Source organism: Perissodus microlepis, chromosome 13 (genome assembly GCF_051167445.1).
Source record: "Perissodus microlepis isolate ML-2025 ecotype Zambia chromosome 13, ASM5116744v1, whole genome shotgun sequence".
In the NCBI taxonomy this organism is placed as follows: domain Eukaryota; kingdom Metazoa; phylum Chordata; class Actinopteri; order Cichliformes; family Cichlidae; genus Perissodus; species Perissodus microlepis.
In genome coordinates, this window is record NC_140473.1 from 14,206,298 (window position 1) to 14,436,707 (window position 230,410).

Genomic DNA, 230,410 nt, shown 5'->3' on the forward strand with positions numbered 1-230,410 from the left:
GTGATTAAATCATTAATTAAAAATGTTTTCCCAGCTAAAGATCTAACATTTAATAAAGCCAACTTAAGTGTTTTAGAGGCATTACTTGTCCCCTCGTGTTTGGGAGCAGTCTGTGGCACACAAGGTATGTTTACTATATTTAAAGATCTTTTAGGGTGCTGCTCTCTGTGTTTTGACCAGGCCACATGTCTCCTTCTGTCACCTAAAAGTACAGAAATTTTAAAACCTTCTAGTAAACAGGGTCCCAGCTTCTCCTGGGAAAAGTCACCACTGCCATAATCCTCGCAGCCCGGACCCTCCACACATCACACATCAGACTGCGGAGACAGAGCGTGAAGGTGGTAAGGAGGAGCTAAGGGGGGCGAGGCTGGGCAATGTAACTTCGATTGCTCTGTTGAGGGCGGGGCTCGATGGCGAACCTTTGGCTGCTCTGGTGGGGGGGTTTATGGGGGACAAAAAGGGGATTGGGCCGGGGGGTAGATCTGAGCCCAGCATTGACCCGCTCCATCATCTCCTCAGTGAATTTCAGGTGTGGCGAGGAGGGAGAAAGGGAGGGGGAGGAGGGTGATGGCTTGTCAGGGGTTTGGGGGACTGGGGAAGGTCGTGGTCCCTGGTCCTGGTCGTTGGTGTTGTTGAGAGAGTTGGAGGCAAATAGGGACCCCTCTTCTTGCCTCTGATGTCTCTCCTTTCTGAAGCTCATCCCAGGTGGGGGCAGATGAGGCTCCTCCTCAAGGTTTCTGCTGGGCTTTGTCTGTTCTTGCAGTACTGTTTGTTCCTCTTTATGAGATAACTCCTCGTTTATCTCAGCCTTGGCACCAAGCACAGATGGATGACGTATGGAATAAATCAAGTTGGAGGTGAACAGTTTCACCCTTGACTTGTTAAAATTAAATCCATTTGCTTTAAACAGATGTCTGCGTTCCCAAGAAATATTAAAATTGTTGATAAAATGCACTGAGTGGTCAGTACATGCTGATTTATTCAGTGCAAACAACCTGCTGAATCTCTCGTCTCCTCCTCTGACGGGCGGTACAGGTCCACTGATGAATACAGCTGCATTCAGAGAGTTTACAGTATTTAATAATCCAGTAAAGTCCCGTTTCAGAACCTCCGACTGTTGTTTGGACACATCGTTTGACCCTGTATGCAGAACAATGTCACAGTTGGATATTCATCTGCAATTTGAAGAATTCTCTCCTTCAAGTTGTTGACCATATCCCTAGGAAAGCAGAGGACTTTAGTGTTCTTACCGCACATCCTTTGTACATCCTTTACGGCAGAGTCACCCACAATCAGAGTTTCAGGCCTAGCCTTTAGCTTTCCCTGTGGCCTTTTACTTTTCAACAGATTTTCAGACCTTACTTTGCTACTTTTAGATGGATGGTTGTCCGATATAGATCCAGGGTCCTTTGATAGTGGAGCAAATCTGTTCTGCAGTTTCACATTCAGTTGTGTTGGAGGTTTGTTGTTAACCTTCCTATTCACGGTTGTCCAGTCCTGTTTCCTCCCGTATACAGGGGCAGAAGAGCTTCTCTGTCTCGTAGGAAGTGAAGGCCAGTCGGTTTCAGAGATTTCAGCTCGCTGTGCCCTGCCTGTGATACGTCCTCCCTCTTCCAGGAGACATGATTTATGTCTTGGTTTTGCACCAAGACAGTCCAAGGGGGGATTATCGCTTGAGGATTTATTATAATGCACAGAGTCTACTTTCTTGGTCATGTTATCTGTGCTCCTTAGCCATCTCGCCGAGAAGCACAACCTGCACGGAAAGGACCTCAAAGATCGAGTTATGTATGCTCCACTTCAATAATCATGGAATAATAAAGAGGGAATTTCTGATACTATATTGTGGCTGTATTTAAATACATTATTAAGCTTTTCCTTAGGATCAACATGTACTCTGTCACTGCCGTTCTGTGCAGACCCCAAACCTAAACTGGAAAACATTCAAAGCAGAGCAAAGGAGCGCTACCTTCCTGTGCATGAAAAGGTAGAATAACTGACTCTTTTTGTTTAGAAAAACATGATTGTTGCCAAAATGGCCATTATGCATTTTTTTGGACAAATTTCTCAGGCTCTGATTGGACCGTTTACCTGGTGGGAGGTAAACTAAGCCTCGCAGATGCTGCTGGCTGAATGGACCCTGGAGCTGGAGGAGAGATTTCCAGGAATTTACAAAGACTTTCCCAACATTAAGGTAACAGTGACAGGGCTGGATATGATTCAACAAAACAACGAATCACCTGTCCTTGTGAAACTGAAGCACATACATTCGGCATTCCAAGAAAAATCAGTGCCTCCCACCCCGTCCTCTCAAAATCAACTTCTACAATAACTTTAGTATATTTAGAGACGTCATGAGAATTTGTATCTCTATTTTATGAATACTTAATAAGTTACAGACTGTTTAACTACACCGAGGTGGTTACCCTCTGCTATGTCAGAATATAAATTTCAAATTTTGCATATTTTCATTAAATAAACCAAAGTTACAATGAGAACCACTCCCAGAGCGCAAACCTCTGCGCAATACGACTCACCTTTTAAGTGAGTCGTATTGTATTTTGTATGCAATCATTTGGGTTTTTTTCTTTTAAAATGTACTTTTAAAAGAAAAAAATGTACAGCTCATTAAAGACATAATGCATTTGGTGAAATGTAAAAGTGAGATCAAAGGTCAGGTATTTGTTAAATGTTGCCAATACAAACAAAAGCAGCAGACTTTTAAGTGCCGTTTTGAAGATAAAAATTTGACCTTATTTGACCTTGAAATGGTCAGAAATCCAAAGTAATGTGATAGTTAAAATTCCCTTAAACTATTCTCTATATGCTGTCAATAAAAACAATGGAAGTAAGAAACATGTTTTAAATAGCTCTATATAGGATGACATGATATCTTAAATCTTTATGTGGTATTTTCTATATGTTGACAGTACATGCCACATTTGTAATATTTAATGTTTCTAGGTTATAGGGCTTTCCACTAATATATCATTAAGTACACTTTGAAGATCTTGGTGGATGTAACCCAAATTTTAATGGGTGGTTAACATGACAGAAGGACACAAACACAATTGCAGAGGTTAAAAAAATGTCAGCTGGTTCTCAGGGATTTAGGTGGAAGCTTTTTTTGAGATTTGATGAATTTCATATTGAATGACTCATATTATTATTGTTATTAAAACTCAGTACTGTGAAACGCTTAGTCAGTTCCCAGTGTTTCCTCCCAGTCTTTCCAGGGCAGGATGATCCAAATCCCTGCCATCAACAGGTTTCTGCAGCCAGGCAGTAAGAGGAAGCCACCGACGGATGAAAACTATGCAAAGGCTATCATGGAAGTCTCCCAGTCCAAATTACCATCTCAGTAAAATCTGTTCCTCATCATGCAGCATGTTTGTGATCATTTATATCTGCAGGCCTACGTGTCGATAAATGCTGCACTAACAGGATAGATGAGAACGGATGTGAGCTTTTCTAACAATGTGAACTAAATAAATGTTGATATTAAAACTCATTCAGATGCTTGGTGGATCAAACTCTAACAGTCCTTTTCTGTGTTTATAATTCCATCAGTTTTGACATCATCCCCAACGCCACTGTCTCAAATGCAGCCCCAAACTATGAGACCACCTTGTGTTACAGATGGTTCTAGACCAGGGGTGGGCAACTTCAGGCCTCGAGTGCCGGTGTCCTGCAGGTTTTAGATGTGTCCTTGATCCAACACAGCTGATTCAAATGGCTAAATGACCTCCCCAACATGTCTTGAAGTTCTCCAGAGGCCTGGTAATGAACTAATCATTCGATTCAGGTGTGTTGACACAGGGTGAGATCTAAAACCTGTTCCCTACCCCTGTTCTAGACACTCACTGTTGTACCTCTCCTGACTTCTTCTGTACTGCTCCACTGCAACCCCTACAGTCCTTCCCATGGCAATGCAACAGCCATCAAGTGTCACCTGGTTTCCAGTCTGTCTCAGGATCCAGTTTAAAATTTTATTACTTGTTTTTAAGAGCAACAGAGCTCCGCCCCCTCAGGCAACAAACTTAAATTTTATTTAGAATACTTTCCCCTAAAATGCTATTAATTAATTAATTAATTCATTACTTTTTATTTAACAACACAAGTGTCCTCACTTTTCAGTACAATAAAGACTAAAAGAGGGTTTGACCTTTGACCCTTGGGTGAAGCGATCCTTTCAGGGACCAAATCAGCACTAGATGCAGTGGCAGCTACTGCTAAGACTAATATTCTTTTTTTTATGCATGTTTAAATTGAAATAACTGTATCAAAAAATTATGTGCACTTATATGAACATCTGAAGAAGTGTCGTTGGTTGTTTAAAGACACATTTTGATTGAATTTTGTCTTCTAACACAACACTTTTTAGTTTGTTGCCTCAGAGCAATGTTATGCAGTTAGGCTGCCTTTCTTAGGGCCGCAACGCTAAAGCAGTGCTTCTGAACTCTGATCCTGGTGACTCTGTTTTAGGTTTGTTGAAAGGTTTTTATGGGGATAACTGCAGGGACTTGGGTCACAGGGAGAACCTCTGGGGAAATGATTTGAGAGCACTGAGTGATACATAAGCAGCCAAACCAACTGAACTTGTACCAAATTGCAGGAAATAGGCACAAGAACTTTTTATGGGAGGAAAAAATGTGATTGGACAGTTGGGGGGGTCATTCCCTCAGTGAGGAAAGTGAACTAGATGAGATTGAGAATTAGGTTTGAGGAACAGTTAGGAGGTCAAGGGTCAGTTAAAGGACACACATGTTCATGTACATGTGTGTGGGTAACCAATAGTGTGTGTGTATATGAATGATGATGTGTGCCTGTGTTGGGAGCTGGAAGGGGGCTTTATGAAGGGAGATGGAAGGTACAGGGATGGTAGTCCAAAAGGCAAATGACAGAAATGACACCCAGCTCTGTTTTATGAAGTTCCACACATTTAAATTCATTTGCAATAAAGAGTTATCTTATCTTAAACACACACAAACATGCAATATCACATAAAGACCAGCCCAAGCATGGATGAGTGCACACACAAATACACTCAGTTATTTGTTTGTTGGATTAAATGCTTTTATGAAAATTGAATAGATAGATAAAGTAAAAGTGCCACAGGTGCATAGTGAGGCCCTCATACTGTATATTTAACATATACAACAGTGATTAAAAAAACAATAACAAAACAAAGAAAATAACCTTTTAAATAAGTAGAAAATATATACAATTATTAAACTTGTACAAAAAAAGTTTATGTTTTTACAACAAAAACTAAAAAGGAAGGCAGACTGCCACGTGCAGCGCCGCATTTGGATGTGTCTGAAGCTTGGAGCTTGACTTCCCTACGTTTCTCCTACAAATGGGCCTTGAGCTTGTTTGGAGGTTCTAGCAGGGGAGCGCAGCTACTGGTATACCGATGGATGGTCGTCCGCCGGGGGGGGACATCGTCCGCTGCCACCGAGCGCTGGGCGTCGGGAGGGACACACATGGACCGGTGAGGGAGGAAGGGGACACCCGCCTAGCCAGCCAGATCAGCCGAATCAACCCTAGCGATCAATGGGGTGACAGATGTCGCAGCCAGATCGCCCTCACATCCAGAAACTCTCGGTCGCTTAGCATATTTTATAGCCCTCCAGAACAAACCTGTTCACAATGAGGGTTTAAAGACTCAAAGTCCTGGTCGGGATCCGTACAGTTTGTCTGGTTCATCTTATAAATAGAAGCTGCATCGGTAAAATTCTTTTAAACAGTAAAACAGAAAACTGTATCTGTTTTACCCATGATGGTTAGCGACAAAATGCAAATAAGCATGCTTGCGTTGGCTGAAGCTGCCCAATCAGCGCCTTCACGCGTTTTCCCCGCCTTCTCCACCCCTTCAACAACCCTGAGCGCTGTGAATGTTACGTAAGATTAACTTTTACTTCCACTTTTTTTTTGCATTGCTGCGTAGAAGTTGAGCGCGCACAGGTATGAAAACTGCGCACGCAGGGGAACAGCTTCCACATTTATGCAGCTGCTTGCGAATTTACTGTGATTTCACTTTGCTTCACAGATTTTAGGCCCTAAAAAACAAAAAGAAAACACAGACAACAGCCATGTCTGAAAAACCTGTGGTGTACTATTTTAATGGGAGAGGGAAGATGGAGTCAATCCGCTGGCTTTTAACTGTTGCAGAAGTCGAGGTAAGTGAAGGAGGTGTGAGTTTTTGAAGAACTGCAGGCTTTTGTGCAAATCTGATTTGAAATACTTTCTTTGCAGTTTGATGAAGTGCTTCTGACAACTCGGGAGCAGTATGAAAAACTCCTTGATGGTGAGATGGGTGCATGCAGGGGATGCAAGAGATAAGATTATTCTGGGTAAACATTAAACTAAAGGTTAAAACAAGGAAGGTTAAAAGTTTTGGGTTTTTTTTTTTAATCTGTTAAGTCGTTTAAAATCGAACTCATGACTGTGGGTGGAGCTTTTGTGGTTTGCCTCCAAGTCACGCTTTAACTCCCCCTCCCATCCACCCCGTGGTCTTAGAGCCACGTTATGTAATCTAGATTGAGACAGCAGCTTGTATGCAAACGTCTCTTAATATCTTCTCATCTACAGTCAAAGATGAACATTAAAACAAATTGTGTTGGTCTTTTCCACTGGGAGTGCAAACCTGCTTTACCTGCTGCTGTTGTGCTTGCTCCAAAGATGGGGCGCTCATGTTTCAACAGGTCCCTTTGGTGGAAATGGATGGCATGAAGCTCATTCAGACAAAAGCAATCCTGAATTACATCGCAGAGAAGTACAATCTGCATGCAAAGGATCCCAAAGAACGAGTCATGTATGGTCCTTAAAAAAAAAAGTGTAATAAAGTGTTTGTCTTACATCATAGCTGTATTTAAATAGGTTATTATGCTTTCCTTCAGGATCAACATGTATTCTGAGGGATTGACAGACCTCATGGAAATGATTATGATCCTTCCCTTCACCCCAGATCCCAAACCCAAATTGGACAACATTCAAAGCAAAGCAAAGGAGCGCTACCTTCCTGTGTATGAAAAGGTAAAATAACTGATTCTGTTTGGTTTAAAAACCTGAGTTTCTGCTGATCATTGCTAAAATAGGTGTCATAAAATAGGCTCTGACTGGACCCGTGTACCTGGTGGGAGGAAAACTAAGCCTTGCTGATGTGCTGCTTCTTGAATGCACCCTGATGCTGGAGGAGAAATTTCCAGACATTTTGAAAGACTTCCCCAATATCAAGGTAAACGTGTTTCAACAAAAAATAAATCAACAACAAGTTCAATGAGATAGCCAACGCCCAGTGCTGTGAAACGCTCATCTTTCTGTTATTCCTTCCAGTCCTTTCAGGGCAGGATGACACAAATCCCCGCCATCAGCAGGTTTCTGCAGCCGGGCAGCAAGAGGAAGCCGCCGCCAGATGAAAAATACTTGAAAAATGTTGTGGAAGTCTTAAACCTCAAGTTGCCACTTTAAGAAAAAACGCTACAAAAGATCTGTTACATTCCTCATTAGGCAGCGTGATTATGATCAGTTACATCTAAAATCAGTTACATCTAAAATCTTAATTAGTTTAAAGGACAAGCAACACAATAAGAGTTAAGAGGCAGATAATCATTTACCTGCCTCTTAACTCTTATTGTTAAGAGGCAGGTAAATACGTGAAGATAGACGAGGCACCAACACAACAACATGGAAAGAACTTCTGTAATCTTCTTTAGCAATAAATACATTTGACAAAAACACTCGAAGCTGCTGTTTTTTCTTCTGGATAAAACACAACAGTTTTTAATGAATTAAACTTGTTTTAATTTGCTGTTATTAGAAAAATCACAAAAACTCTTTCCCCATCATAGACGGACAAGAATACAAATGAAAATGCTTCAACTTGTTCTTTTTCTCAAGTTACAGAAATAAATCCGAGCCCTAACAGCACCCAGAGCTCACAGTCGTCTCCTGTAGTGTGGGTTAAGAAATCATGGAAGTTCCCATTCATACACTTGCTCATATGCATGTATTAAAAAAAAATACTGCAGTAAAATTTGATTTAGTCAGCTTAGTGGGAATGTTTCCTGTTTCCAGGGTAAAGGTTGATGTTCTCCCGGTCAGACGATCAGAAGTAAGAGGCGAAACACCATCAACAAGCTGTAAGACAAACAAAAGCAACTGCATCAGCAAGTTCAACAAATAAATGTCCCAATCCCTGATTTGCGCAACAATTCATACTGTCTGGTAGCACGTCTGACTCTGACCTTAGCCCTGTCATTATTCCAGCTGGCATTAATTTCCCAGAGTTCTTGTATCTCATTCCCATGATGACTGCGAGAACTCCCGAGGACACTGAAAGAAAGAAAACACCCTGTTATGACACTAGCTAGACACTGAACCTCTACACTCTTGATTGTAGCCGGGCTGCATATAGAGAGCCATACTCACACAGTGACACCTTGATGTCCTTTGGGTCACTCGTTATGTTGTAGGCACCGAAAGCGGATAATCCGCCAAAAACTAAACCAGCCATCAGGGACATCACGCTGCCTGCGGGGAAACGCAAAAATCAATCAGTGTTGATTTCATTTTCAACACTTTAATATTTAGTTGAGCTTTATGCACAGCTGTGGTCAGAATCTGAATCGGAAATACTTTATTAATCCCGAAGGAAATTATGCTCATCAACCTTTTCTCTTGTATCCCATAAATCCTCCAAAAGCAATGGCTGCAGCATAGCTGAAGCCAATCCAGTCCAACGCCATCGTAAAGCTGAAAACAAAAAAGCAGTGCAGGGTGTCAGGAGGTTAAAAGACACAACTCAGGACACTTATTCAGCTTTAATCTTTACCAAGCACGCGCTCCCCAAAAGAGGTGGGTGGATAAATTTAATTATCGACAGTATCGATATCGGCTCGATACTAACATGACAGGATCGATACTTTGTTTCTATCCTCTAAGTTCAGTGTATAGCCACTGATGTGTGTTATTATTTTTTGTTTTTTTGATTTGTAAATTGATGATGATTCACCTCATAAGTCATGACATAAGTTAAAAATATCGGTATTGCTATCTACTGCATCCACTTGGTTTTGGATAAATACGCAATTTTGCAGGCACAGCACTGCTCCCAAACTATTCTTCATAATTCTTGGGTTTCAACATATGTGTAATCTAATCATATCTACCCACAATGAGATCTCCGGATGTTGCTGTGAGCCTCTGGGATGATTCAACTACAGAAACAATCGCAGCACAAAGCTACAGACGTGCACATGAACGCCTATGCTGGCTACTTTCTTTAAACTGTTGTTAAAACGACTACGTATTGGTGAAGCTTACATAAATTGTTACTGTTGTATGAATCGTGTTGTTGCATATTGCATACCTGGAGTCCAGACAAGTGAGCAGCAGCAGCAGCAGCCACAACCTTTGGTCCGAAATTGCGCTTCCTCGTTGACTGGCCGTGGAGATACGTAGAAATGCGTAAATCCCGCGTCATCAGGGGTTGTGAAGCGCGTCTCTCCCGCCGCCATCTTTCTCAGGGGTTGTGGCCACAGTTATATATCGTATTTCTATGCACAGCTCCCGAATGTTATTGTGTTTATTTGTTTATTTATTTTAACGTTATTTATTAATAACGTTTCACACGTTACCCAAGCTGTTTTCTGTACCAATACGAAGCCAGATTCTAATTTCGGTTAATTTTTAGGTCCAGGTAATTTTTATTGGTGAAAGAGAAAAAATGATTTGTTAAAAATGTTGTTGCTCAGGTAGAAAACTCGTGGACGGAAAGTAGAAGCGGATGATCTCCCTCTAACCCTAGCATCCACCTCTGTCACACCAACCATCTTCCATCAACCCTCTCTGTGGTCCTCTTCTTTTCCCCCTGACTGGCCTGACTCCTGACTTCATCCTTCCACCATCCTTTCTCCGGTAAATCTACTATCCCTCCACTGCAAATCTAATCCTGCCCATTCTGGTCACTCCAGGATAATAATAATTAAAAAACGTCCCCCATCTCTTCCTGTCTGTTTGTTAATAAGAAGACTTTGAAAGTACAAAAACATGACTATAAATATGTTTGTCTGTTTTCCATTTTATTCATTTACTTATTTTTAGATTATTTGGTAAAGACTAATTTTAAGGGAGGAACGATCTTATCAGTATTTATCTTTCCTGTTCATCTTTGAAGACTTAGTGTCAAATTAAATTTTTACATAAACATTAACAATTTGATATATAAGCGCACTCAACCCTATCATTTAAAATAAATACCTTATTACCTTAATTATCCTGAACATCTCACTTATGTCCAGCTGTCCATACAGGTTCAACATACAGGCAGAGCAAATGAAACCGCTGGAAAGTTAAAAATCCTGACTTCAGGAGGTGCGGCTCTCCCGGACCAATATGGCTGCTGTCTTAAGTACTTCCAAACAAAAAACACAAGCGACCCCTAGCGGTAACCTCGAGCTAATATTTTGACAACTTTCCCTATCTCTGACCCATTTCTGAGTTTCTAGTGGCAAGTGACTTCTCTGAACTACTATGGCTTTTCACACTTCTAAAAGTAGCCCTTCAGGTCTCTATTTCTTAAAACTGGAGACACAAAGCATATTACAAATGGTAAGTGGACTGGTGCTTGTATAGTGCTTTTTTTTTTTTTTTTTTTTACTTTACTTGACCATTCAATGCGCTTTATACAACATGCCTCATTCACCCATTCACACTCATTCATACAAAAGATTTTTTTTCTACACCTCAGTCTTTTAATCTAACATTTAAGCACAAAAAAGAAACATAAAATGCAAGATCTGCAATATGATATAAAATATATCTCCCAAAGAAGAGCCCCACATGTGTCTCCTTCACTGCATTGAGCTACAGAGTCAGGTGTGCTTAATTTTAGGTCTTTCTGTAAATTATTCCATGCTGTTTTCCCCAGATCTGTCAGAACTCCATGCACATCAAAAAGCAAAAGATGGTCTCTCTCCGCTTTAGCCCAGAAGAAGCAGCGTTCATTTTCTCCAAAAATGGTTTCACATTTTGTTTCATCATATTTCCACTTTGAATGGGTTCATTTTGAATGAGCTTTGGCACAGAGTTGTGTTCATTGATAATGGTTTCTGACAGTGCTCTTGAGCCCATGCAGTGATTTCCACGACAGATTCGTTCTAGGTTTTTATACAGTGCCACCATTGGGCCTTGTACCTTGTCCCCTGTGCAGAGATTTCTCTAGATTCCCAGATATATGATATTATGTAATATAGATGATGAGATATTCGAACCAGGTCTTCCCAATTTATGTTAAAAAAATAGATATTCAAAGTTTTTCTTTGTTTTTCTTGCTGAATGGTGAAACTCTATAAGGGGCCCTTTTTATACTCTTCATGTTTATGATCTGTTGCCAATTAACATAATTGTTTCTTTGTAGTATCACTTTTCCAACTTTTTGTTCCCCCATGCAAAATTCTTTGAGACGTGTGGCTGACATCAAATCAAAAATGAACTTTTTGGAACTGGGGTTGTATTTATACTGATTTAATGTGAAATTTACTGAATGCAATGTCTCTAATAAAAACACAAAAACAGAAAATTCTAAAGTTTTTCTTTCAGTGCAAAATTAGATTAGATCTGCAGTGTATGTAAATATGTTGCAAGGGCAGGTAGGAAGGGCACAAGGTGAGCAAGGATACAGTCAAAGCTTTTACGGCATTTTAAAGTAAAATCAAACTTCTTCTTCTTGAGTACAAATCTTGATTATATTAATAAGCTTTATTTGTACACACAACATTTAAAAACAGACTTAACAAAGTACAAAAAGCAGACTTTTCAGAAAGTAAATTCAAACATCAGCCCAAAGAAAACAGATACAGTTAATGTGATGAAACAGAAATAAAGATTCAAGGTTATGACAAATAAACAACACCAATAAAATCACAAAAGCAAGAGAGCTGAAACAATAAACAGAACCAAAAAAGACCAAAAAAAGAGATGACATCACATACGACACCAATAAAATCTCCTCAGGTAGATCATTCTAGAGTCGAGGGGCTCTAATGACACAGTGATCACCTTTAGAGTGTGACTGTGAAACAGCTGGAAGGCCCCAGCTGAGTATCTAAATTTGCAAAATGGCCCACGAGGAGTCAACATGCTCTGACATGCAGCCAGACCCTGACACGCTCAGGAAGCATACAGGGAGCCAATAGCAAGAGCTGGATTCATGTCAGGCTATCTGCTAAAACTACTAAGAAGCAAGTGCTTAACCAAAACATGTCTTATTTCACACCACATTACAGCCTTCTTTTTGCAGTAACACCATAACACACATGAATAATGAGATCACAGAGGAGATAATATCTTATAAAAAACCAACAGATTGTTATCAGGTTTTAGCTGTGTGGAAAGGTTCGCTGGGTGTTGTAGTTTTTCAGGGTTTTATCAAAGATAATTGGTTACTCTGGTGTGTTGGGTGTTGTACACATAAAATAAAATCTACAGTAAACTGCACACTCCTACTGTAAAGCTTTACTTTACTTCTCTGTAGTATCATAGATTCCTAGCGCCGTGGCCCGAAGAACTTACCCACGTCACAGATGGTGATGTGAAGAGTCTGCTCTCTTGGATCTTCAGCAGCATGTCCCAGATGATGCATCAGAACCAAACAGGCACATCAGAAAACTTGTGACTGAAGGAGAGGACTTTGTCATGAAGAAGAACTAGAGGACTGGTGGAAAGAAACTTGGGGTGAAGCTAGACAAGAACAAAGAAATGAAAAAGGAGGACGAGAAGACAAAACTGAAGGGTGAGAAGAAATTAGAAAAGGTACTGGGGATTAAAGAAATGCAGGAGATGAAGTAAGAAATATAACAAAAAACTTGATGAAAGGATGAGAAAAGGTTGGATGATAAGAAGAATTAGCAGTATTAAAAGTAGCATCAAAAGAAAAAGGAGTGACTTGTGTTTTTTCAAGCACAGCAGGCAGAGCTGCAGAACAAAGAAAACAAAGTGCAAAGAAAGGGGGGAAAGGAAAGTCAAAGGGAGGGAACAGGCTGAGCAGACAGGAAAAAAAGTAAGAGAGTAAAAAAACAAAAAAGAAAGAGTTAAAATAAGAAAAGGTGACAAAAGAGAAAATAAGGACCAACACGAACAGAGAGGAAAAGGAGGAGAAAAGAGTTCAGAAGCCAGAGAAGAGGAGGAGGAGCTGGCTTCAGGAACTGGATCTGAAGCGTGACTGTGCCAAGTGATGGGGAAGGTAAAGACGTGCCTTTCTGCCTCCCCCTTCCCCTGATCCACCTCCCCCCTCTATAGGGGTGTTTGCAGGATTTAAATGGGGGAACAGAGGAGAGCCAATAACAAGGCTGAAGGAATCATGGGAAATCAGAATATTTCATGAGAAATAAAAAACAGAATTAAAAAAAAACTGGTGCAGAAAACTTAGGACATGTTTTCAGGCTCAGCGCAGCCCCTTAAAAGACACTATGTAAAACCAGGCATTGCCTTAGTTTATGTTGACCAACAGATTTGCAAAAAAAATTAGAGCCAGGGCCCCCTGCCCTCCCCTCCTCACTCATCATCGTCTCCATTGTTCCCTTTCTCTGCCCACCTCCTCCTTTATCTCAGCCCTCTGTTGACCATCCATCACCAATCATTAAAAACTAAACAAACATCATCAGGTCTGTTTCTGCATGATGTCATTACTCTGAATAAACACAACAGGTTAAACCACACAGCAGACCGACTGCATCTTATTGTTGAGCTGGTGCTTATCTCACCAATTTCAGAAATGCCTGCCGTTTGTGAGTGTTATTGATATTAATGCATTCCCAGGCTTTTAATCTCCAAGCTAAGTGCCAAACGTAACTTCAGTCACTCATGCAGTTGGGAAGAATCATTTGTATGGAGGGCTGTGAAAGGCCCTAAGACGGAGGAGGCTGTCTACAAAACTTTGAAAGGCAGTTTAAACACCACAGCCCACCTGAGTATTGTTCCTGACCATGAGAAGTAATAAAGCATAATGTATATACATAATACAGAGGCAGAACAGTATGCATCTTCTACGTATATCTGATATCAAACTTATAATCAAAGCAGTAAGAGCAACAGAGAAGAGACAACTTGCCCAGGAAAACCACTTTATTTCATTCTCACCCCCCAACTTCCATAACTTACACGCATTAAAGGTTTCACCATTTAATAATAGTCCTCAAGTGTAAATCAATGCATTCTTAGAGGAAAATAAGCCACTATGAACTGTAGACAGTGTTGCCGCATGCTGCAGTGAGCAGCAGCTCCAGCAGAGAGCGTCTGTGCAGTCACCTGGCGGAAAGAAAATAGAGCCACCGTGGCGCTCTGTGAGACGGCCGAGGACCGACTCCTCCAAAGAGAAGGCACGCATTTCCAAAAACAGTTGGCATTTAATACACTGTCTACACAGAGTTTCCTGATGAGTTACAGTCAGAGCTCGTCTGGATAAAAATGACTAGAAAATGGCTGACAAAGGTCATTTAAAAACAAGGAAGGATTATTCAAGTGAGGTATTAGAGCAAGATGTAAATTACTATACCATCCACACAAGGAAATAAAACACACATCAGGCTACAGGAGGTCGTAAATAGGTCGTAAGTGACGTGTGGAAAATGCAACGCTTTCATGGTAAACAACGACAACAGACACAGTGCATTTCACGATACAATGATGTTTAAAATACAAATGGCTTTGAGTGCACAGGAAACCTGCGATATACTGTTAACATGGCTTTGTCAGCTTTTTGTTAGGTAGACAGACGTGAACCTTAACACGGTCGTAACAAATGCATATAGAAAAGTTATGAATAATTATGAAAGACATCAAATCAGATTTTTTTTTTTAATAACTCAGAGGAACAAACACGTAAAGTCTCTTTGCCGTTGTCGACAACGTATTGCTCAACTTAAAACACGCAGAGACGCTCTCAGTGGGACGATGTGGAAAAACAAAACGCAACAGGTTTTGGCAATGACTGACGATTTTAAAGGTGGAAGTAATGATTTACATTAGTGGAACAAGTTCACTGACAGTCCTCCACTGCGAGCTCCAACAGTGTTTCTTGACAAAAAAGGCTGAGATGAAAAGAGAAAAGGGGGAGGGGCTAGTCTTTCACAGATGCACAAATATACTTGTTCTTACGGCTACATTCACAGTGAGGAAACAAAAGATGAATATTTAAAATAAACAATGTAGCTGGTGTCACCCGTATGGGCCCGTGTAGAGGACTGCATGTTGTTCGACCAATGTAAAAAAACAAAAACAAACATCACCTTACACGAGGGGGAAAAAAGTGCATTTCTTCCTGATATGAGACTTGGCATGAAACAAGACAAACATTACAACCAATACCAATAAATCAGTGCACTTAAATGATCAATCAGCAGCAGGCTGTGCTCTTTAGTACAGCAGCCGACCGTGATCGTTGCATGTGTTTTTAGAGTGCTTGGCACACTTTGCTCTCAGAAATAATTCGAACTCTAAACTGGCCAAAGACCAAAGAAGAAGAAAACAGCATGCAAGGATACCAATTTGGCTAAATCCAATGAAAGGAAGGAGGGGTTATTTTAATAGAGGTATGAAGCTATTTCAATAACTTTTGGGGAATATAATACTTTAATAAAGGTTTTGTCATTTCAGGTTGAGGAGGGAGCAAGTAGCACAAAAGGCTAACATTTCTCAGTGTCTCCGGTCAAACAGTCAAACAAAAATATCTCTGAGCCTTTTATCACATACTGCTCTGCATCTGGAGCATACATTGTGTCGCGATACAGGAAAATGGCACCGTCTCGAGTCTTTTGTGCGTCTCATCGTGGCAGACTGGCCTCGATTTGTTAGGGAAAAATGTTTACCCACAGCCAGCCCAGCAGCGTCCCACACACCCAGGTTCTCACGTACAGCTTCCTGCCCTTTTCTGTCAGCAGCATTGGCAGTGTCAGTCCCCCAAGGATGACCAAGGAGGGCAGGGTTTTCGAGAGATTCAGCGGAGAAGGTTTGCCCTCACCGGGGAACTTGCATAATTTGTCGGAATCCTGCGACTCGTAGAAATTGGTCAGCAGCCTTTGAAAAGAAAAAAGTCTCATGAAATCAGGATGAGGAGAGAAAAACATTTGAGACTATTTTTGTCACTTTCACATCTTTCTTACAGACTAAGAAATCACACATGGTCTGTTATACTACAACAAAGGAATACCAAAACAAATGTTTTCTTGTCATTAGTATAACAGTAAATAACATTAAAGTTTATTACAGTGGGTTCACAGAAAATAAAATATTTTCTGTGAATTTACAATACAGGTAATGAGCTACCAGTACTTTTATATGCAGTTTTACACCTTTGAATTCTTCATCATGTAGAAAACAAAGACTCTTTCTTAAAACACCTCATGGATTAAAATGCGTAGGTCAACTGTTTGTTTGAAGCAGAGAAAAAGTGGACATTTATTTCTTTTTTACAGGTTATGAAGCAACAAATGAGCTGATCTGGACCACTTAAACTTAAGAGTACTTGGACCATGACATAAATTGAATGTGACACCACTGATCTAGACCCTTCTCTGTCTGTGCCCACATGGAAATGTCACAAAACCATTATTCAAATTGTTTCTTCAGAGATAGTGTCACATAATCACACCAGAGAAGCCACAAAAGAAAACCTTACTTTTCTGTGTTTCTCACTAAAAACGAATAAGCTATCCGCGACGAGCTGTCAGTGTAAAGACAATTTAATTAACGAGCAAATCGGCGACCACATTTGACCCAATTGTACACGTGTGCCTGAAGCAGCCTTTTTTTTTTTACTTACTAAACTGTGTGCCAAGAAGCAACTGTTGTTCACATTAAGTGAAAAAAATTCTTATATACAGTTTGTTGTCCACAACTACATAAAGTCAAAACCACATTGTGTTCTTTCACCGTCACAACAACCCTTAGACACACTTTTCTCAGTTTGCCAACATGTGTAACTGTTTTTGTTACAGGTCGATTTGTCGTTTATGTCTTTTGTTCACAGGTCTTGATTAACAAACGATCTTGATCTAAATGAGAAAGCTTATTAAAATAAATGATTAATTATTAACTTCATAATGACTACCTGGTATTGTTTTATTAGTAATTAATTAGTTAGCATCGTATACAAAAAAAAAAAAAAAAAAAAGATATGTAGAGTAAATAATTATGTTTTCCGGCTGGAAACCTGTGAAACAAAACCCTTTGTTATATTTTACTGGTTGAATATTAAGTTGGTACTGTGTTAATTTATTCTAAATACAGAAACACAAAGTTAAGGTTTATCTCTCTGTAACAGAGCGGTGGCACACAAAAGAAGTCGTTTTGCAAAAACACCTCACAGCTCACATATTGACTAGATGACATGCAATTTCAACATGATTAATTACTCCACACACAAGTGCGTGTACATGCTCTCACACACAGGGACGCACACACTCACCGGTCCTTGATTTCGAAGCGATCGTGCAGCCATCTGCGGAAAAACGCCGGCTCCGAGGGAATTTCTTTTATGTCCACACGGTCGAAGTGTATGTGGATGCGGCGGCATTCTTTGCAGAGGAATTCTGTCAAAGAGAAAAAAATAAATCCATAAAAAGACCAATCAAAAACAGGAAAAGCCTGCCAGTGCAACGACACGTACAGTAAGCACTTAAAAACCAACACGAGGTGACAGTGATGGACTGGAGCTGCTGTGATGCAATTGCCCAGTAAAGACCAGTAAAGGAAGGAAATCACTTAAAGGCAATTCCAAAACAGTCACTGGTGTTACATCACATGACACAAAAGACAAAACATCTTTCCAAATATGATTTAATGTTTCAGTTTCAACTTTTCTTCATACAATATGTTAAAATTCAACTGTCAGTCTGCACTTAAGCAAAGAAACAGAAAGTCACATGTCTGAGGAGGTCATATATAAAAGCGTAACCAAGTGTGAACGCTCAAGGCTGCTCGTCTATCCCCAGAGACCTTCAAGTTCCTGTTTCCACAACATGCAATATCATCAGGAAATGTGGCACTGAGGCCAAAAGAGGAAACTTGATCGAAGTCGGCAGCGAAAGACTGCTGGAGAGAGCACCTCCATCAGCGGCTGCCCGGATTTAAATTGACCTTCGCACACAATGTGTGCCAGTTTAACGAGCGCCGACAACTCGTTGACGGCTGAAGGCACGAAAATATTTTTACTGTAACGCACAATAAAAACGCCGGAGTCATTCTTAAGGTGCAAAGCAGTGTGGTGCATTTCCTCCTCGTGCTTGCGGGGGGTTAAATCCTGTTTTTGGGTTTCTTGGCTGCAGACACTCGTGTTTGGCACCGAGAGGCTAAAAGACTCTTAAAGCGTTTCATAAATCAAAGCTCAATCTCAATGACTGCATGTCATGTGTGTTTGAGCAGAACAATGCTGCAAAACAACCTTTAAAAAACAACCACCTGGAAGGGAAAACAACTCTGCTGTGAAGTGACAAACAACTCGCTATGATCCAAATATCTTTAATAAAAACAGAGAGGGAATCTTTGATCTCGCGAGTTGAAAGAAACCGATTGCTACCATGAGCGGTGCAGTTACAAGTTGGACCATATTTTAAACAAGGATAGTCTTTACAATTTTACCTCCTTAACATGCATCTTTCAGCAGGAATTTGACGGCTTTAACAAATATTTCGCATGAGCCGACTGCACCACAGATTCCCATGTCACAACACTGCTGCCACCATGTTTGACAGGTGGTCTGAGCTGTACCTTTCCTTCTCCATACTTTTCTCATTGATACAAGTTCATGTTTATTTCTTTGGTCCAATATTATTGCAGAACAGTGCAGATGCTTTTAGAGGCTTTCTGGCAAAGTGTAATCTGTCCTTCTCATTCCTGAGTTCGCTCCGCCTCTGCACGTGCATTCAAGAAGGTGTTTGACAATCACACTCCTGCCTCCTTGAGAGAGTATACTTTGTGTGTGGTTAGGTGTTGTGAAGTTGTCTTTCTCAACGTCATTGTGCACTTTAGCTGTCTTCTGTGGTCTTTTAGGCCTTTTGATGTTGCTGAAATGTCCAGTCTTCTTTTTAGCAAAGGCAGCTGGCGGATTGTTGATTTGGACACTTAAAACTTCTCTCTGATAACCTGACAGCTTAACAACAGCCTCCCTCACATGCACCAATACATCTTTGGTCCCTTATTTACAATCACAATGAGAAGCTGTAAAATACTAAGTCAACATACCAACTGACCTTCAGATGTCACGTCTCCTTCATTTATCATAAAAAAGGGACGGGGCTTCATCTGGCCATGAAACTGCTTGTCAGTCAATTGTCAAACTAATTTTGACAATGAAAAATTGGGAACTTTGTATAAAAATGGCTACAATTCAGAAACACTTCATGGATTTTATTATTTTTCTCTCTTATTCTCTTTCATTTAAAGCTGAACATGTGCACTTCAATCACATCAACTGATTTAAAAGCTGCGGTGAAATACAAAAGCAAAATTGCAAATATGTGTAATCGTATGCAAGTAGTACTCCAGAAGATAAGAACGTAATTTGTAATCACTGGTAACAATCAAGCATTTGTTCTTAAGTTATAATTTAATCAGTTTAAAGATTTGTGTTGTTGTTTTTAATACACTCAGTAAAAAAGGGATATAAAACTTTATTTGCAATAGCATTACCCCCCCCCTCCCTCCTTCACAGTCAATGAACAAATCCAAGTAACCAATAAGTTAATAAAGTTATTCTTAAGTCAGGTACATTTTGGCTGCTACCATTTTTTTAAACCATGTTTTTGTGACTATGAAGGAAAAGTCCTGGACCACATGCTAATGTTGTTGTAGCGATGCAAAAACCACCCCTCATTTACAGCTATCAAAACAAGAGGCCTCCCACAGAGGCACTGAAATGACTGCAATCAAATCAACAAGCCATTCTGATTTGAAATGCATTACATTTAATATTAAGAATGTGTTTTTTGTTGTTTTTGTTAAGTAAAGCAGGAATTGGAGCAGCAAATATTATAATTTCTATTGTGCAGTAAATTACTAATTTATCCTCTCAATTTGCAGCTATTGAAGGACTACAGAAATATGCTGAATGCTAATTTAGTCACCCTGATAAGAAACATTTGCTTTGGCAGCCTCGAGTCACTTCCAGCTCCTTGTGAAATCACCAGCGTCACCTTCGCCACATGAGGCCAGGAAGTGCGTGAGGACAGGAATGCTTTTCTATTCTCTGTTCTGTTTTCTAGAAACACACAGATGTTTATTCCTGAAACGGGATGTTTTTTTAATTCATTCAAAGAGCGCTTGTTGAACAACTGGGAACACGGAATAATCAAAGGCTCCAAAACACCGAGTCATGTTGTTTACAGGAAGGTGTGACTGTTAATAGGTGATGTTTGCTGTGTGATTAATTACCGGTGGCGTCGTTTACAATGTTGAAGGACTAATAATACTACGTGTGTGTGTGTTTAAGGATGCACTGATTAAGAAGAAAGCAAACTGAGGTCGCTGTTACGGGCAAACCAAAGCATATCTCGTGCAACAACAACTGCCGTCTACAGAAATAAAAGTGCGCGTAATCAGCTGTAACACCAACAACATAACCCCCCCGACTCGTGTCTAAAACAACATGCCTGCATACCTGGCATCGCTGGTGCAGATCTCCTCTGCCCGGAGCTGTCCAGCGTTCCCTCGTAGGCCACAGTGACGTCATACACAGCATCCAGGTGGCCCTTCATAGTATCGATGGCTACGTGAGCTGCTTTCATTCTGGGTGTTAGAGTGTGCTTCAGGACAGTGAGCCCTGTGAAAAATATGTAAAAACCATCATAAATTTGTTTCTTATCAGCCCATGCAACCAGTGTTTTACATATTGCGTTGCGTGGCTCATAAATCGTCTTAGTGATTTATGAGCCACGCAGACGGCTCCTCATACACGAGTGTGCATGGGAACCTTTGTTGTGCGCCATCTCCCCATCTCTTCTCATTTCCTGCCAGCTCCACTGCTCTACTGTAAAACAGGTGACGGCTAGAATCCCCCACAAAATGAAGAAAAACAAATGTGAATGTGGCTGTTTGAGATATTCACAGCAAAGCTTGGTGGATCCTAGGTTGGTGTGCCACCGTCCTCTGCTCACTAATGCCACACTAATAACAGATAATGTCATGTGCACATGTCAGCTCTCCAGAGCGATTTATTTGGATTAATGGGGGAAGGTGATATTCAGTGCCGAGGCCCAGAGATAGTCCTAATCTCTGCAGAATCGAGGCTGTTTGTGAGCAGAAAGCAGCACAAGCCCCTGAACTGTTTCAGTTCATTGCACTTCATGGTGGTGCCAAAATAACAAAGCTGGTGGAACGTGGCTACTTGTCAGCACAGCACCAGTATTACAATATTTTTTATTTAGTGAGGTTTTTACCTGATATGTTTACTGTTCCATATAATCTTTTATATTCATGAGCATTTATATGGCTTTGAGTCCTTAATCCTACTGAATCCAGGTCTGCTTCTAGTTTTATACAGTTTTTCTCATTTGTTAACGTTCAAGAAAGTTTTATTTGCAGGTTATGTTTTAGTGGTCAAAGAAGGTCACAGAACTAAATTTAAGTCAGCTGTTTTACTGACTGAGTGGGCTGAACTGAATCAGTATGCACAAGTACAGCAGTGAGTGGCTGCTGTTATGACTCTACCTTCTTTCGCAGCAAAAGCCTGACTGTCAGCGATAACATTCTTGAGGTCTGGATTATACCGAGTTCCTTCAGGGAAGATGACGAGGTACATCTATGAGGAGAAAAAGCACATGAAATCAAAGGCCCCGGCTGTATCTGATTCATCTACTTTTGCCCAACCTGTGCCGATGCCTTTATGACAACATTTGCACCAAATGAAACTATGCAGCAGTTTGAACCAATGTAATTACTGGCATCCGCAGCCAAGTGGGATTTACTGATTCCAGCCAAACTGAACCATTTGTGAAAATTTGTGTCTTTATTAATATGATCGTAAGTTTCTTGTCTCAGTTTCCAATTTTTTGTTGCATTAACAACTGATTATATGAACAGCAACTATCAGCAGTGAACTGTGTTACACAGTTTTCACAGTGTGCCTTTTGGAAACCATGACGGCTTGTGCTACAACACACACACATACGCACAGGCAACACTAATCCCCCACAGTCAAATCCAAAAAAGCGATTAAAAGCAAGTCCTTGCACCGCAGCAAACACACAAAACAAATGAATCTCAACACATAAAAACATCCAGTTATCCATTTAGATGGAGTAAAAACTGCTGCCTGTTTCCCACGGCAGAAAATAAAACATTTTACTGACACAGAGAACAAAAAAAAACCCTGAAATATTTATAACTTTAATTTCAATTACTATCTTGTTTTTATAAATATTCCAGGAGGTAAAAAAAAATAAAATAAAAAAAAAGTGTTGAAATGGTAATAGCTTCAAATGACCTTTGAACAAAACACTTTGGATTTCCTGTTTTAAGAATATAATTACGTGCAATTTAAATCTTGAAGCCTCTTTTGTTTCAACTTAAGAGACAAAAAAGATTTACATTTAGGAAATATTTGAAGATGTGTAGTTACCGGTGCTCCACGCTGAGTCTGAGCAAGGAGCTTCTTCCTCATCGCCTTTTCATTGAACTTTGAGCTTCGTTTCACATAGATTCCCCCGTGCTAGGTAGAAGAAAAAATCCAAATGAGATTAATAGAGTAGTTAATTAATAGAGAAGCTGTGGTTCAGGTCTACTAATCAGAAGGTTGGTGGATCGATTCTCGGCTCTACTCAGTGTCAGAGTATCCTTGGGCAAGATGTTAACCCTGAGTTGTCCCTGATGCATACATCACAGTGTTGATGTATTACAAAACAAACAAACAAACAAAAAAAAAAAAAGCATTTGGTAAAAAGTGCGTGTATGAATAGAAGTGATTGGGTGAGTGAGACTTAAAGTGCTCTATTGAGTAGAAAAGCACTACATATGATTATAGCAGAGATTTTTTTTAATGCTATGGAACACAATTGTGCAAAATGAAGGCTGCGTTTAGAGATGGGTTTGTTTTATTATGTTTATTACAGATGGTGTGACCCCAATCCTAAGTGTGGTCTCTTGGCTTAGGTGTGCTTTCATCGACAACAAATAGACTATGTGCACATTAGCATATGCAACTTCCGGTGCGGAAACTCCTGTGGGGAGCTTTGTTTCCGGTGTCCTATTCGCGCCTTGTTTATGGTCCAAAACAAGTTGAATGAATGAATCAAGCGGCGATTTACATTTCTATAGATGTCTTGGGCATTTACCCAATATATCTGTAAATGCTGTTCATCGACTTGTCAATATTTTTTCCCCGCGCCTCAGGGCAAAAGAGAAAAGGGATTCAAATGTTATATTTCTCAGCTGTCCCTCGTTTATCGCGGGTGTTATGTTCTAAAAATAACCAGCGATAGGTGAAATCAAGTAGCAAATTTTATTTTTTGACGGTGCAAAATGTTTCGTCGACATCGTGGACATACAGTACTGCACTTCAGAGTCACACTGCTAGCGATCGATGCAGCGATTGTGTCTTCTGATTTTGTAATGCAGTTCTGCTTGTGTTGAGTGATGTAAACAACTGATCGATCTAAACTGTTTAAACGTCAAAATTGATCATTAGATTTTTTTATGACACAACAGTGGTGAGTGTTCCCACCTTCTGCTCTTTGTAACTTAACGCGATCTTTCCGTTTTCGAGTTTTGGAGTATATCGTCGCAGTAGCGATTGACCGCGAAGTAAAGCTACCGGAAATGTACAACCCCACATCCGGTCTCAAACCAGGAAGTTAGCATTTTCTCGTGCACAGGGTCTATTGAGACTTTAGAGATGAGACGAAAGCTTTGCTACAAACCAGTCACCATACACAAACAAAAACAAAAAATTCTTGTGTCAAAGACTCTTCCTCTTTTAGACAGCGTTCTCACATGTTAGAAGAGTGTTTGTGGTAATCACCTGGCCACACTGGGGTTAGCCTTTTTTATTCTGAGATCTGTAAATTCTAAGCTGAGGCTGCAAACAATGCAGCGCATTCAGAGACAACTCCCTTCCACTCTTACAGAGAAGAAACGCAACTTAAACATGTTGATACATACATACACCTGGCAGGCATGGTAGAATCGTTTTGTTTTTTTTCCTTCCCCCAAACCAGCCCTTATATCCATCTGTGTATGTGTTACTGTGGCAAAATATGTCAGGTTAACTACTTTAGCAGGAAGTAAGACAAAGGCACACACCATGACGCCTTAATGATCCAAGATGAAGTTACGAAACTTTACAGGTTAAGTTCAAATGGAATGCCAACGTTGCAGCACTGGTGTAACCCATGAGCACTCATGTTGTATAATAATGCAGTAAATATCAGTCACAGTGCCAAGCTGGTAAATGCTTTTATACTCTGAGCTCTCAAAACGCTGTACACACCTTGCCCCATTAATACAAGCACTTTTTTTCTACTCAAGTGCTTTTTATATAACATTCACACACATTCATACTCCAATGGATGCATCGGAGAGCAACTTGGGGTTAGCAGTATCTTGCCAGGGACTGGAACCACCAACCTTCCTGTCTACTTCCTGAACTACAGCCACCCCAGATTAAGCAGCTGGTCTCTTCTTAATCTTAAAAATGACCTCCTCATACTCACACAGATACATTACCTCAGAGAAATACCATCCATATAGCGGCAGCCACTTGAGTCCATCTTTAAGGACATATCTGACATGACCCAGAGCGCTCTGCCTGATGGCAAGCATGTCAGCAATGATCCAGTCAGCTACAACAAAAGAAAAGGTTAGATATTTGAATAGTGCTTTACATTGGACTACATTTTATAAAGCTTGATATTCAAATTAAGTACCTGTGCATTGATGATTTGACAGGTAAACCACATTCTCCTTGTTCTTTGGTATATCTCCATAAATAACAATCTACAGAAAAAGAAAAGAAAGCAGGTTGAAGGCAGTATACGTGTCAGCAAAAATTAATTACATCACTGTAAAATTAACATTTATATTGTCTCATTAAATGTTAAAACTTGAGTCTTTGCAATTAATCCTAAAGAATTTACTCAAACACTGCAGCACATTTAAGAAGCCTTCATTTGATGATACTGCAATGAATTTATGAGATTAATCATTTTCAAAGGCAAAGGTCAGCCAGCTACACCACTGTACGTGCCTTCAGTAAACACACCTTTACGTACGAAAACCACCTATTGTTCTAGGTGTGGCAACAGCAGTGCCAAAGAATGCAGACTTTCTTGCAATGTGTCTGGTCCATCTGGTTAACTGGGCCGAATGTGTACACACACTCTTACAATGTTATACATTTACCCCCAACGGTTTTAACAGATACAGAGACCTGAAAAAGTGCAATATTCTCCACAGACTTTAATCCGCTGTAAGTTGAAAACCTGCAGACATATGCACCCAGAGGCAGCTGTATCTTAAGACAGTCTGTTTTTCTATTCGTAGACTAGATATTAGTAGGTAAAATAACCCACACACAAAGTGGAGGATCACCCACCTCAACTCCTGTGTAGTTTTCAAAGAAGAATAGGACCATACTCTGGTAGACGCAGTACAACCGGTCGTCTATTTTGTGGTACAAACTCGATGGTAAGATAGTTGACAGCAAGCGCCAAGCCCCCCATGACAGCAGATAAGCCGGGGCTGTCCCCAGCATAATCGTAGCAGGAAACCAGTACCGCAGCGAGTATGTGTGCACAACCAAAGAGAGCAGCATGATTGCACCTCTGGCTCCACTGAAGTGACAGAAAATCCCTGAAGTGGACTGTCAGCGCACGCCGTGATTAAGTAGCAGTGCACCCTGGGTATCCCACAACACACCTGGCCCAATTTCAGCACACCTGTCCCGACTAGTCAGCGGAGGAAAAGTGAGAAAGCAGCAGCAAGAAGGGAATGAGGAGCTAGTTGGCTAAAGCTAATTTTAACCTTGTGTGCAAAAAAAACCGCAGTTTGTCAAGTCGGCTCAGGCGCTTAAAGCCATACAGCAATGCATAAACTTAAGCTGCAGTTATCAAATATTAGTACGGACATCTCAGGACAGCAAACCGGAACACGTCCTCAGCCTGAACTCTGCACGTTTACTACAAGTTCAGAAAAAAAGGCATTAGCTTAACTACTCAACGTGCTCGCCAACACAGGAAGTTTTATCAAACGCTACATTTGACATAAATATCTTCTCCAATCGGAGAACCATGACCAAGTCAAAGCCAAAACTCGACCCTGGTGCTAAACGGAAAAAATACTTCCTACTTTCTTCTCTAGGTCCTCATCTTTACCCGGTTAGCTGTTCTCAAACTAGCTTCTTGCACCGCAAATGTCACACACGCCTCCCTACGCAATGACGCCGGGTAAAACCGACTGGCCACGTGACGTAATAAGGGCCAGCCAATCAGCGACAGTGCACCACGAGAACCATATGTTGTAACGTTAAAGGCGTATGCCGCGTTTTTTGGTTTTCTTTCCAGCAAAACCCCTCATTTTCGTTTTCTTGTTTGAGAACATGTGGCGTCAAAAGTTATCTCAGGACACACGTGGAGATTGCTTAATATGATATGTGAATATATTAACGCCATTAGTACTTATTTTTAAAAGTAAAGATAGTAATAGTAATATTTATAGTTGGAAATATAACAGAGCTTTCTGTTTATTTTATTTTAAAGGGAAAATGCACGTTCATTAATAGGAACACTGAGGCGGATGATGTAAATATTGGCAGATTTATGCAGGGGATATCTCCAGTGCCTGGCATAGTGGGTTTCTCTTGCTATCTATGCACCAAAAATGCAAAAGCACTACACATTATTCTGCTGGAAGGAGCCATCAGAAGATGGGAACACTGTGGTCATAAAGAGATGGATTTAAATAATGCTCAATTGGTACCAAGGGACCCAGAGTTTTCCAAAAACATATCACTCACACCATTACACTCTGTACCCTGAACTGTTGATACATGGCAGGATGGATCCATGGTTTCATGTTGTTTACACCAAATTCTGATCCACCAGCTGAAATTGTGAGTCATCAGACCAGGCAAAGTTTTTCCAATCTTCCATTGTCCAATTTTGTAGAGCCCATGTGAATTGTAGCCTCAGTTTTCCATTCTTAGCTCAGAGGACTGGCACTGGATGCAGTCTTCTGCTGCTTCTACTTCAAGGTTCAATGTCTTGTGCTTTCAGAGATGCTTTTTTGCACACCTTGGCTGTAATGAGTGGCTGAGTTACTGTTGCCATCAGTTAGAAGCAGTCTTGCCATTTACTTGCCAACTCTGTTTTCAACAAGGTGTTTTAGCTAGGGAACTAAAGTGAATATTTTCTTTTTCAGACTAAGCTCTGTAAACCCCACAGAGGGTTGTGTGAGAAAATCCAGTAGAGAGGCAGTTTCAATTACTCAGATCAGCCCAGATCAAATCACATTTGCTCCCCATTCTGTTTGGTTTGAACAGCCACAGGTCATCTTGACCACATCTACACAACTAAACACACTGGGTTGCTGCTATGCGATTGGATGACCAGTTACATTTGTAATAACACGCGGCTGAACAGGCGTACCTAACAAAGCCAGTGAGTTATTCTAAAAACTCAGACACAGGAGGACATGAGGCCAATTACAAACACAGAAAATATGTTATTTAGGTAGGTGGGTATAGTATGCCAGGTATGTGGTGCTTACTAAGAATAGACTGAAAGCCCAGACCCATTTTCTGGGATTTGAAAAGTATTTACAATCCCTTCTAGAATATTCTGTTTTTTAAATCATCATCTGCAGATGATGATAAAATTTGCTAACCTAACATGTAAATGGAGTCAAAATTTATGATGCTGACTTTGGCGCTGCTCTTTAGTTTACTGAGCTTGGTACGAAGCTTCAAAAGTGATCAGTTAAAATGGCACACATCTTCCATGTATTACGTTTGTGTTTCTAAAAAATTGTGACAGTTGCATTTATCCATCTGTATTTATGTAAAAGTGTTTATTTCCCTGTCTGCTGTGGAAAGATGATAAGTGTCAGAGTCCAAGCTGTGAAACATCAGGCTTGTCATCTGTCATCCAGTGCCCCTGCTGAGTAAACTCCAATCACACTTCTTCAGTTCACTGCTGAGTTTTGACCAAGACCAAGCTGTTACACTCAAAGGAGTAATCATTTCATTACACTACAACAAATCAATAATACATAAGATGACAAACAAGCAAAGAAAAATAAGTTATTTTTATCGTACATTTTGATCCAGGAGTTCAGGAAACAAGGTCCAAAATCAATTTTTTGTAAATAAAGTATTTATTCAAAAGAGAGATTGCAAAAACATTTATAATCACACAAAATTTACTTTCTAATTACAATGTCAAACTGGCTCATTAAGGATTTTTAAACTCACATTGTCTTATTTTGTTCATTTTTACACAGTAGTGCTTGCTACTTTAACCCAGGACAGTAAATAAGTTAGGGTTTCACAGTAACTGAGATTATTTCTTATTCAACAGTCCCAAAGGGTTAACAAAAAATCTATGAACACAAAAAAAGATAAGAAATCTGACCAAGATGAATACTGCGTGGAAGAAATGAGGTAAACTATACAAGCGCACACCATCACACATTCAATTGTTAAAACTACACTTCATACTCCAAAAAACAGGAACAAGAGAGAAAATAAGAAAAGTCAGTGGTGGTCACTCCAGCTCATAGTTATCGTATGACAGCTGCTTCAGATGTGTGATACTGTCTGAAATAAAACCACACAAAACGAGACAAAGTTAATAGGGACATGCTATTATAGTGACATGATAAATCACAGAACTGAACAGAATATGTCTCACCCAACACCCACTGCTCAGACAGGATCCTGCTTCCCTCTGGCCTCCTGCCGCTGTATTTCCCTATGCAGATTCCCGCCTGCCGCACAGTTTTGCAGACTGTCCCTCCACAGAGCTCAATCAGCTCCACCAGGCTCTGCGTGGGCGGCTGCGAGTGCTGAGACACAAACATGGCAGGCTGACCTTGGAACAGGTCCTGCTGGTGCTCCCCAGCAGACAGGTGCCTCTGGAGACGACAGATCTGTGAAGAAAACTGACATTCAAACGCTGCACCGGTGCATTGTTTTTACTATGTTTTCCTGTTTCAGAAAATAAGCTGGGGACCTTTACACCAGCCACTTAGTTGTGTACACCTGAGCAGCTCTTCAAGATCAAGATAAAAAAAAATTACATCTCAGCATCACAAATAAGGAATAAAGGTGATTAAAGCAACTTTAAAGACAGCATGGTGAATTTTTTGCAGGCAACCAACTTTAGGCTTTATAGAAAAGGTTGTGAAAAAAAGAAAATATCCAGTGTGTTGCAGTTCTCTTTGTGAAAATACCTTGTTCACGCCAGAACAAATGGCAAGACTGCTTCACTTGGGCTTTAGCATAACTGAACGCAAAACATATCAGAACTTGAAGTAGATGAGCTACGGCAGCATTAGACCACACCAGGTGACACCTCTATCAGCTAAGAAGAAGAAACTGAGGCTACAATACACACAGGCTCACCTAAATTGGACAATAGATGAAAAAAACTTGCTTAATGAGTTTTGTATTTACTTGACTACATTCAGATGGTAGGGTCAGAATTCAGTATAAATATCATGAAAACACAGAATCTGCCTTGAATCAACAGTTCAGTCTGTTGCGATGTGCGGGGAATATTTTATGCTTGCGGCCATACCACCGTGAGCATGCCTAATCTCATCTGATCTGCAGGAGTTCTCTACTCACCTCTGTCCACTTCCCAGGTATTTATGTACTACTGCTGCATGTCATTAAATTTGTCTTCTCACTTCCATAATGCATGTTCTCCACCAAACAGTAGCAGTAGAGAGTTAATATGGACCAAAATCCCTGAGGAATGTTTCCAACACCTTGTTGAATTGGTGCCATGAAGTATTAACGCAATTCTGAAGGCAAAAGGTCTTCCAACTCATTAGTAGTAAGACGTAACCTATGACATGCCAGTGAGTATATGAAGTTAGTGCCAGCAGCTTATTGGCATACCTCAGCACAAAAGCTGGAAACAAGACTTAGAAGCTATTCTGGCTCTTTAACAGCAAATCCAGAGTTCATTAAAATGTTTTGCACAAAAACAGAAGTGTAAAAGTTACAGCTCTGCATGTGTGGCAGACTTTGTTGTCTGTTTCTTGATGCTGACTCAAATAAAGAGACTCCAGGAATTAATTAGCATAGTAATGACAGTTTTTTTGTAATCCAACTTCTGACAGAGCAAAGAGCATTACTCAAAATGTCTAAAAGCTAAATTAAAGGCACTGAACCTGCCACATCAAATGTTTTCCACTTTTAACATCTCATTCATCACAACTATACATAAAGACAGAGATGCCTTTGCAGAAAAACTCTTAACTTAAAAGATGTGTCATCGCTCTGTCTGTTAAATCTCTCTTACATGAAATAGTGGTTAACATCAGGTGCTACTAATTTGATTAATTGGGCTCAGTTCTAAATGAAAACAGGACTCTCATTAACGTCATTAGCAACACCCGTGTTTACCTATTGTTTCGGTGTGGATGAAGTCTATGAGCTCTAATGGGGATTATATGACTTTACCAAACTGGATTAATAAGCACAAGCACGTTCACATCATTTTGCCCTGTGATAGCAGTAAACATGCAGGTGCTACTAGCACCATTAACCATGGATTAATTATATTCCAGTCTCACAACAGTTAATGACAGATTAAGAATGAGCCATCACGCACAGTTTCAGGGCCCTGAGGAAGAAGCAATTTATTCTTAATTCTTTTCATTATTTAGTCCTGAGATTTATCGACTGTGACGCGTCAAAATGCCATCTGCGGGGGGAAAAAGGTCTGTGAGGAAGTGAGCTGTCGGTTTAGTACAGTATAAACTGTACATGCCCACACAGTCATGAAAAGGGGACACAAGCAAAAACACCACCACAATCGCTCCACGGTGGTCAAGCAGAGACAAACACAGAATAATCATGAACTCATATTGTGTGACTTTAGAAGGAATTATGAGTCAATTTAATCTCCCGATGACTGCTCACTAATCCATCAAACATTGTTAGGTTTTTTGGCACGCTTCCCAGAATTCATTGTGTGTTCGGATTTTCAGGAAACCTTTGTCCCTTGTAGTTCTACCAAGATTTCAAATGGAAACTTGATAAATATGAGTCACAGCTTTTCTTTCTCTGATAAACATGAAAAAAATTCTCTCCCTTTTAAAGATCAGTGCTGTCAACCTGCACGGCACTAAAAGAGGCAAATAGAGCACTCTTCCCTGAAACCGCTTTTACATGATACTGATGTGTGCTGCCGCCGATGAATAAATTCAAGTCAAATTCAAAAATGTTATTCATCTGTGGAGCAAATTAAAGTGTCCACTTTGACCCTCAAAAATCTAATTTGCATTCATCAGAATCACAAATCGGATTCCTTCAAGCCAGTTTCAGCACTGAAGTACTGAAAATAGCCTGAAGGTGGCTGCTGGAGATAAAGCAGCAGTTTGGCTGGGAGGCACACACCCTCACGGCCTAAACCAAAGCACAATCACTGCAGCATATGAGACCAATTTAGACAGCAACAGCTGTTGTTAGTATAAGCAGACATTTGCAACCCACAGCTGAATGCTAAACCTCACTCAAATACAGTTTATTGCAGTAGAAAATTGATAAATTCTGATCAAACTCTGATACTTCCAAGTAAAATAACTCTAATCTGATTAGAATCACATAAACTCAGGTAAGAACAAGTTGAACTACAATCCCAACCTCTGTGCCTTGTTTCATTTTTTTAAGCTCACCTTGTTCTCAGACTTATTTGAAGCTCTTTGCCTGACTGAAGCTGTGATTTTCTTGGAGGGTCTTTCTTTTCAAGTTTGGTAACTGATGCTCTAAATTCTCACGACAGTTCTGTACAGTATGCAGCAGGGTTCAGCTGATAAACTGAAGGGGCAAACGGCTCTATACCAAATCAAATACCTGCAAAAAACAGACTTCAAGGCTTTAAGTCTTTATTCACAAAATCAGACACTGTTGAGGAAAGAGTTCAGGAAATAGCATCACATTAAATTTAACCCTCATTAAAGATTAAAAGACTTTATCTGAGCTATAATATGGGAGGAAAAACAGAAGCACACATACAAGAAGAAGTTTGTCTATTAATTATTTTGCCTGCCATTTATGACGAATGACAATCACGGTGACAATGTAGGAGCAAATAAGCAAATAAGTCCCCAGTCACAGGCTTAGATTGGTCCATGATCATTGGTCATGAAGGAAAATGTGTATTCCCCATACTGTGGGCAAAAACATCCTTGTTATTGCTCTGGTCTCTAGAATATTGGTGATGTTGCGTGGAAGTGACAGACTTCTCTACAAACACTGTCCAGCTGTTGTCGGAGCTGTAGAGAAACAGTGAAAAGTGTGACACAAACGAGAAACAGACCATCTATCCTCAAAGTAGTTGCAGATAGATTTATCATAACTCACAATTCTGTTTGTATCTTATTAATGTCGAACATTAAAACCCTATTTTTAAGGGTAGAGACGAGCTAAAGCCCACTGCATCAGTATCAGCATATATGCTAAAACCTTTTTTTATTTTAACATAATGTGGAAAAAATGCTTGAGTTAACTTATAAACAGCGTAATCGCATATGAAATGTAATCAATAAACGTAACCCATGAAAGTCCAAAATCTTTGTTAAATTTAGCCAATCTCACTTTCTAGGTCTGGTTCTCCGACACGTCGAGATCCTCTATCGGTGTGGTTGTTGTTTTTATATTAATGCCTAGAACTTTTGTTCTGGCCCCCTGAATTTGTGCGTTTGTGATGCACGTTGGATCTGTTCCAGTGTTTTAAAAGATAATCCTTGACTTTCATTTTTGGGAAGTTGATAAAGTCCCGTGAATTGAGTCTGACATAAAGAGAAGCTGTGCTGTCTAGAGGTGCAGGAGGCAACCTTGAAGGGGAAATAAGGTCAAGTTAAATCAGGTAAGGTTTTTGATTTGTGCTTCTGACTCCAGTGAAACAAAGCAGACAATGATGAGGAGTTTCTACAGTAAGCTATGACTAACCAGATCCCCCCTTTTTCACATATATTCATACAGCACTTTATTCTATGGACTTGAATTGTTTTATATAGCTCACATTCAAACACGTTCAAACTAATAAGCATGCATTTGGGCTGTGGAAGCAAGAACCTTTTTCACCCCAACAAAATGGTACTGATGCCAAAAATGTACAAAATTGTAACACAATGGATGAGCTGCATTTCATTACCTTTTATTTATTCAAATTTTACTTTTTTTTTGTAAAGTGAGAATCCAGAGAGGGCAGTGGAGGCAAACAGACAGCATGAGCAGCGCTGTAACCAGGATGAATAAATTAGCATCCTTGTATAATCAAACACTTTGTGTTCTCGACAGTTCAGCAGACTTTACATATGTTAACAGCATAAGGAAGCTGTATAAATGGAGCAGTAATAAATTCAATTAACGAATGGTCCCTGGACTGGATGTATGTTTAACTGAATCACTGTTGATGTTCCTGCCCTTCCCTTAGTTTTCAATGACCGTAAAATAAACTGAAATACTGAAAGTGATGCAGATCAATCTACTGCGTGGGTGATTCAGCCTGAACACCTGAAAAAGTCAATATTTTTGCAATGACTGCATGTCCTTCCTCTTTGGTAATGTGCTTAAAATGTGTAACATTTCCTTTATACCATAACTATTACATCAGGCTACTTCCTACAATTCTGTTTTGGTATTTGTACTGTCCCAAGAAAAGGTTTGTGAACGTCGAGTGCTCATAAATGTGGTCTGAACGTCATCTAAACAAATCTAACTGGATCAAATAAATATTTAACAGCTGTACTATTCATGTAAATCTACAATTATCAATCTGCTCTTCTCAAGAAATATTGGTTGGTATGCACCATGCCTCAATTGCAACATCTTTGACAAAACCATATGAGAAGCATTACAGTGATGCTTAACGATGGCAAACATCTACAAAAGCATTTTGAAAGACCAATGTATTCATCGCTCCACAAGTTTTCACAAGAAATGGTAAGGGGAGAGCTACATGACCTGCTGCTTTGAAGAGGCTGGATGGTGCAATGAGAAAACGACCCAAAGGTTGAAAACAATGAGAAGCAGTGTTTAGGAAAACCCAACTGAGATGTTGTCGAATGAGCAACTCAGTGAAATTAAATGTTCAAGCAAATCATCCCAGAAATAATGATGACCTAAAACAGTCTTGTAGGAGTGATGGTTCAACATTCCTCCTACTTGTGGTGCAGGAAACATTTGATGGAGGCTGCTGCAGCTAAAGGAGGTTCTGAGTTACTGAACTAGTTTACCTTGTTTTTTCAGCCTGCACTTTGAGTCCAGTGTGTTATATAAAACATTAAAATTGTGCATGTTTGTGTGTTGTAAGTTTAGTCCGATTCAGTTTTTTGTCATTTTGACATCGAGAAGACCCCTCTAGGTGCCACTAAAATGTGATTAGACTACACATCACACATGTGGTTAGTTTTCTGATGTCACAGAGCCCTTCATTTTTTTTTACTGACTACAAGAACTTTGTCATGTCAAGATGTCAAGATGTCAAGGTGCTCCAATTGGACAAAAAGACCCCACAGTATGCACTCTGTTGCAGAATAGTTATTATAAAAATAAATGGATGCACGTGCTTGTATCATTACATGCTGCTGGAAGCCAGTTCCCTAATTTTCTATCAAACGTAACCATTAGTTTTCACAATAATGTTTTGCTCTCTGCTGCAAAACATTATTTAAGCCACAGAAAAACAAATCGCTAATGCATGCATTTTAGGCGCGTTGTTCACCACAGTTTCTGGAAATACTCCATTACTCCTAATTACTATCAGAACATCCTGGAAAATCACAACACCTTTTAGAAGGCTTCAAAAACATTCAGTCTGTAAAATAAATAAATGAGAATACATAAATAAATTTAAAAAATTGCACTTTCCTGTGTGTAAGAGTGTGGGACCATGTTTTGTTGGGCTATTTTGGGCTTGTGTAAACAAGAATGGGCTAGGCTACAGAAAACACCCACAACTTGCTGAGATTAAAACTCCCAACCTAACAGAAAAACCTGCTTTGTAAAAATGGATTCTTTTTTGTAAGAAGGAAAAAAGAAAGAGCTTTCCCATGACTTTTTTGGTCTTCAAGGGTAAAAGCACCTAATGCTTCATTATACTTGTGAATCATGGTTCTGCTAATGTCATTTAAACTCTGAAGTAGATGCAAATGAAAAAAAAACCCATCTTGTTTTTCTAATTGGAGGTCATAAAACGGCCACTCTGAACCACTGGGAAATAATAAATGACATGAAATGAAAATCTATTTAGAGTTTTAAGAAATTTTGAGCTTATCAAATAAACCAATTTTATTAAAAAAGAGGACAGTGTAGTTAATGTAGGTGCTGCTTATATGTACAAAACAGGAAATGGTTAATAATAAAGTTGAAATGGAGACTTCTTCCTTTGAATCTCCCATTCAGGGCGCTTGCTGTAAACCGGGAAACATTTTTCAATGAATGGGATGGACGCTGCTACTATCAAAGAGTGTGCTGAAGGTGGACAGCTGCATCCTGAGTAGTTGTTCAACTAAAGCAAAAAAAAACATGTGGGTATTGTGGAGGATATAGTAGAAGATGTGTAGTTTGTGCATCTGCTCCTGTGTGTTGCTCAGCGAGTGTGTACTGAAAGGAATCTCCACTTCAGTGCTCTTCACAGTGACTGGCCACAGGCAAGGGGGTGTGGTTTAAACTCACAGTTTGAAGCACTATAGCAAGTGGTCAGGGGTCTAATGAAAGGCGAGCACATGCAGTCTGGCACCATCAACCTTAGGACACACTACCTCTCATTCCTGATGGCTTTTTCTCCTCCTACCACTGAGAGGTAATAAAAGGAACCTGCAGAACCTCAAGAGAGCTGTTTACACTTGGATGCTGCTGGAAGAAGATATCTAATCAGATAGAGATAAGATTAAAGAAACCTTGAAAATCCAAGGGGGTTTATTTGTAAGTTTAACATAACTCGCTCTACAATGAAGATGCTGAATGTGGACCTACTAGTTTTAAGCTTGTGCCTTGGTCTGGGAACTGGATTCAGTGCTGCTGAGAAAACACAATATCAAATCCAAAATGGCCCTTGCAGCTATACGTTTCTGCTGCCTGAGCAGGATAACTGCCAAACTCAGTATAACAACTACAACTATCCTGTCCAGAAGGACGGACCTACGGACAACGAGTCAATTCAGAGGCTGGAACAACTGGAGATCAGCATGGAGAACAACACGCAGTGGCTGCTTAAGGTAAAGTTGTGTCACACCCTTGACATCAGTGAAAGAAATTTAAACGCAGTGGTTAAACTGTATCGCAGTAAGTTAAGAGTAATGACAGAAAGCCTCCGTAGGTACCAAAAACTGCAATGATGTGAAAGAGGACAAAATGTGGTGAAGAGCTGAAGGAGTCACCACAGGGGTGTCAAAGTGGAGATACTTTCATGCCGATCTTTTGTCCCAACATGGGCAAAGACTAGTAAATTATTCTCTCACTATATTGCCTCTACACTTACGTGCAAGTATCAAATATACTTTTATGGGTGGAACAGATGATTATGTGAAACTTGCACATTTCACGTGGTGAATGGCTCATTGTGTCGGACCACTAGCTCTCTGATATGAGAAAGTTTTGACCAAATTAAAACAAGAACAGTTTTTTCTCTCTCACTTACATAGAAGCAGTTAAAAGAAATCACAGCACCAACAACCACATATTCAACAAAAAAGAAAGAACAAAACAAAACTTGTTTTTGTAAGACTGAAAGACTCTTCTGAAAGCTCTCCCACGTCCTTAAGTTGGATAAGTGGTTGGGAAAATGGACGGATGAATGGATGAAAGGCTCTTTGAGAATCTATTTTGAGTTAATGACATTTGAAATTGACACAAAAAAATGTGCTCATTGTCTGTGAGACACCTTTATTCAACCCAGACTGACAAAGACTCAGTGCAGGTGTCCACACGAGGGGATGCACACTTTCCTTTCAGTTTACTGAGCCATTACATGTCCAAGCAAAAGAAGCGAGACGTTTCTTTTCCTGGGACTTTTCAGAGTGTGATTAATGATCAGAACGAAACAAGATGAGCCAGAAACACAAAAAGCATCTCACAGTTTGATGACACGATCCCCGTCTCGTAACATAAAACAAACCCTGATCCGTTACATGGCGCTATACTCACACAAAGACTCAAGCGCTGCCTCAGAAATCACAGCCTGTTCACAATACAAACAAACATTTATCCAAAGCCACGTCTAATATACTGATCGCCCAAACATTTCTTACAGACTAAAGAAGATTGCCAATTAAGCATGTGGCACTAAAAATGTGGTTTTACTTGGAGCAGCGCACTTCATCTGTTTCACATCAGTCTCTGCGCACAGAAGACGACTCCCTTATCTTTATCTGCTACATGTCTGCCTCAAATTAACACTTTAGGGAGAAGAACTCACAACTCAGGTGTGAAAAAGCTGCACTATGTCATATTAAGTATTAAGGCATATACTAATATACAAAACAAACCAATGTATTTCTTAATTCTGCCATAATGAATAACTGAAAACTCACAGCAGTTGATGACACTGAAGTGTCATTTGGAAACTGTGCTGACTGTGACAATGACTTTGCTACCCAATAGCTGTAGGGAGACTTTTTAGTAATTTTAAGCAGAAATTTGTTGTGTGTATTAAAAGTGAGGTGAACACTGTCATAGCAAATAAAGTAAGAGAGACATATTTGTTCAACATCAGAACAGCAAAAGATACTCAGGCTCATCTACTCCAGCAGGTGTAAGCGTGTTCAGGCACAGCTTTCTAGAGCGCTCAAACTCTATTTTAACTCTTCATTAAAAGCTCCACTGAGAAAAATGTATGTCATGTAACCCTAAAAAACAATAAGTAGCTAAGGTGAATTGAAATATTGCCTGCTTCATGTTGGAATGAATGCCTCACAGCCCTGCCTCACTGAGGTTATAAATCTCATCATCCATCCATCAATGGTTTGGTGGATGGATGGAAGAGATTAGACGAAAAGAAAATAATCTGAGAAAACAAGCAATTCCCATCTATGCAGAGGACTTCACAGCAGTCAAATAAGCATACTGGGGGTCTTTAAATAAAGTTGCACATTAGAAAAGAAAAAGTTGCAAATCAGTAGAGTGTACTCATTTCATTACTGAAAGTACTATTCATGCCGCACCAACTGATGACAGCTGGAGAAAAAATGTCTGTCACATGACTGAGGAACACAGTCATTCCCTCACTGACGCCTCTGAGGCACACAGAGTAAACAACTGATTAGATCATTGACTATCAATGGGACATCCTGCCAACAATTCAAATGACACCCTTCCACATATCTGCGTGAATCCGAGAACATAAACAAACTAGACAGCAAGAGAGGAAGACAAACAAAATCAGCACTAATTGCAGCCTTTGGTTGTTTTAGCATAAGTATTAGTAGTCAAATAAAATGTCTGCCGTTGCATTTCTGACTGATGAATAAATAACAACAGTGATTATGCAAACTAAGAGGAGATAACATCGATATTCAACTGACGCTGGTTTCCAGTTGCACACAAGTTGCACACTGTCATGAAGGATGTAACTTCTCACTCAGCACTTCCATCCTGTTTACGGTCGTGTGACCTGATTGCCACTCAGGAACACCATGCAGGAAATAACTTAATGATTAGTCTGGGTCTAAATCTGGCAATACAGTAAGGTAGACGAGAACAAATCCCTAAATTATTAAGAAGTTTGACACGGGCAAGGTTACGTAATGTTTGACACTGAAACAAGACAGGTTTTTAGTGAAAAGGCTTCATGATGGGCAACCTTTGTAAATTTCTATCCCCATGGTCCCATCTTAAAAATCAATCTTGGTGCATGTTTTCACTGTATTATCGTCCTATGTCCGACATTTACATTATCATCCACATTACTAATGAAATACACAAAGCACTTACATTTGTTAGGGTTACAGATTATAAAAACTATATATTATCAGAGTCCATACAGTTTTAGGGAGGCAGGTGTAATGGCTCACATATTCACAAAACAAGCGTCAGGTCTCCCGTTAAATCCCAGAAGGAGACACAAATCCCTTTGGGGGTTGCGTTAGGAAGGGAGCTGCCTGCTGTGGTGACCTCTTGTGAATAAGCGAGTACCTGAAAGTAGCTTTAGCTCATGAGAAACATTTTACTTAACTCCTGATTTCTTGCTTGTCCACAACCAATGAGAAACAGAATCTCTGTGTCCCATACTAATGTCAATATGTGGACCTCTGTATTACCCCTAAAACACAGGATCATATACAACAAAATGACCAGGTGATGAAGAGAATCGGTAGCTCACAAAAACTGTCTAAACCTACTTATCATCGTTCTCTTTTGCAGCTTGAGAGCTACATACAGGACAGCATGAAGCAGGACATGATCCAAATCCAACAGACTGCTGTACACAACCACACCGCTACAATGATTGAAATCGGGACAAACCTGTTAAGTCAAACTGCTGAGCAAACAAGGAAACTGACCAACGTGGAGGCACAGGTGAAACTGCACATTTTGTTTATTCCTCAAAAGCAGAAATAACAGCCTACTCGGTGACACGCTGCAATAAATATTATCGTTTGCAAGTGTTAAAAAAAATTAAGCAGAGAGAAAAACAGGCATGATGGCGTCAGTTTATTATTGTGGCTACACGTCAATGACCTTACGTGAGCCAACTGTACAGCATTTCCTGTTATTAGCACACTTGTATTCCCAGAGAAAGGGTCTATCAGTTTGTCACAATCAGACATCCGTCTGTTCAAAGACATCAACAGCTCCATTGGAGACACACAGCTAGGATCCATGTAAACAAGCTGCTTTTTGCTGAGTTCAGTTCCTCCGAACTGGGAAATTAGTGGCAAGGTCCCCAACCCCATGTGCAGTTCAATACGTAGGTTTGTGAAAATACGTAGATTCTCAGTTTCCCCTTGTTCAGGTATGTCTGCTGTATTGGAACTTGGCTGTTCTTTCCTGTCATGTTTTTTTCCATTTTAAAATGGTTATTTGTTCACTCTGCAGGCGCAAACCGAGTTTAACTTGATCAACGTGACGAAATACAAAGATTCATGTCCAGATTGGCTCTTGACTGATATCTCTCACTCTTATTAAATTTAGGACTTATTTACATGTTTAAAGGTTTTTTATTTCCAGGAAATTGGCTGTTGTATTAAACCTGAAAGCACAATAATATTTAATTTCATTATATCCAAAGTAAAAGAGTGTTTCATTTGGGTCCATCCAATTCTTAGGATATTGGCAACCAATTGACATAAAGACAGTACAAAACATTTACAGCACAATCTCAAGTCTCAAGTCTACAGAATCAATGGATGACCTATAATGAGATATGGCTAAGACACTGTGCTTCATTTCGTTCTTTTAATTTTAGGTTATTCATCATACAACTCGGATTGAGCGCCAGCTTCTTGAAAACTCTTTGTCAACCAACAAATTGGAAAAGCAACTAATTGTCCAAACAAACGAAATCAACAAACTGAATGACAAGAACAGGTGAGGAAAGCAAAGAAAATGGGAAAAATGTTAAATTTTCAAATTCACTAGCAGCAGCATTTAGGCAATGAAGAAGCTACCTGCTGAACCTGCATGCTTCTCCTCAGTTTTCTAGAGAAGAAAGTAAAAGAGATGGAGGAGCAGAGGCAGGTGGAGATGAAGACGCTTCAAGAAGAAAAGGAGCAGCTCCAGACTCTGATTCTGAAGCAGACGGCTATCATCGGCGAGCTGGAGCAGCAACTGCTCAAAGTCTCAACCAACAACACAGCCCTGCAGTATCAGCAGCAGGAGCTACTGGACACTGTGAACAACCTCATTTCTAACATTGCTTCTGGCACCGCTCAAGGTGAGGCAGCCCCTCATCAGGCCATTGTAACTTCTTTTAAAATGAAAGATCAAGTAGGGGGTCTTTTAAGTAGCATTTATGTCAGCCTACATTTGCTAAGGGGTCCGACCGTAGACCTTACATGTAGGCTGAGACAGCTTAACGTAAAATTAAAAGGCGAGGCCAATAGCATTATATCAGTTAAGATGAAGCTACAAGCTGTTGCTATTTCGTTTGATTTTATACTACCTAGGCTAGCTGTTTCCCATCAGCTTAAGTCTTTTAAACTTTAAGTTTTGAGACTAAAGAAACATGCAGAACTTTTATCATAATCCAAACATATTAGCTTAGCACAACCTGACAGCTAAATGCTATACAGCTGTGAGTTGTTTAAAATAAAAAAGTTAATTTCTTCTACAGGTCCCAAAACTGTCATGATGCGGGACACACCTACTACATTCACGGACTGTGCTGCCGTCTACAAATCAGGAAATACCAACAGTGGTGTCTACACGCTAACATTACCCAACAGTACAATGGAGGTTAAGGTAAAGTAGGCCTGACTGACTGTTTTCAACAGGTTTTATGCTACATTATCATGCTACAGTCATACTAGAGAAAACAGTGGTTGGTGGGTGTGGGACAAACAAAATGACTGCGACCATGCCCATTAAACTTGTTCCCTTTGAAACGGTTGCTTTGAAGATGAGGGCTAAATCTGCAAACACTCGCAATCAATGTGTCTTTAAAACAACTTTGAAGCCTCAAGATTGCGGTAAAACAGAAATAAAACAAAGACGGTCTGCTATTAGTTTGTGACTGAACAGCAAGTTGATGATTATATGCAATCTGTGACAATACGGCAGTTAACAGTGAAAAATCCACAAAACTCTTAAATTTGGTGCCATCTACGTACACATCAAAAGCATTAAAAAGCAATTCAAGTAGACTGGAAACAGAAATGAATTCTCAAATAGTGATGTAGTTGCTGTGAGTTAACTGCAAAATGATATAGGAGCTTGGCAACCTTGCTTTCATATATGGAATATAAAGCGAATGCAACCAGTTGAATCCCCTGTTGCAGATTAATTGTGCTCATTGATGCAGACTGATTGAAATATGTTGGCAATCCATACACATTTATAAATTAAGCAGCAATTATTTGCAAACCTTCGCTAATCTGTTGGAGAGTGGCACGGTCCCAATTGGACCATGACTGTTTGGACACAAGTTGCCTTACAAGGATGTTGCCATCCTATTTTTACTCTCATGTGACTGAGGCGTAAATGGGTAAGGCACACTTTTTTAGATCATTAAAAATCACTCACTCGTACGTCACACATGTATGAGTGCCAGCACATACTGAAAATCTGCATTCAAAATGTACATAAACATTCACACAGGCATGATCTGACCTATCAGTTAATAAAACAGAGCATGCTGCTTTAGGAGAAATTCAGTTTTGTCTTTTAAAAAGGGCAGCGAGGTTAGCTTAAAATGTTCATTGACTTTTATCAGCAATGCGCATGCTTGAGCTACAACTGTGATCTCCTTAGATACTTTTTAAAACTTCTGACTGCACTTTCGAAACCTAGAACACATTTATTTTATCTAGGTCAAAATATAAATAAGTATGCACTGTTTACAGAGGATTATATTTGAATAAATATTCACTCCTCTTTTTTTCATTGTGTCTGTAGGCTTTCTGTGACATGGAGACAGAAGGAGGTGGCTGGACTGTTATACAAAAACGCTTTGACGGCCATGTTGACTTTCACCGTACGTGGCAAGAGTACAAAAAGGTAAAAGCTTCGAGGAAGAAATTCTTCCCTTAAAAATAATATTACCCAGGTTACGGCCTCCATTCCAAATCAAACAGCCCAACAGTGGTCAGATTTGGTTTGGGCCATTGACTATTTTTTAAGGAGCTGGAGATTGTCTCCTCTGAGGTAATTCAAAGAAGGAACAAACCGTAACCACTAACACAGAGAAGCAATGCCCATCTTCTGTTCAGGAAAATAATAGTAGCATTTACCCCCTCACATTTTAGAAAGAGGCTGTACATATTTTTCGCTCTTTGTCATTAAGTATCATATTCAATTCCACTGTTATTACAGCCAATGCCCCTGAAATTGTACAATGACAAGTAGGATACAACTGGGCTGACACTATGAATGCAAGCGTAGTTAAAACTGACATGGCTTTTTCATTAACTTCTTATTGTAAAAGTGAATATTTGTGATTTTTTCTTAAATTGGATTTTGTAAACAGATTAAATATTTTATATTCAGAGGAAAAATAACTTTTAATGTTATAGTCAAAAATGTAGCACATTCTGATCTCCCATTGGTGTACTCCTTGTTAAACTGAAAAGCAATGACTGCAGGACTTTCACACAGTTTAATAACTTTTCTTTTGTGTACTTTCAGGGATTCGGAGAACCTTCTGGAGAATTCTGGTTAGGAAATGAATTTGTCTCCAGACTGTCAAATCAACAGTCCTACAAATTAAGGATCCAGCTGAGTGACTGGGAAGGAAACTCTGGATTCTCACAATACGACCAATTTTCTCTTGACAATGAAGCACAAAATTACAAGTATGTTGAAATAAATCTATCACGCCCCAAGTGGCAAGTAATTAATATTTTGTTCAATTTCATGCTCAAGTTATTAAGGACAAAAAAAGCCCATCAGCAATTTATACACTGTTACGAAAGCACTTTTGAAGACTGCTATCCTTAACACATACTAAAAACTGCTGCCAATTTTGAGCCAAGATAACATGACATAATTAAAGCACAGCCTGGAAACTCAATGAAATTAAATATGTAAATATAGAGAAGCTAGTAGCCTCAAAACAAGCTGTATTCTCAACATAATGCAGCAGAGTGCAATCTCCAACACGTGAACATCGAGTCGAATCTGCATTAGAAAAGTATGGGTGTAATATTTTAAAATGTTTTCAGCTACTCTGGATGCAAACTTTTAGATCATCACAAGTATGCGTCCTTTACCTTACTGACAAACACAAGACTATTGAGTTGATTGACCTCATCACTCATCACTATCATTTATACAATTTTAACTGCTGAACAACTACTACTATTTGGACCCACTCTAGAAATGTCCCTGGATAGTGTTTCATGCTGTATAACACTATATATTTCCTGATCCTGATGTACTGGCATCAGCCCAAAGAAAACGTACTAAAGCTCTTCAGTACATGAAAAATAGGAAATACATTAAAAGCCTCAGTTTTTCAGACATTCTTTCCCGACAATAAGACAACCTCCAAACATGTTTTTGCTTTCCAATCAAAGCTGACTTCTATACCTGAAGCTTAATTTGACAATCAGAGCTTGAAATGCCCCATTTCAACACAGCTTTATTGAGGTCTCCACTCTACTCTAATTTGGTGTTGAGATCTTTTTGCTCAGCGATGCCGGATAACTAAAAAGAAAACAGACAAATAGCATTACAAAAAAACTTCACTGTCATAAAATAAAAGTAGGGGTTTTTTTTATATTTGCTAGACACAAATATCAACTAAATTAAATAGCGCTGGCTTCTGTTCTTCTGCTGTTAGGCCGAAGAAGTACATAAGTGAGGTTGAGCAATGCCTTTTGAGGAACAGAAATTACAGACTTCCTCTTCTTCCTTCATTTTCCCTTTTCCATTTTACAGGATACACCTTAAAGGCTACAGCGGAACGGCAGGCAAAATAAGCAGCATTGGGCAGCCAGGAAGTGAATTCAGTACAAAGGATGCAGACCATGACAAATGTGTTTGCAAATGTTCACAACTGACAACAGGAGGTAGGAACACACTACTGTAAATATCATGCCTTAGCTTGGAAAATTAAAAATAAAAATGTGTCAATCAGTAATGGACATTTTCTGGAACAAATTCCCATCCATACAAAATCTTGGCACTTGCCCTAAAAATATTTAAGGCCAATTTAAGGGCAGCCATCCTTTTGTAGTCGTGTCAAAGAGCACAATTAGCTCAGACTTAATCACTGATCAACTCATTGGGGAATTCAGTCTCTACAATGGCTCACATTAATAGCCTGGGAACAGAGCTTTTCCCTCTCTCTACTGATGGCTTAAAGGTCCTCGTCCATTCCCTGTAAAGTAACTCAGCTGCCAGAAGTTTGCCTCCCTCAGTACTGGGGTTTGCCAAGTGAACATGAAAACACACAAACCCTTACCCTATCCTTTTTTTCCCATGAGGGGTCTCTCACAGGGGACTCCTTTGAGCACATTATACACAATTGTAACAGAGGGGCACTGGTCCAGCAAAAAGAGAAAAGTGGGATCTGTCATTACAAGCATGAAATTGAAATAAACAAAAATGCTAATGAATGCAATAAATCTGGATCTAAACGGGGCTAAATGCACTTCTCACTATAATTCCTTTCGAAACAACACACAAAAATAACAAGTTTTTTAACCCTTTATCAGCCAAGTATTCTACAGCCTGTCAGGTCTTATTTTGTAATTTTGGCTGTAAAATTACAAAATACTTCTTATCTTTCAGGAACCATCTAAATTTTCTCTCTAGTGCAGAAATGGTTGAGGAGTTTTGCTAATATGAAGCATGCATGGTAAAACCTAGGTGGAGCTTATTTTTCTGTCGGTGCTCAGACAGCAGTACCTTGTGAATGCTTTGTGCCACCTTGATACACCAAATATCCCAAAAGCACGTCTTCACTTCTTTCTGAAACCATTTGAATTTTGACTCTATCACAAATGGTAATGGACGTATGGTTACTTAAACAGCATAAAATGGATCGTCTGTCAGGCCGAGGGTTAAAACCCCCCATTAATAATCTGTCTGAAAGTTCTCCTGTATGTGTGCTGCTGAGTATGAGAGTAAGTGCTGTGTGTAGTTCAAGGATTTGCAGATGAGTGGGTGAGGAGCGCCATAAACACAAAAAACCTTAACTTTAAAAATTAGGCCCGGCCAAAATGTTCTAACTTCTACAAAAAGTAATCACTCTAAAAACCCAAAGTGGTTTCCATAAAGACATCGGGACCGCTTTCTTTACTTAATTCTGGGGTTTTTGTTTTGTTTTGTTTTTTGTTTCTCTCTGGTTTCCCAAATGGATGAGCAGTTCTTGAGAAACCTGGCATCTACCTTTTCCGGACAGTCACTTTTTAAACACGCACAGTCAGACACACATTTGATTTGACTGACCGTATCCTTATATAGCTGCCCTCTTCTTAAAACAGTAACTTTATGACTGCCTGCGTGCCACAGATTTAGAGGAAATCTATGAACTTTAGCTACAAAAATAACCTGCTTACACTTTCCCCAAATGGGCACTACGCTAGTTTCACAAGGCCATTTGCTCCTAAGGACTGGCTTCTGAGAAATCTGACAAATTTCCTCAAGCAATACTACTTTACAGGGTACATTAATGACCCCACACCCCCAATGTAGGCAGCTCGAGCCTACATTAGACATAACTGCCCTTACAATCTGTTGTTTTGTATAATGGATCTAAACAAGCAGATTAGTTGTAATGTGTCTAAACACAAACTTACCACCTCTATAAAAAGGACACAACAGTTAAATTAATAATGTTTTTCTATTGTAGGCTGGTGGTTTGATGCCTGTGGTCCGTCCAACTTGAATGGGATGTATTACCAAAAGGGCCAAAACGCCAATCGCTTCAATGGAATCAAATGGTACTACTGGAAAGGCTCAGGCTACTCACTGAAGACCACTACAATGATGATCCGGCCAGCAGACTTCTCGGGTTCCCTTTGAACAGTCAGATTAAAGAAAATGGGAACAACAAGACCAAAAATAAAAATTCTCAAGGGATCCAAAACACTTTGTGCGTATATTTTTATACACCTTTGTGCATCTTTATGTGGTAGATTTTAAAATATGGACAGTCACAGCAATACACATAGCTGTAGTATTTACAGTTATTTGAATAGTAATTAAAATTAGTTATATTAAAATATATTAAAATATCGGTCAGGCTCTATTCAGCTAGCTTATCAGATTCATTTAATTTCTTTGAATCACTTTAACAGTTGAACTATTTTTTAAAAACAGCTGCCAATGTCATTGTATAATAGAGACGATGGTACAAAATGCTGATAAACATCTGGTGAAAGTTATTTTTTTTGCATTGTCAACATTTTTCAAAATGTAAATGTTAATGTAAAAATACCACAAAATGTTTCTCTTATGATAACAATGTTTTGCTATAGAGATTATATGTACATTTGTTGTTTAATTTATAAGTAGATTTTAAGGTTGGTTTTAAACTTTATCATATAAGAAAGGAGATTTCTTATAGCTAGTTATTAATTTTATTGCACATGAAGGGAAATTAATTATTTTAATATAATTCTACAGTACTGGGAATGTTTTTTAATCTGCATTTTTTATGTAATGGTTCTTTTGAAGCTACAACAAACTACAACAAAGAACAATTGGACAAGTTCAGAAGTGTAACTTTTCACCAGTTAACACTGGCTTTAGGAGATTAGGACATGTAATGCTTGAGTAGCTGTTATAAACCTGATATTGAATGTTAAAAATCAACCACAAGGCAGAGAGGTTGATTCTGCATTGTAGTGGGTGACATAATAGTTAAGCATAAGTCATGTGACAAAGAATAAACAGCCTTGTGGATGCTGATCTGCCATACAGCTAAAGTGTTGTTTAAGATCTTTCAAATCATTCTGTCATTTTATCTTTTCCACAATACACAATAAATTCTACATGCTACAAACTTGTGATTTTATTGTTGCCATTAATAGATTCAGCTGCACATTTCAGATTTAAAGCCTCAAAGGACCAATGCATGTTTAGCTACTGATGGTAATCTAGAATGAGAAAAGCCATTGAAAGATGTAGAGCAACAAACTTGACTGCAAGACGACAGTTGAGTAATGTCTGTATAAAAACATCAGGGAAATGACGCAATCGAGAACAGAGTAGATTTTCCAGTGTTTGTCGTCGTAAAATTTCATACAAAAATAAACCAAAAAACTATTTAAATCCATTTTTGGATGTTTGTCTAGAATTTTTCAAACCGTAAGAAATATAAAAAGGGACTTAAGCCTGGTTTTCACGTGCTGCATTATATATAGATAAACTGACAGAATATGTATTCAGTTTGTAACGATATTTCAAGAGATATTAGACTGATGCAAACCTCCTCTTATTCTAGTAAAGAGTAGTCTTGATCATTTGATTTACACCACTTTATTGCTGGCCTAATGCAGAGACTGTAGAGGGATAGTTAAGAGTAGATCCATCACGGCTACAAAGATTTGAATTGGTATAAAAATGGCACCTGGCTACATGCTTTTGGAATAAAATAAATAAAAAATAACAAAAGAGAACCAAATTTTTATCACAAATTATCTGACAGAATAAAAAACCCCAAAAGACAATACTATTAAAATCTGTTTCTATGATTAACTGGCCACAGCTGAAGGAACACCACACCACACAATAGAGGCCACAAGAATTGAATGACAAAGGGAAGCATGTGGTGTGCCAAATGATAAAAGGCCATGGGGATATAAAATATTTGATCTGTCACAACAAAAGCCATCATGCAATTTTAAGAGGAAACATGCTGACATTTGTCTACATTAAGACCCCAAGTCTTTCCTTGCAGGGTAGGACAGGACAGTGACTCATGAATGACAAGTGCAGGAAGAGGCAACATCCACAATTCACACAGGATTAGGAAAAACAAGCCTACTGTAAATGGATGACTGGCAGTAATGAGACTTAAAGCATGAGTGGAATGCTTTCTAGATTAAGTTTAAGGTGCCACTAAAATCTCTAAAATATAAGTCCTGGAAAAATAGAAAATATCTTTTGTTGCATTTGGAGATTAATAAATTGGAGAAGAGATTATTTAATACTGTTGAGTCATATCTGAAAAAGGCTTTAATCTCAAGAGGATTTTGAACTAGTTAAACCAATAACGATGTGAAGATAAGACGATACGGCTTTTTTTACCCTACTGGAAAAAATAAAAAGCTTTCCTGTAAACTCAATGCTGGTAGTAAATCTGTCAAAGACCCTTTTACTAGTACTGTTTGAGTAGTTCTGAACTTACCTGTGCTGCAGGAAATTGATCTGAAAGTTCATACGGCTCCTCTGGAATCCACTGCCTTTGCTCCAAAGACCAGAGTATCTACTCAAAAGAAAACATTTCAATTAGAGATAAGACAGAATCACCCTGCATCTTAACTTTGAAATAATATCAAACGACATCTTTGAAACATTTATAGTCGACGTACCCATTCAAATGAGAGGATCCAGCAGCCACGAGCTATACCCAGCAAAATATTGAGAGTCCGCCTGTGTTCCCCAGACACCACATGAGTTGTGCTTTCACAAACACGGTCAACAATTAAAAAACCACCGAGTGCTTTCACCACTTGAACCACTGTGTTCTGCTTCCTACAAGAGACGAATAATAAGAATTAGATGCCTTCTTTTACCAACTTGTTAATTAACACAATAAAATTAAAGAATATGAAGCTGGTGGTATTCATAGAAGCACATGCCTACTTACTCAGTAGGCATGCTTGTCATGACGAGTGTTCTCAGTGCCTGAAAGAAACATGAACCCAGAAAGCTTACAAGAATGAACAAATCTGTGTTCACATAAATGACAACCACACACTGCCAGCAAATGTTTGAAATGTCTGTGTTCACTGGTTTCACACCTCTTGTATTTTTCTTGGCTACTTATAATCCTTACAGTGTTACAGGAACAGCCATCACATTTTTGGCAATCAAGCATAAGTGGAGTAGATACAGAGTTTTGATTAAAAATGAATATTTGGATTCATTTGGTTCTTGGCTTGTGTTTAATAGGAACACAAATCAGAGAGAAAGAGAGAAATCTGTGAACAACAATCTTCACTTTAAAATAGCCAAGCAGCAGCTACACAAAGAGACCAGGAAACTGAAACTGCGTATTATATCTCTTTTGTGTGTAAATATTGTAATTTGATTTTTGTTGAATGATGCAGCACTGAGTTTTTCTTTCAGTGGCAGTGCACTTTTTTTACAAGCCAGGTGAATGTTTTGTTGCATTGATGCAAAAACATCAAGGCCATGGAAAGATGAAAAACACTTTCAGAGACGCTGACTACTGTAACAACAGTAAATGTACAGCCTGGTGGATGTGGTCTATTTAACCACATGCCTGGCACTAATACAGAAAAATATCATCAGCACAAACACCTAACCACAAACAGGACCACCAGACCTTTCCTGCCACACACTGATGTCAGCCCCACCAAGCTGGAAGTCAGGGGTCTGCTGAGAACAGTAGAGCCAAAACCGTCCACAAGCTGACCCCATGCTGGTCAAAAAACACATTATCACCAAGAAAGCCCCTTGGGAAGGCAGTCAGTGGTTGTGTCACTATTTTGATATTGCAATTTATTTTATAGACATTGAATGACTGGGGAAAAAAAAGTTGATGAAACAAGCTCATTTTAAATTCTTTCAAGCCAAGTCAAACAACTGAAAGTATGTGCAGATACTCTGAAAGTACCCTTAAAGAAACTCTATCTTATGCAGTGGTCATGTTCTGGCACAAGAAAAGGGCAATGAGAATGAATTAGCCTCTGACAAAGAGCTGGTGTGAACCAGCAAAGCGGCAGAGCACAAACACTTGCAGCACAAATGAAGGAAATTCTTCTCAGTATGACTAGATCTCCTTGATGGCAACTATTCAGCACAAAGTTAAAATGAAGCAGTTCAGACAATCACGGAGAGATCAACTGGATCCACTGAGAGCCAACAACAATAAAACAGCCAGGTTATTACTTACTGCAACACAGAATAATTTACATGAACATTAGTGAGGTTTACATAATATTTCTTGAGCATGTTAGAGAGTTGTTTAACCTATAATAAACTAGGAAAACGATAGGGATGATATACCAGCAACTTTGATAGGTACATCTGTTTGAACTGAGCAACAGAGTGGGGAAGAAAAATGATGAAGTGGCACTATTGTTGGTGCCAGAAGAGGGTTTACAGAGAAGGGTCGCAGAACGTGGAAATTCTCTGAGTAGGGATGCGAATTGATAAGAAGTCAGTGATTCCGTGTAATGTGCCATGTTACAAAGCTAAAACTGGTTTCCTGAACAAAATGAGTTCACGGTGCTCAAATGACCAACACTTTCACCTGATCTCAACCCAATAGAGGACCTTTGGGATGTAGTGAAACGCAAGATTCACAACATGAATGTGCAGCTGATAAATGTGGTCAATTATGTGATGCTATCATGTCAACATGGACCAAAATCTCTGAGCAATGTTTCTAGCATCTTGCTGTTTTTCTGTGCAGTGAAGAAATAAAGCAAAAAACAAAAGCAGATCCAACCCAGTATTAGCAAGGTGTACCTAACAAAGAGACCAGTAAGTGTACATCCACAGCTTTAGTGCCTTAGACATAAAATCGCAAAGTAAACTGACAATGCCAAAATATGATCTTTTAAAGAACTGCATCTTTGTGAGATATCTGAGAACACGCAAAGGTAGGAAGTGTAAGACAAAAGAAGAGCAAAGGTCCCATTAACATCTGAGTTGTATTTAATAAGTATAAACTGATGACATGTCCAGAATTTTAAAATTATGTTACAAATTTGCAGTTTTAACCTAAAGCTGCGTAATATGAGTTTTAACTTTTATATAAGCACTTTTAAAGATAAGACAAGAAATTATCTCTGATGACTGTATTTCCCAGGACTATAGGGAGATTAATCCATCATCACAATCTTTACAAAACCAAAACAACAATTACAACCTCTTTGTAATCAAGCTATAATAAAGTTAACTAATAAAAGATCCTCCGGGGATATGACATCATCTTTGGTTTATTTCATCTACAGCTTGTTGAGGTTACGAGTGTAACGAAAACACAACCCAGGTGCATTTCACAAGCAAGGAAGTTGTATGGTACCATCACAGAGGCAAAACACAGGAAACCCTAAGGAGCAGACAGTACCGTCAGTAGCGTCAAACGCCTACAGCCATGGAAGTGTATGACCTTACGGAGGAAATACTTATTAGGAAGTTACACACACAAGTGATGTTTGGTTTACTTCCTAAACTTCCTATATTACAGACAAACATGGGGAAAATAATTTTTTTTGTTCTCTTACACCATGTTCCCTTTTATCTATCTATGTGACAAAGGAAGATAAACAATGGGCTGTACAAAGCCCACACTGGCTGTAAGCTGGAAGTAACCACAGCCACTAAACTAAAGAAAGAAAAGTAATATCAATGTGTGTCTGAAAGGGTTAATATAGGCAATTTAGCTGGCAACAAAGCACAACAAAGAAAGCGACTATATAAATAAGAAAATAAGAGATTTATAATTAAAACTGCAAACTCCCATACACGAGCAATATCTTTAATGACTCAGTAAACCTCCCACTGGTGGCATTATACTTGTAACATCCTGTTTTTTGCAATTGCTTTCCAATTTTCCCACAACACAGTAGGAAATGTACCGTAAACATGCATTGTTCAGTGCAAAAATAATGTCTTTCAATTAAGGCATGGAGACTAAGCTGTCAAACTGAAGAGTTGAATTCAATTAAACATTTAGAACCAGATGTGATGTCTTCTTACCTTTGTTTTGTTAACCATTTTCTGTAGAGTCAAGCTGACTTGCTTATTGTAATTTCCTTCAGCTTCAGTTAGGCTCTCTGCAAAACCAACTGCAACCGTACATTCATTTCCTCTACCTACATTGGAAAACAAGACAATTTAAAACTGTGTGTGTGTGGTGGTGGGGTGGTTTTACACGAGCTATCACACGGCAGGTGCTGTTTTGTATGCGTGTGCAATCATGTCTGCACATTTGTGCACAGAAACATTAAATGAAAGCTGCAACTTTACACTACTTACTACCATATGACACTGTGCATTTCGATTTCTCTATAATTTTAACTGATCAGGCTGCCCAGGATTACGACGTGCTTACTTCATTTAGTTGCTGGACAGTAAATAAAGCACTTAAATTTAAATGATCTGTTGATCCATACTTAGTTTCTCCAGGTTTATACTTATCCTGTTGAGGATCTTAGGAGTCAGACCTCAGCATTCATTGGGAAATATGGAAACAGAGCCAATAATCTAACTTGCAACTCGCAAAATGAAACCAGAGAAAACCCACAGTGACATAGGAAGATCACTTTTATGTGCAACTTAAATCTAATTTAACCATGTGCTATATATAAATAAGATATTAGGCCTTTAAAAGTTAAACACAACTACAGATTATTATGAGAGAGCTTTCATAAAGGCCTCATTTGTTTATTAATATTATCTTGTAAGAACCATGCATTACAAAAATGTTTAGACTGGCTGGAATAATTATACTGCAAGCCATGTGAAGCCACACACAAACCCAGGGATTACAGACAACAGTATAAAACTTCAACATCTGTGAAGATTCCCACCATGTTATCAATATGATTTGTTCAGTTCATAATGAAGTCATTAGAGCAGACCAGACCTTAGTCCTGGGTTCATTTTTAACCCAAACCCCCGAAAGAGACACTGTAAAATGTAAATAAAAACAATGTCATGATCTACAAGTCTCATAAACCCACATTTTATTCACAGTAGAACAGAGAAATCATCTCAAATCTTTAAATTGAGAAATTGTACCATTACATTTTTGTTTTTCTTTTAAAGTTCATTTTGAATTGTATACCAGCAACATGTCTCAAAAAAGCTAGGTCCATGTTTTCCACTGTGTAGCATCCTCTCTTGGTTTAATATGAGTCTATAAACATCTGGGAACTGAGGAGACCAGCTGCTGGACTTTTGAGAGATGAATGTTGTCCCATACTTGTCTGACATAGAATTCTAGCTCCTTAACAGTCCTTGATCTTCTTTCCAGATTTTGTATTTCACAAGTCAGTTCAGCACCCAGACTTTGTAAAGCCACTGTGTTGTAATAGATTGAGTATGCAGTTTGGCATCATCTTGCTGAAATATAAAAAGCTTTCCTTCACAAACATGTTTGTTGTGCGGGAACAGATTTTCCTCTGAAACTCTATATCCACACACCTTTCCAGCACTGATGGCACCTTTCCAGATGTGCAAACTGCCAATTCCATAAGCATCAATGCACCCTATCAGAGATGCAGTCTTTTAAAGTGAATGCTGACAAGCCAGATTGACCCGTTCCTCTTTAGGCCAGAGGATGTGACATCCATGTTTTCCAAAGAAATTTCAAATGTTTATTCATCAGACCACAGAATAATTTTCCACTATGAGTCCTGAATCATGTTCACATAAGACCTTTTTGCAGCACTGAGCTTTAATCTGCATTTGTGGATGGCATGGCAACCTGTGTTCAAAGACAATGATTTCTAGAAGTGTTCCTGAGCCCATGCAGTCATTTCCTTGTTAGAACCATGCCAGTTTTAATGCAGGGCTGCCTGAGGGCCTAAAAATCACAAGCATGCAGTATCGATTTTTAGCCCTAATTTGTCCAGTAACTGGAGAAAAAGATATTCATAGTATAGCATAGTCTCCAAAACTTCAATATTCTGAAATTGGTCCACAAGTTTTAGTTGGTTTTTTTTTATGCAGATTGGTGACTCTCTGCCTAAGATGTTTTGTATAAAAGTTACAGACTTGTTGCCAACAAACCTTATCAGTTTAGTAGTATTTCTCCAGCGGTTTCTTTTCAAACCTCTTGTCCATTCCATGCTATTTGAAACGTGCTGCTGCATTCAAAATCCAAATGAGCTCATATTTTTCATGAAATGCAAAATTTCTACGTTTATGTCTAAGATTATTTTATGAGACTGGCAAATCATTTTATTGTTTTTATTTAATTCTTACATAGCATCTGAACTTTTTTTTTTTTTTTTTTTTAAAAAGAACTGGGGTTGTATTATTACACTTTCTAAATTCTGGCAGCCATACTACTCACTTTCCACAATCTGAGAAGGAACATTGAAATCAGAGTTTTTCTGCAGCTCTGCCACAGCTTTAAACTCGGGCAACATCGTTTGTTGGCCTGAAGTCGATGCACTTCTTCTTTCTGTTGTTTCACTTGTAGCTTTATCGATGGTTGTAAATGTTGAGGTACTTTGTCTTCGCCTTTTCCCCATTGGCTTTTTATTAACGCTTGGACTACCCAACATAGGCAAAGATTCTTCCCCTTGATGAGTTTGGGTTTCAATGCTAGTTTCAGACTGCTGATCAAAATGTTTACCAGTGTCATTTTCTTCCAGTTTCCTCTTTTTTTGACCCTTTGGTCCAAAGATTTCACTTCTTTGTTTTCTATTCGTTGGGAGAGGATCCAAGTTAAAAGGCATTTTAATATCGCTTGCCACCGGTAGATTAAGCGGCCGAGGTCTTTGTTTTCTCTGGCTGTGTTTAGCTGAAGAGAAATAGTCCTCAAACATGTCATCACCTCTGTCAGCCGTACCGGGGGTGCCACATTTGTGTTCACTGGATGAAGTGAAAGATCGTACCAATGCTGAAAATGACTGTTGAGCCCGTTTGGGTTTTTTCTGTCCTGAAGCAGCACCACCTCGTACAGGTGATGAGAGGCAGCTAGAGGATTCCAGAGTGTCAGGAAAAATATGGGATTTGGTCTCTACTATAGATTTTACTTTTGTGTTTTTTTGTTTTCTTTTCTCAGATTTATTAGGTGTTAATTTAGGTGACTTTATCTGTGATTGGGTTCCTTCTTTCTGATCGTTCTTACTGTTGTCAGACTTCCTGTCCTGACAAGGACTTTGTAAAAAATCTATTGATTTGTCTTTATCCATTTCTTTTTTTCTAACCAAGGTCCTCCGTGACTTTTTTTGTTTATTTCCTTCTTCATGCTCAGGGTCAGGGCAGGCAGGCACACTTATGACCTGTTCAGCCACATGATGGCTGGGTGAGAGGCAGTCTTTCCTGTGGGACAGCTCAAGATGTTCATGGTCTCCGACATCTGTGTGTGTTCTCCCCTCTTCCTTATCAGGTGAGTAACCAAGTTCAGGAACAGAAGCACTGGAATCATCGTCTGACTGGTCATCTATGTAGGAGAAAGAATAACAGAACATTTTACACAGAAACAGAAATGTTAAGGTGTAATAGTAATAATAATAAATCAATTATTTCATACTTATTTTAACCACCTTCTGTCCATTGTTTTGCTCTGCAGTGTGGCTGATTACTAATAATTCTCACCCTTATACAAATATGTAAATACAAAATATACGGGCAGCTGTTTGCCTTTCACACATCCAGATTGAACACTACACCCCCACAGTAATTGCGCAAAGTGGTAAAACTAAATAACAGGTGGTGAAGAGAGCTGTATATATAACAAAATAAAAACACCAGGATATCTTCTTAGGAGAGGATACTACAAAGCAACACTGTACTGCAGTCACCATAAATCTATCCAAAGGCTCTTGATCACCCTCTTGATTACAGTGTCTTTTTCTTTGTGTGTGTTCTGTTCTTGGCAATCCAAGACAGTCAATAAAGATGTCCCTAAGGGAACACTGATATTTAATTCTATTCGGTGTACACAGAAACTCAACACTGTATTGGTCAATTTAATTTAAGATGTACCATTTTGTTTGCCAACTGCAGCACTATAAAACAGGTTCTCTCTTGCAGGTTGTTTCTGAAATCCCTTCAGACATTTCCTGTTTAATTTTAAATGAATACATTTCACTAGAACATGTACTATTGATGTTTCCAATCCTACTGATGCACTAAATGGGCATCTAATGGATACAGTCTGGCATTATAAATAGGAATCTGGCTTGAGAGCTTTTACTGTTACAAGGGATACAATGCTGGTCTTGTATTTGAGAAAACAAGAAGAAAAGCTGGTTGAAAAAGAAAAAAGAAAATAAACCATCCTGTCTAAATTCGATTACAGACCCCTTTCCTTTCTTAGCAATATACAAGCTTACTTTCTGTGTTAGGAAAGATAAATATCACACTACCATTGCCTGTAGATCGATATATCAATAACAGCACCCAGTTTTCTTACATGTTAATTTGAGGACACTCGGTGAGCTCCCAAGAGAAGGCTTCAATTTGGTGGGTGAGGGAGATTCAACCATTTGTGAAGCTGAAAGGCAGTGACATTTTCATGAGTTGGCTTCCTTTCAAAGATCCTGAAGTGTTTTAAGCCTGTCAGTCCATCAGGCTGTTCACCTGCTGCTGCACTTACCTGTAGGTGAAAGGTTTTCTCGTTTATCCTTCATGTCTTTCAAACGCTGAGCCATATATTCTGACCTTTTAAAAGCAGGGCTATAAACTATTCCATTCTCCTCGTCAATAATGATGGGTGACACGTCTGTAACTGTGAAGAAAAGAAAGTATGAAATGGCAGACAAAAAAAAAAAAAAAAAAAATCCACTGCTGTTATAACCTTTTACCTATCGGTTCTTTTGGAGCAAAGTCTTTCATCATCTTATCTAATTTCTTCCTCATGCGCCTGTCATTTTCAGGTGTCCTCTCTGGAGAATCTTTTGGCTGCATGCAACGATGCTACGTGAAGCAAACACAAACAGAATACATTTTTGAATAGTTTTAGATAAAAATCACTGATTTGACCACACAGATTACAGTAAACACACAGGTGAACGATCAACATAAACAGGACACACAGACAGGTGATAAATAATTAATTAATTTTTTTATTAATTTGCAGTGACTTCTTGCTCAAAGGGAATCAGCAAAATAGCACAAACAGCATAACCGAACCACTCCACTCCCTGACTGGCAGGTTTTTCTTGGCTCACAATTGTCTTTGGGGATTAAATGCATAATAACAGCTGGTACACATATTTAAGATAAAGAGTGTGTTACCTTGAAACAATCAGATTTAATTTAGTGACTTCTCTGTATTTATACATCAGGATAAATAGAAATGGGAATATTCACACTTATTTATTCATGCTAGTGATCCCAAATAAACACACTGCTTATTTACAGCTTACAATAAGATCAACACAATCATCGAGGTGCATCTCACTCACTTTCTTGTTCTTCAGCACAGGATTGCTTTCATCATTTAACGCTGGATATAACTTCTCATCCACACGGACGCCATCATCATAACATCTGAAGATCATTTCACAAAAAATTAGAAAAGGCACACAACACCTTAAAAAGGCTTCATGACAGCACAATAATAACAAAAAAACAAAACAAAACAAAACCAAAACAAACAAAAAACAAAAACATGATGGACCCTTAAATTCAAAACTACTAACCTCTTGAGTGTAATTCTTACCTTCCTATCCACAGAACAGAGACGAGATGCACATTACTTTTTTTGGCTTTTCTCCACGTTGCTGGATGACCATTTTTGAAGACTACATGTGTGACTTGCTTATTGAAGGTTTTTGATACCTGTAAAACAAGGGTAATCAGTTTGCATATATCTACAGCAAGCATATACATTAGGTCGCCAAGAATTTGGACAATGACAATGCATTTTTCATAGTTTTTGCTCTGTACATCTCCACAGTGGATTTTAACCTCGTAGGACCTGGCGTCCACATATGTGGGCATCACATTATGGGTTGTCTAGACCAAAAAACTACATTTTGCTCTACAAGGGCCTGATATCCACTTACGAGGACATTATACTGCCAATGTTCTATCGTCCTCATATGGATCTGATTTTTCTCAGAAACAAGAATCAGTTAAAAAATAAATAAATAAAAAAATTATATATTATATAATATATAAAATAAGCAGATAGAACACCTGGAGTTGATTCCAACTGTTGAATTAGCTGCTTACAGGAAATCTAAATATGAGGCCCAAACAGATGTTCATGCAAATAATGCAGGCAAAACAACCCCCCCCCCCCAAAAAAAAACAAACAAAAAAAAAAAAAACACACAAATGGAAAAATGAATATTCTGGTAAATCCTTAAAGGGAAGAAATGCACTGGCCAGCTCAGGAGCATTGAAAGGTCTGACCAGCCACAGAAAACAACTAATGTGGATCATGACAGAATTATTTTCATGGTTAAGAAATATCTTCTTTTTGATGTCTTTGATGGGGCGTGTATGGCTGCCAGTGGGTACCAAGTGGCTTACATCATCAGCAACCATTATCAGTGGTTACCGATTATGTGACTGCTGGTAGATGTAGTTGGATGAATTGTGTGTGAAATTAAAAGTGTACTTAGCTACAAACCTCTTGACTGAAAACTGAAAGTCTGCACATAAATCATATCTTGACAGTTTAATTTAAAATTAACTCTGATGGTGTAAAGAGGCAATACTACAAAAATTGCCTTGTTGTCTAAAAACGCATGGACCCAACTTTATTTAAACAGTCTGTAAACACAACAAACACAATAAAGTGAAAATAATGTCTCACCTGAGCTCCCATTTCCAGGAGCTGCTGAACAAATGGTTTTGAGTAGTTTCCTGTTTTGTCGGCTGACCACACATCAACATAGGCAACAACATCTGCAGATACATTGAACAGAGTTGCACACTTAAACCCAAAGTCATAAACCTGAGCCTGGATGTATTGCAATAACACCAAGATGTGCAATACCTTTAAGAACTGAAGAGTTGGTCGTTGTGGTCATTACTGGCCTCTTTACCTCCGAAACACAGATACTAGAAAATTTAAAAAAAAAAAAAAAAAAAAAAAAAAAAAAAGACATACTGTGAGCTTGTGACCTAGCAGACCGCATGAATTTTACTCTGTCACACTTTTATGAACAAGAAAACTGGCTGATTTATATTATTTACAATACAGAGTCACTTGACTAACTTATTGGACTCAAAAAAACCCAGACATTTTTTGAAATTAAAGTTTAGCTTCATCAGTCCAAAGGAATTCTTACTGTGACACAAGGAAACAAGGAAATTGTCCATCCTGGTCCATACTACATCAGAAATGTATCAATGACAGTCATCATTCAAGTGTGTCAAGTGTTGAAATCAAAGCCACAAATCAGGAATACGTTAATGTAACTGATTATTTAACTATACAAATAGCATCAACAGTACTGCGGCAGTCTGAGCAGCATAAGTAAGGGATGGTTCAGGGTTACCTGAACCAGTCATAGCTATAAGCTTAATTAAAAAGGATGTTTTTTAGCCCAACCTTAAAAGTGCAATGGTGTACTGCAACAGGATGTTTCTCATTTTAGAGACACTGCCCAGATAAAAGGAACCAGTCCAACACATTTGTTTTATGAGCACACCAAATCAAAAATGACTCCTAGGTTCCTCACAATGTCTCTGGAAGCCAACATATCTGGTTAGACACCATGTTTGTTATTTTTGACCGTAAAAATCTGATAATCTCAGTTTTGTCTGAAGTTAGGGTATCAGATCCTGACAACTTTGTTCTGAACTGAGAATAACAAGCGAGCTGCGTAGTAATGTTGTGTCAAATCAATTATTCAATTACCCCAAGCACTTCTTGATAAATTACTCAAGGCACAGACGCTTGCTGGGGGTACATGCTTAAACTTGTAACGAATACCACAGCACTGCAAATTATGAATATACTCTCTATGCGAGGTACATACAAAATATATGACGACTTCTAACCTTTGTACTAACTCGTACTTTAAATCAAATTATTAAAACGCTCAATTTTACTGTTAGCTAACTAAACCACCTATTAGTGAAATTGACTCAAGGCAGGTTATCAAACATATGGATATGACATTAGTTACTGTGTAACGTAAACTATATAGGGCAGAGTCGTTAAATTTAACACTTATCAAAGTGCATGAATGAATGCCAATGTTAACAAAACCGTTAGGCTGCATTTTGATGCTAAACTCGCGAAGCTAACCATGGTGGCCGTCTATGGTTCATACTTCCGCTGGCACATACATTTCACTTGTTGTGACTTTTAGGAGTCCGAAGACGTGAAAGAAGATATAAACACGCACTTTCAGAGGTTGCCGTTGACTTACTTTGTGTGGCAGTCACTTTTAAATCGCAGTTTCGACCAACAACTCACTCCTGCTTGTATTGTTCGCGCGTGCAGTTTGTGGAAATGATGTATTCTGGGACAAACAGCTATGATTGGTTAATGTGTGACATACGACACTTCCGGTCTAGAAAGGAATGTGGCAGGGCCCCTACAAAAGGTTTACTTAACCGCGTGTGTCCTTTAATCACAGTTTTTATTCGGTTAAGCTCTGCAAACGCTGAAAATATACTGCTAATCCAAAGAAGACGAGTGTTATGCGGTACCGTTAAGATACTAAGTATGAGTTTGTGCCACTTGCTGTTTTGCTCCATGAAGAAAACTCACGATTTAGGCTGCCTAATTAAAAAAAATCAATCAATTAATTCAATAATCAGTTAATTTTACTTGATATGCGCAAAGAAAAGGTAGCCATCAGATTTTGTAAGTTACTGCTTTTTTGTTTATTATGTTGGTTGTTTATGTACACTCATAAGTATAATGCCAAAATAAATAAGTTTGATGAAATAAAAGAAACAAATAAATATTTTTAACAATTAATCACAAAATTGAAAACTAACAAGGAAGATAAATAAAGATGATAAATAATAGAAAGATTGTTTTAAAAAGCAGCTTGCAGGTGAATTACATATAAATTCATGACACATGATCTACACTATGTTGGCTCATTTGCATTGACATGCTTATGAATTTTAGTGACATCCTCCTCTTAATCCAAAGGGTTTAATATGATTGCAGCTATAATACCGTCAACTCTTCTGGGAAGGCTTTCCCTAAGGTTTAGGAGTGTGTTTATTGGGATTTCTGAACATTCAGAAATCTGCAGACTCCAGAAGTGCATCTGTGAGGTCAGACAATGATGTTGGACAAGAAGTGCTGGTTTGCAGCCTCTGCACTAATTCATCTCAAATGTGCTTTGCTGGTTTGTGGTCAGGACAGGCCAGTCAAGTTCTTCCACACCAAACTCGCTAATCCTGCACTGGTGTGCAGCCAGGTTGAACCAATTTGTTCCCACAAAGATATGAGAATGAAATTGTCCAAAAAGTCTTGGTATGCTGAACCATTTAGAGTTTCTTTAACTAAGGGGCCGACCCCAACTCCCAAAAAACAACTTTACACCATATACCCCCCCTCAACCAGATTTTACACTCGACACAATGCAAACAAGTACTGTTCTCATGGCAACTGCCAAACCCAGACTCCACCATCCGATTGGCAGATGGAGAAGCGTGATTTGTCACTCCAGAGAACACATCTCCACTGCTCTAGAGTCCAGTGGCATGTTTTACACTGACACTTTGCATTGCACTTGGTTATGTAAGGCTTGGATGCAGCTGCTCAGCTATGAAAACCCATTCCATGAAGCCCTCTACACAATGTTTTTGAGCTCATCCTGAGGCCACAGGAAGTTTAGAGACCTGTAGGGACTGACTCTGCAGAAAGTTGGCGACGTTTGTGCACTATGTGCCTTAGTGTCCGTTGACCCAGCTCTGTGGCCTACCATTTTGAGTTGCTGTCATTCCCAATCCCTAACACTTTGTTATAATACCACTAACAGCTGACTGTGGAATATTTAGTAGCTGGACTTGCTGCACTGGTGGGATCCTATCACAGTACCATGCTGAGTTTCAGTGAGCTCTTGAGAGTGACCCATTCTTTCACAAATGTTTGTAGAAGCAGTCTGCATGCCAAGGTGCTTGAATTTATACACCTGTGGCCACGGAAGTGTTTGGATCACCTGAAGTCAATCATCATAAGGGGCGAGTTAATACTTTTGGCAATGTAGTCGAAGTTAAAACAGACATTTATTTGAGATATTAGTTGTGACGCTTTCAAGGAATATAAATTTATTAAATTCACACATAAGTAAGTCTCTAGATAAGACACGTTTAAGTAATCCACATGCAGGCAAAACTTGGCACTTACTGCAACAACATAAACATACTGCCTCAACGAAACAAGTTATTTAACACATTTTGATGTAGTTTAAATCATGCCCATGCACATTTGATGTCCAAGCATTTTAATATTTACTGAACCCATCTAAAATAAATTAAGGCCTGCAATTTAACAATGTATATAAGTTAGTAAGTTTCAGTTTTATTTGTCACTTCAATCACAGAACAAAACCCACCTTGTGTTTTCTTCACTATGAAAACTAAGACAGAAATTTCACAGGGTTGATACTATGAATATAAAAAACTGAATTGTACTGAAATACGTGAAATACAACGGCAGGGGGTCACTCATAAAACAGTTTGTAACATTAGCGTCTAATTTGTCTCAAAATGGCACACCGTGCAGTTCCACAATAAATGAAATGAACATTTATACTTAGGGCCTGTGCTACCACCACAACTGGTAGCACAGTCTCTGAAACAGTCTCTGTTACAAACAGTCTCTGAACAGTTCACAGTCTCTGAACGTGTATGGAAGGATGAATAGAATCCTTATGAGAGGCATTCCCTCCCACCGTGTAACACATCACTTCAAAGTTTACTTTAGGCATTTTGTTGGTTTGAGGTCCGGTGAGTCTGAAGGCCACAGTATGGTCACACATGTTTTATACTTAATAAACAACTAATATGATTCAGCAAAGGTTTTGACATGTCACAGAAAACAGGTGCAAAAAATAAAACGAATAATAACTATTCTTGGTGTCTGATGGCTCATTGAGACACCTGAACTGAACAACCCCAACCACACTGGTCCTAAAACATTGCGATACCTGTCAAATGACCACTCATGCCTTATAAATATATCAGCATTTACTATGGTCCTCCACTCTTTCATTCTGTTTTCCCTTTATCTCTGGTCACCACTGTAGGTGTTGATAATACTGCAATATGGATTTGTTCTATGATTCCAGCATAAATTTAAAGTGTTAAAATGTTTAACTGGCAGTAATTCTATAAGTCACAGTTAAGCTAACACCCGCTGGATTTATGTCATAATAACAGGATACAGTAAGATAGTATATGGCATGAAGCATGAAATTCTGAAAAAGCAACAGTTAAGATTAAATGCACGTCCTTTTTCAGTGTCTTTATAGTTGCAGTTTGCTCATAGTAAGACACCGTATGAAACACTTCACTTTAAACCACTGACAAAACATTGCACTTTAAAGGTATTTTTGTTATGCAAATGTTGACTACAATTTTCACCACTGCAGGCAGCATTTTACCAGTAGATGTGTTGAGATTTTTTCTTAGGTGTTGTGCATTTCTTTTGACTGGTGATATTTCTTTTAACCCTTACTTTAAATTCCTCAAAAAGTTTTGCTTTTTCTGCACCACCATTGTTTATAGCAGCGATTCCCAAAGTCAAGAGTGCTTCAGCCCAATTAAAAACCAGAAGATCCCATGGGGCACACCCATTTTAAATGTTCACTTCAATTAAAATACAATAAAAAGAGATGTATTTCCTTGAAAATGTTATTCAAAAAACATAAACAGGCTTTTGGCTAGAAATTGCTAAAGTTACCAAGTCATACGTAAAATACTATGGTCAATATGGGACCCACCTGCTACTGGGATATAAACTTCAATACAAGAGAAGCAAATTTAGGTTGGATTAATAAGTAATATAACAAACTAACCGCATCTTATCATTTTTATTCACTTTTTATATAAATAAATCCATTTAACGGAATTTCTGTACCTGCAGTACACTCGCAGCCTATTGTGGCTCCAGCCCACACTTTGGGAATCTGTTTCATAGTAATGCGTTAATGACTAATGCCTGTTTTCTACAAGTACCTATTTGACTGGACTTCACCTTGTTTTTAGGGTTTGTCATTAGGTGCAAATGGAAAGGTTAAACCCAGCAACAAAAACCAACACCGTGGTTTCCAAGTCTGAGAAAAACCCATAGACTTATAGACTTATACCACTCCCTCGATGTCCTCCATCGTTGTTGTCTTTGTCAGATAACAATGACGTTGTTATAACGACCCCATGCACATTGAGGTGGAAATGAGAAACTGAGTATAGCAAAGTTGAGTTGAGCCAAAGTTGTGGAAACAAGGCTTCAGTGACTTGCTGGGCTGACTGATTGCACCATGTTATGTTACATACTGGTATCATACAAAAGTACAGTTTCGTCCTAGTTTAAGTTCAGTTAATATTTATTTAACACAAAACATAGATTTTTTTTTTTTTTTTTTACATAAACTTGTGGTTAACTTTTTTAAACATATAAATTTACAATAAATAGCTTTAAGCTGCTTTTTAAATGGATCTATTGACATTAAAGTAAGAACAAACAGCAACAGTTTGTCTTACAACTGTACAGTTTATGTAAGAAGGATCCTTTAGGCTGAAGCATCAGTGTCACACAGAGTTGCTCCTGCAGGTTAGAGGCACAGAGGTATGGGACACTTCAATGTGCACAGTGGACATGGGATATTGCTCACACTCTTCCTCTAGTGGGAAACAGCGGCAGTGTAGGAGCACCTCGCTCACCTCTTGCCTAAAGTTGGAGTTGAGGAATCCGTAGATGACGGGGTTAATGCAGGTGGAGGACATGGCCAGCAGGTGGCAGAGGGAGAACAGCAGGTTGTGGTGACAGACAGGCAGAGCCTCCTGGTTCCAGTCTGACACCACGTTGAAGATGGTGAGCGGAAGCCAGCAAAGGGCAAAGACTGTTATGAGAGCAACCAGCATGATGTTGATCCGGCGGCTGTGGGTCATGCGCTGGCACTCCGGGGTCCGGGCGCGGTCCAACATTTCTTTGCGGTGACGGAGCCGCACAATAACTCTAACATAACAGAGCAGGACCAAAAACAGTGGCCCACAGTACTGGAACAGCAGAAGCCACGTGGTGTAAGCGACCCTGTGACCCTGGGATGGCCAGTGCTCCACACAGGCTTCCATATGTGAAGAGGTGGGGACGTAAGAAAAGAGGGAACGGTATGAATTTTGAAGCGCAGACAGGTTTTTGTATGTATGAGTAGGAGATGTGTTGAGATAAGCATGAGGAAAATCTTGGTCATGTACCGATGACACGGGCAGGATTACATTGGTATAGGGCTCATTTGTGAGCAGCTGAAAGGCCAAGAAAGGCAAAGATGTGAAGCAGGCCAGTATCCAAATGAGAACAATTGCCATATAGGCCTGAGGAACACTTGGTTTCCATCCAGAGGGGTTAATGATAAGCTGGTGCCTTTCTAAGGCGATAAATACTAGAGACAGCACTGACACACTCACAGAGACACACTGGATGAACGGCACCAGGCGACATAACAGCGAGCCAAACACCCAGTGGTCCATGATTGTGTATATGACAGTGAAGGGGAGGCAGAAGACACATACCAGAATGTCAGAAAATGACAGGTTGCAGATGAAAATGCTGGTGACATTGACCTTTTCTCTGCGGCGGGCAATGATGCAAATGAGGCCAATGTTGCCCACCAACCCTAGCACCATTGTAACACTGTACCAGGCTACAAGGCATGCTGTCAGGACAGGAGACATGTGGCACTGCTCATCATGCTCCAGGATGGCGAAGTCTGAGAGGAGCTGGGTCTCATTCCCTGGCCAGTCCTGTACAGACCCATGGCTGGCTCGCTCTTTCTCCCAAGCTGAGGATTGTGGAGGGGTGGAGCTGTTGAAGATCAAAGGAAAAGGTGACGCTGACAAAGAAGACTGGGTTGTGTTGCCACTCAAGGACATCTCACCAAGACTGAAGTGTCACCAGCACCATGGGTCAAACTGTCCATCCCAGCCCTCTGAAAACATCCATCTGAAACAAAGAGAGAAATCACAGATTCATGAAATGCATTTATTCTACTGCTCTTATACTATAGAAGTCAATTAATCTGTGTATGTAGGAGTAATACTGTTGCTATAAATGAAGGAAAAAATAGAAACTAGATGTGTGAGGAATTAGTGCGTGATAGAGTTGAAGGAAGTTAAATTATATGTACAATAAATGTTTGATGGGGTGGAACCATCAGCGTAGCTTTGTGCTGAACATTGGGGGGGGGGGAGGGGGGGGGGTGTCAAGATCTCTGTCTAAATAAATAAATAAATCTGGGTAAATTCCCAGATGATTAAATATGCTACTATATTGCTGGTAATACCTGTTATATTGGTTGCGTCTGATTATTGGGGGGGGGTCATAACCCCTCTAACCCCCCTGGAAATTACGCCCCTGGGTGGAACAGTGGTTAGCACTGTTGCTTCAAGGCAAGAAGGTTCCAGGTTCAGGCTGAGGCCTTTCTGTGTGGAGTTTTTTATGTTCTCCTGTGTCTGCACGGGTACTCCGGCTTCCTCCCACAGTCCAAAGACATGCAGTTAGTCAGTTTAGGTTAAATGGTGAATCTAAGTGATGAGAACATGTTTGTCTGTCTCTGTGTTAGCCCTGCGACAGACTGAGAACCTGTCCAGGGGTTGGTAAGCAAAAGAAAATGGATGAGTGGGTTACTATGAAATGTTTTACTAACATTCATGGGTCCCCAGAGCAGAAATCCTAAACACTATGATGACTCATTGGCTAGTTTGCTGACTTCAAATTCGCAGGGGCTCTTTGGTGTAGCAAGGATATCAGGACTGCGAGTAATGGATGGTCTGTGTGAGTCATTGCAGTTACTTTATGGTCAATCTGTCTCTACACAAGATTGCTTCTGGCCCACTACTGAGTCGTATATTACCTGACATTTTGGAAGTCCTCAGATCCCACTAAACAAGTAGTATTGCATTCACTGGCCCCATTTATTAGTTACGCTTTGCCAGTACAAGGTTGGTCCCCCGTTTGCCTTTGGAGTGCATTAATTCTTCATGGCAGAGATTCAACAAAGTGCTGGAAAAATTCCTCAGAGTTTTGGTCCAAATGAACATGATAGAGTCACACAGTTGGTGCAGATTTTTTGGCTGTGCGTTTATCTCCCATTCTACCACATCCCAAAGGTGCTCTATTTCTGAAATGATGCATATTTCTGCTGCAAGCAGCCATCTGAGTATAGATGCAATATGGTCATAAAAAACATGATCATCAACAATACTCGGGTAGGCTGTACTATTTAAATGATGTTCAGTTGGTATAAAGAGGCACAGAGTGTACAAAAAAAATATCCCCCAAGCCATTTCACCATTACTAGGCAGGATAGATCTTTATTGTGTTTATTTATGTTTATTATGCAAAATTCTGACCCATCAAATTTTTTTCATCAGACCAAGCAACATTTTTCCAGTCTTTTCCTGTCCACTTCTGGTTAGCTTGTGTGAAATGTCAGCTAAGAAGATTCTTTGCATTCCTCTTCTTAGCTGACAGGAGTGGCATCTAGCGTGGTCTTCTGCTACTGCCTATACCAGGGGTAGGGAACTCCAGGCCTCGAGAGCCGGTGTCCTGCAGGTTTTAGATCTCACCCTTGATCAACACGTCTGAATCAAATGATTAGTTCATCACCAGGCCTCTGGAGACTTCAAGACATGTTGAAGAGGTAATTTAGCCATTTAGATCAGCTGTGTTGGATTAAGGACACATCTAAAACCTGCAGGACACTGGCTCTCGGGTTCCCTACCCCTGGCCTATACGCTTCAAGGCTTGACAGGTAATGTGTTTAGAGATGCTCTTCTGCATAGCTCTGTCATAAAGAGCGGTTATTAGAGTTACTGTTGCCCTTCTATCTAGGCAATCTGGCCATACTCCTTTGACTTTTGGCATCAACTAGACATTTTAGCCCAGGCTTTTTTGGGCTGTTCTCTGAAAACTGTAGAGACAATGGTGTGGGATAATCCAAGTAGTTTCTGACACAATCAGACCAACCCTTATATCAGCAACAATCATGCGACATTCAAAGTACCTTAAATCATCCCATTCTAATGCTAAGTTTGAACTTCATATCTAAATTAACTAGCGTCCATGTGACAGCTGATTATATTTGTGTTAACAAGCAGTTGAACCACTGTACCTAACAAAGTGGCCAGTGAATGTTTGTACATTACAAAAGGCAAAATAGACTCGATAACTCAAATAAAACACAACAGAAGCTGTGCTTGTGTAGGTGAGTTGGTGAAGATAAGAGAGTATGTGTTCTGTCAGTCCTGTGAGACAGATGACTGAAAAACGTGCAGAAAAAATGCACGCGGTGGAGACAAACCGTCAGGACCAACAACTGCTTTTGCGATCCTCCACACTTTAAATCCAGATGTTGAACATTATAATTATTAAACATCTAGATTTATCTTTGTCTTAGATATCAGGTTGACTGCAGTCCTCATGTAAGAATGAAACCTATATAAAAAGGAAGAAAATATGAAGTGCTTTCACAGTTTAAATAACAAAAGACTTTGAATACAAGAAGCAAAAGGTGATAATTACATTCTTTTGTAAGCGACTTGGCCTCACACTAATCATTGCTGCAATTCCTTGTCCAAAAATCAACAGTCAGGTCTCAAGACTGAACATAAAAAGCTAATGATATCAAAATTATTATGAATACACGGACTTAGATTCATTTATTTTAATGAAAGGGTATGACATTGTCATGATCCTAAAAATGGACTGTAGCCATCTCCCCTGGAACCTCTGCTATGTGCCATGAAAACCACAAGAAAACGAGACTGTCACTTTCCATTAACAGCGCACACACTTTGCTATCAGTCACTTCACCCTGCATCATTACTAACCTACTCTGTCAGTGTGTTGAGTGAGCTGCAGGCAGGGTGGCACAGCATCGATCATCCTTTGTTCGGTGAGGAAAGGCAAGTGTAATGTTACTGGTAACTACATGCAACAAATAACTGCAACAGTGAGTAGAAACCATGTACAGCAGTAGTAAGAAAAGGAAATATTGAAAACCAACAGCCATTTTTAAACCGCTAATGCTGCAATTATGCGATGCTGTGGGGAACACATACATCAAGTAGTTGTGTTAGTGTGTTGGACACACTGCAGCGCTAAGTCTCTGCATGGTAAGGAACACTGTGACCTGTCTCCACTTGACCCGTCATATTATTCTTACCTTTGCCTCAAAAAGTGCCCTCCATCTCAGAGAAAATAGATGAAACAGAAATGAAGGCAAGGCTGTAATTTTCCTTGGAGAAGCTTCACCTTTTTATTTTTAAAAAGACATTGTACTGTGCAGTGAAAGGTGGATTCCACATATACCTTTTAAGCAGCAATCTTGCACTTAATCTACCTGCTAAAGTGTGCTGTGGGTAGTGTCATATAAAGGTAATATTTCTGAGAAATGAAAAATAGTTTATTATAGCTGAACACTGCACTTGATTATAAAGGTCTGACATGTGCTATTCCAAAGGGATGAACGATTTGGGTTTTTTTTTTTTGCGTGTAATGAATCTGTACTGCAGGTAAAATGCATTTGAAAATGAAAATAACAAAGATATATGCTTGACTGAAAAACAAAAAAAGCCCAGTCTTTCAATTACCCCTCTGCAATCACAGGTTGTGTTTCTGCTTCACTTCTTACCAGTACAGCCACTTACTAGATTCTAAAAATGTCCTAAATCCAAAAGAATAGTCCAATATGTGTGTGCAATCAATACAGCTGCTCAGGGACTATTTTCTTTCATATTGCCTTGTGCCGGTTATAATCAGGGTAACGGCAGCAGGCACTGTGCAGTGTGCTCAACCTGAGCTAAGCCTTGTTATCTGCTTGAGGTGTCAGGGATTGTGGGTGACACCTCTCAAATCTACTACAAATACTTTCACAATGTGGTTCTCTTTACATTTCAACATGAAATATGAATGCAATGTTGTTCCCCTGTTTGCGTTTTCTTTTGGATAAATACCACCAGAGATGCGTGCTGTCAGATGCTTTTGTTAGACTGTATAATTGAAAAGATATTTGTAGAAGGAGAGACCTACAATACACCTGCTTACAGTCTCTGGACACTGCAAGCTGACAGTCTAGAAACAATACAGCATTCATTTCATAGCTGATTGAATCCTAATCAATACTGATTTCCCTCGACAACGATGATGAATCCATTCAATACATCAATATTGCGTGTTTAAAAAAAAGAAAAGAAAAAGGACTCACGTGATGGATTTGCTGAAAAATGAGTTTCAGTGAAGCCAGGATGAGAGAAAATGATGCACTGAACAGGTGTGAATCCTCAGGGATTAGAGTTGGAGAAGAAGCTGTGCACAATAACAACCAAAGCGATTGTGTCAGAGGCAGCAGTGAGAGGAGCACAGCTATAATTGTGCTTAGAGCCCCTTCAGGTGCCAAAGACCCTCTGAGGACCGTGCTCTGCTGTCACACAGTGGTGAATTTATTCAATTGCATCCTGAAAATGAAACCAGCTGCAAGTGCTGACAAGAAGACACTGAAGACTCAGGAAGCAGAGTTGAACCGAATTTATTGATGAAGAGCAAGTTTGATAAAGTGGTAATCTTTGTTCATTGGTAATTTAATGTCATAATCTAGACCCAGTCTGGATTTTAGTCGCCTTTAGAGTGTATTCAGATAGGGCTGCACTCTTTTTCATTGTCAGACTTCATCACCACCTTAACAGAGCAGGCCTTCTCATTCACAACCAGCTCACACTCCTCAGGAACATCTACAGTGTTTGCATCGGGGATCCTATGATACAAAAAGAAAAAAAGAAACAATAATAATCAAAAACAATTTCAGGAGTTTTTGTTCATTTAGTAACTCTTAAATTGGAAGTTATCACTGTTAAAGCCTAAAAAGAGAACTTATCACAGTCCAGAGTAAGAAAGCTGAGAGAAAAGAGGTTTATTTGTTTAAAGAAAAAATGCCTTAATGATTAAAAAAAAAAACAATAATGTGGAAGTCTTACTTGCTACAGCAGCTCAAACCCTCGCTTGTACAAGAGCAGTCCATGCAGTCTCTCACCCATGCAGAGTCAAAATCATGCAGCTCTCCATCCTTATCCACACACCCTACATGTAAAGAAATGAAAACACAGCTCAACTCAAAGGAGTTGTTGACTTACTTACTCAGAGGCACTCCTTACTTGTGTTTAAGTATCTATCAGTGTATGCATAGGTGTGGTTAAGGGATTAGATGTGGAATAAATGTCTAATATCTGTAAATCATGACAGAGAAACCTTTCCACCACACCCAGTGTCCTGCTGCACTGCTGCAGTATTGTATCTGTACAAGAAAGGTCTCATGTGACTCACCTTTTGGAGGGTTATTTGGATCTTTGACCTCTAACTCCTCGAAGAAGCATTGAGAGTGACAGAGCACAACGAGCCCCAGCAGACAGACAAACACATGTAGAGAGGACTGAAAGAGAAACACATTTCATACTAAAGTAATTTCTATCCTTTTAAGACCTTTAACATGACAGGAAATGGCCAACTACTGCTTCGACTAACAACTATTCTGTTCAGTTGACACAGTGAATACACAGTTGTACCTTATATCTTACATAACCCGAGGCGTGTGTAAATATAAAATACAATTCTGAAAAGGCAAATTGATTCGCAGGTGTCATAAACTCAGTGTTTAAACTAAGATATTTTACTAATTCATGAAAATTATGAGCTTATTTTGAATCTGAATTGACAGTACCACATCTAAAAAAAAAAGTAGGTACAATTACTAAAAAGAAAGTCAAAGATTTGTAATTAGGTTCATTGGCAACAGGTTAGTAACAGGACTGAGCAGAGGTTTACCAATCTGCAAAAATCTGCCTCTACAAATTGTGGAAGAATTTCAGAATAATGTGACCCAACATAAACTGCAAAGACTTTGAATATTTCATCATCTACAGTACAAAACATCATCCAAAGATTCAGAGCATCTGCAGAAATCTCTGTGCGCAAGAGATACGGCTGAAAATGAATTCTGGACGTTTGATCTTTGGTCCATCAGGCAGGATGAGATTAAGAACAAGGATGAATCTGTCATGGAAATCCCTGCATGGGCTCAAAAAAACACTTCCAGAAATCACTGTACAAAGTTAACTGTGTCATCCACAAATGCCACTTAAAGCTCTATCATACAAAGAAGAAGCCATATATGAACATGATGATGAAAAGCCACCATCTTCTCTGAGCCAAAGCTCATTTAAAATGGACAAAGCGAACCAAACTTTTGGTCGATCAAGAAATATGCAATATGCAATACAATATGAGAAAGAAGACCCAGGACTGTTAAAGAGATGGAATCCTATATCAACGAAGAATGGGATAGCATTCCTCTAATAAAAGTTCATCAGCTGGTCTCATTTCCCAGATTTTTGTGGACTATTGTTAAAAAAAAGAGTGGATGCAACACAGTGATTTTTTTTTTAAATGTTAAATTTTCTCTTTTTAAACACTGGTATGATTTATATGTTCTATGGTGAATAAAACATGGGTTTATGAGATTTAAAAATCTGTTTTCTTTTACATTTTATAACATTTTTGGAACTGAGTTTGTAAAATATATACACTCTGACAACAATTACGTGATTGAAATCTCACATAACTATTCATATCTACATTTATACTGAAAGTTATTTTAAAAAATAGCTGTGATTAGAAAATATATAAAAGAAAGTGTAAAATACGTACCATCCTCAGTTATGATGTATCCCAGCCAACAGAAAAACTGTGTGTGATAATTCGGTAGTCACGGATTTTATTAAGGTGTGACTCCCATGTACATCATTATGATAATATTTAAACAGTGATGAACGTTTTTTTATCAAATATTTGTTTTAAGGTGGAGAAGACCAGCAGGTTATGTTGAAACTGCATATCAAAAACAACATTTTCACCAGCGATAGAAATGGTTTGTTTCTTCTCACGAATCAAACTCAAGCACAGTGAAAAAGCAGCTGTGAAATAATTAGTCAGAAAAACAAAAGTTATTTTCCTTGTCTAGCAACTTTTATTCCTGAGCCAAAAGGCAGAGATGGATTACTTGCATCGATAAACGATACGCGTTGTAAACAGTTAAAGAGATAAAGTTTGGATCAGACCTGCCAGAGTAAACACTGCACTTTTGAACCTTTGCTTAAAAAAAACAAACAAAAACAAACTGCTTTTAAAGCTTTATAGGCAACAGATGATATCTCCATGTTTCTACAGTCACCACTTAACAATCAGTAAAAAAAAATAAAATTAAAAAAAAATCGTAGAAAACCATGACAGAGTATCAAACTGGGATAAAGAAACAATTACACATATAAAGTTTAATGTGCAAAATATAAATTTTTTGCAATGAATATTCACATACTTTATTGAGTTTAACTCTGAATATAGGGAGCTCTATGTCAGTGGTGAGTTCATCTTAGTGCAAGTGAAATAAAAGACATTTTTTATGTTAGTGCAGAGGATTTTTTTTTTTTTTTTTTTTGCACATCTAAAGAAACGAGTGCTCCTTTGGTAGCAGCTATCCAACAGGTGTCAGATATGTTTGCAGCAAAGCCTGAGCTCTGAGGCATCACCACCTCAACTCCCGAAGAGGCACAACTACAGTATCAACCCACAGCTATCTCATTAGATTTCTGCTGTAATTATCAAGTACCACCAAAAACCCAAACCACCACCGAACAGTAAACAACCCCAAAGCAGAAGCTAAGAATGACAAAAGTGATCATTTCAAGGCAAATCTTCAAAGAAAATAAATGTACCTGCATCGCTTAGCCAACAAATAAATCTCCTTCTTTTCCTTTGGCAGTGTGCAATTACATTTAAAGGTACTGCTCAACATTTTGAGACAAACACTTATTTAGCGTCTGATATAATGTACATATGAAACTGACTTTTTGGAGTCATGTGACCGCTAACCACGTGATGTTAACGTTTACCATTTTGGACATGTGACAATATAGGCCAAGTAAATAAGGCCCCACTCTCACAGGTGTAGAGAACATTCAGTGACCCGACCCCCACTAGTTACTAGGGAAAAATGGGAAAAACATGCAGTCCCATACTTGGCGAAAACCTCTTTGAGATTATTTTTGTTTCTCCATAGTTTGCATGGAAGACAGCAACTCGTCTGCAATCACTCACCAACTGCTCTCCAAAAAGTAGTGAAACTGTGAGAAGTCCAACAAACAGAGACCATTTGACTTTAAAGCGGAAGCAGAAGTTGAGTTTTAAAAATAACATTGTAAACTGTGAGAAACAGCTTTTATTTTGGAGACAATCTCCATTTCTGGTTTGCGCTACACTTTTTCCAAGTTTCACTACCACTCAGTGGTTAGTAAGAGAGTATTTCCACTTAAGTTGGTATCTTCCATGCTAACTACAGACGTTTACAATGATCTTCTTGCAACCACGGCAATCACAAGGTGGTTTTCGGTGCAACACCCTCATTGTGACAAACTTCACCTAATGACACCCAGCAACCACTCACCAATCAGTTGGTGAATGTATTTTTTCTTAGCAACTGGTGGTTGTATCATGTCCAACATGGTGAGAAATCTGTTGTCCTGTGAGAAACCTCTATAGTTAGCAGCCAGACAGCATAGCTTAGCGTAGCGTGAAGACCAGAAACAACCAACGACGTTTATCCAAAGTATAAAAAATAAAAAAAATAAAATAAAAATCCAAACAACAAATATCAAAACATCAGTATTACTAAAACTTGATGTTTATAAAAGAGTTTATCATTTCAAATGTGCTGGTAGTGTACCTTTAAACAGACCCTGGTCAACTATACCCCGGTTTCCAGTCCATGTGCTAAGCTTAGCTAAATGTCAACATAGAAGTTAGCTAACTTCTATATTGACAGCTAATCTAAGATGTAAGAAAGTATCGTTCCACAACTGTCACTTTTATCAGAGAAATTAATCAAAGAGAACATGTTTTTAAGTTTTTTTATATAATAAATTATCAAGTTTTTTCACTAAGGCATTCACATTAGAGTCCCATGCATGTTGCCACTGCTGTAACTTCAACTTTATCCAATCAGAGTTTTCATGAAGGCCGGTTTACTGAAGGGCCAGTGATACTGGTTGGGGACGGGTCCATTCACGTTACACTCAAAAAAGGAGAACATGGGGAACCAAATGCGTGCCCTTCGGCTATGCTGGTAGGCACGAGTGTTAGCTAAGGTGTGATAGTAGAGGAAGAGGCGGGTGGTGATGTAGAAGGCGATGAACACGTCGATGGAGTAGTGCTCGTGAGCAGCCAGGATGAAGAAAATCCCAAACAGGTTTAACACCCAAGATATGGTGTGAATCAGATTCCATGTTCGTGGAGTATCTGCAATTAGGAAACATAATTATAAGACATGCTCAGTGTATTTTATGTATATCCAAAGCTTGCAGACATCATTGACACTAGTTTATTTTGAGCTGGACAGCTGGTATGAGATATTTGTGCTGATATACTGTGTTGTTGCCAAATGTGCCACTGTGTATTTTGTCCAGACATATCCACTTTGGTCTTCTCTATCCAAAGGACATTTTTCAGAGGTTTTGTGGTTTGTTCAAAGGAATTTTTCAAAGCTTAACATTAATGCCATGTTCTTTTTAGGGAGAAGAGTCTCCTGGCAACTCTTCCAAACAAGCCATACTTGTTCAGTCTTTTTCTGATTGATGGACTTCAAATAGTTTGGAAATGGACTTTAACTGCTCCCAGACTGATGGGCAGAAACAACTGTTTCTGATACATTTCATGTTTGGCATTGTGTTAACACTTGTCTAAATGCTCCAAATCAACAAACAGCCTCTGCAAACCTCTACTGTGATAGAGGTGCTCACACTTGCTGATGATCAGATACTACTTACACTTGTTTCTACTTGTGCTCTTGATTCCAGTAAGCCTGTGCTTAGTTTTTTTATGCATTACTTCTGCATTTTGGCTTATCTTTTGTTAAATAAATAATGACATGAGGTGTATTTAAGTGAATTTAAGACCTGCTGAGGAACAGGTGATTTATAAAAAAAAAAATTAAGTCCCAATACATAAAACCTTAGAGTTAAAAGAAGGTGTACTTTTCTTAATTATAATCACATCTTTTCTTTCCAACTAGTAAAAATACAAGACCTAACAAGAACGCACACTCTCACTAAACTCATTGAAAGCCGAACAAAAGAATTAATCCTCACATTCAGTCACAAAGAAGTTGAGCATCGTGATGACAACAGTGTGCCCACTGAACATGTAGTCTCCACAGGTTTGCACGCCTGTCAGAGTCATCCCAAATCCACTCCAGATTGTTAGAGCCCTCTGTATCTTTCCCCAGGTGTCACCATATGTCTGAGGGACAAAAAAAAACCCTCCAGTAATCAGTCATGCTGTGAATCACAGTGGCAGCTGTTTATTAGTTATCACCGCAGTACAGCTGAGTGATCAACTGAACTGTAACACTGCCAACAGCAATGAGAATAAAAATAAAAAAAACTCCAGGAGGAAAATGACAAACAGAATCTCATTTGCACTTCCCACCTTGCTGGCACACTTCAGGTGCTGCCCTGGCACAGAAAGCGAGGTGGCAAACATGGTGCAGCAACGAAGCAAAAACACCGTTCCCATTAAAGAACACAGCCGTCTGAAGAGGATGGACCTGAAACACAGACGCACACCCAACTCAGTGTAATGTGGCAGCAGCTAGGAATGTGCAAACTGCAGAAACGGGACCTATGGGCTACCTGTGTTTGTGAAGCAGCAGGATCAACAGAAACATGTAACATAAGATGAGACCACAAGCTTCAGCCATGGCAAAAGCCCAAGGAATTCTGGGTACGCTGTTAAGAGTACAAAAACATGCATATCAGAAAGCAGATAAGATATGAGTGCAGCTCAATGTGTACGTGAACTGTGGAGCTTATGTTGCTCAACAATCCCTGGAACCACCATATAGATACTTATCAGTGCAAAATATGCAAAACATAAAATATGCAAGCTTGTACCTGTCCAGGAATATATCAGGCAGCGGTGGGTATGTCCTCATGTCAGGGACGCGCTCATGTACGATGACCATGACAAAAGATGTGAATCCAAAAACAAGAAAAACATATATGGAACTGATGACTGTTTTCCAAACCTCTGGGTCCAATCTACCAGCTAAGTGCTGCCTACACCTCCCGTTGGTGTGTGTGTGACACAGCACCTCTCCTGAGCTGTATCCAGATCTATTGCTGTTCCTTGACCGCAGCTCAGTCCCATTACACAAGCGATCACCTCCATTACACCCGTCAGCTCCGTTGCAGCTCCACTTGACCCCAGCAGTGCCTGTGGAGAGTCCGGCGGGAAGACTGTCCGAAGGTGCGAGGCCCAGCTCCTCCAGCTGGGCCTGGTTTTTTCTCTGGAGCTGGCGGAGGGCTATGGTCAGCCTTTTGATGTCTCCCAGCACCGTGAGGCCCAGAGGAGGACCCCTCAGGTCGGCCTCAGTCAGAGCCAGCAGACTGAGGCCGTCCAGGCGGTGCTGCGTGCACAGTAGCTCCACGTACTGCCCAAAACCTTCTTCCTTCAGCCACTGGGCCACCTGCTTACAGCTCCAGGCACTCACATCATCTTCCGACAGTGCCATTCTGCTGCAGAAACAAACACTGTTACGTAACGTGGGGTATGACAGAGATAAAAACAACTGAAATTACAGCGGCAGAGAAAAGAAGTATGTACACACACACACACACACAGATGTTCTGACTGATCAAAGGCTGCTGTTAACAATTCTCTAAAGCTTGATAATTAAGTGCCACTTCCTTCTCTGCGTTTTGATCACTTAATTTCATAACTGTTCAGTGCCATTCTTTTAATGCAAAACTGCCTGAAGCTCACCCACTGACACTTCTACTCAATTTGCATGAAAATTAACACGAGCACTTTCCCCGCTGTTCATATCATACAGCGCTGCAGTTATATAAATTATTCATAAGTTTGCTGATTGTTCTCCACAGTGTAGTGGTTTACACATTCGAATAACAAGCGAGAGATCGCTGGTTTGATCCCAGGAAAGAGTCATAAATCTCATTTGGTTCATCCAGAAGATCATCTGGGGTGTAAATCTGCCAAATTAAATATGCGGAAAAGCCCACTGTGGTGACCCGTTATGAATCACAGAGCAGCTGAAAGTAGTTTCTTTATTCTCCAAACCATTCATGTTTTTTTTTTCTTTTTTGGCATGAAATTTGATTTAAAAAAAACAACAACAACAAAAAAAAACAGCATCGGGCACAGCAGCATCTCAAATGTCTTGTTTGGAACAAAACAACTAAATGAGAGCAAAGAAACAATAAATTGGTTGAAATTAAGTAAATATATGGGTTGGAGCTCTGTTATTTTTGTCACAGATAAACAGATCCATCATGACTTCTCCAAAACTGGGATTCGTAATCCAGCTGTCCCAGAACTGAAGCCACTTTGATAATTTAGAGATTGTTAGATGGACAAAATGAGTCCTTTCAAGGTCATGGCAAATTGTTATTGCCGTGTTTTACAGTTTTCACATTTTTGGTCACTTTAACAATTAAAAAGTCATCATTTTTAATCAGTATGCAGTAAGTGCAGGGTTGGCTGCCTGCTTGTGCTCTTATTTAGTGAAACCCTGCAGTGCACGCTGCAGCCTGCTTAGCTGGTTTTGCATCATCTGTGTTCAGGTCAGTGACTGTACGTTAGCACTTCGAGTGTCCCACCTAAAGCAGGAATTCAAAACCTCAAAACAGTGAGTCACTAAAAAAGAAAATACCATAAGCCACCACAGGAGACTACAATCAATCTTTGCTTTGCAGTTCGCTCATTTCTGCCCTTTGAACTTCTGACAAGCTCACCACTGTACAGCTCCACTCGTACTCCAAAGGTCTACAAGTTCAACCAACACGGCTGTAGTACTGTACTGATGGCCTGCCTGCTGAATCGACACTATATACAGCCTTGACATTTTTATTTTGTACTGAACCAAACCGAGAAAATCCAGGAATAATTCTTTTTTACCATGATGTTAAACAGGCTCATTATGGAGCTGACTGATTGAATGATTAGCTGATCAATCAGCAAAAAATTAACTGACAAAATTCATCAAACAATCCCTTTAAGAAGCAGAAAATCTGGTAGAGTTTCTGGAACGTGCTGTACATTTTTTTCGTAATATATTCTGACATTTTAACAGCTAAACATTTATGACAAGATTAATTGATTTAAAAATAAAACAGCCTAAATACTAGATTCTAGCCTCAAAGCTTTTGTTGGTGGTTTCTGAATTTCGCCTTCAGCCTGACAGCCACACCTAGTATGACATCACTCCTCTGACACTGGTTCAGTTTGGCACGGAAAGTCACCGCTGATGAAAATCCCTGAAACCTACAAGCAGCTCACTCACCGAGGCGTGTGCAGATCTGCTCCCTCAAAGAGAAATAAGTTATTTTTAACTAGCCTCGAGATTTTACTGGCAACATCCCGCAGCTACTTGGGATATAAAAGTGCCATGTCAGCTTGTTTGGCTGGCTTACAGTGAGTCACAGTCAGGCAGTAGGACACAGCTCAGTGTGTGTGTGTGTGTGTGTGTGTGTGTGTGTGTGTGTGTGTGTGTGTGTGTGTGTGTGTAAGAGAGAGCGAGAGAAAGCCCTTCAGTGTGTGTGAGAGAGACAGAGGCAGCTCGACAAAGAGCTCATAGTGTCTTTTCACCGCAGGGGCTACAATGTAACGTCAGATTGCAACATTTCACTACTAGCTCAGCAACTTTCTTCACATGAACAAAAAACTACATGTTCAACTTAGAGCAAACACGTCACAGGAAGTCCACTTTATTATCCAATGATCGTCTCACTTACCAAACATCCACTGTCACTGCGCTGCTACAAGGTGCGGATGAGCCGTCTGTTTACTCCACCGCTCATAGGAGTATTTCACAGCCAACATGCTTCGGACTACTAAGCAACAACAAACAGGAAGAGGCAACAGCAAACAAAAAGCAGCCAAGAGGAGCAGGATGCCTCCTGCGAGACTTCAGCTCAAAGGACACTGACATCTGCTGGTTACACTTGGAAAGCCTGGGATTTCTTTAATCCGTCAACTTTGACTGTTTTACTGTGGTTTTCGTTCTTAAAACAGTATTGTCATTCTTGCCTTGGCATTCATTTTCCCCCCTTACAACTTTTTTTAATATGAGGTTATGTTATACATCAATATCTCATGCATGAACTTAAGCAATGTATAAGTGAAGAGTGTGCTATCGTTTTAGCAACAAATCATAGATGAAATGAGCTGTTTTCATTGTCATTTTGGGGCATTGAATATTAGTGTCAAGCCGACTGCAGCAGTAAATCTTGTTACTCTTTTAGCCATGAAAGCATCATTATGTAGAGGAAAGTAGGAAGAAAAGTTAATACAAACTAAACCTATAATGTTAAAAACATGTGCAGTCATTCACTAAGCAAATGCTTATTAGAGATTACAATAAAACTGCATTTACGTATGCAGACATGGTACCTACTAAAGCATCAGAATGGGGAATAAGGGTGATTTAAAAGTCTCTAAATGTGGCATTGTTGCTGGTCTGGTCTGAGTATTTCAGAAATGGCTGACTTACTGGGATTTTCTTGCATAACTGTCTTTAAGGTTTACATAGAATGGCCCAAAAAACAGAAACTATTCAGTGAATGGCAGATCTGAGTGAAAATGCCTTGTTCATGCCAGAGGTCAAAGGAGAAAGGACTAACTGCTTTAAGCTGCTGGGAACTCTCATTATGACCAAGATATGCAGAAGAGCATGGATAACACACGATAACACACCTTTCTTGAACATAACAATGAGTTTATTGTACTCAAATGGTCTCCTCGGTCTCTCAACAGATAATTATATTCTCAACATAAATGTTTTTAAATAGTTTTTTCTATCACGTTTAAGTAGATCTCATGTCATATACCTTTCCTACAGATTGTACCGTTGTATTTGAGTCTGCCATAACTGGAAAGCAAGCTTGAGAGGTTGACTGAGAGCCAGTGCCAATGAGCCACCTGTTTTTGACAGTCAGAGGCTGAGTGAGGTGGAACTGCTGCTGAAAGAGAGTCAAGGCGAAGGCAGCAGAGTGCAGCTTGGTTTCATTTTGGTAAAGAACAAAGCAGACCGTCTGCCATTGTAAAAACTTTGCAATGACAGACAGAAAGTCCTCCTCAGGTGCTGCCACAGGGATGATATGTGATATACAAGATTTGGAGCCAAAACAGGAGAAGTGTGTGGCAGGGGGATCAGAGAGAAAGTGGGAGATCCCATCTCTCCAGGATCTGGAGGAGGTTTTACACTCAGCTCCACGCTCCTGTCGACATGGAGACGAGGTGTGGCCGAATCTGTTTCTGGGAGACATGTGAGTATCGTGAGCTGGATTTAAATTCACGTATGCACATCTGGATTGTATTCATGTGTTACATCTGCTGTTTGTGTCAGGTTTATGTCTCATGACAAGTTTGGGCTCTACCAGCTAGGGATCACTCATGTGCTGAATGCCTCACATGGTAAACTCTGCTGTAAAGGTAGTGATGATTTCTATGGCACCACAGTCAAATATTACGGAGTCCCTGCCAACGACCTCCCCACATTTGACCTCTCGCCATATTTCTACCCCGCAGCTGAGTTCATTCACGAGGCTTTGACATCAGGAGGTACTGCAAGCAGATTTTCAGAGAGGATGATACAAATCTGAGTTTTCACTATATTTGTTTCTGCCTTTTCTGACTTTCAGGGAAAGTGTTTGTGCACTGTGCTGTGGGTGTGAGTCGTTCAGCTGCATTGGTCCTAGCCTACCTGATGATTCATCATCACCTCAGTCTGTTGTCCTCTATACGTTGTGTGCAGCAGAAGCGCTGGATTTTTCCCAACAGAGGCTTCCTGCGACAACTCATAGGCCTGGACCAAAAACTGCAGGATGATGGTTTAAATGAGCCAGAGTAAGAAAGCCAGAAACAACCCTCTATTTCCTCCTCCATTTGCACCATTTATTGCATGTATAAACCAAAGTGTTCAGCTTCATTCACTCCCCTCCCCTGTCCTCTTCTAATGTGACATCAGTGGTATCAGAGCGAGCTCCTGAATTCTCCCCCTGGGGTTTTTTAGCATCAGTGAACAGACCAATCAATGCTACAGCGTTACAACATTAAATAACTACATCCAGACAGTCCGAGAGCACACTGAACACAGAGAGCTAATTTTGGAGCCAAGCAGCGTTCAAACAACCACCTGCTCATGCCTCTCACCGAGCTGTAGACTTCGGTGGGAAGGGGGACGGTGGGCACAGACAGCCTGAGCAGTGCGGGGGTGTGCTGAAGGAGCACTCTGCGTCCAGGGAGAATGTCAAGGAGCAAACAGCTACAGGACCTGCTACTCATTAAAGAACTGGAGGTCATCTTGGATTCCTGCCCTGTGGGGCTCACACCGGTGGATGAAGTCTGGCCCAACCTGTACATAGGAAATGTGTGAGTGTGCTTTTGTACAACATCTTTCTGAATTCTGTTGGAGAGAAATGCCTGCTAAAAAGGAGAACTTGTATTCCTTTTACATTTAAGTTATTTAGCATTTATAGACACTAGACATGGCTGTTCTATTCTTTAGTTTTACTCTTTTTTCCCCCCATCTTTTTCCATGTCTACAGGGCTGTAGCACAGAATAAAAAGACATTGCATAAGCTTAGCATCACTCATGTCCTGAACGCAGCGCACTCCAAGCAGGGCAGCATTGGTGACCAGAGTTTTTATGGGAACACCTGCGTTTACTTTGGCATCCCAGCGGAGGATTCAGAGGACTTTGACCTCAGTCAGTACTTCAAACCTGCAACTGACTTCATACACAAAGCCCTGATGAGCAAAGATGGTAAACTGAATGTGAATATTAGGCTGTTTTTTCTTTTCTTTTCAAAAGCTGGCCCTCATGATATTTTCCATCCTTCTCTACAGGAAAAGTGCTGGTGCACTGCATCATGGGCGTGAGTAGATCGGCCACTTTGGTCATAGCGTACTTGATGCTGTGGCAGCGTCTTACTCTGAGAGATGCTCTGAAGCATGTTGTCCAAAAACGAGCCATTTACCCCAACCGGAACTTCCTGTCCCTCCTACTCAAGCTGGATGAACAGCTGACACGAAAGAGGAGACTGTGTCCTATTCTCTGACAGCCTTTGTTCTCACTGCACCTTCATTTGATTAATCAACACCTCTCCATATGTAGAACTCCATTCTAATTGGCGATCAGTAGTTTGTAAATATGATGTGTAATTAGATTTTGTTTGATGTAGTTGCAGGTGTAAGTCTGGAGTGACCTTTATTTATTTTTATTTTCGAGGTTGTCTGCTGTCTTTCTACAGTCCAGCAGCAGCAGTGCTCACACTGAGCCTTTATGTCATGTTTCTCCTGGTTTGTTTTTCATATTTAAATCATATTCAAATGTTCTCTGTGAGTGTTAGGAGTCCTGCTCACATGCTTTGTACGGGCAGTTTTATGAAACCCATTAATGTTTTGTCAGATCTCACTTAAATTGTTTGGTCAGATGGACACAGCAATTTTAAACATGTTCAAAAATATGTATATCTGACTTCTAACAAGGTTTAACCTTGAACAGTTTTCCTGATAAGACACCTACTTTTTTAGTCAAGGATTCCTCAAATAAAATAATTGTTTGTTTCATTTTGCTTTTTTTTTTTAATTGCCAAGAGCTTACTTAATATTGCCTAATCAATCTGACAAAAACAGGTATGTTTAATTGCTGAGCTGTATATCTTAACAGTGCTCTGTTTGATTGAGATCTGGTGACTGTGGAGGCCATTTGAATTCAGTGAACTCATTTAAATGTTCAAGAAAGCAGTTTTTATTGATCTGAGCTTTGTGACACAGTCTTTCATCCTGCTGGAAGCAGCCATCTGAAGATGGTACAGTGTTGTCACAAAGGGATGGACATGGTCAGCAGCAATACTCAGGTCAACTGTGGTGTTTAAATGATGCTCAGCTGGTACTAAAGGGCCCAAAGTGTATCAACAAAATATCTCTACAATCATTCCACCACCATCTGTCACGGCGAGTGGGATGAGCCGTGTGGAGAAATAAAGGAGGATCCAAACGAAGGCACTTGTAAAAGGTGTGAGGGTGGTTTATTAAACAAAATGAAAATGGACAAATGGCAAACGGAGCAAGGACTAAACTATACTGGGAACAAACTGACTACTGAACACGAACCTGAACGAGAGCGAGCAGACGACGGATGACAGCAGGGAACACACACGCGTGAGACATAGGTGGATACACAGACGGATCAGCAACTACAATGACAGAAGACGCGACTTAAATACACACAGAGAAACACAGGGAGATTACGCACAGGTGGTGGACACAGCTGGGAGTAATTAACGAGACGAGGGTGGTAAAACTGAACACACTCACATGAGACGCAGACCTTCACAATAAAACAGGAAACAAGAAAACACTACACAAGGACGCAGACACGACACTGAGAGACAGACAGAAAATGACACATGGAACTAGAACTAAACCTGCAATAAACATGAGAACACAAAACCAACGAACTAATCCCTAAACAAGAAAAACTGAAACATAGATTCATAATCATCATCATCATAATAAGAAAAGAATCCAAAATGCAAAAACACACCAAAACATAACAACTCAAAAGACTGGGTCAAACTGACCCAGAACCGTGACACCATCAGCTTGAATGTCGCAGCAGAAATCGAGATTCATCAGAACAGCTGATGTTTTTCCAGTGTGCTGTTGCACAATTTTGGTGAGTCTGTGCAAACTGTTCTTTTCTGACAGGAGCCACACCCACTGTGGTCTTCTGCTGCGATGTGATATACGTTCGGAGGTCCTCTTCTGCATACATTTGTTGTAACAAGTTGACCTTGACAAGTGGTTACATGACTTTATACTGCCTTCGTACCAGCTTGAAGCAGTCTGGCTTCAAGATGACCTTTTTAGACAGAGTTGTGTGGGAAAATCACATTAGATAAATGGACTGGTTCATATATAGCGTTTTTCTACTTCACCTGAGCACAAAACTTCAAAAATTCAATAATGTGAAGTTATACAACTTTACACTCGTTCATACAAGCACTTTTCCCCCCAAGTAAGTGCTTTTTATCTAACATTCATGTACATTCATACTCTTTTGGATGCATCGCAGAGCAACTTGGATTAGTATCTTGCCCAAGGATATTTGACATAGGAGATCTAACCACTAACTTTCCATTTAGTAGATGACCTGCTCTACCTCCTGAGCTGCAGCCACTTGTAGATCAGCAGTTTCAGAAATATTTAAGGTTGTTGGTGCCTGTCTGCTGCCAACAACAATGCCACATTCAAAGTCACTTAAACCACCTTTCGTCCCCTATCCGGTGGTTAGCTTCAACTTCAGCAGGTCACCTTCACCATGTGTACATGCCTGAATGCAATGACTAGCTGCAATGTAAATGTAAGTCATTAGATATTTGCATTAACAAGCAATTAAACAGGTGTACTGAACAGACTGGCCTGTGAGTATGTATCGAAATGGAAGTAGCCATGGTGACATTACTCACTGGTTCCTGTTTTAAAACTTTGAGTCACGGTCACATTCTTGTACCTAATAAAGTGGCTGGTCTGTGTACATAAACAGTTTTAAAATTATGGCAAAGCAAAGGTTTATTTACTAAGTTTGGTCATTAGTTGAACTTAGACACATGAAAGGCAACTCTGAAGTGGCAGTTTGAAGGGTAATTGATTTGTCAGGGTGAGGTTGGTAGTGTCTGGACCAACTGGAGACCTATTACCACTGTGGGTTTTGTGTCCGCACGCAGAGGAAACCTTGAGCAACAGGAAAGAGTTCAAGCAGGAAATGGTTAAACAAACAAGAAATAAATTCAGCTTGAAAAAAGCAGATAAAAGCACTTCTGCTACCACGCAAGCTGACAGAACAAACTGGTGGAGACTGGTAGATATAGTGCTGGGCCTTGATTGGATGATGAAGTGTAGGTGTGCCATCAGGTGTTTGCTCAGGAGTAAGAAGAGACCCAAAAGATAAAAACATTATAATTCTGACAGGGACCAGAAAGAAAATATAGGATGAGAACTCCAAAATAAAAGTGAGGTTATGCCGACTGTTACTGTTGCACTATTGCATGCCTAAGGTCATGCAGTCTTCCTTTCTTTAATTGGTTATTTGATAGTAAACAGCCTAAATCAGTATGAGCAGATTAAAAGCAGATAAAGCTAATAAATCACTGGTGAATATCATCCACATCTCTTAAAGGGACAGAGCAGCAGGCTTTACTCTGCAGCAGGGTAGCAACACAGACACTCGCAGAGCAGCCACATGTTACATAACAGTCCACAGTCATCATGGAAACATGTGAGCTAATGTTAAAGTTCACAGGATAAGGCTCAGGGTTGCCCCATGAGAATGAAACATCAGGTCTGCATTCACCATGAATAAAATGGGTTTTGAGTGCCTGAACAGTGAACACAGTATGTTAGATAACTTTGTCACTTTTGAGTGTATGATTACAGAGTTATAAAAGGAAACAACCCCAGCTATGTGTGACTGTGATGAACAAATAAGAGCAGGCAGAGTAGGAGAGGAAACCGAAGCGCCCTGAAGTGAGGTAAGTTCATGAGATTGGGCTGGTTTGGGGGATCTTTCAGGTAAGAAACATTTAGAAAGAAAGCAGGTGTGGCATCTTGAGAAAATCCCACTCTCAGGTCTGTGTGTTGCTAACAGAAGCTGGGATGACTAATAAGTTTACATAACAAACATTAACATTTACAGAAGCTTTTCATAGTGAAGGGCTAATAAATGACATGTGTTTGTGCGATTTATGAGTGTCTGTGTGTTTGTACAGTATGTCTCTTAGGGATCCTCCGTATGAACCTCCCTCTGTCTCAGAGCTGCAGGAGTTTCTGCTTGCTGACAGACGACCGACTGGACATGTCAATCAAGTCTGGCCTAACCTTTACATAGGCAATGAGTATGCGTGCACATATTAACATGCACACACATCTATAAACATTCTGCACTCGTGCAGCACTGAGTACGCTATTGTGTTTCAGGGTAGCAGCTCGTGACAAGGGCACTCTTCACAGTCTGGGCATTACTCACATTGTAAATGCTGCTCATGGAACCCCCAACCCAGGCCATGGGCTCTATTTCTACGTCAACACTGGCCCGCGCTTCTACAGAGACATGGCAGTGGATTATTATGGTGTTGAAGCTGATGATGCAATGGACTTCATCCTCAGTCCATTCTTCTATCCAACAGCAAGATACATCAGAGCTGCACTAGCCATGGGAGGCAAGTGGGCAGGGTTACAGCATGTGGCTGGATTAGATCTCAGTGTCATACAGCCACACCATCTAATGAGATTAGATTTTATTCTTGACTAAAATAAGGAATCCTTATTTCATTTATTAAGCGGAACAAGCTCTTCAAGCCTACCTGGCCTTATGTGAAAAAGTGATTGCCCCCTGAACCTATTACAAAGCAGCCCCAGAACATCACACAACGACCACCACGTTTGACTGTTGGTATGACATTCTTATATGAAAAGCTGCGCTAGTTTTGCAGGAGATGTAACGGGTCTAAAACCTACCAAAAAAGTTCATCTTTTGTCTTGTCAGTCCACAGGCTGTTTTCCCCAAAGTCTTGGGGATCATTAAGATGTTTTTGGTGAATGTGAGACAAGCCTTTGTGTTTTTTTGGTCAGCAGTGGTTTTCTCCTTGGAACTCTCCCATGGATGTGATTTTTATCCAGTCTCTTTATTTTTATTGAATCATGAACCTTAACGAAGGCAAGGCAGGCCTGCGGTTATTTAGATGTTGTTCTGGGTTCTTTTGTAAACTCCCGAATGAATTGTTGATGGACGTTTGGAGTAATTTTGGCACGTTGCTCACTCCTGGGAAGGTTCAGACATATTCCAGTTTTCCTCCATTTGTGCATTTGCGCCCTCACTGTGATTTGCTGGAGTTTCAAAGGTTTGTAACACTTTTCAGACTTTGTTTCCCATCTGTTATTGAGTTTCTTTAGATTTTGGCATGATGTGTTGCTTTTTGAGGTCTTTTGGCCTACTTCACTTTGTCAGACAGGTTTTATTGAAATGATTTCTTGATTCATCAGGCCTGGCAGTAATCAGGCGAGTGAAACTGAACTCAGCTTTCCAAAAAATGTTGTTAATCATAGTTAATTCATGATTTAACAAGAGGGGACAATTACTTTTTCACACCAGGTAGTAATGAATGAAATCACAATTTAAAAACTGATGATGATTTGAAACATTTAAGTGTGACAAATGTGCAAAAAAAAAACCAGACCAGGAAGGGGGCAAATACTTTTTAACAGCATTATATATCTATAAATGGTATTGAGGGTAATGTTTATCATCTCAATCCCAGGACGGGTGTTTGTACACTGTTTGATGGGCGTGAGCCGATCTGCAACCTTGGTGCTGGCCTTTTTGATGATTGTTGAGGGCCTGAGGCTGCAGGAGGCAGTAGCCGCTGTCAGGCCGCATAGAGACATCTGCCCAAACCCAGGCTTCCTGCAGCAGCTCCGCAGCCTCGACATGAGCCTGGAGAGAGAGAGGAGGAGACGAAGACAGGCCCAAACACTGTAAAGATACAATCAGTCACACACAAACCCATAAGCATCAACATATGCAAACACATATGCACACACACACAACACACACACATCTTTATTGCTGCAGGAGTCACTTAGCCCGGCAGGAAGAAACGGCATCTCTGACAGAGCTGAGGAACATCCTTTGGATAAACAGGAAGCCGGTGGCACCCGTCAATCAAGTCTGGCCAAACCTCTACATTGGAGATGAGTGAGTGGAAAACTCTTTTTAGGCGCCATGAAATGTATCAAAAACGATATTCTAGTAAATCAGTCTGTATGACGCGTGTGTATGCAGGTCTGTGGCACGAGATAAAATCACACTTTCATCTCTGGGTATAACTCACATACTAAACGCTGCAGCAGGACGACACCGCATTAACACAGGCCTGCAGTTCTACAGAGACCTCAAAGTGGAATACCACGCTGTTGAAGCTGCAGACCACCCAGAGTTCAACCTCCAGCCTTTCTTCAGATCAGCCGCACAGTTCATTGACAGTGCGCTGAAGAAAAATGGTTAGAGGCTAAGCAAATAGACATGCATACATTAATGTTAAGCAATTTGTGAGTTACTTTCAGCTATTATAAAAAGGACTGATCAAAATGTCTTGCAGGGAAGGTGTTTGTTCACTGTGCCATGGGTGTCAGCCGCTCTGGAGCGCTGGTTTTGGCGTACCTGATGATTTGCCAGGGCCTGTTGTTAGTGGAGGCTATCACTGCTGTGCGTCTGAATCGAGACATTGGACCCAACTCTGGTTTTTTGGAGCAGCTGAGGCAGCTGGAACTGAGCCTCAATACACAGAGCAGACAGATCCCAGAGGAGGACTGTACCAACACATCCTGATAATGAACACACTCAGGAACGCTTCATTCCTCCCTTGATTGGCAACCTGTGTTATTTTAATCAGTTTCTATCAAAATAATTAAAACTTTAAAAAAGGTCTGCGTGTCACCTATTTTATTCTCTTGACTTTTTCAGGCCTCCAGAAATAACTTGGCACTGACGAATCGTGACTGATTCTTGCAGCTGTCCACACATTAGTGACATTCCTCTGATGATGCAAGATGCCACTCGTACTGAACAACTGAGTTTGTTTCTGTTTAAAACAGTGCATGAACACTGCGTGCTAAAGGAAAATAGGTGCTGTCATGTTTGGGGTCTCATATACAGGATTACATTATGAAAGCATGCCATGTGGAGAGATCAGGTGTTGTAGTCCAACTACCTAAAAATATCATGTTAAACACTGAGCCTGAGAGAGCAGTTACCATTCCAGGTCTGTATTTCAGTCTTCATTGCTTCCTCCTGAGGGAGGTTCCTGTGGGTACACACACGTACACCCACCGGACACAAACTCTCTCTCTCTCTCACACACACACACACACACACACACACACACACACACACACACTGACATCCACTGAGGAAAGTAGAGGTCTGCGATCCACATTTAACAGAGGTGAGTCGTTTCTTTATACTAAATTGCTCGTTTTTATTTAATATCTGTTTTTTCCCCCCCCCGACTTGATGTCACACACCTCGTGGATCATTGATGGCTTCAGTTCAGTGTGACTTCAGTGTGAACAGTGTTTCAAAGAATGTGCATGAAGGGCTTGGTATGAAGCGTGACTAGATGAAGAGCAAGGCTGCCAATGCAGGGGTCCTAAAAGCTTTGAAAAATTGGTATAATTAATGTGAATCTATTAGCGGAGAGCGAGATTAAAAAAAGTCATTTAAATTCCTATTTGGCTCCCGATATCTCGTGTACTATTCTGCTATTGTTCATTATTAATATTGCAAAATGTATGATCAGTTAAGCAGCACCAGCAGCAATGATGCAAACAGAAAATGTCACGTCTGTCGCTTGAATTTGTACGTGACATCCAAGAAACAGCATCAGTTGCGCCCACAATAATACACAACAATATTACACAGAATACTGAATGACAACATACGGTTTGTATGATCGTGGACAATCATAGTTAAACCCCTTTTCACGTTTCTTACTTAAATACATATATTTTTAATGTGTTTCCATAGTAACACTGATTTCAAAGTTGCATGCAGTATTTAATAATAATTTAATCTTAACTGGCATACATAAAGAAATCCCTAAATTAATAAAACCATTTAAATATTCTTTACAACATTATTTCTTCTAAAAGTCTGGTCTTCCTACATCCTCTATAGCCATTGTTTCTGTGTGTGATATACTAGGTTTACAGTTATTTTCACTATTGATCGTTCATTTTTTTGATTCATTGCTTTTTGTTTCAACAAAAATAAGAGAAAATAGAAAGGAAAAACTACAGCTTGGAAAAAGGTAAAACCAGATGTTTACATTGGAAAAGCTGGAGCCGGTTAATTTTTGGCATGTTGCTTATAAATGACTGATAAGTATTTAGGAAAAAATGCTCATGGACTCCATAAACATCCTTGGCACATAGGTGGTAATGTTAGATCCCTGTAGAGCTTTGGGACAGATGGCAGTGTGCAGGAGTTGATTAATTTCAGGCATATGCGTGTGTGTGTGTTTGTTGTGGACAGCACAGGAAAACAATGTCCTCTTGCATGGTGAAGTCCAGAAGTAGAAACCCATATGCAGCCGTTCAGGTGGACCCAGACAGCGCTTACATCACTCCAGGAACATTAGACCTGGAGCAGCTGTTCTGGACCGGCACCACAGCTCATTACACACACTTCAACGAGGTCTGGCCAGATGTCTACATCGGGGATGAGTGCGTAAATCTGCGTACTGCAGTGTCATTGTACTTATCAGCCCTTATACAACTATTCAGTCAATTGTGTCAAAAGTTCATTATGACAGCTTCATACTGAGTCTGTGTTTGCATAAACACAGGAAAACTGCTCTGGAGCGGCCTGGTCTGAAGGATCTGGGGATTACACATATCCTGAATGCAGCAGAGGGAAAGTGGAATAATGTGCTGACTGGTGCTCAGTACTACAGAGACATGGAAATCCAGTATTATGGTGTAGAGGCTGATGACAAACCCACTTTCAACATGTCCCAGTACTTCAGGCCTGCAGCAAATTTCATCCACGAGGCCCTCGCTCACCCACAGAGTGAGTCCTCCGGGACTCTGAGGAAACCTTTGAGTTCATTATCTGGAGGATAAGTTTGTTTGTTTCTAATAAATCCACATATCTTCATTTTTTCTAGACAAGGTCCTGGTGCACTGTGTGATGGGCCGGAGCAGGTCAGCAACACTGGTCCTGGCATTCCTGATGATGAAACACAATTTAACTGTAGTGGACGCAATTGAGCATGTGCGACAGCGCCGCTGTATCCTGCCCAATCACGGCTTCTTAAAACAGCTCAGAGCCCTGGACATTTCACTGCAGGAGGAAAGGCTGAGACAAAAGAAAGAAACACAGGACCAACAGTAAATACTAAGAAATGAACTTAAAAATGTATTTTAACTTAATGTCATGTTTTCAAGGATATTATTTTTTTTCTTTTAATATATAATTAAAGTCATGTTTTCAGTAACCGAGTATGAGTCTCATTAAGTTAGTCACTCTGATTCAGTCCATAACTCTGTTTTCATGTAGAAGTTTTCATTTTCGTAAGATTAAAGTGGTCTTAAAGAATAGTTCTCCAGGCTTCCTGAGGTTCTTTTAAAGTTTTTCTTTGGACATTTGTTGCTTTTTCACTTGTCCTGTCATTTTCAGCCTAGTCCTTGTAGCTGACCATCTAATGCTATGTTTCACATGATGAGCCAGTGTTGTGTGTATACAAAACAGGCAACATAGCAAAGAATCCATCTGAATTTGTCTTTAGGCACTTTGTTACTAGTGGTTTGTTACAAAAAGACACATTTTTTATTTGAATCTGCTGCAATCTTTAAAGAAATGAAGAAATTATGAACCAACTGCTTCATTTTTTAGTATATTGATGCCAAACACACTGCCAGAACCCTGCAGAACGATTCCTGCAGACCAACAGCAGAATTCTGTCGCCATCTGCAGAAAGTTAGTGAGTACTGCAAATGTATTACAAGATCTCAGGGAGTGGCTCAAAACCTTTTGACCACAAAAACAAAGTGTTAGTTACAGTAACTGAAGAGAAAAAACCTTTGTTTTAGGTATTATCCAAACTCTTCTACATAAAGAAAGGAGGCCATAACGAGCCATGAGAGAGAAACCTCTGAAATATGAGGTGGACTTCACATTATATAAAAAAAATATGAGACACAGAAAAACATCTATGATAAAATCTGTTTATTTTTTAATTTCAAAGTTTACCACAATGATGGGCAAACTGAGAATTGTTTACAGTAGGAACAAACGGGTTATAAGGCTTTTTTGGTGTATCTGAACATGTGAAGGAAGCCATGAAATTTAGGGACACTGACCAATGATTCAGTCCAACCAGATACAGATTTGACAACACCTCTTACAGTATTTAGTCCTACACATATTTCTTACCTTTTACATAAACTTTGAATAAAGTTATATTCAAGTATTCAGCGTTTATCTCACCAGTGCATGAATCACAGCACAGACATTAATACAGACGGTTTATAACACTTGGCCCCGTATACGATTTTCCTCCAATTTCTTATGAATCTTTATTTATTACTCAAGAAAACAGATTTGATAAAAATGGAAAAGAATAGTTATTTAAAAAAAATGATTTAACAGAATTGCCCCGAGGGTTTGCCATGATAATGCAGGAGAATGTTAATTCAATTGGAAAAAAAAAAAAAAAAAAAAAAAAAATCAACTGAGAGAAAAAGTCTGCTTTAATGCCCACTGTATTCCTCTGGCAGAGAACCCCCAAATATAATGATGGATTCCAAGCAATGCATTATATATAGAAGGGAGGTCATGGTAACATCAGTACTCTCACAAGCTTTCAAGTTTCCCTGCTCAGACAAATGCAGGCTCATATAACATCCCCAGGCCTCTGCCCATCAAGCCTGCAAACTGCTAGGGAGAAAGAAAGGCACTCATTATTTGATGCCGGTAACGTTTGAATAGCACTGACATAGTCAACATTTTGCAGCTTTCACACAACTTAATAGGCAGAGGCCTTGATACATTTAAAAAATGTACACTTAAAATGCCATTTGATTCACAACTGGCCAGCTAAATCATAACTAATCAAATAAATCACTGCAGCACATTTCTGAGCCGCATTCAAAACCTCATCAGGGTTTTATTATTTAGTCGTGTGTGTGTGTGTGTGTAAATGCATCCTCCTGTTGCTGTAGCCGTTTGTGCTTGGACTCTTGTCTCCAAGGGGACGAAATAACACACAAAAAACATAAAACAGACTCACACGATGTTGACATGGTTTTTCCACGAGTCTGATGGGTGTCAGTGCATCCACATGGAAGAAGTGTCAGAGCTGAAGTACAGTTCAAAACTGTAGAAAACAAATGTCCGTGAGAGCAGGATTTTATATTTAGAGCCCTTTTTGTAAAGGACAATTACCACATTTCCTGGTGTTACCATGATTCCTTTATGGTAATTTATTTAAACGCATTAAAACTTCCCTTGGTTCTTTGCAGGAAGATGGGCATATGAACTAAGAACTGATAAGAAATGATGTGTGGATAAATTAAAAGAAAAGAAAAAACTTGAAGTAAAACACAGTTGAGGATTGCACTTGTAGAAAATAGTGGAACTTATATGTTGGGGTTGTGGAGGCAGAGTGGGTATGAGGTTTCACGCTGAAGGAAAGGCTTTCCTGACCAATCCTCACTTGAAGTCGGGTTTTTCTGGGAAGCTGCAGCCTGCTCGCTGGATGATGACGTTGGCAGCGTAGTGTGCCGCCTTCACACACTGATCCAGAGGTTTCTCCTGGACAAGCTCAGACAGGAAACCTGTGTTGCAAAAAAGAGGCTTCCACAATAAAAATCAACAGAAGACCCAAGACTGAAGCAAATCGACTGAGGCACAAAAATAGCAACACCGGGGCCTCTTACCTCCTACGAAGGCATCGCCTGCACCGTTTGTGTCAACAATGCATTTGGGGTCAGTTTTCACTACAGGGAAAGTGTCAATCTTGTCACCTGGAAAGACGAGGAGAAAAACAGTTCACTTCCACACAAGGACAAGAGACAGAGTGAAACAGATGCCAGGAAATGGGGGAAAAAAAGAAGGAAATATTACTTTGAGCCATAACCGTTTCATCCTTCCCCTGAGTAATAACTACAACCCTCTGTCTCTTTTTGTTGTCTTTTGGTAGAGCCTGGGCTTTCCTGGCAATTTCCTTAATGTCCTTTGTCTGTAGACAAAATACACATCAACACACAAAGCAGATGATACACAAATACACAGAAAATCCAGCCTGTCTCTTGTGTAAATGATAAAGTCTAACAGTCTACTCACATCAAAGTCTTGCTCTTTAGCAAAAGCAGCTGCCTCCTGAGAAAACAACAACAAAAAAGATCACATTGAGTTAATCTGAAATATGTGCAAATCATTAACGTTAGTGTGGAGATTTCACTGTGAGAACTGTGGCTTACTGTCTCATTGCCAAACAGCACATCAACGTAGGGCATAATCTGCATGAGGTTATCCTTAAAGAACTGGCAGATGAAGGGCGCAGAGAGGTTCATGCAAAAGAGCTTGTTATTTTCGGAAGCATGCTTCGCTACTTTCAGGATGGACTCCAAGGAGACAGTCAGGAAGAAACCCTGGAAGGAAGGAACGACACTGGGTCAGGACTAATCTGCTTTTTATATCTGATGGGTCTAATGAGTCACATACACTAAAGTCTTCAACAAAACAAACCAAACAATGTCACAGGACAGTCAATGTCACAGTTAAACCACTGAGTTATCACAGACCAAGCATGTGTTTGTGGTGCTGCTTTTGTCTTGACTCACGCTGCCAAACAATCTGAGCACGCATGATATACCATCATCCACGCACAGCACGAGATTCACATAATGAATACCAACAACACAGGAAGATCCAAGAACCATAAAAAACAACACGGGTGAAGGCTGGATACTGAGAGAGATGCAGATCAGTACCAGGGTAAAACATAAGTGATTACACAAGAGCACAGAGCAGACCAAATAAGTGAACGCCGCCCTAAGTTATGCCAGACTCACACAGGCTTAGAGGCCGGTCAGTGACCTCCCCACCAACCAAAGGTCGCTAGGGGGAAAAAAAGCATTCCTGAGTGGTAGCCCAATGGTTGCTACAGGTTGATGGCAGTTGCATGATGAAATTGGTTGCAAGGAATTTATGCTGCTTCACTGAGATTGCTCTGGTCGCTTGCCTTGTCTTCAAATGCTCGCCGCGCTATAGTGAATCTGTGAAAATGCGACAGATCCGGAAATGGACACCGTTCGCCTTCAAAGTAAAAGCGCAACCTCAGCGCTGCAGCCAACACTTTCTAAAAGGAAGTTGGAAAGGGATGTTGGACTTTTTCTTTTTTTTTGGAGTTTTACTACAGCCCAGTGAGTAGTTAAGAGTTACAGACAACTTTACTCGAGGTTGCCAGGTGGTCACCAACCATCTCCAGGCCCATGTGACCACAACCTCAAAGTAATTGGGTGGAACAGTCTTAAATTACAAACCACTGGACAAAAAACAAAACAAAACAGAGGCTTGTGATGTGACTCCATGCCCACCTTAAAGCTTCATTAAAGCATACAGTGATGTAATACTTACAGCAATGTAGTAGACTTTAGCTTTTTCCACCAGCTTCCAGTTCTCCTCGAGGTCTAGATGTTTATCCTTCTTATAACAGTTAGCGGCAGCTAGGTTAGCCACCAAAGACCTGAGAGCAGAAAAGTAGTGAAACGCAGGTTTATAAACAGGTTAGATCACACTGAGTTTGCATGCTGTTAACATTCAATTACCCACCTGTTATCTCCGGTGATGCAAGCAGCACATGTCCCCGTGGGCTCCTCGTCCTGCTCGTAGTAGTGGGCGTCGACGTGCACCTCCTCAGCCTTCTGCTTCAGGATCTCTCCAAACTTGTCTTTGCCAATGCAGCCAAAGAACGTGCCCACCTTATGAGGTTCTTGGATCATCCACTGTAGACAGTGACAGAACCTCGCATCAATATCAGCCAGTCCATCCTGCGCACAGAGGGCAACATTTACACTTCAAATGAATCTCACCTGAGCGATCTTTATGGAGTTCTGTGTGGCTCCTCCAGCGTAGTATTCAACCTTGAACTTCTTCACCAGCTCCTCGAACCTACAGAAAGAAACAAAGGTGTGACTGACATTTCCAAAAGGAAAGTGTGTCAAACTAGATAGGGCCAATCACTAATCAGAAGTTTGAAACCTAGAGCAAAGGATTAATAACGATGACTGATCGAACTGTGGCTGTTTGGCACCAAAGGTTTACACCTTATCAAATATACTTTATATATTTATTTGCTGAAGAAAATAACATGAAATCTAATGGTAGTAAAGCTTAGTTCAGTATAAAGATTGGAAACAGCGTGCAAACTAATCCTGGTTTTTCAAATGACCCAAAGCACAATTAAATGAAGATATGTCTGATTTTTTTTAAAAGACTATCAGTTGAAACAGAGCTGCTTTTCCTTGTTTTGATTCCTCCCTGGGCCACCAGAAATCCACTTCCTATTGATCTAAGTGGTCTAACAGTGCACTGATAAGTGATATTTTTAAGGCAATCTCCATGTAGACTTCACTGCACAGAGCATTATTTGCAGTCTCTTCAAGAGTCCTGGAGACAAAAAAAACCCCAAAAGTTTGCAATTTTTCAAAAACGTTTTTTTAAGGAAAATGCATTTATGTGCCTCTTATTAGGGAATATCAAAAGTTTTCCGCAGGCAGTGATTACCATAGTGCTATTAAACTGGTTTGCATGACACTGCATAATTGCCTCTTTTATTGGGTTTCCCTCTATAGCGTGCTTGGTGATGGTTTAGTCAGTAAAATCCCTTTGTATCAGACTACACTCTGCAGATAGCAGCCTCATATTTTTTCCAGGTCAAGTATACAATACATGCATGACTGACCACTGATTATACCATCTGAACCATTTACCACTGTTATATAACACAGACACGCTTCAATGTTCTGTTTACAGCTAAACATAAATGTAGCTATGCAACGGGCCTACACACCATAATGTGTTTTTGTGGTTTATGTGAGTATCGGAGGCAGCATGTTCAAATACAGTACTGTGCAAAAGTCTTGAGCCACTTTGTTTCTTTCTAATTTTCTAGGAAAATGAGAAACAGGTGCCATGGATGACTAAATCATGTGCAAACATACATGGCAATACTGTAGATAAGGCAAAAATGGGGTCTGTGCATTTGTGCACTTCTAATCAGCTTGAAAGTCAGTACTTGACATGAATGCTTCTATTCTTCAACACAGCCTGAACTCTTAGGAAAGACTTCTTGTCATTTTCTTTAAATAGTCTTCAGGGATAGGTTGCCAGGCTTCTTGAAGGACATTCAAAGCTCTTCTTTGGGTGTTGCTCTGAGGAGGCCAATCCATGACTTGTAGTGCTTGGGAAGCTGTTACCAATCAGAAACTTTCCAGGTAACTCGAAAGTTGATGGTACTTTTCTGCATTTATGATTTCATCAATTTTGATAAAATCCCAATCTGCTGTACCTCTCTCCTGACCTTTTCTGTACATATTGATGACAATCTGAACACAAACTCTGGAAGTTTGATTCATCACTCCTTAAGACCTGTTGCCACTAATTTTTAGTCAACCTCTTGTGAAATCTGGCATTTCCCTTCCTTAAGAATGGCTTCTGGATAGCCACCCATCCACTAAGAGTATTTCTGATGAGGCCTCAGTGAACAGTAGATGGACTAACTGAATGGCCAGATGCATCTCTCAGGTGCTGATTTTAAAAAATATTTCTTAACAACATTAGTTTCAGATATTGGTCTAAGAACTCTGCTACTTCTTCTTTTGTCCAGTTTCCTCAAGGTCACACTATACAGCATGCTAACCTATGCCAGGTGTTTGGCTAATAACTCATCTTGTTGATGCAAAAATAAAATTTTATGTCTGGGAACAAATTATGTTTGTCTGCAGTAGCCTGCTGGTAACAAAGTACCCAAGGATATAATTTAAAAAAGGCTCTTTGCTAAGTTCTTTATTATGTATACGCACAATCCTTGGTTCTGATTCATTCCTTTAGTTAGGTGCCTTTTCTGTCCTTAAATAATTCATAGGTCAGTGTTAAGTGATTTAAACAACAACAACAAAAACAAACAAAGAAAAAAACCCACATTGGTTTAAAGATCGAGTACAAGGACTTAATTAAAAATCGGTGTAAGGACGGCCTTAACAGACCTTCAGAAAGCCTGAAGAATTATTGCTCAAGACCACTTTAAAACAATTACAAGAAAACGTGGCTCTTTGAAAGCAAAATAGAAAGAAATGAGGGGCAGCTCAAGACTTTTGGACATTATTGCTTCTCTTCAGAAACTACAACAGGCCCACTGTTGCTAAAGGTCCTGAGACTGAGCCAGAGGTTGGAGAAAGGGTGATGGGAAGAAAAATGGAGCAAGGGTGACTGTCCATTGTAGGAATTATCTCCCTCTAACAGTTCCCTGAGGCGTCTTCACCAGGGGGGGAATCCCCTGCATGTTACGCTTCTCTGAGGACTAAATCGAGCACTGCCTGAGAGGCTTAAGAAGAAGCAAGACTAGCAGATTAAACGTGTGGACTTGCACCTTCTTGTAAGTGATCAATGATTCCCCTAGTTCACATCACAGATCGATATCAATCACAAACTGATACAAAAAAGTGTCATTTAAATATGTGTTGATATTAAATAACATTCGTCCTCAAAAATGAGTTGTGCATGCAAGTGCCTGCCATTACTAAAGCACAACCTGTTGTCATATATAGACTGAACTGTGAAGAGTAGGAATACAACAGTATAATCACACAAGGCCACATATGACTTTCTTATCTCCTAATGTTAAATGTTTGCTTTCTGGCTCTTGTCTCAGAGGGACTGGGAGGAAAAGTGTGCCAGTCTGCTATTGGATGAGATGGTCTCACTGCGCTGAATCTGCTGCTCTACCACTGGCTGTGTGTGAAGGCACAGAGGTCAATCGTGGCACTTTCTAGTGTGCGCTTGTTTTGACTGGCCTGCTCCAGAGCAGAGGGGTGCAAACTCAGTATGAATTCAGAACACAAACCCTGTTTGAAGATTAGGTAAACCCACATGGGAAGAGCTCTACAAAAACCTACATAATCTACAGTGAATGTTGCAACAGAGGAGATACTAACAGTTCTTTGTGCTTGGCTTCAGCCAGGATCTGATCGTTGGGTTTCAGAGAGTACCTGCAAATAATCAGAGGAGAGAAAAAAAAAAAAAAAAAGAATTACTTTCAAATAAAAACAGAAATAACAAGCATGTGGACGCCATTTATGTGAGCCAGGATTGTAAGCGCAGTAGGAAAGCTTCCAAATGTGCTGTTCACACATTTTTCCTGTGAAAGTGTGATTTGTTTTCCTCTTACTCAAATAATCTCAGTCCAACTAAAAAAACCAAACAAATAAAACAAGCAATAAAGCTAAATAAGGTACGGTTTCCTTAACGGGAGATCACACAACGGTAGGCTGGGGATTAAAGTGTAGTTGTAGTTGTGCTTTTTTGTAAGTGGGACTGAATTAGAGCTACAGTCGGCTGGTTTAGCTCTAATCCAGGAGTTTATGCAAGGGGTTAATGAGTGGACGCTGAGCTGCCCTTTGTCCCGTCTGTCTTGGTCAACTCACAGAGAACATGGCTACTCTGAGCAGATTTCAGCTGATAGCTCCCACTACTACAGAGAATATTTAAAGGTGTCATGTCAATACAATGCCTGTATTTCTACATCATAGTTAATAATCACAACTTCTACAGGATCTTTGAACTCCTGAGTTTTTGGTGATGTAAATACACGTGATGATCAAACAGGGTGCAGTTTCTTTTCAGGATACATTAAAGCAATGCATCTGCTGAACGTACAGCTCTGCTGACACTGATTATTAGACAGCTCTGCCGCTTCCTGTGCTCTGCTTCCCTTTATCGTCCTCATCTTGCTCCTGATCAAATTACATCAGGGAATCTCTTTCTCCTCCAGCCTGTCACTGGTGTGACCTCGCTGATACCAAATTCAATTGATCTTATGTGACTTGCAAAAAATAAAAAATAAAATCACAGTTCGTTACTCTTTCTCCTTTATAACATCGGGGTTAAAATAAGCAGCAAAGCAGTATTATTTTGGAAGTAAACACCTCCTACTAAGTATGTGTTTACATATATATGCACTATTTTATTACCACTCATTACTGGACCAATCAAAGGGCAGGATTACAAGCACTCATGATTCTAATTCTCATACTTACTTGTCTAAGAAATCTTTGTCCACAACAGCACAAATGTCCAGCAAGGGGTTTCCCATCCCAAAGAGTGAATTAGTGCTGAAACATAAAGACAAACAGATTTGAGCTACATCTCTTAATTTTAATACGACAGCGTTCACGAGTCATCTGTACATTAAATCGTTTCAGTCTCGTCGATTTGTCTTCACTTTAATAAGCTGCTCTTAACATCGAGCTGGAGTGGAAATCCATTACTCCTTTGCTCTGGTTGAGCAATCTGTCAAATGCTCAGGCATTTCAGAAACATGCAGAAAGCCAAATTGCACTGACTTAAAAATTTATGATTGCTTACTCCAGTGAGCGTGCCATTTTATTTCTATTCAAAAAAAGATCTGTTTCCACCTGACTTTAATTATGTGACTTAAGGCACAGCACGAACCAAAGAGACATAAATAGGAAACATGCATGACTCATCAGAAGGCACTACAAAACCCAGTCAGTCATGCATGTAACTTTGTTATGGCGTCACAACGTGGCAACATCAGGACAGCAGTACACTCAGTGTGTGTGTGCTTCTCCTGCTTGTGTAGTCTGTTTTTTTTCTGGGTCAAGCAACCGAAAGTAGAGCTTGAATATCACAACTAAACAGTTTTATGCTGACAAAAAAACAAAACAAATAACAGAATTTCAGAGCACCACAGGGACCGCTACTCTGTGTCAACATGTTGGGCACATCGGTTGCCAAATCCAGCCAGCGAGTTAGTCCACGGTTGTTTCACCTGTAAGCAAAAACTGAACTGTGCGTGCATTATAATCCACATGCTGCCACCACGTGCCCTTAGATCTCAGTCTTGGTGTCATTTTCACAGGTGCCCTTCATATGAACAATTTTTTTCTTTGTCAATGCTTTTGGGAACTCCCCCCCCTCCCCCAGATGGAGCAAGTCTTTGAACACAGCTCTTGAGAGATGCCACCTCCACATGAACACGTGGAACCATACTTGCCCATAAAGGTTCTCTGTCTACTCTCGCCCAAGGCAAAGATTTACAGTTAATACGAAAGAACAGCTTTTTCAAAAAAGCAAAGAGCAGGGAGACGCCAAGACCTGACGGTGACTTACGCTACACAGATGGGTTTCTGTCTCGGAAAACCGTCCAGTCGATATCTGCTGCATCGTATCTACTGTCTCCTACAGCACATATATAATTTCCAATGTGTAGTCAGATGATTACTAGGCATGTGCAGACAATTATACTAAACCATGCCTGCCTTTAGATCAGCTCCCCTAACGTAAGCTTGCTCTTACCTTGCAGCAGACATATTGTTCCTCTTTGTGTGCACACGGATAAACCTGTTGGGCGACCTAAAACCGGTTGAAGAGGGAGCTAGAGCATTAAAAAACTTGACAATTTCACCTCAGTGTACAGGAAGATCGATTTACCCCTGCAAACACAGCTCCTCCTACTCGGAGCTGGCCGATTGGAGGCAAGGGCCACGGCTGTGTGTGTCTCTGTGGTGATTGGCTTGTCTTGCTGACTCTAGGCTCAGTTCACTCACTCATTTGAAGCCAAATTACACCGTGAGAAGCGTGCTGCTGATTGGGCTGCTGGAGTGCCGCAGATGAGGTGAATGTAGTAATCAGCAGCAGCCATCAGATTTCTTCAGAGGGGGTAGTGATGGTGGAAGCACTACAGCGTTGCAATGACCGCCACGTGACTTGTTTCGCAATTGAGTGTTTTGGGAGCTGGTACGGGATGGTTCTTGTAAGCTTTCTCTGCAGCTGTGCAGAGTCCCACACCAAGTCCCAACATTGCTTCCTGGTGGTGCTCATGCTCGACCACAACCTAAAACCTGCTACAGCTAGATGGGCTTGCTTCACCGCAGAGGTACCCAAACCCAGCAGGCTCTATGAGCCAACAGTTAGCTAAAGCCCTGCTTATCAAAAAGCAAAAATATCAAAGGACTTTGCACCCGCTGCTTTACGCTACGACCTCGCCCCCATTGAACTGCTTCAGAGGTCTCGAAAACATCCAAAATCAATGCCTAAACTCGCGATGTGTGTCTCTCTCACTCACTCACTCACTCACACACACACACACACACAGGCTAACAGTGTCAACCTTTTAAGGTTTGATAGCACATATATTAGCATTTAACTTGGAAGCGTGGGAGGAGGGTCGTGTCTCCTCGCTGTTATTAGGGATATTGTTTTAGTCTTCGGTCACCTTATTTTGACGGCATTCTCTTTGGGCGGAGGCTCGGGCTTCTCCTCCTCTGAGAGTTTGGGTTTCTTTGCTTTGGGTTCGTCTGAAGCCATGTTGACTGGGTAAAGCACGTTGCGATCACCTTAGCCGGCACGAAAAAGCGGTCATGCTATGAGCAATGAGCTGTCGTTGTTTCTCCGGGGAATGGCTCGCAGGCAATAGTTCCCTCCCGCCTTTGCAGAGCTAGACCAATCAGAAGCCTGAAATCTGACGCCATGCAAGGGCCGTGCAGGGTTAACGTGAAGCGATGGCAAGGTAAGGAGCAACTTTAGTCACCTCTCATTTCTTTATATTTTTTTTTAGGAAAATGGGAAATAAGTGCGGCAGCAGTTAGTAGTCTTAATGAATCATTCTCCAGGATTTTTGAAGGACATTCAAAAATCCTGGAAAAAACCAAACATTCTCGTTTGGTTTTTGGCTGGGTTTTGTCCCACACTGCTTCAATAATTTTGAGTTTCGCGGTCTGGGGAGGCCAATCCATGACTGACAGTGCTCCATCATGGTTTTTCTACTCAGGTATGTGTGTTTGGATCATTGCTAAAAACTGAAAATGCTTTCCAGGTGTTAATGCATGGTGGATCAAAACATGATGGTATTTTCTGCATTAATGATATCAATGATTTAACAAGCTCTCCAACAGTCTAAGGAGCTTGGAAAGAAAAGCATCTGGACTTCTTTAAGTTGCTTGAAGACGTTTCACCTCTCATCCGAGAAGCTTCTTCAGTTCTAAGGTCAAATGGCCGAGAATCCCAGATTTAAACCCAGTGGGAGTATCCCCCCAAAGAGGGACAAAAGGACCCCCTGATGATCCTCTACCTAATCACATGAGCCAATACTTCCACTGGGTTTAAATCTGGGACTCTCGGCCATTTGACCTTAGAACTGAAGAAGCTTCTCGGATGAGAGGTGAAACGTCTTCAAGAAACTTAAAGAAGTCCAGACGCTTTTCTTTCCAAGCTCCTTAGACTACGATGACCTGGATGACTGAGAACCTTCACAGACAAGCTCTCCAACACAAAACCATGATAGACCCTCCACCACAGGTGCACTGTTGTACTCTCTTGATTTCCTCTGTACATGCTGACAGTTCCTTAAATCAAAAACCAATCTTGAATTTATCACTTCATAAGACCAGTTGCCACTGATTTTCAGTCCACTTCTGGTGTAATTTGGCAAACCTCATTTCGCTCTACCACCTTTCCCATGAGAACATTTGTGATGAGCCTTTAGTGAAATATATTTGGAGATGGATTAACTTAAGTGTCAGGTTTTTGCTGCATTTTTTTTCTTTCAATTGCATTTTTTATAACTTCCAGATAATGTTCATCTGCTGTAGATAATTTCTTTTAGGCCTGGCACTTCTTTTTTTGCAGAGTTTCTTTAGATCTTTTAAAGACACATAGCACACAACGCAGTGACTCCCTGTAATGAAAAAGACGCAAAACATAACGAAACAAAAAAACTTTTTTTTTCCAGCACAAGATGTCTTATGAAACTTTTACCGCATCTATCTAGCCATCTGTCTATCTTAGGAGGAGTATCATACATGCTAAGAGAATACTGGGATACATTAAAAGCTAGTCTAAATAACTTTCTTTCAAAAGTTCTAATAGTGAATACAAATATAACATCTTAATTTTAGGTTATAGGGTATACTGTCTATCCTATGGAATCAGAACGATGCCACCTTGAAACGAAACCGAAAAAAATATTGAAACCGAAAAAAAATATTGTAACTGAAATAAATGTACTGAAAAATCTTGTATTGAAACCGAAAAAAAAATTGATAGTGAAAAACAATTAATTGAAACTGTAATTTTTTTGTTTTCGCTTACATTTTTTTTTTTTCCGGTTTCAATCCATTTTTTTTCGGTTTCAATCCATTTTTCGGTTTCAAACCATTTTTCGGTTTCAAACCATTTTTCAGTTTCAACCTGCTGGCACTGTTTTGGCGTCCGGGGGCGCGCTGGGGGGGGGGCGGGGTTTCCGGCCTGCATGTATTTGCATACATTATAGAGGCCACTAGTGCTGACCAAGCTGCCATCTTTCTCTCTTCCCGTCTTTCAATGGCTGCTTTAATTTCAGCTTGAACCTCCAAACCGCAAGTAAGTAATCATTTTTTGTCATCTTTCCTTGCTGTCCCACTGGGCTGGACATTAGTTTCGTTTTTTTAGCTACATCTGGTGAAGTTGTGGTAAAATGCTGGTATTAGCCTATTCGTCGTAGCAAGCTAGCCTGAAGCTAATATTTGCTAAATTTAGGGACACCCGTGTCTCTTCAGGAGTTGGAGGCCGGTGTTCTAGGAGCGGATCTCAGGATCTCAACAGGCAGTGTTGGGCAGTAACATAATACATGCACCGGCGTTACGTATTTAAAATACAAAATATGAGTAAATGTATCCGTTACAGTTACTGTTCAATAGGTGATATTGAGAATACAGTTAGTTTGTTGAAATAAATGGATTACATGGCGGTATTTTCCTGTTTCATATGTTAGGCTATGGTCTCTCTATTTTTGGTAATTGCACACCGGTGGAAACCCAAACAAAACATGCAATAAGAGCCTCTAAAAATTATTATACAAAAATTATTTAATATGAAGGCAATAGCAGAGTGTTACAGGCATCGCCCTAAACAATGTAGCCTCATGGGCAGTGTAGTCTGTGCTGCAGGGAGAATGGACTGCCATACCCGTTATGTGTCTGTGAGCGAGGGAGGGAGAAAAAGGAAAAGTACGAGCTGTCACGGGGCAGAAACGGGAGCTGGAAGCATGTAAATATAATAATAACCACTGCAGCCAAAAAGAGTGCCTGACGAGCCCAGCTGTAAGTAAGCTGTTAAGACTCGACTGTACACCGTGTTCGTGTTTTCCTCCGAAACAATAAGCAGCCTTTCAACGCCTCTCTCTGCCTCTCGCTAGCAAACTTGACCCAGACAACAAAGTAAAGCTAGTTTTCAGCTACGAACCCGACGTATTAGCCAGAGGTCCCTTTACTACGGTTCGGAGCCGTTGACCTGTTTTATATACGCGCGGAATAGTTTTCTACACGAGATCGCTGCAAAAAGTGCAGCCTTACCTAATGTCCACCTACTGTTACTCATTTATATTAAGATTTTAACATCTAGTTGGTATTGGTATGGCGAGTAGCCTTCAGTAATAGTAATAAATCACACAGCAATAGTACATTCATGTAGTTGTAAAGTATTCAGAATACATTACTTCTATAATCTTTGGTGGAATACATTTTAAAATTAACCTTCCCAACACTGTCAACAGGTTAGCACCTCATACCACAGTGCATCAAAGCAGTCTCATGAGCGCTGGGAAGGACAAGCCCAGAGCCCAAAACAGACAGTGCAGGAGATGACAAGGTTAGTAATTGTATGGTGAAAATTATACTTTATCTTGATTGGCAAAAGAAAAGTAAATACAAAATCTGCTTCTCACATTTAGGGCATTTCCAAGATTTTTTTTTTTTTTTCAAAACTTCTTCAATTTCTTTCATTACAGCTGTCCTGTGCCAGAAGTTCTGTTGACCCACAGTGAGAGGCATCATTTCAGAAACACCAGGAAGACTGAAACTCGTCGCCAGGATCAAGTAGGGCTCGTGATCTTCACCAGCAGCTCCCTCACAAGAAGGATAAACCCAGCATTTCATGAACACTGATGGAGACCTTTGCTTTGTGTAATGTTAGAAGTACTCAGATAATCCTCAGAGGGTCTGGACTTTTACATAATAGAATAGAATAGAATTCAACTTTGTTGTCATTGCACATGCACAGGTACAGGGCAATGAAATGCAGTTTGCATCCATCCAGAAGTGCTTTAGCCATGATATAGATATATTACAATATATATTAGCAATAATATAGATATGTAAGTATATTACAGAAATGGGTCTATTATGGTATGTTACAATGTACACGGTATGAAGTATGTTAGGACTATTCTATAACTATAAGTATGTACAGGCTGTAGTGAGTACAAACTATGTACAGGCTATGAACAGGATATAAATATGAAAAACTATACAGAAATCTGAGATATACAGTTATACAGAAATGTGAACTATGCAAGTTATAAACAGTTGTAGGATTAAAAATTATATGTACAGAATGATTATTTACACAGAACTATACAGTAGTGCAGTTAAGTAATAGCTATAAGCTATAGTAATAGCTTTAAGTCCTGTAGAAAGTTAAATATATGTTGTGCTCACTGGTTACTCTGGTATGAATGACTCTGAATTACTTTATGATAAATAACACATTATTGTCAAAAAACAGTGAAAGAATTCCAGATCGCAAGTTTTTAGTTCAAATACAAGTAACAACCTTTGACTTTAATCATCAGGTTTTATTTAATTGTGTCAGAGAAAACATGTGCTCTTCATGTAGCTGAGTACATTCAGTGTTTAAAACAGAAGTTGTGCAGGTCTGAGATCAGCAGTTTTCTGAAACACCAAACTGAGGTACTGTTAATGCTGATGTATAGTGACACAGTTACAGGGGTGATTAATCCTTTTGACTTTTTGTCTTTAAATTTATCAATAAAACAGCTGCAGCTTTCACTGACAGCACATGTGGTACTTTAACCTTTGTACTGTTTTCTTCAGTTAATTTTGGAGATACTACAAAGATTGAAGATATAGGATGATCTGTCTGCTGTCACTGGGTGGTGCTGAGGTCCGAATCTGAGGACAGCTCCTGTAATCACAAACAGAACAGAATCATCACAAACTGAAATATAAAGTTTATCTCTCAAATCTGAAATAGAGCTGATCCTTCTCCGTCCTCACACACTCAGGATCTGAAGTTGTTCAGTCTACAGTTCTGCCGACAGCTGTTTATTTTTTTTATTTGTTTTAAAGGCCTTACTAACACATTTTCTAATATGTTTACCTTTGAGTTGTTGATGCTTTATAAATGGACATCTGCAAAGATGAGATGATGGAGCAGGTTTCAGTCGAGGTTCAGTCTGCTGCTGCATCCTGGTCACAACATACAGAGGTGTTATCAGCTCAGTATTGAACAAGAAATATTAATGTTTCAAATTATTTGTCCTAAAGGATGCAAGCTGTACAGAGTACTGCACATGTGACTTTGTGAACATAATTCATTAAAAATAATTTGGACAGTTTTTTAACCTGAATATTTGTAACAAACTCAGTAAAAAAAAAAAAAAAAGCTAAAAAAAAAATCAGGGGAAAAATGTAACATTTTAACTTAAGCTGACAAGCGGAAGTAGTTGGTTTCAGTACATAAGTATCGGGCTTTGCTATTTAATCCATAGCTATTGACTAATGAGGGGAATTTAAAAGTTGGCGTTAATGTCCTTCCACATGTGGAAAGCGACAGAAAACATGCTGCTGTTTGCACATATTTAATAATCAGCTCTGCACAGGAGCAGAAGCAGAGTCCAGCCTGTTGCTCTTACAGTATAATACTCATAATAAAAGTACAGTAACCGTGGTTAGTCACTGAGCAGCCCGGTGCGTTTCTCTTGATTTCTTTAGTCAGGGTAAATACATTCACCTGCACGGGTTAGCTAAACGAACTTTACAAAACAAGTTTCCCCGACAGCCGAGTGCTCATTTTAGCTAGCTAGGTCCTTAGGTAGCTAGCTAAGGACCTAAATTACGGATTAGTTTACAAACACATTTAACTTACCAAAAATATTGCGGTGGGGCCTCAGGTCCTCCTGTCCGGTAGTCCAATTTACTGAAGAACACCTCAGGCTGTCACTTTGAAATAGTCGGTAATGTAAACGCTGGACCTCTCGGCATCAGCCATTCCCGAACAGACACGTGCGAGTTTGTCCGTGACCGCAGCCCGTCGTCAGTGTTTTCTCCAGTCATTGGTCAGCATTATAATATATGCAAATACATGCGGGTCGGAATCCCCGCCCCCCAGCGCGCCCCCGTACGCCAAAACAGTGCCAGCAGAGTGAAACTGAAAAATGGTTTGAAACCGAAAAGTGGATTGAAACCGAAAAAAAATGGATTGAAACCGAAAAAAAAAATTGTAAGCGAAAACCAAAAAATTACAGTTTCAATTAATTGTTTTTCACTATCAATTTTTTTTTTCGGTTTCAATACAAGATTTTTCAGTACATTTATTTCAGTTACAATATTTTTTTTCGGTTTCAATATTTTTTTCGGTTTCGTTTCAAGGTGGCATCATTCTGATTCCATACAATCTTTGCCGAAGAATGGTCGGAAAGCGTAAAGGAAGCGCTGAACGAAATCCTGCAAGACTCTACTGAGGGAAACAAAACTTCAGACCCACAACACGGCGCCGTGTTATAGCTGTCCGTAAATATAGCCTGATGAAAAAGCCGGAAACTTTGTTATCAAAGTGCGGCTCGAGTTAACGCCGAGGTTGCTTTGGTATTTTAACCACCCAGGATATTGTTTTTAATAATATGTAGGCATTGACTTTCTGATTTGTTTTCTTGTTGTACTGGCTTCGTTGCGTTTACGTGTTGGTAGATCTGCAGGCGTCTCCTCAGCTGCTCGGGGAGTTGTGCAGCAATTTTTGGCTCAAAAGTTGTGTTTTTTTCTTTTCTTTTTTTTTTTTTTAATTGAGCAATTGCAAAATACAAACTCGCAAAGAGGATAACACAGGTAATAATACAAATAAGAATTTGGAACAGTACAAGACATACAGCATTAGGGGAATATTAAAGAGAAACAATTTTTTTTTATGCCACACCAAAAACGTTGTGTGATAGGGCATAGAAAAAAAAAGATGTACTGGGTTTCATTTTCGTCAGTACAAACACTGATCCATCTCAAAGCCAAATCTCTTTTTTTAGAAATTCTGCCACAGGATAAACTGTATTTAAAGATTTTAAATAAAGAATTTGCGACAGACTGGCGACTGTCCAGGGTGTACCCCGCCTCTCGCCCTATGACAGCTGGGATAGGCTTCAGCACCCCCCGCGACCCTGAAAAGGGTAAGCGGAAGCGAATGGATGGATTTTAAAGCGTGTTTCTTTAACTTTAGGTAGAATAGGCCATTTCATACATTTCGAGTAAACTTTATCAAATTTATTTGAAGTAACTAAACTAGAACCATTCCAAGTAACCATTCTATCATAATTATGGAATATTTTGCCTTTGATGAAACAACTAATAAATTAGGGTGACCATATTTTGATTTCCAAAAAAGAGGACACTTGGCTCAGTCATGAAGAACTTGCTTAAAGAAACACATTTAAACGATGCCTTCTCCGTGGGGTTAATGAATTATGAAATAAAATATGTCATACATGCTTTTACAAGTCAACAAGTGCAAAAAATAACCTAAAATCCTCTGGAATTAAATAATGGTACAGAAATAATGCCTCATCTGCATAAGAAAAATTACCAGTTCGTCTGAAAAGATGGACTTGGGCTTTGGGATCTTTTAAACATCATTAGGTGCGTTGCTGCGCGCTGTCTGTCCCGTCTGTGAGCGCAGAACACCCTATTGTTCCATAAGGTTGAATTATGAGGCGAGAAGTTATAGGTAAATATCATTTTCCAGTAATGCAAAATCTGTTTGTGAAAGTTTGATAACTTGATTGGGATTTGTTTATTTTTTTTATTTTTTTACCTCAAAATCACAATTCAAAATAAAGTCTAAACCTCCTATTTTATTAAACAAGGATCTTGGTATGTGAAACCAAATGGAGTCAGGCTGTGACAGACAAGATTTTAACCATTTAATTCTAAGGGTGCCAACCATGGATTCAAATTCTGGGGCTTTGATACCAACTTTATTGTATTCCTTCACAAGCTGAGATCTTTTAATGTAGTGGGTTTTACTCTTCCACAAAAATTGGAAAATAACAGTGTTAGCATTATTAATGTTTTTAGAGGAGATATATAGAGAGTGACAAGGATGGATCAATTTGGAGATACCTTCAGCTTTGGATAGGATGTTTCTACCAAAAATAGTGAGGTCTCTGGTTAGCCAGTGCCTAAGTGATTTCTTCATATCCATGATATGGTTAGAACTATTAGTGTCTTCTCTTCTAATGAGGTATTTAGATATTGTCAGCCCTAAATATTTGACTTCAGATTCAACTCTAATTGAAGCAATCGAGGACTCCAACCTTGTATGAATCGAGAGTTCACAGTTTTTGATTTTAAGAGATAAACCAGAAGCTTTAGAGAAGATTGAGATAATACTTAAAGTTTTATCTACCATGAATTTATCTTTCAAAAAGGTAATGTATCATCTGCAAACTGACTTATTTTAAAATCTTTATTAAAAATTGATATTCCTTGTATGTTGTTAGAATTTTTGATTAATAGTGTTAACAGTTAAGTTGCCAATATAAAAAGCTTTGGGGAAATAGGGCATCCTTGTCGGATTCCTCGTTGCACTGAAGCGCCTAACAATTAATCTTGGTGTCTCCAGGAAAGCCAAATTTGCCAGGTTTTTTTCAGCAGTGCTAAAAGCTTAAAAGAAGCCGTTCAGCTGCTGCTTTAAATGCAGTAGTGATGACTAAATTGTCAGCTGGATTTTTTTTTTTTTCAAATCTTAAAGCAATCTAGTCGGGCCTCATAATTAACATCTGATGTATATTTTATTTAAAAACGATGTAATTAGAATTTAATTAGACTTATTCTTCATCTTGTCTCCTCATATTATCTTTACCATCACACCCCACCGGCCGCGGCAGATGGCCGTCCCTTCCTGAGCCTGGTTCTGATGGAGGTTTCTCCCTGTTAAAGGTAGTTTTTCCTCCCCACTGTCGCCTAGTGCTTGCTCATAAGGGATTATTAATTTATCAGGGTTTTCTTGCTGCTACTGTAGGATCTTTATCTTACAGTATAAAGCAACTTGAGGAGACGGTTTGATGCTATATTAAAAATCTTAAATTCAACTGAATCTTAAAAATGTAATATAGCATCACATCACCATAAAATCAACAGCTGAAAAATAAAACAAAATAAAAATAAAGACCTAAATTAAAAACAGTTTGTGATTTGTCTTGTGCTTTCAAAATATATTGTCAGATATGAAAAGTGCTGCATTTATATGCTCTGGTCATCAGTACTGGTATTTTAATGTATGCAAACACAGGGAACATACACTGATGGGTAAGTACAACAGATGAAATAATTAATGAAATAGTGAAGTTTATAAATAAAATAAACAACTATTTAATTAATTATTAATTTATTTCATAATGCAAACATGTAAAAAGCAGTTCTCTGTATTTTGTAGCTTTTTTGCTCATCATTTTCAGCATGGAGAGGTTGGAGGCTCTCCACCCTGATGAAGAAAAGTTTTTGATGGAAAAAAGCGTTTGGTTTTTCTCTTAACTTAGGTGGATTGGGGAGGAGCCCCAGCTCGGGGTTCGCACCATGACTCAGAGAGATTGTCATTTCACCCACACTGGCTGATGTGTTAAGACACACCTGACTGTATCAGAGATCCTCTCTCTGACAACATCATCTCGCTGAGGTGGAGCATCTAACTTTGATTCTGACTTTCCTTTTTTGGATAAAACGAACACAAATAAGACAAATTAAAGCCTTCCAGTGTGACAGCCTTCCAGTGGCAGCCTCCAACTACTCCCATACTCACTGCCCTGCATTGTTACAAAGGCACCAGTGTATTTAAGAATAACCTTTTTATTAAGCTTTAACACATTTTTACACACACACACACACACACACGGTCCCTTTCCAAAAGCAGGTCTAAGAGTTCGTTATTTTTCTTCAGCACTGCATTTTTCTCTGCTAGGGCCCTTTTCCGCTTAATCTTCCTTGGCTTATTTTTTCTATTTTTGAAGTACAACCTTAAATTTGCCTTTTCTTCTTAAACAACTTTAAGTTTTTTCTCGACAGTAAAGAAATGTGTCGGCCTCGACTACATATTCTGTTATTCTTTTTTCATAATTTATCCTCTATTCTCTTTCTTCACAAGTGTCAAACTCCAGGCCTCGAGGGATGGTGTCTCGCAGGTTTTAGATGTGTCCTTGATCCAACACAGCTTATTTAAATATCTAAATTACCTCCTCAACATTTCTTAAAGTTCTCCAGAGGCCTGTTAATAAACTAATCATTTGATTCGGTTTTATGTTGACCCAGGGTGATATCTAAAACCTGCAGGACACCGGCCCTCGAAGCCTGGAGTTCGACACCCCTGCCTTAGTTGCTCTTGGGCCATGAGTTCGTGCTTTATTCAATCATGTTTTTGCTTCAGTTCTATAAAGTTTTGTTTTTCATCTATTGCCTGGCTTAGTCTGTGCTCCAGGGCCTATTTCTCTTTTCAGTTACCTGTTTTCAACTTGAAGGGGAGTCAGGAGTTCCACATGTTTATTTTTCTGCTCCCGTATCATTCTATCAATCTCAAATTTGTTCTCAAGATCTTTGCATTTTTTTTCTAGAACCAGAATTTTAAAAAGTGATCATTATAGGGAAGAAATTCTCTTTTTCATCTGTTTAATCAAACCTTTTATGCCTCAGCTGTCTCAGTCCTATGGTGTTCTGCAACTATGACCAGTGTTGGGCAAGTTACTTTGAAAAAGTAATTAAAGTTACTAGTTACTTCTTCAAAAAAGTAACTGAGTTACAAAATTCTAAAAGTAATTAACTACTTGAAAAGTAACTATTGCGTTACTTTAAAAAAAATGTTTAACCCTCTGGGGTCCAGGGTATAATTGGCCATTTTTCACTACTTTTGATTTTCCCTCTACATTTCACCTTTAAAAACGATTTACTTTGCCTTGTTTGGTATCATTCTTTTAAGCACAACCTCACGTGTCTGAATTTACAGTTATGTTTTCATTTAGACATACTGTATTAACACCTTATAAGTGCGGCAGCAGTTTAATGAATCATTCTCCAGGATTTTTGAAGGACATTCAAATCTCTTGTTTGGTTGTTGGCTGGCTTTTGTCCCACACTGCTTCAATAATTTTGAGTTTCGGGGTCTGAGGAGGCCAATCCATGACTGACAGTGCTCCAAGGAGTCCAACAAATAAAAACATATGTTCAAGACTAGATTATTGGCTTGTCTCTCAAATAATAACAACTTATGTTACTAAATGTGAAACCCAATCAACCCCACTTACTGATCACTGTCTAATAAGTCTCTCGTTATCCTTATGTAGACAACAAAGGGCTGAAAACATATGGAAATTTAATAATAGTTTATTGCAGAACAAAGACTTCTGTACACAAGTTAAAAAAATAAAATTAGAAATTGATGACATGATGATGTCTAATGTTGGCAAATGGAAATGGTTCAAATACAGTGTTAAACAACTAGCTATAGAATCTGGAAAGAAAGTATCTGCTCGTCGCATACTTAAACAGAAAAATCAAATTGAACAAATACATTTGCAATGTGGTAAGCCTGATATAACTGCAGAAGAGTCAGAAAGCTTACAATCTTTACAAACACAACTAGACGATGTGTACCTGGGAAAAGCTAAGCGAGCATATGTGAGATCTAAAGCCAAGTGGATTGAACATGGGGGGAAAAAAATCATCTTAATTTTATAACCTAGAGAAACGTAGACAAACAAAGAAAAAAAAATAACTAAATCGAGTAAGGATGGCACTATGACAGAGGACCCAAACCAAATAAGTAAAGAAATGAACACATTTTATAATAATTTGTATAAGCAAAAAATTCAAAAAGAGAATGCAGACATCTTCTTTGATATGATCAAAAATCGGGTAAAAACAATTAAATGAGGAAGATAAATTATTGTTAGAAGAAGATTTGAACATAACTAAAAGAAATGGCCCTAAAACAACTGTGAACTTTTGCCACTTTTTGGAAAACAGCATGAGGATGATTCCTGTGAAAAAATGAAGTTAAATATTTTGGCATTTATTTAAATAAAGACATCAAAATTAGAGAGTCAAAAAACCTGAAAGACAAAATCGATGCTATGTCCAAAACACTAAATCATTGGTTAACGAGACACATTACAATTTTTGGACGCAATTTATTATCAGAATCAGAGGGTGTTTCAAAGATGGTTTACCCAGCTTATTCATTATACATTACCCCGCATAGTATTAAAAAGATTAACTCCGTAATCAATCAATTCATTCGGCGTTATAAAAAACATTACATTAAAAAATCACAACTGGTCAAAGAATACACCAAAGGAGGTATAAGGACCATTGATTTTCAATCAGTGGTTGGAGTATTTAAAATAAATTGGTTAAAAGTCTTTATATTAAAGCCTGACTCCATATGGTTTCATATCCCCAAAAATATTTTCAAAAAGGTGGGAGGGTTGGCTTTTCTCCTGAAATGTGATCTTGATAGAATACCATAAGCAGGTCTTTGGAAGATGGGTTTTGCCCATAACTTCACGCCCCATGGCTCCACCTTGTGGAATAACAGGACCATTACAATTAATAGTAAGTCATTATTCATTAAGGAGTGGTATGAAAAAAAGATAATTTTATAACAGATTTACTTGATGAGAAGGGGCATTTTCTCGAATTAGGTGTTTTTAAAGTCAAGTTTAACATTCAGTGTTCCCTTAGAGAATATGACAGAGTTTGCAATGCGAACCTTCTACCTGTGCTGAATTTGATGCAAAATCATTTCCATTACTCTAAAGGACAAATAAGTTTACCTTCTTTACAGTTAAATCAGATTCCTTTAATCAATAAAAAGTGTGGTAATAAAACCATAAATAAAATGTTTAAAAATATATTATTTCATGATTTTAACAAAAACACAAAATTAAAAGGGTGTAATTTCAAAATAACAAACAAATATACACATTTTTTTGAAATGGCCTACCCCACCCAAAGTTGAAGAAATGCAATTTAAAATAATTAATGGGTGTTACCCAGCAGCAGAAACGCTTAAAAAAGGTTTGGATTTGAGATGGAGCCATGTGGATTTTGTTTACAAAAAGAAGAAAGCATTGACCACTGTTTGTTTTGTTTTGTTTTGTTTTTTTGTTTTTTTTGTTTTTTCCCTGTTCGGTAACGACTAAATTTTGGCAGGATTTGGTAAACTGGATGAGTGACTCTAACATAGGTTTTATACAATAATGATAATGTGTCAAAGGAACTTGTCATGCTTTGTAACATTGTAATAATTATGGGCAAATACCATATCCATAAGTGTAAATGGCAAAACAAAAAACCTTCCCTAAATGGATTGAAGATTGAATTAAAGTCACTTTTAGAACTGTTGAACGACTCATGTGAAGATGCTGCTTTGATATGTGAAAATGTGACCCAGTTTCTCCTTTTAATGAATGTGCCCTATGTATGTACCAAGTAAGCCTCATGTATGGAAAAATGTTGTTAGAAAAAAAAAAAAGTAAAATGTCATAAGAATGGCCTTCACATATTTATATTGTAACTGTTCTTTTTTTGTGTTTTTCTATTTCCTTTTTTTGGGAGGCTTTTTTCGATGTTATTGCACCAATGTTATATCCCATTGAGAGTTTGTAAATTTGTGCTAAGTCTAAATTTAAAAAACAAACAAACAAAACTGAGGGAAACAAGCCCCCGGTCCCTCCACACGGCGCCGTGTTATAGCTGTCCGTAAATATAGCCTGATGAAAAAGCCCGAAACTTTGTTATCAAAGTGCGGCTCGAGTTAACGCCGAGGTTGCTTTGGTATTTAAACCACCCAGGATATTGTCTTTAATAATATGTAGGCTTTGACCTTCTGATTTGTTTTCTTTTTGTACCGGCTTTGTTGCGTTTACGTGTTGGTAGATCTGCAGGCGTCTCCTGAGCTGCTCGGGGAGTTGTGCAGCCATATTGGCTCAAAAGTAATAATCTTGGCACAGAGAAGTGGAGTCAGCAGGTAAAACTTTTTCTTTTTTTAAGATTTGTGATTGTTTTAAGGCTATCAAATATATTTAGAGCTGCCATGCGGCTGTTACGTCTCTCACTGTCAGGTGTATTGATCACATTTAAGGTTAATTGCAATGTGACTCTTATACCTGAGGGTAAAGTTAGTTTGAGAGGTTGACTGTAGGTAGGTAAATGTCAACAAGTGACATCGCTTTGTTTTGATTTGGGCAATGTCGGGTAACTGTCAGGATTTATTTATTTTAAAATCTGCTGATTTTATCCTTGCCTGTCACTCTTAGTTAATAACCGAGCACAACCAACAATAACAACAACAACAATCACTTCATTGTTGCAGCTGAGATGATCCACAGCCTGTTCGTCATTAATCACTTGGGAGACATCTTCCTGGAGAAACACTGGAAGAGTGTCATCAGCCGAAGTGTGTGCGATTACTTCTTCGAGGCAAGGGAGAAAGCAGTGGATCCAGAGAATGTGCCCCCTGTCCTCCAGACCCCACACCACTATCTCATCTCCATATACAGGGGAAAACTCTTCTTCCTCTCTGTCATCCAGACTGAGGTCCCCCCACTGTTTGTCATCGAGTTCCTGCACAGAGTGGCGGACACATTTCAGGTGTGATTTGAGCGCTGTGTTCTTCAAGTCTTTGATTGTGTCTAGAAGAAGTAAGACAGATTGTGGTTCACGTCAAGTGATCAGATTTCACTTCCCCGTAGCTGATGGTCTGGAAGAATGCAGTTAAGGAAACAAAAGAGATTGTACAGTTAAGGAGGAAGGTGTTATTTTTACTTTCCTGTGTGAGATTTTGGAAAATTGTTTAGAGTTGTTTTAACCAGCTATTAAAACGCATAAACAGTGTATCCTGTGCAAGTAAGAATGTCAGTGCCTGGGCCTACACAAATGCAAAACCTTAGATGATTCAAATGTGGTAGTTATTAACTGAGCACAACAAAAGAAGAAGTTTCTGCCTTCTCTCATACGCTCCTGAATGGAAGTCCCATTCTGTCTCCAGTTATAACCCAGAGACAAAATATTGGTCTTGTGGGGAAGTTGCCTACAAGAGTGACATTAGATGTTCCGTCAACATTTGATCTGAACCGTGTCACTTCCTACCGTTGACCTGCTGGAGTATCACCATTTCTGACACAGTGGAGGAAATCCACTGCGTTTCACCAGTGTGCATCGGAACAGGTGCACACAACAGCTATTTTAGGGGGATATCTGTGTGTGCAGGTGACTATTACTGTGCATAATTATTAGGCAACTTAACAAAAAACAAATATATACCCATTTCAATTATTTATTTTTACCAGTGAAACCAATATAACATCTCCACATTCACAAATATACATTTCTGACATTCAAAAACAAAACAAAAACAAATCAGCGACCAATATAGCCACCTTTCTTTGCAAGGACACTCAAAAGCCTGCCATCCATGGATTCTGTCAGTGTTTTGATCTGTTCACCATCAACATTGCGTGCAGCAGCAACCACAGCCTCCCAGACACTGTTCAGAGAGGTGTACTGTTTTCCCTCCTTGTAAATCTCACATTTGATGATGGACCACAGGTTCTCAATGGGGTTCAGATCAGGTGAACAAGGAGGCCATGTCATTAGTTTTTCTTCTTTTATACCCTTTCTTGCCAGCCACGCTGTGGAGTACTTGGACGCGTGTGATGGAGCATTGTCCTGCATGAAAATCATGTTTTTCTTGAAGGATGCAGACTTCTTCCTGTACCACTGCTTGAAGAAGGTGTCTTCCAGAAACTGGCAGTAGGACTGGGAGTTGAGCTTGACTCCATCCTCAACCCGAAAAGGCCCCACAAGCTCATCTTTGATGATACCAGCCCAAACCAGTACTCCACCTCCACCTTGCTGGCGTCTGAGTCGGACTGGAGCTCTCTGCCCTTTACCAATCCAGCCACGGGCCCATCCATCTGGCCCATCAAGACTCACTCTCATTTCATCAGTCCATAAAACCTTAGAAAAACCAGTCTTGAGATATTTCTTGGCCCAGTCTTGACGTTTCAGCTTGTGTGTCTTGTTCAGTGGTGGTCGTCTTTCAGCCTTTCTTACCTTGGCCATGTCTCTGAGTATTGCACACCTTGTGCTTTTGGGCACTCCAGTGATGTTGCAGCTCTGAAATATGGCCAAACTGGTGGCAAGTGGCATCTTGGCAGCTGCACGCTTGACTTTTCTCAGTTCATGGGCAGTTATTTTGCGCCTTGGTTTTTCCACACGCTTCTTGCGACCCTGTTGACTATTTTGAATGAAACGCTTGATTGTTCGATGATCACGCTTCAGAAGCTTTGCAATTTTGAGACTGCTGCATCCCTCTGCAAGATATCTCACTATTTTTGACTTTTCTGAGTCTGTCAAGTCCTTCTTTTGACCCATTTTGGCAAAGGAAAGGACGTTGCCTAATAATTATGCACACCTGATATAGGGTGTTGATGTCATTAGACCACACCCCTTCTCATTACAGAGATGCACATCACCTAATATGCTTAATTGGTAGTAGGCTTTCGAGCCTATACAGCTTGGAGTAAGACAACATGCATGAAGAGGATGATGTGGACAAAATACTCATTTGCCTAATAATTCTGCACTCCCTGTAATGTGTTAACTCTACACTATGAAGCCACGAGAAATGCATCAGAAAACAATCTTCCTAAAAATAAAAAAATATATAATGCACTTAATTAAAAAAACAAAACCATTGTATTTCTATTGCAATAAAGTAATGCACAGGAATGATCCATGGATGCAAGTATTGAGTAAGATAAAATGTACCTGCTCTAAAAATTAAAGGAGGTATATAAAAATATAATAATTACATTTTTAGCTCATCCAGCCTAAGGAGTCATGGGCTTGTACATTTGCCCCTCTGTCCACCAACCATAAGAATCGTTACTACTCCATCAGTATTGGTCAGATTTTAGTGAAGCTTGTACCGAGCGAGCACCTAATGGGACTTCATCCATCCTGTGTTAAAGATCGAGGTTGTTTGTTGATTTATCACCACATTTTCCAGATTTTCACACTATAACCTTCATGCACACTTAACAACTTATCAGTTTCACCAAATTCCTGCTCTTGAAGTGTTGAATCCAACCCATCTAGCAAAGTTGTTTACATAAGATTCTCAATGTTGATAGATTTTGCTTACACAAAACGATAAAGGACTTTGTGAAACAGCAAAAGTTGTGAAATATCGTGTTGTTACCACTTCTATCGTGCTGAAAGATGATCATGATCCTATTGGTCATGGAGAGAGTGGTCCGATTGGTTGACTTTTTATGGCCTTGGTCCTGGTCCTTGTGCTGTAGATGATGCAGAGAACAGTGGCATCATCTAATATGAACATCCATATGGATACATCTCTGATGGGCCCCAGATGGCTTGCTTGTGTATAAGTGCTTGAAAAACATCTACATAAACTTTTGGCTTTGGTGTAACGGGCAGCTTTGTTGACAGGACTACTTTGGAGAGTGCTCCGAAAGTGTGATCAGTGACAACGTGGTGATAGTTTATGAGCTGTTGGAGGAGATGCTGGACAATGGATTTCCACTAGCAACAGAGTCCAACGTCCTCAAGGAGATGATCAGGCCTCCCAACATCCTGCGATCAGTCGTCAACACGCTAACAGGTAACTGGAGGTCACCCTGACTTTGGAGTGTTTACCAACCTCTAAACTAAAGTACAAGTAAACTCTGCATTGTTAATGTGTACATTTGTGGCTTCACCTTGGTTTTGTTTCTTTTTCAGGAGGTAGTAATGTTGGAGAAACGTTGCCACAAGGTCAGCTGTCAAACATCCCATGGAGGCGGGCTGGTGTCAAATACACCAATAATGAGGCGTATTTTGATGTGACAGAAGAAATAGACGCCATTGTGGACAAATCCGGTACAAACTGACACTTATTTGATCAGCACATATTATATTGCTGGATATTTTGAAGTCACTTTTCTTCATGTAAGGTTTCATAGGTGAGATTTATCGCTCCTCCTTTTCCAGGTACGACAGTATCTGCAGAGATCCAGGGTGTAATTGAAGCCTGTGTGAAACTCAGTGGGATGCCTGACCTGACGATGTCCTTTATGGTGGGGTAACTTCCTCTCAGTCTTTTATGCCTAACCGTCAGTGCTTTGCTTTTTTAACACTTCTCGCTGTTGATGACAGAATCCTCGGCTTCTTGATGACGTGAGTTTCCACCCATGCGTGCGGTTCAGGCGCTGGGAGTCGGAGCGTGTCCTGTCGTTCATCCCACCGGATGGAAACTTCACGCTCATGACCTATCACATCAGCTCTCAAAAGTAAGCGCAGGCATCATTTTCTCACTTGGAGATGAAATAATTCAGATTTAATTGATTTAAATAACAACATTCACACCACCAATCATTCAGGTTTATTGTAGCCATTGTTTTTTTTATGTCCTTCCTCAGTCTTGTAGCCATTCCAGTGTATGTGAAGCAAAGCATCAGTTTCTTCGAGGCAGGATCTTGCGGTCGCCTCGACATCACCATTGGACCCAAGCAAACTATGGGGAAGACAGTGGAGGACCTGAAAGTCACTGTCCACATGCCTAAGGCTGTGCTTAATGCCAACCTCACAGCCTCACAGGGAAACTACACCTATGACTTCACTACAAAGGTAACAAGGCTGTCATAAGCAGTAACACAGCAGGAGTGAGCTAAGCGAGCAGTTAGGATGCCTTTTGCTTTACTACAAACCTGCACGCAGGTGTGCTGAATCTCAGTCACCAAAAGCCTGAGAAGGTCCTGTCCTGGTCCAGTTGTGGATGTTTTGGAGACACTAAAATTAATAAAAAGCATTTATTTTTCCTCTTTTGGTAGTTGTTGGTTTGGGACATTGGTAAGCTTAATCCCCAGAAGCTTCCCAACTTGCGAGGCAGTCTGAGTATGCAGACAGGAGTGCCTAACCCTGAAGAGAACCCCTCACTCAATATTGACCTAAAGATCCAGCAGCTGGCCATATCAGGTAATCTATCAAAGCGTGACTTCAGTCAAGTTTGAAATTTAAAACCGTCGATCCCTTCAGCCCTGTTATTTATCTTCCTTGATTTATATTACACTGCTCTCCTCCTCTGTGCAGGTCTTAAAGTGAGCCGTCTCGACATGTACGGAGAGACGTACAAGCCATTTAAAGGTGTCAAATATGTGACTAAAGCGGGCAAATTCCAAGTGAGGACCTGAGCAGTTACTGTCAGAGGTCAGCAATCCAACATGCCAAATAGAAGTTTGCCGCACCGCTGACTCACCTATCGAATAAATCTTACATATCCACCTGCTCATTGTAATTAATGAACAATTCTGCATTTTTTTTTAGGTTATTTATTTTGTTTAGCATCACATTTGTATGAACTGATGGTTTTTGCAGCTTGTAAAGGGAAGCCTTAATAATCAGCGTGACTTAATTGAAGTGCTATTAGTTTCTATCCAGTTTGAATGTGACTCATTCCTTTCTTTCTTTTAATTTTTTTAAATCCAACACATTTTGAGTGTTGCCTAAGGGGAATATTTTGGTTTGAAAAAGGAGATTTACAGCTCACTGCCACGCTCACCACTGAACCTCTGCACCTAAATTAAGTTGCCCGCATGTTGCCTGAGAATAAACCGACCTGCCTTTGAAAACTTTTTTTTTTTCGTTAGTCAGTTTTATAAAGATATTTTTATTTTTGAAAGATAAAAACTCTTTATCTACTTTCTGAGCAGCTGCAGTGTCTTCACGCCCTGCTGGTGTTTTGCACTCCCTCTCTTATGTGGCCTTTTTGGAGGAGCTTCTGATGCTTCTTATAGCACAAAACGTCATGTTTTGGATGCCAGAGGAAATTAAAACAAAAAAATGTATATCCTCCATTCAAGTGTGGTGAAGACTTGTGTGGTGGTCATCGTTTGATGATCAGTGACTCAGACGGGTTATCGGGAACACTTCTGTCTGAAGTCCACAAGATCCTCAAATAACCTCAATTGCAGCTTCTTTACTCAGCACAGCATTTGCACAATCAATTGTTTATGTGGGAAATACTACTTAAAGCTCTTGTATGAAGTTGAATCTCTATTTCAGTTTATAAGATGTCTTATAAAAACTCTAAAATGAAAGCTGAGTGGTTGGGTTTTTTTTCACCCTTTTTTCTGGTTTCAAAAATTGGATAGTAACGCAGATTTCATTAATTTTACTCCTCAGACCACCTCAGTGAGACAGTTAAAGAAGTTCAGAATTTAATAGGTTGAACATAAATGTAGGGATTTGTGTAGACCCAATTTTTAGGGGCACATATTTCAATAGACAAATTATTGCATGAATTTAATCAAACCTTTCAGGTCTTGAGGCTGATTAATGTTTTGTTTTTGTTTTTCCTCTTCAGTGGACCTCAGGACTTTCATTGTTGCTAACCTCACCAGTGTGTTCTGTCTTTTGGATGTAAATTCACTGGACATTATTAGGTACATCAGTCCAACTGCTTGTTAATGCACATATGAAATTAGCCAATCACACCAAAGCAACTCACTGCATTTAGGCATGTAGATGTGACTGAGATGACCTGCTGAAGTTCAAACTAAGCATCAGAAGAAAAGTGATTTAAGTGACTTTGAACGTGGCATAGATGCTGGTGTATGCAACTGAGGTTTACTGAGAATGGCCTGAAGGACAGAAAATATCCAGTGAGCGTCATTTCTCTGGTTGCAAATGCCTTATTGCTTTCAGAGGTCAGAGAATGGTTGGACTACTTCAACTTCACAGGAAGGCAACAGGAACTCAAACAACCTTTTGTTGCAACCAAGGTATGCAGACGAGCAAGTCTGAATACACAACATGCCAAACCTTGAAGCAGATTGACTACCACTGCAGAAAACCACACCAAGAGTCAATTCTGTCAGCCTAGAACAGGAAACAGAGGCTACAATTCACACATTCTCAGCCAAACTGGACAACAAGGGACCTGGTTTGATGAGCCTGACTCTTTCCTGGTATTTCTTTCAGACCATTCTCTGTAAACCCTAGACATTGTTATGTGTGGTCATGAGTTTTTCTAATACTTAGAACAGAGAACAAGAGGCCAAGTCCAGTCATCATTATAGTCTTTTATTCTTCTTCCAAGGCACAGCAGATGTGTTGGCAGGGCTAGAAGCTATCAGTGTACATTCGGGGTGTGAATGAACACATCAGGTGCACACGCAGATCTACATTGTGTCGCTCTCAGTGAATAGTCAGTGCTGCTACATGCTCAGTAGGCCCAAATAAAATTGAAAATGCAGTTAGCATTCTGTGCTGCAATCCAGAGCTTTGTCCATTAGTGTCATTTGGACTGCTCACTACTACTGCTTAAACGAAAAGACTTCACATACAGGTGCATACAAATTCTCCACTGTTAAATTAAAGGAAATAAAAATATGCATTTGCTGACTGACTGCATGTATTAATGTAAAAATATAATGTTTAATCCCAGATGACAACAAACTCATTTTAAATATATTTTAGTGTTAACCTAAAAATAAAATCTACGTTGCTATGCTGACAATATTGCCTGATAAAAAGAGTTGTCTTGTTTTCAAACCACCGGGGTCATCTAAAAAAGGAAACAAATGGATTTTTCAGATGATGCTTTAGAGCATTTAACGTGGGACTACTGAGCTCAAACAGAGGGATATCTGGATATCTAAAAAATAAACACCCAAACAATAAAAGGATGCTGCCTAAAATCATCAGCTTTGCTAAAATTTCCAAACAGTTCAACTGTTACAAAGAGTGCAGTACAGTGCAGCACTACAAATAGATTACAAAAAAAATGCAAAGCAGAGTAAAACATTCATATCTTTTGGCTAAAAATAAACAGACCTTAAAAAAAAAGCACTCCGGGTCCTCTACAGAGGACGGTACTGTCTGCAGTAACCTGGAGTTTGAGTGTTTAGAAGCTCACAGTAATGTAAAACAAATCCTTTGGCATTGATCACTGTGGAAGTTCAACTAAAATGAAAACACAGAACTGAAAACACACATTAAAAATATATCAGTTAAGCTTGACTTTGACTTCAATGTCACACATACTGCTGCTGTCAAGTGAAAACCTGTGAGCTGTAGTGTCAACCTCCCAAGAAACAACATAGTCACTAACAACCATATATTTTATTCTAATCATATAATTGCTTTAAAACTGTCTCATTTGTATTCATAACACCTTTAAGTTCTTCAAATATAAAATCATTGAAGTGATGATGCTAGAACTTCTGAATTTGTAGATCTTTAGTAAAGAACCTTTATTGTTAAAAAGTAAACAGGAAGGAAAGTGAGCTCCTCAGCTCGCTCCAATGCTCCCGACTTTAGAGTCAAACTGAGTGAATAAAGCTAAAAATCTTTCATAAAACAAACAATTATTGTATATACAATAGACAATAAGAAACTCACTGAAAAAAACTGAATGCAAAGTAAACGTCCTCTAGGAGCATTTTAGTGTCATAATTCGCCTTTAGAAAATAGAAAACATTTTCATGCAAAAAATATATACCTGAACTTTGGATAAAGTCTTGTAACACAACATACCAAAAATATACTTTAAAAAACTGTCTCCGATATACCTGTGCGATTCCGCTCACGCCATTAAAAGAAACCTGCATGGGACCAGATCTAATGCTTCCTGGTGCAAACACCCAAACTACAGTGGAGAATGGCTCAAAATCCTGCAGCTTCCTCTTGAAGTGCACATGCTTATGCTTAATGCATATGCACATTGCTACTTTACTCGAGGTTTGTGCTATTGAAGCAAAGTTTTAAAGAAAGAGCATCATCCATGTCAGCGACCAGGTATGATTATTGGTACCAGGGGGTCTTCCGCACCCATCGGAGGGTGAAGCCCGCATCGGTGCGGATCTTGATGGAGGCTGCTTCTGCTTCTCTGACCGTCTCCTTCACGGACTGCATCAGATTCTGGGCGTTATGGACCAACATCTCTGTGGCCTGGTGAGGCAAACAAAGCAGTAAAATAACAGCTTAAAGATCTGTCACAAATTTTGGCCATGACATGACTAATCCACCTTAAATGCAGAATTTCTTTTAAAAAATTAAGTGTCCAATCAGTTACATTTGTTCAGTAATGCCAAACTACCAACTCAGCTTTTAGTGTAATAACAGGGACTGCAGTGTGTAGTAGAGCTTTTCAAGTTTGAAAAGACAGCTACGGCATTGAAGTAGCACTTTGCTTTCTGCAGATGCTGAGTTTATGGATAATAATAGAAAAAAAGGTTGGATTGTGCATCACTGTGAGGTACAGTTGGGGTGAGAAGTTTAATTACAAATGTCATCTTGATTTTGAGCTTTTTAATTATTTCTTTGAACTGTTGCAGGGTGAAATGATTGTACAACATACATCTTTAAAAAACAAGACGTGACAAAGACACAAACACTGACACAAAAGAAAAGAAGATTGTTGATTTGTGTCTCTGTGCTTTTTAATATTTTTCTGTTCCAGGTGTTTTTTTTCTTACAGGTGCAACATTTGTGCTTTTCTATTTGTGCTCTATGCTTTTATTGTACTTTGTCCCATTTTTTCCACTGTTCCTTTTTCTTTCTTTCCTATTTTTTCTCTTGCCTGTCAGCTTAGAGATTGCCATATTATACATTTACTGTAATAACAGAAACAACCCAAACTGTCACCGTTCAGGAACAACCCAGGAACCTCCCAGGTTCAGGCCTGCCGTGAACTGGAAACTGCTGGAACACCAGTGTTACTGTGCACAGTGAAGCGAGGTGATTAAAGGTGTGATTGGAAAAACTGAAGGTGAGGCTTTCAAATCTAAGAACACTGTACCAACTGTCAAGCATCATGGTAGTTGTGGCATGTTCTTGGGCTTGTTTTACTACCAAATACAGTGGACAGTGGATGAAATAATGAAGAAGGAGGGCTACCCCTAAATTCTTCAGCTTCAGTTCAAACTAACATCTAGATGAAACTTGGACGCAGCTGGATGTTCCAACAGGACAATGATCCCAAAATCACATCAAAACTAGTTTAAAGTGAGTAAACATCAAGGCTAACATCAAGCCCTGACTGCAACCCTACTAAAAATTTGCGGATTACACTTAAAAGTCAGGTCCATGCCTGGAAACCAATCAATTTAAATGAACTTCACCAATTCTGCCAAGAAGAGAGCCAAAAATGATACCAGAAGTTTGATGATGATTACCAAATGCATTTGGTCAAGCTGCAACTTGCTAAGTGACATTAAACAAACATTAGTAGGTAGGGTATGTATATATTTGAGCCTGTATGTATACTTTTGACCTTATGTGGATGAGAGAAAATCCTTCATAAATTCAAACTTGTGCACAAGTTCTTGCTTATTAAAGTCATTAAATATGTATGCTGCACAATCACTCCACTCTGGGAAAAGAACAGCTCAAAGAAATCATTAAAATACCATGACATTCATGCCCATGACGGGTGAATTTAAATTTCTGACCACAACTGTATGTGCTTTGTTGTGCGTTTACCTGCTCTGACTCCTCTTCACTAATGTTTGTCCGTCCCAGCATAGTGGCTTTGACAGTAGAGAGGATCTTCAGCTGAGTACTGATGGTAGGGATTCGTTCACAGACCTTTGGCAGGAAGAACAGATGTTAGATGTTTCCCGTTGAAGACAGAGTGCGCTTGTGTCTATGCAAATCCTCACCTGCAGCAGGTTCGTTCTGATGCGTCTGTCAGTGCACTGTTTGGCCACTTCTTTTGCCAGTCTTGTCACCTCATCTGAGGCCTTGGCGATGTCCTTAGCGCACTGGATCAGTGCTCGTTTGTTCCCGCTTCCACCACGCACCAGCCGAGACATTTCTGCCATCAGCAGAGCCATCCGCTTGGCTGCGGCTATGATGTCATTACCCTGTTGAAGAATGGGGATGTAGAAAAGGAGGAAGCAGTTAAAGCTGTTAACAGAGAAACATGGTTTTGGGAAACCAGACATTAAAATTCTAGTGTTTTGTATTATTACATTTGAATTAAAATTAAATGCAAGCATGTTTAACAGGAGAATGCATGCAGAGTCAGTGCAAGTTTCCACATACTCTTCAATCCTCAGTGAAGAAGATATTGAACATTTTATTCGATTTTTAATTGAGATTTTCATTTTCTTTGTGACATTAGAGTCAACCTGAAGTTAGTACACATGAGGTGATGTTAAAGTGATTAGTAATAGAGGCTAAAAAGCAGAAGCAGGTGACCAGAGTGGGTAAGCAGGCAATCTAATGTCATATATAAATCACCCAGAAGTCTTTGGGAAACTGTCATCCTTGGCTTCACAGGTTGGCCAGACAATGAAAGTCTGACAACAGAGGTAACGACGAGACAGAGCGTCTGCCTCCTCCTTTGAATCGCTTTACCCAAACATGAGCTTAAGGGCTTGTGAAGCCAGTACCAGTTTATCCACGTGGTGCAGCAATCAAACCTGACATTCCCACAGTCCTCAACGTTTTGTGCAACCATTGCATGGCATCAGCATTACCATTTGTGTAACCAGGTCTGAAAATAATGCAATAAGAGTAAAACAGCAGCTGCAGCTGGTTGGAGTTTTCCATTGGTAGTGGCAGATGCAGAGCTCAGTGTTCAGACAGCCCCCGGTGGGTGTTTCTTGTCCTGCAGGGCTTTCCTTGTGTCGTGCATTTATCTTTTTGCATGCGTGGGTGTACGTGCACGTGTGCGTGCGTGGGTCAAACAGTACCCAAAACACTTAGAGCCTTTTACACATACTGTTTGATCCACACGTGGTTGTGTGTGCGCTCATGTGCATGTATGTGCGCAGACCTTGCTGGACCACTTGCGCGCCTCCTGGTGGAGAGACTGGGCAGCTGCCAGAATGGGTTGATTGACAGGCTGGTTGGATGGCATCAGCAGCAGCTCTGGCTCATAGTCATCCTCACCATCAGTAAACTCATCTTCATCATCTACCTCCCTCTCCTCTACTGCCTCCTCATCTTCAGGCTGGGCCAGGCAGTGGGGGGGGGTTTGTTGGTGGTGGTTGGAGGATTGATGGGGATGGGAAGGAAAGGGAGGGAGGCAAAAGGGGTGGGAGGAGGAGGAAAAAAGGAGGAATGTGGAGAAGAAGGGGGGAGTGGAAAGCCAGGGATAGCAGGAGGGAAGGAAGCATGGGAAAAGGAGGCATTTAGTATAGTATGAGAGGCACTGGGTGGAAGAATAAAGGACAGGAGATTTACAGGAGGAAGGAGGAGCGTATTCAAGCAAGGTGAAGGTGCAGGGACAGGGGAGGTGAAACTGCACACATAGGCACAGACGATTTAGATGGGGGGGAAATTAAAACGAAAGAGGAGCTGGTTTGGGAAGGCAGCGGGTGGATGATGTGCCTTACTCTGAGGCGGTGGCTGAGCTGAGAGTTTATAACCTATTTGCATAATCAAACAAGGTCTAGTGCTGAGTTGGCAAACTGAGCGTGACCCAACACCAGAGATGTCTGGATGTTTGTGGATAGTTTTTAAAAGACACACAAAACATCTGTGGAAAAACTGTTAGCGGCGCCATTAAGGGGAAAATGGTTATCAGCTCCACAAAGATAGCAAGAGGGCATTACTCCTAGTTATTTATACAGATTAGCTGTTCCTGTGTACAGTTCTTTTACACACACACACACACACACACACACACACACACACACACACACGGAACATTGACAGCCACAGAGATATGAGGAAAGACGAAGTAGATAACGTCTGCTGTAAGTGGAGTGTGCTTTTGTAATATAGATTTGAGGCTGGGATTTCTCACTGCAATATCTCATATTCACTTCGTGCATGTTGAGTGTGCACGTGTACACCGTGAACAAAGTCACATGCTGACACTTTAAACAGATGACAGTTTCCGGTTCCCCTCTGAAAATGGAATCAAGCAACTGATTTCCATATTTCAGGACCAACATAATTTCAAGAATTTCAGATATCCACAGATGGGACTTTTTTTTTAAGACAACTAGCCAGCAACTAACTAGAAATCATGACTTTAAAATTATACACAGATGTTTGGCTAAATATGCAAATATGCGTGTTTGTGTGAACTGACCTTGCTTGACCACTTGCGCGCCTCATCGTGCAGCTGCCTGGCTGCCACCATCATGGGCTCGCTGAGCACCTCTCCAGCTTTCTGCTCCGGGAACTCCTCGTCCTTTTCCTCTGGAGGAGGAGGCCGAGGCGGAGGCACTTCCCCCTCTGGTAATGGAGGTTTGGGTGGGGCCTGCTCATCACTAACCTGAAAACACACATACAGGTAGTTCATAATAATTCATAGACGTTATTCCATCATACTGCTGTTTGATCCTAAATTGCTTGGGTCTGACCACCATGCATAACAATATGTGATTCACAAGTATATTTAAATTCAGTTTTATTGATATAAAATTCATAAGAACAGTTTCCTCGAGGTGCTTTATATTGTAAGGTAAATCCCTACAGTAATACAAAGAAAACTCCAACAATCAGAGGACTCTATGAGCAAGCACTTGGCAACAGCCAGAAGGAAAAACTCATTTTTAACAGGAAGAAACCTCCGGCAGAACCAGAGTACGTATCAGAAATGAGTATTTTTATCAAGTCGGGACAAAAAATATTATATTTAGGTCTAAAATAAATGGAGACAATCAAATTTAAATCATAGAAAAAATATTCTTGGCTGTCGTAACCCACTCATGAGCAATGTGAAGACCCTATTTCAGAAAGTTTGTTAATCCCACATAAAGGAAGACTGATATATTTCCCTAAAACACTGGAATCCCAGTTTAATAGTTTAACTACTACTACTAAAGTCTACTGTGGGAATAAAGTGCGTTATGTGTGTTTGAATGTGCTTACATGGAGCTGATCCAAGTCAGGAGGTGGAGGAGGGAAGTCCGGCTCCTGAGGCTGAAAGGCTTCTCTAACTTTTCCGACTGCAGCCAGGATCCTCAGACACGAGTCTAAGTAGGCTTTCTGCAGAGCTTTGGAACAAACAGCGAAAACATGGTAAATAAACCTGAGTCATTCTTTATCACTCATTATATTAAACATGTTTTTCTCCTGTACCTTTATCTTGGATGTTCCCTGCCACCGCCTTGGCGTCCATCACCATAGGCGAGATGGTGTGCGAGAGGATGTCTGAAGCGTGTTTCACAGTGTCTCTGAATCGTGGGTCTTCAGAGTTCTCAACTTCCCTCTTAGCCACCAACAGGACCCGATTAGCTCTCCTTGCTATGCTTGTTGCCCCGGCAACAAGCATTTGGGGCTGAACATTTGCCATGGCAACTCTGCACTTGTCGATGTCTTTCTTTATCGCCTCCTCAGACGCATCTAGCAGAGATTTGGTGTCGATAGCTTCATCCACTAGACCTGGGAGAGAAAACACAGATAAGCACGCCTCTGTAAATCCTCTCTCATGTGCAGCAAGGTAATATTTTAAGCAGAAAATCCACACCGGTGAGTCTCTCCACATTGTCGATCCACTGGTTCTTCATGGTGTCAAAGTGTTCATACGCCGCTTTGTTCCCAGGGTTCTTCAACAAGATCCGAGCGGCAGACGTTACCTGGATGTGAAAACAAACAAAAAAGTAAACAAGTCACGCTCAGACTGTATATAACACCTACAGGTTTTATCTTGATACGTGATCATGCAAATCAGGGGCGGCCAAATCAAACAGAAGCACCTGTGGTGTGAGCTCCCTAGCATGTTTCACAGCAGCATGGATGCCTTCTACTGTAGTCTTATTGGCTGTTCCCACAGCAGCAGCCTTCTCTGCCGTTGCCCCCAGCCGACCCGCGTGGGTCTCAAAGTTCCCTGCGCGCTCTTCAAAAACCTTTCACAAACATTAGCAGCACTTCAGTCAAAGTGTAGACAGAATCAACCTCCTACGCCACACAGCTGAGCCATGGTGTCTATTAGTGGAAACAGGTGAATGGGACGTGTTATTGGTGCTGTGTTTTGTGCATTACTGACCTCTTCTCTGTTTGGTGCATCGGGAGGTGCAGTTGCAGCCACAGCCAGCAGTTTGATAGGTGTGGTGGTGTCACTGAAAACATCAGACACCTCCTGGGTCATCACCTCCTGCATGCGCTGCCTCAGGTCCTGGATGAAGCAGAGATTGTTGCATAAATCCACCAGGGGGAGCTCTGCACCAGCACTTTCAATGAAATCAACATTACTGAGTCTTACACTATGCATCCTCAGTCCCCATGCTTTTGTTATATTGGCTGCACCTTTGGATCAAACAGAAATATTCTAGCCATCGTGCATTTTCCCCTTTTCCACGATTTTTAGTCAGGTATATTTTGTGTATTTGGAAACTTGTTTACATATGATTACAGGGGAGGTTGTGTTTCTGCATTAATCTATTTATAGACTAAATGTGCATGCTTGTGAGATACCTTAAGGGTGTCCTGCAGCTGTGCAGCTGTAGCGCGTGCATGAGGAGCCTCAGCCTCTCCCCTGCCTGCCATGTCTGCCAAGGATGTCATCAGAGCCTCTGTTCGGTCACAGCGCCCAATCATATCCTGACGATACGGGCCTAACAGGCCTCCTGCCAGCCTCCTCCCTTCCCCAACCATTCCTCTGATTGCTGCCTGACCTAGAGAGTAACACAGGGTAGAAGTCATGCTCTAGATACCTCAATAACAACCCATATTTAGATATAGAAGTATCGCTTTTTCTTTTTTCTTTTTGTTGGTCACAGGGACTAAAAATACAAAGTGAGAAGTGATGTCATTTCTTGCAACATCAATAGTAGGATGCTATAGTTTGCAGTAAATGCTAACATTATATAGTTTCCAGGAAGTTAATAATGTTACTAATAATAACATGTTTGGTTATGTCTTCTAAGAAAGCTTCATAGAGAGATACCTGTGTTCCACTGTAGCATCTCACACTCTGCTCCCATACGGAAGCATGGTACGAAATAGGAAACAATCAAATGACAAAGCAGGAAGACTGCAATAACAAAGCATGAAAACAATACAAGAGTCCCTGAATGACTAAACTAGTCAAGTTAGTCAATCAGTGATGCACAAAATGCATCATTGTGGGCATTTAAGGAAACAGCACAGTCATTTCTGTGCCACGCAATCACATTTCCTGCCTGAGTAATTTTACAGTTACCTCACTGATCACAAATGGCTAACATCCCCAAAGAGCGATATTCACTTGGTGTCTGGTTTCTTTTACAATCTGTCCATCATCCACAGAGATGCACAAAATGCACTGGAAGGTCAGGGTGTTTATTTTTGAGACAAACTACTGCATCATCACTCCCTAGAGCAGTCATCCAGCACCACTTACCTACTCCTCTGTCGTCCACTCCAGGATTGTTCACCCAACGGAGGGCCTGCTCCATCTTGCCCTCCAAGGTTACTGCAGGCTTGGCTGGTCTCATGTTGGCTACGGCGCGGTTGGTTTTAGACTGCAGGGTCAGTAGCGCCGCCCCAATCTGCTTAGCGAGTGCACGGGCCTCAGGACTGTCACCTTTACCCCTGAGACAGTAACAAAGATAGACAACTTGAGAGAGAGACAAAAAAGCATAAAAGACTTAATATAGACTATAAAATAACACTACACCCCTGTTAGATACCACCAAAAAAGAGAAATACCACTTTTAAAGCCTAACATTGCTTTTTTGTGTAGTAGAAATAAAGACAAAACATTTCTATATGTGTATGTCCAGATTATTAGACATAAAACTACAAGTTCTGGTCAGGACAATAATTCAGGGCACAGTTTAAGAAATGCCTTTATCATTCTTCTAAGAAAAGAAGAACAAAGTCAGATTCATGTATCACAAAATCTCTTTTTATGACCTTGCACAGCCGTTTTGACAGGATACCATAATACAGTGATAATATCTCTACTAAATTACACATTGTAAAAGTACTATCTGTTCCAAATGCGGAAATCATAGCCACATTTTCTACATTTTTTACCTTCAAAGTGCAGATCAGTATTAATTAGAGCATATCTAGGTAATTTGTTCAGTGTTTGAAATTGAATTTGCTTTATGCTCAATAAATGCAGCTGAAGACCATTACAGTTATGTTCCTAAAAGCAACTAATCTTCATCATCACCTTCGCCATCATCCACTGAGCTACAGAAGCATTTGGATTAAATTCTGTTGTTTAGTTAAGTGATATTTCCCTTTAAATTCCCCTCCACAAAAACACCGTGACACCGTATTCAAACAGTTTAAAACCTTTTTGGAGGACTCATGCCCAAGGTTGACAGGCAACAACATACTTTCCAGGTGGGTAAAATATGCCACCTATTGGTGGCATGGGGTTGCAGTTTGAGCCTATGGAAAGAGTGTCTAAGTATTACGTATAGTTTTCACAATGCACGTGTCATCGAGCATGAGAAATGTGAGGTGAAACCGTACTGTCTGCGTAGCTCCATAAGCCTGGCGGTGAGTCCTGCGATCTCACTTATGGAACGCAGGATGTCGTCCCTCTCTTTGGGGTCTTCGCATAGATCGGCGATGCGTTTGGCTTCTGCAAGGAGCGCTCTGATGTTCTCCTCCCCCTCAGGACCGCCGTGAGGATCAGCCAGCCATGCCTAAATATGCACATGTGCAGTATGACATATGAAATAAGTACATCTTTTGACACATGTCTCACAGTAGAGCTTCTACCATGTGAAGGGGCTATTTACTAGTGAAGATTTTACCCAGTGGGGTCTCTCTTTTAAACAATAATAATTCTGAGAGAATTTGTAAAGTATTAACTGCAACACTTGCTTGGAAAAGGATTAGAGAAGTAGAGAGTCGGATTTGCTAGAATAAAGCAGTTCCCTGGTTAGCGTAGCTCATTCTGATATTATTGTTGTTCTATCTGACCTGTGCAGCGTCCAGCCTCCTGGCAATAGCCTGTTTGGCATTGATTAGAGCCTCCAGTCTGCGAGCAGCACTGTCCACTTTGCCAAATAACAAGTCTAAGCCCTGCGAGCACTGGCCGGCACGCTGCACACACCCCGGGGTCGGGCCTTGGCCTCTGTTAAGAACAACAAAGACACTCAGCCGAGGCTTGACAGCTGAATACACAATTCAAATGCGCACCTAATCGCACACCATGGACAGAGGATGGAAAACTGTTTAACTCACACGTTCTTGCAGAAAAACCCTACCTAGCTCGTAGATCTGTGACCTGGTCAGTCATTTGTCCCAGAGCCTTAGTGGTCGCCAGTATGTCTTTCCTCTCCTTCCCAGCACACAGCTCTCCCACCTTACCAGCTTCGTCCAGTATTACATGCAGGGCCACCTCACCGAGGTCTCCTGGAAACGACAGACCGCCATGGCATGACATTCATGTTTGACGATTAGGTGTTTTTAGCTGAAGCCACAATAGATAAGAAACAAACAGCCACCTGGCTGTCCGTGAGGGTCTTTGAGCCAGCTTTTAGCTTGTGCCATCTTTGACTCAATCAAAGCCAGAGATCTCTTCAGGGCCTCCATATCCTGAAGTAAAGAGAAGAGATGTGTTAAAGAAAAATATATTGCTTTCATTACAGAAAAAAGACACTTTTTATAAGTAGTTACAGTTTTACAGATTATTTGTTGTCATAGTTGCTATCTTTACGAAAACTCGGGCACATCTAAATCTGTTGTCAGTATTTATGGGTTGAGGATGGTGTACACAAGACTGATGAAGTGTATAGGACTAACAAAATAAACTTTAAATCCAATGTTCACTGTAATGGGGAACTGTATTACCAGCAGTGTAGCTTTCTGATTTTTGGAGGTTTTCTAACTGTGAGACTTTAATTTCCAGTGTAAAGCTGGACTTGGTTGCTTGGCTCACATTTGTAAAGGCTATTTTGTTGTGGGAAAGTTCAACACATAGATGTATACATTAAAACTGCCTCATATAAAACCTATATTTTGGTTTATCCACGATTAAATGGGTGGTGGCCTGCAAGCTATGAAGTCTTAAATGTGGGCACTAACAGCACAAAATTGGTTTTATTAATATTAGTCAATGAAGTCGTATTACATTATTAATTTCATGCTGTAAAATGGGTTCTATGTTTTACACAGAAATCACCACTTTTTACAATGTCTTGCTAAAAATAATTCCTTATTATAAAGGAGAAAATAAGACTAAGTGACTTAATCTAAAATGTCACAGACTCTTTCAGTGCTTCAACCAGGAAGGAGAAAAAAAATGTTTTTTCCAGTTCAGAGAAGAATGAACCTCTTAAGTGGAACTGTTCAATACAGCCCATCTATTATGGATGGATCTGGACACCAACCAGCTTATTTCTATAATTCATGACCCGAGAGGACGGCAGTCATCGTGTGCCAGCGGTTTCTCTCACAAACTGACTGTAAGTGCTTATCACAGCTCATACACAGCGGTACAGACACAAACAGACAGATCATTATCAAAGGAGGCTGTGTGCAGAGAGAAACATGCAGAGTTACAGGTTAGACGAGTGAAACAGTGCTTAACTTTGGCTTAAATTATCTCAATGCACAATCTCTAACTGATGCCCAAAAATTACTTTTTCCAAGCATGTATATGCAGCCAAAAACAGCGTCTTATTGTGCTACGATGGTCGATCTTTGACAGCTTAAACACGAGACAATACACGAGAAAAAATACCATGACTGAAGACAGGTGTTAAAATAAATAACCGAGCTGAGAAACTTCTGTTTCAGGCCATTTGACTCGAATGGACGTCTGGAGACAAACAGATATGCACATATGACAATAAAGTGATGAAGTATGTGTGCTGTACATCACACATCAGCCAACAGTCAGTGGACTGAAACACAAAACACTTACTGTCAAATACCAGCATGATAGATAATAATAATAATGTAAGCATGAGGACATATTGTGTCTCCTTATCTCTCACACACATACACGCTTGCATGCTGGAAACCGCTGATGGGGAGAGAAACAGGCTTACCTTCTACAGGGAGGAAAAGAATGGAGGAGGAAGGTACAGAAAGGAAAGGAAAAAAAAGGAAAAACCAGGAGTTATACTAGCGAGCAAAAAGAAAAAAGTGACAGAAAGTGAAGAGTGATTTTTTTTTTCAGAGATGCAGCTCAGTGAGGCTGTATGTATGCAAGCAGGCACGCCAGCGAAATCTGATTTAGGTATGTGGGGATTATTTTGTGGGGTTTTTTTTTAGGTTTGTGGGGTAAAATGAGAAAAATCATAGTCTTTAAATGCAGCACAGGTTGTACCTTATTGGCCCAGGCGTCTTCATCCCACGTGGTGAGCTGCAGGACTCTTATGATCTCATTAATTTCAGCGCTCATCTTTTCAAAAGTGAACCTTCGGTTTCTCTCTGCCTCCTCAACCCCGGCACCTCGACTACTCTTCGTTGCGACAAAAATCTTTATAGCTGAGGAAAGAAATAACAGTATTTATGTTTAAACTCAGGTAGGACGATATATTCAACTTAAGACGAAGTGCTCATTTAATCTAAGAATCTATTGTGGCAAATAGAAATGACCCACTTTAAAAAATTAAAGCTTTTAAAATGCTGATTTTAAATGACCTTTGTGGCAGCACTAACATGCTTGGACTGATGGTGATTAATGCAAGTTTAGTATTTTCTCTCTTTATAGGCATTATTTTTCATATCTATCAACTTTTAAAGGATGGGGATTAAAATCTTAAATAGTCTTCAGCATCTGTAATACTATTATAATTGTTATTTTATAATAATTATCTAATAATGCTACTGGCTCTAAAAGCAAGTGTAGACCCATAGACAAACATTTTTCATTTTCATCTTCTCAGGTATCTTATTTGATTTAATGTCGGGTTTTTTGGTTTGTTTTTTTACTATCCACTGTTTAAAATATCAATGTACCTGGCAAAGTTAAGTGATCAATCCCTAGTTTGACCCTCTTATCCAGTATGGTCATGAAGAAAAAAAAGGGGAAGAATGCAATGGATAAGTCTCAACACAGTGGTCCAAAACCAGTTAGTGATCTCCCAGTGGTTACATACATTTCAATATACACTACAGGACAAAAGTACCAGTATCGCCTTTGCGATAAACCTACAGGAGGAGCTTAGCCATAGAAACCCATGCCACGAAGCTCCTGGCGCACAGTTTTTGTGCTGATGTTAATGCGAGAGGAGGTTTGGAACTCTGCAGTTAATCAGTAAAGAGAGGATTGGCAGCTTTCACCCCGCACATGGTCTGAGTCTGTGTGGTTGAGTTTCTGTGGTTCTGTGGAATATCAAGTGAAGAATTTTCACAAACTGCCTTATTGCAAAGGTGGCATCTTATTACAATACCAAGCTTGAATTTAGTGAGCACTTTAAAACCATCCATGCTTTCACAAATGTTTGCAAAGTCAGAGTCCATAGCTTGGCATGTGATCTGATACACCCGTGGTAGTGGGACTGAAAACACCTGAATTCAATGAGACTGAACCAGTGCAGCAAATGGGGGGCAGTAAAACCAAATCAATAAGCTCAAATGTCCTGTATGCTAAAGAGCTTCAGAAATGCTTTTTAGGTGTGATAAAACAATAATGTAATTTAATCTATCTATCTATCTATAGAGAGAGAAAGAGATTATTTATTCTTTCTCTCTTTTAGTTGCCAAATAGTTCTGTAAAAAAAAAAAATGTTTATTCAGATTTTTATGACACTTGACCATGTAGTCTCAGTGCATTCAAGTAGTTGAAACAGTGCTCCTCTTCTCTGTTGGTTGGTGCAGAGTATAAGAGTAGCGCAGCAGAGATGTTTGTAGGCGACGTATGCGCGCAGTCACACTCACATCCCCATCCCCAGCATTTAATGACTGTAATTATCTGCGTTGCTATAACAACTCTTGGATGCTCAATGATCTGTGCTGTCGTTAGCCCACACATGCGCAGCCACGAACACGCACCTGAGATAAGAACGGGCAGCAGCTCTTTGACAGTGTTCATGGAGCTGACTAGCATCTGTCTGTGCTCTTGGTGTGTCAGCTCCTGCTGCCTCTCCTCTATCATCTTTGACATTTTGGTCATCCCTGAAAAAAAAGAAAAAAGAAAATGTTATTGACTTTGGTTTTGGCACTGCTTTAAGTATGCTTGAACAATCAAAGGCTAAAAGCTTCCCCCAGTGTATACGCTAACTGAGCAGTTCCAACACAAACATTGTAACTTCATGAACGATTGATCTCACACAATGAAGGCATCAGTCAAGTGGGAGAAAACGTTTGGCATCAAATTTCCTCCAGCTCATTATGCCACACTGCACTGACAACACAATTAACCTGTTGCCTCTGGTGATAAATAGCCTGTTTATGGTTCTCCTGTCAGTGAAAAGACTCTGATCCTTAATCAAAGCATTTTAGTGTCAGAAGAGCACTCAGCGGTTAATTTAGCTGGCAGATGGATCTTTAAACTAAAGAGTCGTGTAAAACAAAAGTTTGTTGTCCCGTTTTCTGCTTTATGAAGCAAACTAATCCGAAAAGCACAGTTTATAACAGCTCTGCACAAATTATTCAGCAAACATTCTTTATTACTATAACTTCTGTTTCATTATCAGTGAATCTGACGGTTATTGCCTCGATTAATTCCACCTTTAAATGACTTTTTGCATTTTCTAAGCCTCAATCTTTAAATATGATATTCTAAGTCTAGGCTTAGTCAAGGCTTTATTGGTGACAGTTCCTACCTCTTTCCAGTTCCATAACATTTATAATTTCTTTATTTAAAAAAAATTAAAATGAGTAAAAATGTACATGTTGCAGTAGATTTTGAATCAGGGCTCTTATTTTTAATTAACCTGTATGAATCTTTATTTTACTAAAGTGACGTTTTAAGAACCATACAAAGACTTTGTCACAGAGTAGTGGGGATAAAACTTCACCTGGTCCGAGGTTCTTGGTGTATGTGATGAGGTCTTCCATGGTCTCCACCACCTCAGCTACTGCCAGATACTCCAGGATACCTTTACACACTCGGATTATCTTACGTACCTACAACACAATGCAGACACAGTCTTAAGCAGATGCAGGCGTAAAACAAAAGCCACATTTTAATATGAGAACAAGGAAATTCCTTCTTTGCAGGAGCTTTTTTTAGCCTGAAGTTACTCAGTTTTTTGTGTGTCTGTGTGTGTGGGCTTGTGTGTGTCTGTGTGCGTGTACAGTCTTGTGATGTACGTCTTGTGACTGTGAGAAGCTGCTCTTTCAAAAATGAGGCTAGTGATGGTGCGCATAATCGCGTGCCCAATGTGATTCCACTTATTGAGATGCCATTGAACAATCGCACAAGAGTACACACAAACAAATCCACCAAACTCACACTTACACACACACACACACGCATACACGCCCTGAGTTATGACAGAGGGAAGTCATTTGATCTCAGTGATTAGATCTGGGTGCATCTGAGACTCCATTACTCCTTCTTCCTCTGTACGGCTATATAAAGCTTTACTTCCATGAAAGATGCCATACCTCTGAAGTAAGAGTGATTATGAGGACACACACTAATGTAAGGAGGCATGCACAAACAGACACACCTCTGCCTCGTCGAAGGTAAGGAGCAAGTCGGATGTTCCGGACAGAATCCCTCTGGATCCATCGATCAGGTAATCTCGTGCAGGAACAGAGTAGGGATCCGCTTTCAGCATCTGAGCAGCTTGGACGAGCTTAGAGCATGAATTCTCCACCCTGAAGACACACAGCAGACTTAGGACTCATACTGAACACACGCACACCTACCAGTCAGTCACACTGCATCAGACCCGAGAGACATCAAGGAAAACCAAACCAACACACAGGCGAGATGTGAGGCTGACAAGGTGTCAGGCTAAGCAGCCCACACAGTAGGCAGCATGTTGTGCACTTTGAGTTTTTCACTATTTATTTGGCACTCGAAGGATCAAAATTTGAGAAGGTCTTCTTATTAAAACCTGTGGACTTGAGACATGTTTAAATTGGCTCAAATGATGCAACCTTCAATTCAGAGTTTGCAATCTGCTTTTTAAATAAAAAAAGGCGGTTTCATTTGCAATCCTAAATTTCTACTTCAGAGATCAGTGATTACGATAGATTTTTAGGAGCATTCAAATAAAGCCCGGTCCCTTCTCTTTCTGACCCCCATTGGTTAGGGTATCAATGGCTGCTGGTTCATCTATATTTAGGTAGGTTCACATTCCCACATGCTCCCTCCTAAGCCCTGTGAGTGAGATTTATGGTTTAGTGTCCCATGTATGTGTGAGTGAGCTGTGAGTGGTATGTGAATCTGATTGAAGTCTGGACCTTTTTAACGTAGCTGAAAAACGATTAGAAAAAAAATACAAGCAAGAAATGAAAAAAAAAAAAAAAATGGCAGAGACAGACAGATGATATTACTGGAAATGTAGAATATGCGTGGACATAAATGCAACAAATACGGGTAAGCAAAACCAGCGAGGTCTGTGAGCCCCAGAATTGCTGAGTAGCTGCTTTCAGCCAGCACCCGGAGTTCATGTCAGCTCTTTGGATGCAAGCAGGAAAACAACAAACAGCTTCTCAGCAGTCTGGAAGCTGGAGCCGGACGGTCACTCGGATCCGGTCTCAGAAGTGGCTCTTTGTTGTAGCTGGGAACACAGCCACGTTTCCTAATGTTAAATGGGCTGAAATCTTTTTTTTTCTCTTTTTAACAAGTTCTCTGTCTGTTCGCTGAGATAAAGTGGATTTGTTGCTCATAATTTTCTCTCTGGATGTTTCTGTGAGTGAGAGAGAAACGCACACAGTGCTTCAGAGGCAGACTCACTTAATAAACGCAGGAGGCATGTCTCTCTTCATCACCTGGTCCTCGGTAGTTTGAACCGTTTCCTTTCCCACCTGCAGCACACACACAAAACCACAGACAAATTATCATTAGCTCTTGCAATACAGGAAGCAGTGTTCAAGTACTATTAATAGCATGACGAGTGAATGAGTATGTATCAATTCACACCTATTTCAGTCATGCATGCATGTCATATCTTTGCCTGAGGGGAAGCGGCTCAGGCTCGGGATGATTTTGTGGTCTGTTTTTATACATGGAGGCAGGAAAGACGTTTAATGTCGCACTTCAAAAGCTCTTTCAATCTTCAGATCATGGCTCCATGTTGGAGATCTGCAGTGCTGACTTTATCTATTCATTAGTATAACTCACTGGCTTTGCTTAAGCAATTTAAACATAAGCAAGTAATCATCCATCCATGCATCCATCCATCCTCTTCAGCTTATCCAGTTCAGAGACTTGGGGAGGCTGAGGCCTTTCCCAGCTATCAAAGTAGATCACAAGTCAAAAAAGAAATATGCAACTGACTTCAAATTTGTATTTTGTTTGACAGCTAAGATTTAAAAATGCACACCGTGATCTAGTTTGCATAATATTTTAAGTTGATGTGTCAGAACTGTCTGCTTTGACTTATTAAGCATTTTTTTCCTGTTGAGGTGGAATTATTTTAGAAAGCACTGGGATTTTATTACACATGTCTGGTATTAAAGTAGTACCAGTCAGGGCATTTAATCTACCCCTAGAAACTACATCAGTAACAGATATATAATGAAGAGCCTTGATGCACAAAATCACAGATACAATCATCAAAGATAAGGTGTGTACTAAAGTTCAGTATTCCTGCAGAGACTGTTGGTAAACTGCCGTGAAAAGCTGTGAAACGGAAAACTTGCTCTGACCCATATAAACAGACACACACTTGAGATGCAATTACAGTGAGATGATGACATCAGTCTCCCTGCTGCTGCATCACTGAAATTTGCTTAATAGAGTTTCTGGCTCCAGAGAATCAGGAAGCAGCCATCGCACACTCTGAGCCCCAACCCTCTTCCCTCTTCACATCTTATGATGGTGCTTTTATGACATTTATGGCTGCTGTAGGGATTTTAATATCTTTGCGATGCACTCCATTTTTGGTCAGTGCATAACGGTATCATCATCATTATTTGTTTTTTTTAAATGTGAAATGCTTAAACAATGAATCAGTTTCAAAGAAGTGACATGGAAGTACCTGCACCCCCAATAAAATGTACTTCATGACCAGTCTAACTGCTCAAAATGTTAAGTACAGCTGTCCTAAAAAGTATTCACACAAAACTTCTAAACTGTAATTAGATATTTTCTTTAGAAAAAAAAAAGATTTCATTTGAGAACATTTGGAAATCACCATGTAAATGCGAACAAGACATAGATGGATAAAATTAATGTTAAACTCCTTAAAACAATGAGCTATGCCTGTTGCACTGACTTTACAGATCTACTATAAATTACATGCTACATAATCAGTAAAATGGTGCCATCAAAATGATAGATATAAGTGATGTAAGCTCAAAACTCAGCAATCAAAGCTCAAGACTTTTCTAACAGCTTAACAGTTTCAACATAGGATTCAGGATCCTTAACAGTTTGATATGTGCTGAGACTGAGATACTTAAAAAGAAAAGCAGCTTTTTGCACCACATAATACTGATTAAAACAGAGAAAACTGAACGCTAGGTGCTATCAATTCACAGTTAATTTAATATAGGATCTACAAGTAAGCAAGAGTACACAGGTATTTCTTTAATGGAAGCTAAAACAATTATTTATGGGACAGAAGTGGATCTTTGAGCAGAATAAATATGAATATTTTCTCCAGAAGATAACAAAGGTGTTTCTTCTTCCAGAGATGCACAGAGCACACGTGGGGTAGAGAGGAGGGAAAAAACTTTAATGATTGTTTTCAGATGCATAGCAAGTATTTTACCATTTTAAAACCTAACTATATATGTTTTGTTTTTCTGGGTTTTTTCCTGTGAATGTGGTGCTTTGTTTACTCAAGTAGAAAAACACTATATAAGAACCAGTCCACTTTACTACCAACTTTGTTTGCTATATGGCAATAGATACAGTATGTCTAAATGTAATCTGAAAATGGACAGGAAGTCCTAGCTGAGTAGCTGAAGCCGTCAGTTTCCCTGTTTGGGAAAATGAAGATTTTGTTACACGAAAATGTGAGGAATGTAGCTCCCCAAGTAGAGCATGTCCTCCTGATTAAACCCTGCAAGCGAACTCAAAGAGTGCCATCAGGTGACTGATCAAAGCGCTGTGGAGAGCAGAAGAGCTTCCTATAAGCAGCAACACTTGGTATTGATTATTCAATACATTATTAATGCACAGTTAAGAGGTTTGCTGACAGTGTGATGTGTATGCATGTGTGTGGGTTGTTTTTTGTGTGTGCAGTTGTACATCCTGCAAGGTGGGACTACTTCGGCAGGAAATGCAGCTGTCAATCACAGCTGTCAGAGCGGGTGTATAGATCAGAGATATTACCTCTGATGAGCGTGCAGCTGACATTTCTGTCCAATCTGTGAATGATGGCTGATCTTTTCTCCCTGCCACTAATGACTAATAATTATTTTAGAGAACATCTTGGTGGCCTGGGGTTCACAGACTGTGGCCACATGATCCCATGCTGCTACATGCCATCTGTCAACCGCTCGTTTTAGCTCTGTTTTGGTCTCCACTGGGAAATATTTGATTCATTAGCTTCTACTGGTTTTCATGTGGTAACCAGACCTTTAATGACAGTGTGTGCAAGAACTTGTACTAAAGAATAAATAAATGAAAAAGAAGAATTTTTTTTTTCATGGAGTGAAAAAAAACATTGTTGTGTTATTGTGAGCAGAAAGATCCTTAAACCAAGCTGTGAAACATAATTTAATTGGCTAAAATACAAAATAAATACTATATTTTTAGCAAAGGTTCATACTGTATGTTAACTGGGACTAAGACTCAGACTGTGTGTCAGTTTTTTACATATTTTCCTTTGACAAATACCACTCACACCGAAATTATAAAAAAACAAAACAAGCAAACATGTTCAAAACTAAAAAATAAAAAAGGGGAAAAAATATCTTACAAATCTACAATAACTCTGGATGATTCATCACCCTGCCCCCGGTTCCTCTTGCCCATGAATTTCATTTGCTTTTATTAACATCAGTTTCAAATCTGTAAACTATTTATCAGCTGTAAGACTTTATGTCATAATACAGCTTTATCCATGAATAGATTTAAGGCACACTGGGAAGCAGAGAGCATGTGTGGACACATAGCCAGAAGACTTTTCCCGGGTCTGCCAAAGAACAAGGAGAGATGGCTCATATTTAGAGCTGGCTGAGAAGAGTGTGAGTGTGTGTGTGTGTGTGTGTGTGTGTGTGTGTGTGTGTGTGTGTGTGTGTGTGTGTGTGTGTGTGTGTGTAGGGGGCTGGAGATGGGAGGGCAGACCATGATGCTTGGCAGGGTCTGGTCTGAAAAAACCAGAAACACTTTCTCTCCCTCACAGCGTCCAAGCTAATGTGGATGTTTTCTCCATCCCTTACCAATCATGAAAAATTCTGCATCTTCCTGCAGCCTCCCTCCTCTCCCTCTCTGTCTTAGTCTGCTCACTTCCATCAGCGTGTGGTTACTTCACTCAACGGTAAATCTATTTATTCCTTCCTCCCCTTCCCACCCCACCCCACCCCCCCAAACATACTCAGGGTCTGTGCTGACTCCTTGAGGAGCAGACACCTTGCAAACTCCACCAAGCTCACACTTTTAGGCACATAAAAAACACCAACCGTATCTTTCACATCTTTTAGTCGGATCTGCATCAACCCACGCACAACTTCTGATGGATTGAGACAGACACTATCTTTGCAAGTGTGTGTGTGTGTGTGTGTGTGTGTGTGTGTGTGTGTGTGTGTGTGTGTGTGTGTCTCAGTGACCTAGATTTTAAGTACCCCCCTACAGCCATCCCACTGTGGACGGGGTTAACAGTGAAACTGTATCAGTGTGCAGTGGGACTCTGTGGTGGCATGTTGCTGTATACTGTGTTATATCTTAGTTCAAATTGCACGAGCGTAGAAGTGATTCACCTTTCTAAAATAAAGCATATGTGTGCGTGTCTCTTACATCCAATTAAGTGTATCTACCCAGCAACCAGCTACTGCTCGTTTTACAAGCTCAGTTCTCAAGCGCCCTTTGTGCTCGCTTTCAACACAATCTTGTCACCCACTTCATAGCTCTCGTTCCTCTGTCAGTGGAGCAATCGTCTTGTCTGAGAGTACAACAACTCTCAAAACGTACATCCCTATAAATATACCACTATAGAATGCGGAGTAGGGAAAGATGCAGGCTTTATTACTTTTAGTTAATCCCTTTTTTATGCTTCCATCCTACCTACCAACATTTCTTCTGTCTGACACCTTTTTTCCCCCCTCTGTGCTCAGCCCTGATATCTTCACACCTCGCAACTCCATCTGAGACCCATCAACAAGCCTGAGGCTGCTATTAGCCTCCTTCTGCTCGCTGTCTGTGTGGATCAACTGAATGGATCAACAAGGACAAGCAGAGACAGAGGAGCATGCCTGGTAGCAATGAGACATCAAGGACTTAATCCACTTGGAGGGTATTGGATAAAGGATGGGGTTTTCATTGTGGCATGGCGCAGTGTTCGAGTTCAAACTGAACAGCCTGGGTCATTATCAGTTAATGAGATATTTATCAAGATGATCTTGTGTGTCCTTGCACGGGAAAGAGTGGACTGCTATTCAAGAACCACAAAAGATGTCACTCGTAAGTTTTTTTCACAGGAACACTACACACGTTACTCATTGTGCAACCTATCCCACCATCGCATCCACCATTTGTCTCGAAAAATGTAGGCACTGTGCAGCAGATCATATTTTTAACATTTAAGGAGCAATGATTTCAATTTAGTGTGTCGTTTCTATTTAAAACATGACCAGAGAAGCGATTACTAATGAACGTGAAACCAGCTTCTTCTCTGTAAGAAGTCCTCCTGTCTGCTGCTATTTTCTCTTAAGTGAGTGAAGCCAGGTCACCCCAGCATCAATGCAAACGTCCAGGATCAGCATTAATGATGTGGCCTCTATTGATTTTCTCCCAGGCAGTGCGTACAGAGGGGACATCAGTGACTGACTAAAGCTTAGCTCTCTATAAAAATCGTCCAATTAGATTCCACAGGACAGAGAAGAAAGACAGCGATGGTGTAAGTGGAAAAGTGGAGGGTCAAAGAAGTTTGGAAAAGAATGAACAAAGAGATGAGCAAAGGAGTAAGAGATGAGGTGGGAGTCTGATAAATGACCAGAGTGTTTATATAGTCTCTGTGGAGTTTATTACTACGGATGGATGAGTTTCATAAACTGTAAAGTCTGCAATAATCTAACTTGGGCTGTTGAAGCTGAGAGCACAAAACCTACAGTACACAGGTCCACCTACAACACAGCAGGACACACACACACACACACACACACACACACAGGCATGCTTTTAATTTAATCACCACTCATTTCTTCCGCCCTACAAACTTCATTGACCTCAGCTGCCATCTGATTACAAATCTCAGCAAACTTTGCTATGTTGTGTTGCTTTGTTGTACTACTGTAGGAACTACTGTAGGACCCCGTTAAAACGTGCACGAGCGTTAGCTGGGTGTGTGACAGCTTTATGTAATTTTAATGGCAAATAAAGACCAAACAGGGATTTAACTCCGTGAACGCAGAAGCCCCACAGAAAATAAAATGAACCGATATTGGCATATGATAGGTGCAGGGCAGTCTGCTGACCTGCTATTCTAATGATTTATGACACATTAAACAGACGCTGTCACACCACTGCAACAGCCAGTCTCCAGGTTGAAAGTTTGAGTGGTAAATGTCACTTCATGCAGGCACTTTGCCATTGAGCTCATACTGAACTGACGCCCTGATTCAAACTCACCCGCACAAGGTTGCTGACAGCAGCCTGCACAGCGGCCACCGGCACCGTCAGATCCGGGATGGCTTTACCGTCTACCTCCCCTTCCTCGTGCATAATGACCAGGTGAGAGATCTGCTGGGCCACTGGCTCCAGGATACTCTCGATGGTTTTGGTGTGAAACACCGGCATCGTGAACGACTTTTTTACCGCAGCCCCGACAGAAGAAGAAGAAAGGCGGCTGGTCGCTCCAGCACTGATGGTCTCCCTTATCTCTGCTTCTTCCCTCTCCTCCTCACCGACAGGAGGACAAATACCGAGTTGTCAGCCCAGCCCCTGAGAGGAAACCCTCTCCTCCCGGTGTGCACCGTCTCCTCCGTAGAGCTCTTCGGTAAAGGCTGGACTCAGACGGTTGGTGTTCTCCGGTGGGAGCGACCCAAATCGTGACAGAAGGAATCACCGCCCTCTGTCCAATCACAGCGAAGGAATACAGCTGCCAAGCTGGTTGGTGTTGGTGCGCATTGACGCCTTCCCTGCACACACACACACACACACACACACACACACACACACACACACACACAAAGTGAGAGCTCTTCCCAAATGACGTCATGCATGCCAATAGCCCTCAAAAAGGGAAAGTGTTGGGGTAACTTAAGCTATTATGATTCAAGATAAGGGGTGGGGGCACGCAATATCAAGGAAAGAACAAGGGAAGGTTGTAAACATATTGAGCTGTGACTCCCTGCAGACTCATAAAGGTCAGCTTTACATCTGTGAGACTGTAAGGGATAGAAAAGGGAGCAGGTTCTGCACCACCTAGTAGGCTCTAGTGCAGAAAAAAAAATTGTTGGTGTGGTTTTATGAAGCTTCGAACCTACATCTGACATATGATCTCCGTCCATTAAAAGGTGGGTCAGGAGTTCATGTCTCTAGGCCTCAATGTGCAGGTCTAAATAAAGACCAAGGATTCAGCTTGCTGCAGTCTGGAGCTGAAAGGAGTCTCAAAGATTACAGCACAGCACCCACATGCTGTTTCTCTGCTTCTGGACTTTGGTGCTGAAGATAGGCTACTTAACAACCCAACTGACAATGCCCATGAATGTCATTTATACCTGCAGTTCTCGCTTGTGTGTGCATGCTTGCCGGCTTGTTTGCTGTCCCTGCACCTCATAATTGAATCTCTGTTAGGGAAAGTGGCGAACCCAGCAGCAAAAACTGCAGTATTTACAACCTCAAGACCCCAGATTAACCAAAGAGCCTGCAACCAAGTGTGGATGCATGTGGACAAAAGGTTAACCCCCCCAAATCAGACATAGTGGACTGGTTAGAAATGACCCCACAAATGTCCTCTCATCTCAGGAATTGTCCTTAAAGAGGAGTAAGAGTTGTACTCACTGCATCTCCAAACCATATATGGACTGAGGCAGAGTAGGAGATGCAATAAAGTAAACTGGTGTCTATGAGTAATTGAGGAGGGGTAGGACAGTCTCTGATTGGCTCCAGTAGCCCTGCTGTGAACTATCTGTATATGTGGACTTGTCCAAACAGACTTTGAAAGAAAACATTGCTGCAGGTTGTTAAGAGAGGCTTTAGAGTATGTGCTCAGAAATGACACAATGACCAACTGGATGTTGTGGTTGTTCACAGCAACACTGTGTATTCTGATGCTTTCATTGCACTTAATCTGCGTATCATGGCTGGAGCAGTGATGCTTAGTGCTCCCTTCAAATATTTCTTTTTGAGTGATTGTTGTTGTGGTATGTGGTCATATTGTGAGTCATGCTGTATGTCTGAGAAGATATGAGGTTTGGCCACTGTGCAGCAGAACCATGTTTAGTAGCACTGCCTTCACTTGCACATAAGCCACAGTTTCTTACTATACCACTACAACATGCAGTGCTGTGCAAATGTCTTTAGTCACCCTTGATCTAATCAGATGCTTTTCAGATAGTGTTACATGGTAATGCATGGTACTTTTCTATGTTCTGTATTCCATCACTTTTGAAAAGATTTCCAGTGAAAGATTTCCAAACCCTGATGTTTTCTCTGCTGTGGTTTACAGTAGACATGCACTGCTGTGCTTTCTCCTGACCTGCTCCATACATATTAACAACAATTTTAACCAAAAATGTAAAATTTGGATCCATCACACCTGTTTGAACTGCGTCTTGTGTAATTTGGCATACCTCAGCCTTTTCTCCCCCATTCCCTTCATTAAGAATGGCTTCTTGGCAGCCACCCCTCCACTGAGACCATTTCTGATAAGGCTTTAGTGAAAAGTAGATGGATCACCTGAAGGCCCAGTTGCATTTTTCACATCTGGTGTCAGGGATTTGCTGGATTCTTTGCTATTTCTTAAAGATGCAACTTTCAGATATTGTTCATTTGCTGTAGATGTTATTTTAGGCCTGCTACTTCTTCTTTTGTCTTCCACTTGACCAGTTTCCTCAATTATATTTAAGGACACAAATCACATTGTGCTGGTATATGACACGTTTTCAGCTAATAGCTCTCGGTGAATCACCGTGTTGGTGCAAAAAATATAATTTTATGCCTGTTATAATAAGAATAAATGGTTTGTTTTTGCAACAGGCTGATTGTAACAAAGTCACTAAAGATACAGTTTAAAATTTCTTTGCTAAACTGTTTGTTATGTGTAGGGAAAACACTGGTTAATCCTTTTAATTAGATGCTTTTTTTATACTTGAATGATTCATAGGTCAGTGTTAAGTGGCTTAATAAGCAAAGAAAAACATTCTTCTCTGAAAGTTGTCAGGTAGAAGAAGTCGGCTGAAAATAAATACAAAAGTCAGACAGTCAGAGAAAACCTTGGAAAGACTTTCAACTATTGCTCAAGACCACTTGGAAGCAATAAACAGTGGTGATGATTGCATGCAATAGTTCAGTATATATGTTTTCCTTTGCAACAAGATGAGTTGAGGATTTAACATAATGACTTTGAAGATCTCCTGAGTTCACTTTCACTGAGAACTGTCAACAGCTTGACATTTGTTGTTTTTATAGAAATGCTTCAATTAAAAATTGATTAGGTTCCTTGAATTTTATTTGCGGTCTACACATTCGTAAGGATGAATGTTCTTATTTGGTAATGTCCTGACATTCTATGCAGCACCATCACATGATGACATTTCCTGGTTTAAATGACCAAATGTCACATACTTAATTGTGTCCAAGTGTAAAAGATAAACATTGTTAATCTGTTGACGTGCGAATCAAGCTCAAGACTTTTGTTTCTTATTAACCATTCATGCATTATCTTTTTTAAAATTGTTTGTATTCAAATGCATTTTTAGCCTTTGCCTAAATAATAAATTGGGGCTAGAAACACAGATTCAAGTCCAGACAGTTCATCTGTGTTACAGGTACAGCAGGATAATGAGGTAAGGTAAGGAAGTTTTAGCAGATGCAGTCACAGAGTATGCCTCTGCAAGTGCCAGGTTTCTAAAAGTCTGGAAAACCACAGCCATGGAGGGTATGGGAAACAAGTGAGCAGGAAGAGCAGGAGTGGTTGAAGTTATAGTACAGGGCATGTGGGAGTGGCTGGATGTCAATCTACAGCAGACTGAAGATGGCAACAAAGAATGCTTTATCTGTGACAGAAGACAAATGCAAAGCAGTTTATCTAGTCTGGTGTCTTGTTTTGACCCCTGTTGTGTTTCTAGTCTGTTGAGTTCCGTCTCCAAACTGCTACACAGCACACAGATCAGATATGAAACAGATCAGATGTCACTATTGTTTGCTCTAAAATACTTTTGTGATCTTTATTTTGAGGCTAAAAAAAGAAAATTTCACACAACAGTGTCCTCTGGTGTTTGACTTTGGGACTCTTTAGCTTAGTCTGATTCAGCCACTGGGGTGGAATTCTTTATTTCTGTATAAAAGGAAAACAAGTGGCCTTGCCATTTGTTATACATGTAACCCAGGGATAAAAGAGACAGTAAAAATGAGTTGATAAATAAGCTTTTATTATATATTTTTTTTTTCATCAACAGCAGGACCAGCCTTTTATATGAAATTAAATTATTTGACATAAATATGTTTCCTAATTGCTTATTTTAAAAGTTAATAATAAATATGCAGAATACCTGAAAAATGCACAAGTAATAAAAATATATAATGCAACCAACAATTAAAGCAGTTTTTAAAATACTCTTTTTAAATATTTACATTAAATCGTTTCAGTGCAAAAACATGTTCACAGTAAGCGATGGTAGCTGCTCTCAGAACAAAACCTGCAACATCTGCACTTGCTTGCATGTGCAAAAAGCCTGCTGCCTTTAGGGAACACTTAATAAATAAATACGATTCTGGGACAGTTTCATTTCCGGGGATACATCAGTCCTTTTGCGTATTTGATGAGTCCTGTTTTTCCTGCGATCCATGTGTTGTAGTTGGTGACCTTTGTGTAGACACCTGGTTTATTTTTTAAGGCACAGCCCTCACCCCAGCTCACCACGCCGAACAGAAACATCCGACCTGATGCTCCACACACCAAAGGACCGCCAGAGTCTCCCTGCGGAAAAGGGCAAAACAGCCAGGTGTTAAATAAAATTTCCAGGTTTATCATTATTTTGTTTTCTGATTCACTTTTTCCCTGACAAACAAATATTTTCATGTGAAAACTGTGAAAATATACTCAGAAGGTAACCCTTGACTTGTCTTGAGGTTGACAACTAGCAACAAATTTCAACCTAAAGGTAACTCATCTGACATTATGCTATTCAGCACTTTTCAATGTTAGCAAGTTTCTTCAAGAAGAGGAAGAAATACTCTTCAGATCCGCTTTAAAGCTGTCAAAGGTTATGATGCATGCTGCAATTCAAGTTACCACTTCTTCTAACTCACTTCTCTTTTGATGTATATATTTAAAGCAAGCCCAAATGTCTTGTTTCCCACGGTATACCCTGCGCCCTGTCCTTACCTTGCAGGCATCAGTGCTCCAGTCGGGGCTCGCAGCACAGAACATGTTTTCAGTGATGAGTTTTCCGTAGTGCACATCTTTGCTACAGTCAGCGTTGGACATCAGTTTTACCTCAGCCTTTTTCAGATACTGTGAGAACTGGAATGAGCCTGCAACAAAGTGTCAAATGTGAGAAAAGGTTGAGAGAGCAGAGCTCAGTCTAAAGGATGGAGGTCCTGTACTACTAACCTGCGCTCTCCCTCCCAAATCCTGCGATGGTGCATGTAAATCCAGGAGGTAGCTCAGTGTGAAATGGAGGAAGGCAAGCTATGCGTACAGAAGCTGATTTAACTGCACGTCCTCCATCTCTGCTTTTGAGCTTAATCAGAGCTGAAATGTAAAAATAAAAACACCCGTAAGTTCTGTGCTCAGAGTAGTTCTTTATATGTGTATATGCACAGTTTAGTCACAACAGAGTTTGTGCTCACCTATGTCGTTATTATAGGTAATATCATTATATCCTTCATGCATGATGAGTCTTTCCACAGCAAACTTCTGCTCACTACTGGCATTCGTTTCATTAATGGCACTCTTTCCCAGGTATATGGACAGATGTGTGAGTCCGGTATTCTCACTGAACAAAAACCAAACACACAAATGTGTAAGCATGTCACACACCAACATGAATGATTTTAAAATTACAGTGCGATGACTTCATTGGAGGAAATAACACGGTGCTTTGTTTTCTCACCCATCAGAGAAGCAGTGAGCTGCAGTGACAATCCAGCTTGGTGAAATGAGAGCGCCACCACAGAGGAAGCCATAGCGCTTATGAAAAATGGCAGCAACCCATGGCTGCGACTCTATAGGTGTGAAAGAGCCTCCTACAATTTTATGAATCCTCCTCTCAGATGTCTCTCCACATGTTTTCTCTGGAAGGACACATGGGATAAGTCAGCGGGAGCTAATAAAGAGAATCATACCTTGTGATTTAGAAAAAAATGGATTTAAACAACAAAATTACCTGTATCTACAGGTAGTTGAGGAGGCGTCTGTAGTGATGTAAAACCTTCGTTGGAATAGAAAACAGAAAGCATTAGAAAAATTCAAACCAATCTTCAATAAAATATAGCAAATAGAAAAAGTAAATCACCAATATGAGACTTACATGTGGGAATATCACAGTATTCTCTCACAGTCCTTCTTTCTCTTGTGACATAGCACCATGGCATGTCAGAATTGTCAGGATTCCTAAAGTACAATTATATTAAACATGGGTTACCTGTTGTCAGACATACAGTATAAAAACATCACATTGGTAGCCCAAAGCATACCTGCAGTAACGATGTCTGCCAAGTCCATTTACATTTTTCCATTGAGGTTTAACCCTGTTCCAGTAGAGACACGCGCGACCGGTGGATGACTTGTCAATATTTCCTCTGTATTCACTCCCATCTCCAGACAGACACCGTTCTGCAGATCACAGCACAAAGAGGGGTGAGAACATTTAATGCATGCTGTCAAAGTATAAACCTTAAGAACTTTACCTAGACCCACTGAAATGACTTACGTCTTGCCTGTTTGGATGATCTTTGTGAAAAAGCCTGAAAGAAGCATAGAGAAACTTAGTCATACTGAAAAATTAAAAACCTTCTGACCTCCATCAGAATAGCTCTTAAACCACCTCTTACCACATCCACGCTGACCGCTGCAAGGATGGCAACGAGGACAAAAAGATTCATCTTCACTTCTTGTTTTGCTTCTGTTTTTGGGGGATATTTTTGTCTGTGAATTTACAGAAAAGGAACACAACAATCGTGGGTAAGTGGAAGGAAACTTGCTGTCCCCTTATATGGTGCTTATCGTTCAACACATGACGGAGATGTGTGACCGCTATGAAACCGTGTGCTTTCTTGCTCTGGTTTTTAAATGTGAAGAGTGACGAAATGTTTAATGTCATGCCAAACCAGTTCAATATTCAACATACAAACACAAGGAAAACACCTCATGTTCTTTCGCCATGCCACTGACATAGATATTTAGCTTCCTGACAAAACGCTGCATTCTTGAGGTTTTAATGTGAGAGCGACAGATAGAGGATGTCCATCGTGTGCAGACTTTAAACAATCTAGCACTACAAACAGCATAATATCTACGCTGATTAACAGTAAAGTCTGCACACAACCTTATATCACATTATTATTGCAATGTGTGCAGTTCAAACTATGAATTTCTAGATATTCTAAGAACACAATGTCAATTTGATAATGACATAAGAAAATAATTGTGTGGTTAACTTTCTGCGCTGTGTTTGACATCAAACAGCTTCATATCTAAGAAATCATGTTCATTCTTAAATATAACTAAAACAGCTGATTGTCTAAAAGTCTAAGACACTTTGCAAGAGAAGTGTTTACCTTTAATTCCAGACTTTCAGTGCCAATGAAGACTATTATTTCTTCCAGTTGACTCTCTTCTCTGTATCTTCTGATATGCACCTGCACTGTTTAAGTACTCAGGCTCACACTGATGGTTGTTCTGGTGTTTCTGCTGTGACTCTGCTTGTGTTTCCTCCCTTTTAAATTACCGTGACTGCAAGTGGGAGGGAATTTGTCATGTCCTGTGACACACATCCAGTGAACAGCCCCTTCCTCTTAAGAAAAAAAAAAAAAATCCAAAATTGGTCATGTGTACACTGAAAGCATGTGATTGAAGAATTGCCGTCCAGAATTTGTGGACAGAGTCGGTTACAAAAAACAAAACAACAACAAAAAAACGTAAAATAAGACCACAAAAAAGAAAAAATGTAATAATAAGTTTAAGAAATTGCAAAATGTAAGAATAAGTCTCTAATCTGTACAGCATTTTTCATAATCTTTTCGTGTACATGGAGCTTACATGAAAGTTCTGTGCTCAGAGATTAGTCTAAGGCTCTAAATCTATTATGTTAAGCTCTGATGGACTCTGTATGTTTGTCCTAGCTGTGTGTGTTATAGCAGAGCCTTATAGTCTATAGACTGTCAAAATAGCAAACAAAGATTTTTTTATTTATTTGGAAAAAGTGATTTCAAATGTATTAACCATTAAAAATGCAATGTCAAACTTCTACGTACAGTCAGTTTGGACATAGACAAAGTTTAATAATCTGCCTCTCTTTCTTGATGCATTTTTCTTCCAGCCACTCTGGGACAAGTTAAGTTTTGGTTTTATCTGTCCAAAGAAATGTTGTTGTTTTTTTTTAATCGTGCGGGCTCTTTTAGTTTAGTTGTTTTCTGGAACATGCAGATACTGACAGTTTTAAACCCTCAGTATTTGCATTCATGAAATCCTCTCTTGATTGTAGATCATGTTATTGACTTTATTGCATGTTATGAAACTGTTTTTTAATCATGGAAATAAATCTGCAATGATCACCGAAGCAGTCCTGTGGGTCAACAGATTGTTGACTTTGCCACTCTTAAAGTTTTTCTCTCCGTAATTGATTTGTTTTCATTTTTCAGCCTAATGATGGCCTCCTTCATGTGCACCAACAGCTCTTTGTACCTTGTATTGACAGTTCTAGTGAAAAGCTACCAAATGTGTGGGCTCAGCTGGCCGTGTAACTGTTTTCAAGTCAATCATCCAATTACTTTGAGCCTTACTACAAAAATTGCAATTTTTTTTTAATAAAAAACACCTCAAATTAAAGCTAAATTAAAGTTAATCTTATTTAAAATCAACCATGTAGGTGTACAGAGGCAAATTTGATAACAATGAAAAAATGACTGTAAAGCCTTTTATATTCTTTTTCCTTGCTGCATTAATTTATAATCTCTGCTGAAGAATGATAAATTTAAAAAAATATATTTTTTACCATTTTTTTTATAGACTTTTATATCTTTATTACCAAAAACAAAAAACCCAAACAACCTCCCACCCCTCACAAATTGCACCTATATTTGCTTGTAAAAAAAGAAAAGAAAAGCAGCAGTTGTTAAAGATCTCATTGTTTCTGCGCACTAACAGCCTCATACTATTTCCTGTACAACAATAGCCATTGTTATTAATTTTATTTGGAAATTTCTTGACTGAACAAATTACCTCATCGGCTTTGATGCTTGTGTTAGTCACGTTTCCTCTTTGATGATGATGATGATAGCCAAATTTTGCACTTTGTGCAAAATGTTTGGGACTCATGTCCAGCACAATGAAATGGTAAGCCAAGACATTACTGCCTCTGAAAGGAGATACGCAATAAAAGCCTAATTTAACTAACACGGCCAGGTGTTCAGCCAAAAGGGGAACTACATGTTAAAATTACCCAACCCTGGGAAACCCAGGATAGTTGTGGCTGGAGTCAGCTGCAACCCGAAGTGTTGATTTTGTCATTTTGACTCCAGGAGTTTCGTTTTTATGCCTTTGATTTACTCTTGCACAGTTCTTTTGGACTGTTAATCTTTTAATTATTACTATTGAGCTACAATGGTAAGTGGTAATGCTACTGCAAATAAAGGGTGGGTCTTCTTTTAGTACAAAATGCAGTATTAAATTGTTTTACTTAAATAAAATAACATTTCTTTGAATTTTCTTTCATTTCCAATTATTGAGTAGCTTAAAGTAAGTTTTTATCTATGCTTTTCCCACACATTAGTCTCTATATGACACACCAACATTACATATTCTTCTTTAGCTTTCATGTCATATCCTGTTGGTTTTCTAGCTTATACATTTTTAGACCAATGGGAACCATGATAAACATTCGTGTGAATAAAGTGGAAGAGGTGATAATGACACACGCCTTCACAGAACAAAAGTAGATTCATATTTTTTCATATTTTTTCCATCTTGTACCATATTTGAATAGAGTAACTTTTCAGAAATGCATGCACTTTTGACTGAATCATCTTTAAATAATCAGAATTCATATCTGAGTTTTGAACTTTTTAATTTTAGAAGTTAATTATTATTTTTATTTTTCTCTTTTTTTGCATTGCAATATAGATTCTTTTTAAGAGGAATAGCTTTATCACACCTCTTACACCATCCTTTAATTTATTGCAAGTCTAGGGCTTAGTTTAAAAAATCCCCTCTCGATCTCATTTCTTTGGGATGCAGATGACTCACAGATTTACCTGCTACTGAAGCATAATCCATGATTTCTTTGAAGGCCTTACAGGTCTGTCTGGAAGATAGTAAGTCATGGATTCCTTTAAATTTTTTCAACTGAGATTACCAAAACACAGAAGTAATTGCATTGGGTGGTCCTGACCTCAGTTCTTTTACAGTTTAGCACACTTTGAGCAAATTTAATCTAACGTTTAACACATTAACAGAGTAATGCTTCTTCCATCCCTAGCTACTTGCAGAAGTGAAGCCATTCCTCTGTTTCAGAGTCTTTGAGAGAGCTATCCATGCCTTCCTGTTATCCAAACTTGACTAATATAATAATTTTTATTTAGATGTCTTCTTTTTACTGAGGTACTTTCACTTTATGTTTCCTTCCTTAAATTCTGTCATTTTTTCCACATCATTTTAAGTTATTTGATTCATTTAGATGTGTAACACTTTGATCAACAGCTGTTCTCTTTCTCTCTTCTATATAAATATATTTGACTTGACTTAAAATAAAACATGAATAGTGGATTAATGAGAAATTTGTGTCACCTATGTTCTCAGGTTCTCTGTATTCAATCACGAATTACTCACTTCTGCTTTTCAGGGAAATTATTATGAGAAAGGTTTTGAGAATTGCAAAAGTAAGCAGTTTTGAAAAAGACCCACCTGCACGCAGTCACATACTTTGATTAATGAAATCTGTCTGGTTTTTAAAACCCGACAGCAAATGCAACAACAGAAAAGACAGCTGCAAGAAGGAATATCAACACTGCTTTGTCATTACGTCAGCTTGTAATCACACTTTAAATGGTGCAATCACATTGCCTCATTTATTTTACTTCTTCTTTGAGCTCATGTTACAAGAAATTATGAAATTGTAATTTATCCCAGACAATACAATCTCTATTTATTTATTTATTACATCATCTGCTCTAGGTATTTATGCTATTTCTTATTTTGTCCTCTTATCACCAATAGAGTTTTAGACTAATAACTCTTTGGGAATCCGTGATTTTATGCCCATCAAACTGGGTTATCTTTGGTATTTTTTGTATAATCACCTAATTAAATGGGAGCTAAATATGTGTTTATGTGACAGGCCGTTAGTAACAAAGAGCCCGAAGAGAGAATCTAAAATTGCTTGGTAGGTTGTGGTAAAGTTGCCTTTTACGTTTAGCCACAACACTGAATCATCACTTCAGTTAGTATTTTTATGCTTGAATGATTCATAAGTGTTAAGTGACCTGTAAAAGATTCCACTGAAAACGGTCAGGCACAGGAAGTAGACTGAAAATGAGTCAAAAGTAGTCAATCTCCAGATAAAAACTTTAAAAGACCCTCAAAAACTCTAAGAACTACTACTCATGATCACTTTTAAAATTAAAATAACCTCTGTCTCCTTGGAAGTAAAATATTAGGCAGTGAGGGGTGGCCGAGACTTCTGCACAGTGCTGTATATAAATTCCTATTGTCTTTCAGATTGTGCAGTGTACCGGTTGACTTTAGCTGTAGACATTGCACCACCTAGTGAGGAAATGAAGACATTACTATTTTTTAAAAGAAAAACATTTATTCTTGGTAAGAAATTGGTACAGCTTTTGTTGTGAAGCAAACAACCCAGATCATCATATATATATATATATGTATATTCATATATAATTTTGTGAAATTAAAAGACAAACGTGACCCATTATTCACTGAGTTGCTTGGAAATCCCCCATCAAGTGGACAGACCTAAACCCCCATGTGTTCTGGGCCTGCCTGCTACGCATGCGCAGAAACTACGCCTGCCTGTCAGAGAGAGTGTACTTTCACTTTACATCGAAGTCGAGCTGTTTTTCAGTCGTTGTTGCCTGCCGGCCAAAACTACAGAAAAAAACTACCACGCAAACTTCATCATTGAAGCCCTGTTTGATGGTCCAGTAGGGTAAAAGTGAATTTTCGCGGGCTGAGTCGGTGTATTTTAAACACTACATAGGAAAACGACCCGTAAACAACACTTAAAGCTAACTGAAGCAACAATGCTCTGACACACACAAAGTAAGCTAACTCTCCTCTGCCGACTCTGAGCTTCTGCACAGGTAAGTTGATTACATTTGTGAAGCAGGTTATGCTTTTAATTTAAAAGAATGTACAACTAGTCAAGTTATCTCTGAGTTATCAGACTGGCACTAAATCGTTATAACCGTCCCACAACAACAAATGACCAAAACAGATAGTTAAACCAACAACTACATAAGAAGCGATTAGCTTCAATTGTAGAAGATTATATAAATTGGTATATGATAACCATGTTAAATGGATTTACTCACCTCTGTTATTCACATAAGAATGAATAGAATAAGAATGCACTATTGCATAAACGCATACTGTACAGAGCACCATACTGCTAACATTACCTGTCATGGTTAACAGATAAGATGTAAATAATAACCTAAAAACTTTTTTTTTCTGATAGCTGAAGGCCCTTACAAACTACCTCTGGTGCCTGGTGATTGCAGCAGATCTGACAGTATGGAGCGGGCTGCACTCAAACAGAGCCAGCCTTGTGGCTCTTGGGAGATGAAGGAAAGACTTGGGACAGGAGGCTTTGGGCACGTCTACCTATACCAGCATCTTGTAAGTTCTGTCATCCATCTGTACATCTCTGAAAACATGAACCGGGTGTGCCTTTGATTTGTTTTTACTCCCTGTCTGTGTTCGCAACAGGAGTCAGGAGAGAAGATTGCTGTGAAACTTTGCAGACTGGAGCTGAACTCTAAGAACAAAGACCGCTGGACGAGAGAGATTCAGATCATGAAGAAGTGAGCAGTAATTGTCTGTTTGAACAGACAGGGTGTTATTTGAACCTATTTCACTGTACATTGTGTTGTTTTCTACTGTGACAGCAAGTTTGGTGCTCTTTTTGTGCAGGCTGAATCATGTGAACGTTGTTCAGGCCAGAGATGTTCCAGCAGAGTTGAGCTCCATTGCGATAAATGATCTACCACTGCTAGCCATGGAGTATTGCTCAAAAGGAGACTTACGCAAGGTAGCACATGGATATTTAATAAAAACCCTAAACACTTTTTTATCTTTTAAAGTATCCAAGTAACCAATATAATTCTTTATTCAGGTGCTGAATAAACCAGAAAATTGTTGTGGCCTAAAGGAGAGTGAAGTCCTTGCACTGCTCAGTGACATTGGTAATATTTTTAATCAGTTTTACATTATTTAAAAAAGTCATACATATTGATGCATAATCTGTACAATTTTACAGGTTCTGGTATTCAATATCTCCATGAAAATAAGGTCATTCACAGAGACCTAAAGCCAGAGAACATAGTTTTGCAAGAGATTGATGGGAAGGTAAACTAGCTTTTCTTTTGTACATGCACGCACAAGTTTTGAATACACATAATATGACTTTCTATTCCTTGCTTTCATTATGGAAATATGTTTCCTCCAGCACGTGCATAAAATCATTGATCTTGGTTATGCAAAAGACTTAGATCAGGGCAGTCTCTGTACATCCTTTGTTGGAACTCTCCAATATCTGGTAAGTGTTGTTTCACAAATATATTCCTTTGCTGTCAATGTGTTTTTAATATATGTTAAACATCAGACCCTGTTATTATTAACTTGTCTGTCTGTATGCCAGGCCCCAGAGCTGTTTGAGAACAAGCCTTACACTGTAACGGTGGACTACTGGAGCTTTGGAACAGTAATCTTTGAATGCACTTGTGGCTTTCGCCCCTTTCTTCACCACATGCAGCCTGTACAATGGTGAGTCAACATAGCAACGATGCATGAATACTCGGGAATCTGGGCGTTAGTGAACTTCCAAATTAGTAAGGCCATTAAAGCCTCTATAATGTGAGAGTTTATTATTCCTCTCCTTATTTTTGTCATATAAATACTGTTACAATGGTAGATTTTCAGAGTGAACATGGTCAACATTTCAAATAAAGAGACCAAATGACGTATAAGGTAACATCTGAGTCAAATCCTCAAGGTACTCTTGCCTCTGTATGATGTCAGAAAGAGGGAATATCCATAATATGTTCATCCTGTGAACACTGAATTCCCACCCACCCAATGTTCACATATTTTTTTTTGCAATCAGAAGAAAATTGGCCTAAAGGGAGATAAGTTAAAACAATTTGTTTTGGATAGCGGATGAACTGAAGGGCTGCACCAGTGTAAGAAATACGCTATATGGACGTATATATATATATGGACCGGGCCACCTACTCCTAAAACCTACAGGAGCTGCTCCACCATAGAAACCTGTGCCATGAAGCTCCTGGGGCACAGTTTTTGTGTTGATTGTATCATTAACTGCAGGTTTACAACTCTGCAGTTAATGATTCAGCAGAGTGCAATTATCCGCCCCAGCACTTGGTGACCACTCTATAACTTTACATGGTTTGCCACTTTGTGGCTGAGTTGGTGCTGTTCCCAAACACTTCCGCTTTACAGTAATTCCACTTATAGTTGATCATGGAAAATCTTGAAAGAAATTTCACAAACTCACTTGTTGTAATGGTGGATGACAACAGCTATAACAGAGCCACACTCAAAATTCAGCAAGCTAATTAGAGAAATCCAGTCTTTCACAAATGTTCGTAAAGGCAGATTGCAAGGCTAGATACTTGATTTTCTTTACACCGATGGCAATGAGACTGAAAGAATCTGAATTCAAAGATGAAGAGATGTGACCCAATACGATATAATGAAAATTTTGAACTGAATCATGCAAAACTACCCCAGTAGAATCTAGGAATAAAAATATGGGGCTAGAAATCGAAACATCACTGGTAAACGTTCTGATTTTGACACCTCTACGCAGCTGATGTGTGCTACGTAAATACAAATAAAGCTTCTTAGTAAGGTGTTGTGCCATCACTTGCTGACACAGCAGCTAAAATGTGCAATGTTTACTCAAGTCTCTGTGACTCCACTGGAGGAGTGGTGCACCATTCATTCAGAAGATATTCACTCATTTTGTGTTTTAGTTATGGTGGTGTATAGTGCTGTCTACCACGTATCACTAAAATGTCCCTTAAAATTGGGTCAAAAATGCCAGAACATATGATTCATATCATTTGTATCATCCTCATGGATGAATTATCTGCCTTTATTGTGTTTCTACTGGGGCTTTATGACAAATTTAGTGTTCCCTATCTGGATTTTTGCATTAATTACTGTTATTTATCCTCTTCATAGATACATATAACACCTGTGTAATGTGAAGACCTGTTAGTAGAAGTAATGTAAAGAGAGAGCATGGGCTTTGTTTTTAACGTGTTTTCCTGCTTTGGTAGGACAAGCAAAGTCAAGAACAAAGGTCCCAAAGACATCATGGCAGTAGAAGACATGAATGGAGAAGTCAGATTTTCTACACATCTTCCATATCCCAACAATCTCAGCAGGTAGACTTAAAAAGACACTTTTTGTACCCAACAGTTGAGCTTCTTTCATTATAAGTATCATCTGACTTCTCTGAGTTTGTTTCAAGGCCGCTGCTGGAACCAGTCGAGTCTCTTCTCCAAATGTTGTTATTGTGGGACCCTGCGATGCGTGGTGGCGGCCTGGATCCTGGCGCAAACAAGCCGTACTTCTACACAGCTCTGCAGAATATTCTCAACATGAAGGTTAATATTTCGAACCTTGCTAGACTCACTTAAACCAGGTTATATGGAATGCTTTTGTGGTTTTATACATGTGACCGGACTGAGAAAGGATAGCAAGAAAAAGAAGCCTGTCATTCTGCATATTTATTTCTTCAGATCATTCATGTGTTGGATATGACCTCAGCCCAGCTGCATTCAGTGGTTTTGGGTGCTGAGGATAGTTTACACTCCCTGCAGCTTAGCCTGCAGACGCAGACTCAGAGTCACATCCCCCCGCTGAGTCAGGAGCTGCTGTTGGAGACGGGAATCTCCCTTGACCCTCGAAGACCGCTCGCGCACTGTCTGCCAGATGGACTGGTATGTGACACATAAAAACAAATATGAAATGTGAAACAGGTGCAGACCTGTGACCTACTTCTTTTTCATCTTAAACATTTTGGTTGTTTTGAAATATTGGGGTTTTTCCAGAGTTAAACTGCTTTGTTGTTGTCATGTTTTAACAGTGTGATAAATTTAACTGGAATCAACTGTTTCCAGCTGAATCCAGCAAAGGGCGAAGTAAAAATTAAGCAAGTCAGATTAGTCAGTTATTACTGACAATGCTGAATGTATAGGAATGACTTGTTTCCAGTCTCTGGATACAATAGAATAATCCAGCAGGAGAGTGTTTGTTATTACCGATGATTATTAGTTAAACATTAAACATTGCTTAAACACATGATTATACCCAGAACAATATTCATTCTCTGCTTTCAGCGTGGCTGGGACACCTTTATAGTCTACCTGTTTGATAAGAGCCTAACCAAGTACTCTGGACCGCTGACTGCCAGACCTTTGCCAGACAGTGTCAACTTTATTGGTGAGCTATAAAACTGTATATTGAGCTCGTAAACATTACTCAGCAGATCTTTGGAGATTGTCCTTTAGCCTTGGAAGATAGTGACTAAGAAAATTGTGAATGGTTACATGAAGCCATTTATTTAACTTTTAAAAGTCTCAGATCCATGAATATCCCTGAGCTGTCTTAAACATCTAGTTAAATTAGTATATCTTTATGAGGTTCTTAACTGATGGAGATCTTACATAACGTTTACATAAAAGTTAATTACAGGAAGTGAACAAACCTAGGTGGCAGTGTGCATAATTATAATGAGATTTGGGTCTTTGTGAATGCTTTTTAGAAGCATGAAGCAAAATTGTTTCAATGTGGTGTCTAAATCAATGTGGTATTAACTAACTTTGTGTTCTCTCTATGGTCTCAGTGAGGGAGACTAAGACACAGCTGCCACTGTCTGCTCTTAGAAAGGTGTGGGGTGAAGCGGTCAGCTACATCTGTGGACTGAAAGAGGATTACAATCGCCTATACCAAGGGCAGAGGGCTGCTATGTGAGTGCATAAAACACCACACATAAAAATGCACTACTTCAAGAAATTACCTGAACATTTGATAATCAGTAAATAAGTCAAATCAGTAAAACACAAAGTGGGTTGCATCAGTTTGTCCAGTTGGGAAGCACACTGGACAATCTGTGAATCTGTTTCACCTGCTTTGGTGCAAATAAAAGTGACAACAGAAGCACTAAAAAGACAGAAAAAGATAATCCCAAAAAGTTTAGCAGGTGGTGGCCAAAGACCATTGCTTTCTCCTTATCCCTCCCTCCTGAGTTTTCTCTAGCTTTGCAATTTGCAAGTGTACTTGTCATTGATGTTAGCGTCAGCAAACCAAGAGATACCACGAGATATTGAGAACAATGAGCGCTGGAGAGGGCCTTAGAATAACCTGATCTCATCTCAAGAGAACATGGCACCACTTTTATTTGCACCAAAGCAGGTGAAATGGATTTACAATGCTTTATGTTTTATTCCTGAAGTTTAACTGATTTTGTGTAATACTGTGATGAAGGAGTGATCCCTTAATTGTCTTTTGGAGCAGTGTGCATTCAGGTACTCAAACATTTTAACATGTATGTGTTTACGTAGGCTGAGTTTGCTACGCTTCAACACCAACTTAACGCGCTACAAGAACATGCTGTTCTCCCAGTCGCAGCAGCTCCAAGCCAAACTGTCTTTCTTTAAGACGAGCATCCAGCATGACCTTGAGCAGTACACCAAGCAGAGCAAGGCTGGGATCTGTGAGTGGATGCTACTGTCCTGTTACAACACTGTCAACTCATTACTGAAGTCTTAACTTGACTATATCTTATTGTTGTGCTGTTGTTGTTATCTGAAGCTTCGGAAAAAATGCTGAAGAAATGGCATGAAAATGAAGAGAAAGCTGATGAATTTACAAAGGTGAGGAGGTTTTAAATTCAGTAATTCTTCACAAACTTTCTTTAAAGTTTAAAGACAGCTAAGAGTGTTTTGGTTTGGTTTTTTTTCTGTAGGTTGCAGATGTGGGGTATCTGGATGAAGAGATAGTGGCTCTACATTCGGAGATTGTGGAGCTCCAAAGGAGTCCTTTTGCTAGGAGACAAGGGGATGTGATGGAGCAGCTGTGAGTATTTTTGTGATACAAACTTATACTATAGCCCTCTCTTGTAACACCATAGTAAAAGTCCAGTGTAAGAACTGGATTATATTTTAAGGGAGGCTTATGTACTGTATATTTACTTTATTGCTTATACACACACAGCACAGCAAGAAGGTCCTGAGTTCAATTCCACCATCAGGCTGGGATCTTTCTGTGTGGAGTTTGCATGTTCTCCCCGTGTATGCGTGGGTTCCCTCCGGGTACTCCGGCTTCCTCCCACTGTCCAAAGACATGCAGTTTGTAGCTTGTGGGGATAGGTTAATTGGATAATCCAAATTGCCACTAGGAATGTGCGAGTGAATGTGAGTGTGAATGGTTGTCTGTCCTTGCGACCTGTCAGGGTGTACCCCGCCTCTTGCCCTATGACAGCTGGGATTGGCTCCAGCACCCCCCGCGACCCTGAAAAGGATAAGCGGAAGCAGATGGATGGATGATTATTTGGAGAGAAATGTTAGCATATCCTTTAAAAATAACTGCCGTATGCATGTGTTTATTCTGTCTACTTGTTTAGTGAGCAAAAGGCTATTGAACTCTACAAGCAACTTAAGGCTAAATGCAAAAGTAAGTACAAGTCATTCCAAAAATAAAATAGCAGAAATGCTTTTTGCTTAGAGTGCAGGTAATTCTGATAAAGCTTCTAATAAAAAAGTTACAAAATGTGCAAAAGGTCTTGTTGATCAAATGTATCATTTTGGTCCCAAAAGATTTTTCAAATTTTTTTTAGATTAAAAAACAGAAGGTATGGTAGTTGTGTAGTATATCCAAATATTTTATGTACATGATTGTGTAAGTTTGTCTTCTGCAGCCTCTGACCCTCCACATGGCTACAGTGACAGTTCAGACATGGTAAAGACCATTCTTCAGACAGTTCAGAACCAGGACAGAGTGCTGAAAGACATGTACACCCACCTGAGGCAAGTTTAAATTTAACAGACACACACAAACATGTCTAGTTCAGCCCACCTAAGGCATAATTTTACAGTTCCCTGTGGGCCATGTGTGATTTTTTTTTCCCATCTTTCTCTTTCTCTGTAGCACAATTCTGGTGTGTAAGCAGCGCATCATGGATTTGTTCCCTAAACTGGAGAAGGCGTTAAAAAACATAACAACTGCAGAAACAGTAGTGATGCAGATGCAAGTGTCGAGACAGAGAGAGTTCTGGTACCTTCTCAAGATTGCCTGTGTAAGCATTTAATAGTTGGCACAGCAGAAAATATTCTTGGGGATGAGCAGTGTTTAGGGAACATAAAGGTTTGAATATAGTCAAATGAGACTGTAGCTAATACAGGGTGTGATTGTGTTTTCAGGCCCAGAGCAGTTCTCCATCTCCGTCACTTACACAGCCTTCCACTGACAGGTGAGATCAGTTTAATATCTGAAAAATACTACTGAAGTTAACAGCTACAATAATCTGTCACACTGTTTTGAGATTATCTCCCAAATGTAAGGATTTTATCTGTAGTTTAGAAGATGAATTTTTGCACAAAACCGCCACTAGAGGTCACTCTTTGGTCTTTAAAATCTCAGTTTGTAGGGGGAAAAAAAGACTCCCAACCCTCCTTATAGTCTGTTTTTTCTTTCAGTGAAACAGTTCATCATTTACTTGATGAAAATCAACGTTATCTGAGTCAGCTAACGTCTTTGCTGCAAGACGCCACCCAAGAGATGGAGCACAGTATTATGGTATGGCAGAGATGTGTTTTTATGTTCTGCTCATGTATATCAGCAAATTACCAAGTTGTTTTTTATTAGAGCACTAATTAACAGCTAAATATTGGAGACTGGCACAAAAGTACTGAGCGAATATGTTGCTTCTCTCTGCAGGATCAGGATTGGAGCTGGACTCAGTATGGAGCAATGAAAGTGAAGCCTCAGACGCTCTAGAAACTCACCAGATATCACACACTTTAAAAAGTGCTCTATCAGAGTCACACTATGTGAAAGCTTTGTTATTCCGCACAGTGTCCTTTACATTTATGTAATGCTGTTGACTAGAATGTATGAAACAGCACGATGTGGTAAGCTACAGACATTTTAATTTGAAGTATATTTTTGAATGTTAAAAAATATTTCCAGCTGTAGATACAAGATATTTATTTTACTGGCAATACTGACTAAAGGTAAAAACTGCTGCTGTGCATGATTGAATGTGAATAAATTTCTAGAAACGTATAGTACATGTACAAGGTTTTGAATTTGTTCAAACAGTTTCTTTCTTACTTACAGTATGTTTAGTTTCTGTCTGCACGGGTGAAACTTTTTTACATTCACGCAGTGGAGCACACACAAAATGCAGGTTTAAAATTCTCCTGGGATTTGCTGAAATCCAAACTGCAAGAATGCAGAACACTCTAATGTAAAATATGATGCAAAACCAGACAATAGTCTATGATACTGTATTTGTACTGACAGTAAACGGAAATAGGAACAAAACCTGTGATATGCCAAATTACACAATAATTGGGCCTTGCAATAATTTGAAGGAAACTAACTATCAGATGATCGCCTGTGAGTTAGCGCTTTGGCAATAGTGGGAAGGAAAAACTCCCTTTTAACATGAAAAAGCTTGGCTGTGTGTCGCAACCAGTTTGGGGTGAGGGGACAAACGTAGGATAAAGGCATGCAGTGGAAGAGAGACAGAGATGAATTATAACTAATACTCAAAAGGAAAGTGGCGTATAAACACGCAGGAAGAGAAAAGGCGTGTGTGAAGAAGAAACACTGTGCATCATGAGAGTCCCTAGCAGCCTAGGTCTATTGCAGTGTAACTAAGGGAGGATTCACCTGATCCAGACCTAACTATATGCTTTATCAAAAAGGCAAGTTTTAAGCCTAAGTGTAAAAGTAGAGAGGGTATCTGTCTCCTGAATCCAAACTATGGATGTGGTGGTTCCACAGAAGAAGGGCCTGAAAGCTGAAGACTCTGTCACCAATTCTACTTTTAAAGACTCTGGTAACCACAAGCAAGCCCGCAGTCTAAGCACAAATAACTCTAATGGGGTGATAGAGTACTATAAGGCCATTAAGATAAGATAGGGACTGATTATTCAAGACCTTGGTGAGAAAGAAGTTTATCCTGCTTTTAACAGTGAGCCATTGAAAATAAGCCAATATAGAATAAAAATGCTCTCTCTAGTCCTTGATCATCTGAAGGCTTTTCAGTGAATTTTTCACACATCCTGATAATAACGAACTACATTAGTACAATGTACCTTAGTGTACGAAGAGGACTCTCCATGTACATGAACAAACTGGGTTCTATTACACAACTGCAGCGCAGTACCTTTAATACCCACGGGGTGCGCTAAAGGTTTTATGGAGTGATAAATGGAAATTTCAAATTTTTGGTTAAAATTGTTGTCAATATATAGAGAGAGGCACAACAGTGAGTGCTCACAGCCATCTGTAAAAGACCACAAAGGATATATCATGGATTAGGGGACAACCCCACAACCTTTAACATTATGGAAGCAGTGTGGGATTATCTTGACAGAGAGCAAATGCAAAACAAAAGCCAGCCAGTATCAAAAGAAGATATTTGAATATGTTTTTATAGTATTCATACAAAAAAAATGAAGTGAAAAGAACTTCCTTAGTCCACTGGTTTTTCTGGACATCTGTCAAAGACTGGCGATTGTTTTATAATATTGGTTTTGTAAAACATTGATATCCATACTGATATCTTCTTGCGAAGCCATTTGGGTCTTATATATCTGTATAAATAAAAAGGTTTTATCAAGATTTTAAATAAAATAAATCGTTTGACAAATTCCACCCATTTACAATGTCACTTCTTTTATTTCCAACTGTCCTGAAGGCAGCATAATGCAGCGAGTCAAAGCAAGATTGAAACCTGTGGGAGGCGGGGAAATGGGGGTGGGACGTTGAATGCTAAGATCAGAAGGGGACACGGTTTGCTACAGCGGTAATTTTACATATTATAAGCCTGTGGTTTACAGTACCTACTGAAACATTATTTGGTCGTAGTGCAAGACGATTTAAAAGCTTTGCTTCACGCTAGTAGCCTAGCAAGCTTACATTAGCATTAAGCTACACTGAAACAGTGCTTCACTTCCGATCCCACCCAGTGAGAGCTAGGCAGCCAGCCAGCTAGCTAGCTAGCTAACCCAACCCAGCCAGCTAGGGTAAACGTTACCAACCGAGTGGTGGGTAAGCCTGTGTTTTCTTTTTCAGAATGTATTTGTTTTAATGTTATAGCTACATCAAAGGACCTGTAGCTTTGAAGCACATATGTTGCTTCATAAGTTGGATGAGGAGTCACTTGCTTGTTACCCTTCTCAAGTCTTTCTGTCAGCTAATCGTGCCTGTCACCGTTAGATGTTTAAACTAAATACACGTGAAGTGTACTTTAACTAAGCGAAGTCGTTAATTGTCACTAATAGTGTTGCTATATGATATGCATCGACTGCTGTTAAGGCAGCTATCATAGGCATAAAGGTTTCCATGTTTGACCTGGGTGCACCTGCGTTAATAGCTGACCGTCTCACTGGTGAATATAAAAGGCGTATTTATGAGAGTGTGTGTAACGAATGTGTAATGATTTACTTAAACTCTTACTTTCATTACAATGGGGTGAAAAACGGGGTGCACGGAGCAGAAAAGCTAAGCCATATAGTGTGTTGACCATAAACTTACTGGATGTAAAGAGGCAGGTTTTATGGCACAGCTCATGCATTACTGATGGTTCACCTAAGAGTCTTGACTGCATGTATTGCTGTTTATAGTTACAGTTTCCATCTGATCACAGACGTGACAGTGCCCTGAGGGCTTAGTGTTGTATAAATATTTCAGTATTTTCCTTTTCTGTCTGCAGGTGAGTGCTAGCAAGGATGACGATGCCGCATGTAGGGGCAGTATTTGCAGCAATAACAGGAGTGATGGCCATCATGTTGCACTCCTCTATTCACAAGATAGAAGAAGGACACCTCGCTGTGTACTACAGGTACATCAGGCCTGACTCATCACACCTGTTTCTAATGAAAATGACACCTGTACTAAAAATGTGGGAGTGCTATTTGTAAGCACCCTGTTTCAAATGATGGTTATAAAGTTATATGTCCTCTTCTTTTTTCCACCCTCATTAAATATAATCAAAAGAAAATCAAATGTTGTGAACTCTGGCCAAATAATTTGTATTTGTTTCAGAGGTGGGGCATTGCTGACTACTCCCAATGGTCCTGGATATCACATTATGCTGCCTTTCATTACCACCTACAGAGCAGTGCAGGTAAGCCTCTCTTTCCAGGCTTGAAACATGGCCTTTGAGCAAAGGCATGTGTAATGTAAGATTCAAACAGGAGGTGCCTGCGCTTTAAAACTAGAGTGGGATCTTCTATAAATAAGTCAGCTACAGCATGCAAACAGTTGTTATTCAACCGTGGCTGCAGGGGCTCTGTTTTACACCAAGTAAATGGAGCATTTACATGCCAATACATATACAGTTGTGGGCAGAAGTTTGCATACGCTTATCATTGGCATGAAAGTCATGGCAATTTTAGGTTTTTCATTGATTTCTTTGAGGTGTTATTTTTCCGGGGTAGAATGATTGTGCAGCCTACATCTTTAATGCCTTTAAGAAACAAGAATTGGTTGCACAGGTTTGAATTTATTTAGGATTTTCTCAAATCCACACTGTGTCAGAATTAAACATAGACGTGGAAATATATACATACAAACCCTCTAATACTTATTTAAATGTCTCTTTACAAGTTCAGGCACAATTCTGTCTGGGTATTTGGCCACCGTTAATGGCAGAATTGGTAGAGTTCATTTAAATTGGTTGTTTTCTTGGTACAGACCAGGCTTTTAAGCATCATAATTCATAAATTTTCATTTGTGCTTTGGGAGGGCAATTCCAGAAACTTGATGTTAGCCTGGTTTATCCATTCGAAAATCAGTTTTGATATATTTTTGGGATCATTGTCCTGCTGGTACACCCAACTGTGTCCATGTTTTAACTGTCTAGCTGTTAATTTTAAGTGAAGTTGAAGATTTTGGAAATGGTCCTCATGCGCTGTTATTTCATCCACTTTGTGCAATGTACCAGTACCTCTGGCAGCAAAACAGCCTCAGACCATGCTACAGCCAACACCATGCTTAACAGCTGTTATAGTGTTCTTAGGTTTGAAAGCCTTACCCCTCCAAGCATAAGTCTTGTCATTGTGGAAAAATAGCTCAATCTTTCTGTCATCTGACATAAAACCTTTCTCCAGAAGGCATTTGGCTCGTCATTGTTGGCAGCTGCAAAGTTAAGCTGGTTGGTTGGTTTTGAAACACAGGTTTCTTTCTTGGTTGCATGTTCTTAGTCTAGGGTGATATAAAACTCCCTTTACTGTGGACAGAGATGCTGATGTTCCAATAGATCATGGCAGGCTTGAGCTTTAGTGGTTCCTGGCTTGTTCCTGAACATTCTAACAAATATCCTCTCATTTGAGGGTGGTAGTTTGGGTCTTGTTCCAGACCTTGGCAACATATCCAGGTAACTTGAAGAATTATGGCTGTTTTGGAAAACTACTGTTCCAGTTTACGAACGTTTACAATCAGAATTGTAAAAGAGTATCATAGTAATATAGTAGAATATGCTTTACACATTGTATGCATTCAGCTTGTATTAACTTGAAACAAGCATGCACTTCTTTATGTAATCTTGTATAGCTCCTAAATTATATAATGTCGTATAAAGTAGCATTGCACTCAATTTCAAATCTTAATAATACACTCACAGGCCACTTTAATAGGTACCTTGCTAGTACCAGATTGGACCCAATTTTGCCTTCAGATCTGCTTCTCTGAAGCAAGTGCTGGAAACATTCCTCAGAGCTTTTGTTTCATGATGGCATCAGACATTTGCTGCACATTTGTTGGCTACGCATCAATTATATAAATCTCTCACTCAACCACATTCCAAATGTGCTCCTTTGGACTGATATCTGGTGTCTGTGGAGGCGACTTGAGTACAGCGAACTGATTGTTATGTTTAAGAAACCAGTTTGAGATGATTTGACCTTTATGACATGTTGTGTTATTCTGCTGTAAGCAGCCATCAAAAGATCATACAGAGATTACATTTAAGGCTGTGGCATTTGAATGATGAAGAACTCCTGCAAATCAGAAAAGATAGGGGGTGCTTGGAGTCGTATGGCCATAAGCATGAATTAGGCAAGATGGATCCATGATTTCAATTTTTGTGATCCTGTGCAAATTGTAGTCCTTTATTCCCAATTTTGATGCTCAGTTTGAACTTCAGCTATGTTTAATAGCAGTTGAACCTGTTGTACCCTGGATTTTATATGCTCAGTTTTAACAAAAAGGAAAACACACAGATCACTTATACTGATAACTATGTCACAATATTTTCAATGTTTTTTTTCAGACTACACTCCAAACAGATGAGATCAAGAATGTGCCTTGTGGAACAAGGTGTGACTGAACTTCCTTATTCAGCTGTTAATAAATTCATTCCCACATTAATATATATTTACCTGAAATTTTTTTTTTCTTCACAGTGGAGGTGTGATGATCTATTTTGACAGGATAGAAGTTGTGAACATGCTCGTCCCCTCAGCAGGTGCAGCTTGTTTTTGTGAATTTCTTTCACTGCAAAACTTCCTTGTTTTGTTGACTTATTAACCCTGTTGGCATCAAAGTAATTGTTGCTTTTGTTCTGCTATATTCAGTGGTGGACATTGTGAGGAACTACACCGCTGATTACGACAAAACTCTAATTTTCAACAAAATTCACCACGAACTCAACCAGTTCTGCAGCGTGCACACGCTACAGGAGGTTTACATTGAGTTGTTTGGTTAGTACCTTTTGGTTGCATTTTACTACAATCCTGAAATTCCTGAAATTAGATCATACATTAGAACTTTTTCTTTTTTTTGTTTGCAGACATCATAGATGAGAATCTGAAGACGGCATTACAGAAAGATCTGAATGTTATGGCACCTGGACTTACAATACAGGTACCTAAATACACACATAACCTGCACGTTTTCAGTGACATTTTAGGGATGATAAAATCAGCTAGTTGGTTTTGTGCTGTGACACATCCAGAACTGAGATTCCACCTTCCCTCATTCCCTCGCTCTGTCCCTTTTACAAAGACTTTAAGGTAACACTCAGTACTTAGAAGTGTATATTATACATAGTTTAACATTTCCAGCTGAAATAGAGAATGTTTATTGGGAAAAAGGTGAGATCGCACATGGATCATGGAGCTGGTAAATAACACACAGTTTCATACCAGCTAGATTTAGGCACTAGCAGCAAATGTACAGAGAGTAGAGATTAACAATCAGTCATTTGTACTGCCTACTAGTACACTAATAGTTTTGTTTTTATTTGTTTTTTCCTCTTCCTTGTTGGCAGTTGATCACCAAATAGCCCAAACGTATCGCACGTTTTCTTCCTCACTAACCTGTGTTAACCTCTAGACAACACAGGTTGTCTAGACCAAAATACTTAATTTTTCTCTACAAGGGCCTGATATCCACTTACAAGGACGTTATACTGCCACTGTTCTATCAAAATTTAAAACGAATGTCCTCATATGTGGATCTCATTTTTCTCAGAAACAAAAATTAGGTGAAAAAAAAAATCTGGTAATTCTTTGGGACCAGATGAATGTAAAAACAATCAACCCAAATAGCAAAGAAAAATTAAAAATGCATGCCATGAAAGAGTTCGGGTCTTAGGAGGTTAATACAGTTAAAAATACTTCCTTTGAGGTGACGTAAAACAGAAGTCAGATTAAACTGTTGTTTACTGCATTACCTATTAGCTTCTTGCAGGAACTATAAATTCATTTTAAGCCGCGGGGTAAACCCGGTTACTGTCTGTTAGTGTTTGTTTAATGACCCCTGCTCATGGGCCAGGACCATTAGTGCACAGCTAGGAAGAAACGGATGTTAGTGTGTCACCCAAACAAACAACCCCCTCCCCCCAAACCCACACACACAATAAATTAAAAAAAAAAAAAAAATATATATATATATATATAAAAAAATAAATGACATTTGCTCACCAGTTTGAGGGGAGGAGTCAAAGTCTGAATAGATACTAGTAGGCCAATCTATCTGTTTCATGTGTCTTTTTATTTGTGTGAGCAATTTTCCCTCACTGTTTCCCTCTTTTTTTACTGTTTCCGATAAAGGCAGTTCGTGTTACCAAACCAAAGATCCCTGAGTCTATCAGGAGGAACTTTGAACTTATGTGAGTTTGTACAGTTGAAGTTACCAGCATAGACTTTGTATGTGGTTTAGTTTCTGTGATTTCCTCACTCAATTCATGCAAGACCACATGGCAAGCAAAATATTTGCAAGAACCTCATTTGTGTCTATCCTTGTGTGTCTGTGTCTGTCTGTGTGTGTTTGTGTATGTGCAGGGAAGCAGAAAAGACTCGTTTGCTAATAACAGCTCAGACTCAGAAGGTGGTGGAAAAGGAAGCTGAGACTGAAAGGAAGAAAGCCATTATTGGTAAATGCACTGTTTTACTGTAAAGCAGGCAGTTAGTTTTTATTTGCATGACCATCGGTGCAATTTTAGCAGTTTGCCTCTCAAAGTTATTCATGCGTAACCCCACTGCCAACCTCAGCCTTCTCTTTTCTGTCACACAGAGGCTCAGAAAGTGGCTCAGGTGGCAGAGATCCAGTTCCAGCAGAAGGTGATGGAGAAGGAGACAGAGAAGAAGATCTCTGAAATAGAGGGTCTGCCTAAAATCCTTTGGTTCCTTTCTGTGTCATGAATCTGTGTGTTCCTGAGTTGTGGTGTGCTGGTTTATTTGTCTCATTCAACAGTGTTTCTTTGTTTCAGATGCTGCCTTCCTGGCCAGAGAGAAAGCTAAGGCTGATGCAGAATTTTACACTGCTGCCAAGTTTGCTGAAGCAAACAGGGTAAAAAGACCCAAACAGTTTAAACACTTTGTTGTTAACATCAAATGCAGTCATCACAGATCGTATAGTTTTAAAACAGTAACACTCTGCTGAGAGGTGTTTTTGCAGTGGCTATAGTAATACAAATGTAATAAAATGTAAAAGAGAATAAGGCTTGATTTAGACTTCTTTGTAGAGCCCATGATGTAACCTATGCAGGTGGCTGACGTTGTTGACGCATTTATGCTTGTGCTGGTCCAATATGTGTTAATTACCTTGTGGTTGTGTCCTGATGCGGTGTCAGCTGATAGAAACAGTTGAAATGTTGGGGCTTTTTCCCTCCCTGGTCCCTGCTCTTTGTAATTGTTTGTTTGTTTGTTTTTTAGCGGCAAACATATTTGTCCCTGACGTTTTCCTACTTCTCTGTGCATACATTCACGTCAGTTCTGATCATTACAACAGTCTGCATCCAGAAATTTGTTGACATTTGTGAGTTCTTATATTGATGCTATGATTATCATTCCTTATTTTGAGATGATGATCCATATTTTCTCAATGATAAATTTAAAAACTGTGGTGGAAAAAGTAGCCAGAAATTCACAGGAGGACTCTATTGTACTGAACAGACCATTTACAATAGTTGCGGGCTGCGTCGACTGAGTGTGTAGCTAAACTCCCAGGGAAGTGCACGTTAGATTACGGCATAGGTTATGGCGTCGATTTCCAGCAGTTGTAGTAACATAGTTTTAGTTTGTTTATTTGTAGATTTATACGGCAAACGCATGGATCCACACAAACCTGCTGTAATGATATTAATAACCTCACTTCACCTGACCTAAACAGAATCAACTTTAAATAGATGCAGACTTTCGACAAACTCTACCAAACTGGGTAATTGCAGAAAGATGTCACAAACCATTAATTACCGTCCTCCTGACAAGAGTCAGGTCTTGAAGCAGCTCCACTTGATCAGAGTTAATTTAATTGCTCATCACTGAAGTTGGTCCAGCTGCAATGTTGCATTTATTTTTAGCCATGTAGCTGTATATAGTCACATTAAGATAAAGTGTTATCATAAACAGCAATGTGATCCAGCACTAATTGAATCCTCACACTCTGCTGTCTCTCTTCTAAATCCTTACAGCTGAAGTTGACACCTGAATACCTGGAGCTGATGAAGTACCAGGCCATAGCAGCTAACAGTAAGATCTACTTTGGCCAGGACATCCCGAACATGTTTGTAGAGGGGGGCAACGGTCCACCTAAGTCTCCGCGCTCCCCTTCATTACCGAATGCTGAATCAGACTTCTTTAAAGTGAAGCCTGATGGGCAGTGAGTCCACAGCTCTGCCTCTGCACAGGACAGGAGAGCTTGATGAGGAATTGTCTTGTCCTGTGCAGAGGCAGAGCAGTGAGTCCACAGCTCTGCCTCTGCACAGGACAGGAGAGCTTGATGAGGAATTGTCTTGTCACTGGGGCGTAGAGCGCTGAACTGAAGATGATGATGATGGGTGGGGTAGCTTTTCAGCTAGTTTGGTGAACCGCACGCTTCAGTCTTAAATCTAAATGGCAAAAAAAGAGTGGGAGAGGGTTTAAGGTGGAAGAAAAGTGAAAGTGAGATGGGAGAATGTGACAGATGAAAAGGATTTTTTTTGTTTGTTTTGGGGGGTTTTCAGCCTTAAAAAGACGAGCTTTAGAAATGAGATTGATGCCATAGTTAAAATCAAGCATAAACATGCTAATGCCTGAGAAGGTGACGGCAACTAGTCGCCCTAATTTACATGTGCTTGCAATCAGTGCGGTGTTTAACTTTTGCTTTTGGGGCTGCATTCATTTTTCTTTTTTCTGTTGTTATCTTTTTTTGTTATTGTTTTTTTGGATGCAAGGTCAATGATTTGTGATGAGCTAATGATTTTTGAGAATTATGTGGCTTGGCTGCACTGGAATCTGACAGGTGACACTAATTAAAAGCTGGGTGGACAATGTATGTGCGTGTGATGGGGGTCAAGTCATCTCTGTGCCAACCTCACTTGCACTGACTTACTAAGGTGGCTGTTCTTTTAAGAGTATAAGGGCCCGTTTAAGCTGCTGGTGGATGGACTTGAACACTTGATGGGTTATATACAGAAGTGAGTGTGTTATAAATGTCCAGTTGAGTGAAATTATACAGATATTAGCTGTGGAGGGGTATCAGATTGGTAATGTAGTTTATTATTTAGTGTAGTATTCTATTATTAGTTGTTTTTTGGACCTCCTGTGACACAGACTCTGAAGCAAATGTGAGGGGAAAAAAATGGAAGAAAGATCTGGCGCTGCTTAAAGATTTAGTCTAATACAAATTGAGGATGATTAACAGCTGATTGTTGTAACAGCGAGCACTGCAGGAAGTAGAGATTATCATTAAAGAAGTCAGTGCATGTTTCTTTCTTCCGATTGGTTTCCAGAGCCGTGCATGTTGAAATTTTGAGTTTGGGATGGTTCAGATAGAGCCTGCAACCAACTCTGTTGTTATGCAGCGTATTCATAAGTAGTTAAATGTAAACTCTCAGGACATGTATTAAATATTAATAAGACAGCTGTTTAATGTTCACTCTCCAAACAACAAATAATTCAGATTTTCACCAAGAAGAAAGCTGCGGTTTGAGAGGAAAATGGAAAAGCACCACCTTTTCAGCTAGGTGTCTGTCTGGAACAATGCCAATTTAAGAGCATGCAGGGCGACTGAAATAGAAATAATATTTAAAACGAAATCGACATTTCATTGTCAATGTTTACATTTTTTATGGTGATTCATTACTAAGCGGACTACAGGATCTTCTGTCATTTCTCACCGAGATAATTGAAGTACCACAGAGCTTCCTATGACGACAGAAACTCGGAGAGGATTCACGTAACCTCCAATCGGTTTTTGACAGCACGAGTTCTACTCAAAAACAAGTTGGTCTGTTTAGAGATGAATATCGATGTTGCTTTGGCTTAAGAAAAGATACGGGTTGGTGCTAGTTTTAATGTGTGTGTACATTTTGATTCTGTTCTGCTTTGCGTTTTAGAAACATGGAAATACAATTGAGATAACGAGCCTTAAATAATATAATTGTTTACCCCAGACTTAAAGGGTCAGTGATTCTTACAGGCTAAAAGGCTCCTCATAGACTTTGAAGATGTGCCGTCCTGTACGGCATCGTCGTTCTCGCTTTGAAAGACTCAACAGGCAGTGAACACTACGAGTGTTTTGAAGACGCCACGCTGTTTCTGTGACCTCCATTTGGCAGTTTAACGCTGCACCTCGTAATTGCTTTGGTGGTGGGTTCAAATAAAAGATGCAAAAGAGGGGGATGAATCACTCACAAAAATAATTTTTGTCTATTTTTTTTTTTTTTGTACAATCTGTGAAATTTAAACATTGTTTCCTTGTTTTAAAAGGTTTATATGCAAAAATGTTTTCAAGTTTTGACAATGTTCTTATGTAAAAAAAATAAAACCTATTTTGATACCTCTCTTCTCTTTGCATTGATGTGTGGGCATTGTTGTGCATTCGAATGCCACAAGGAGGAGAACTTGTGCCATGGTAGATGAGTCACTTGGTTTGAATACTAGCAGTGGCAGACTTGATCAAAAGAAAGAAGGAAGAATATTTTTATGAATAAATGGATGGATAAAGACCCCAGTGACCCATTGAATATGTGTCAGTTTGTATATTTCCAAAAGTTATGTATGTATAGAAGTAAAATCAATCATGAGCTTGTACAAAGTTTAGAAACACCTTTATTTTATGTGCTAAGTTATAGAGGGAAACTCAAATTTCCCATACTATTTTGTGACACAGAATTACACATGCACACTAAAAAATATATTTGCATCTTAACTGCAGCACAAGTGCCTCAAATCTCACTGTTGTTGTATCTATGTCCTTCTTTTTCCAATGTTTTCAACAAGTGACATTATACATTATATCTACAGGTTTTCTATAGGTTTACAAATTGATAGATATACCAACCCACATTTGAGCCTGTGCATAATTGGCATGGTTTATATCCCACCACATATTCTAATAAAAGGAATTTATATGATGTGCGAGTGTATCTTAGCTTTTTATTTTATTCCAAAGGCTGGGTAGTTGTGGAAAAATGAGCACGACTCAGTGAACACACTGAATATATAAACACGATCCATCACACAGTCCTTGTTGTTCTAACCCACATAATGTGTTGTAAACACTCCAAAAACAGATCTGTGTGAGTGTGTGTCTGTTGAGTTTGTAAAGTGGTCATCTGAAGAAAATAAAACCCGCTCTTCCCTCAGCACAGCCAGTCAGCTGTTCACAAATGCTTTCCAGGAAGCATTCAAAGTGTGTGTCAGTCCATGTGACCAGTGCCTGAGTGACCAGATGAAGGATGGTTTCCTCTTGTGACCTCTCAGCCCTCATGGACCCTGGTATCCTCTCACAGCCAAACCTGTCATGGTCGGACGGTCCTTCCCGGGGCGACCTGCCTGTGTGTATATGTGTGTGCTTCTCTCTCTCTCCTCCTCCACCCAGTGGCTGACACACCTGCACCTAATTTGCCACCCAGCTGTCACTGATCATCCTTCGTTGTGGGCTGAGGTATTTAGCTGTGTGTCCAGATGGCAGTCGACGCTGGATTGTACTTGAAGCTCGGTAGTAAAGAGTGTTTTGTGACTTGCAGCTTAGCTTTAGCCGGCTAGCTTCCTCACCTGTGGTTTTTGCTCGTTTATAGGAGGAAGAGATACAGAGCTGGAGGTTGGAGAGAAGGAGCCCGTGGATTAAGCTATTGGAGGAGAACACACACTCTGAGAATCACTTTGGAAACTCACCTGCGCACCACTGGGAGTTTGGAGAAGATCACTGTTGGACTTTGCACTTCACTTTATGTTTTGAAACTGTTTTTGGGCACTGTAAATAAACGCACTGTGTACTTTGCAAACTGAGCTCCGCGACTGAGTCCGTACTTTCCCATTACCCATGACAAAACCAGTGGTTTCTGGGGGAGGGGTTTAGCTTTTGTTTGACCCAGATAAACCTTTTCCCCACTTTTGATAAGATTTTAAAGATATATGATCATATTGAGTGTTTTCGGGTTTAAATAAACTTCACTCCTCATTGATTACAAAGGAAATTTGTTTTTTTTTTGTTTTTTTTGTGTTTTGGCCTGTGCTTAGTGTATTGGGTGGTCTTATTACTTCTTGCCATTTGCGCAATTCCAGCCAGTTTGAAGTCCTCTCTCTTAGGAAGTGAGGTTATGGTCAGGTTTTTTCCCTTTCCTGGCTGAACCAGCGCTTTTCCTTTTGTTGCTTTTCATCAGATCCTGGATGATCCATCTTGCCTTGACATCATCCTGGATGTGTCCCCAGATACAGAAAGGTGTGGTCCCTCATCTCTGAGTAAATCTAGTTCCCAAACAGCAGGGTGATACTCAGTGTGATTCATCAGCGGCAGGCAGCTCCTTTATCAAAAGCAGCTCTGTTCTTCAGTTTTCCCTCACATTCTTATCCACTGTCTGTATTAAAAGGAGTATTAACTTTGCTATTTCCTACCACTTATCACTGTCTGAGTTTCTATGGAGACCCTGGTAATTTCTAAAGTCTGCTATACAATTAGGGCTCTTCTGTGGCTATGAATAGAGCTCTGTTTTGGGAAAATAACCCAAGAGATCATCAGGATTACTGTGTTTAAGACGCCAACATTGCTTGGTAAAACAGGTCTGCTTAATTTGTTTGCTTTTAAATTGTTCAAATAGTTGATTTTTGAGGGAAAAGGAAGGGAGAAATGGAAACTAAGTTCTTTAACTCAGCAAACACTGTTTTTAATGTTTGCTGCTGCAGCCATCTTAACTCTTACAATCTTCAGTTTTTCAATCTGCTGTCAGGAGTGCCTGATAGCAGGTAGTAAGTACGGGGTACAAAGATGTGAACTTACATCACATCAATTTTCACCAAAACTCTTCTTTGAATGAAATTGTGTGAAATGCTAAAAACAGGGAATTATCAAGCAAAGCTGAGTTGATATGTCAAGTTATTATCTCAAATTTCAAGTTACTTCTGAGTAAGTTGAAATTTCAAGATGCTAACCCAAAAGTCTGACATGCTTAAAAAAATAAATAAAAATGAATCAGTGGCAGAAAGAAACCTCCACAGGGAGTAAATGTACAAGTACCAGCAAAATAGGAAAACTCAACAAGGAGTTAACGACCAGCCATAAAAAGTGCAAGCACAAGATTTCATGTAAAAAGGAATAAAGGCTTTAGCTCTCAAATATTTGACATATTGGAGCCTCTGTAAGTTCGGTTGATTTGATTATTTATATACATTTTATATATATTGTTATATCTATTTTGAAATCTTAGCACGAACCTTAAATAAAATTGATTGTTGGTATCTTTTTAGAACTCTTCATGGCATAGAGTCAGAGGATTTGGAAACACGCCTCGGAGCTTTTGGTCCGTACTGACATGATAGCATCACACAGTTTTGTCTGCTGCACGTCCATGATGAAAATAACATGTGTTGCACAGCATCACAAAGGTACAAATGTACATGTCAGATATTTTTTTTAGATATTTTAAGTATTGTGATTGAAAGAAATGTATTACAGTAAAAGAAATCTAAATTTTGAATGATATTTTTTTAACATCTGTCCTTTGTATTGGACTTTGGGTCTTGCTTAACCACAGTGATGTAATGATGCTGTTTTCATCTTCCTGTGGATTTCTGGTAAAAATTTCTTTTTGTCTCATGAACATGAAATAGATGAGGGAAGCACATTTGAACACTAAAAACATTGTTTTAAGAAATAACTTCCCACAGTCAAGCTTTTGATTAGCTGTGCTGTAAATGTAGATCACCTCAGCCACTGCTCTTACAGTGATCGGGCATGTTATGAGATCAGGAAAGGTTTTTACTTAGAACTGTGGAAAGGGGGAAATCATCTGCTCATCTATGTTTAAGAGAGGTCCTTATTAAAGACACCTGGTATGGTCTTCTGCTGTAGCCCATCTGCTTCAAGATTAGACTTGATGTGCATTCAGACATGCTCTTCAACATACCTTGGTTGTAACGAGTGATTATTTGGGTTGCTGTTGCCTTCTTATCAGCTCAAAGAAGTCTGGCCATTCTCCTCTGACCTCTGGGATAAACAAGGCATTTTTGCCCAGAGAACTGCTGCTCACAAAATGTTTTCTCTTTTTCAGACCATTCTCTGTAAACCCTAGAGATGGTTGTTTGGGAAAATCCCAGTACATCAGCAGTTTCTGAAATCCTCAGATCAGCCCATCTGGCACCAGCAACAATGTTACATTCAGATTCTCTTAAATCACCTTTCTTCACCATTCTGATGCACAGTTTGAACTTCGGCTTGAGTTCCAGTCATGTGATTGGCTGATTAGACATTTATTTAACCAGCAGTTGAACAGAAGTACCTAATGAAGTGAGTATATGTATTGGTTGTCAGGTAAACAGGGACATTTTCATATAGTGTGGTCCGGCAGCAGAACCACTTTAACTGAGTGTGATTGTGACTCATCACATATATTGTGTCACACTGAGTCAGATGTTTTCCATTGTTAGGCGTAATTTACCAAAAATAAATCAATAATTCATTAATTTAAATACATGCATTTGTTAAGTGGCTCCAAAGTGTAGTGGTTTATAAGCTAATGGATCCCAGGAGGAGAAACGTATTCCTTTAAGGTTGCATCAAGAAGTATCCAGTGTAAAAGTCTGTCAGTTCAAACATGCAGAGCTACCTGCTGTGGCGACCCCTTGTGAAAAAAGGAGTAACTAAAATCTAAATCTAAAATAAGTGTAACTGTAAACTCATTAGGTGTTTGTTTTTCTCAGTCATTAATTAAGTGATAATGATGATTAATGAGGTGGCATGATTGTAAGCACGACAGTCACATTAGCAGGCAGCTGGAGATGATCAGCTGCTCCTGGTACAGCTCACCGGGTCACATGCCTCTCACGCCAACAAAGCCCACATAAAGTAAAACAATGAGGGACATCTCTCTCTTATTTGGCACTACAGAAAAACCTCGAGAAAATGAAATGAACTTTATATCTGAAAAGCAGATGTTGGGCTGTGGTCTGCTGCTGCTTTGTCACGACTTCGTCAATGCTCCTGACTTTGATGTCGCAGTAATTCTAAAAAAAAAAAAAATGCTCGATAAAGTGGAAGTGAAGTTATTAACTAAGTTCTGGTTAACTAAGGTCTGGTTTTCACACTTACACCAAAGCAGGAAACTTACCGAAAATGAGTGAAGGCAGGAAGTGGCTGCCACCAAATGCAACACCATATATAGTTTTGTTTTGTTGGCTTTAACCCACGACTTGGCTTATTTCATACACTGCCCTCTTATTTAGTTAGACAATTGTGAATGGGGATTTGTGGCTTTATTTAGAAGCTGACAGTCAGAAATTATGGGCTGTTAAAAGAAGCCCAGAGATACCTTTCACAAAGAAGCAACTATTTACATTCAACAAGTCATGATTTCATATAAAAGGGTCATGAAGCATAAACACAGAAGGTTCTAGATATAAGGCAGTGGATCATGTTATTAAAGAAAGAAAAAGAGACATTTCTGCATCTTGAAGTGTGTACATTTTATGTTCTGGGATAAAATCCCATTTTTTCTTTTTCAAAACAAGGATTTAAAAAGTTCACATCTGGAATCTCCCGTGTGCATTTCAACAGATGTGACAGTTTTAGCTGGTGGGATTAGATAAGATGATCATTTGCCTTAACTAATATTTCTTTTTTACAAAATACAGGTTTACATATCAGAACTGCTATAGACATTTCTCTGTCTGTATAGTTTCACAGCTGCTTCAGTGTGTGTTGCCTCTTGCTTTGTACGTCTCCAGATGCTGTGTCAGATCTTGAATACGGACATCCTTCAAGTGAACCAGATGTTCCAGCTTGTTCACTTTCATCTGGAGGATCTGCAAACATACACGACCAAGAAAACCAAGAAAAGAAAAAGAAAAGAGGGATGAGGCTAAAGGGAGGATATTTCTTTGAAGGCTTCTGAAAACTTCATAGTGCGGTGAAAGGAGAAGTTGCACGTTTGTGTCATCCTTCTGCTTCTCTCTAAACATGCAGATGTGACCACAGATGGAAAAGAAAAATAAGGGTTATATCCGCTGAGCAGATACTGACTCACTCGCCACTGCTGACACAGGATATTACACATGCCTAACACACACTCCTAAATATTTTTCTCCATCACACACACACACACACACACACACACACACACACACACACACACACACACACACACACACACACACACACACACACACACACACTTTAGCAGAGTGTTCCTGCATTCATGCATGTCCGCATGCAGACTTTACCTCCACAGTCTCCATCAAAGACATAATTGCTTTTTCTTTTTCCTTCAGCATTTGTTGGAAAGCAGGATCCATGTCTGAGTAAAACTTTACTGCACGCTCCACTTTACTGTACCATAAAAAAAGAATGCACAGGCTATTGTTTTTGTTTTAAATGTTCTTGCGATTCATTGCATTATAATTAAAAGCAGTGTTTTGGTCATACCTGTTTTTCTGCCTGTTCTTTTCATCTTTTTTCAATTCCTCCAGCTGAGTTAGAAGTCTTATCTCAGTCTGTTGAATTTCTGAAGAAAAAAAGTGTCTTGTTTTACAAACTATGATGTGAACAAAACACAATGACTAAAAGAATCTATACAGCTGAGTAAAAGAGATAAAGCTTGGTGGCAGAAAGGGTGACGACCAATAGCAGAAAGAGGGTGAAACACTGAAGTAAGATTAGTAGATAAAGGAAAAAAATATCAGGCTTTAAGTCAACGGTGCTGAGCTCAGGCCAGCGATAAGAGCCATGTGGAAACTGATACGAGAACCTGAGTCGTGTCTGATAGCGGGAGCGAGTGTAGACGGAAGAGGAAAGAGCAGAGGGTGGAGGCACTGGCCAGCTTTGATAGGGACGGATGAGGTGTGGGAAACAAGTTCAATCCTTTAGGGTGGTGGAATTTTCTTGTAATCAGTTCTCCCCGATTCCTTCAAATGGACGTTTCTTTGTGTTTCTGATTGGTCACTGCTATCTCTGGGATAGATTACACTTAATTTGTGCCTGAGAAGATCTTGGAGACGCTTCATTTCAGTGACAAAAACAGCGATGAACAGTCACTAAACTGCTCCCTTAAACAAAAACCAAATAAAGAGGGGGAAAAAAACACCTTGCTGAATGCTGAATATGCTGACTTGGTGTTTGGGAGTTGACCAGCAGATATAGCTGCATTAACAAAAAAAAGTCTAAAATAACACCAAACTCACTTCCTGTGCTAAATAAAGCACATCTTAGCTTCAGTTTTGTTTGGCTTCAGTTAAATAAAAAACAACTGTTTCAGCTGATATTCTGCACAAACTACACTATCATTATGACACATGCTGCAACATGCATAAGGCCAATATAAAGTCATTGGATTTATCCTAATTCAGCTGTTTTATTTCCATAATCTACTTAATGTTACTGACTTCATCACAGTTTGTAACTTCCAGCAACGCCTACATCACTATCGTGTGATGTGATGCAAAGCCAAATATGGCATCAAATGCAGAAGACTGTACCTTCATGAGGTTTCTCCTGGTTCCTGGTGTCATAATACTCCATATCCTAAATTTATAAAACAAAATATATATCCACTGTAGTTAGATTAACATGGACAAGCATGCAGTAATTCATATTTTGCATTCAAATAGACAAAAAAATGACCTATACCGTGTGTGTCACTACACACCAGTATGTTGTTGGTGGTGTACTCCAGTTTCTTGTCTATCTTCTCCCTGAGGGTGCTCAGGACAGGCACTATTGCTCCTGTGGTGCTCTGTGCAATTTTCTTCAGTGTCTCCTCAGGCACATGGAAGTCCAGCTTGGAAATTACCTTCCTATCCTCATATAAATAAAAACACATGTTTCTAATACCTAGAACTATGCACAGTAGTATCAGCAGACTCAGTGTGATTTAACTGATGAGACACAACATAGGAGCCAAAATGTTTTCAGCAAATTCCCATAAATCTGAAGCTGGCTTTGTGCCATATCAGTGGTGAGGGATGGAGTGAGTGGGTGTAAGTGGGATTTGTCCGCAGGACCAGATGTGGAGGCCCAGGAAAAATCTTATTTGGATGGGAAAAACATTAGGCAATGTCTGTCATTCCTATTAAGAGATATTAATTAGCCATCTAGCTCTTTAACTTTTTTGTAGCTTGTGTACAAGTTTTTGTGGCAGGTTGTTAAAATGTGATGTTTTTCAGCTGTGGAGAGTGTTTTTCTCTGGCTGGGCTGTAGTCATTCAGTCCACCAGATTCAGAAGAATCACACACACACACACACACATAAAACAGTGATGTCTTGCCTGTTGAGCAGGTTCCAGTTGCTGAGCTTCTGCTGTGTGGAGTTTGCAGAAACATAGTTGTGCAGATCAACAAGCTTGGGGAAGAAATGTTTTACCACTTCAGCAGCCATCACTAAGGTTCAAAGAGAAACTTAGTCAGTTCACAAATAAATAAAATTACCGTAGCTGGAGACATGGAGCTATGCAGATCATATTACTCCTGCTGTTACTGCTTGATTGTTTGGTTAGCACCTCCCTGAGGACTGCTAGGCTAACTTTACTACCTGCGTCGCTGAAGTCTCTTGTGATGTGTCTTTTGGGCCGGGACAGCGGTATCTTATCTATCCACGCAAACAGGTCCTGTAGTTCCTCTTCGTTCAGTTCTCGTTCCATTATTTATAAAATTACAGTCGTTTCTGAACGATTAAAACAGTCTTGATGAGCTAGCCTATAGCTTCAGCCCACCTCAGGTTGTTTGAAGCGTTGCTAGGCGATCAGCTGTTAAAGGGCCAGTTCAACCCCAAATCAAAAATATAGATTTGTTTCTCTTTTGGCCCATCTTTGAGGGATTTGGGGTTTTAGGGAGTTGCAAAGTCTTTCAGTTCTAATGTTGTGTTGTTATCGGCCTTCTCTTGAATACATGCAGTCAACTTGTGTTGATCTGGTGCTCAAAGCATCTAAAATTAAGCATGACATCTTGCAGACATGACCCCCAAATCTACCCTTGAGGAGAGGCTCCTGGTAGTAATGGTAACCCCTTCATCTGGAGCAAACTCACCCTGTATGCTTTAGCAGTTTCTCTCCTTTTCCATATCCATACTTCTCTCTCTCATCATTCTGGAACAAGTTCGTCTTGGTTTTGTGTTTCCATTGTTTTCTGTGACACTTTTAGTTGGTTTGTGGGAAACTCTAATCTGGCCTTTATATTCTTGAGTGTAACCAGTGGTTTGCACCTCGTTGTAAACTCTCTGTATTTCAATCGAAGAAGGCATCTCTTTATTGCAGACCTTGACAATGATACACCTCCTCAAGAGTGTTTGCCATCTTTTGAAGTCAAGTTCTTGGAGGTTTTCTTTTCATGACCATGGAATAATTATGTCATCATGCACCTTAATTCTCTTCTGTGGTATTTCAGCCCTGTTGGCGTGGCTGAGTTGATGAGTGCATTCACGCTTTTCATGTATCAAATTTGACTTTTTTCATTTTTTTTTAATCTCCCTGATAGGTTTGTTTTGGCTTTTAAGCTGAAGGTATTCAATGTCTCTTTAGACTCTGAAAATGGGGAACTGTATAAAAATTACTATAACTGAAAGAGTTAATGCAATGATTTCTTAAAAATCCCTTTGAATTAAAGCTGAAAGTCTGGACTCCATTCACATGTTGAATCAGGTTTTGCAGGGAAAAACTACAAAATCAATCTTTTTTTTTTCCAACCAATTATAGACCTAATTGAGTTTTGTTCTAACATTACGCTGCTGATAGGACAGAGCAAAAAATCAACAGAGAGTCACAGATGTTAATGTGAATACCTTCTGGATCATCTGGATATAAAGACAGAGAAAGTGACAGAAACACTGAGTGTGATGGATCACGTTTATTGCAAGCCAATAAATTAGAACATTCAGAACTGAAAGATTTAAAGACAAATCGAGGGTGAATCCTCATCATTGGTATTATGAGTGAAAGGACTTTGTGATCTTGTCTGCTGCATAGAATAATCAATATCCTTTGACATTTATCAGGTCAGCACGCAAAATAAAACAGATATATGTACTGGTTCAGTCGCACAGTCAAGCATAGACAGGTCAGTACAAAGAGTTTTTAAAAAATTACAAGAAAAGACCTTCTTCAATTAAAAAAATCTACCTGTAAAGTGCTCATGCCACATTTTAAAATCCCTTAACAACCATATTTCACAGAAATGCAGTACCAAAAAAAATGTGAGGGAAAAGGAACAGTTACAGCATTGATAGTGCAGTTACCTTATAAAATCTTCACATATCCCAGGATTTAGGCAAAAAACAAACAAACCCAAAAACCAAATGTTTCCCTTTAAAAAGACTAAAGTAAACTAAACAATCGTCATGGCAGCAGTGCCATTTGTCATTCATAAAGCACAGAATATGAGTCTGCTGATCATTACTTCAGGTTTTCATTAACATACTGAAGGTGTACATAAGCAGTGGTAATCCTCAAGGAGACCACAAAAGCTGTGTCGCTTAACAGTGCCGATTCTTCAGCGGATCCTGTTCCTACTTTAAAACAGACGAGCGTCTCCAGACAGGATCTTCTTGGTCCTTATAGGTGAGACAAAAACAATGTCCTCTGTCAGAGGATTTCAGTGTTTACACCTCGATGAATTAGTCCCACTGTCATCTGGGCCTGCTGGGAGGCATCAGGGCAGCCCTCCCGCCGAGCTAGGGGAGCAGATAAATAGTATTAGCACACATACTTGGGATGAGACATTTTCATTCTCCAAACTTGGTCTTGGTGTGTTTATTTCCCCATGTTAGTGCCTCACCAACTCAGTGGTGGTCAGGAAAAGTTTATATGCTTACTGATTCACTGACTGCTTGTTCATTACACTGCTATGCTAGGACAGAGCCAAAAACCACAGACATCTTCATAAACGTGATAGCCTCTGAGAATGTCTGAGTCTGAATACATACCAGCTGAGTGTGAGGCAATGAAGACAGGATTGCGGAGGGCTTTGGCTTCGCTGGAAGCATTGGGGGCTTTGGTTTCATGATCTGAGAGACAAAACAGTTCATGTTTCAAAGAAGCAGCAAACGCAAGCACTGTTAAATGTGTATACGCAAATAATGAGTTCAGTTAAGCGGCTTTGAACGTTATTTACCGGCTTTGTTGTGAGTGGTGGCAGAGGTCTCGATGGAGGCAGTGGCTTACTCTGAAAAAAAGAGAAAAAAAAGTATATATAGGACCAGAATAATGATACTAAAATAACAATTTTTAAAAATAATTACTGCCCCAAAAGACAATGAAGACATGCAGTTTTACCTCAGTAAAGATTGGCTTTCTTGAAACAGCTGGAGCCTGCGTGAATGGCTTTATAGCCTAAATAAAAACATTTATTTACTAGTTGAAACATATAAATAACATTTAAATGAAGCTGGAACCGGAGGTCAGATTACCTGCTGAAAGACTGATGGCTGGGGTACGGCTGCTGCTTTCTTGGGCGGCTGTAAAGGGAGAAAATAGAAATAAGTAGAGTCTAAAATGTTATTTTTTAAGCCTTATTCCTCACTGTGTTTTGCAGTTTGACTAAAATATAAGTCTGCTTATGATTTGAATTTGGTCCAATAACACAGGCCAAAATTTACTGCCTCAGCACATTACGGCACTCTGGTGGCAAATCTGCTACATCACAGAGGGTGCTCACCTCTGGAGCTGCTCGGCTGGGCTTTAGTGCTCCAGTCTGTGGTCTGGTAGGAGCAGAGAAGAGCGGTTTACATGCTTGAGTGGCCGACGACTCCAAAAATTTAGGCTGGCTGATTTGTGCTGATCCAAGAGGAGGCCTGCGTCGTTCGCTGCTCGACCGAAACAACGGGTTGAACTGTCCCGCGGAAGATGGGAGGTATCTGCAAGGAAATATGCACAATTGCTTAAAAGAAACTCTGACAAGCTTATAAAGTTTTATTTACTTATTGTGGTGATCCAAAAGCTAAAAGAGAGGAGGAGCTCCTTTCTGTACCTCTTCGCAGGCTGTCTCTTTCTGACATACCACATCAAACTCCCGATAACCACGAGCAAAAGAAGAAGTAAGCCAGCCACCAGTGACACTATGAACTTAACCAGGCCTGACTCTGTACACACACACACAATAACACAACAGATTAGGCCAATGAGATTTTTTTGCCCAAGGATGAGCAAATAACAACGTACGTCACCCCCCTCAGGAAGCAAAATCCTCTGTAACATAATTAGGGCGTATGTACACACTAATAAGGAAATGCCACTGCATCAGTGTCTGCTTGTATTCATCAGAACAGAGCATGATTGTTTTAAGGCCCATGAGAAATTCAATCAAGTATTGCAGCTCAGTGGAAAACAGAGCATAAGGGTCATGTGTAAATCATGGTTATTAAAAGGTCAGGGAGAAGCGGGCTATCAGTGGGTGTATGTCAGGATAGTAGAGTACCTTGAGGCAGCTCGGACTGCTGCACATCACAGAAAGGTGGAGCCCAGCCAGGATCGCAGTGACACTTGCTCTCATGATTGCAGACCTGTAAGAGATCCCACTCATAGTACGCATGTTGTGTTGCCATAAATCCACAGTGCTTTAGAGTGCCGAGGATCTAAAGTTCTCACCCCATGGTTGTTGCATTTGGCAGAGCAGTCGTTTCTTCCATACATTTTTATGTTTTTTATCTCTTGACACTGTTGATTGTAGCATACCTAAAGGACACACAAAGACTTTGCAGGAATCTGCAGCGCATGGATGTTTTCTTCATGTTAGCTACAAAGAGCAGCTTTCTCACCATGTTTTTGCCGCACTTAGTGCCAGTAGGTACCATGCCCAAATCTTCGGGGTAGTTATCTTCAGGGTTCATAGTTGCCACATTGCACATGTCTCCATTTCCTACTTTGTAAAGGGACTTCCTGGATGTCACAGGGAACTCCCATCCACCGGAACAAAAAAGTTGACCACAGGACTGATCTCTGTAACCGAAAACCACAAGGGATGGTTTCAAGAACAAACAGTACCACGCAGTGAATATGTGCCATTGTAGAGCTTTGGATTGCATACCGGCCTGGGCATCTCTGGTTAAAGTGTGTCTTTCTGCAGTTTCCATGCAGATAGAAACAAGCGTCTGAAGCGACTTCAGCATCTGAAAACAATTACAGCAAAAAATACAGCTTGATGAGTCTTGATTATTAAGAATAAAGCACATCTGAAGCAAACCGTGATTCACTATTCTCTTAACCTGGTCCCCAAAGCCTCTTGCAGTGATCCCGGCGTGAAGGACACTGTCCATTGTAGCAGTACCCTGTTCCATGGTTACACAGCAGGCCATTCTGGGTGTAGGCGTCAGTCGGACAGACAGCAGAGAAGCCGGTGCAATATTCTGCCAGGTCGCAGTCTCCTGCTTTCGGTCGGCAGACGCTGCCTGTCGGTTTCAGCTACGGAGCGGAGAGGAACACAGATGGTGATGTACCGACTACTAAAATACACGCACTCACACATAACCAGCCAGACGGCACAGTCAGACTGTGTCTTGTTATATAGTAACATAATTAGTATCAGTGTGACTTCACACAGTGAGTAGTACTTACTTGGCAGTTGTGGCAGCACTCTCCCTCTCCACACTGGGCTCCTGCATTCAGTTTGCAGGTGGTGGCATTGCAGCAGGGATTCTTGCATTCCTGGCAGGCATACAGAGGCATGCACATCTCAGTCATCATTGTGTGTTTCAGTAATGGGAGTTTGGCTATACAAAATGAACGTGATATGCACAAACCTCCACCGTGCCGCAGTCGCACTCCTCTCCAGGCTCTAAGAAGGCATTTCCACACATGGGGCCCCCATAAACTCGATCGGTGGAAGGAGTATCGAGCAGACATGCCGGGTTGATCTCCTCCAAGAACTTGCTGAGCTGCTGCCGACTGCAGCTGCTGAACAGCTCCGGATACTTTAAGCTAGAGGAGGTGGACGAAAATAAGACCATATCAGATGTTTTTCCTTCGAAGGTCTGCACATAGGAGGGTGTTCATTTGCACAGGTGCAAAGCTGAGCTTACCCAACGCTCTCTGACATGATGCAGCCTTTTTTTGACACAGAAGTGCCACAGACACAGTCTTCAGTGTCGTGGGACAAGCCCAGGTTGTGACCCATCTCATGCGCAATGGTGGAAGCCACTCCAATTGCATTAGTGTTATGGTCCTGTGCGACATTTAATTCACAAACATTTAATTTCCACATCTTTCCACTTTTAATTAAAGAAATCCACATTGAAACATGACTACCTCATTGACAGCTCCAGAGTTAGAGGTGCACATAGCATTGGTGTTTGCTAAGCCTACAGTGGAGCCATCAAAATTCACAGCTCTGAAAGGTGATGAGGCAAAATGTTTACAAATTATCTCATCATTTTTTAGATAGGTTTAGTAAGCAGTAGAAAGACGAACATCTTACGTTATGAACTGCGCATTGTCATGTTTGGTCCTCGGCAGAAGGTGCTGCTGACGCCACTCAAGGAAACGACGGAGGGTGACCTCGGGGTCAGTGCTGACATGTATTTGATCTCTGTATGACCAGATATCCAGGCCGACGAGCATCACACGAACGCCCACAGGGCGATAGAGCTGAAACAGAGCAGCGCGGTGAGCAAAATCAGTTAAAATCATCATTTGCAAAACCACAAAATGCTTCAAGCAGCAGATTTTATAATTGAGCAACAGGAAACCAATGTTGGGTCTAGTGCTGCAAGATGATGCATACACACTGGGAGTATGCAAAGAGAATTGTGGGATATGTGTGAAAATTTTCAGTTAAGGTGTGAAGATTCACAGTTAAAGTTAGATTTTTCACAGTGAGAAAAAAAAACTTCTCCTTCCTTTTACTGGTCAGATTCCAGTCAGTAAAGAACAAAGTATCAGGACACATTTCTTGCGTGAAATCCAAAGTGAAAGTAAAGCTTGAAGACGTGTGGGACACGAAAACACAGAAACAGTGCAGAGACACAAACGTACTTTGTCCACGTGGTTTGCTATTTCAAGCGCTCTGGCCTCTATTGTCTTCTTACTGCCAAACTTCTTATACTGAAAGAAACCATTATTTCACTTAGTATCACATTTAACAACATGTCACGAACAAAAGAAGATCTTACACCTCAAAAAGTGTCTTACTCGTGACTAGGCAAAAGAAAAAGTGAGCTCAAACCTCTCTATGGTCAACCACAACAACCAGCTCCACCGTCCTGGGTCTCTTCGTTCGCTCTGCTTTCTGAGCTCTGCTTTTCTGAGAAACACAAAAGAGACATGATATTAACAATGTTGAGCATTTGTGTATGTGTACCTGTTTGGTTAGGATTATGTGGTTAAAGGGTGGTTAATGAAAAAAAAAAGTTTCAGTGTTTGGGGTGACTGTGGTTCAGGTGGTAGAGTGGGTTGTCTACCAATCAGAAGCTCCTCCGGTCTGTGTGTCACAGTGTCCTTTGGAGAAACACTGAACCCTAAGTTACCCCAGATGTGAGTGTGAATGAAGTGCGTGTGATTGGGTGAATAGGAATTCTAGTATAAAGCGCTTTGAGTTTTTAAAGTTGAATAGAAAGGCCCTATGTAAGTCCATTTGAGGATTTAAATGCTTTTAGAGTAGTGTAACAGTGACTTTGTGCTAAATATTCACACACTCAGTCACAGGTAATGACCCAAACGTATTGAAAAGCAATCTATAACTTCTCTCTGTGGGAAATGTGGTTATTTCACTGTAACTTCACTTCTAATTGTCGACCAAAAGAAATCTACTTTCATACATCTTCATAAATGTCATGACGATAGAGAATTACTTATATTTTTGTATCACAATGCAAAGTCCTGTTTTTTTGTTTTTTGCATAAATCTATGAAATGTGAGACAGCACCATAAATCTGGATGTGTCCATCTTGTGTGTCTTTACCAGACTGGCGAGCCGGAACAGTCCAGACGGACGAGCTACATGATCATAGAAAGTGGTCGTGTTTCCATGGGAACAGAGGCTCCTCTTCCTCCTCAGGTGTTTGTAGTTGTAAACAGCATGAAGACCCTCATCGCTGTGAGTGTCGGCACTCTGGCCGTCATCCTGCTGTCCTGCCTCGGTACCGAGAGGCTCAATGAGGTACGTCTGGTCCCGGAGGCGCACAAACCCCCTACAGAGGGGACAAAGGCAAACTTTTCAGCATGTCTGGTTCTCAAATGTCAACTTTCCCCTTTCATGACGGCAACAGAAGGGTTAATGAGAGAAGTCTGCATGCAAGGAGCACAAGTTACTGTGCATGCAGTCTTGATGATCTTTGGGAGGGATGCTGATCGTCCCTTTAGTTTGGGTGTGCTGGCCATGAGTCACAGACGAAGTCTTACCGTAACATAGCATCATGGTTTTTATGAAATTTGGGCACCCCTTCAGGGAAAGAAACCTTTTTGTAATTAGAGGTAAAAGATAAAAGAAAAAAAATTATAGCCTGCATTACTCACTTTATTCCTGAGCAGAGTCCAATGCTGGCAGAGGAGTCCTCCACTCCCACGATGTGTCCGTGGTAGTAGCAGTGAACCTGAACAGACAGCCATGATTTGTACCAGAATTAATAATGACATTTGGGATTTTTTAATCTCCCAGATATCTCAGTGTGGTCTGGATGCTAATCTTAACCTTATATGTCATTCCCACTTCCTCCTGTTTCTTCCTGCTGCGTGTGTGTCTGTGGTCATAATCGGGAAACTGAGAAACTTTTTTTTTTATGCAATTTGATATTTTGTAACGTGCAAGAAATAATTACACGTACTGCACAAAATGCCCCTGATCTGATATTTGTAGCAGATAATTACAATTTACTGCAAAGTGTCTACTTTAGAAATACGTTAACAGTAAGCGTGGATACAAATAAGTGAGCACAAAAGACCTGTTGTCTTTCTTCAGGTCAGAGCTATGATTTTAATATAGTCAAAAGATTTATATTGGCATTTCGCAAAAGGAAGAAAAAAATATCCGGTAATGGATGATAAATGTACAAACACCTCTGAAAGCAGTTGGATATCAGGATATCCTGCTTTCATGTGATTCAAGCCTGTGCAGTCAAATACTTATATGGTAATCTATACCAGTAAAAAGGATCTGAGAGATTGATTATGGAGTATCATGCTAAGCATCTTGTGCACTTTCACAAAAACAAAATAGACACATTTTCCCGATGGTGTAGACAAATAAAATAATGTAAAGATACATACACTTAGATCTGGAGTGGTTGAGATTTGGTCTCCTTGATCAGAGTAATATGTCACAGAGAAGGTTTTACCCACTAGATTCCTGAAAAAAGAAAGTGCACAAATTGAGGAACCTCAAAGGTTTAAAAAAGCCTTAGAAAGTAGCTCAAAATCAAACAAGTCATTTAAAGTTTTCTCACTTGTTCTTTTCCAAATGCAGAGTGTGGTTTTGCCCTGCGATCCATATAGAGTACTGCAGTGCATCAGGGTATTTCTGCTCACACACACACAAGAAGCAGAAGGGATTTAAATTCATTCTTCAGATCACTTTTTTCTTAATGAACTGCTTCAACAGCACAGTAGAGTGAGTGTTACCTTGTGTGTAGCAGCAGCATCATCATCATTAAAAACAGATGAGTCCTTCAGCCTCTGAGGTATCACTGTTTGGTACTTTATGACATGAGGTAGAGTCTCTACACTGGCTGTAATTATCCCTGCAAGTGTTAAATGATTTATTAGATAAATCGAAAGAAAGAAAGAAAGAAAGAAAGAAAGAAAGAAAGAAAGAAAGAAAGAAAGAAAGAAAGAAAGAAAGAAAGAAAGAAAGAAAGAAAGAACTCTTTACATACCCCACGAGGAGAAGAAAATCCATATAAAACATCCAGAACTTGACATGTTGCTCTATCAGACACACTCTGTCATTGTGTGGTTGGCTCTCTGAGGGAAATACAGAGGATCCTCAGCTCTCCGCCTCTCTCTCTCTCTTTCTCTCTCTCTCTTCCTCTCTGCCTCGTAATATCCTGTAGCATCTAAATCAGAGCAACCACGAGTCACCACAAGAGACTGTCAAAAAAGAAAAAAAGAAATTGTTAAGAAAAACTGTCTCCAAATATGTTTTTGAACTCTGTAGTCTGTGATTTATATGAGGGGCTGAACGAGCAGAGTGAAGAAACAGACACAAATAACAGAGGCACTTTAAAAAACCACGCCTGGAAAGTCTGTGAAAGTTATTTCTGCAGTTAACTGAAAAATAAAACGCTTTGTCACCAAAGTTTCACCCATCCTAACCACTCTCACAAACTGTTGAGTATCAAAGCTTACTGCTACAGACCGGTAAGAGTTATCTGTCTTTAGCCGTCAGGGCACGTTGTTGTATTTGCAGCCATCTAGTGGTAATGTGCTTGAAGCATAGGCTTGAAGTTTAGGGATGTTGATTGGTGACCTGTGTTTTAATGTTTTTAGGTCACAACAAAACATATTTAGCGAGCAATTTTCAAGAACAATGAGCTGGCAACTGACTGGATGCCTTGTGAAGGGAAAACTATGTAGGTCCCACTACTGAAGAGAGACTGCCCTACAATCCAGTGCCCACTGGTATCAGACCAGGGCCCGCACTGTATGCAGTTCTCTGCATTAGCAGCCTGAGACCTGCCTTTGACTTTTTTATAAGAAAGAAGCTCTTTTAGCTGCTGTGCACCTATAGAAATCTGCATGGGAGGAGAATTGGAGGGATATACATGAAGTGTAGATGAGAGCCTACCCCAGAACAAAGCTACATGCGGCATGTGGGATGACAAGACTCCAAGTTCCAAGGAGTTAAAAAGAAAAAGGGGTTCACACTCCAACCAACAGAGGAGCTCCGCTGACAACATCTTTACTTCGTTCACCTGTAACATGGTGGAGTAATGTTGCTTGTATTAATTCATCTCCTTGTTTGTTGTGGGAAGTTGGCACTGGTTTGGGAGTGGTTTTGCGTGCCACATTTACTGTGAGCCAATGGCTGTGATGGGGTTGGATTAATTGAAGGCAGGTGTATTTGATTGCACTGATATTCTAGTCTACTTATAGCCCACACTACAAACACCGCTATGATGTTTTGTCTCTCTGTGCAGGTATGTCATATGATCAGATCTAAGATGACTTGATTCAAATATGTTTAGGATAGATAGTTTGCTGCTCTGTGAATTGTATATTGAAGATGTAGTTATATTGTGTCTCTCTGTGCAGACCAGGGCGTACTATATGCCGCAGCCTAAAGGCAGAATTGGGTTGCTGAGGCTGGAGTGATTACTGGCCATCTACTTTCAGGGTGGTGGGTCTTGGGGGACAGCTGCTGGTTGATATCTGAAGTGCAACTGAACTGAGGCATCGCTGGCTCTGGCCTTGGACTGTGGGTTTTATCCCTTTTCCAAGTGGGACACTGGACTGTTTTATCCCTTCATTTTTTTTGATCATTGTACTAATAAATTATCTTTTTGAATTTTATTGGTTGTTGTCTTTTGCCCATGGCTGAGACAACTGGTCAGACCTAGAATCTGTGTGTGTGTTACACACCTTGGCAGAGAAACTCCTCAGATGAAATCTGGTTCTGGTTGGCACATTTAGGGGAAACAACCCAGACCTACCTCACCCAGCTCCTCCAGTTGCAACAGAGGAAGATTTTGTTGTCTGTCTTTGCCATGGTAGTTTTGGTGAAGGCAGTATCCTACATGCCCCACAGTCAGTAATGGGGAGAAGAGGAAGCCTGGACTACAAGAAGCACAAATACGGTGCGGATAACCTAGTCAGGATGTTGGCACCTCGAGTTGTTGAAGGAAAACTAGCAGATAGCTGTTGGGTCTTTTCTACGATCTCCTGGATGTTGTGGAATACAATGCCTTTGTTCGGTGGAAACCACTTCACAGGAGTGGGAGTCCTCTAACACCTACAAATGAAGAGTGATCCTGGAAGAGCTGGGGCACATGCTGGTGACCTCAACAATTGCAAGACAGCCTTGTCCTCAGTACTCGATAGCTGCCATTCATCCCAAGATACAGTAGTCTGAACCAGAGTGTGACCCATACCCCCCAACAAAATGAGAAGACTGAGCAAGAAGTGCACCTGCAGGATTAGAACATCCACTTGCTCCACCTATGGAAAGTGTGCCTACAAAGACCACTCCCCGTGGTTAGCACATCCTAATGAGGATGCACACAAACTCAAATACGAATTTTTGTCATTTTAGTGGTCATTTGGTCATTAAATGGCCATTTCTGGCCCCTAAGACGCCAGGTGGTTGTTTATTTTTGGTCATTCATCACAAGAACTGATCATGCAAAATTAAATAAATCATTGTTACTGTTACTTTTACTGGCCTGTAATGATGATTGAAAAAAAATATTAGGTTTCATGCATTATATGGTTAAAAAATTCAGAACTTTATTTCCTTTTTCTCTGAAAAGTTACTGGGAAAATATAACCAAACTAGGATTTAAAGGGTAAAAAAAAAATCTGAATTTGAATAAAATGTTGGTTTTCATGACAAGGACTGATACCAGTTTGAAAAATCAAGTGGAAATTGTTTTAATATATATTCATTTTATGGCATTTTGTGAAGGTAAACAGAAGGTGGCCACTTTTGTCCACGAATGTGCTGTTGGGGGTTTTCTGTCACTGCACAAAAAAGTTATGACGCATATGTAATCATTGATACTATTAATTATTGAAATACATTTAACTGCAATCATGGTTAGGAAATGCTTTTATGCTTTTGTCTTTGTAAATCATTAGAATTATGTGAATTAAATGGTATTAAAAAGGGTTAAAATTCTGAATTTGAGTGAAATTTGGGGTTTTATGATTAGGGCTGATGCTAATTTAAAATCAAATACAATAATTTCTGATGTTTTCTGATATTTATTGAACTACACCAAAAACGTAATGTTCTATAAGATGAGAGCGGTAGGGTTTGAAATAACCTTCCTTTGGAATAAAGCATTGATATTTATTATTATTATTATTATTATTCATTTATTTTTTAATTATTAAGTTTGAGGGAAGAAAGTGTTTCCCACAGCTGTATTAGGTCAAAGCAGGGCGACTAGTGTTCAGTGATGACTATCAGGTGACGTCATAACCCCGCGCCAAAATACAACCGAAAAAGTAACATCGTAGCGACCATTGGACTTGATAACGTTATAATAGTCAACGAGTGTTTCTGTGCCCGGCCAATGAAAACGTGTACAAGCGATGCTGCAGCCAGAAGCGCTCCAGCTTCAGACGGAGGGACGCGATGAGCAGCAGGAGCGGAGGCTCAGTGAGTCCGAGGAAGGAAACAACCCGTTCAGCTTCACGCCGCAGATCATCCGCCTGCACAAGGACCACGAGCTGTTTGAGGTAACCAAGCAACAAGAAACCGAGCAGAAAAGCAGGCAGTTGCTCGTTCTGCTAAGGGCTGTAACGTGCAGATGAATGCTGTTTGCAGGACGGGGACATTCACAGACACATGTACCTGCAGGACCTCTACATCTCGGAGGCAGAAGACAAGCCAGCACTCAGGTGAGGGAGGCAGGAGATTTAAGATCTGTCTGTCTGTCTGTCTGTCTGTCTGTAAGCATGGGTCACTTTTAAACAGCTCATAATTTACATTTGCCAATGCATGGGTTAACACAATCATCCTTTAAAATATCTCCTGAAACTTTCAAATTACATTTTCATGTTGTTGTTAGGGTGAGCAGGTGTCACGCTTTATGTGTGACTGCACAGACTTTGACACCTGGCCCTCCTCCCCCATGCTTTTGATTGGATCTTCTAAAGGCTGGCTTTTATTCAATGGTTGTGAAGAAATCAGTAAAGGGTGTCATCATGGCTCTCCTGCAGGTGAACATGCTAGGATCTCATCCTGGATCTCTCTCTCATCCCCTAAGCTTGCACCACAAAGTCAGATTTGAAATGGGATATGATGAGAAGTACAAGTAAAAACAAATGCAACTACAATCAAGGCTAGGAAGGTTTTTGCCCGTTATTTGCGAGTCTCTGTAAAAATCTGTTGCTCAGAGAGAAATCTGCCATAGATTGACGAAACACTAAGTGAAATAAGAGATAAAGGTTAATGAAACAAAAAGGAAAATACAAGAGCCAGAAGACTTGCATAACCGACTTTCAACATCCTTTTACATATTTATTTCATCCTAAATTCCTGTGAGCATGACTTATCTATGGAAAGTCCTTTCTAGTGCTGAAAAAAACCTACCTGTAAATAAAGATTTGGGGTTATTATCTCACAATTTTGAGTCACCAACTCCAAAGTCTGAGAAAAGAATTCAAAATTTGACTTCACAATTTGAAATTTTGAGACAATAACCTGAAATTTGGACTTATGGATCACCAAAAATGTTTGTTTTTTTTCAGTGGCAGAAACAGGCTTCCATATTAACCTGCCCCACATACTATGTGTCCTTTGGTGTCTTAATGTCCATCCAGGTAAGGAAATCCCATGAAGTTGATTCCGTTCATGTGGATGTCATAATCACTATATTTGCCATATTATTATTATATATGACAAAAAAAATAACACATTAATCCCACATTTCATTTTTGGGATCTTGTCACCTTAGTTGTTCCTGTGGAGGCAGTTATAATATTTAATGTCAATCATTCCCAAATCATTTTAGATATAATGTAGACTAAGCTTCTAAATAAAATAAGTGATCATATTTAGAAATAAAACGAGTCAAATAAGATGATTGCAACAGTAGTAGATTATGCACTTGGACATATTTAATTGAGAAATGCTAGAATGCAGAAGGGATCATTATTTAGCAACAGTGTTGGATTTTTCTACTTGACTGATGACTTGTAATCTCAGTGTTGGTCAGACTGTTGATAACCTTCCTCCTCCTCCTCCTCTTGTCTTGTGTCAGCGTGTCCGAGTTTGCCTGTCACATCTCAGGCTGCAGTGCGGTCTTCAGTGCGCTGGAGGAGTACGAGCACCACTACAACGCCCTGCACAGGCACGTGTGCTGCTCATGCCGCCGCTCCCTGCCGAGCGCCCGGCTCTTGGACATTCACATTCAGGAGTGGCATGACTCTCTCTTTACTATCCTTGCCCAGAAACAGGACATGGTAAGTCGGTGTCAAATAGAGCTCTGCTGTTAGGAGATTTTTTTTTTTTTTTTTTTTGAAGCACAATGACATTTTCTTCACATTTTTCAGTACCAGTGTTTGGTGGAAGGCTGTGGACAGAAGTTCAGGACTACTAAACACAGGAAGGACCATTTAATAAGAATTCACAAGTATCCTCCAGACTTCAGATTCGATAAAACCAAAAAGGAACGAGTGTAAGGCTGTGTTTTGTCCACTAGATGGTAGCAAAATGTCAAATTATGACTTTTAGTCAATCTCCTTATTGCCTTATCTACTCTTTATATTCTTACATTACACTCTACATTATTGTCTCTTTTATTATTTATTTAGTGACATGATAAGATCAGACACATTATAGCATAAGATTATTTTTGCTTCTTTATTGATGCTGATGTGTAAAATTTGTATTTTTGTAGTATTTTTCTGACTCTGTGAAAGACGCAGTTTAAAATAGCATCACTTTAATATGTTTGCCGTAAATAGCCTTATGTGTATTTTAAATATTGTATCTTTGTTAATAGAAGACGAGAGACAAAAAGAAAGGAGCAGAAAGACGCAGCCATGGAGGTGGTGGATGATGTGTGTGAGTCTGAGGGTGTCTGTGAGGTTATGTGTAACTCTCCGTCCGACGAACCCGAGGGAGGGGAATCCATGGAGATACACGAGTGTGAGGAAAAAGCCTCTACCGAGGACGTTCTTGCTGCAGCCCAGGACACTGAGAGCACAAGCACAGCGCCACGAAAGCCTCAGTATTCCTACAGGTTAGCCTTCAAATCTGTATGTGTTAAAAATAAATCAGCCATTTTTAAGAAGTTTGCAATTAAAAAAAATCCAGAATATTATATAAGTTAAATATGTGTAAAGTACTGATTACAGCACATGTGTACTACAGTTTTTTAGCATTTAAAACTAAGCAATCTGAGGCCCAGATTTGAGCAGCTGTGCTCTTTTCTCTCAGGATCCCCAACACCGTGTGTTTTGGTCACGGTTCTGTCCGAGGCTTTGGAGGACGGCGAGGAAGGAGGAAGTGAAGCATCAAAGTCAAGGCTGCTATTTTCTGGCTTTTCAGATTTACAGCTTTATAACCTTTGTACAGAATACCTTCACAGTCATAGATGTTTTTAACCTGAAATAAAAAACAGTTTTATTTTGCAAAAATTGCAAGTTTCCTTTTTTTATTGTTGTGTTTTTTTTTGTTTGTGGTAAATGAACTGCATTCATGTGGTGCTGTTCTGGTGTTGCTGATCCCTCAGAGCAGTGTTGCATTTACACAAGAAGCAGCACTTACCCATTCACAATTTGACTGGAAAAACTGAAAAGGCATTTATTAGAGTTTTATATATATAATAAAAGGATGCAGTAATACTTAACTGCTGTGTTTTCAATATAAAAAAGCAGGTTTTTGGAGCCCACTTTAAAATTTTTGTTAGGAGAAACAAAAGAGAATGTCAGGGATTTTCATAATAAACTTTAATAATTGTACAAAACATCTTCCACTTGTGAAATATAAAATACACTGTACCTTAATAGCTCATGTAAGTTGGTCTGCCGCGTTCAACACTTGGAGTGTTTGCAAAACTACACCAGGAGTTATCTACATTTAGTAATGAAGCTGATCTCGAGAGCTCTTCTGACACCTGTGCAAAAACATTCTCCTTTTGAGGTAACGGCTCGAGTAAAGCAGGTTTATTGTATTTATGAAATGAGCACAGTTGTTAACTAGCTGGAAACTGTTGCTTAAATCTTATTACAGTAAATTAACCTTTAAAGATCTTCTGGTTCTCACTCCAGTTAATGTAAAGCACTGAAGAACTAAGGCACAAAAGATGTAACGTAGAAACTACATTCTTTAAATATGTATGTTTTCGTTTTGTTGAAGAGGAAAGGCCTTTAAAGTCTTTTTAGAGTTTTACAGCATCAGGGGCTCACCTCAGGAAGTGATTAAAGGATAACTTTAATTTTCTATATTTCCATTTTAAGTTCAGAGACCCTATTAAAACACCAAATCCACAGATTCTCAACCATCACTTTCGCATCTTTGCAACATTAAAGTGATTCCCGTTATTTGTGAAGCTGTTTCTAAATGAGCGGTTATGCCCATTAAAAAACCGAATTACTTTACCATACGTTTCTTTTTGGATAACATTCGAGCTCTGTGGCATACATGAATAAGATCAATCAGAAATGACTATCAGAAAAATATAGAAAGTCAGCAAAACTGTAATTTAAATATTTTTGCTATAAATAAAAACTCTCCTTGAAAAGGTGGGACATTTCAAAGCATTTGAAATAGAAATAATGAACAAGCCGTTGTCTTTCAGTGCGTCATTACAAGTTTTTGTTTTCAGCTCAAAGCAACAGGCTCTGAAAAAAATCGTCTTCTGTGGTCTTCTCTTACTACAGTAAAATTACTGGAACTGAAGCATACTGAGCTGGGACAGAAAACCTCGCTGTTCAGGTGAAGTTTGAAAACTGAATCTGAAAATGAGCTCAGCCAAAGCCACTGCAAAATTAATTTACCATAGAGTAAACTTAACATAAGTGTTTACTGAAAATAAAAAAGGCAATCAACTGTTTTGTTTTTGTTCCTGGAAATAATGAACAGCTTTAAAATGAAGCGAGACTGTTATGTTAACATATCCCTGCTGTGGGTTATTATATTATTCTTTCCCCATTAGCTCTTTAACGAAAAACATTTCATTCAACATGAGATTTCAGACAGATTATTTCATAAGAATATTTTTGCTGGATAAAGCTAAGGCAGTTTCCCCAACGAAGCAGCTTAAAAGTTAGTATGAGTTAGGACAAGTAGTACATCCCATATGGTCCACTGAATAGTCCTGGTACGGGTAAGGCAGGCCGAGGTCCGTTCAGGGCCCCGTATAGCGCCGGGGCGCCTATTGGTGCGCTCAAGGGGAAAGGAAAGGCGAAGGCCGGGAGCAACGGCTTCGTGGCCAGCTTTAGTTTCTCCAGCTCGGCCTCCTGCAGTCTCTTGGCCTTGGCCCTGCGGTTCTGAAACCAGATCTTGACCTGGGTCTCTGTGAGGCCGAGGGAGCTGGAGAATTCCGCTCTCTCCGCGATGGAGAGGTACTGTTTCTGTCGGAACTTCCTCTCCAGAGAAAGAAGCTGAGAGGTTGTAAAGGGAGTTCTGGGTTTCCTGTTGTTCTTGTGTTTCCGTAGGTTGCACGGGCTGGGGCTGGGAAGTCCTGGAAATATAATTAAGAAGTTATCTACACTGCTAGAACTTCGGCGATCGATTTAATAGCAGAACTAGTGATTGTTTGAAGTTTAATTTTTGATTGCGCATAGACTATAATCTTGAAGATCACGAAAATATCAAACACAAGCTTATATTCTATATCCTATATATATATCCTAACTATTCTACAGTCAGTGCACCTTTGCCGTTATTTACTCTTTGGAGGAAAGTTCAAGCTCCCTCTCACTGTTGGCTCTTAATAGTTTTATTACAGACAATTATAATATTTTATACAATCGTTTAGCAGTCATTTTGTTTATGCTTCTTTGAATATGTCTATACAAGTTGTTGACGTTTTTGTTTTAAATATCGCACAAAATGTCGCAATAGCGCATTCTACACTCACTTGGAGGGGATGCGCATGGCGCCTGCAACCAGGAACTCGTCTCCTTGTCGCTGAGGTCCACCGCCTCCGCTTTAGACCGATAAAATCCTCTCTGTGACGCACAATCTGCATCCTCTATCCGGACGCAACCCGAGCCAGGCTCTGCGTCTCGGAGGCTTCTGCACGGCGTCCTGTCTGATATGAGTGATTCCACACTGAAAGGCAGATCTGAACTTTTGGTTTTACACCTTCTAACAGGTGACAGGTCCAGCTCATCAGTTCCAATTCCATCAGCGGCTCTATCCTCCGGCGAAGTCTCCCCGGGAGCAGCCACAGGCGGTGATCCTTGCGCAGGATTCATTACGCACGACTGCGGTGCCATACAACTAATTTTCCTGCCGCTCTCTCCGACACTGTTTATGTTTTCGTGGCTTCTCTTGAGGAGATAAGTGCTAGTGCAGATGTTCCTCCGATGACGCTACAGCTGTGTTTTTCAGGCTTTTACGCACAGACTTGTCTCTCCGTTAGCGCAGTGCCACAAGTTCCCCTTCCATCTTGCCGCCTGCCTATCAGTCTTTAGATGTTTCCACGTGACCGGGCTAAAGCGGTTTCTGATAGGCCGAATTTGTAAAGACAGTGTTGCGGTCCATTTTATACGCTGTGGTTTCTGACAGATATAAACCTCTCGTCAGTGGCACAGCTCGAGTTATTCTATGTAAGGTAGGACAGATGTACAGTTCCTACCTTTTAAACACTCTTTGCTGGAATCCAAATTTAAATCTGCACTGGTTAATATTTTTATTTAGAGTTTATCAATTCACCCATGCTTGTCCCCTTCAGTTCTTACAGAGCATTTTAGTGTTTTTAATTTTCTGCTTTACAATCCCAACTTTGCCTAAATAGTCAAATATTCCCTTTCTGAACTGGTAGACAACAAAACAGAACCAGAAAATGGGTTGCGCATACAAAGACATCAGGTGGACACAAACGGACTCTAAATGAGTGCTAAGATTTGGTGCGTGCCTTCTGGGTGTGTATATAGTGTATTTATTTGTTTTTAAAAATATTTACCATGTGGTGCTGTGATTGTGTCATAAATCCATTCACAGTTTAATAGATGTAAACCTCACCAGATATATGTCACACAAATTCTTCTCTTTGGGCCCCTTCTGGGAAGTTGTACTGGAGAATGTGTTGACAGTAGTTTTTCACCAGGTTTCATTAAAGCAGTAAGGCAATCCAGGCAGCGATTTACAGCACTCTTTATATTCCAAAGAGTTATTATCACTGTAAATTTCTATCTTGTGGCCTGTAATCAAATTGTCCATGGCCATATTTCAGCCTATTGTGTTCATTGTCTGTAATCCCTTTGAGAGACAGTAAAGGGCCCATTCAAGCAGCCCATCCAAATTGGCCTTGTTCTGCAGCTCTTCAAATCAAGTCAAATCATTTTCAGTGAAACTCTATATGTGAGTGTTCTTCTCTCTTATGGGAACTGCTGCTGGGCCTGCAGCGGCAGCGCACTGACTGAATGACTGTCTGTAGGACAATTGGTTAAATGGAGTTAACTGTTTCTCTCCCTGAGGTATGTTCCTGCTTTGATCCTGCTGCGCCTGGCGCCTGTCTGCTCTCCCGCCCCCTCTCCCCCTCTGTGTGACAGTGATAGATCGCTGGGTAACCATACAAGCTTTCAATGACTGTAATTTAGTGCGACATTACATTCTCCTCTAGTAACTGTGAATATTACCACTCTCACTCTCCGCCTGTTTGAAAGGAGACGCTGGGCTGTCTGTAGTGTTGTTGTTTCTCCTCTATTGTTTTGTAATGAATGAGTAAATATTTAAATAAAAAAAGTTTCCTGCTTCTCTAAGAATGGCACACACATGCCACAAGAGTCAACCAAACATTTTGATGTTGAGAAATTAAAATCTATCTATAGGACAGCTGCAGCTTGTTTTCACATAGTCTGGTGTTTAATTAATAATGACTTTTCAGCATGTTTGGAAAGAGTAGATCACTTCTAAGCAATCTTTCATTATACTGTGATCAGCAAACACTGGTGCGGGTTTATCCATTGCTTTTCCCCTTTGGAATCAGCTCTTATGTGTTTTCCTGATATTTTATGCCAATCCATTCATCCTGTAGGTTATAAGATTATTAAGTATTTACATGTAAAGTCGAAAAATGTCAAACTGACTTTCTGTCTTTACCCAACTCCAAGTCCTGCTTATTTAACTCAGTGGAGAACTGTGTAAAGAGTTAATTGTGGTTTTGTAAAAGAGTTTGAAACCTTTCGAACCAAGCATGTCGAAGCAGGCTTTATATATTTCATTCTTTAAATCTTTCCCTTTCATCTGAGTTGGCAGCGCTCGCAGCTATCCTAAGCAAACTTTTGGGGAGGGGGCTAGAGTCATGTGGGATAAACATTTATGAAACGCGCAGCGGGGAACTTGTGGTGGTGAAAGTGTATCGTCTTTAAAGGGGACGAGAGAGGCCTGTCTGCGGAAGCATAACAGAACATTATTGTGTGTCTGAGTGGACCTGCCAAAGCTGGTATGTCAAAATGTCAGTGGATGGAAGATCACAAACTTTTCTTTCCCTGCTTACATTCACAAGGAGTTACACTCTGTCTTGTTTTCTTGAAATAAACTGTGGTCATTCATTGTGTTAAAGTTACTTGTTAAGCACTAGTTACCACTTGCAGCACTCAGAGCCAAAATTAGAATGACTGACATGGGTATTGCATCAGTTACTGAAACAATAATGTTGACAGGCACAGGCTTTCTTGGCTCCAGCTCAGTTTTACTCAGGCCCAATCATGCCAGTCAGCCAAGAGGATGTGCAGGGCCCGAGGTCTTCGTCTGATGTGCCTCGTTATCTGATCAGCAGTTGAGAGCAACTGCAACAACATGTCAGCCTAAATTAGTTTTCTCATCTTTGCAACTGTCAGCACATAGTGTGTTAAGAGCTGCTACTCTTAACCCAAGGTCAAGTGTAACTTATTGAGCAAAACTGTGATGAGGGACACAGATTTGACCCTTACAACAGACTAATATGCAGGCAATGTTGAGCCAGGAAAACTAGACAGGAGGTGATTATAGCCATGATGAAAGCTTCAACTTCAGTTTCCATCCACAACTTTTTGAGCAACAAGTGAAGTTTGGAAAGCAAGTATAGCACACACACACACACACACACACACACACACACACACACACACACACACACACACACACACACACACACACACACACACACACACACACATAGCAGTCCTAAATATTTTTTCCTTTTCTTTTCCAATTTATGTTGTGATGACATATGTAATTGCGGGCTGGATGATGTTCACAGGCTTTTTAATGAACAAAGCTTTATTTATATATCACACACGAGTTGGAGGGAAGTGGCAAGTGTACAAAATGCTGGACCTTGATGTCAAGGACTGGGGTTTGATTACAGAACCCAATGTGTTGGTATGTTTAGGCTACAAATCACAATCTTAAATGCTTTGAGTGCCAACATGTGATGAGTATGAGGTTTGATAGTGGGGCTTAGTAACGCATCTCTTCATCATGTAGGTCATCCAGGTCATGATAGTTTAAGGAACTTGGAAAAAAAAAAAGCAGCTGGATGTTTCACTTCTCATCCAAGAAGCTTCTTCAGTTCAGAACTTCTTTCCAAGCTCCTTATTTCTTCATAATTGAAAATGCATTTGCTGCTGTAATTTAGTGGTTGATAAATATGATTTATAAGAGGCACAGTGGAGAAGTTCATGCAGTTCAAACTCAACATACTTGCATGAATGAAACTGAGGTTGCTTGTTTAAAGCATTATCCTACTAATTAATTTCTTAAGTAGTACATACTCAGGACTCATGTGCCAGATGATGCTTGAAGCTTTTGTAATTACCCGATGGATTATTGATTGATTAAGCACTTTTCATTTATCCTCAATAATGTTAGCATGGCTCGGCTGTCAGGGGAAAGTGTTGACAGGCGAGCGGTGAGCGGTTCATTGTGCCCCTGTGTGTGGGATGTTGGGTTTGGTGACAGGAAGGCGAGTCCCACATGGTGTCTGACAGGGATGAGCAGAAGCCTTTGGCTGATGTGGACGTGGTGCCAGGTGCTAACAGGTGCTAACAGGTGAACACAGAGATAGAGTTGCTGTATTGTTGCAGTTTGGGAGAAATGGAGGGGTATATAGGGAACCGGACACCTTCTCTGGGCCTGGAGCGAGCCAGGGGTTACAGAGTGAGCTTAGGGATGGCGCTGAGAGCAGGAGGGGGGACTCAGATGGCAGCTTGCACTCAGGGATGATAATGACAAAGATGATGATGTTGGAAAATGACCCACTAACAGATGCTTGGGATGTCAGATTATGGTATTGTTTGGCTATGATGGCAGATATAGGCATGATTAGTGTTAGGGTGCAGCACAGAAGCAATAGGAAGACTAATAGTAGCATGGGAAACCTGACCAAAACAGACAACCAGAGGTACATTTTCCCAAATGCAGTGTCTTAAAATACAGAGAAAAACAATTAAACTACAAAAGAGGTGTCTGAGAGAAGCATTTCACAGAGGGACACAGAGGGCCTTCTATGTTCTCATAGTAATTTGAGCCGTTTTGGGGTAAAGTGAGTGGTTGTTACCACAGAATACGATCCGCTATGATCCTGTACATTGCAAGTCTTTATGCAGTCTTAAGACCTTGCAAATGTGTCTGCCTCAGCATCAGTTTCCTCTTTCCTCCCCACTGCAGAGTGAAGTCAGACCACAACACAATGGGAGACAATAGCGAAGACAGCTGGCCTAGGCTTTCTGGAAAATGAAAATAGTGCACCAATTTGTGTAAAAGTGCCGCTGACGATTTGTAAATTCGGCCAAAGACTTCCAACAATATTCTTCCAAAAACCGCTGACGTGATGGCAGCTGCAGTGCAACATGCTGTGACCACTTAAACTGCGATAAATCACACAGCAGCACCTGTTGAGAGATGGGCAGCCCACTGAGACATTCAGCAGGAAAAATGTCCCATAATCTGCCAAATACAATGCGTTTTTTTCCACCAATTTAATTATGCACAATAAACAAAACAAAAATCATGCAGTGGTTTAGTTAATTGTTTAGCAGTACTGGTAAATTATTTTGTCACTTTTGGGCACTGCTAAGCCAGCTGTTCCCAAGTCTTTGTACTGACTAAATACATGGATTTTCCACAATATCTAAATATTCCTTTAATAGATTACAACTGTGTAGCAAAGATGGTATTTTTTCAAATATTAGATACCATTTCCCTCCTTTGTAAATGTAAATCTTAATTCTAAAAATAGCCAACCTATTATTTTAGAAATTTTTATTTGATTTACTAACATTTAGTCAAACTGAGATATAAAAATTTGTGTAGTTTAAATGGCTGTTTAGTCAAATAACAAATGATTTGAGAGAATGTTTCAGTGTTGTTGTTTGGCTTATTTATATCAGTATTGGCCTCAGAGTTGACACGGCTTGCATAAACTAAAATTTGAGTAGAAAATCCTGTCAGATTTTGATCCACCACGCAACACCATCTGGAAAGCATCTGATTGGCAACACCTTCATTTTTCAGGATGACACACTACGAGTGCAGTAAAAGCACACGTGGATAGACACACACATATTAGTTTTATCTTCCCAGAACCCGACCGTCAATATTACTGATGCAGTGTGGGATCATCTTGATAGAAAACAGAACAAAATGCAGACAAATCCACCCAAAAATGAGCTTTGGATGTAGTTCAAGAAGCCTGGAGAACTATTCCTGATGACTCCTCAAAGAAATGACTAGAAAGCTTGTCTAAGAGAGTTCTAGCTGTGCTGAAGAATAAAGGTGGTCAACCAAATATTGACTGTTAGAATTGTTTAAAACTCTGTATTTTCTTTATATGATTTGGATTAGGTGTGTCTCAAGACTTTTGCACAGCACTGTATATATTTTGATTATGAAAGTAAATGATTACATTTCAAAATTCAGGTGAAATGTGATGCTAGCCATTACTCAGGGCCTCTTTTGTGCCATTTGCTCTCTTTATCTGGTCACATGTGTGTCTCTCTAACTTTAAGAAAAATGCCACTACTGTACTTCAGCAGTCTCCTGCCAGTACAGATCACACATAAAAATATAGTTTAGTTAAAAGATATTTAGTGCACTAACTGGAATTTGAGTGTGTGTTTGTGATCTCAGTGCAGTGACAGCCTGAACAAATAAGCCAAGCTGATTCTTCTGAGATTACAATAGAGTCCACGTCGTCTCATGAAGCTCTGAAAGGGATGGGAGGGCACAGCGGAGGCCCCTGAATAAACAACCATTAAATTCTCCCTTCGCAAGTATGAGGGGAGTCTTTAGAGTTGCGGCCGTGCTTTAAACTAACAAAACTCAAGGGCATAGACAAATAGCAGTAAATACAGATGCCTATTTTACCTGCACTCTTTAGGTTGGATGCTTGGTGAAAGACGCAGATTAGCTGACAGCAGGATAAATGTGGGGAGTGAAGAGTGGGATGAAGTAGATGAAGGAGAAGATGAAAGCTTTGTTGTGCTGATGCTTAATGAGCTGGAAAACACAATTGAACTTCTCTGACTGTGGAAATTGCTGTGAGGGCATCGTAAATTAGCGCCAGTGTGGGAGCTAGCCTGCTGACAGAAAAGGGGCTTTGTGTGAGGAAGGCTTCTTCACAGGACCGCAGCCGCTGGGATCTTCACAGCGGTATCATAGCTCGATCTGTCACAGGGCAAGGAAATTCAGCCCTTCAGAGCCGTTTGGTAGCCCTGTTGTCTCATGCATTTACCAATGTAGCTGTTTTTCTTACTCCACTGTCCCACCTGTTGATCTGCATTTTCCAAATAAACCTACTCACCTCTAGTCTGCTGCACCCCGGCTCTCTTTCTCCCGCTACCTGTGGATTATTATTCTATAAACAGCAAGGCAAGACAAAGTTAGGACGTAGTGGATAATGGCAAAAGCGAGCAAAAAGGAGATGGGTCTAATTCTTCTCTGATATTTGGTGAGCTCCAAAGGATGACTCTTCATTCTGGCTTTGCAAGCTTGGCACATGCCTTCTGTTACTAAGTGGCTTCATATTGAAAGACTCTGCGGCCACTATTCTCTCTCCCACTGGGTGCCAGCCTCTCTGCCCTGGCAGCTGCTGGGCTTTAGAATAGACCCATAGTTTCCCCTCTGCAGGTGAGCTGCACAGCCAAAACAGGGCCCCTCAAAGGCCTTTTCAGAGCCTCAATAGGAAACTGACTTGGGGAAAGAGGAACGGGCACACAATGGCCGACTTCTCTGGACACAGAGAAGATGGAGATGAGCTATTGGGGTGCTGCTTTAGTGTTGCTTATAGCCATGTCGAGGAGAGGTGATGAGAGAAGAGAGGCTGGGATGAGTCCCCTCTTTTTAAGTTTCTGAAGGCGTGGTTCTTTCCCCGCAGCTTTGCCACCGCCGTGCAGGGATGCCCTGCCATCCCGTGTCTCCTATGTAATTGCTGTTCTTTTGAAGTTTGATGAAACTGAATGTTTTTTCCATGTCCTGGGGTGATGGAGGTGACAGTCCTATGCGCACCTCCCCTCTCTTAACCCCCTCCCTCCCCTTCAGTCCTGTCCCAGAGCACTGGGGACTCCCTTTTGCCAAGGGCAAAGCAGACAAGAAAGAATGCGCCTCCCTCCTCTCACTTGCACCTCCTTTTCATAGTTTGCTCTCTAACTTTTATTAGCAACAGCTTTCACTGACATATGAAAAGTTGGCGATGGTGAGAAGTGGACCGAGGGTTTAAAAGCAAAGGGCTAAACAGGAGCACTAAAGGAGAGGAAAAGACCATGCAAAAAAATCCAATAAACAAGCAACAAATAAGATCTCTTAGGCTAATTTTTTGATCCCACAGAGCTCTCTTTTTTGCCTAGATCGCATTGCCTCTCTATGAATCTGTGCAAAGTACTCAGTTTCATTACAGGCTTTCCTTTAGAATAATTCATGATTACAAGCAGTAAGATGAAGTAAGTAGGCAGATTTAGATACATTTATTGTTATTTTAATTATGCCCATAACACAAACTTGTTGTCCAAATTAAGGAAATATTTCTACAGCATCATCTTTTGCTATTGTTTACATTTCACATGAGATTTTAAACACGCTGCAGTCTGAAGCCTTTAACTGTCTAATGTAATTACGTTGGTTAAGAAGATGCTATCAGTCCCTGTCTCATTTTACTCTCTTGTTTTCCTCTTTCTCCCTCCTTCCTTCTCCTCCTCTAATCAGTTCCACTCTGTTATTGCTGGCCCTGGGCTGTTTGACTCTACACTAAACTGCCGGGATTTTTTTTTCCTTCTGAAGTTAGTTGACCACTTTTGAAAGGTTAAGCAGTGAATGGGGGCGTGCTCATGGCACTGCAGAGGGCCAACCACACTGACAGAGACAGGCTGTGACTACGGGCTTGGAAGGCGTTAAATGCTATGACATCCAGGACAGACAGTTCAGTGTAAGTTCTGAAGAAAGACACACTAATGAATGCACCATACTTCATGTAGCATTTGCTTGGAGTTTTTGAGAAGAAAGAAACATTTCCTGCAGTCAGGCCAGCTGGGAGTGATTTAGAGACATTAGTTAAATCCCATTCTGGAACATGTCTTTCCTCAGGGATAAGTTCAGAGGGCTATGTAAACCAACAATGTAATTTAAACCCTCTTTTGTGAGATTTGTCTTGTGTTAGGACACAGTGAACATCACTGTTGTGTGAGTTTATTAAGCTCTGACTTCTGCGTTTGATCTCTCCAGTTAATTTCTTGTGTCAGATCTCTGAATACATGCAATTCTATTTTATGAACTAACTGCAGAGAGTTTGTGCCCCATTTAGATAAAAATATTGTGAGCCAGAGGTGTACCGCATGCTGTGGAACACAATTTTACTGCTGTAACTTATGCTGATATGACATGCAAAATTTGGCTCACAAAATCCACTTAAAGTTCCCGTTGACTGCCTGCAGACCAGTACACACAGCACGTCTGCGGCCCTTAACTCTGCTCGGGCTACCTATTAATGGCTTGTTTGAGTTCTCTAGCTTAGACCTTTTCCACATCATTTCATGTGATTCACTGTGAGAAAGACACCAAGAAAAAAAAGATATTCATAGATCATGTATGTCAAACCTCTACAACTTCACAAAATTAAACAGTGAATAAAATTTTAATAAATGGAACAGAAAAGGCTTTTTTTGGTAGCTTTTTGCAGCTTCGTATAACTTCCATAATCTTATCTTCAGCAATGTAACATAAAAGAGCATAAACAACAATGCAGCATGTCTTCTTGTATGGCATCTGCACTTCTTTCCATAGTACTACCCCCCATATCTGCCCCCAAACTGTTTGACTATACACTATCTGTAGCTACTTTCATTTGCATTAGTTAAACATGTCCAACAGCAATAATCTTATCTGTTACATGTGCAGCAGTGAGCTGTTATATGTGTTGGCCTGGTGGAATTTGGAGTAACTGGTGCAAGAATCAGCGCCTTATTTACAGCGCTGATCTGTAAGATGAGTTAAATACAGCAGAAAGTACGTGTCAGAAAGCTATCACATATCTCTGCTGGTAACCTCGTTCCCTTTTAGCTGTGTCTGTATTTGCTCTGCTGTTGTCTGCGTTCTGCAGGTATGCAATTATGGTTTGAAAAGGCTGGAGCCAGACTTTCCACAGGGCACAGCGTGGGAACAAACCGGGGTCTGGGAGCCGAGGTCAGGGAGCACGGTGGCTGCGAACTACAGAGATAGACATCAAGGAGGCAGTCATCACTGTCAAATGAACGTCTACTGGTGGAGTCGAATCGGAGGTCTGACTCACATCGTCTGACTGTGGCGAGTTTACTGAATGATGTGTAATGAGCAACTTTGCACACTTTGAAATGAATGGAGCCTACTATAAAAGATACAGAGGGTGAGCAATGCAGTGCAATAATGCATTGCATGTGCAAGATTCCTCAAATCTGATCACAGATTGTCTTTGTGATACAGTTAAAAAAAAAATGCAATAATAAAATAAACAAAATAAAAAGGAAAAAGTATATATATATTGATGAAATTAATACTTTATTAAATACTCACACTTAAGAAAAAATTGATCTCTCTAAAGATTTAAGCAGAAAGTAGCGCTCTAGTTAGCTGTAAGATGCTGATTAACTGAATCACCTTGACCTTCTACATCACTGGGGAAATCACTACTGTTAGAAACACTTTCACTAATAGCCCTCTTGTATTAACTTTTAAATATTCTCATAGGCTAAGATGGATAGTTCTTCTTGTGGGTGTATGCACCGACCATATTTGTGTAAAATGTTCTCAGGGAAAAAACATAAAAGTCGAAAGCATACGAAGTTTCATCCACTGACATAACTGCTCAGAGCGGGCACATGTTTCTTTAATAAGGATGAAAGCGCGGTGCTCTTGTAACTGGATCTTTCTGTAGCAGAAGGCTTTCCATCAAGGAACAGCAGGATCCTTTCCTTAACCCGGGAGCATCGGCACAGATTAGGTCGTGACACGCAACCTCAGATACACGCAAATTCAGACCCGTGTGACAGACACAGAGAGGATTTCTGGATTAAATATACAGTGGTGAGGGCAGCGTAATGAACATCTGGAACACCTGTAATCTCTGTTAACACCTGTACGCCCTTCACCTCCTGACAACGTTTTCAACAAGGATGTGCTCCCCACTGAGTTCATTCTCTGATGGCTCTGTGATAAATTCTGTGGGGCTGGAGGTCAGAGGTTAAAGGTTAGGGGTATTCCAGCTGGCAGCTAGGGCTGCAGTGGACTCCAGTGAGGAGTCATTCAGCGACTGGAACAGGGGTAGAAGGGGAGGGGGCGAGGCTTTTGTGTTTCATGGTTGATACTCAGCTCTCAAGGCCTTTTAATTTTCTGGCATGAATGATCTCTGCTTTCACATAACAATGCAAGCTGGAAGAGGAGATGTCTTTAAATTGCATTGTGTGGGCCTCTTGATTGCTAAAGCATCTATAATAAGTTAGTTTTATTTTTATTTATGAATACCACGATTGCCCCTGAGGTCACCAGTAGTGGAAAACAACCCTTGAGTGGAATCTGAGCTTGATGTACAACTTTCACTCACATAAGAAAACTCTCTGTTTGCTTCTAAATGGTAGGAAACACAGGTAGCAACTATAGACTGTATATAAATGATGGGCAAAAGTTCCATGACTTCGCCTCGTTTGTGAAGATCTGTTTTGAGGCAGTGGCATTTTGGCCATTGCCAGCTTGATTTGGTTGAGTGGGTGGATTGCTAAATTAACAGCTATTGCAAGCAAGCCTGGTTACCAAGGTAACCGTACACTGAATGCCTGCAGACACATAAATAACAAATACAATATTAGACTCCCCCTCCACCAAAACTGGAAAAGAGACCATTACAGTGGCTGATATTACCATTAACTACAGGCTGTTTGATATTATTATGGTAGACAATTGCATTAAATTGCTCCAAGCAGCACACAGTCGAAGTCGAGGTTGGCAAACTCTAGCAGTCAGTTAGCACCTGTTCTGGCATTCGCACGTGAGTGAAAACATCCCCTGATAATGATCACTTTAGGCCTTAATTAAGTGTAAGGAGCTAAAAATACTGCTCATGAAAGGAGAAAATTTACTAAAGACACCAAACTCTTATTATTAAAAAAAAGGCTAAACAGTTTTATTTTTTACAATATTTACAGAATTGAGCATTTTGCTGTAGGTGTCTATGGAGCTGATTTTAGCTCTAGCCTCAAGGAGAAATCAGAAAAACTGCAGTTTTTACCAATTCTGCTGGCTTCATTTTTCAGTCCAGATGTTACCATTTGTTAGCAAGTAGTGGCTGGACATGGCAGATTATTTATCACATATTTGTTGAGCTAAAAGTAGAATGACTGAGTCAGTGAGTGCTGGACATATCGACTTAAAAGGTGACTATAGCTGCCCTGAAGTCATTACCACATGTTTAAAGTAAATCTAATGCTAGGTAAAGATAACAGCTGTGAACCTGAAACTGAATGTCTTTACTTACGGTTTCTGTTTCCCCCCCTTTTTTTTCTTTCTTTCTGTTGGTTTCTTAATTACTGAAATAAGCCAGATGTGCCAAGTGTTGGCATGATGTGTTTTCCAAAACATTAGTTCTCTTTGAGTGGAAAATCTCTTTAATGAGAAGCGCACAAAACACAGTAAATAGCCATTAAACTTAGTTTAACAGTTCCCATATGTTTACTGAGTTTGTGAGGGGTGTGATTGAGGGTAGGAGGAGGAGGGTGTATGTGCGTGGCTGTGTGAGAGAGAAAAACAGAAAGACCACCTGAGATTTCCTTCTCATTATAGTCTATTATTTTCATGGAGGTGACACACATTGTCACAGCAATGTGATGGTTCTGAGTCAGCACAGGCAGCTGGCACAGCTAAGGACATCTTTCATGCAGATGGTCAGATCAGCTTTTCAGATTACCTGCCCTGGACAAAAAGAGTTTAGCCATTCCTCTGCGTCTCCTCCTGAACAATGAGCTGCCCACGCTTCTGTCATCAGTTACATAACAGATTGTTTTGTTTGTCTTCTGTGGAGCTGTGCAGATTCTGGTGCATCTCCCCTCGTCTACCTCAACTGTCGTCAGTCCTATTGTTGCTGGAAAACAGTTTCAGGCATTACCTGTGGAGCCAGATAGTCAGCTGGATCAGGGCCCCAGACTGACTGGCTCTGGTTACAAAAAAAAATGAAATCCCATCTGATCATGAGGAAATGGTTTATTAAGCACTCACAATGTTAAAGGCAGTGTCAAAGAAATAATGCTTGTGTAACTGTTACACAGATGGGTGGCTAATTCTTCATAACTCCCGCCCCCCCCCTTTCCCGGTCACCCAACCCGTCACTACACTTCACATTCGCCTCCCCTCTTCCATGGAGGTCCTTCCCCCAACCCTGTAATTCGTGCAAGAAAAATCCGCCGTGAGATGTCTGATGTGTGTTTAATGAGTGTTGGTGAAGCATCAATTAAGTTAATTGTAGATCATTGAGTTAATTTTAGTTATTTAGAAAACCCCAGCTTTCCTAAATGTTGTGAATGCGGGGGGATATGACGGAAGGCTGCGTGTAAAGACAGAGGGGTGGTTAGCCTCAAATACAGCCCTGCGCTCCGGGACAACCTTTATGGAATTTACTTATAGTAATGACGCTGATGATGAGGTTTTGGTGCTGATGATTGTTTTAGTGTGGGCAGGGAGAGTGACTTTTCTGTTTCCATTTGCTTTCAAACAGCGATACATAATGTGCTGAGGTCTAGTGTGGAGTCTGACGTCTCCAGCTGATTGTCACCTGTTAAATCTTGTGTTCCCTATTTGTTTCTTCAGCAGTGAAGACATCTTGATGAAGACGCCACTTTGAGTCAAGTAGAAACATGACAGCTGCATTCACAAAAGTCTAAGTGGTAATGGGCTGTTATTGGTTTCAGGGCGGAGCCAGGACTTAAAGCTGGAATGATATATTGATCTTTCTAACTATGCTATGCATCATTCCTGCATGCAGTAGTCTTATATACACACTTATACAGGTCATGCAACAAGTGAGTCAAACATTAAGCTGCATGATGCAATGATCATTTAATTTAAAATGGGAGTTTTGTCAAATATTCATTTTGGTGGTTTCCCTCGTAAATTGCTGCAGGCTGCAACATTTGCAGCATGTTTTCTATCCCAGAATTACGGGAATAAATCATGACTTAATGCTGCGTTTAAACAGTTACAGACAAGCAATTTATTCTTGGCTCGCTTGTAGCATTTTGTGCAAAAACACTGTGTGACTGTGTGTTTCACAGTTTATTGGCATCAGCCTTTGCTTACTGAGAACTCCCATTCCTCTGCTCTTCATTGTTGCTTTTACATTTACTTAAATGCTTGTCATTCACATACTCGCACATTAATACATCTCTGAGTGACAGGAAGCAATCATGCACTTGGCAGATGAAACCAGCATTTAAACATCTTTTATGCTGGTTTTGCTTCAACATGAAGTTCTTTACTGCACAAATGCAGGTAAAGTACAAGGTTATGTGCAGTTATTATTTTATCAAAATGAAAAATGATGTGGATTTCACAATTTTGATGAGACTTCTGGTTTTACTGAATAATAACTGCTTTTCTTTGAGCATGGAGAGAAAGAAAGTGGTTACAGAATGAAATGCAGGGGAGCAACCCTGAGAGTTCACTATCAGAGAATACCAATAAAAATTCATTTTGATAAGGTCAAAATATTCCACACTGGATATCTTATTATGCATCAGCATGAAAAGCACATGGAATTAGTTAGTCTGTAAGAAAATTAGCCTCAGTTGCTGCTGATAGTTTGTTGTTTTACAAAGGTAGTTTGTTTTTAGCTACTATTCCTTTTAGTTGCATAATTTTTTTGCATGTTTTAAAAATAAATGACTTAGAAATATATGCATATAATTCAAAGCTCACACATTTTTGCCACACAGATTTACATTAAGTGTTGCTCTGAAAAACAGCCTCCCTTAACGTTTCAGCTAATCCCACTGATTGTAAACTTCAGTTCAAAACACAGATTAAAAGCACTGCAGTACCTAGATGGGTTGAGTGATGCACCACTTACTCATAAAAAGGATCCGATTATTTTTAAACCTGTGGGACTGTTAGAAGTTCAGAGAGCACTGTCCTGTGGTTGGTCCATTGCTGGACGCACTATATTCATCAGAGCTCACCTTCAAGACTCCTTTGGATGTCTTAAGGTGTGATTTCTATGAGATCACATATGCAGGCCTTAATGTCTGATCATAAACATGCATGCATGTATGTCCAGATTATACAGTACAGTACTGTATGTTTTTCATAGACATTGACCTCTCTCTCTCTCTCTCTCTCTCTCTCTCTCTCTCTCTATCTATCTATCTATCTATCTATCTATCTATCTATCTATCTATCTTAGATAGATAGATAGATAGATAGATAGATAGATAGATAGATAGATAGATTAAGCTGGTAGATAGACACTAAAGCTGGTACACCAGAATGTCATACTAAGGAGGGTTCTTTACAAATCTAACCAGCTTGAAAGTGAATATTTGGTACCACCACATTTATTCCTAAAAACAGCCTGAACGTTCTACGAGAGGTCTTTTGGCCTTTTGGCCGTTTGTTAACATGGATGGTTCTTCAGGCTTAGTGAAGGACATTCAAATGTTAATGGGGTGGCCAATCCATGACTGTGTGTTCCACTGTGCGCTTTTCTATTCAGGTATACTTTTACTGCATTGGCAGTTTGTTTGGGATCATTGTTATGCTGAAAAACAAAGCGGTTGCCAATCAGATACTTTCCAGATGATATTGCATGGTAGATCAAAATCTGATGGCCCTTTTCTGTGTTCATAATTCAATAAATTTTGGAAACATCCCCAACACCACTGGCTGAGTTGCAGCCCCAAAACATGACAGAGCCTGCACCATGTTTTTATCTGCCGTAGACATTTTTTTTGTAGGCCTGCCACGTCTTCTTTTGTCCTCTACTTGATAAGTTTCCTTAATTTTTTCAGAACACCTTTTCCATCATGCTGTGATATGACAGATTTTGGTTAATATCTCTTTGGAAATCAACTTGTTGGTGCAAACATAATGTGGCTTTGTTTTTTGTCAAAAGACAACAGTAGGAAAAGAGTGCCTTCTTAATGACTTACCTTCACTTCAGTTGATTTCTCTTTAACACAACAGCATAATGTTTTTCATCATAAGGTTAGAGCAGTCATTTCTTCCTGTTTAGTTTATTTTAGGAGGTTTTAAACTATTTTTAAAGGCAGATTTACAATAAGTGCCTTCAAAGATGTCTGGTATTTGCTTGCTTAAGGCGTGTTTTAGTAAAGAAGCAGACCACTCAGCGGGGGCTAGTCAAGCCAGACTGTCTCGTAATATTGGACACATGAATCTGATCGAGACTGCCGACATGCTGGAGCCGTCCCCTAAACCGAACAGGAAGTTTGTGTTGTATCTTACAGCTCCTGTACATTACGCTGAATCCTGTTGGCATGAGAAAATATTAACTTGGGTTAACTTAATGGGTCCCCTGCTGCCATGATAAACAGTGAAAGACATTTAGCGAAGAGACACGACAGCAGTTTGATGGAGGCACTGCCAGAAATGCTAAAACACTGAGCTGAAATTAACTTATATTCCTCAGGGGTAAGCTGATTGAGGAAAATTATGGTTGTGTGCTTCAACTTACAGATGTTTAACATAAATGCCAGAGTTTGCATATCAGAAAGCAGCAATTCAGAATTGAGTTGTAATGTAAACAACTCAGTCTGTGCATCAAACATGAATGAATGAATGTTTTATTCCGACGTAGTTTTGCAGTATGATAAGATGTTGGCATGAAGAGCTGACAAACTCGTAGATGATTCAGTGTCTGTGGTGCCTGGCACTAAGATCACAGACCTATCATCTGCCTCCAATCTGTCCACATGGATGTGCATGTGAAGGGTGATTAGTCTTTTTAAATGATTAAAGCTGTACACAATAGGACTCCGTCTGAATCTGGGTAAGTTCTCATGAAAGTAAGCCTGGTATGGGAAGTGTGTGCATTTTTTTTTTTTTTTTGCTTTGTGGCACTGTAACATTATACATATGTCAAACTTGATTTTACATATGTGTAATGTAAAATCCACACTCAGGATTTAAAGTAGGACCAGTATTTGGATTGTGGGTCCTGCAGTGATATACACGTATTCAAAAAGGCTATTGTGTATTATTGTGTCTTATAGCCTATAAGTAAGTAAGTGTAGATTTTTAGGCGATGCAGGAAACACGTCCCCTCAGTTTATTCAAAATTCATGCATGATCTTAGCAGTTGCACATCATCTACGGATGTTTTGCACCCAGGCAGATAACAATAGAGGAATTCTAAGGAAAAAGGAAGATGAGGTCTCTTATCATAAGATTTTTCTCAAAAGATGGAAGCTGAGCTCAAGCCACTGTGTTGTGTTTTTTGAGCTTACAAACTAATCTTAGGATTAGGTTGCCTGTCCTTCTTATTTACAGTCAGCCTAAATGACATAGCTGAGATCTTAAATTCATCATCCCTAATAGAGGGGGAATGTTTATAGCACGCAGAATGTTTTCAATATGAGAACAAATCTGAGCTAATTAAGTTCAACCGATGAATGAAAATACAATAATTTATCTGCACATTTATAGATGCATTATTGGCGTGATATCAGACCAGATAATCAACTCATCGCACTTTGACTCTCATGCCTGTAAGTTGAACACATAAAAGGACAGACAAGTAAATCAGGTCTATATGTGTGTTAGAATAATTATTTGAAAGACATGCAGAATGCTCAAGAGTCTCATTGTACCCTAATTACTGCATACTTACCAATGTAATATATGAGATGAACCCAAAACAGGGCTGTGCATGAGGTGGATGTCATTGTTTTACAGGAATAAACCAAAATATTGGACAAACTCAAATAGAACCTGATCTCCTTACAGCAAATGTCAGGAAAGGGATCACATCATTACATTGCAAAGATTATCAGATTTTATGGCAGTGCATGCCACTGTGGAGACATTTCAATCAAAACTACAAATGTCAACCTGGTGGTGGTGCTAGTCATTAGGCTTCATCAGCAGAGGATCATAAATATCTTCACAGCACTTCATGACAGTTCTCAGAATAGTTGAGATATTTCAGTGAACAATTCCTGATGTTACACAGTTGTGATACACAGCACGGCATTAAACCCAATGAGAGAGAAACGATGAAAATATGTAATAAAAAGATTATTAAAACAGAGAGCAGGAAAACCAAACTCTGTGGAAAATGCAGTGTGCAACTGTGTGAGTGTATTGAGTTAAAACTACCAGTGGTAATATGTGCTTGCAGTTCACGGAGAATGATTTTATAGATGAATATGTGTGTGATTTGTTACCGTCTTTCTGCACACAATGACAGCAGATGAGCTCCGAACTCATCACCAGCGAAGATATGATGTTCAGATAGAAAACTGCAGTTTAATACAATGCTGCAAATGTAACCAAGTACAGAAAGAAAGGATAATCCACTGGTGCTTGCTGCTAACTAGCTGACATATATACAGTCATGTATACAATAGTTACTGAGGTTAGATACCGTCGTTGTATAGAGCTTGGAGAAACTACTGCTGCATGATAATAAAGTTTATCTCTTACTCTCAGTAATAAAGACAAGGAACTTTACAGCCTTGACAAGGGAGCTAATTGCATCAAATGTAATTACAATATTGTATATTTATTACATATTTTAGCTGTGTTTGCATAACTGTGATAAATTAAAACAAAGAAAAATACAGGATGATATAAATAAGAAAAACATTTTATATTTGACATGTTCTGCTCAGATACGTGGAGTGTACTTTGACACTTTGACAGAAAGAGGAATTTTAATGGCACCAACACAAAACACAGGCGAGATTAGAAATGATAAGTTACTTACAGCCTGCACTTGGAGGATACAAAGGTCGGGACAGCAGGTTTATAGATAGATCTTTGGTCCTTCGTTTCAGTAGCAGGTGATCAAAAGGCAATCTTGTTCCAAACACTGAGCTGCCAGCACGAAGACGCACCATGTTCAGGTGAGAAATCTCTTCAAAGATTTAGCTTGTTTTTAATGCTTATAGATTAGATGAGTTGTTTTTGTTGACAGCCATTGTTGACAGGGATCTGTGTTTATGAAGTATGAAGTTGAACTCTAGCAATTAACCTAAATTGGTTCCCCTGGTAGGATTTCTCTAATCGTCTGTGTTTCGCTGATACTTGGCATCACAGCAAAGCCTTGGGTATGTATATATTACTTCCAGTCTTATATTACATTGAAATAAATCAGCTTTACTGTTACTTTTAAACATGTTTTTATGGTTAATAGTATTTATTTGAATCGTAATCCTGTATTATTTGTGCTCTTCTCTCAGAATAAACTTTCAGATGAAGTCTTCCAGAAAGCTGTCATGTGAGTTGAAGTTTCTTAAACTAAAATAAAGGTTCTCATGTTTGCTTAGGCTGATAAAAACAAATGGTGTGTGATACTCATTTCAGGTCTATAGATAAGAGAGGTAGGCCAGCCTGGGCAGTGGCAGTTGAGCCTCCTGAGGATATGGATAGGACCCACTATGATATTGACCCCAACATGAAGATCTGGAAGAGTATGAGAGGCAGCAGACAGGAGAAAAAATATCTGAAGGCTGAGGAAGACCTGGATGAGCTGTACCATCCCTCAACGGGTAATCTCCTCCGAGGTCGAAACCAAAACTTGGATGTCCCCCCTGTTGTCCAGGCTGAGCCGCTGATACCTCAGATGGCGGTTAAAATTCAGGCCAGGGTTCACCTTGAGCCTGAGGAGGACATGGATGCTGTGTACCACAAAGAAGCAGTCAGGCCGGTCTTTCACCAGGACAACATCAGAGCTGCCTATCCTGTCAATTTTCCACCTCAGAAGCACACTGAGCCAGAGGAAGATTTGGATATGATCTACCATCGCTGATCTTCCAACAACTCAGCTCTTTATCATTTAAGCTCATGTAACTGCAACTGAGTAAAAAAAAAAAAAATAAATTAAGAGCTTCATTTGATTCAATTACACTGCCTTAAAGCTTCACTAAGCAAGAACACGTAAATCTGTGTCGCTCATATGCATCTTGATGATAAAGATACTGTAAACACTCCCATCAGAGACTGTGTTTCATTTATTTATTGATATAAACATAAGGCAGAAATCAGTTATAAAAATATAGATTGTATTTACAGCAGTGATTACAGATTTGAAAAAAATGCATCTGAATTCACAAAATATGATGATTTTGACTGTAAACAATTCAATTAGTGCCTAATATCACAGAACAACGGAAAAATAAAAACTGAAATCATCAAATGTGTTCAAAATGTGTGTGTGTGTGTGTGTGTGTCACTGTAGCTGCTCAGCAGGGATGACCCCCTTCTTCAGTATCAGGTTACCATACAGAGCTGTCTCCCTGAGGAAAATCATAAAGACACAATGTAAAAAAAAAGAAAGAAAGAAAGAAAGAAAAAGAAAAAAGCCTTTTGTGTTGATTTTAAACTTTAGCGTGCAGACCATAATCTCCATAATTAAACTAGCTCCAGGCCTCTGCAATGATATCCAGATTTGTTCATGACAATGAAGCGATTAAAATCAGTGCAACAGTCTGATTATCGAGATGAGACACTTCTTGATTCATGATGCTGTAGGTTTGCTAATTTATGAAAAAAAACAAAAAGAAAAACAACAACAACTGACAGATAAATCATGAGAATGATTTCTAGCACGGAACATCTTTTTCTTTCTTTTTTACAAACGGAACCATTTCTACACTTGATTTTGAAACATAGAAGTGCACTTTTAGCAATGCAACTCAATCTAGCTGTTCCTAGACTCAAATGAAGGCAGAGAAAATACACCAACCCTGTTGCCACAACAGCATAGGCCTTCTTGGCTCGTTCATAGAAAGCAAACCTTTCCACCTTCTCAAGAGAAACCTGTATATAAACAGAAATCAGCACACAGAGAGTCACAAATCAAATGAACACACACTCATTTTGTTTCACTTAATAACAGGGTGAACGGGTTGTCTTACCTGAGAGCCTGCCTGGCTCAAGAGCTGTTCGTAGGTGTCCCACACAGGCACAGCTAAACCTCTCTGCTTGTCACTATCTACTAGATCCATAACTGCAGCCTGTGAAAGCATGCAGCACAGATTTTACATGATATGAACTAAATATTAAACAGTCAGGCACAAAAACGACAGAAGGTCTATGCAGATGCTTTTGCTCAGTACCGGAGAGGGGACATAGGTGTCCAGGGGCAAAAGCTTCAAAACAGCCTCCATAAGCCGTGGGATCCCCAACCCTGCATAAAGGTTAGACACAGTCTGAACGATAAACTTGAAGGACACACACACACATTTATTTTTTTTTTATAGGCAGGTGTATTTACATACCATCAGCCCTTATCTCCTTTGGGCCACATGCACAAATAGATGATGCTGGGAAATTAGCATCAGCAAGCACTGAAAATAATTAAACGAGTGAGTGACTTCATGAAGAGTGAGTAAAATCTCTGTAACTGTGCCGTGTAGCTACAGGTTAATGATCCTTTTTACGTGGTGTTGACATAAACTCAGATTAGCACAGCAGTGTGCAGCATGCCTACAAGCAGAGGGTATACAGGTCACTGCTGTTAGCAGCTCTGTATGCGTGTAATTATCATACCCAGTTCATCCCCGTGGCCCATTTTAGCGAGAGCATACAGAAGTTCAGGTGATAAAACAGAGGGAATTCCTCTTAGCACGACCATTCCTGCAGCCTCAAAACACGGAGAATCGGAGACGGCTCAAGCGACGCGAGAGTAGTGCCTCTAGCCAACTTCCGTCTTCGTTTGTGACATGCTAGAAACATAAACAAATTTACAAATTTAGGAAGAAAAAAAACTTTAAAGTTTTAAATGTTAACTGTTATGTCGGAAGATTCAGTCGTCAAGCTAAGATTTCAAACTCTTATTATTTTTCGTTGTTGGTTTGTCGGATAAAGGGTTTAGTAGCTTTAGCAATAACTATCTTGACAGTCTTCCTTAGATGAACGTAAACGCATCACGTGCTAAAACTGATAAATCTGATTGGTTAGCTCACTTTTCTTAAACTTTAAATACAGTCTCAAAAATCCGAAAGCCCAGTTTTTGGAATAAATAAATAATAGCATAAAATACTAATGTGGCCTAAACGAGTACTAAATAAGCTTATAAATAGTTTGTGTTTTCTTTTTGCTTCAGTTAGTAAAAGTTATCTAACCACACTGTGCTTATGTGAATCTATACAGCAGGGTCGCGTTGTTCGCCTGTAGTCTGGTGTAATTAATTTTAGGTCCGTGTTGTTTCAGACACCCTTGGGTGGGCATAATTCAAAGCAGACACCGTTGAACGTGTTATTCCGACCCGATCTGTGACGCCAAGAATGTGAGATAATGAAAATATTTGTACGATGAAAACCACACTCCACCCGGCTTGTTTCATCTGGGCCAGAAATGCTCTCAGCTGGATGACAAGAAAAAAAATGCTGAGGAATCCTTTCCATGACCGCAGAGCCAGCCCGGTGCTGATCTGCATATAAAAAGGCTTTTAAAAAAGTAAAGTCACAGTTGCAGGCTTGTGGGCTTTTACACTGAATTTACAGATGCTGATAATAATGCACCGAAGAAACACTGGCGCTTTATTGCTCGCATTTAATTTGCAAAGACTATATAAATCCGTATGTTTTGCTTTCGTTAACTAGCTATAACCTTACTTTTTAAGTTTGTATGTAACTTCTCATGAGAAAATATTGCTTTGCTTAATAAATGCAGCTGCCTGAATTTCAATGCATGCAAACGGATTATAACGCGGACATAAAAGCGGAGATATCCAGGCATGACTGGCACTGCTGCACTGCTGTTTAGGAAGATAAGAGTTTTTGGGGGGCTGCTGAGCAGGAGAAAAGGCCCTTTGCGGGAGTCAGGCCTGTCTGCCAGACTTGAGAGCCCCTTCACCCTCCCCGGACCCACGCTGCTCTCTCTTTATTCCGGCTTCTTTAAATGAGTTTATCACGCTACGAGGGTCCACGCTGCCAAAATGTAACGTTTTGCTTCCTTTGTCTGCGAAGAGCCTCAATTGAGTCTACATTTATTATTTTGACCTTTCGGTAGCCTCAAAGAGAGGTTTCTTTTCGGGCCCTCTCTGCGGACTTTTGTGCTTCCCTGCGGAGAGAAGAGACCAGTTTTTTTCACCCCCTCTCCTTTTTAAAGGTTTGTTTCAAGGGGCTGACAAGAAAGCAAGCTCCAGGGGAATATTGAATAAAAAAAATCAATTAGGACACGGACTTGTGGAGATATGGGGCACCGCCGTGTGAAGATCAGAGAGAAAGAAGGTGCCTCCTGATGACTGGAGCGGCAAAAGAAAGTGCGCACTAACCAAATTTGTTCTGGTGTTTTCTTTGAAGTGAAAATTGTGGGTTTATGTGGCCCCGAAGATCCTCACTCAATATGTGACGGGGAACTCTTAACTTAACTCTTAACTTGTCTATAGTTTTTTTTATAGTTGTTTTTTAACTTTAACTTGCGTGCTTGCTGCTGAGATTTTTAGTGCTTATCAGTAATTTACAGGAGGTGGCAAGAGCATCCAAATATCAATAATATCGATACCAACGCTAGTATTGGACTCATACTGTATACGATCGATACATTTTTCCTTATCATCTAAGTTCTGTATATAAGTGTGTTAAATTTATATTTCATTTGATGGAAATGAAGAAAAAACATGCTCTATGAAAAAATGTCTGAACTTTATTGTGTTGACTCTCCCATCTGTTTTATTTATAACCTGTAGCACATTTAAAGTTCTATAAAAAAACAAACTAACATTTGGATGTTCTAAAAAAAAAAAAAAAAGTTATAAAATGAAAGGTGTGTTTTGTTGGGTTATTGTTGTGGAAAGTTAAAATCACAGTTTAGTAGTTATTAAAATGTGTCCAAAATTGGGCACACTGATGATGATTCATCTCATAAATCACGACACACTCCTTTTCCTTTATAAGCTCCCTTTATAGGTTAAACATATTACCACGCATCAGAAATACTGGTCGGGTATCTACTTGGTATCGGTCATCAAAAAATTTGGGAGTATGGCACAGAGCTAGTAATTTAAGAAGAAAAAAAGACAGCTGACACTTTATCCCAAGCCCGATGCAAACGGCACCATTTATTTTGAGCAAAGATATAGTGTTACATTGTCCTTCAGATTGATCTTATCGAATATATAAAACCCAGAGTTGTA

The 230,410-nt window shown here is 39.9% G+C and overlaps 24 protein-coding genes, 2 long non-coding RNA genes and 1 pseudogene across 43 annotated transcripts; 14 read left to right on the forward strand and 13 right to left on the reverse strand.

Annotated features, from left to right (window-relative positions):
* The first annotated feature begins 1,714 nt into the window (after nucleotides 1-1,714).
* Nucleotides 1,715-3,365, forward strand: LOC146374834 (glutathione S-transferase A4-like; annotated as a pseudogene).
* Nucleotides 3,366-5,851: 2,486 nt separating this feature from the next.
* On the forward strand, nucleotides 5,852-7,742 carry LOC146374835 (glutathione S-transferase 3-like). Of its 3 annotated transcripts, none has more exons than XM_084948336.1 (7): nucleotides 5,852-5,904; nucleotides 6,053-6,182; nucleotides 6,259-6,310; nucleotides 6,685-6,817; nucleotides 6,903-7,038; nucleotides 7,115-7,240; nucleotides 7,339-7,742. In XM_084948336.1, the coding sequence occupies exons 2-7, from the start codon at nucleotides 6,096-6,098 to the stop codon at nucleotides 7,471-7,473; spliced, it is 669 nt and encodes a 222-aa protein (XP_084804462.1). In that variant the 5' UTR covers nucleotides 5,852-5,904; nucleotides 6,053-6,095; the 3' UTR covers nucleotides 7,474-7,742. The 3 variants fall into 3 exon arrangements, with proteins under 3 accessions (XP_084804462.1, XP_084804460.1, XP_084804461.1); XM_084948334.1 differs by having other exon boundaries at nucleotides 5,873-5,967; XM_084948335.1 differs by lacking the exon at nucleotides 5,852-5,904 and having other exon boundaries at nucleotides 5,974-6,182.
* A 40-nt stretch (nucleotides 7,743-7,782) lies between these two features.
* On the reverse strand, nucleotides 7,783-9,480 carry tmem14a (transmembrane protein 14A). The gene is made up of 5 exons (XM_084948338.1): nucleotides 9,374-9,480; nucleotides 8,675-8,757; nucleotides 8,434-8,535; nucleotides 8,250-8,337; nucleotides 7,783-8,142 (listed from the first exon to the last, which is right to left on the reverse strand). The coding sequence occupies exons 2-5, from the start codon at nucleotides 8,748-8,750 to the stop codon at nucleotides 8,103-8,105; spliced, it is 306 nt and encodes a 101-aa protein (XP_084804464.1). The 5' UTR covers nucleotides 8,751-8,757; nucleotides 9,374-9,480; the 3' UTR covers nucleotides 7,783-8,102.
* Nucleotides 9,481-14,109: 4,629 nt separating this feature from the next.
* Nucleotides 14,110-26,438, reverse strand: agpat5 (1-acylglycerol-3-phosphate O-acyltransferase 5 (lysophosphatidic acid acyltransferase, epsilon)). The gene is made up of 8 exons (XM_084949049.1): nucleotides 25,586-26,438; nucleotides 24,918-24,987; nucleotides 24,718-24,833; nucleotides 22,616-22,705; nucleotides 21,706-21,796; nucleotides 20,657-20,818; nucleotides 17,468-17,591; nucleotides 14,110-16,077 (listed from the first exon to the last, which is right to left on the reverse strand). Exons 1-8 carry the CDS (start codon nucleotides 25,802-25,804, stop codon nucleotides 15,852-15,854), a joined length of 1,098 nt encoding a protein of 365 aa, XP_084805175.1. The 5' UTR covers nucleotides 25,805-26,438; the 3' UTR covers nucleotides 14,110-15,851.
* Nucleotides 26,439-28,354: 1,916 nt separating this feature from the next.
* Nucleotides 28,355-61,108, reverse strand: mcph1 (microcephalin 1). Its single transcript, XM_084949279.1, has 15 exons — nucleotides 61,048-61,108; nucleotides 59,664-59,728; nucleotides 59,481-59,572; nucleotides 58,377-58,495; nucleotides 58,120-58,204; nucleotides 57,517-57,628; nucleotides 57,309-57,440; nucleotides 57,126-57,206; nucleotides 55,053-56,150; nucleotides 52,730-52,845; nucleotides 49,644-49,681; nucleotides 49,366-49,528; nucleotides 49,182-49,259; nucleotides 28,899-29,136; nucleotides 28,355-28,804 (listed from the first exon to the last, which is right to left on the reverse strand). Exons 2-15 carry the CDS (start codon nucleotides 59,695-59,697, stop codon nucleotides 28,752-28,754), a joined length of 2,439 nt encoding a protein of 812 aa, XP_084805405.1. The 5' UTR covers nucleotides 59,698-59,728; nucleotides 61,048-61,108; the 3' UTR covers nucleotides 28,355-28,751.
* On the forward strand, nucleotides 35,919-47,886 carry angpt2a (angiopoietin 2a). 2 transcript variants are annotated; one of them, XM_084949072.1, is made up of 9 exons: nucleotides 35,920-36,444; nucleotides 39,587-39,742; nucleotides 40,632-40,753; nucleotides 40,861-41,099; nucleotides 41,499-41,626; nucleotides 42,779-42,880; nucleotides 43,508-43,674; nucleotides 44,762-44,892; nucleotides 46,680-47,884. In XM_084949072.1, exons 1-9 carry the CDS (start codon nucleotides 36,178-36,180, stop codon nucleotides 46,850-46,852), a joined length of 1,485 nt encoding a protein of 494 aa, XP_084805198.1. In that variant the 5' UTR covers nucleotides 35,920-36,177; the 3' UTR covers nucleotides 46,853-47,884. The 2 variants fall into 2 exon arrangements, with proteins under 2 accessions (XP_084805199.1, XP_084805198.1); XM_084949073.1 differs by lacking the exon at nucleotides 39,587-39,742 and having other exon boundaries at nucleotides 35,919-36,444; nucleotides 46,680-47,886.
* Nucleotides 61,109-62,879: 1,771 nt separating the features above from the next.
* npy4r (neuropeptide Y receptor Y4) lies at nucleotides 62,880-71,264 on the reverse strand. 2 transcript variants are annotated; one of them, XM_084948395.1, is made up of 3 exons: nucleotides 71,071-71,264; nucleotides 66,742-66,806; nucleotides 62,880-66,668 (listed from the first exon to the last, which is right to left on the reverse strand). In XM_084948395.1, the coding sequence occupies exons 2-3, from the start codon at nucleotides 66,765-66,767 to the stop codon at nucleotides 65,396-65,398; spliced, it is 1,299 nt and encodes a 432-aa protein (XP_084804521.1). In that variant the 5' UTR covers nucleotides 66,768-66,806; nucleotides 71,071-71,264; the 3' UTR covers nucleotides 62,880-65,395. The 2 variants fall into 2 exon arrangements, with proteins under 2 accessions (XP_084804521.1, XP_084804520.1); XM_084948394.1 differs by having other exon boundaries at nucleotides 62,880-66,806; nucleotides 71,071-71,263.
* Nucleotides 71,265-71,375: 111 nt separating this feature from the next.
* On the reverse strand, nucleotides 71,376-73,742 carry LOC146374841 (beta-microseminoprotein-like). The gene is made up of 4 exons (XM_084948402.1): nucleotides 73,563-73,742; nucleotides 72,183-72,288; nucleotides 71,837-71,939; nucleotides 71,376-71,616 (listed from the first exon to the last, which is right to left on the reverse strand). The coding sequence occupies exons 1-4, from the start codon at nucleotides 73,563-73,565 to the stop codon at nucleotides 71,496-71,498; spliced, it is 333 nt and encodes a 110-aa protein (XP_084804528.1). The 5' UTR covers nucleotides 73,566-73,742; the 3' UTR covers nucleotides 71,376-71,495.
* Nucleotides 73,743-73,858: 116 nt separating this feature from the next.
* LOC146374842 (sphingomyelin synthase-related protein 1-like) lies at nucleotides 73,859-80,838 on the reverse strand. Of its 4 annotated transcripts, none has more exons than XM_084948396.1 (6): nucleotides 80,717-80,838; nucleotides 77,858-78,481; nucleotides 77,597-77,692; nucleotides 77,394-77,511; nucleotides 77,054-77,204; nucleotides 73,859-76,205 (listed from the first exon to the last, which is right to left on the reverse strand). In XM_084948396.1, the coding sequence occupies exons 2-6, from the start codon at nucleotides 78,475-78,477 to the stop codon at nucleotides 75,901-75,903; spliced, it is 1,290 nt and encodes a 429-aa protein (XP_084804522.1). In that variant the 5' UTR covers nucleotides 78,478-78,481; nucleotides 80,717-80,838; the 3' UTR covers nucleotides 73,859-75,900. The 4 variants fall into 4 exon arrangements, with proteins under 4 accessions (XP_084804522.1, XP_084804525.1, XP_084804526.1 ...); XM_084948399.1 differs by having other exon boundaries at nucleotides 77,858-78,478; nucleotides 80,717-80,818; XM_084948400.1 differs by lacking the exon at nucleotides 80,717-80,838 and adding an exon at nucleotides 80,266-80,529 and having other exon boundaries at nucleotides 77,858-78,478.
* A 61-nt stretch (nucleotides 80,839-80,899) lies between these two features.
* Nucleotides 80,900-83,041, forward strand: LOC146374843 (dual specificity protein phosphatase 13A-like). The gene is made up of 4 exons (XM_084948403.1): nucleotides 80,900-82,249; nucleotides 82,330-82,544; nucleotides 82,625-82,829; nucleotides 82,951-83,041. The coding sequence occupies exons 1-4, from the start codon at nucleotides 82,038-82,040 to the stop codon at nucleotides 82,970-82,972; spliced, it is 654 nt and encodes a 217-aa protein (XP_084804529.1). The 5' UTR covers nucleotides 80,900-82,037; the 3' UTR covers nucleotides 82,973-83,041.
* On the forward strand, nucleotides 82,830-84,983 carry LOC146374844 (dual specificity protein phosphatase 13A). Its single transcript, XM_084948401.1, has 3 exons — nucleotides 82,830-83,354; nucleotides 83,531-83,748; nucleotides 83,832-84,983. The coding sequence occupies exons 1-3, from the start codon at nucleotides 83,230-83,232 to the stop codon at nucleotides 84,041-84,043; spliced, it is 555 nt and encodes a 184-aa protein (XP_084804527.1). The 5' UTR covers nucleotides 82,830-83,229; the 3' UTR covers nucleotides 84,044-84,983.
* A 2,766-nt stretch (nucleotides 84,984-87,749) lies between these two features.
* On the forward strand, nucleotides 87,750-90,464 carry dusp13a (dual specificity phosphatase 13a). Its single transcript, XM_084948834.1, has 6 exons — nucleotides 87,750-87,883; nucleotides 87,966-88,207; nucleotides 89,306-89,522; nucleotides 89,620-89,742; nucleotides 89,830-90,047; nucleotides 90,146-90,464. Exons 1-6 carry the CDS (start codon nucleotides 87,759-87,761, stop codon nucleotides 90,373-90,375), a joined length of 1,155 nt encoding a protein of 384 aa, XP_084804960.1. The 5' UTR covers nucleotides 87,750-87,758; the 3' UTR covers nucleotides 90,376-90,464.
* A 313-nt stretch (nucleotides 90,465-90,777) lies between these two features.
* Nucleotides 90,778-93,125, forward strand: LOC146374846 (dual specificity phosphatase 29-like). The gene is made up of 4 exons (XM_084947710.1): nucleotides 90,778-90,991; nucleotides 92,080-92,270; nucleotides 92,393-92,616; nucleotides 92,714-93,125. The coding sequence occupies exons 2-4, from the start codon at nucleotides 92,092-92,094 to the stop codon at nucleotides 92,938-92,940; spliced, it is 630 nt and encodes a 209-aa protein (XP_084803836.1). The 5' UTR covers nucleotides 90,778-90,991; nucleotides 92,080-92,091; the 3' UTR covers nucleotides 92,941-93,125.
* A 634-nt stretch (nucleotides 93,126-93,759) lies between these two features.
* LOC146374847 (adenosine kinase-like) lies at nucleotides 93,760-104,254 on the reverse strand. 2 transcript variants are annotated; one of them, XM_084947708.1, is made up of 11 exons: nucleotides 104,069-104,254; nucleotides 101,868-101,942; nucleotides 100,767-100,820; nucleotides 97,644-97,722; nucleotides 97,384-97,556; nucleotides 97,189-97,297; nucleotides 96,030-96,200; nucleotides 95,893-95,928; nucleotides 95,674-95,788; nucleotides 95,487-95,573; nucleotides 93,760-95,384 (listed from the first exon to the last, which is right to left on the reverse strand). In XM_084947708.1, the coding sequence occupies exons 1-11, from the start codon at nucleotides 104,158-104,160 to the stop codon at nucleotides 95,260-95,262; spliced, it is 1,116 nt and encodes a 371-aa protein (XP_084803834.1). In that variant the 5' UTR covers nucleotides 104,161-104,254; the 3' UTR covers nucleotides 93,760-95,259. The 2 variants fall into 2 exon arrangements, with proteins under 2 accessions (XP_084803834.1, XP_084803835.1); XM_084947709.1 differs by lacking the exon at nucleotides 104,069-104,254 and adding an exon at nucleotides 103,150-103,495.
* Nucleotides 104,255-104,281: 27 nt separating this feature from the next.
* Nucleotides 104,282-124,042, forward strand: ap3m1 (adaptor related protein complex 3 subunit mu 1). The gene is made up of 10 exons (XM_084947705.1): nucleotides 104,282-104,362; nucleotides 117,819-117,909; nucleotides 118,255-118,532; nucleotides 121,398-121,569; nucleotides 121,689-121,826; nucleotides 121,938-122,023; nucleotides 122,103-122,236; nucleotides 122,366-122,573; nucleotides 122,777-122,921; nucleotides 123,036-124,042. The coding sequence occupies exons 3-10, from the start codon at nucleotides 118,260-118,262 to the stop codon at nucleotides 123,134-123,136; spliced, it is 1,257 nt and encodes a 418-aa protein (XP_084803831.1). The 5' UTR covers nucleotides 104,282-104,362; nucleotides 117,819-117,909; nucleotides 118,255-118,259; the 3' UTR covers nucleotides 123,137-124,042.
* On the forward strand, nucleotides 106,094-108,701 carry LOC146374849 (uncharacterized). 2 transcript variants are annotated; one of them, XR_014802121.1, is made up of 3 exons: nucleotides 106,094-106,212; nucleotides 107,384-107,478; nucleotides 107,618-108,701. It is a non-coding gene; the product is annotated as an uncharacterized LOC146374849 (long non-coding RNA). The 2 variants fall into 2 exon arrangements; XR_014802120.1 differs by having other exon boundaries at nucleotides 106,094-107,478.
* A 969-nt stretch (nucleotides 124,043-125,011) lies between the features above and the next one.
* On the reverse strand, nucleotides 125,012-149,138 carry LOC146374850 (vinculin-like). 5 transcript variants are annotated; one of them, XM_084947701.1, is made up of 23 exons: nucleotides 148,669-149,137; nucleotides 142,666-142,736; nucleotides 141,428-141,578; nucleotides 140,771-140,879; nucleotides 139,803-139,925; nucleotides 138,133-138,293; nucleotides 136,304-136,394; nucleotides 136,064-136,211; nucleotides 135,777-135,930; nucleotides 135,321-135,496; nucleotides 134,233-134,423; nucleotides 133,798-133,824; nucleotides 133,326-133,525; nucleotides 132,898-133,026; nucleotides 132,608-132,757; nucleotides 132,379-132,487; nucleotides 131,991-132,293; nucleotides 131,781-131,905; nucleotides 130,996-131,181; nucleotides 129,730-129,906; nucleotides 128,609-128,812; nucleotides 128,430-128,534; nucleotides 125,012-126,896 (listed from the first exon to the last, which is right to left on the reverse strand). In XM_084947701.1, the coding sequence occupies exons 1-23, from the start codon at nucleotides 148,834-148,836 to the stop codon at nucleotides 126,750-126,752; spliced, it is 3,405 nt and encodes a 1,134-aa protein (XP_084803827.1). In that variant the 5' UTR covers nucleotides 148,837-149,137; the 3' UTR covers nucleotides 125,012-126,749. The 5 variants fall into 5 exon arrangements, with proteins under 5 accessions (XP_084803827.1, XP_084803826.1, XP_084803829.1 ...); XM_084947700.1 differs by having other exon boundaries at nucleotides 133,798-133,827; XM_084947703.1 differs by lacking the exon at nucleotides 129,730-129,906 and having other exon boundaries at nucleotides 133,798-133,827; nucleotides 148,669-149,138.
* Nucleotides 149,139-152,986: 3,848 nt separating this feature from the next.
* On the reverse strand, nucleotides 152,987-156,099 carry plaua (plasminogen activator, urokinase a). Its single transcript, XM_084947707.1, has 11 exons — nucleotides 155,986-156,099; nucleotides 155,260-155,330; nucleotides 155,139-155,172; nucleotides 154,903-155,041; nucleotides 154,737-154,819; nucleotides 154,593-154,637; nucleotides 154,320-154,500; nucleotides 154,057-154,202; nucleotides 153,818-153,958; nucleotides 153,590-153,738; nucleotides 152,987-153,181 (listed from the first exon to the last, which is right to left on the reverse strand). Exons 2-11 carry the CDS (start codon nucleotides 155,308-155,310, stop codon nucleotides 152,987-152,989), a joined length of 1,164 nt encoding a protein of 387 aa, XP_084803833.1. The 5' UTR covers nucleotides 155,311-155,330; nucleotides 155,986-156,099.
* LOC146374852 (uncharacterized) lies at nucleotides 154,172-156,986 on the forward strand. Its single transcript, XR_014801897.1, has 2 exons — nucleotides 154,172-154,229; nucleotides 154,327-156,986. It is a non-coding gene; the product is annotated as an uncharacterized LOC146374852 (long non-coding RNA).
* Nucleotides 156,987-160,454: 3,468 nt separating this feature from the next.
* On the forward strand, nucleotides 160,455-168,979 carry LOC146374853 (inhibitor of nuclear factor kappa-B kinase subunit alpha-like). The gene is made up of 22 exons (XM_084949114.1): nucleotides 160,455-160,743; nucleotides 161,121-161,281; nucleotides 161,372-161,466; nucleotides 161,576-161,693; nucleotides 161,778-161,847; nucleotides 161,922-162,010; nucleotides 162,111-162,200; nucleotides 162,303-162,427; nucleotides 163,969-164,076; nucleotides 164,163-164,298; nucleotides 164,434-164,634; nucleotides 165,034-165,136; nucleotides 165,540-165,663; nucleotides 166,258-166,409; nucleotides 166,508-166,569; nucleotides 166,662-166,771; nucleotides 167,319-167,368; nucleotides 167,613-167,721; nucleotides 167,843-167,990; nucleotides 168,115-168,164; nucleotides 168,391-168,490; nucleotides 168,632-168,979. Exons 2-22 carry the CDS (start codon nucleotides 161,177-161,179, stop codon nucleotides 168,689-168,691), a joined length of 2,205 nt encoding a protein of 734 aa, XP_084805240.1. The 5' UTR covers nucleotides 160,455-160,743; nucleotides 161,121-161,176; the 3' UTR covers nucleotides 168,692-168,979.
* Nucleotides 168,980-170,647: 1,668 nt separating this feature from the next.
* erlin1 (ER lipid raft associated 1) lies at nucleotides 170,648-180,198 on the forward strand. Of its 3 annotated transcripts, none has more exons than XM_084948923.1 (12): nucleotides 170,648-170,732; nucleotides 171,642-171,770; nucleotides 171,974-172,055; nucleotides 174,201-174,247; nucleotides 174,334-174,395; nucleotides 174,505-174,630; nucleotides 174,720-174,793; nucleotides 175,984-176,042; nucleotides 176,215-176,306; nucleotides 176,447-176,536; nucleotides 176,643-176,722; nucleotides 177,846-180,198. In XM_084948923.1, exons 2-12 carry the CDS (start codon nucleotides 171,658-171,660, stop codon nucleotides 178,035-178,037), a joined length of 1,017 nt encoding a protein of 338 aa, XP_084805049.1. In that variant the 5' UTR covers nucleotides 170,648-170,732; nucleotides 171,642-171,657; the 3' UTR covers nucleotides 178,038-180,198. The 3 variants fall into 3 exon arrangements, with proteins under 3 accessions (XP_084805049.1, XP_084805050.1, XP_084805051.1); XM_084948924.1 differs by lacking the exon at nucleotides 170,648-170,732 and adding an exon at nucleotides 170,739-170,977; XM_084948925.1 differs by lacking the exon at nucleotides 170,648-170,732 and adding an exon at nucleotides 170,739-170,973.
* Nucleotides 180,199-185,091: 4,893 nt separating this feature from the next.
* On the reverse strand, nucleotides 185,092-188,574 carry spef1 (sperm flagellar and cilia associated 1). Of its 2 annotated transcripts, XM_084949641.1 has the most exons (8): nucleotides 188,375-188,574; nucleotides 188,112-188,223; nucleotides 187,494-187,641; nucleotides 187,324-187,369; nucleotides 186,753-186,836; nucleotides 186,275-186,359; nucleotides 186,073-186,178; nucleotides 185,092-185,655 (listed from the first exon to the last, which is right to left on the reverse strand). In XM_084949641.1, the coding sequence occupies exons 1-8, from the start codon at nucleotides 188,481-188,483 to the stop codon at nucleotides 185,542-185,544; spliced, it is 804 nt and encodes a 267-aa protein (XP_084805767.1). In that variant the 5' UTR covers nucleotides 188,484-188,574; the 3' UTR covers nucleotides 185,092-185,541. The 2 variants fall into 2 exon arrangements, with proteins under 2 accessions (XP_084805767.1, XP_084805766.1); XM_084949640.1 differs by lacking the exon at nucleotides 186,753-186,836 and having other exon boundaries at nucleotides 186,275-186,353.
* A 1,095-nt stretch (nucleotides 188,575-189,669) lies between these two features.
* On the reverse strand, nucleotides 189,670-197,708 carry adam8a (ADAM metallopeptidase domain 8a). Its single transcript, XM_084949357.1, has 25 exons — nucleotides 197,636-197,708; nucleotides 197,382-197,500; nucleotides 197,207-197,280; nucleotides 197,031-197,109; nucleotides 196,281-196,357; nucleotides 195,727-195,955; nucleotides 194,992-195,069; nucleotides 194,802-194,870; nucleotides 194,245-194,414; nucleotides 194,076-194,157; nucleotides 193,850-193,992; nucleotides 193,571-193,748; nucleotides 193,386-193,475; nucleotides 193,037-193,232; nucleotides 192,859-192,940; nucleotides 192,590-192,770; nucleotides 192,420-192,506; nucleotides 192,250-192,334; nucleotides 191,803-191,914; nucleotides 191,491-191,689; nucleotides 191,243-191,290; nucleotides 191,109-191,165; nucleotides 190,948-190,998; nucleotides 190,760-190,840; nucleotides 189,670-190,507 (listed from the first exon to the last, which is right to left on the reverse strand). The coding sequence occupies exons 1-25, from the start codon at nucleotides 197,679-197,681 to the stop codon at nucleotides 190,463-190,465; spliced, it is 2,658 nt and encodes an 885-aa protein (XP_084805483.1). The 5' UTR covers nucleotides 197,682-197,708; the 3' UTR covers nucleotides 189,670-190,462.
* A 3,187-nt stretch (nucleotides 197,709-200,895) lies between these two features.
* znf511 (zinc finger protein 511) lies at nucleotides 200,896-204,062 on the forward strand. Of its 2 annotated transcripts, none has more exons than XM_084949307.1 (6): nucleotides 200,896-201,161; nucleotides 201,250-201,323; nucleotides 202,688-202,889; nucleotides 202,980-203,104; nucleotides 203,432-203,671; nucleotides 203,869-204,062. In XM_084949307.1, the coding sequence occupies exons 1-6, from the start codon at nucleotides 201,015-201,017 to the stop codon at nucleotides 203,939-203,941; spliced, it is 861 nt and encodes a 286-aa protein (XP_084805433.1). In that variant the 5' UTR covers nucleotides 200,896-201,014; the 3' UTR covers nucleotides 203,942-204,062. The 2 variants fall into 2 exon arrangements, with proteins under 2 accessions (XP_084805433.1, XP_084805434.1); XM_084949308.1 differs by having other exon boundaries at nucleotides 203,435-203,671.
* Nucleotides 204,063-204,361: 299 nt separating this feature from the next.
* msx3 (muscle segment homeobox 3) lies at nucleotides 204,362-207,053 on the reverse strand. Its single transcript, XM_084949309.1, has 2 exons — nucleotides 206,516-207,053; nucleotides 204,362-206,116 (listed from the first exon to the last, which is right to left on the reverse strand). The coding sequence occupies exons 1-2, from the start codon at nucleotides 206,874-206,876 to the stop codon at nucleotides 205,710-205,712; spliced, it is 768 nt and encodes a 255-aa protein (XP_084805435.1). The 5' UTR covers nucleotides 206,877-207,053; the 3' UTR covers nucleotides 204,362-205,709.
* Nucleotides 207,054-225,610: 18,557 nt separating this feature from the next.
* On the forward strand, nucleotides 225,611-226,088 carry LOC146374859 (uncharacterized). The gene has a single exon (XM_084949236.1). The coding sequence runs from the start codon at nucleotides 225,611-225,613 to the stop codon at nucleotides 226,076-226,078; it is 468 nt and encodes a 155-aa protein (XP_084805362.1). The 3' UTR covers nucleotides 226,079-226,088.
* A 174-nt stretch (nucleotides 226,089-226,262) lies between these two features.
* Nucleotides 226,263-228,158, reverse strand: fuom (fucose mutarotase). The gene is made up of 6 exons (XM_084949552.1): nucleotides 227,821-228,158; nucleotides 227,550-227,618; nucleotides 227,388-227,458; nucleotides 227,187-227,285; nucleotides 227,015-227,088; nucleotides 226,263-226,565 (listed from the first exon to the last, which is right to left on the reverse strand). The coding sequence occupies exons 1-6, from the start codon at nucleotides 227,903-227,905 to the stop codon at nucleotides 226,499-226,501; spliced, it is 465 nt and encodes a 154-aa protein (XP_084805678.1). The 5' UTR covers nucleotides 227,906-228,158; the 3' UTR covers nucleotides 226,263-226,498.
* Nucleotides 228,159-230,410: the final 2,252 nt, after the last annotated feature.

Excerpts from the sequence above, each read along its gene's own strand:
- LOC146374850 (XM_084947700.1), bottom strand. The coding sequence starts at position 148,836 with ATGCCGGTGTTTCACACCAAAACCATCGAGAGTATCCTGGAGCCAGTG. Across the intron at positions 139,926-140,770 it reads CACCAAGAACCTCGGACCAG|GGATGACCAAAATGTCAAAG; the intron begins GTGAAGTTTTAT and ends CTTTTTTTTCAG. Across the intron at positions 133,027-133,325 it reads AGCTGCAGGACACCCTTAAG|GACCTGAGGCAGCGCATGCA; the intron begins GTATCTCACAAG and ends TGCTTCATCCAG.
- LOC146374844 (XM_084948401.1), top strand. The coding sequence starts at position 83,230 with ATGTCAAGGAGCAAACAGCTACAGGACCTGCTACTCATTAAAGAACTG. Across the intron at positions 83,355-83,530 it reads AACCTGTACATAGGAAATGT|GGCTGTAGCACAGAATAAAA; the intron begins GTGAGTGTGCTT and ends CCATGTCTACAG. Across the intron at positions 83,749-83,831 it reads AGCCCTGATGAGCAAAGATG|GAAAAGTGCTGGTGCACTGC; the intron begins GTAAACTGAATG and ends CCTTCTCTACAG.
- erlin1 (XM_084948923.1), top strand. The coding sequence starts at position 171,658 with ATGACGATGCCGCATGTAGGGGCAGTATTTGCAGCAATAACAGGAGTG. Across the intron at positions 171,771-171,973 it reads CACCTCGCTGTGTACTACAG|AGGTGGGGCATTGCTGACTA; the intron begins GTACATCAGGCC and ends TATTTGTTTCAG. Across the intron at positions 174,794-175,983 it reads CACCTGGACTTACAATACAG|GCAGTTCGTGTTACCAAACC; the intron begins GTACCTAAATAC and ends TTTCCGATAAAG.
- dusp13a (XM_084948834.1), top strand. The coding sequence starts at position 87,759 with ATGTCTCTTAGGGATCCTCCGTATGAACCTCCCTCTGTCTCAGAGCTG. Across the intron at positions 87,884-87,965 it reads AACCTTTACATAGGCAATGA|GGTAGCAGCTCGTGACAAGG; the intron begins GTATGCGTGCAC and ends ATTGTGTTTCAG. Across the intron at positions 88,208-89,305 it reads AGCTGCACTAGCCATGGGAG|GACGGGTGTTTGTACACTGT; the intron begins GCAAGTGGGCAG and ends TCTCAATCCCAG.
- LOC146374859 (XM_084949236.1), top strand. The coding sequence starts at position 225,611 with ATGGTGTGTGATACTCATTTCAGGTCTATAGATAAGAGAGGTAGGCCA.
- spef1 (XM_084949641.1), bottom strand. The coding sequence starts at position 188,483 with ATGGAACGAGAACTGAACGAAGAGGAACTACAGGACCTGTTTGCGTGG. Across the intron at positions 187,370-187,493 it reads ACACCACCAACAACATACTG|GATATGGAGTATTATGACAC; the intron begins GTGTGTAGTGAC and ends TTATAAATTTAG. Across the intron at positions 186,360-186,752 it reads AAGAAACGTCCATTTGAAGG|CTTCAGAAATTCAACAGACT; the intron begins AATCGGGGAGAA and ends GACACTTTTTTT.
- ap3m1 (XM_084947705.1), top strand. The coding sequence starts at position 118,260 with ATGATCCACAGCCTGTTCGTCATTAATCACTTGGGAGACATCTTCCTG. Across the intron at positions 121,827-121,937 it reads CGCCATTGTGGACAAATCCG|GTACGACAGTATCTGCAGAG; the intron begins GTACAAACTGAC and ends CTCCTTTTCCAG. Across the intron at positions 122,922-123,035 it reads CCAGCAGCTGGCCATATCAG|GTCTTAAAGTGAGCCGTCTC; the intron begins GTAATCTATCAA and ends TCCTCTGTGCAG.
- agpat5 (XM_084949049.1), bottom strand. The coding sequence starts at position 25,804 with ATGCTGCTCTCTTTGGTTGTGCACACATACTCGCTGCGGTACTGGTTT. Across the intron at positions 24,988-25,585 it reads AAAACTACACAGGAGTTGAG|ATTGTTATTTATGGAGATAT; the intron begins GTGGGTGATCCT and ends CTTTTTCTGTAG. Across the intron at positions 24,834-24,917 it reads GTCAAATCATCAATGCACAG|CTGACTGGATCATTGCTGAC; the intron begins GTACTTAATTTG and ends CTTTTGTTGTAG.
- tmem14a (XM_084948338.1), bottom strand. The coding sequence starts at position 8,750 with ATGGCGTTGGACTGGATTGGCTTCAGCTATGCTGCAGCCATTGCTTTT. Across the intron at positions 8,536-8,674 it reads TATGGGATACAAGAGAAAAG|GCAGCGTGATGTCCCTGATG; the intron begins GTTGATGAGCAT and ends GTTTCCCCGCAG. Across the intron at positions 8,338-8,433 it reads GGACATCAAGGTGTCACTGT|TGTCCTCGGGAGTTCTCGCA; the intron begins GTGAGTATGGCT and ends TCTTTCTTTCAG.
- LOC146374843 (XM_084948403.1), top strand. The coding sequence starts at position 82,038 with ATGACAGACAGAAAGTCCTCCTCAGGTGCTGCCACAGGGATGATATGT. Across the intron at positions 82,250-82,329 it reads AATCTGTTTCTGGGAGACAT|GTTTATGTCTCATGACAAGT; the intron begins GTGAGTATCGTG and ends TGTTTGTGTCAG. Across the intron at positions 82,830-82,950 it reads GATGGTTTAAATGAGCCAGA|TGGTATCAGAGCGAGCTCCT; the intron begins GTAAGAAAGCCA and ends ATGTGACATCAG.
- msx3 (XM_084949309.1), bottom strand. The coding sequence starts at position 206,876 with ATGGCACCGCAGTCGTGCGTAATGAATCCTGCGCAAGGATCACCGCCT. Across the intron at positions 206,117-206,515 it reads GCCATGCGCATCCCCTCCAA|GACTTCCCAGCCCCAGCCCG; the intron begins GTGAGTGTAGAA and ends TTATATTTCCAG.
- angpt2a (XM_084949072.1), top strand. The coding sequence starts at position 36,178 with ATGAAGATGCTGAATGTGGACCTACTAGTTTTAAGCTTGTGCCTTGGT. Across the intron at positions 41,100-41,498 it reads TGCTTCTGGCACCGCTCAAG|GTCCCAAAACTGTCATGATG; the intron begins GTGAGGCAGCCC and ends TTTCTTCTACAG. Across the intron at positions 43,675-44,761 it reads AATGAAGCACAAAATTACAA|GATACACCTTAAAGGCTACA; the intron begins GTATGTTGAAAT and ends TCCATTTTACAG.
- mcph1 (XM_084949279.1), bottom strand. The coding sequence starts at position 59,697 with ATGACCACAACGACCAACTCTTCAGTTCTTAAAG. Across the intron at positions 57,629-58,119 it reads CTGTGCTGAAGAACAAGAAA|CATCGTTGCATGCAGCCAAA; the intron begins GTGAGTGAGATG and ends TGCTTCACGTAG. Across the intron at positions 52,846-55,052 it reads TCCTTCTCAGATTGTGGAAA|GTAGAGGAAATGAATGTACG; the intron begins GTGAGTAGTATG and ends TTTCCAATGTAG.
- plaua (XM_084947707.1), bottom strand. The coding sequence starts at position 155,310 with ATGAATCTTTTTGTCCTCGTTGCCATCCTTGCAGCGGTCAGCGTGGAT. Across the intron at positions 155,173-155,259 it reads CAGCGGTCAGCGTGGATGTG|GCTTTTTCACAAAGATCATC; the intron begins GTAAGAGGTGGT and ends TGCTTCTTTCAG. Across the intron at positions 153,739-153,817 it reads ATTTGGGAGGGAGAGCGCAG|GCTCATTCCAGTTCTCACAG; the intron begins GTTAGTAGTACA and ends ACTTTGTTGCAG.
- fuom (XM_084949552.1), bottom strand. The coding sequence starts at position 227,905 with ATGGTCGTGCTAAGAGGAATTCCCTCTGTTTTATCACCTGAACTTCTG. Across the intron at positions 227,459-227,549 it reads AAAGGAGATAAGGGCTGATG|GGTTGGGGATCCCACGGCTT; the intron begins GTATGTAAATAC and ends ACCTTTATGCAG. Across the intron at positions 227,286-227,387 it reads ACACCTATGTCCCCTCTCCG|GCTGCAGTTATGGATCTAGT; the intron begins GTACTGAGCAAA and ends ATGCTTTCACAG.
- LOC146374853 (XM_084949114.1), top strand. The coding sequence starts at position 161,177 with ATGGAGCGGGCTGCACTCAAACAGAGCCAGCCTTGTGGCTCTTGGGAG. Across the intron at positions 165,664-166,257 it reads CAAGGGCAGAGGGCTGCTAT|GCTGAGTTTGCTACGCTTCA; the intron begins GTGAGTGCATAA and ends GTGTTTACGTAG. Across the intron at positions 166,772-167,318 it reads GGGGATGTGATGGAGCAGCT|TGAGCAAAAGGCTATTGAAC; the intron begins GTGAGTATTTTT and ends CTACTTGTTTAG.
- LOC146374835 (XM_084948336.1), top strand. The coding sequence starts at position 6,096 with ATGTCTGAAAAACCTGTGGTGTACTATTTTAATGGGAGAGGGAAGATG. Across the intron at positions 6,183-6,258 it reads TAACTGTTGCAGAAGTCGAG|TTTGATGAAGTGCTTCTGAC; the intron begins GTAAGTGAAGGA and ends CTTTCTTTGCAG. Across the intron at positions 6,311-6,684 it reads GTATGAAAAACTCCTTGATG|ATGGGGCGCTCATGTTTCAA; the intron begins GTGAGATGGGTG and ends CTTGCTCCAAAG.
- npy4r (XM_084948394.1), bottom strand. The coding sequence starts at position 66,736 with ATGTCCTTGAGTGGCAACACAACCCAGTCTTCTTTGTCAGCGTCACCT.
- LOC146374846 (XM_084947710.1), top strand. The coding sequence starts at position 92,092 with ATGTCCTCTTGCATGGTGAAGTCCAGAAGTAGAAACCCATATGCAGCC. Across the intron at positions 92,271-92,392 it reads GATGTCTACATCGGGGATGA|GAAAACTGCTCTGGAGCGGC; the intron begins GTGCGTAAATCT and ends GCATAAACACAG. Across the intron at positions 92,617-92,713 it reads GGCCCTCGCTCACCCACAGA|ACAAGGTCCTGGTGCACTGT; the intron begins GTGAGTCCTCCG and ends CATTTTTTCTAG.
- adam8a (XM_084949357.1), bottom strand. The coding sequence starts at position 197,681 with ATGTCAAGTTCTGGATGTTTTATATGGATTTTCTTCTCCTCGTGGG. Across the intron at positions 193,476-193,570 it reads GCGACTGCGGCACGGTGGAG|GAATGCAAGAATCCCTGCTG; the intron begins GTTTGTGCATAT and ends TATGCCTGCCAG. Across the intron at positions 192,507-192,589 it reads CTAAGTGCGGCAAAAACATG|GTATGCTACAATCAACAGTG; the intron begins GTGAGAAAGCTG and ends TGTGTCCTTTAG.
- LOC146374847 (XM_084947708.1), bottom strand. The coding sequence starts at position 104,160 with ATGGCTTCAGACGAACCCAAAGCAAAGAAACCCAAACTCTCAGAGGAG. Across the intron at positions 100,821-101,867 it reads GACAAAGATTTCTTAGACAA|GTACTCTCTGAAACCCAACG; the intron begins GTAAGTATGAGA and ends GATTATTTGCAG. Across the intron at positions 97,723-100,766 it reads GAAGCCAAGCACAAAGAACT|GTTCGAGGAGCTGGTGAAGA; the intron begins GTTAGTATCTCC and ends TTCTTTCTGTAG.
- LOC146374842 (XM_084948396.1), bottom strand. The coding sequence starts at position 78,477 with ATGGCACTGTCGGAAGATGATGTGAGTGCCTGGAGCTGTAAGCAGGTG. Across the intron at positions 77,512-77,596 it reads CTGCTGCTTCACAAACACAG|GTCCATCCTCTTCAGACGGC; the intron begins GTAGCCCATAGG and ends TCTGTGTTTCAG. Across the intron at positions 77,205-77,393 it reads ACCTGAAGTGTGCCAGCAAG|ACATATGGTGACACCTGGGG; the intron begins GTGGGAAGTGCA and ends TTTGTCCCTCAG.
- LOC146374841 (XM_084948402.1), bottom strand. Across the intron at positions 71,940-72,182 it reads TCCAAATAACCCTCCAAAAG|GGTGTGTGGATAAGGATGGA; the intron begins GTGAGTCACATG and ends CTTTACATGTAG. Across the intron at positions 71,617-71,836 it reads GGTTTGAGCTGCTGTAGCAA|GATCCCCGATGCAAACACTG; the intron begins GTAAGACTTCCA and ends TTTGTATCATAG.
- znf511 (XM_084949307.1), top strand. The coding sequence starts at position 201,015 with ATGCTGCAGCCAGAAGCGCTCCAGCTTCAGACGGAGGGACGCGATGAG. Across the intron at positions 201,162-201,249 it reads AGGACCACGAGCTGTTTGAG|GACGGGGACATTCACAGACA; the intron begins GTAACCAAGCAA and ends TGCTGTTTGCAG. Across the intron at positions 202,890-202,979 it reads TTGCCCAGAAACAGGACATG|TACCAGTGTTTGGTGGAAGG; the intron begins GTAAGTCGGTGT and ends CACATTTTTCAG.